At 41.5% G+C, this 229,605-nt stretch overlaps 13 protein-coding genes across 21 annotated transcripts; 6 read left to right on the forward strand and 7 right to left on the reverse strand.

Annotated features, from left to right (window-relative positions):
* The first annotated feature begins 12,804 nt into the window (after nt 1-12,804).
* On the forward strand, nt 12,805-21,034 carry cbx4 (chromobox homolog 4 (Pc class homolog, Drosophila)). Its single transcript, XM_049562443.1, has 5 exons — nt 12,805-13,169; nt 13,270-13,313; nt 13,995-14,060; nt 16,638-16,704; nt 18,125-21,034. The coding sequence occupies exons 1-5, from the start codon at nt 13,101-13,103 to the stop codon at nt 19,520-19,522; spliced, it is 1,644 nt and encodes a 547-aa protein (XP_049418400.1). The 5' UTR covers nt 12,805-13,100; the 3' UTR covers nt 19,523-21,034.
* Nucleotides 21,035-23,529: 2,495 nt separating this feature from the next.
* cbx8a (chromobox homolog 8a (Pc class homolog, Drosophila)) lies at nt 23,530-29,783 on the forward strand. The gene is made up of 6 exons (XM_049562456.1): nt 23,530-23,661; nt 26,826-27,225; nt 27,350-27,393; nt 27,787-27,852; nt 28,274-28,340; nt 28,783-29,783. Exons 2-6 carry the CDS (start codon nt 27,157-27,159, stop codon nt 29,608-29,610), a joined length of 1,074 nt encoding a protein of 357 aa, XP_049418413.1. The 5' UTR covers nt 23,530-23,661; nt 26,826-27,156; the 3' UTR covers nt 29,611-29,783.
* A 131-nt stretch (nt 29,784-29,914) lies between these two features.
* On the forward strand, nt 29,915-39,704 carry LOC125880154 (meteorin-like protein). Its single transcript, XM_049562460.1, has 4 exons — nt 29,915-32,721; nt 33,226-33,629; nt 34,877-34,936; nt 37,052-39,704. Exons 1-4 carry the CDS (start codon nt 32,636-32,638, stop codon nt 37,387-37,389), a joined length of 888 nt encoding a protein of 295 aa, XP_049418417.1. The 5' UTR covers nt 29,915-32,635; the 3' UTR covers nt 37,390-39,704.
* Nucleotides 39,705-42,852: 3,148 nt separating this feature from the next.
* aqp8b (aquaporin 8b) lies at nt 42,853-44,756 on the reverse strand. The gene is made up of 5 exons (XM_049562465.1): nt 44,270-44,756; nt 43,899-44,025; nt 43,589-43,803; nt 43,148-43,282; nt 42,853-43,053 (listed from the first exon to the last, which is right to left on the reverse strand). The coding sequence occupies exons 1-5, from the start codon at nt 44,530-44,532 to the stop codon at nt 43,011-43,013; spliced, it is 783 nt and encodes a 260-aa protein (XP_049418422.1). The 5' UTR covers nt 44,533-44,756; the 3' UTR covers nt 42,853-43,010.
* Nucleotides 44,757-55,251: 10,495 nt separating this feature from the next.
* On the forward strand, nt 55,252-94,930 carry arhgap17b (Rho GTPase activating protein 17b). 4 transcript variants are annotated; one of them, XM_049562424.1, is made up of 21 exons: nt 55,252-55,668; nt 63,594-63,633; nt 74,141-74,245; nt 74,803-74,879; nt 76,025-76,136; nt 76,430-76,506; nt 77,789-77,891; nt 78,275-78,343; nt 78,494-78,575; nt 78,683-78,810; nt 81,192-81,303; nt 81,385-81,466; nt 81,627-81,707; nt 83,646-83,759; nt 83,860-83,951; nt 84,656-84,794; nt 85,631-85,921; nt 86,543-86,664; nt 88,113-88,520; nt 91,489-91,540; nt 93,621-93,735. In XM_049562424.1, the coding sequence occupies exons 1-20, from the start codon at nt 55,616-55,618 to the stop codon at nt 91,494-91,496; spliced, it is 2,295 nt and encodes a 764-aa protein (XP_049418381.1). In that variant the 5' UTR covers nt 55,252-55,615; the 3' UTR covers nt 91,497-91,540; nt 93,621-93,735. The 4 variants fall into 4 exon arrangements, with proteins under 4 accessions (XP_049418381.1, XP_049418382.1, XP_049418380.1 ...); XM_049562425.1 differs by having other exon boundaries at nt 91,489-91,534; XM_049562423.1 differs by lacking the exon at nt 91,489-91,540 and having other exon boundaries at nt 93,621-94,930.
* Nucleotides 94,840-108,566, reverse strand: slc5a11 (solute carrier family 5 member 11). Of its 2 annotated transcripts, none has more exons than XM_049562431.1 (16): nt 108,395-108,566; nt 106,297-106,425; nt 105,340-105,411; nt 103,644-103,748; nt 103,480-103,539; nt 103,277-103,381; nt 103,086-103,191; nt 102,895-102,975; nt 102,602-102,807; nt 100,354-100,489; nt 97,990-98,097; nt 97,734-97,884; nt 96,985-97,153; nt 96,193-96,408; nt 95,807-95,972; nt 94,840-95,690 (listed from the first exon to the last, which is right to left on the reverse strand). In XM_049562431.1, the coding sequence occupies exons 2-16, from the start codon at nt 106,423-106,425 to the stop codon at nt 95,458-95,460; spliced, it is 2,043 nt and encodes a 680-aa protein (XP_049418388.1). In that variant the 5' UTR covers nt 108,395-108,566; the 3' UTR covers nt 94,840-95,457. The 2 variants fall into 2 exon arrangements, with proteins under 2 accessions (XP_049418388.1, XP_049418389.1); XM_049562432.1 differs by having other exon boundaries at nt 108,362-108,437.
* Nucleotides 108,567-108,614: 48 nt separating this feature from the next.
* On the reverse strand, nt 108,615-147,920 carry grid2ipa (glutamate receptor, ionotropic, delta 2 (Grid2) interacting protein, a). Of its 4 annotated transcripts, none has more exons than XM_049562403.1 (23): nt 146,636-147,920; nt 144,807-145,060; nt 142,970-143,302; nt 142,722-142,876; nt 130,333-130,608; nt 127,950-128,035; nt 127,673-127,742; nt 126,554-126,850; nt 125,973-126,124; nt 125,648-125,809; nt 125,244-125,350; nt 124,979-125,126; nt 122,808-123,139; nt 118,901-121,294; nt 118,005-118,092; nt 117,431-117,520; nt 117,127-117,323; nt 116,851-117,006; nt 116,438-116,524; nt 114,061-114,190; nt 113,822-113,940; nt 113,545-113,709; nt 108,615-112,122 (listed from the first exon to the last, which is right to left on the reverse strand). In XM_049562403.1, the coding sequence occupies exons 1-23, from the start codon at nt 146,715-146,717 to the stop codon at nt 112,042-112,044; spliced, it is 5,961 nt and encodes a 1,986-aa protein (XP_049418360.1). In that variant the 5' UTR covers nt 146,718-147,920; the 3' UTR covers nt 108,615-112,041. The 4 variants fall into 4 exon arrangements, with proteins under 4 accessions (XP_049418360.1, XP_049418359.1, XP_049418361.1 ...); XM_049562402.1 differs by having other exon boundaries at nt 118,868-121,294; XM_049562404.1 differs by lacking the exons at nt 142,722-142,876; nt 142,970-143,302; nt 144,807-145,060; nt 146,636-147,920 and adding an exon at nt 135,205-135,730 and having other exon boundaries at nt 108,616-112,122; nt 118,868-121,294.
* Nucleotides 147,921-148,051: 131 nt separating this feature from the next.
* Nucleotides 148,052-157,102, reverse strand: e4f1 (E4F transcription factor 1). Its single transcript, XM_049562427.1, has 14 exons — nt 156,949-157,102; nt 156,575-156,684; nt 155,186-155,267; nt 154,305-154,486; nt 154,073-154,193; nt 153,822-153,974; nt 153,478-153,668; nt 153,122-153,358; nt 152,121-152,232; nt 151,762-151,979; nt 151,469-151,667; nt 151,217-151,380; nt 150,021-150,083; nt 148,052-149,840 (listed from the first exon to the last, which is right to left on the reverse strand). The coding sequence occupies exons 1-14, from the start codon at nt 157,043-157,045 to the stop codon at nt 149,466-149,468; spliced, it is 2,304 nt and encodes a 767-aa protein (XP_049418384.1). The 5' UTR covers nt 157,046-157,102; the 3' UTR covers nt 148,052-149,465.
* Nucleotides 157,103-159,250: 2,148 nt separating this feature from the next.
* narfl (nuclear prelamin A recognition factor-like) lies at nt 159,251-164,043 on the forward strand. The gene is made up of 11 exons (XM_049562445.1): nt 159,251-159,340; nt 160,866-160,961; nt 161,056-161,199; nt 161,295-161,424; nt 161,538-161,672; nt 161,849-161,967; nt 162,053-162,182; nt 162,267-162,339; nt 162,426-162,563; nt 162,981-163,138; nt 163,372-164,043. Exons 1-11 carry the CDS (start codon nt 159,275-159,277, stop codon nt 163,611-163,613), a joined length of 1,431 nt encoding a protein of 476 aa, XP_049418402.1. The 5' UTR covers nt 159,251-159,274; the 3' UTR covers nt 163,614-164,043.
* Nucleotides 164,044-164,116: 73 nt separating this feature from the next.
* Nucleotides 164,117-170,268, reverse strand: LOC125880156 (hydroxyacylglutathione hydrolase-like protein). Its single transcript, XM_049562462.1, has 9 exons — nt 170,034-170,268; nt 169,642-169,783; nt 168,321-168,385; nt 168,090-168,207; nt 167,858-167,966; nt 167,493-167,596; nt 167,120-167,221; nt 166,197-166,276; nt 164,117-165,066 (listed from the first exon to the last, which is right to left on the reverse strand). Exons 2-9 carry the CDS (start codon nt 169,744-169,746, stop codon nt 164,916-164,918), a joined length of 834 nt encoding a protein of 277 aa, XP_049418419.1. The 5' UTR covers nt 169,747-169,783; nt 170,034-170,268; the 3' UTR covers nt 164,117-164,915.
* Nucleotides 170,269-171,364: 1,096 nt separating this feature from the next.
* LOC125880153 (hydroxyacylglutathione hydrolase, mitochondrial-like) lies at nt 171,365-178,920 on the reverse strand. Of its 2 annotated transcripts, none has more exons than XM_049562458.1 (9): nt 178,781-178,920; nt 176,107-176,294; nt 174,488-174,552; nt 174,208-174,325; nt 174,020-174,128; nt 173,545-173,648; nt 172,542-172,643; nt 172,346-172,425; nt 171,365-172,230 (listed from the first exon to the last, which is right to left on the reverse strand). In XM_049562458.1, the coding sequence occupies exons 1-9, from the start codon at nt 178,848-178,850 to the stop codon at nt 172,131-172,133; spliced, it is 936 nt and encodes a 311-aa protein (XP_049418415.1). In that variant the 5' UTR covers nt 178,851-178,920; the 3' UTR covers nt 171,365-172,130. The 2 variants fall into 2 exon arrangements, with proteins under 2 accessions (XP_049418415.1, XP_049418416.1); XM_049562459.1 differs by lacking the exon at nt 178,781-178,920 and adding an exon at nt 178,119-178,277.
* On the forward strand, nt 178,867-179,271 carry fahd1 (fumarylacetoacetate hydrolase domain containing 1). The gene has a single exon (XM_049561528.1). It carries the CDS (start codon nt 178,867-178,869, stop codon nt 179,269-179,271), a length of 405 nt encoding a protein of 134 aa, XP_049417485.1.
* A 13,388-nt stretch (nt 179,272-192,659) lies between these two features.
* LOC125880151 (heparan sulfate glucosamine 3-O-sulfotransferase 6-like) lies at nt 192,660-212,884 on the reverse strand. Its single transcript, XM_049562455.1, has 2 exons — nt 212,049-212,884; nt 192,660-194,271 (listed from the first exon to the last, which is right to left on the reverse strand). Exons 1-2 carry the CDS (start codon nt 212,576-212,578, stop codon nt 193,653-193,655), a joined length of 1,149 nt encoding a protein of 382 aa, XP_049418412.1. The 5' UTR covers nt 212,579-212,884; the 3' UTR covers nt 192,660-193,652.
* Nucleotides 212,885-229,605: the final 16,721 nt, after the last annotated feature.

The raw sequence follows: 229,605 nt of genomic DNA on the forward strand, positions 1-229,605 counted from the left end.
GCTTTAAAGGGTTGAATTCTAGTTCACGCTACCCCTATGATTAATTAAAGGTCCAGCATAACAGGAACTTTCTCCCGTGTGCCAAGCGTGTAGGAGAACGACGGTGGCCGATGCGAAAATGCAAAAATGCGAATCGTCCTAGAGCTAGTGTTTGGTTTGACCATTCTGGGCAACTGTAGAAACAACAGATAGATATAAACAGTTGTTTCTAAGGTAATTTTAGGTAAATATAAACTACTAAAAATATAGTTAGGATTTTTATATTCCATTTCTGTCAATAGATGCCCCTAAGTTCTACGCACTGGACCTTTAAAGGACTAAATACAACCTCTTTGCCCCTCGCACCATACTCTGCAGCCACATTTAACTAGAGGAAGTGAGTTGGACACACCCTGAATGCACCATGCACATTAGACCACACACTATAGATTGTTTCAATAGGGCCTTTGTGATTAATGGCATTCAGAGTGACAAAAATGGCCCACCATGTGCATGGCCACGTTCATGCATGTGCCTGTATATGTGTTAAGTCAAATTCAGTGGGAAGACAGAAAGGTGTGAGTGTGAGCTCAGCTACTGTGCTGAAGCTCAAAAGTGTTAGATTAACATCACACATCCCAGCCCTCCTCCAGGCCCTCCCTCATCCACTGCTCTGATAGACTCAGCCCGGGCAATACAGCATCTGCAGAGATGAGTGTGTGTGTGTGTGTGCGTGCGTGTGTGTGCGTGCATACACTGGAGGAAAAGCCTATGAAACTGTGATCTCTTCCATAATTCACTTTCAGCCACAGCACTGGTGACTATCTGTGCGTGTGGCTTTGTGTGCATGTGTGCAGTTTTTGCAGAGGTGTGAAAAGTGGCACGTTACTGTCTATAAAATAACACTTCAACTCCTCATCAGCCGCTGTCGTATGTTTGTGTGTGTGTGTGTGTGTGTGTGTGTGCGTGTGTGTGTGTGCGTGTGTGTGTGTGTGTGTGTGGAGGGGGTGCGGTTCATGTGTGTAGCAGGTTTGCACGTGTGTGTATTTTTGTTTGTCTTTGTGCATGCTTGGAGGAGGGTGAGGTTTATTTTCAGCGTATCATCCTTGTGCAGAAACGTTTTGTTTTTAGCCATTTCCAGTCACACAGATCAATGAAAACACGAATAACCGACTCATCAGGTTTGATCTGACCGTGTTCACACTGAGAGAACGGGATCACACTGACAGCTTGTTAGTCATCCTCCTCTGTCAGGCTGCACAAACACAAAAAAAAAGGCTCTTTGAAAACAAGCCTCGACCTCAGGAGTTTGGCGAGAGCTTCGCCCTGATGACGGCTCTCCAACTTGGGACACAAGGAAGACAACCTTCCCATTGTCAGTGCGGGAGCGTGGGTACAGCCGAACAGCCACAAACTGTTACTTCAGCTGTCGCCATATCTGGATGCGATGTGTTACTCCCTTATTTCCCACCCACAGCATCCACATCCTTTCATACCTAAAGGCTATCGCCTGTAGTGGTGGTGGCGGTGGTGGTGGGAATGATTAAGCAGGATTTACTGTCGAGCCTCAACCCTCCCCTCCTCCTCCTGAAGTCCGCAGCACTTCAGAGAGTGGTGAGTCATTGAGGGATTGCCAGCCGTGTCAGAGATAAAGACGATGGAGGGGCACTGACTGACAGAATGGAAAGTGTAAACACAGAGGACCTCCAGGCGTCTTGTCTTTTGACATCTGTCTCTTCCACCCCTGTGTTTTTGTCTTTGCTGGTGGTTGGTGGAGATTCATTTCCATGTTTTTTTTTTCTTGTCATCCTCTCATTCCTTCCTGCAAACCCCTCCACTCTGAAAAATGCAAGCATTCCTCACTCTGTAACCATTCCTGTCTTCTCTGCCCAGTAGGAAACTGCTGTCCAATCCATAAGTCATGATAACAACCGTCTTCCTCCCTCCCTCCTACACACACACATACACACACACATACGCACACGCACACACTGTAACAGAGGCGGTGGAAAACCTCCTCCTCGCTTAGAGCATGATGTCAGACGTCTGCTGGCTGACAGGTCTTGCCATGGGAAAAACACGCATAAGTGTGTTTAAGTGTGTGTGCTCACACCACAGAGACCTCGCAGGCACATCAGCGTACTCGTCCTCATGCTCCATATGTGTGTGAGCACACATGAAACACTGCTGTAATTGAGCTGCATATTCACCAACGGAAGCCCATTAAGAAAAAGACCCTAATTTTGAAATGACTTAAGTGGATTTATTCCTCAATTTCGGAATGCAAATCTCACGGTGCGTCATAATGATTATGATAAATTTCGCATTCAACTCCATAAATACCAAAAATGATTAAACATTTATTTATATAATGCACTTTGAAAATCCATCTATTCCTTTATGCCAGAACTCCAGTTCAATTTGGCCTCCCATCGTTTAGGCCGCTGTAAGAAATGCCCACTCTCCTCGTATGGCCCCGTGTTATTGATTTGCCATTATGTTGTATGTGGAAGAAAATCCATGGCTCTCCCTTTAAATAACCATCACATGAAGACAAGAGAGATATATCATGGAGAAACCATATCGAATTGGAACACATGGGACGCCTGGTGTAAGCGAGGCAATCTTCTCTGTGTGTCTTATGTCTGACAAAGACGAAGCTGGTGAATTATGTTAAGCTTTGCTGAATCAGGCTTTTCTGGAGACCCTGATCTTGCATGTTGTTGTTGGGAGGGATTCCTCCTCACACGGAGGCTCCTCCAATAAATCTGCATGTATTCATATTAGCCAGTAAGCATGGTGACGTCTGGCTTACTTTAAAACTGGGCTGAATTCAGGCATGAAAGTTCGATCTCGACCTTGGAAATAGTTTTTATGGGAAGAATTTAAACACAAAGTGCACTTACTGTTTTTTAGTGGAGGTCAGGGGGAGCTGGAATAATTTTGGTGGGCTGAATTTGGTTGAAAAGTGAAAGCTTCTTAAATGTCTAGGTAACTGTTTCATGTTTCCCACTAAAATACAGTTAAAGGATTGGTTCACAGTTTTTCAAGTTTTAAAACAATACCAACAAGCCCACTTGTACATTGAAAGAGTTATTAGTTGCTGCAATTGTCAGTTCCTCCGGGATTTCACAGGCTTTTTTTAAATTGGATAAATCTCACCATGGAGTCCAGATTCTGGTGGTGGTGGCTGATGACTCTGAGGCTGATGGCTGCTGAGGTGGATGAATCCATAAAGACTGGGTGGCGATGGGGAGGTGGAGGGTGAACACAATGGCAGCAAGATAGAACTATGGCAGAGAAAGAACCATATTTAAAATGAGGAGCAGTAAGATGATAAGCTGACAGAGAAGGTATGTCGCTGTACTATTGGTTGTTTGTGAATCAGCTGATGACCCAGACAATGACACCTAGAGACAGTGAGTAAGAATATGTGCAAGGAGTGAATGGCAAGGTGAGAAAGAAACTTAGAGCCTGAGCATTAAAAGTGTTGTCTTCCTGACTGAACTTTTGCTAGAGCTTCATTTGGTGAAACTCATGAGAAACGACTACGATTGTATTTGTGGAAAAGCTGCAGTAATTGGAGAAAATTGAAAGGTCAAACATAATTTACAGGGATTGGTTGAACTGGCATCAGTTGTTGCAACTGCAGCATCTTAGAGGAGCTGAATTGTTCAGTGTGTCCGTTTTGGCTTTTACGAAGTTCATTAGTTCCAAATGTGATTTCAGTGTAAGAGACGGGGCACAAAATCTACATTTTGAAGTTCAGCCAAATCTAAACTAAAGCTTATGCAGCCTCACTTATTCAAATTAAATGGGAAGCTTCCAGAATTACTGTTTTTTTGGGGGTTTTTTTGTCTTTGTGTTATTGTCCCCTCACCAAAGCTCAGCACTGGAGAACTATCTTGGTGAAACAAAGACTAAATTTCGCACAAAGAAGATTTCAACTTTGGAAAATACCCACTTCATTTGTCTAAGTCAGACCGCTGAAGCTCCATGTTAACTTTGGATAAACTTCAGAATGCATTTTTGCACAGAGCATGGATTTTAACAGGAGGAGGACTCTTTTGAGCTGGCCTGGAGGAGGAACAGTTACAGCAGGGTTGTCAAACTCAATTTAGTCCATGGGCCACAAGCAACCCGATTTGATCTTAAGTGGGCCGGTCCAGTAAAACCATTACATGATGACCTTTAAATAACAACACCTCCAAATGTTTCCCTGTCTTTAAATGTAAAAAGAGTTGATTCTGATAACTCTCAACCATTTACAAAAGAGACGGTGAACAGCTTGAGATGGCTCAAGAAAAATAAGTGCAGTTTGAACAATATATCTCAGTTCTTACACATTCAGCCAGTCTGCTACTCACTGTCCTTTACCTGTGCATTTTTCCAGACATGTCCACTCCTGTGTAGTGATGCTGACATCACCACACCAAACTAAAGTGGATTAAGCAGAGCATGTTAAGTTATCCACTGCCTTTGAAACCATTTACAAATCACAAATCTTGGCTGTACCTTAAAGTCATACTTGAGTAAAAGCACAGATATGTGACCAGAAAATAATTTTGGTAGAGGTTAAAGTCACCTAATTGAATATTACTTGAGTAAAAGTCTTAAAGTAGCTGATATTTACTGTACCTAAGTATCAAAATTAATTTTATTTTAAATTAATTTTTGAGCATAAAAGTACAAGTAAATGCAGGTAATAAAAAAGCAAGTGGTCAGAAGTCTAAAGGCTTTGGCAGTTTTTCTTCCTAACATGTACACCACCTTAAAAATGGAGCACACTCAAAGAAAAACAAGGTCTTTTCCACAACTTAAAAGGATTTAAAGGAAACCTTTGAGTATCCAGGGCTGACACACTGCAGTGGAACAGTCACCGCACAGTTACCCGTCACAAACCTTTATCTTGTTGGATCATTACTCATCCTCTCTGCTGTGGGACGCCATTTTCTGTTTCCATCATGAACTCTGCCTCATCATCCAGTCGAGTGTAGTCACTAGCATGTAGCATCTAATCTGACACATAGCCTGGAGATCCAAACTTAACTGCGGCTTTGAAAGCACTTGTTTGCACTCGCCCTTACAGTACGTGATTAGCCTATGATCTGACTTGCCAGCTCGGACCACTGATTCACCAAACCTTCCGATTTTATTGAGAAGAGAAGAATTTGCGGAAACGCCCAGATACTGGGGTAAAACTGGAGTAAAATACTTTTACTCCAAGATGAAGATATGTATTGGAGTAAAAGTATACATTTTATTTAGGAAATGTTGTGGAGTACAAGTACAAGTTGACAAAAATATAAAAACTACAGTACAGATACTCCCAAAACATTCTGACAAAGTATTATTACTTCATCACATTATACCACTGCAACAGGGTTCCACCAATATCATTTTAAGATAGAAGTCTGACACAGATTCTTTGATTGTGTAGCTGCTGATTGACAATATTTTGCACAATATTTAACATCTTTAAATATAACCACAATAAGTATTTATTGGTTTTTGGTTTTTGCTCCTGAAACCCACCACCTCTTAGCCTTCACAAGTGCATCAACATAGGGTGTGCAAAGCGTCTAGTGGGCCGGATTGCACCCTTTGGCTGGCCTGTGGGTTTTTATGTTTGTCAGTAACTAGTTGCTCTTTCAAAAGGAGTAAGGGCTCATGAGTATTGTTTCAAGCCAGCTCTGAAAAAGGGGCCCTATCCTTTAATAAAGCAGCCATTATATGTTCCCAGACACGTAAAAGCTTTTACTTTCCAGGACGTGTTCTTGATCTGCAAATCACCAAATCAATGCAAACTGGGTATCACTGGAGAACAGCTTATACTTGTTCAGGCGTGTAAGTATAGACAGTGCAGGCAGTGTGGTTGCACTGGGGCCCAATTGCCCACTGGAAATACACCTATGTTCAAAGAAGAACTCACATTAAATCATAAATGGTGTGATCTTCTATCAAGCCCATCTCCTTCAGGGTTTTCTGTTTTTGTAAAATAGTATCAATCTATAACAAATTACATGCTTATTCTACATAGATTATAAAAACTATAATTTAACTTTAAAAATATTTAGTTAAACTTATACTTTCCTATTTCCTTTCGTATGTTTTGCCATATACAGGTAAGTAATGATGGTTGCTGGGTAATATGTATGTTGATGTCCAATATCAAGTCTCTGTTTAATCATGTAACAAGATGATACCATTTACAGCAGCAGCTTTGCTTTTTTGGGGGGGTTATTCAGCTGGATTTAAAAGTATATTTTTGTCTAAACAAACCCAAACAGAGCCAACAGGAACACTTGGTGTCAAATCTTAAGCAAACAACCTCATCATGATTCAAATATTGCTAAATTCTGACTGACAGGGCCTTTTTCCAACTGAGGCAAATCTGTGAGAAGAGATTCAAAGACACAGACGAACATCTCTTATCTGTTTTAACTTTTGCAGAATATTTTTTTTTCCCCCATTGCTCATAGTAAGACACCAACTGAGCCTTCTCTCCGCATGCATTTGAATGTTTGTGCTTTTAGTGTAACACGCTTCATCTGACACATGACTGACACACACACACGGTGCAGTGACAACAGAAGGGGACAATACAGGACATGCAGCAGACAAAGGGCTGCCTGTGCTGCTCAGGAAGAGACCTTGTTTCGCTCTGATGTGGCGAGCTGCAGTACCTGCAACACACACCGAGTTCCTGTGTTGAGTGTATGAAGTCTGGTGCACGTGGCAGGGCGATGAGTGACACAGGCACACACACACACAGGCAGCTCTGTCTGCATGAGTCCTGACAGGCTCGCCGTAGGCCATCAGCGAGGGAGTGAGAGGTGATTATAGAGCCATGTGGGTATTAAGGCTTATTGTCTGCAAAGTTTTCTATAATGTTGGATATCTTTGAATGCACACAAGACGGGTAAACAGCCTGAGTGAGTGAGACAGATTTTATTTTTGAATGCCTGAGAGAGAGAAAGCGACAAAGAGGGAATAAGAGCATGAGCCAGAAAACAATAGATAATATTGAGCCGCACGTTCTTTGTTTACATTGTGATTTAAAACTGCTGCGGATGGCAGTTTCTGAGTGATTGTCACTTTTTGCAGAAAATGGCAGACTCCATTATCTCTTTAAATTTAATACAAATCTTAAATCCCTGTTGTGCTCTTTGCTCAAGTGAAGAAAGCTTGCTTTATGTATCAGCTCCCCCTCTGAAGCTCCTTCTCTTTGCTCTCCACGCAGCCAATCAAAACCCCAAAGTGAATTATGATAAAAAAAAAAAGAAGAAGAAGAGGAAGCAGCAGGGCCAACGCCTGTGTGGTTGAATTTCCATATAGATAGACGAGCACATTAAAGTTGTCTATCTGCAAGCTCACTGTCCACCCTTCCTCTTATTACATTTTGATGGAGAGATGGCCGCTTCATCTACATCATCAACTTGCAAACCCCCCTTTCCCCCTCCTCCCTACCCTCTCTCTGTGTCGTGTTCCTATCTGCCCTGGACACTTGATTGTTTCTGAACCCGTGTTGACCCCATAAAGAGGAACCTGCGCCTGGTTTTCCTGCCACAGTTTGTTGTGTTCATTCGAGGTTCTTATTGCTCAATCTAGCCCCTTCCTCCTCCTGTAAAAGCTACAGTTCATGATTCCCCGGTGGTGAGGAGAAAAATAAAGGAGAAGAAGAAGAAGAAGGGGGGAAAAACAGAAAGGCAGCTCCTCATCATGGTGCTTCCAGGCTTACATGTAAATTAAAACGCAATTAAAAACAGGCAAATAAGCTGTTCCCGGGAGATGGGGAGGGGAGGGGAGGGGAGGAAAGCGAGGAAAGGGCTCTCAGGATAAGGGCCTGCGTCACTCATCATTAGCATGGCATTAGACTGAGGGGAGCTAAATCTGAACACTGGGTCACAGGCACATTTAGAGGAGCTGCGTCTGCTATACTGCGAGGTCTCCATGCCGATGAAAATAGCCACACCATCCCGAGCAGAGGGAGTAATTTCTGCCTTACATCAGAGCAAAAAAAATAAAAAATCCACGCAATTATTCAGTGGATTATTCAGCTATTGTTCTCTGAGGCGTACCATTGTGTGCTTACTATTGTGCTGCAAGCTTACTGTTGTGTTTTCCCGCACAAAACCAATCGAGTATCCATCATTGATGGCGGCGAATGAATAATTTCGACATACAGTAGCACTGTGCTGCATGCGTGAGCAGAAAGGTGCAGCTGTGCACTCTCTCAGCACGCAGACACCCATGCTGTCCTCCTCGCTGCAGCTCAATACCGTATCGACAAGTCGTGCATTCAGCCGCATTCTGCCAGAATTCCACTGCACCACCTCCTTCCTCCACCCCTGATCTCGGCCCTCACCCCTACCACCCCCCTGGAAGCCTGGTGCTGGGCGTAGGCCCCCCCTTCTTCCTCTTCTCTCCCTCTCCCAGGCTCCCTGCTACCCCCCCACCTCCTGCTCAGGCTCCTGGGTAGAGGGGGATCAATGGGGGAAGCTTATGTTGGTGGTGGTGGTGGTGGGGGGTGGAGGTGGTGGTGGGGGTGAACCCCACACGACGGCAGCCTTGCAGGCAAGCAGGCAGTAGGGCGCAGAGGGGAAGAGGAAGGAGGGAGGAGAGCCCACCCTGGCAGAGGAGCACCCCTCTCTGCAGACCTGTCGCCTCGGTGCAACAATGGCCGTGACAATGACACTGGAGGAGGAATTTCCGCTGCCCCCCCAACACACACACACACACACACCTCCCCACCCCATCTTCATAGTGCATTAAAATCAGCAGCGCCAAGATGAATGGCTTCCTAATAGCTTTCATTTGTTACAATTATCATAATTAAACATATGTCAGGGGCAGACAAAGGAAACGGGAGATTTCTGTTTTAGCACCTGAAGCATGAGGAGATGCAGGCACTGGAGAGGGGTATCCATTGTTACAGCATAATTAGCCTGAATGTGTGTTGTAATCACACAGCATATTTACATTAAAGGGCCTCTATTTCACTAATTCAGCCAGCGAGTTTCCATCTTGTTTTCAGCAACAGTGTGAACCTTGATTCTTCCGTCTTCGTGCCCTTTGTGTGCATGTTTCATCTGTATGTCCTTGCTACATCAGCCTGTTTGATAGTCGAGCTTAATGACCGCCCGCTGAGCGCCGTGAGAATGGCTGTAGGGCCCTCTTAACATTTTTGTAACACCACCACCAGCACCCCCCTCCTTCGCCTAGTCTAAACCCTGTCCTTGCATTCTGTCCCTTAAACCAATCAACTCTTTTCTTCCTCGTCGCTGTGGAGGAATGAATCGGATGCTTGGCTATGGCCGACGCAGAGCTCTTTCTCTCCTCTCTCCTGTCTCCTTTTTTGTCCCCTCTCTTCCTCTTCCCACCACACCTTTTTTCTTCTCCTTGCCCTCTGCATCAATCACACTTTCCCAGCTTCTCTACCCCTCCTACTCTCCCCCTCATCTCTCCATTCCCTCAGTTGGCACTCCTGGCACCGTGGGTGGTTGGGTGCCAAGGAAGGGAGGCCTCCTGGCTCTGCCCCCCACCCCCCACCCCCCCTCTCTCTCCCCTCCTTGAGCCACCATTTTGTGGATTGCTTCTCGAGCAAGCCAGCTGTGTGCATGCAGAGTGAAAGACAGAAAGAGGGAGAATGACGAAAAGAAAATTGGTGTTGCAATGGAAAAAAGGTCACAAGGCTGAGCTCCCAGTGCTTCCTGCTGAGACCGGATCAGAGATCAGGACTTAACCTGACCCTGGCCCTCCTACAAACACATTTACACCCACATAAACACATGACACAAACATTCTTACATGCACAACGTTTCCACACACTCTCAAATCCACCAGTCTCCTTTAAACTCAGAAAAAGTTAAGAGCTGTGATGTTAAAGTAAATTCCCTGCTTTTACATGTCTTACAGAAATATACTGTGTCTCTCCAACATGTAATGATATAAAACATTGACACAAAATGACACCATATTGGGAAAAAAAGTCCCCTCAAACAGGAGATAAAAACACAGACTGGTTGACCCTGAGTTTATCTTCATGTTTTAGATAAGAGCTCGTTTGACCTTGACAGCCTCAGCAAGGACAAAATAAACGCTGAAAGGTTTTTTCTTTTTTTCAAAAGCACTCATGGAGCATTAAAAAAATCAAGTCTATAAATTCCAGAATACAAGGACAGTTCTGAGAGCTTCATAAACATCCACAAAGTGGTCTGAGTTTCCGTGTTTGTTGTTCATTTAGGAGCATTTTCACACCGCGAACAGCTTCGTTAAAACCCAAAGGAGATAAATCAGAAGTGTGTCTGCGCTGCTGAATTTGGGGACTGGGGTGTTTTCCACAATCAAATCACCTGATCTGATCGATTGAATTTGATCAGCGCCTTGTTTAAAAAAAAAAAATCTGTGAATGTGTGTAGGTGTTTTTATTTCCCTGCAGTTTGCTTTTTGATGTCGGCAAATCGAAACTGTCCTCTTGATTTCCAGTCAGCGACTTTAATCAACACCGTGCGCCAAAGTCAGAGGTGAACAAGTGCACAAGAGGCACGAGCTCACCTGAGCGCATTCCTGAGAGGGCGTGCAGACCATGGGATCTCTATAAATGTTCACACTCATGATGAAGATGATTACATCTGGACATATCTTAATGCTTCAAAGGATTTGCGGTCACTGAGGTGATGATTTGAGGTCATGATAAGTTCCACAGATGATCAACATTTATAAATGCGCGTCGGGGAGTGTGGATCTCTCGGCCACAGATGAATATAAAAACACACGCACACACAGGACTGACACAAAAAATATTTTGTAGAGAACGAATGCTTTCTAATTCCCCAAACCTTAATACTTGATGCGCATCCTGAGTAAATTAAGAAGTCATTCTTGTGTTTGGTGACGCTGCTTCACTTTACAGTGCTGCCAGGTGTTTGCAGCCCACTCTGGTGAAGCCTATTGATTTTTTTAAAGCATACACAAATATATTTAGATTATATCGAGCTGTGATCACATCACAGACTCCGACAGGCTGAGTCAGAGGATTTTCCAAATGATTATCTCTTGTCTTGACGCAGACTCCAGGCGTCATCCCCGCCGGTGCAAACACAAAATGATACATAATTTGTATTTTGGGTACCTGGTGAGTAAACAGAGCTCACGGTGAATACCTTCCCAACTCTTGAATTTGCTCCATAATGCTCTCACACACCTTTAATGTTTTTTGAATATGCATTTCGATTCGATTAGATCTATTCAAAGACAAAACAGTGCTTGAGGAAACGACGGCTCCTTGGTGCCATTTTTATCAAGAGCCCGTTTGTTTGTCACAAACTTAAATTCTCCCTCTCCCTCTCGGTTTCTCTCCGTCTCTCTCTCCTTTCATGCTGTTGCTAGGGAAGCAGGGCGTATGCGCTCCCTGGCCGCGGCTGAAGGGCACAGGAAAAAAGCAGGAATAGGGCGAAAAGACGGAGTTTTAATCGAGCATGTTTGCGACATATGAGCCTTAACCCCCTCCTGCGCACATTTCAAGACCAAAACTCGGGAATTAATGAGTGTAAAACGCCATATTTCGGCGCTTTTTCTCCATTGCCTTATATGGCAGGGCAGAGATATATCGTGCCTGTATTTAATAGGCTGGCCGCTGCCGCTCTGCTTAGAGGCTTCACTTTAACCCTTGTGCTGCTGAATTATTCTTTGAGCAAGAAAAGCCTCACTTTTTAGCCCGTTTAATTCTCATTTGACGCAATCAGTGCCAAGTACCCAAACGAACTTTCCTTTTTTAAAGAAAATCACGCGCACAAATGGTGATTTACGCACAGGAACAGGTATTTGACGCACGGGCGCGCGTTTTCTCTCGTGTTTCCAATTAAGTGCCCATAAATCCGGTGACTTAATGCGGATGACATTTACAGCACACAGTACATACTCAGTGGTGATGTGGTTTATGCTGTCGGATTTAAATTGTCAAGATGCAGATAGATACCCGATATTACGACCAATAACAGGATGTAATGGGGATTTTAGGAGGGGAAACGAGCTGAGCGCGGTGGCACCATTAGAAAGTTGCCACAGGTAGGCTGAAGGCTGCACAGCAACCCTCTGCTGTGTGTCAAATTAATGGCAGTTGAGCCCAGAGGACATGGCACTGGTTTGACGACGGGAGTGTGTGTGACCTATATTTGCAGGGCGCTGTCAGTAGATCGAAGTGTAAGCCTCCGTGTGCACATCTTTAACTGTTTTAAGGGGATCAGAATTCTTGTTTTTTTTTTCTTAAAAAAAAGGGGAACTTGTGTTTCATCAGTGCCTCAGCTCGAGTGATAAACAAGCTTTGATGATGCAGTCACCCTCAAGGCTGGAGGACTGCATTGTTTTTGTTATGCAAGTCTCTAAAAGTGTTTTTAAATGAAGTGGAGACAGATGATTGGTTGGCAAAATTGGTCATTTCAGCTCCCTCAGGTGCAGCTCTGCAGCATCAAAGCGCCTAAAGCAGTTTCTCTTATTTCTGTGTTCAGTTATATGAATTTTAATGGAAGCATAGGGATCTATTACCATTAATTTACACCCACACAGCATATGTAAAACTCAACCACTCAAATTGTTTTTTTCCTCATGTGGATGGTACATTAGCTGTAGGAGGAGGGATTCCCATGAGCTTTGCTATCGAAATAAACAATAAAGCTGCACGAGTGGATTTTATGCACACATGCTGTGACAGTAAGGTAGTGATTGATTTCAATTTCCAGATATCCCTCCCGCAGTCCAGCACGCACGGGATAAACCCCAACCTCTGTGCAAGGTCTCCACCTCCCCCTCCTCTCCTGACGTCATGCAACGAGCCGAAGCTATTGCACGAAAAGAGCTGCTCGCAGCCGCACTACTGTGAATATCTGTATGCTCATAGCCAGGACTGTGGAGTGTGCAAGGGAGGGAGCGCGCGAGAGAGAGAGAGAGCGAGAGAGAGAGCGAGAGCGAGGAGGAGAGGTGGAGGGAATACAGTTGGATTTGGATACAACTGGAAAACTACCAAGCGCGCACAGCACGCACCGAGCGGAAGGCACATCGACGGTGCGTTGCCAACATTTCACCTACTCCCCCCTGTCCCCTGCGTTCAGATCCAGGCGAGAATGGAGCTCCCTGCCGCCGGAGAGCACGTCTTTGCGGTGGAGGGCATCGAAAAGAAGCGCATCCGCAAGGTAACAGAGAGAGGGCATGTTTGCAGAACGCGCTCGGGACGGTGAGATACTGCGTTTGTGACACGAGCTTCACCAAATTTTTCCTTCTCCACCATCACAGGGCAAGATCGAGTACCTGGTCAAGTGGCGAGGCTGGTCTCCCAAGTAAGTCCTAATGCAACATAAGCTTCAACAATTAACCCTTGCATGGCATTTTTGCAACAAAATCAAGTGTTGTTACTTAATAAATGCCATTCATCAAGGGCGTGCGCGCACAGTGTGTGTGGTTGTTTGTGGCTGAGTGTGTGTGTGTGTGTGTGTGTACGCTGGGAGAGCGCGGTCGGTATGTGTTTCGGTGTATCCGCGGATGCCTTCACTAATTTATGCGAGGGAAGGGGGTAGGCACAGCCATGTAATCCCGTTTTAATTATTTCTGCTCTGCCAGCGAAATTACGAGACAGTGGTGCTAAAATGGCCGACTGTATGTTGGTGCTGGAGGACTGTTTGGAGAGCACATACACACAATTCGTGTGTGACATGTTGGCTGTGCAGTTGCGTGTCCCCATGGTTGTTTTGCTGTAGCGGGAATGTGGCTGATAGATGTTGCAAATTTATATTCAAGTAAACAAATGTGCAGAAACACCTTGTGACAGGAGGCCCTGCTTTACCTGTCCACTCCTCACTGGCTGCACTGTAAATGAAGATGTGGGAATGTGTGTGTGTGTGTGTGTGTGTGTGTGTGTGTGTGTGTGTGTGTGACAGTCAGAGGCTGAGGCCTGTGTGTCAGTTAGAAAAAGGAAGTCTGCACGTGACAGCTCTGTGACAGTTGCCCTCTCCTCTCTGCAGATACAACACATGGGAGCCAGAGGAAAACATCCTTGACCCGCGGCTCCTCGTCGCGTTTCAACACAGGTGAGAGAGATGTGGACTTCGGACGAGGCCGCAGCAGCCTCCAGTTCAGCCATGACCATATATGGGCATGGGAGGAGGGGCGCTCCAGTAACTCTAGCACTGATCTCCCCCTCCTCCTCCTCCTCCTCCTCCTCCTCCCCACAGGACTGTCTCCTGGGGAAAAGGCAGGGGATGTGGTAGTGAGAATTCCTAAATCATACTAATGGGAGGATCGGACACGCAGAAATATGCATGGATGTACACGTAAATTGTAACAAATTATCATCTGATTACGTGATTTTGCGTCAGGAATCAGAGGCCTTCCATGCCTGCCATGACCCAATTTCACAAAGACAACAGACATAGCTGCCTTTTTTTGCCAGATGGTGCACGATGGACCGATGAAAATGGGAAAGGAATGTGGATCAGACTACAAATATTGATATAATCATACAAGCATCACATTTTACCGGTTGCTTTGTAAAGCCTTAGCAGGACAGGTGCTGAATTAGCAGCTGCACTCCAGGGCCTGGCTGTTTTCATTCAGGGTGCAAGACGCAAGCGCAGCAGTTTGTTGTGGTTTCACATGAGGAGGCCAAGCTGCTGCCTGATGGGATTCTCATCACTATTAGCAGTCAGAGATCTGCCTCTACCTCTGCAGGCTGATGCTAGATAGTGTTTTCCTCCCTATCTCGGGGGGTTGCAGGGGTCAGAACCCTCCTCGATATGTAGAACATGTCCATCTGTCTCACCCAGTAAAAACAACAAAGTGACAGAGGACTTTTATTTGACAAAATTAAAGACACTTATACCATAGATTGATGCAGAAAAGGCACAAGCTGGTGCATTAAATCTCACCAGAATGCAGGAAATTAAGTGTTTGATGCTCAAAATGTGCTGGCAGAGGACACTCCTCTGTACACCTCGGTCAACCTATATAAACAGATATCTTCATATTATTGCAGATGCATTTTAAAAACAGTCAGATTGCAGTTTGGCTAATCCATTCCGCCTCTCGCTCAAACGTAATCGGTAAACACTACTCGGACTACAAACGGAAAGCAGAACATTTCAGATACCAATATCTTGTCCCGTCACCTACAGATTCTGCGCACATGTGCAGAATGTGTTTGTAGAGGTCACCCTAGTTTTGAGGCATCACATGCACCTAACATCTGTACTTTGCTGTGTAATGTTGTGGAAACAGAGTATCTCACCTTGGGTGCATAAATGGTCGATCTGCTTTGGTGCAGACATAGGTTTAGTGGAGGCCTGTGAGTTAATCAGAAACACATCGATGTCCGTCACAGAGGTTGAGATGTTAATGAATACTAATGCTGCTGTCAGTTTAGCCCGGTGGCGCGTGCACGGCAACATCTCGTCTGGGTTGCTGGACCCATGAGGCCTGCAAGATACACTCTCTCTGTAGGCCACCAGGCTGCTCGTGGGACTGGGTAAAGACACGATGGCTGGGGAAAGGAATTCGCATTTCTGAAAAGGCTAATTGACACGCAGTGCTCTCCAGCGTTTCCAGTGTACCGCTCTCATATTCCCCCGCAGCCTGCCTGCCCGCCCGCCTGTGTGTGTGTGTGTGGCTCTGTGCTGATGGTCATGGAGTGCTGCCTCTGCGCCGTGTGTGTGGATTCCTCTCTGCTCCCAGAGGATGGGGGAGGGGATCCGACAAGGGAGGCTGTAATTGCCAAATCTTCTGTGAATAGGGGTCACCCCGTTGGACGCTGTTTGAAAATCGCACAGACATTATAGCATTAAAATGTAGACTGTTTATTGTGGCAATTTTCTGGCAGCTCTGATAGTTTGAACATCTGTAGCAAGAGGCCAACAATAGGCCAGGCTCACACATGCCTGGTGAAGCCTGAGTGCTGCCGGCCTTCACCCACCGCTGGTTATTTATGAGCCAATGATGAGTCAAGGTTTATATCAGGCAGCAATATTTCACAGACGGGCCCAGTGCTTGATGTAGTCAGTACAACAGTAACATGTTTCACTCTCTCCTCCCTTTATAAAAACATTTCCAAGAGATGTTTGTTATTAGTCAGATGTTCATCACCGTACATTTTCAGGGTGGAGGCGTTGTGTTGCACAAGACATTTCGGTTTGCATGCTTTGAACAGCAGCATGTATCCCAGAAGTACTCCACAATGTTGTATTTATCCCATTTCATCCCTACCTCATGACCCTAATTAGAGATTGAATGTAGAAGGAAGGGCGTGCTGCAGGAGGGAGGATGTTTGAAAGACAAGGAGAGATTTTCCCCGCTGTAGCCTTAATTGAATTTCTCCGGGATAATGAGAATATGGAATGGGCCGATTACCATGGAGAGCTATGCAAATAAGGACCATAACGCTTTGCAGCAGGTCACATGTGGGCATTCATTAGTCCTCCAAATCTAAATTCCACTTTTGACCTTGAATAGGTGGAAGAAAATGAACGAACACTCCAAATGTCAAACCTGTAATTTTCCATGTGATGTAATTAGATTTTTAATGCAGAAAGGTGAAACACTGTCAGTCAGATGAGATGTTCAATGTAGAAGGTAAACATGGTGCAAGGAAATGTAATTATCTTTTGTTTTCACAGAGAGAGGCAGGAGCAGCTGATGGGATATCGCAAACGGGGGCCGAAACCAAAACATCTTTTACTCCAGGTAATTATCCTCTTCGTCATCGACTAGTCATCACACATAGTTTCTGTTCAAATGCTGCTTTAGCCTTTGTGTAGGTTTTACTCTGCGAGAGGCCTAAAAGGGGAAGAGGCCTGTCAGGTGTTTTAGAGCTGCAGTCATTATGGTCGTGGTTATTAATAGATTTCTTTGATAGAGATAGAGTAAGAGGCAAAGAGAGGATGGGGTTCTACAGCTGGATTTGCCTGCACACTCATCATGAAACCGGATTTACTGCCTGAGGTTACGCAAGCGCCGCTTGAGTGCACTCGTTTTATGTGCATGTTCATTATTTCTTTATGCTAAATAGCTTCATGTGCAAAACACAGTTTTAAACAGAGCATGTTATTGTAGGGTCTTTTTGCACCAAGGAAATCTGTTTCATCAGAATGTTTTCTTTCATTTCCCTGTTCGCAAAAATAGATGGCTGAAAGCAGCACCCGTGACGTGCTCTGACTATCTTAGCTTCGGCCTTTACAGGAGCGTATTCTGAGCCAAATGTGATTATATATTTTGAGAGACTCTGAGCTGATTGCTATGCAGTGTCACTCCTTAAGAGGCATACCACTCTGCCAGAGTCACACGTGGCCAGCAATCAGGGATAAAGCGTGACATGTCTGGTGGCACTTCTCTGACCTGAGGTCACAGCCAAAGCGTCTTGAGCGTTCCGCTGCAGTGCCCCTCTGACGGCCCGAGGGGTCAGCCTGTACAGGAGGAGGGGGGAGGGCACAAGATGGTAGGAGGATGGTCGTAAGCTGAGCACTGATTGGATGGTCTGTTTTAATTTCCGATAGGCTTCAGCTTCCTGTAAACTTTAATGTCATCTGTATTATAGTGTGTGGGCTCGCATATTTTAGCTGTAGCTCCTTTTAAAGGGGCACTACAGCAACTTTACTCATAAAGGTCAGTCTGTTCGTCATGCTCAGTTTGTGAAAGCAGTTGTGATGTGATAATGACCCCTCTGGCTCTGGAGGAGAAAATAACCCTGATGATGTCATAGTGATGTCATCAGGGTGATCTAATCTTGGGCTTGAGACACGTATTTGTAACATAAAACTCTGCATAACAAAATGGGGGAAGGAGTTTGACAGACAATAGCATTTGCAGACAGGGAGGGTTAAAAGACATCGATGCAAGTGGAAAGCATTGTGGGAAATGTAGTATCTAGTGTTACGGAACATGATATGTACTAGTGACTAAAAATCAGGATATGTCAGCCTCTGTTGCACTGATTTTTATCTCTTGTCAGCCTCCCAACAACTGCAATATTAAAATGGTCTAATTTTTATTTATCATTTTTAAGACATCCCAGAATTCCAATCATCATTATATTTTGGTCTTGACAGTAAGATTTTGATGAAAATAGGTGAAATGTTAAAGCTGTTGTTTTGTCTCTTTCATCAAGGTGCCCTCATTTGCCAGAAGATCCAGTATACCTGCAGGTTTCGAGGAATCATCTCAGGATGCAGAGGCCAGCCTCAAGTCCGATCCCGTCCCATTCCAGCGTCCCCAGCCTCAACAGTACCAGCTCAACAGCAAGAAGCACCACCAGTACCAGCCCAGCAGCCAGGAGGTCCCCGCTGACCAGCCAGCCAACGGCAAGAAGAAGTTCATCTACCAGCTCAACAGCAAGAAGCACCACCACTACGAGCCTGACCCCAACATGTACGACGCGCAGGCTTCCAGGCTCAAGGAGGTGGTCAAAGTTCAGGAGCCGGCCAGTAAACCGACAAATCCTGGCTGGAACTTACCGCTGGCTCTGCAGCAGAAATGGGTTCGGGACAAAGACACAGGCTGCTTGAGCAAAGTCAAAGAGTTGGCGGTGGAGGTGAGGAAACCGGCTGTTAAAGACGCTGAGAGCGAACATGCCCTTAAACCCAACCCTAAAGACGCAACCCTACCTAGTGCTATTAGCAGCAAAATGAAGATAATCAAGAACAAAAACAAGAATGGACGTATTGTTATAGTCATGAGCAAATATATGGACAGCAACAAGGTTCACGGAGCAAAGGGTAAACACGGGGAATCTTCGGGCGAAGTGAAACCCCAGAACACCAAACCGTCAGAGAACAATCCAGCGCACACGACCAAAATGGTGGAGCACCCGGAGAACGGTATCCCCAAAGAGCTCTGTAACGGCAGCTCCCCCCCTGCCGCCGAGCATCCTATAAAGTGTTCCCCAAAGGACAGACATTTCTCCAAACCATCGCCAAGCACAGCAGAGGAATACAACACCGAAGTTGCTCGTGGTCAGGCTGATTTACCGGATGATCTACCCCTTCAGTTAACCGCTAGCTCGCCCTTGACATCCTGGGCTGTTGACACCAACATCCCGACCCCTACATCTGTCGACCAGATCAGGATCCCTTCTTTCCCCAACGACCGCAAGCGAAAGCTGTCAGGTCCCGTGGAGGACAGGAGCGCCTCTAAAACCTACCTGACTTGTAGAAGCTTCAGCATCCCCAGCACTGTGGTCACACCACCTCAGGACAAACCTATGGACCTCCACTGCAGTGGACCACGCCACAGCAGCACATGTACATACGAGGTTATGGACTCTGGCAGCCAGGAGGAGCCGATGGATCTCAGCTGCCCAAAGACTAAGAAGCAGGTGGAGCCGGAAATAGAGCCCGAGCCTGCCGTCACAAACACGCCTCCCGTCGTAGAAGACACTCAGACACCTGCAGAGAAATCAAAAGAAGCACCTGTTAAAAAAATCTCCCCTTTTATGGGAAATATCATAATCACTGACATCACGACAAACAGTCTCACCGTCACCTTCAAGGAATATGTGTCTTTTTGAGAGACTGTTTGTAAAATGGGACTACCGGTGACCGATTGGATGAATCCTGTGAATATGTGCATATGTAAAAACATCAGAATTTTGTATATGTGGAAATTTATAATTTATCATTCAAATTCAATATGTTTCTTATAATGTTTTATACTGTAACTCCAATGTGACATCATAGCCAAGAAAGTGCCCTCGAGGATTTGAGCGAATGCATTCGGGTGGATGTGTTCCACTTCAAAAAAAACAAAAAAAAACAAAAAAAAAAGCTGTTTATTTGTCATATGGAGCTTGATGGGATACTTTTGCTGTTGTTTCATACCTGTACCAAACTTATAACCTGAGATGTATGAAGGTTTATACATATTTTGTATGAATAATATCACTTATTTTGGTCCTGATAGAAGGTAGAGAGGATGTTGTTGAATATATGGTGATCGAAGATCAATTGAAAGCACTTAATTACATTTTCATACATCGGTTTGTGTCATGAGGAGAGGAGAAAGTCTTATTTCACTTTTTACTCCACACAGGTGTGCTCAAACTGACTTAGCATATGTAATTACATGTTTTGTTTGTGGGTTGCTTAAGAAAACACGATTTAGCTGTGACATCCAAATTTAAAAAGCAGGTGTGTCTGCGTACAGTGCAAACACAGCATGAGGCACACTCGACTGTGTCAGAACCTTTAAGAAACGTCCTGCGCTTTTCTTCCTTTGTCTGATTTTTGTCAGTGAATATGCCGTTGCAACCAGATCTTACTTTATTGCACATTTCAGCTTTTGCAAACATTTAGGGAATAAAATGTGACATCTCAAAGATCATTTACTGTTAAGAAGACATAAGGATTCATACCATAATTTATTATGTTACTGTTGAGCTCTCATTCTGCTGGAGTTACTTTAAAAGTACATGATGCTAGTCTCATTAGGAGCCTCCTAATGTTGCACAGATTAGCGATAATCATCTCATTTTGCTTTTGAAGCTCATCACATGATCTGAAAAACACATTGTACTACTATTTGCTTTAGACAAAGCTTCCATTAATGAGTATGTCACACGGATTTAATGTGAGTGGCGAGGCTATCTTTTTATACTGTTACATGCGATCCAATGAGTGCAAGCTGTTTTGATAATGCTGCTGATAAATCAAATGTCAGAACTGTTGGATGTCCCCTACATTTGAGTCTAAATTGCCTTCTACGCACGTTTAATGCAAAACCAGTGAGAATGCTGAAATGATAGTAAAAATGAAGCATATTTATTGACGTTTGATTTGTTGTTCAAAAACAACTACAAAGATGCTCTCTGCATCCGAAGCTGCACGTGATTCCACTGAACAGTTAGGAAGACATTTTATCTGCTCCATCTCTGACTTTGTTTTGTTCATTCTGTCTCGCACTTGGTTCAAAATCAAAATGATTGATATAAAGTATGTTCTACCACACGTTGGCTGACTCATTGTTGTTGGCACAGCTTATTGGATGGTATGTTCCACAATAAAGAAAGAGAAATGACCTCTGATATGTTGTTGCATTGATATGTGGTGGGTTTGGTTGGTGTGTGGATATATTGAACGTTCTATTGGCAGTCTTTTCACAGTTGTTTCTAGCATTCCAGTGGAAGATTTATGTACGATTGTTCTAGCCCCGCAGTTGTTATGAAGCCCTTCTGCTCATATGGAGAAAGAACGGAATAATAAACACTAGAAACACTTACTTACTTGTGAACCATGAATAGAAAAACAGATCACGTTGCATAATCACAAACGATCCTGCACAAAGGGCCCTCTGTATTGCATAACAGCACCAGCCGCTTGTATTATTAAAACATTACCCCTGCATTATTTTTCTACTGCAGCTCGACTCCGAGCAGGAATGTAAACACACAACATAACTGCAGGGAAGGCTGTTATGCAATTCTTAGATTTTATCAAGAAGAAAGGCGTCATGTGGAGCAAGTATTTGGCCGTCACATGGCTTGTAAGCGTGTGTGTGCCGTCCCAACACAATGTAGCAGTGAAGCGCATCGGTTATATGACATTTAAATATGATGTGTCTGCACTGGGCTTTGTGGCATTTCCAGATCATTGGGTAAGTTGCTATAAATGGCTGTGTTGCCTCGTAAAAAGGCCTGTGTCACCATGACACAGCAGTTCTCCCTACACTGTTATCATACAGTGAAATTTAGAGGCGAGTTCAGGCCTACAGAGGCACAGATAGACATGCAAACTTCGGATACACGTGTGCACACGTCAGCCTTAACGAATGGACTTTAATAGGCTTTTCTCACAGCAGACATTTTGACATGTCAAAGCAGGAAAAGCACAGGTGTTGCTAATAACACTGACGATGGCTCTGTTCTCAAGTGCACCAATGACATTGATAGTGAGCCAGCATGCAAGGATCCTGAAATCAAAGCAGCTTAATTGAATATAGCTATCATATATATATATTATTTACACCTGTTTTGCTCCTGCTGTGACTTGTCAAAAAGGCCTCATGCTGACTTTGCATGACATTTCCAAATGCTGCAGACCTCTCTGTCCCTGTCTTGTAAGTATTACCTGTATTGTAATTATATTATACTGGCTATTTACACACACAACATGTATTGCTCATCCGTCTGTCCAGGGAGAGGGAGCTCTCCTCAGCTGATCTCTCTGACACTTCCTCCATCTTTTTCCTTATTACAGGGGTGTTTGGGGAGATTCTCCTTATCCTAAGTGGTGGTCTAAGGACAGAGGGTGTTGTGTGCTGCACAAAATGGAGGTAAATTTGTGATCTGTGATACTGGGCTGTGTAAATAAAACTGATTTGACTTAAGGAGGATCATTTAAGGGCCTGTAAGCCTGGACAGACGTGAAAATGTGAGCAGAAATTGTTGTTCTACTGGAATCTCAAGCGTGTAAAAAGGTTAACTCTTGGAGGAGTGTGTGTGTGTGTGTGTGTGTGTGTGTGTGTGTGTGCTTTATTCATGGGAGTTGCCTATCAAAGAATGTGACACAAACAGAAACCTCTAAAAGGAAAAACAAGACAGAAACTGGAGCTCTTTCTATGTCCACTCAGATGGATTGTAGTGAAACGAATGTCGCCATAGTTTCCAGCATTTCCACCTATTTTTAAAAATGAATCAACCCCCCCTGAACTCTTCCCTGTTATCTTCATTTTGTTGCCAGTTAAGTGTCATTTCTCGCAGAGATTGCCTCTGTGGTTTTCTGGGTTTCATGTGCGTAAAATCCACGTTGAGCCAAAGTAAGAAAATATTTTCATATCTTGAAGGCCAGCACTAAAGGCAACACCATCCGGCACATTTACAGATCTGTCAGCTACATGGATCTCATGGAGTTTTCACAATAATTACCTCAACTTTATATTTGTCCTAACCTCATGTCGCTCATAAAAACAGACTTTTAATTCCCTCTCCCTCTCTGAGATCTCGTGTTGGAAATTAAGATAACCAGCCAAGGTGGGAAATGAAGAGTTAATTAACTAAGAATTCAAATATCGCCGACTTTGGCCTCTTTATCATGGGAATGAATCCATTAATTAATAAATTAAGAATGTATTTCGGGTGTTATTTGGGCTGTGTGAGCTCCTGAAGTCTAAAAAGGGCAAAAATATGACGATCAATCGATTAGTCCAAACAGGCCCAGAGGGGACTGTCTAAAACTGGCAACCAAAGACGTGAAAGACGCGCGTTTTCTCAACAGAAATCAAATGATATGAGCGGGATTTCAAAACCCACGAACGCACACACACACACACACACACACACACACACACACACACACACACACACACACACACAGCTCGCAGGTCTCACTGTGTGTGTATGTGTGTGAAGGGTATCTATATAGGCCTTTCATGGCTTTGAACCAACTGTGTGAGTCAGTCATGCATCCGTAGGAAACTGAAACATCGTTGAGCAGGGGGCAACATATTTATAGACCAAGTGTGATGTTTCACATTCCCCCTTTATCATCGTACCCAGCAGCAGCAGCAGCCTGCTCAGTGTCGGTTTCATCCCCGCACAGTGCGGCAGCCTCACAGGATCATGTCAGCAGCAGGATCGTTTGGATAATTTAAAGCCCAGTGTGTGACCCGGTGGAGGCCTGTTGCTCAGAAAATTTAATAGATCTAAATACAGAGGTAATATTTGAGAATAAAATAATGAAAGGGGCTTGCATTAATTAGGGGATTACCTGTGTTTTCTTTTAGAATACATACGAGGTGGAACAAAAGCATCAGTTGGTGTTTCATTTTCATCCAGACAGAGCTGTTAAACACAAATAGATGCAACCTAAAAATGTAAAATAGTGTGAGAAATGAGAGCTGCATGACTCTGTGGTGTATCAGGCTGCTGTAAAGGATGCTTTCTAATTCAAAGCATGCGCTGAAATGTGGCAAAGCTGCAGGTTTGAGCCACACCGCTTCACAGTTTCTTGCTTGTGGTTTTTTTTTTTCTTCTTAATGTGAGAGCCACCTTCAGTAGAAAATGTCGCCCGGTAAAGTAGGACAGTGAACAGCGAGCTGTGTGCAGCAGTTGCCCAGAAACCAGAGAGCCAATAATGTTCTCACAGAGCCAGCACTGTTTATTCATGTACGGCTGTCGCCATTGCGGCTCCCGCAGACTCACTTTTCATCGACTCACAGCCAAATATGGAGAACCGCAGCAGCGCAGCAGTGTGCGCGAGGCTGCCTGCGTCTCTGCACGCACCAAGCCGCCTTTCTCTCTGAACACAAACCATGCAGGCTATAGCCATTATAGCACCGACAGGAAATGTCGGTCTACAGGCTATGACTATCAAAATGGTGGTTCATATTTCGACGGCAGCCACAACGCATCTTTTGTCCGCGGCGCGCCCGCCTTTGTCTGCTCCACAGCGGGGAGAATTTAAACAGATAGCAGCAAATATATCATCCAGTGTCTTTAACGTGATCGACGGTGGAGACGGACACACCGCCTCCCTGCTTATGTTGCCATTTCATTTCACACATCTGCAGGACACGATCCCACATCCAATCACATCACAAATAATTAGAATTAATTAAGAGACAGCCTTTTTACTTTCATGGATGGCATTTACTGTAGATATTAAATCGGGATTTCATGGTTTATAAAACACAATGAAGCGCGCAGATCAAGACAAAAATGGAGACAAGCACATTTGTATGCAATATTTGCCATTAATACTAATAATCAGCGGTGAACGCGTGTGAAATAACTATGAGGATTTCTGTTTTACTGTCACCTTAAAGCTGCAACCACTTTAAAAACCGCCACAGTGGCCAAATAATGTGTTGTCAGTCAGCAGAAATGTGTGGCCCACACACAGTTAGTGGCAGCATCAACAAAAAGCTTTGGTGGTAGACAAGATAACTGATGCGGGGACTTTATATCTGCTTTATTCATTAAATAAATCAGCAGTCACAGGCCTGCACAGACTGCACATATATGTTGGCATCCATTTTAATCACACTAAGGGGAAAAAAAGGAAGAAAATCGAAGTAGAAAATCTGAAAATGATCCAGTCTTGCGCCCATGCTTTATTGTGTTTACAGCATTTTTAATTAATTAAATTATTTTTCAACGTGTTTTCTGTTTGACCTTCCGTTCAGTTCAGTTAAAAGGCGGATGTGTGTGGCCTGGAGGCTTTGGCGAGATTAAGATAAGCTCATGTTTCTCTTGACAAAATGTATCCAAGCTTTGGTCCCACATTTATTGTTTATTTAATTTTCATTATCATTTAAAATGAAGGGCTGATGGGTGTAGAAAATGACACCTGAGGCCTACACAAAATTAAGTCACAGTTATGTATTCAGTCATTTTTTTTGTCCATGTTTGTCACTCAATTATGTGAGTAATATTCCGAGTAAATGTTTTTTATTACCACCATGATATTTGTTCAGTATATTACAAAAAAGGCAAAAAATGTAGTAATAATTATTATAATTATAATAGTAATAAATTTCTACTGACTGCAGAAAAACATTTTATTTTTAATTAAATTATAAGTGCTTCGTTTTATTTGTGACACCCACAAACATAAATCAAAAAACATAATAATAATAATTATTATATTATGTTTCCAAACTCTAATAATAAAATTAACACTGTCGTCATGGAGGAGTAACCAAAAAACAAATTTCTTGGACCCAACAGGCCATCATGGTCATATTTATGCAAGGGGAAAAAAAGAATATTAAATTTAATTAATTGAGGCATTTTTATTGTCTAAAGATGCACAACACATTCCTCCACTGATTACAGAAATGTAGTTTTTGTTTTACGCAAACCAAAGACAGTTCATCCGGGTTAATAACACAATTTAAATTTAGCCAAACTTTAACTTTGCAGGTAAATCACACCCTGCCCTGCTGGGTGGGGTCTGCTTTACTAAATAAAGTAACACCTTGGCTCAATACTTTCCGAAATTCAAAAGTCACCCAAGACTTAAATAATGTCATTTATTAGCTCAGAATAAAAGCTGATGTAGATCTAAAGGCTGTGGATATTCTGCTTGTTTGTAGGGGAAGAAATCGACATGAAAGCGGTCGTTTTGACCATTGTGTGGTTTTCATGTAGCCTGGTTCCTCTTATAAAAATTATATCATAAATAGCTAAATAACCCGACTTCCATTTGGTGCTGATGGGCAATAGATTGAACAAAATATGTAGCCTCTGCATGATCATTAAAAACCGACCGAATTAAATGATTTTTTGTTTTTTAATCGCTCTCCATTCTGCATCCAATAAATCTTTGTGCGCTATAGTTGTGCTGCCTCACCGACAGTGCGTAAATCTCAGTGCGCAAAAGTCCAATTACGCACGGTATTGCTTTATATTGTTGCCCGTGTAATATTTTCTCTTAATATTCAGCACCTGAAAAGCTGGAATTGATAAAGAAAATGTGTTGTCGCATTTTTTATTGAACAAATTATTTGAAATAATCAGTCACGCACCTGTAAACTAATGATAACCAAAGTGTGTCTGAGGGTGAAAGTTTTTACCTGGAGTGGGGCAGATATTGAAACATTAATGTACCCATTTGGTAAACTGGTAACAAAAAAAAATGTATGCAGGGATTTTAATTTTTGAGGATTTTAATTTATTATTCTTTTTAATTATTAATGATTTTACATATAATATTTGCAGGTGTTTTGTGTGAATGTGTTGTGCGTGAGGATGGCATCTTTTACTGAACCACCCATTACCCTCTCTCACTTATTTATTTATTTTTTAATTTATTTCTTTAAATGTTTTTACATGCAAGTGAAATTATTATTTTTCTCCTTTTTGTTTGGATTTTTAGGACCCCCTCAGGGACCTCAGGGGGTCCGTGGATCCGCTCCGGGAGCCTCTGACTCTGCTTGTCCCACTGTGCCAGACATTCCTGTACAGCAGCCAGAGCAGCGGGGCTCCTCCCCTTCACTCAGAAACCCGGAGCACGTAGCAACAACTGAGCCAATGTGCTCCACCGCGATCCGTCCTACCGACTGCGGTGCCTGGCAACAGAAAAAGACGTGATGACGTCCTCCCCAGATTGCGTATTATGGGATGTGCGGAATTAAACAACCCGAAGAGGACACGGGGAAGCCAAAAATAATAAAAGAGACAGAAATAAACGAGGTGCATGGTGAATCATGGAGCTCTCGGCTGTTGGTGAGAGCGTCTTCGCAGCCGAGTCCATCATTAAACGGCGAATCAGACGGGTATTCGCTGCTTTTTCTGTGGCCCACAGGCTGTGTCTCCACACCTATTACGCAACCATTTGTTTGTGCTGCGCCTACAGGCAACCCAATGATAACCTGAATGTATTACGGATCTGTTTTGCAGGGTCGCTGGGAATATCTCGTGAAATGGAAGGGCTGGTCTCAGAAGTGAGTATTGTAGCGGAGGCTGTGAAGGACAGCGCTCCATCCTGGCCGCTCGCACAACTGCACCACCTCACATTATCGTTTATTCAGCTTGTGGATGTTTTTTTAATCATATCATCTGCTGTGTTTGTGCCGTAGTGCAGTCTGTACGTTTGGTGGCTCCTGTCATGGTGTTGTAAATGCCCGAGCTTCAGCCCGCCAGGATCTATTAAACTAGCTTTAGCAAATGGCTGGGTTCACCATGCGTCACTGTCCGCTACGTAGTCTGTAATTGCAGCTCACGCAGCGAGATCGCTTTGATTAAAAAAAAGTATTCAACCGCGTGTGTGCGCGTTGACATGTGATCCGCCCAACGTGTGGTAACAAACACCTCTCCTCTTCGTTGTTTGGACGCAGGTACAGCACCTGGGAGCCGGAGGAAAACATTCTGGACGCACGGCTCTTCGCTGCCTTCGAGGAGAGGTGAGGGTTTGACAGCGCAGCAGTAGGCCTCTCTGCTCCGCCGCGCATTCTGTGCCACAAACATGTTCATTTAAATAACATGCTAAGCTCACATTTGGACCCTTTAATCGTATATTTTCAGAAAGAAAGTGATAATAAGTGTCAGTGGAGCGAGCTCATCCAGCTTCCACTTTAGATAGTTGCAATGTGTGAAGCCATTTTCTCATCCCAAACAGCTTATCTGCTTTATTCTGACACGTTTTTCATTCGAATTTAACTTACTTCCAATCAAAAAAAGTGCATTGAAACAAGTAAAACTTACTCCATCTGCAGAGTTTGTCATTTGCTTGGCAAATTATATTTTCCGATTTAATTAGAGCCCAAATAAAAATATATTCGTTAATGTGTTGTGATGAATCGTTTAATGATTTTCATTCGTCAGGGAGCGCGAAAGGGAGCTGTTCGGTCCGAAGAAGAGGGGACCCAAACCCGAGACATTTCTCTTAAAGGTTGGTGAATCATTTGATGCGCATTTCTCCGTGTTTCATTTGATCTCGCCGCCTTTCTGAGGCGATACAGCTGATGAGTAATTTCCTTGATCTGAAAACTACAGCCGTGTTAATTTTGAAACTGTTGGAGCGTGACTCACAAACTAGTGGAATGACAGCTGCAGCCCAACAGAAAATCTGTCATTCACCCAAATGGTTTTCATGAAGTTAAGTTGGGTACAGTGTCTACACATTTTACGCATCCTTAATATATTATATGAAGTGTTATAGTTTTATGTATTGGCATGCATTCTTTAAAAGAAGCCAAGCAGCTTCTGGACGAGGCCTCGAACGCCCAGTGTAACCAAACAGATCTGCAGCTGCTTCTCTTAAACCTTTAAATTTCCTCAGGAGAATTCAGATGTTCATTTCTTCTCGTAAACGTTATTTGCTCTGTCCTCAGGCCAAAGCCAAAGCCAAAGAAAAGACGTATGAATTTAGAAGAGAGGCTCCCAGAGGGATCCAGGTTTCCTATCCCATCCCGGAGCCTATCATAACACCGAGGGCCCGGGAGGGTTTACGCACTGTGGTTCCCACCATCTTCCCCCCGAGCGCGGTCAACAGAGGGGAGAGCGTCCACGTCCGACCACCGGAGCCAGAGAGGAGGCCCAGACCGACTCCATCAGCTGCTCTTACAGTCCATGAAGCCGCCCGGTTCCCCAAAAAGAGAGGGCGCAAACCGAAGCTGCATTTGCATTATGATAAAGATGACGGAGAGCCGGACACCAAACGGAGCAGGTCACTGGCGGAGCCGGTGTCACACGGTTTGTCCAGCATGTCCCGACGCTTGCTTCATCATGGGGAGACGTCAGATCACAGCCTCATCCAGCTGACCAGGAGGTTTCAGGAGGAGACCACAATTACACCCAAACACAGCAGCGAGCAGAGACACGCGGGGTTGTCTTACAGCTGCGCGTTCAACCCAGATGTGCGTAAAAGCGATCACGGGGGACACAGGACTAAATGTTTGAGCAGGATGGCTATTCCTCGGCCTAGCAGCTCTGCAGAGCATCAGAGGCATCGCATGAAGGAGTGCTGTCCGGCCCGGGAGCAGCCTGCTGACATCTCCACACAGTCCATCCATGAGCAGTCCACGCGACCAACCTCGACCTGGACCCCCAATTTCACCAATCTGGACACTGTGACCGTTACAGATGTCACCATGAACTTCTTGACAGTCACCATCAGAGAGAGCAGCACGGAGAAAGGCTTTTTCAGAGAGAAAAGATGAGTATGTGGGTCAGAGGAGGCAAATACATATATATATATATATATGCGTAAATAATTCTTTAACAAGCTACAAACTAACACGCCTACTGTAATACTATATTTTTTCTATGTAACTTTCAAACGTGTACATACAGATATTTAATACGCTGCTGAGAAAATAAAAAATGAAATTGACATTGTGAGTTTTTTTTGCACTCAGCTAACATCTTGTTGTGTCATTTTAACTACAAACTGTTAAAGCATGTCATCATAAACAAGCTTGTCATGACCTTTGTGGAATAATCCCATAATATCCACTTCACTAAAACGCACCCAGATACCCATTGTGACATCTTCCTCCTAATTAAACAACATTATAAAGTTACAAACTCATATTTATGTGCATTTAACCACCCAAACTAAGTCTGGGTTTTGAAGATTATTTCCATTCATGTGTGTCACTTTTTAAACAAGAGGCCACTTCTGTCTAATAAGCTTTATGTGTAGTATTTTTGACTCTTTAACTAATTATTAAGGATGTTTGCTGGCAGTATTATCACGTCAAATAATCGAAATAATCAGCCACATTTTAAATTAGCAATATCGCTTTGCAGGAAAATTAAACTCAAGCATATTTAGACGACCCAAATAAATTAGCCACGTGTTTCACAAAGTGTTGACACCTTTATATTTATAATATAAAACCGCTCACAGGGCAGAAAATAGTGATCTTGTAAAAGATTTGCAGTGTTTCTTTGCTGGGGTCAGGCTCTGAAATTGATCATTCCTGCTGTTTTTGTGTGTATGAATTATTCCAACAATAATTTTGGGAAGAGGGCTGAATACATGCATGAGATAAAATGTGCTCATGTTGGATTTATTTTGAAAAGGCTTTTCTTCTGGTGGAATTTTGTACCAGGAGCTTAATTGTGACATTAAAACTCCAGCAACTTTGGTTCTGTGACCCCGACGGTTCACTTGAAGCAATGAGGGCCTGATCTCAAGTTGGAGAAATACTGCAGTTAATTATTTTAACATTTATTTGATTGCCTTTCTTTTTTTGTAAGCGGCAGTGAAAAGGTTATGAAGCATATCTCATGAGAATGAAAACATGCATTAAAGCTGTGGGGCTTCGGTGGACCTGATTACTGATTAAAACTTGCGCGTATATTCTTCTTGTTCCATCATCAGCACCGGCACTGATGTTCATTGGTAAGATTACAGACCTCAGAGGGCGAGGTAGGCCTTAAAGCCTACAGCGAGTCTATAAAAGTGAGCTGACAGTTTTAATTTAAACAATATAAATGTTTTAAACAGGATAACTTAAGAACATCAGTGCGCAGACTGCGGAAAGTGCTTCCCAAACGGTGACCCCGTGTCAGGCTCAATAAACGGAGGTTAATGGTTTTATTTCCCCCTTTTTTTAATGCTGTGTCATTCTAAAATATCATGCAGAGGCCGTGATTTTCCCCATCAATGTCCATGTTTTCTACCAGGACACAATTTGCATCACCTTGCTCCATCAGGCCTGTACAGTACACGCAGGACCCAGGCTGCACTGCGCCAATAAGAGGCCACTTCTCTCCGGCACAAAGCCTCCATTCATTTGACTTTGCTTTGTCTCTGTGGGACACATGACCCGATCTGACCATTCGGTACTCCTGTGAGGACACTGCTTCTGGTTTCTGCCTCACCAGTGGTTATTTGCAATGTCTAAATATGCGTGTGGGCGAATATCTGGATTTGGTGTTGTGGTTTAATGAAAAGTGGAGGAGAAGCGCAGTTTTGTTGAAATACATTTTGACGCAAATATCCTAAAAATGCACTGCAGCATTGCCAACTTCGTCATGTTTAAAATGTATCTTAATACTTAATCGTATTCTGCATTCATCCTTAAATGTTTTAGGCCACTAGGCGTGTAGATTTTTCAAAGTTGTGGTGACAAATTCTTCCAAACTTCTTAAAGTATCTGAGCATGCGAAGACTTTTCCTGCAGCTGTGACAACATCTGGCTAAATTCTCCATGTGAGTGTAATTTACTCAACGACGTACCCATCAAGAAGCTCAACCCTTTGATCTGATGCTGCTGCCCGAGGGCCTATATGCGAGCTATACCTCGAGAGCCATGAGCCCTGAGAGCGGCCTGCATGGTTCCGCTCCACAGACCTCACCTTCCACAAGATGTCGCCACCAGCAAGACCTTGAAACGGTGCCAAGTTATGTTCGCACAAAGAGCCTGCAGGACAGGTTAAGAATGAAGCGAAACCACTCACCCCGAGTGGATTAATCATTGGTGAAAGCTGGTAATGTTTGTTTTCATCAACAATATTAGCGGCTGTTGAGTTACAGCCTCCTCCTGCTGGAAGCCTGCAGCAGGACTTTGTCCTCCAGATGTGTGAGCGCATTGTGCGGTGCATCATCCCGCCACTAGATGCAGCTCGAGCACAGAAACACAGGCATTTCTATATCCCCCCCTCTTTATTTATTTATTTCTTTTTTCTGCTGGCCTACTTTTGACATGCATACAGATTGGATTAACTGCTCTTATAGCGCAGCAGAGGAACAAAGTTTGACTCGTGATTTGGTGACTTCGGGAGGATGGGTGGACTCACAGTTTTATCATTTTTACTCAACTGCTGTATTTCAGTTTTGCTGTTTTCCTGTATAAATGTAAGCTATAAAATAAGAAGTATAACTTACTGAGCACTTGTGTAAAAGTGAAATAACTAACAGCGGGAAACTTCTCTGAAGTGGATGAATTATTGTGCAGAAAGGCGCACTGCTGTTAACAGATGGCTGAGGGCTTTCAAACTGATTGCCTCTTTAGAGAGCAAAGACAAAGACCTGCAGAGTCCAGCAGTCCCCCAACAACTGGATCAGTCCTAATGAGACAGAGAGAGAGAGGGAGGGACAGAGAGCGCATCTAGTGAAGCTGAGGAGTCAGAGTCGCGGTGCAGCAGAGCTCATGTCCTCTCGATAGCGCACAAACTTTCCAGCCATGCACTTCCGTCCACTTCTGTCTGGATTCTTATCTTTATGTGAGTGAGATGTTGCCAAATGTGATCATTTTGATGTGCATCCTGGGTCTTCAGTTGCGGCACTGTGCGGCTGATCTATGCAACTGGACTGGAAGGTGAGGAACTTCTCTAATTTCTGCAAGATTATTGTGTTTAAAAGAAAGAAATGTTAGGAAAACACTTGCCAATTTAAAGGGCAGTGCCACTAATGGCTGTACTGGTGTGGTAATGCGTAATAGATCCATTAAAAGCCATTAATAAGAACAACTTTTGGGTTACTGGTGATTCGTTTGACCACTTATTTCCAGAGATGAGCTGCAGGCGAGCTGCACACACACACGCGCAAAAAGTGTTAAAACTTACTTTTAAAATGGCTTATTAACATGTGTAACTGCAGATTTAATGCTTATTATATGTCAAGAAACGAATGAGCATTTATTCATGATTTTTAACTGCATTATTGCCAAATAGAAAGGATAAACTTTAGCCTAGAAACCTAAAATTAGTGTCTTATAACTGATTAATAAAGCCATAAGTAACAATGTGATTCATGCCATAGCAGTAATTTTAATTGCACATTATTCACTTTTTAATTCCCCGTTTTCTCCCCGTGGATCCAGCGGTTTTGCAGCTGCTGTAGACTCCCGCATTGTCCTCCAGGTGCGGCTGCGCTGCACAGAAGGCTCGGTGAGGTGGATATACCCAGGCCAGGCTCTCCGGGTGGTCCTGGAGCCCAACCTGTCCTCCGCCCGGCGCACCACCGTCTGCATCAAACCCTCTCCCTCCTTCCGCGGAGCCAGCGTGTTCATTGAACGGGCCGGGGAGCTGGAGCTGCTGGTGACGGAGGGCGCGAGGCCCGAGCAGCAGGTGTTCTGTTTCCGGGCAGACGGTCCGCACAGGCCCGCTATCTACCTCCAGGCCAGCCCGCAGAGTGATGGAGCCTGGAGCAGACGCACGATGGGCTTCAGATACGAGCTGCTGGGGAACTGGAGTGCTGCATTCGTGGGCCACAGCGGGCTTCAGAGTGAGTAGCTACTCTGTGACTCTTGATTCATGAAGATCAGTCCAAAATAGATGCATTTATACATTTTGACCCTTTTATATGTAACAAACTGCAATATTAATGGTTTATAAATCATTAACTAAAGCTTTATAGAGCAGTTATGAGCCATTAATAAGACCATCCTTTGGGTTGCCAGGTTGGTACTTTCTGGAGAACGCCTGCAGAAGATCATAAATCAAAATAATCCATACTGATTAAGCATTTATTAATGGGTCACTAACACCTATACCTGCCTTATCACCAAACTGAAAAGATAAATATTAACAAAAGGGATTTTTTTTTTTTACAACCTGGCAACCCAAAGTCTTATTAATGGTTAATAACTGTTTGATAAAGTATTAAGACAAGCTAACAACCTATTACAAACTCATTATAAAGGGTGCCTTATTAGAAAGTGGCACTAAAAATTCAAACACAGTTTAAAACCCATGTATTGCACCAACAGTCATGGAGTATGAGGGACTTACCAGTCCTAATTCCCAGAAAAAAATAGCGCTTATTTAATTACAGACCCCAATCATGCTGACTGGAGCATGCAGCTGCTGGTCAGTCGTGTGTTTTGTCTGGCTGTCTGGTTTCCATCGTGGGGACAAAGCAGCGAGGATGGAGCAGACCACAGGGCGGCTGAAGGGCACCGGGCCAAGGGGCCTGAATTGAGACTGCAAATACTTTGCAGATTCCACAAATGCCTTTTTATTGTGCATGTCTGTTTATTAGCATTTATCCATGTGTGCGGGCTGTTTTCAATGTGGTGATGTCATTCTGTGTCCATAATAGACAGCTGCTGGTTTATCTTCTCTGCACTGCCAGTCTGGCAGAAGTGTTTGACTCCTGCGGTCTCCTGCATTGGCACGGGGTCATTCAATTAGGTGGACACAATAGAAGTCAAACGCGGGGTCAAGACTAGTGAGGGTTTTTGATCTGGAGGTGGTGTGGTGGGCAGAGCACTTAAACACAGGAGCAGCATTCCTTCATTGAGCCCCTGGTTTCTTCACTCTTTGACGTGAGGAGGGAGATGAATGGAGTCGGTATGTGTGTCAGATTTTAGGTCAGTGGAGTGGTAGGGAGGAGAGATGACACCCATCTATCACTCCGTGTCAGTCATAGAGCTTTGGGTCATGGACTGGGAGAAGGTGGTTATGATTGACAGATTGGATGCAGGACTTTTTTAAAATGTCATTTTCTGAACTGATTTTGTCTCCTTACAGCTTCATGCCGACCCTGCAATGATACAGAACTCCTCATGGCCATCTGCAACAGTGACTTTGGTGGGTACATAACAATCTTACACTACAAACCAAAGATCTGCGGTAAAAACACACTAACAGAGTGTATTCACACTGAGATATACTGAAGCTACAAAGCAATGTAAAGAAGTAGCCCAAGTGTAAAAACAAATGAAGGAGAATATAAATGAGATTTGGTCTGATAAACACTGTGAGATACCTGACTTGTAAATGGTGGATGTAGTCAAGTGTGATGCAATAGTTGCATCAAAAAGAGCATCACTGTGCAGAAATTTAAATTTTTGAAATTAATATGACACATTCATTTGAGTATTTTACGCAGTATAAGCATTCATGTGCTTGTGTTACATTTAAGCTGTTACATGTTTTTGCAAATTTTTACCCCTCTGCATTTATTTAAGCTGTGTAAAATATTGTAATTTTTATATTACTACATTTATTTGACAGCTACACTCACTAGTTTCTTCGCAGATTTTACAAAGAAATACTTCACCCAAAAGAATGATCATTTGTATCTCAATTACTTACCTTGTGTAATGTTGAATTTGTCAAGAAAACTTTTTTAAAAATGCCTCCGCAGTGGATGAAAAATCCAAAACTGGGGAGAATTCCTTGTGAACTGAAGTTAGCAACAGCAAAACTGTACCAAAACATCTCTTTACAAACTCTTTCACAACTTGTGCAGTATAATCCAAGCCTCATTTATTCAGCTGTGTGCTCAGTACTGACCAAAACACCTGTATTTTTGCTAAAACGTAACTATTTAAAACAATTTGAAACAGTCTCACACATGGATGAGTAGCATACCTAGGCAAGCATGTACATTTGAACTCTGCTCAGTGGAATGCACGCGCAATGTTCATGCTGTATGCAAAATTTAGAGCATATGAGCATATTCTCATAACATAGAGGTGGCTAAGCCAGTGGCTGGTGGCTAACAGTGCCATAAACAGCGCTAAACAACAGTAACAGTGCTGACAGAGCTAACAGTGTTAACCAGTAGGGAAATGGAGGGCGAGCGCTATGTTTCCACACCAACACTGTCCTGATATCAGCGGTAACTGCCATATGAGCACAGTACAAAGCAGTTGTGATGAACTGGGGAAGGGTATACACATATGCACAACATGCGTGCATTGGCGGACTGGTTTGCCAGAAAAAAACACAGAGAAGCTCGGACTACAACAGACACAGAAGTAGCGTGACTTCATTCTCTGCTCTGGACGCCATTACTCCATGATAACTTAACACAGCAAATAGTGGTTTGCTGATATATTAGTGCTCTCAAAGTCACATGTTGCACCCATAAATTATAAGATGTTTGGACTGAGTGTACGACTGGATAAATGACACTTGGATTGTACTACAGAAGTTGTGTGAGAGTTTGTAAATGGATGTTTTGATATCTATAGCTGTTGTTAAACATGAAACTCTATGACTTCAATACGTCAAGAATTTTCTCTGTTTTTGGATTCTGCGTTCACAATGGAGGCATTCGAGAAAAAGAACGTTTTCTTCATGAATTTAAGGTAGCACGGGATCAGTAATTAATATACAAATGATCATTTTGTGGGTGAAGTATTCCTGCAAGACCATCTTAGAAAATGTGATTCAGCGTAGTAGATAAAATTAACTCCACCTGGACAAACAACAAAAATAAAATTTTGCTTACATGTTAATGTTGCATCACTATAATCCAGTAATATCCTATTCACATGTGGCTTCCATGCTGAGAATACGTTTGTACTGTTACTTTTAGTAAAAAAGATTTTGAATGCATGGTCTGAATTTTTCCTCCACCCCTGAGATGAATATTAAAAGCTGATCCTATCATCTGGTGAATGCCCAGGAGGCAGCAGCTCTGCTGGTAGCACAGAGGAGGTCAAACAGATGTCGAGGGAGCTGCAGAATGGGAGAGACCTGTGCTTTAGAGCACAAGTAATAGGTCTTCATTTTTGTGCCTCAGTCTCACAAACCTGCCATGTTCATTTAAAGATAAGGAATAGTTCAGCAGCGAAGGTGTGATTGGCTAAAGAAGTTTCGTCATCCAAAGCACACTGGTTATTCACTGATTTTTCATTTGCTTCCCTTAATGCATGAAGGGTATAGGTATAATTCTGCTCTTTTTTCTTTCAGTGGTCCGAGGCTGCATCAAAAATGTCACCCACAACTCTGAACGCCAGACGTCGTTGGTGGAGGTGGCAGCTGTGAGGGTGTACTGGCAGCGCAGTGGAGTGTTTGAGCAACAAGCGGCTGCCCCTGTGTCACCTCGGTCCGTCCCGTCTTGGCGTGGACACATCCATACGCTCCTGCAGTGCCACGTGAAGCCTGGGGACGGAGAGTTTCTCTTCACAGGGTCAGAACACTTTGGGGAAGCTTGGTTAGGGTGTGCCCCACGATACAAAGACTTCCTGTCCGTCTACCAGACTGCCTGGGCAGCGCGTCGGAATTCCTGTGACTTCCCTTTAGACTGAGGAAGTGTGTTGTTTTAGCACTATACTGAGCCCGGCCAGTCTTTATCCACAGGCCTCCTCACCCCTGGCACTGTGGGAGACCCTGTAATGTTGTCATGTGCCAGCAAGGTGGCATCCAGCATCACCAGCAGGGACGAAGCTATTAAACTGCTGGTAGAAAACACATTTGGAGGAGCAAAGCAGGGGCAAACAGCAGGGCCTCCTGCACTGAGGCTCAGAGAGGGCTGGCCTTTGTCTCCCTCCCATCACTGCCTTCAGTCCTGGGAGACTGAGAAGGGGTTGGGTTGCTGCTTTCTCTTTGTGCTTCTCCCCACATCAACCGTTGTTCACTTTACTGGCTCTGTGTGACAATTGCCCCCTGAACTGAGGTGGGAGGGAAGGCTGAAGCGCAGCCATTCATTATGCCCAGTTTGTCCAAGTGAATAGGCTTAAACGTATGAGTGAAGTTACTTTTATTCAGATTCATCTGTGCTTAAAGGTGCAATGTGTAAGACTTAGCCAGAATTTTAGTTTAAAACATTCAAAAACGGAACTAACATTTTTAAGAAGAAGAAGTAACAGTATAATCAAAGACATCTTTTATTGTGTTGCAGAGATATCAGTGAAATTAGCATGCTAACCAGCTAGCCATAGCCTGTCCTCTCTTGTAATACCACTTGTATCTCGAGAGGCGATAATGGGGCAATGTAGCGTCCGGTCTGCTCTCAGTCCGATATGGGAGGACAGAAAAGTCAAGTCCAGTATTATGGTGCGTTCCATTTGCACTGGGAAGGTGGAATGTTTAAGTTCCCAGATGGGAAGTTCAACTGGAAGTTCTCAAAATCCAAGATGGCTATTTGCACATCATCAGTAGTCTTCGTTGTGTCTCATTAAAACAGTCAATCACACTTTGCGATCCAAATATAATCGTCGACATGTTGCCGTGGTGTTCGTATGTGCAAAAGGCAGCGTAATCCGTTTACTCTGCTACAACTGGTATGTTAACAACATCTTGATGTCATTCCCTGCTTCCACCTCCAGCTTCCAAGGTAAATGGAACACAGCAGAGGTTTTTGTTGTTTTGAGATACCTGCAATCTCTCCCAACATAAAGTTCAACCATCTTTCTATATCCTTAACTTCCTCCTTCGTAATTGGAAAAGCCGTCTTTGGTCCCATTTTGTTTGCTCAGTGCAATGTGTATGTGGTCGACCCATAGACCCATATAGAGATGGACAACATGACAACTCCCTAAAAGTGAAGCCAAAACATTTCAATCGCCCCCTGGTGGCTGGCTGCAGTGTAAGTCATAGATCCCGCTGCCTCCATGGAGGTGGATGGGACGTGGGTGAAACTAAAGAATCAAAGTACATGTACTGTAGAATAGATTTTTCCCAGAGATGCTTTGTGTCATTTCGGGCAGTTCTTATCACGCTGATGTTTGTTCAAGTGTTTGTTTTTCTGATAAGTTTGATTTTAATTAGTTTTTGATGCTATAAATAGAGGTTTTGATGTCATGATTGACAGCTGTGTGAACCAGTCAATGTGCTCACAATCAATGGTGTTGCTTACAACTGGTCAGCAGCCAGTGGCATGAGATTTTGGCTTCATTTCTGTAAAGTGGGAGTAAGTGGAGGGGTGTTATCATTCTTTATATACAGTCTATGGGTCGACCAAACAGTGTCTGCACAGTGAAAGCACAAACAGATTTCACAGTTGCTACCCACATCAACACAGCTGGGTGCCAGGAACAGCCCAGCCCACCAAGCCAGGCCCAGCTGGCCAGCAGGCTCACCCCTGTTTGGTCAAAGTCTGTACTCACTATACAGGCAAGAGCAAGAATATGTCTCACTTCAGACAATCTGACGTCAGGAGTCCCTGATGCTGGTGTGGTTAGGTCAGCCACTTCAGGCCAGTGTGCAGCCAAGCTAAGCTAGCTACCATTCGTAGCTCATTCAAGTCTCTGATCTTTAACTGTTGTCTCAGTCCAGGCATTGATCAAAGCCCACATATGTAGAGTCTCAAACAATACAAGGTCTGAGGTCTGAAACCTAAAATCTATTGTTTTTAGGCAAACACTGTTGAAAACTGGAAAGACACTCGATGCACAGACAGTGCAACTAATGACAACATAGACTGTACCGAAAAACATTCAGGATGGTGTCGATATATTTGATGTGGCTGTTTTCTTGCTACTATGGACTAAGTTTGGTGTATGTAGCCAGTCATTACACACTGCACCTTTTAAGTTTCAAATCCTCCTTGTTTTGTCTATTTATGTGTTGTGCTCTGTACATTACCTTTTACTTAAGGATTATTGTCTTTATAATGCAAAATAAACCCTCCACTGTGTTAGTGATCACTTTTTTGGCATTTATTTTGGTTCCACATATTTTCCCATGTTTTATTGTGTCAGAGCAAACACTTTACAAATTTAAATCAGAGACTACATAAAATATTTTAGTATTTAAGACTCGATATCTTTATAAGTCTGTCAGGCTTGCGAGAAGTTAGCATCAAATCAAACATTTCCACATTAACCACGAGCACAGGCTGTTAACAAAAATGAACATTTGATAAACAGTTTTCAAAATGGTGGCCAGTAGAATTTATTTTATCATCAACATGGAAATACAAAATAAGAACTCCAACATTGTTACTTGCAGATTTCTTTTTTATTCTGGTCTGGTCAGCTCTTACAGCTGTGCCTGATGAAGTGGTTAGAAATGAACAAAGCTCATGAACACTGCATAAAAATCTAAATTTCATGAGGCCCTCAAGTTCACGTGAATGCTCCAGCCCTTTAAGACTCAGCTTAAATGAACTAACACCCTCATTTCTCATCATATGATGCATAATCACATTTTTTTAGGGGAATGGGGCTTAGAAATAAAGCACCCTACAAGCTTATTCTGGCCGTTCTTCCTTCTGTGTCCCATCTTTTCCCCTGTAATCAGATTCTTATGATAATAGGATAGCCCTACCATTAAATGAAATACAAAAATCTCCTTAGATGGCGAAAAGCTCTGAGCAGACTGAATTGGGCTTTTCTTTTGAGTTGTGTGGCCCCTGCATCACAGCCCGAGAAGACGGATGGACAGATGTGAGGCCCCAAAGCCTGGGGATCCTCCCCCTCGGCCCCTCCCAGAAGACAGGGACAATTAATTGACTTTTAAAGCAAGTGTTTTCTTTGCCTATTCCACACTTGTCCTTGGCTGAGCGGGGCTCACAAATTGGTGTGTTGAACTTTTTATGAGGACTAAATAGCTGCCAATGAAAGTGTAAATGACTGTGTGGTGAATGGGGCCCGCACAATGGCTCTGCAGTGACAAGGCCTCTGGCAGACATAATGACTATTGTCACGGCTGCTGTCATCTAGAAACCATCAGGGCTCATGAATTCAAGAACCTAGAGAAGAGTGATCCCTGCTTTATACTCTCACTCTATCTACATTTTGTCTTCTTGTATATTTTCTTTTAATCTTTCCTATTTGTCTCATATTTGCTCCTCTTTGAATGTCTTGTTTCTCAGTTTCAGTTACTTCTGGCACTATAAGTTTTATATTTATCAAAAATTACTGGTAATATGAAAAAACATTTTCTGTGTGCACCCAGAAATATTGATGTTTGGCAAAAGGTTGCAAAAACATCTTACTTTGATAAAAGTTTCCTTAAAAGCAAGCTTTCCAAAAACTTTTTCATCCTACAGAAGCCCAGTCTGAAGTCTCCTCCCTCAGTATTGTCCCAGGGGGCCACCATGTCAAATTTCCAAGCAAAATATAGCCTCTCTGCAGGCTTTTGAGACCACACAATTCTCATCTCTGGGAATTCCAGCAGGCTCTCATGGGGAACGAGCCCAGGAGGGCTCGGCCCGGAGCTGCTGCGTGGTGTACCGGCAGGAGTCCACCCAGACTTGGGGGGTAATTGGTTTATCCCACCGCCTGGCCTGCTTTCCCATGTGGGCCACTGCTGTGGGGAGGCCCAGGGGTACAATATGGAAACAGCATGATACCCTCCAGTGCCGAACAGGCATTCAGTGCTGCAGCTATAGAGACCAGGGACAGAGTACGAAGAACACAAAGCTGAAGCAGAGATGTCTCTTGGCTTTGAAAAGGTTGCCATTTGGTGTCCTTTTAAGAGTGGGCAGCATGTGTGGTTGAAAATCTGAAGTAATTGAATTTTAGCTTTTTTGTAAATGTTCTTCTCAATTCAAAAGGTAATGAGTTTGAGAGTTTTTCCAAAGCTCTACATAATAGTTGTCATCACTCATGCACCTGTCATGCACCTGGCCGAAAACTAGATTTTCCTATTATCCTTTTAGTCTTACATAAAACACAGAGCCAAGGAATAACAATAACAAAACCAGAATGTATTTCTCTGAACTGGAGAGACAAATTTACTCAGTTTACTAATCATCTACAACTCTGTTTAACTTTAACTGTACCTATAGTAGTGTGGTGGGACCAGTATCATATTAACTTAACTTGTAAGCTCAGCATAATAATTCATTCTGTGCAAGCTTACAACCTTTGTTCTTCAACCATCAAACTGCAGCACCTGCACTTGGAGAATCAAGAGTAAAGTTACACACATTAAAGGTCCAGTGTGTAGGACTTGGGGACATACTAACAGAAAGGGAATATAATATCATATGGTGGTGTGGTGGTCAGCACTCTCGCCTCACAGCAAGAGGGTTGCCGGTTCGATCCCGGGTGTGGGAGCCCTTCTGTGCGAAGTTGGCATGTTCTCCCCATATCAGTGTGGGTTTTCTCCATTTTTTCCCTTTCCCTAGGTACTCCGGCTTCCTCCCACAGTCCAAAGACATGCAGATTGGGGACTAGGTTAATTGATAACTCTAAATTGACCGTAGGTGTGAATGTGAGCATGAATGGTTGTCTGTCTCTATGTGTCAGCCCTGTGATAGTCTGGTGACCTGTCCAGGGTGTACCCTGCCTCTCGCCCGATGTAGCTGGGATAGGCTCCAGCCCCCCCGCGACCCTCAAGAGGATGAAGCGGTTAGAAGATGAATGAATGAATGAATGAATGAATATTTTCTTAAGTGTATAATCACCTGAAAATAAGAATCGTATTGGAATTTTCTAACCTCAGAATGGGACATTTATGTCTACATATGGAGCGGATCCTCTCCTACAGAGATTGGCATGTTGCACTGCTATGTTTTTACAGTAGTCCAGAGCAGGCAAACCAAACACTGGCTCTAGATAGGGCCACAACAGTTTTTGCATTTTCCCATTGGCCATCATAGTCAGCAGCCCCTTCGTTATCCAGTATTTTATCCTGTTTTAATCTCCTGGTCCATTTGTTTTTTAGAGAATATGACCTGGTAAAAACCTCCTGAACAATGAACACTGAGGGAAATTTAACCACGTAAAGTTTCGGCTGGTTGCAATTTGCAATCCTCACCACTAGATGCCACCAAATCAACCTAAATCTTACACAGTGGGACTTTAATGTGACCAATAACAAACAAAAGTGCCTTTAATTATGTGAAAAAGTCCAACTTTATTGTATAGCAAAGACAGCATTATTGTACACAAACATCTCAGTGGAACAAAAGAAGGGGTAATATTGTAACTGTAGATGATAAAGTAATCTCACTATTTATCTCAACTAAGTTCATGTCTCATTTCAGAATGAGTCGAATCTTCCTGTCTCCAAGCAGGAGTCTGCGAAAACAGGAAAACAATTAGTTAAGTTGTTCAGTCTAATACAGTAACACAATCCTTTACAGTATAATATGTATATGTCGCGTTCCCCTACCGAACCAGTACGGCAGCTATTAGACCTCCTGCGATGGGTCCCACCCAGTAGACCCAGTGGTAAACCCAGTAGTTGCTCACTACGGCCGGACCGAAGGCTCTGGCTGGGTTCATACAGGTGCCAGATACATCTCCACTGATAAAACAAACAGGTAAGAGGTGATCATGTGAGCAGAGAACAATGATATCTATGTTAATTTTAATCCTACAGCAGTGTATGCTTCTGCCGTACTTGCATCACTGCTGCAGCATAAATATGACATCCCACAGTCATATGTGATATAGCAATAATAATGCAGATAAATGTGATATTTAAATTTTTTTTTTACTTGAGCAAACCTGTAAAATATCATGAATGCATCCCTACATGATATTAAGTTACACACAAACAGACACACTCAATTTCTCATCTGTAGACTCACATTTCTTCTGTTTTACTCACCCAGCCAAGATGTTGAAGATAACAGTACAGCCCACCAAAAATGGCACCATGGGACTTTTGGTCTTGGTGTTGACTGCCCCCAGCAGCAGCACCATGGTGATTAGGCACGTCATGGCGACCTCTCCAAACACAGCTCTTCCTACTTCGCTGTCTTCGTGCAGCACAGCAAACGCAGCTCCGTGGGCTTTGGCGAAGTTCTCCCCTGAGGTCATTGCCTGTTGGCATCAGCCATGATTCAGGGCTTTTTTATGCACATACAAGAAAGCCTAAGGTGAATGTTTTTATTGACACAAAAATGAGGCAGGTTCACCTTCGCCATCGCAGCTCCGAGCACCCCTCCAACCAACTGACATACAAGATATGGGGCCACCATGTTCAGCTCCATCCCTCCACATAGATAGATGGCCAGAGTGAATGGTGGGTTGAAATGGGATCCACTGGAGAGGCAAAAATCAAGACAAAAAATCAGTTCTGCAGAATTTTAAGCAATGTTGTCTTAAAATGTAGAACTTCTTAAATGGGCATTATGAATATGAGATATAAAAGTGCAACATGGATTGAATAATTAAGAATAGAATAATAGAATCCTATTTATAAAGAAAAAAAAATCTATATGTAAATAATTATTGTCCAGACAGTAAGACAACACTTGGCACAATAAACACTGAAGGTGATCCTCACCTGATCTCAGCCATACAAGTCACCATGACGGCTATAACCAGACCGTGCACCAGAGCTGGCTGAAGCCTCCCTGTAGACTCCACATTCTCTATGACCGACACACAGCCGATGAAAACGAAGAAAGTAGTTCCCACCAGCTCACCCAGACAAGGCTGAAATACCCTCTCAAATGTGCTAAGAGGTCTGGCTGGAGGTGGCTTTGACTCTGAAGTCATAAGAGACGCCCCAACTTCTGCCATCTCCATCATCTTCCCATCAGCCATGAGTCTTCAGTGAGGTCTGGTTGTAAGCGTTGAGGATGTAACACTGAGCCTGCTAACCTGAGGTCTGCATACAAATATCTCTGTGCCTGCTAATCACACGGACTTTGGTGTGTGAGGTTAGAGTCTGCGGAGAGTTGCTCCACTGACCTGCCCTGAACTCACTGACTCTTTTTCTTATTTATCCAAGATAGCTGGCTCATCCGCTCATTACAGGGACGAACTTGCAATGTGTAAATTCATGCATTTGCAGATGAGTTTGTGAAATGCGCCGTGGACTGTTTAAAAATCAGCCAGTTTTGGTCAATGATTGCAACTTAATAATTTACATCGAAGTTACATAAACATGTTTTCAGGAGCTACTTTTCCATGGCGGGGTCGAAGCAGGAGGGACTATGGCAACAAAAGCAGACCTTTTGTTATATGTTTGGCTTGACTGATTTATCTGGTATTGTCATATAGATACAGCAGTACTTCCATATTGTTTAAGTCAAGATTTTTTAAATCTTAATAATTATAAAACTGTGACAAAAATGTATTGGACAATGATGCAAGCCAGAAGACTTACTTAACTAAGCAAAGTCTTTAACCTGTTTTAAATTAGGAAAAATATCACTGAGTTACCTTAAACTGTATAATCTCATGACAGAATAGATGTTACTCACTAATTTATCATTTCCCAAAAGTTGTTCACACATTAGCCAAAGAATGCCACAAAAGAGATGGTGCAGACTTTGCGCACTGAGTGGTAATACAGTGTGCATGGTGACCCAAAACACACAGTGATTTTGAATCCTTCTCTGTTCTCGCAGGATGGTTTGTGCCTGTTCACAGGATGTATGATGATAACAAGAACGGGACAATTGCTAATGGATGCTCAAGGATTTTTGCACAGTGGTTTAGATCCACCAGTGGGTGGAGGTATATTGAATGAAAAAGCCCTCAGAATCACTGAAGCTGTACCAAGTTGATACTATACTATGACATTTTTGACATACTATACTATGACTTTTTATGACATTCTATACGCTGACTTTTTTCGACATACTATACTATGACGTTTTTGACATACTATACTATAACTATTTTACAACATATTATACTATGATGTTTTATGACATTATATACTCTGACTTTTTTTGACATACTATACTTGATTATTTTGACATAATATACTATGACTTTTTTGACAAACTATACTATGACTTTTTTGACATAATATACTATGACTTTTTTGACATACTATACTTTGATTATTTTGACATACTATACTATGACTATTTAATGACATATTATACTATGACTTTTTATGACATTCTATAGTATGACTTTTTTGACATACTATAACCTTTTTACAACATATTATACTATGACTTTTTTGACATACTATAACCTTTTTACAACATATTATACTATGACTTTTTTGACATACTATAACCTTTTTACAACATATTATACTATGACTTTTTTTGACATACTATACTATGACTTTTTGATATACTATACTATGACTTTTCAGGACATTCTACACTATGACTTTTTTGACAGCGCTGATCAAACATGACTCAAGATCTTCAGGTCAAAGGTTCGATCATTATCCAGGGCAGGTGAATTTTAACGTAAAACAACCAAATGAAAGGTTAAATGCACCTGGAAACATGTGCATATGTGTAGGCAGGATAACTCGGTGGGTAAGGCTACTGACCCCAGTGTGGGAGACTGGGGTTCACATCCATTACTACCTCACGAATATGCTACGGCACAGGATGGGTGAATTTTAAACTCCAACACCCAAATAAAAAAGGTTAAAGGCTTCTGGAGACATGTGCATATATGTAGGCAGGATAACACAGTGGTTTAGGCTACTGACCTCAGTGTGGGAATCTGGGGTTCACATCCATTACTACCTCACAGATATGCTACAGCATAGGATGGGTAAATTTTAAACTCCAATAGTAGTATGTCAAAAAGTCATAGTATAGTATGTCAAAAAAGTCAGAGTATAAAATGTCTTAAAAAAGTCATAGAATAGTATGTCAAAATAATCATAGTATAGCGTGACATCCAAAATATCATAAAAAATTATAGTATAGTATAACATCCAAAAGGGCGGCACGGTGGTGTGGTGGTTAGCACTCTCGCCTCACAGCAAGAGGGTTGCCGGGTCGATCCCAGGCGTGGGAGCCCTTCTGTGCAGAGTTTGCATGTTCTCCCCGTGTCAGCATCCAAAAAATGATAAAAAAGGTCATAGTATAGTATAATGTACAAAATATCATGAAAAAGTCAAAGTATAGTATGACATCTAAAATATGATAAAAAAAAAGTCATAGCATAGTATGACATCCAAAATATGATAAAAAAAAAAGTCATATTATAGTATGACATCCAAATTATGATAAAAAAGTCATAGTATAGTATGACATCCAAAATATGATAAAAAAAAAGTCATATTATAGTATGACATCCAAAATATGATAAAAAAAAGTCATAGTATAGTATGGCATCCAAAATTTCATAAAAAGACATAGTATAGTATGACATCCAAAATATGATAAAAAAAAGTCATAGTATAGTATGACATCCAAAATATGATAAAAAAAAGTCATAGTATAGTATGGCATCCAAAATTTCATAAAAAGACATAGTATAGTATGACATCCAAAATATGATAAAAAAAAGTCATAGTATAGTATGACATCTAAAATATGATAAAAAAAAAAGTCATAGCATAGTATGACATCCAAAATATGATAAAAAAAAGTCATATTATAGTATGACATCCAAATTATGATAAAAAAGTCATAGTATAGTATGACATCCAAAATATGATAAAAAAAAAGTCATAGTATAGTATGACATCCAAAATATGATAAAAAAAAAAGTCATATTATAGTATGACATCCAAAATATGATAAAAAAAAGTCATAGTATAGTATGGCATCCAAAATTTCATAAAAAGACATAGTATAGTATGACATCCAAAATATGATAAAAAAAAGTCATAGTATAGTATGACATCCAAAATATGATAAAAAAGTCATATTATAGTATGACATCCAAAATATGATAAAAAAGTCATATTATAGTATGACATCCAAAATTTCATAAAAAAAAAAGTCATAGTATAGTATGATGTCCAAAATATGCTAAAAAAGTCATAGTATAGTATGACGTCCAAAATATCATGAAAAAGAGTCATAGTATAGTATGACATCCAAAATATCATAAAAAAGTCATAGTATAGTATGACGTCCAAAATATCATGAAAAAGAGTCATAGTATAGTATGACATCCAAAATATCATAAAAAAGTCATAGTATAGTATGACGTCCAAAATATCATGAAAAAGAGTCATAGTATAGTATGACATCCAAAATATCATAAAAAAGTCATAGTATAGCATGACGTCCAAAATATCATAGAAAAGTCATAGTATAGTATGACATCCAAAATATCATAAAAAAGTCATAGTATAGTATGACATCCAAAATATCATAGAAAAGTCATAGTATAGCATGACAACCAAAATATCATAAAAAAGTCATAGTATAGCATGACATCCAAAATATCATAAAAAAGTCATAGTATAGCATGACATCCAAAATATCATAGAAAAGTCATAGTATAGTATGACATCCAAAATATCATAGAAAAGTCATAGTATAGTATGACAACCAAAATATCATAAAAAAGTCATAGTATAGTATGACGTCCAAAATATCATGAAAAAGAGTCATAGTATAGTATGACATCCAAAATATGCTAAAAAAAAGTCATAGTATAGCATGACGTCCAAAATATACTAAAAAAGTCATAGTATAGTATGACATCTAAAATATCATATGACATCCAAAATATGCTAAAAAAGTCATAGTATAGTATGACGTCCAAAATATACTAAAAAAGTCATAGTATAGTATGACATCTAAAATATCATATGACATCCAAAATATGCTAAAAAAGTCATAGTATAGCATGACGTCCAAAATATACTAAAAAAGTCAAAGTATAGTATGACATCTAAAATATCATATGACATCCAAAATATGCTAAAAAAGTCATAGTATAGTATGACATCCAAAATATCATAAAAAAGTCATAGCATAGTATGACATCCAAAATATCATATGACATCCAAAATATGCTAAAAAAGTCATAGTATAGTATGACATCCAAAATATCATATGACATCCAAAATATGCTAAAAAAGTCATAGCATAGTATGACATCCAAAATATCATATGACATCCAAAATATGCTAAAAAAGTCATAGTATAGTATGACATCCAAAATATCATAAAAAAGTCATAGTATAGCATGACATCCAAAATATACTAAAGCATGACATCCAAAATATACTAAAAAAGTCATAGTATATAGTATGACATCTAAAATATCATATGACATCCAAAATATGATAAAAAAGTCATAGTATAGTATGACATCCAAAATATCATAAAAAAGTCATAGCATAGTATGACATCTAAAATATCATATGACATCCAAAATATGCTAAAAAGTCATAGTATAGTATGACATCCAAAATATGCTAAAAAGTCATAGTATAGTATGACATCTAAAATATCATAAAAAAGTCATAGCATAGTATGACATCTAAAATATCATATGACATCCAAAATATCATAAAAAAGTCATAGTATAGTATGACATCCAAAATATCATAAAAAAGTCATAGTATAGCATGACATCCAAAATATACTAAAAAAGTCATAGTATAGTATGACATCTAAAATATCATATGACATCAAGTCATAGTATAGTATGACATCCAAAATATGCTAAAAAAAAGTCATAGTATAGTATGACATCCAAAATATGCTAAAAAAGTCATAGTATAGTATGACATCCAAAATATCATAAAAAAGTCATAGCATAGTATGACATCCAAAATATCATATGACATCCAAAATATGCTAAAAAAGTCATAGTATAGTATGACATCCAAAATATGCTAAAAAAGTCATAGTATAGTATGACATCTAAAATATACTAAAAAAGTCATAGTATAGTATGACATCTAAAATATCATATGACATCCAAAATATGATAAAAAAGTCATAGTATAGTATGACATCCAAAATATCATAAAAAAGTCATAGTATAGCATGACATCCAAAATATAGTAAAAAAGTCATAGTATAGTATGACATCCAAAATATCATAAAAAAGTCATAGTATAGTATGACATCTAAAATATACTAAAAAAGTCATAGTATAGTATGACATCTAAAATATCATATGACATCCAAAATATGATAAAAAAGTCATAGTATAGTATGACATCCAAAATATGCTAAAAAAAAAAAGTCATAGTATAGTATGACATCCAAAATATCATAAAAAAGTCATAGTATAGTATGGCGTCCAAAATATGCTAAAAAAGTCATAGTATAGTATGACATCCAAAATATGCTAAAAAAGTCATAGTATAGTATGACATCCAAAATATCATAAAAAAGTCATAGTATAGCATGACATCCAAAATATCATAAAAAAGTCATAGTATAGTATGACATCCAAAATATCATAAAAAAGTCATAGTATAGCATGACATCCAAAATATGCTAAAAAAGTCATAGTATAGTATGACATCCAAAATATGCTAAAAAAGTCATAGTATAGTATGACATCCAAAATATGCTAAAAAAAAGTCATAGTATAGTATGACATCCAAAATATCATAAAAAAGTCATAGTATAGTATGGCGTCCAAAATATCATAAAAAAGTCATAGTATAGTATAACGTCCAAAATATCATAAAAAAGTCATAGTATGGTATGTCAAAAAAGTCAGAGTATAGAATGTCATAAAAAAATCCTAGTATAGTATGTCGAAAAAGTCAGAGTATAGAATGTCATAAAAAAATCCTAGTATAGTATGTCGAAAAATTCATAGTATAGTATGTCAAAAAAAAGTCATCGTATAGAAGGTCATAAAAAAATCATAGTATAGTATGTCAAAAAAGTCAGAGTATAGAATGTCATAAAAAAAATCCTAGTATAGTATGTCGAAAAATTCATAGTATAGTATGTCAAAAAAAGTCATAGTATAGAAGGTCATAAAAAAAATCATAGTATAGTATGTCAAAAAAGTCAGAGTATAGAATGTCATAAAAAAATCCTAGTATAGTATGTCGAAAAATTCATAGTATAGTATGTCAAAAAAAGTCATAGTATAGAAGGTCATAAAAAAATCCTAGTATAGTATGTCGAAAAATTCATAGTATAGTATGTCAAAAAAATTCATAGTATAGAAGGTCATAAAAAAATCATAGTATAGTATGTCAAAAAAGTCAGAGTATAGAATGTCATAAAAAAATCCTAGTATAGTATGTCGAAAAATTCATAGTATAGTATGTCAAAAAAGTCATAGTATAGAAGGTCATAAAAAAAATCATAGTATAGTATGTCAAAAAAGTCAGAGTGTAGAATGTCATAAAAAAGTCATTGTATAGTTTGTCGAATAAGTCAGTATAGAATGTCATAAAAAGTCGTAGTATAATGTGTCATAAATAAGCAATACTATAGTTTTTCAAAAAAGTCATAGTATAGTATGTCAGAAAAACTCATAGTATAGTATGTCAAAAAAAGTCATAGTATAGTATGTCAGAAAAACTCATAGTATAGAATGTCATAAAAAGTCATAGTATAATATATCATAAATAAGTCATAGTATAGTATGTCGAAAAAGTCATAGTATAATATGTCATTAAAAGGTCATAGTATAGTATGTCAAAAAAGTCATAGTATAGTGTGTGCTGTACCTCAGCAGAAGCCATTACTGCACTGCTGGAGGTAGGTACAATCAATGTCAAACAATGTCTCTCCATTTCATTACCTCTAAATGCATTTGGCTTCAAAGTGGAAAACTAGAATGTAATATGCCCTTCTCCTAGGCTCTGTCGTCGTATATGTATAAGTATGTTATAAAAAAGTCAGTGTGTGCACTTTTCGTGTGTGGCCCTCAATCAATCAATCAATCAATCAATCAATCAATTTTATTTATAAATCCCAATATCACAAATAACAATTCGCCTCAGAGGGCTTTACAGCATACGACATCCCTCTGTCCTTAGGGCCCTCGCAGCGGATAAGGGACAGGAACATCAACAGGAAACATGATAAATTAATAGTAATCCATATGACAACATGATACATAGAGAGACAGAAAGAGAGAGAGAGAGAGAGAGAGAGAGAGAGAGAGAGAGATGCAGGACAGACAGTAATGATAATAGCTTACAACAACATTAATTTAAGTAATAATATTACAATAATAATTACGGCTATTGTGGTACAATATGTTGTAGGTATATATTAATATATGATAGTATATTATGTATGTGACAATAATCATATGTGTATTATGACAGTAGAAGTATGACTAATGATAACAGCAGCAGCAGGAGGCATCAGGCAGGACCACGGCAGCAGCACAACCACACACGTCACACCATCCAGGCACAGCTGCAATATGAGGTAACCTGCCAGACGGTGGAGCACAAAGGCTCCGGAGAAGAAGCCGAGTTAGTGGCACGCAGTAACAGGACATGAGTGTTAGCAAAGGAGAGAGAGGAGCCTGATAGCTGAAGGCTCTGATTGCTCTGAATCATACGTTGAAATGACACTCAGTCATCAAAACTTCAAGAACCCCAGATCTAAGATTTTTGTTTCAAAATACTGGAAGATACAAAATGAATCAGTCTATTATACCTGCAAAGGTGGCACAATGTGAAAAAATGACAAAAATTGAACATTTTGGTTATCATCAGCATGTCGGCATCATCTCTGCACATGGAATGAATGAATACTTTTTGCATTTTAAGAGCCTCTTCTACTTTTTCTGTCAGTGTGAAGCCAAATTTAATATGAATAGCTGCTGTAAGGGAAGAGACTATGAAAGCAGCTCTGCAAAGTACCACGTGACAGAAAAGTTTGAGAACTAAACGAGGAACAGATACCCAGGAAAACAGGAACAAATCAAACCTAATTTTGTCTCTACAGAAGGGAGCATATTCTCTCTCAAACACGTTAAGTGTGGCTCTGAGTTCTCACTTGACTTGATTTGCTGCTTGCAAATTGCAGGTGTGAAACTATGCCGCTAGTTGTTCTTTAACATCAACAATCCAGGGTTAAAGTACATTGAGCAAGACTTCAGCTATTTATGCACATAGGAATGAACACACACCACATGTTTCCCTCCATTTATTGGTATCATATAGTCACCATCAGTCCCATGACGAACAGGGTTTATCAGTCAATGACATTACTGCTGCATAGATAGGAATGCTTTTATGATGTATTCATTATTGACTCTCATAATATAGGCCACATGAGGCAGATAAGGCAGAGGCGTGCTCTTTGTCCGGGAAAAAAACATGCTTTTGAGCAATTAGGAGCCTGAAAATCACCAAGTCAATAACAAGGTCAAAGAGGAAATGTACTATTACCTTCTTCATGAAGAATGATTTGAGCACCATGAGGAAAAATTTAATTCATTTCTACTGTATCGAGGTGGAAGCCATGGATGGATTACTGAACGGTACTGGCTCAGGCTCAAGGGCCCCAAGTGTCATGTGCCACCCCCCACCCCCTTGCCTTTACCTGCAAAATGTCACTCACACTACTGAAACACGTACCAACCAGGAGAAGAATGCAACAAAGAGACACAATAAAAGGCCACAGTGTTTCTAAAGAGACCAAGAATAGACTCTACACAACCAAAAAAAGTCACAAAATTACCTCAGAGAGATGCAAAACAACCAAAAAAGACAAAAATTAAATCAAAATACACAAAATGACCAAGGATGGATTAATGAACAGGTGTACCAGGCACACAATGTCAGGGTGCCCCCCTGGCCTTCACCTGCAAAAAGTCACTCAAGCTAACACTATAACCAGGAAGAAACTCGGTCTGTTATGGTGAAGAGGGAGCTGAGCCAGAAGGCGAAGCTTTCGATTTACTGGTCCATCTACGTCCCAACCCTCACCTATGGTCATGAGCTCTGGGTAGTGACTGGAGGGATGAGATCGCGGATACAAGCAGCGGAAATGATCTTCTTCCCTGGGGTGGCTGGGCTCAGCCTTAGAGATAGGGTGAGGAGCTCGGACGTCTGAAGGGAGCTCGGAGTAGAGCCGCTGCTCCTTCGCTTTGAAAGGCGTCAGTTGAGGTGGTTTGGGCATCTGATCAGGATGCCTCCTGGGCGGCTCCTGCTGGAGGTGTCCCAGGCACGTCCCACTGGTAGGAGGCCCCAGGGCAGACCCAGAACACACTAGAGGGATTACATATCTTGTCTGGCCTGGGAACTCCTCGGGGTCCCCCAGGAGGAGCTGGAAAGCGTTGCTGAGGATGTCTGGGGTGCTTTGCTCGGCCTGCTGCCCCCGCGACCTGGCTCCGGATAAGCGGATGAAAATGGATGAATGGATGGATAAAATGACCACAAAGAAACACAAAGAGACACATTATTACTTCAAGGACACATAAAATGACCACAAAGAGAATAAAAAAAAGACACAAAATCACCTTAAAGAGACACAAAATTACCTTAAAGAGACACAAAAAGACTAAATAAAGACACAAAATTACTTCAAAATGACAAAATGACCAAAAAAGACACAAAATTACTTCAAGGAGACATAAAATGACCATAAAGAGACTTAAACAAAGACACAAAATTACCTTAAAGAGACATAAAATGACCACAAAGAGACAAAAAGAGACTAAAAAAGAGACATAATTACCTCAAAATGACACAAAATAACCAGAAAAGACACATTATTACTTCAAGGAGACATAAAATGACCACAAAGAGACTAAAAAAAAGACGCAAAATCACCTTAAAGAGACACAAAGAGACTAAATGAAGACACAAAATTACTTCAAAATGACCAAAAAAGACACAAAATTACTTCAAGGAGACATAAAATGACCACAAAGAGACTAAAAAAGACACATAATTACCCCACAGAGACACAAATTAACTACAATAAGGGATGAAACAACCAAAAAGGAGCACAGAACACCTATAGAGCTGCAATATGCTACAAAAAAGGCAAAATCACTACAGACAGTTTTGCTCCTGTGTAGGAGAGACGGTGTGACCTTTTACATGTCTGTGCCCAGGGACCTGTTGTCTCATAATCCACCCATGGTGGCAGCAAATAATCTCAGAGGTGATTATGATAACATCAACATTCTTTGCATCTTCAAATACTGTTTTATGTGTTTTTTTCTGATGAAAAAATCTTATTCTTATTCTGTTAAAATATGACAGAAATGAGTCACAGATTCTCAGCTGTCACCACAGGGCAGCAGCCACAAGGTGGCAGCAGAGTGCTGATATAGTAATTAATGACAGCTTGATCTCCAGTCAGTCCGGAGCAGCTCATTACCTTCCACTGTGACAGACTGACTCTGGCTCGGTGGAATAAGTGCAGTTAAAAGCATCTTAGTCTTTTTTTTTTTGCAGATTTTTATTTATTTACCTGTGAAGTGTAGTTTAAGTTTTTGTCAGATTTTGATTAGTTCAGCATTTTTTTTTATAAAATACTAAGCCTCATTTAACACTTTAATATTTCCTAGTCTACATTATAAAACTACTTTCTACAGTCAACTGAAACGTAAATGACTGAGAGCCATGACCACGACAGCTCAATAGCTGAGTCAATGCTTTTTTTCCCTTGCTTAGGTATCACATGTCACCACTGGGCCGTGCAGCTTACAGTAGGGAAGTACAGGCACTTCCTTCTTCCTACCACACTGGTTGCACTCAAACCAGTAAGTCTTATAGGAAGTCGGATAATCGTGGCGATGGGGATCCAGCAGCCTGCCAGGGACTGTTTCAACTGACTTCTCTGCGCTTCTTTCCACGGCCAATGTCCCCGAGTGTAACCAGTATAACCAGACAGCTGTAGTGCGTAAAAGTGGTCGGAGCGCAGCCCTGTTTCTGCCACAATGGCTGCGACGTAGCGCAACTTTTGGATCCGCGGTGGATGAACGACAGAGCTGAGGTGCAGCTAACTTTTACACACTTGCAGGAGACGCAGAGGAGGGCAGAAAACACAACAACATGAAGAAACAGTTTAATCGCATGAGGCAACTTGCCAACCAGACTGTAGGAAGGTGAGTGTTTGTTCTATCATCATGCATTGTTGCATGTTGATGTCATGCAGTTATTGTCTGGCAGGCCAGCACTTAGGATTTGTCCGTTGTTTCTTCATTGTCATGTGTCTTCATGTTGAAGGGCTGGGCCATGTTTTTGCGTAACTCATACCTGGATAGTTTAAGTTTGAGGAAAGTGAAGTATCCGTTTGCAGTTGGGTAATGTCAGAAAGAAACTAAGCCTGCCCACATGTCACATGAACTTCGATTTTTGGAGCAATAGGAAGAGTTTCAAAAGGTTAATGGGTTTCCATATGTCCTTGCTTAATTATTATTATTCTCTTACTACCTATGTGAGGACTTATAGTGTGTCTGTAAGTCCCCACAGTTATCTTAATTTTGATTGCTGTAAAATTTCAATTAATAGCCTGGGCTATTATTTGCTTAAATCACTGAAATCAACCAGCCTTTATTTGAGACAGGCCTTTAATTCCTTTCACACAAAACTGTTGCTCAGCAAAGACTGGAAATAGAATCACATTGTTTATTTAAACCAGTATGAATATTACTCATATATAAAAAGTAGGCTTCAGATAATATATCCATTATGAATCATTCATTTGATCTAGCTCCAACAGAGAGAACATGAGTTACAGCACCTGACATGCAGACACTTCACTTTACACACACATCACTTTATTCCATTAAAACAATACACACAACTTGCATTAATTCTTATGAAAAACCCTTTTGACTCTTTTGATCAGTGGACCCTTGCGGACCAAAGGCATAGAAATAACATACAGGGTAATCGAGGAATGGACACAATATGAGGTAGCCACCAACTGGTTTTAAACATCTGAAGAACTTACATTATTGATTAATCTGCCCCTAATTTTCTCCACTAATCGTTTTGTCAATAAAATGTCAGAAAAATAGTGAAGCATTCCCTCTGTTACCTCCGACAGACCAAGGTGACATCTTTAAACAGTATATTTTATTCAACCAACAGTCCAAAAATCAAAAGTTATTCAGTTTTTTATCATGTATGACAAAGAAAAGCACCAATTTGTCACATTTAAGAATCATGAAAGCAGCACATGTTTTGGCTTTTTGTTTAAGAAATGACCAAGATGATTATTTGGTTATCACCTAGTTGACAGTTAATTTTCTGTGGATCGACTAATCGATTAATCGGCAATTTTGCTCGATGGAAAAGCTAAAATGTCTAATCAGTTATCAAAATAGGTGCTGATTCATTTTTTGACACATTGTTTGAGCTTCAGCCACTTTAAGGCAGATGCTATTTACACCAATAATACTGCGCTTAATCCACTTAGCCACCACGTTTCACCATGGACTATAATGCTCTTTATTCTGCGTCACATAACTTTCTGGTCGTACATTTGTGAGTTTTTTCTCGTAAATGTACTACTTTAAATTCAGAGTATATCCGAGACTGGCTACTACAAGCTCTAACTGCAACCTTTTTGCCCTTATCCAAAGCACTTCCAGCATCGACACGTCAGTGCGACAAGTCCAAGCCCATTCACTGCATGCGTCCATAATAACGGGTCGTAGAAATGGTTGTGAATAGCCAAATAGCTGCAGTGTGGCTGTGGCTGTTCTCACTTTCGTGCAAATAGACACTCCACAATATTCATTACATGTAATTTGTATATCTATATTGCAGAAGGAATACTGCTCTGCCCGGGGCCCTCTACAACTTCGGGCCCCACATTTCACTCCAGTAGAGGTCTACACAGTATGTTAGATTTACTGTTATTTATTTCTGCAGTTGCAGTCTCTCTCACACACACACACACACACACACACACACACACACAAATATCTATACCATTTCCTCTCCCTTCATGTCCGTCCCCACAGGGGTTTCCAGCCCTGTTCTCTATCAGCAGCCACCACTGAGACCATGTCTCCAGTCATTACTGCATTAACAGTGTCTGCAGATGATGCCCTTGATATGTCTCTCCAAAATGACTTTCCAACCAACAGCCCGAAGCCACTGGCCTCAAATTCCTCACATACGCTCCTCCATATGTTCTGTAAGAGCACTAACACTCCACTGAGCAGAGTGACAGCTTGCTCATTGAGAGGCAGAAGTGTTTGCAAGCACACACCCCTCCGCTGTGGATTACTGCTGGATACAGGGAAGTCCTTTGGTGCCATTTGTAGCACTGCATGACTAAAGCAAATTGGGAGTGATGATGTTATATGAATAACTGCTTGAGATAAGCCTCTTTGTGTTTGATTAAAAAGGTGTGTAGGGTGAAACCATGTAGTCAGTGATCACTGGAAGTAACCACCCCGGTCGAATCAGTGTTTCAAATGCCAAGGTATAGGTTTTCCCCAATCTTAATTTAAACCTAGCGTCAGTGAAGGGAAGCAGTTGTTTTTATTAATTGTTGGGTGGATGACTTTGAAAACCCCAAATCCTCCCAAGACAAACTGAAGCATTTTCTCATTACTTTGCGTGATAAATGGCTCAAACCAGAGATAGATAGCCAGTCGTTGCAGCTCTACATCAGTATGACAACACACACAAAGTTACATCATCATAAAGGTGTAGGCCCATCTTTAGATGTTTGTGATGGATTATTTTGCCTATACTGGGTTCAGAGGAGTCTGTTTTCCATCACATGATCCCTCTCTCAGGACACTGTTTTCAATCTGTTTCCATGAATTTTAAGTCTCATCCCTCCGGACATATAAGCCAAATTAAATTTGAATGGACTCTAAACCGATTGCCTTTGCTACTGCTGCATGAGGGCCACTCTTTATCTCTTTCACAAACCAGTGAATTTGTCTCCCCCGTGATGATGTGGTTCTCTGTTTTGGCAGGAAGGGCCGGGCATGGAGGGTTTTTGTGGAGTAAGCATTTCCATGGTTGTTGACGGGGACACAGCAGAGGGCTGGGAACGTCACACAGCCACAGAGGGGTGTTTTTATAAAAGAGGAAGCCAGTTTGATTTGCATGTAGTTGTTGCAGTGTGGTTTGAGCTTGAATGGCAGCAGTGTTTACGAATCAGTGCATACATGTGGAGAGATAAGCTCACACAGAGGGCTTTTAACAAAACTTTGATTTGGGATGAAAACGCTGGCAGTTAAACATCATCTGATACATGAATCTGAACAGGTTTTTAGTATTTGGACTCTGATACGTTTTCTTACAGGCATAGTCATCAAAAGTCCATTTACACAACACACTCTTCTTCTCTTTCTGTCTTTCTGTTGTTTCGCTCCAAGTTTTTTTTCCGGGTCTGGGCTCCAGCACTGTGGGAGTCTATTCTTAGAACAATAGCTGCTGGCCAGAGTCGAGCTGCACTCCAGTCAAATCAATGCTGATTCAATATTGATAGGAATCTAAAGATCGCTCCTGTAGCGAGCCAGTAAAGCCTAATGTGTAATGTGATCATGTGGATGAGTGTGGAGGTATTCTGGCTCCAAGATCGTATATCATGCCATCACATAGATGCAGCACATCTATTTGTTGACTTGTTAAACAAGCTGTGACTTTGTCATATAAATAAATGGCTTATTTTTCATCTCTGTCTGGATTAGTGCTACATGAAAGTCATTTATTTGTACCGATTTTATATACACTCTGTTTTAAACATTAGTTTCCTCTCGGCCTGGAAAAACACGTTGCTTAGGATGTGAGGCTGCGTATGTTAAACAAATTAACAAGTTGTAAAAAACAGACAAAAAAAGCCCTGTATATCAAGGTAGAAAATTCAAGAAGCCGCAGTGTATACAGTTCAGAGATGGGCTGGTTATCAGTGCTGAAACAATACCTGCATTTCTGTACCAATATCTAAACTGTACTTTTTGTCAGTACTTTTCATTAAAACACACAAAAAAAATTCTACAAAACAAAAAGAAGCCGAAGTATTAAATGTGGTCCAAACACAAACAGTCAAACTTTGCCTTAAAAAATCCTTAATTGTCAAAATTTCTATTTAAATCCAGAACTATCCAATCAAAGAATAAGTGAACTGGTAAATGGGCTGCACTTGTATAGCACCTTTCTAGTCTTTCGATTACTCAAAGGGCTTTTACACTACATGTCACATTCACCCATTCACACACATTTACACACTGGTGGCAGAGGTTTCCATACATGATTCCACTTGCTTCTCAGTAACTATTCATACACCCTTACACAGGGCTGGAACAGCCATTGGGAACAATTTGGGGTTCAGTATCTTGCCCAAGGATACTTTGACATGCAGACTGGAGGAGCCAGGGATTGAACCACCGATCTCCGGATTGGTGGACAACCTGCTCTCCCTCTGAGATTATAACTCTGACCAGACATCTGAGGCTAACAAGGGCTGCAGCTTTTAGTATTTGCCCTCTTCCCACTTTGTATTGCAGCTGGTGCTCAGCAGTTTACCTCTGGATAAATCAAGTCTGATCTTAACTAATGATTATTTTAGTTAAGTGGCTCAGAGGTAGAGGTTCGATCCCCGGCTCCTCCAGTCTGCATATCAAAGTATCCTTGGGCAAGATACTGAACCCCAAATTGCTCCCGATGGCTGTTCCATTGGTGTGTGAATGTGTTAAAAACTGCAGCCTGGGCCATCAGTGTGTGAATGGGTGTGAATGGGTGAATGTGACGCGAAGTGTAAAAAGCACTTTGAGTGGTTAAAAGACTAGAAAGGTGCTATACAAGTGCATTTACCATGTATTGATTTGATCTATCAGTTGTAGGGGTGTAAATCACAAGTTTCAGTACAGTCAAAAATGATTGATTCCTTGGAAAATGATTCAGTCTTTGCTCAATCGATTCGATCGTATAGTTGGCCATTATAAGATTTTGATTCAGTTCAGTCCGGGGGTCTGCGATTGATACTGCTTACCATTATTGCTAGCGCTGTTTAAATGTTTAGGAAGCAGATGTGCTTAGATGGAAATGGTGATACAGATTTGCCATGGGAATTTCAAAATAAACGCGTATCTTTAAGATGGCAATATCAATATTTTCACTTTGTGTAGATTGATGATATTGGATTTTTGCCCATTTGATCAATATATAAATCAAGATAGATGTACCCCTACACTCCTAATCGATAGCTCTCTCGTTTAATTGTTTGGTCGGTATTCTGTTAGCAAAGAGCCAAAAATGTCTGTCAAAAGATCCCAGGGCTGGTGTTGTCACGATACTGGAATTTCTAACTTTGAACAGTACCTCAAAAAATATTGATATTCAATACCATTTTCATTAACAGAGGGAAAATTGACATTTGGGGCATACAATTTAGATTTTTATTAAAGGATAAATAGGTTGTAAAATGACAATGATGATGGCAGAATGATTGTAGTAAACATTAACAGTAAGACAGGATGAGAAATTGGAAGGTGACACCAGTGAAAATATGAGTGTTGAAACCATAATAAATCTTCAGAATCGATATGGATTGATTTAAAATTTTGACATCAGCCAGGACCCAAAGTGACGGCTTAAAAGTGTCTTGTTTTGTCTGTCCAACTGTCCAAAACCTAAAAATATTCTGTGTACTATCATGGAAGACCAAGAAAACCAGGTCATATTCACATTTAAGAGACTTAAAACCAGTAAAGTTTTCAGTTTTCAACACTTTGTGCTCCAATACAAAGTGTCCTCATTACAGTATGATTGCCAGTACTTAAACTGTGTGCCAAACAGCAAATCATTGATCACATACAATGAAGAACTCTGTGCAAACAGAATCTTTGATTAGTTAGACAAAATATTCTACTCATCATGAGCTGGAGTCAGTCGAGAGCAGCCAAAGGCGTGTTCGAATAACGGTGAGGATATTTCAAGCATAAGTGAGGTAAGCCTGAGTCTGTGGGGTGTAACTTACAGCAGTATTAGGTAATAGCTCTTGTGTGGGAGAGGGTTAATTGATCCCTGTGAGATTTAAATCTATAGTGTGGGCCTGCTCTGGTGGAGAAAGGGGAGAGGTCTTCAGGGATTTGTGTGTGTAGATGTAATACGTGTGTGGTCGGTGTATTTGTGAGATATCGACAGAGTGAGCGATGTGCTCGTTTGCTGGTCTCACTAGCTCAGCAACATTAGCAAAATGGATGGAAATCTGCTTTGAGAGTTAGAGGTCACATTAAGACACGTGCGTATCTTATTTCAGAACAGGTTTTGGCATTTCAACATTTCCTAGATGTTTTGGAGTGATGTCACTGACCTGTTTTCTGCAGACTCCACCACAATGCGCAGTGTGTTCAGTGTGTCTCAGACGTCAACAAGCCACTTGGCAACTCCCACCCTCCTCCACACAAATACAAACACCTCCCCCCCTGTTGCCATAACAAACAAGGTGCAGATGACACTAGAGGAAGTGTGTGTTCGGACAGGGTGGAGGAATCCGACAGGTCCATCATGGAAAACATCCTCAGGCACGAGTGGTGATGGGCTTGTGCATGTGTGCATACGTGTCGAGTGTACAAAGGTACCCACATAGTTCAGCCGGTCTGTCATGTGACAACATTTCAGTGTGGATTTAAGCATATTATGGGCTATGTAACTTTGCCACAGGCACGAACTGCAGACAGGTTGGGCAAGAAAGACTTTGCTGCATCAGTCTGATGGTCTTGTTTTCTGTGTGCTCATCAGTTTATCTCAGTTTAACAACAAGTTAGGTCTTGTTTAGTTGAAATTCAGCTTGTGATATATAAGAAAACAGAGTGCAGAGTGAGACATGTTCAGATTCTCCATGTTTTTTTAGGCATATAATTCAATTTCATCATCATAGGACAGGTGTGTATGGGGCTGGGTAACGGTACTCCATACCTTTTAAGGTATCAACTAAAATAACCCAGTATCACAGAGATACCTACCCAACTGTCTTTGCCCAGGGGACCATGTTTGCAAAATGAGAGGAGGTCATGGTCCAGTCGCAGCAGCCCCTGTTCCTAGGATTTGAGGACATTCAGAGTTTAGCCTGGACCTCTGTCAGGGGGTACCGTTGAGAACTCCCAAATAGTGCTGCAAGGATTAATCGATTAGTCATCAACTAATATTATTACGCCAATTAATATAATTATTGATTAATCTGTTTGTCATTGTTAAAAAAAAGAGTAGAAATTCTTAAGCTTCTTAAGTGTGAATATTTTCTAGTTTCTTTACTTTTATATGACAGTAAACTAATACGGACAAAACAAGACATTTAAGGATGCCATCTTGGGCTTTGGGAAACAATGATCAACATTTTCACCATTTTCTGACATTTTATAGACCCAACGACTCATTTATCAATCAAAAAAATAATCAGCAGATTAATCGACAGTGAAAGTAATCATTTGTTGCAGCTCCAACAAGCTCTATTATGTTGCTTTGTATACACTATGGCACCTACTTTATATTAAAAGTACAAAGAAAATCCCAACATAAATCAATTTATTTTCATTATGAATAGATAATGTTTTGGGGGGCCACCTGGCACCCTGTCACAGCCCAGATTTGGCCCATGGGCCCTAAGTTAAGAGTCACATTACCTGAATTCGATCCTTTTTGTACACAGATCTAGAAAAAAAATACTATATGTATGGTTTCACTCACCACCAATCACCACAACTGTTCTTTAATATAATGCGACACGTGACTGGTCCACTACCACAGCAGCTACCACCCTTACAGTCGGTGCTGTGGTGAAGTCAGGCCTGGTGTATTTGATGGAGATGGCAGTTATCACTTTAAGAGTACCGGTATTGGTACTTGGTATTGTAATTCTTCGAACGATACCCAGCCTAATGTGTGTCCCTTAACTCACATCCTCGGATTGTATTATTATTATTATTTGTTTGGTTGTTTATGGTTTCATGTTTTATCTCTGTATGTTGAAGATGTGTTTCTCTATCTGTATTTTATATCTCTATTTGTTGTCATTGTTTGACGTTTGGCTTCATATTTGTGTTTCCCTCAACAGGGCTGAGAAAACTGAGGTGCTGAGTGATGACCTCCTACAGGTGAATATGACTTCTTCTTCTCTATCACTGTTCACATACATTACCTGTCGTTCACACACAGACTGTGTTTAAAGGGCTGCTGCATTTTTCAACCCCATTTTGTCATTATTTTGTGTCTAAGTGACTAATGAGAACAACAATTTCTGAAAATGGTCCAGTATTGAGCGAGAGGGCTGCAGCCGACAGCCACAGACCTGCCAACCTGTACGCATTTTGCGTACCAGGCACGCATTTTGACATCAAAGTACGCTGGTACGATTTGATGCTCTAAAAGTACGCCTATCACTCGATCGTGCATTTCGCCGGTTTCAGTGTATTTGTCTATGCAAGATGTCACTCAAGTTGATACCCGGTGAATATAGGCGCGTAGGCGGAACGAAAAGATTTCGGCCAATCAGATTGCTGCATATTGCATCCCTGACAGAGTTTTATTTTTAATTAGCCAGCCTCCGCCAGCATTTTTGATCATATTCATCTTTCAAGACCCACAGAAGAATTTGTCCTATGAACATGTAAACAGTATGAAACTAAAGAAGAAACCTTCTGTTTTTAAACACAAAAACATTTTATTCTATCCTATTCCATTCCTTTTTCATCAGCACTTGAATTTGTGCATTTTCAAGTACAAAATCAATTTCATATTACATTTTTTGTTTTTTTCCTCATTTTTTTATGTCAATTTGAATTGTATAAATGACAATAATAATAATAATAATCACAATGAAAATAATATTCTCTTTGAGTTATAGCGGAACACGTTGTCACGTTCATTGTCAGTACTGTTGTCTCCCTCTCCTCTGTGTGTCACTGTCACCGTCACGGAGATCCCATTTCGTCCCACCACACTTGTTTGCTTCTTCGTCCAAATCGGATTCAGAATGTTGATCAAAACAGGAATTGTCAGAGTCTGAGTCCATCAACATCTCCACGGCTTGCGCAACCGTAAACTTTTCCATGGGTGCTGGCATTTTCGAGCCATTTATGAGCTGCTACGTTTCTGTAAACAACATCTGCTTCCTGTTTCCAGCGGATCTCTTTCTTCGTTTGTTTTTGGACATGGCACAAGATGTGCAACCCCCTATCTTAGAGCAGTGAAAACACGGATTGCTGGAATATCTCGTCAATGGCAGGGAAGCGTTCTGTCAAAAATGACGGAAAATCTCCGCAATGGTGGGGATAGTGCTAAGGGTTCATTTCAATCAAGTCAGAGTTGGTGATTGTTGGTGACATGGAAAGATGAAACAAGATGTTTGTTTATTTTGTTTCTGCCGATTTTTAATGAAGTGTGTTTAAATTCACATGGATGTGAAAATATGCTGACTCTGTACATGGTAAAATTATTTTTTATTTAAATGCAGTCTGGTGGGTATGGCAATAGCGATTTCGGGGCTGTTTCTGGTTAAACAAAAAGGATCTAACTCCTTAACAATGCAGTCTATCTCTGTAGGCTCCTTTCTATAAAATGTCAAACAACTAAAATAACAATCTGAGTCCGTCAGTGGCAAAAGCAAGCACTTTTAGGGGACCTACCAGGGATGGCTGGCCAATAGAGGGCGATAGGGCGCCGCCCCTCCTTGAGCCACAAAAGAAAAGAAAGATGATGATAATAAATGTATGATTATCATCATCATCATTATTGTCATATATACACACAATATATTAATTATTCTGATCATTTTCACTTGAAACAGCTTGTCCTGCCTGTGAATATCCAATCAGAGGCAGTGTGAAGTCACGTTCCAGTCACGTTGAAGTCACGTCACTCTCATAGACTTTAATGTAAAAGGCTTTTTTTTCTAAATGCAGGCACTCCAATGCAATCTCTATGGGTTCCGGGAGGACTTGCCCCAACGTGTTTTCGTCATACGTAAACCACCAAGTATCATTCATGTGCTCCTCGGATGGTCCGATTTCCCATGTCGGGAAGTTGTTCTTACTTCATTGTGTGTTCATGAGCGTTTAAGTCGTAATGTGGAGACATCATGGACATTACAAAGAATATGTGTTGTATTTTATCACTCAAAATGTGCACGTCGTCAACCGTTTCCACTGAAATATTGCTTTACAGTCGGAAACTCATTGTGACAGTGACTCAGTGAATACCTTATTCAATTTTATTTGATTAATGGTAAAACAGGTCTCTGTTATAATCAAAGGTATTTGTGTGGGCAAACTGATGAAAAGTAGTCTGTTGATGACCACAGTAGATTGTTCAGTCATTGTAGAGCCAAATTAATTCAAATTTACCCATTGAATGGGTCACCTCAGCCATCATCACAACAATTGCCCCCCCTGAGAAATTTGGCAGGAGCCGCAACTGGGACCTACATTGACGGTGCACAAATGCCCTGAGTGGTTACACTGCAGCCTGTTTTGGACTTCCGACTGCAGACCTCTCACTTAATACTGGATCAGTTTCATAAACTGTTGTTTCTGTTAGTCATTTAGACACAAAAACATGAGAAAATAGGGCCCAGGTTGAAAAATACCATAAGTACCCTTTAAGAAGTCGTTTTCTGGACGAGTAAAATGCGGAAGTTATCAAAGGACTTACAAGTTCTCTTCTCCTGCTCTGTTAAAGCCATCATGCCTGAGCTGCTTGTTGATGCCAAGTTTCTCTGCAGTCTTGGAGTACAACTGCTGGTATTAAAACATTACTGGGGAGTCTTTCATTCAGTAACGCCTCGCCAGCTCAGGGGTTTGGCACTGCAGGGAAAGCGACTCATGGTTTTCCACTCAAGGCGAACCCTGGCAATGTTCTGTTATCTTGAAATCATACTGGATGCATGTGTGAGTGTGTGTGTCTGTATGTGTGTTGGGGGATGGGAGTCCTCGGGGCTAGTTAAACTGTGAGGTCACTTCTAGGAAAAGAGTGTGAAGAAATACAGGAGAGGATGAAAAAGACGGAGTGTGTTTAATGTAGAAAGGAGCTTTTGTGGAAGGAAAAGTAAAGGTGAAGTCTAAAGCCTCTTATTCAATCATGGGAGTCAAAGTTTTATGACACGCAGCAGTGAACTATGAACTCCATGCTGTTTGTACACACACTAACACATAATACGAACACTTTGTGGTGAGAAAACAGATTATTTCTTCAATGAATAAGCAGAAATACATCAAAGAAGCTGTTAGGGCTTGTGTTTTTTTGCTTTAACAGTGGCAATGGTTAAATTTAGTCATATTTTACACCATTGTGCCAACAGCACAGCGCACAATCTGACCCAACCCTTCCAGAGAATGCTTTCCCTCGTCTTTGGTCCTCGTCCTGAACGACAGGAGCTTTGTGCTGCGTTAGACATTCCTTTAGCTCCAGCTCTCAGAGAGGAATGTGATTGTCAAGTGGTCAGCATAGTGGAAGTAGCTCGGATGTCTTCTGGCGTAACAGCTTGAGCTCCAAGACAGATTCTGCAACCTTGATTACAGTCATGCTAATAAAATGTGTAGACCAGTGGATCAGTGTGTGCATTTAAATTCAGTCACACTAGCTGAGAAAGTTTTTCCCCTCTTTCCAAACACGAGCAGAGGAAGAATAGTTTTTCCTTTCCCCCCTCCCCAACATACTCCCACACCCCCTTCTCTGAGCTGTCCAACTTGAAACTTGACTCTATGATTTCCATGGTGTCGTAGTAGTCTTTTCTTTTTCCATTTGTTTCCACAGTCCTTTGCATCGGCTAAGGCATTTGTCTTGTTTGGACACGTCCTGCCGCAGTGGGAGAGTCGAGGAGGCTCATACAGTAGAGAGAGTCAGGCTGGAACTGGTCCCATAGCTCAGTATTTGATTACTACTCACACACAATGGACTGTTGTTGTGGATACTGGAGCAAATTCATATCTGATACTGTATGTGTAGCAGGTATCTGTCAGATAATCAGCTCGAGAGCTAAGCAGACAATGACAGCACTCACTCATCCTGTTAAAGGAAGAGTTTTTCTAAATACACTTACTGGCTTTCTTGCAGAAAGTAAGATGAGAAGATCAATGCCACTCTCATGTCTGTATGCTAAATATGTTATGTTAGCTTAGCTTAGCAAAAGACGAGAAACAGGAGAGCTTTGCAAGGTGGGAAATGTTAAACCAGTGTTTCCCAACTGGTGGGTCGTGGTCCACAACTTGGTCAAGGGTCCATTCTGAATGGACCGCATGTGACTTGCAAACATGCCAAGATTGTAAAAAAAACCAAAAAAAACACTTAATTTTGAAGTACAGTGAATTTACGATGCAAGCTTTTATTTTGAAGTGGCATTTCCTGCAGTAGTACGAGTAAATAACAGACAGCTACTTAATGGAGACAGCAAATTTTTGCTGAACGATCATACACAAGTTATAACTAAGAGAACAAATAGCATAGTCACAATGTTTGTTTACAATAACGTCCAGGTGGAAAGCCCCTGCGTCACGTACATAAAATGAAACAGCACTGATCAACTGAGGTAGTGTTTCAGGTAGTGTCAGCCAGCTACAAAAAGGCCCACTGCAAAAAATCAGTTTCAGTTTAAGTGTACACTATATGTTGAATATTTTCACCACTCTACCTTGCCCTTTCAGAAAGGGAATTGAAGCTGTTGGCTCAAAGCCACCAGCCTCCACTGACAACAAAACTAATTTTATTTTGAAGCACATGTGAGTTGCTTGTCTGTTGCTGCCTTGACAAGTTTTATACCAAATATAGTCCCCCGTCCACAGCAGTACATGCTTAGCTTCTGTGCTGGTAGATTTGGTTTATTAAAGACATGAGCAAAGCAACACATTACATAAAATAAGCACAGCAGAATTGCAGAGAGGTCGGACCACCATGGTTAGCTATACATCTTTAAATGTTACAGTTATGGTTGAAAATGACAACAGAAGTAAACAAGTTAGTCGATTTATATCTCTACAGTTCAAAACAATTACCAGGTGTCTACCAACTCAGAAATGTCAGCACAGTGTCACAGCGATTCAGTCTGTAGGCATGCTGTGTGATTTCAGAAAACACCTTCTGCCTGTGCTGGCTGCAATACGTGTTGCGGTCACGGATGCATCATAAAGTCCCACTTCTAAGATAAGCAGACACAAGTACGACAAACAAGGGAATTTCTAAACTACTAATGTAAAATATCTTATTAAATGAAGCATATGAGAGAAAAAAACAGGCATGTTGAAGCTATTTAGACAGTGTGATGTTTAGATATTGCTCCAGACAACTACGCTACGGTTTAATTTGCAGTTGATGTAGCACTCACAAGTTGCCCTGTTCTAATACTGTCACAAAATAATCACATTATCAAACATTTTGCAAAGTTGGGGCATTATTGATCACACAGAGGCAAAAGTATTTTACAAATACAATGAAAAGGGTTAACTTGGCTCTGGCTGAAGCTAACAAAATCTACCAGCACCTCCAAAGCTCACAAATTAACAGGCTATATCATGCTTGCTTAATGAGCACAAAAACCGAAGTGTAAAACTGACACATCATGGTTTTACAGGGGGTCATGTGACTGGACATTTCATGGCCAGTGGCAATAACTTGCTGGTCCTGGCCAATAAAATCCAAAATGGCATTTTGACGTTTTTACACTTTGGTTTTTGAACAGATGAAGCAAAATGAGATATGATGTGCTAATTAGTGATGTTTGAGGCAGTCGTTCCCAACTAGTCCAGCCACGGGGTCCAGATTTCTCCTTAGTCATGAGTTGAAGATCCACACGGTTTGAGATATTCACTGTCATACTTGCGTTTGGCCATGTCGCTAAACTAGTTTGCTGCCCACACTGCGACTACCTGAGGGGGCTTAGTCTCTGCCTGTGTGCTGACCTCCTCCTCGTCATCATCATCCACCTTAATATTACTATCTTATCAGGCTGTCTGAGTTATGAACTAATATTGTGCAGCCCTGTTTTTCTCTCTATGTGCAGATGTGCTGCAGGTTACGTCACTTTTTCTTCACTGTCTCTTGGTCAAACAGCTCTCTAAAGGCTTTTGTTAGATAGTTGGATTAAAGTTTCAGTGTCAGCAAGTAAACGAAATGGAAACATTGTGAGGTTGTATTTATTTTTAAATGTGACGAAGAAATACAGACGTGGTATGCAAAGGCCCTTAGAGGTGCTGAAAGACAGCTTTTGTCACCTTTTAAAAAGAACCAGGCGAGCTGTTTCCTCCATCTCTAGTCTCTATGCTAATGAAAGCTAACGGGGTGTTGGCTGTAGCTTCATATTTAACTGACAGATGTGAGAGTTGTGTCACTCTTCTCATCTAACTCTAGACTATAAAGAGGAGAAGCGTATTTCCCAAATGTCAAACTATTCCTTTAAGCAAACTATTCAGCACGAGATCCTGTTTCTGCTCTGTCATCAGCTAACCAGACAGTTAGCCATCCTGCCAACAAGGTCAGCCAGCCCATCAGTTCACCAGCGATCCCGTCTGCCAAAGCTGCTCAGAGCCAGAAAACAAAACTGTACCCTCCACCCTCCCGGTTCCTCTGTGACTCACTAAACGTTCCACATTTTTTTGCTGTGGCAGGTCAGAGGTCATCAGCTCGCTCTGTTTACTGTTTTCATTGCCATCTGGAAAAAAAAGATGGCAGTAACTGTCCTGTAAACCTTTGGACAGCTCCATAACTGCAGAGGCAGGCGGAAGGGATTGTGTCTGTGTGCTCATGATCAGGGAGTTTTCCTGCTGTTTTTTTTTTCCTCTCTTCAACTCTATGACTTCAGTTTGTCAGGGTGTGTGTGTGTGTGTGTGTGTGTGTGTGTGTGTGTGTGTGTGTGTGTGTGTTCGCGCAAGAGTCTGTTTCCATAATTGAGTTTCTCCCAGAGGCAAGACCTCTCCTTGTTAGCAGTCAGTAAAGCTGCCTGCATGAGATGTGAAGCTGGCTAATTGAAGGTTATGTTCATCAGACTTCTATTTTAATGAGTCATTATGTTAAATGGAGGTTATAGGAGTGTTTTCCAGTATTGAATCAATGCCAGTACGACGTAGTGCCATCATAACGGCGTAGGTAAAAAGAAAGGACAGGTCATTTCACAACGTAAATGGTGCAAAACAGGTTGCAATTTAATATCAGAGGCATTATATTTTGTACTACTGGTGTGTGACTCGAGGGTCTTTTGGTGTACAATCATGGAAAATTCAATAGAGACAGTCTGATCACCCATTGTCTCCAGTCTGCGCCCACACTGAAGTCACTCAGGCCTCTTTCTTTCCTTCTTGGCACCGAGCGTCGGAGGTCTGGATCCAATCGAGCCGTCACCAGATAGAGCTAGACTTCCATGCATTAATCAGAGCAGGGGATCAGCTGAATGGTGAGCAAATCAATTGGATCCAGGCAAGGAGGCCAAGTCCAGCTGTGGTCTGGCATGGAGCAACAGCTGCAGGAAAGAGGGAGGAGAGAGGAGAGGAAGAGGGAGGTGGAAAAGTGTGTGCGAGTGTGAGGGAGAGCCCGACATGCCGTAAAGAGAGGATAAAAGTAAAGGAAGAAGAGTGAGAGCAAGATGAAGATCAGATGGCAAATGACGGGCTCTTAGATGTAGTGTCACAGCCGGATGTTTACACTGAAACAGGAAGAGGAAGTGGATACTTAAATGACATTTGCAACAAGTCTACATTGGATTAATTGTCTTTAGAAACCATATAAGTGCTTTTGCATGCTTAACTTTAAATGCCACAGTGCAACAAGCTACAGAAATTCAGGTTTTTCTTTGTACAGTGTCAGTGTTTGTAGTCTTCTGGGATGTATTTTTGAGAACAACTTTTGAGGAACTGATAAAAACACTTTGGTATATAAAAACTGAGGAAATAAAAGACGGTTTAAATGAACTTAAACTGAACTAAAATCAGGAAATGCTCTCCGATAAAAGTATGTTTTAAGGAGGGATTTAAAAGAGATCACTGACTCGGCCTACCTGATTTCTGCAGGCAGACTGTTCCAGAGCCGCGGGCCCCTGACAGCAAATGCTCTGTCCACTTTAGTTGTCAGCTGAGCCTCTGGGACCTAAAAACACACCTCTGCCTGAGAACCTCACAGTACATCCCGGCGTTTATGGTACTAGGAAGTCGGAGAAATGGGTGGGAGAGAGACAATGAAAAGCCTTAAAAGTAATTAGTAAAGTCTTAAAATCTATTCTGAAACATACTGGGAGCCAGTGTAAAGAGGTTAAAACTGGGGTGATGTGATCACGTCTCTTGGTTCTGGTTAAAAGCCTGGCAGCTGATTCAGGCAAGAAAAGAGGCTGTTGCAGTAGCCCAGGCATGAAGAGACGAAAGCGTGTAAAACTCTCTCTGTGTCTTTAAAAGTTAACATGGATCGTATTTGTGAATTTTTCTCTAAGATGATAAAAACATGATTGCACAAGCTTTGTGACCTGCTGCTCAAAACTTAAGATACTGTCAAACCAGACTCCAAGATTTCTTGCAACAGGTTTGATATGATCCAACAGGGGACCAGCCAAACAGGATCTGTTTACGGCTTAAGTTGACTTTTGTTTCATTTTGACATTTTCAATGATATAAAGTCACCTAATCTTACTATATAATGACGAAAAGTCTGTCTGTCCGTGTGTCTGTTCCACATTTTTCTCCTCACTGACTTGGTCAATCCATGTGAAATTTGGCACAGTGGTAGAGGGTCATGGGAGGATGCGAATGAAGCAATATTACATCAGTTGGCCAAAGGGGGGCGCTATAGCAACCGATTGAAATTGCAAACTTTGAATGGGCATATCTCATGCCCCGTATGTCGTAGAGACATGAAACTTTGCACAGAGATGCCTCTCCTCATGAGGAACACATTTGCCTCAAATACCCATAACTTCCAGTTTATAGATTTTCTGCCATTTTGAATTTTTTGAAAAACACTTAAAATCGATCTCTTCCTAGGAAGTTTGACCGATCTGCATGAAACTGGGTGAACATAATCTAGGGACCAATATCTAAAGTTCCCTCTTGGCAAAAGTTGGAAAACTTACTAAAACTGAGCTTCTATAAGGCAATGAATATTGCGGAGGGCGTGGCTCATCACATAAAGGTGTATAACATCTCAAGGGTTTCACCGATCACCACGCAACTTTGTAGGCATATGACCACACATAATCTGAGGGGACCCCTCCATTATTGACCCCATCAAACAAAATGGGGGCGCTAGAGAGCTCATTTCTTATCTAGGCCTAACCGCCATTTTGTTTTTTACTAAACCTGGTAGATATATAGAACAGGACGCCTCAAGGTGACTGGAGAAATTCAACTCTAATTGGCAACTGGGTGGCGCTATAACAACAGAAAAATGCTTAAAAATGGCTAAAATGCAACTGATCGCTGTGGCTCCCCCGTGTCCAAATGTGGTTTTTTTTTTTTGTTAATTTTTTGTTTAATTTTTGGTATGTCTAAGTCATGGTATGGTATGCTGTACATAATCACGGAAAATGTTAGTGTGTCATTCTGTCAGACAGTCATTCTGTCTGTCCCACGTTTTTCTACTCACTGACGTGGTCAATCTATGTGAAACTGCACACAGGCATTGAGGATTGGCATAGGTAGAAGGTGACAAAGCTACCAATGGGTATGGACTATTGTTTTTAGATTGGTGGATCGTTCAAAACAGACACTCCTATTCTCAATTGATTTTCCGGAAAATGTACCATAGAGAACTTTATACATTTTACCCACGCCCGTTGGATTATTCTCTAAAGCACAAGTTTTTAGCTGAAACACCATGTAATGAAAGTTATATTCATTTGGTCTTTTTTCCCCAGACGAGTCTCTCGTTTATGAGTAAATGCACGCTTCCTTCTCCGTGGTGGAACAGTTGGCTGGTGTGGTTTGGTAGAAAGAAAATAGTTCCTACATGAAATTGCTCATAACAAAACAGTCTAGATTAGGGCTAGGCGCTATGGACAGAAATTTATAACTCAGTATTTTCAGGCTGAATGGCAATATGTTATATATATATATATATATATATATATCAGTATTTCCTACAAAATGGGCTGTGGAAACATTATTTATAAGTAAGGGGTTAAAGTAGCAAAACCACCAAGTGATACTTTACTGCTCATGAAGTATAACCAGTAGATCAGGCTCCCTCAGGCCTGCAGTTACAATGATTCATCTGTCCTACCTGATAACATCTCATATCCTCATATGTCCTTGTATGTTGAGACAAAGAAGCATCCCTGTTTGTTCAGTTCAGACCATGATCCATCAGTCTGTGTTACTTATCTCCTATGATTCCTTCCATCTGGCTGTCAGTGCCGCCTGTTGTAACACTGCACGCTGCAGCACAGAGCTAGACAAACATCACAGACATCTTTCATCATGTTTTAGTAACAAGAGCACGGTGGGAAGTTTAGAGATGGATGTACACTGCTGTTTTGATTTGTAGCCCTCACCTGGGTGTTTTCTGTTGAACAGGAAACGTGTGTGTGTGTGTGTGTGTGTGTGTGTGTGTGTGTGTGTGTGTGTATTCTCTACTCACTGTAGGCCTGTTTGGTTTGTGCTAGATTTATAACATTTTGTGTCATGTGTGTACGCACAGATCGAGAGGCGGTTGGAGCTGGTGCGAATGGTGTCGCACAACACGCACAAGAGGCTGGTGTCCTGTCTGCAGGGTCAACTGGGCACAGACACAGAGAAGAGACATGTAAGAAGCACTCATTTACTCTTTGCTGCTTTTTCGTTCAGCTGCAGCACTGTAGACTCTTGCAACTTTGAACAGCCCTTATCTTATCATCATAGAGATCCTGACTATGTAGCATGTTGCTAACATGCTACATAGTCAGGATTTCCATGTAAAGCTTTTCCATTTTGCTGTAAGAGTCACTGTGCAGCTGCTAAATGAAACAAGGATGAATCACTGTGACACTGTTGTCAGTATTTGGAAGGACCTGCTATATTGTGCTATGAACACATAGCATCTCCTCTTATATAACACACTGATATGAGAGAGACTCAGGAGAAAAATATTCAGCGCTGGCCTCCTGCCAGCTTCACTATCACTGAATAACAGACCGACCTCAGCCACACACACAATAAAACAGACAACACACTGAGTAAACATCCACAGCTTACATGATACTAATGGCAAGATTGACAAAGATTGTTGACAGTAATTACCTTAATCCTAACTGCTGATCATTTGGTCATCTTTGTACCACATTGTTTTACATCTGTAAATTTTATTTGCTGGTCTGTTTGCAGAAAAAGCTGCCCCTTACAATGCTGTCCCAGGCCATGCAGGAGGGAGGCAGTCAGCTGGGAGACGAGGGTCTGATCGGGTGAGATGCCTGTCTATCTCAAAAATAAATTTGATTGATCCTCATTAACCAAAGTTCAACATTAAAAAATGATTATTTCAGTAATTTGAGGAATGTAAAGAGTCTCACAAGGGGCCATAAGCAGGTTATGAGACAGTGGACCCCTACGCACAGACATGCAAGAGGCCCCACCACCTCTCCCACATAGGAGAAAGACACACAGACCTTGTAGCTGGTTAGCCTCATTTTGTCGTTGTTTAGCGTCTCTTTGTAGTCCTCCTTACGCATCTCTGTGTGGTTTTGTGTCCGTTTCTAGTCATTTTGTGTTTCTTGGTAGTCATTTATCGTCGTTTATTTATTGTTTTGCTTCTTTTGGTAGTTATACTGAATCTCTTTCTAGATTATTTGTGTCTCTTTCAGGGTTTCCCACACATTTATTGATTTGTGGTGGTCCGCCACGATTAAAACACCTGCCACCACAAACAGATTTTCTATTTTTGTAGCTGGAGTGTTCATTAGGAGAGCTATTGAAATATATAGACCGTTTGGTTATTTATTGCACCACACTTCCGGAGCACACTCGAGGCAGAGGGGAGCAGCTGAACATCAAGTGCATTGAAAGTGAAACCTAAAGATTCATTCTGCTCAGTCTAAAAGTTTGCTTTCACTCACAAACAGCCGCTCCTCTCAGCCATCGATCTGATCTGATCAGCTGTGAATTATTTACCCCACAAGTCACAAACTGCGGCTGATGAGGAAGAAAAACAAAGCCTGTGATGCGTTCATGGACTCCCAGAAACCTCTGAATTTAGAGACAGGACACAGAATGATACAAGGGGACACTGGTATTTAAAAGAAAAAGAAGCATACATATACATTAATTATGTGGGAAACACTATCTTTCTGGCCATTTTGTGTCTCTTTGTAGTTCTTTTATATTTCTTTGTGGCCATTCTCAGTCAGTTCAAGTCACATTTTGCAGGTGAAGGCAGGGGCCCCCCTGATACTTTGGCCTTTTGGCCTGTGCCTGGTAGGCCCATTCAGTAACCCATCTGTGCAAGGGCCCTCTTGTGCATCTGTGTTTTTTAATATATTAAAAATTTCACTGGGAGAAAAGTATTTATAACAGTCATATTTGTAATATACATTCCTCTGTGTGTGTACAGCAAGATGATGGAGGTGTGTGGGGAGGCAGAGAGCAGGTTAGCGACTGAACTGATGCAGCATGAAGTTCAGCTCGAGAGAGACATCCTGGATCCTCTCAACCAGCTGGCAGAGGTAAAAACACTGCAGCTCTCTCCATACTGTAGTGTTCACTTATGGCCTTCGTGTATCTGTAATTAAATAGTAAATGTGTATTTTAAGGCAAATTACTATTGACTGAAACACTGAGTGAGCTTGTACAGGATCTGCGCACAATCTTTAATCTCACGGTTGTGCCAAATTCAACATGGCCTCTAGTATCTTTTTGTGTTATATTATTCTGCATAATTCATATTGACAAAATGTTCTCACGGGAAAAGTGTCAGTGTTGACTACTGTACTCATAATCCTCACTGTTTCTCCCACAGGTTGACATTCCCAATATACTAAAGCAGAGAAAACAACTCGCTAAGCTGGTTCTGGACTATGACTCGGCCAAGACGAGGTACACTGGATTATAGTCTTTATTGAGGCCCATCATTTTCAAATGTTAACTTTAGTTTTTGCATGTCTAGGGTTTAGGGTTTTGTGACTGTTGTCGTAGATGTTTGTGATCTTGGTGGATTTCGATTTTCTTTCTGTCTAAGAACTGAAATTCACAAACGATTTTTTAACTTTTCTTTTGAGGAAAATGTAATTTTATTATCACAATAAAACACTGGGGATTGAATAACTTTTACATCAAATGAGAAAGTGCTCCAGGCTACCGGACAGAGCTTTTATTGTACAAATTAAGTCAAACTGAAAATTAATTCCACTTCATCTAACATGTTAAAAGGCAACAGGTACAACAGAGTTATTTATGCTCAAACAAACCATTTGCATACGAGAGAACAGGGCCTAATTGAGTCAAGTATTTATATCTATTTAATGTTATGTATTTATTAGAGATCCAAAATAATATCATGTCCTCAATGAAATATTGGAATCAGCCAGCATAATGATGATATCGGTACATCATCGGTATCGGTCATTATCGGCTTTAAAATGAATCGGCTAATGTGCTTTTCTTATTTTGTACAAGAAATGAATATTACACACATTAAAACAAAGCATTTTATTTCACGTCTCCGACTGCTGGTGGGCCATCATGATAAGACTATGCATGTATAATATGATGATAATTCCACTACAGAAGAGACTTGATGATCACTAAATTTAGGTGGGGAAAAAGTGGATATATCAAAATCAGTATCGGTTATCGGACGAAAAATTGTGATATATCAGATATCGACAAAAAATCCAATATTGTGCATCCCTAGTATTTATTTGTACAACACAATTTATCAGTCAGTATTTACGAGAATGTAAAGACGTGTGTACAGTAGGCTATATATATTAACTCCCACGGCTGCAGCGAGAGGCGTCTCCTCTCCTCCTGCCTGCCCCACACTGTTAACAGCGTAAGAAAAGGAAAGACCCTGCACTGCTGGAAGAGGAGCTGCTCACTGCCATCACTCTAATTAAGTTACTAAATTTGTCACTTGTCGCTTTCTAGAAATAAAGTCACTATGAGGGTCTGAAAAGCTGCTAACGAGGGGGTGTGACAAAGTGTTGGTATTTGACGACCTTGGAATGAGAATGGGTAACAACAGTTGCGGACGGTCAAGCTGAAAATCAGGCCATTCTGGTCATCAGCCAAGGAACCAATGAAAAAGTTTTAAATGAAACCCACTCGTGTTTACTGTACACATGCCTAAATGCCTAAATCACGTCTTGGTCTACAGGTGGTACCAGGCAACAAAGTCCAACAACCAGGCCATGGCAGCTAAGGCCGATTCTCTCAAAGACGAGATGGACGAGGCTCTCAACAAAGTAGAAATATGCAAGGTAGGTTTGCTTTAAATCTTTCCTGCAATGCACACTTGTCTGAGTTCTTACTTGAAGTGCAGTTTCTGCAGCTGTCACACACATAACAGTTCGTTACCAGCTGTGGTGTAGGTATGCTGTATGCACAGTATTTAGTCAAGGCATGTGTAGTGTAATGGCTGTACATTCCAGCTGGGGCCTCTTGCTCAGGTTAAGATCATATCTTATGAACTGGCTAAACAAAGGAAGCCTTGTAACAGGAACAAACACACTACGCACATTATTAGGGCCACATAATTAAAGGTCATTGCTGTGTCATCTTGAGGTTGTCGGCACCTTTTATGAAAAGTTTCTGTGCAAGGTCAAGTATAAGGTTTAAAGTTGCCATATATCTGTATTTTCAGGACCAGCTCTCTGCAGACTTGTACAACTTTGCTTCCAAAGAGGGAGATTATGCACGCTATTATGTCATGGTGAGTGCACCTCAGTTTAGTGTAACTGACCTACAACTGAAATGGAAATGTCATGCAAATACGGTCCGCTCCCCTGTAAATGTATTTGCTGATGCAGTATGAATGCTGTGTGCCAAAGGTTTGTTTGAATGAGCTGTGATTTTATATCAGTTATTAGAGGCCCAGGCAGACTATCACAGGAGGTCTCTGGCAGCTCTGGAGGCAGCTATACCAAATATCCAAATACAGCAAGGTAAACAGCAAGACATTAAATCTACATACATTATAACAAACATAACCTTTGGACAGAAATGCTGCCACACACTCAGATAAATATAAAGACACTGGCCTCTCTCCTAGACACATGGATGGAGAAGCCGGCGTTCGGCACGGCTCTGGAGGAGCACCTGAAGAGGAGTAACCGAGAGATTGCTCTGCCCATAGAGGCCTGCGTCATGATGCTGCTGGAGACCGGCATGAAGGAGGAGGTATGGACAGAGAGATAGTGTCAGCACCAAGGTTATTATAGACAGCTAAAGCTAAAAATTAAAACTATGTGAGAAAAAAAAACAGTTAATCGGAAAAAGTACTTCAGCTTCGGACTCTTGGGATGGGATGGGAGAGCAGATATTGGGCGAGGTGTGGCATAAAGCTATTCAAAAAATGTATTCATCTTCTATCTGTTTGAGACACACTGTTGTTCAATTTAAGATTGTACACTGACTCTACTGGTCCAGAGCTCATTTGGCTAAGATTAGCAGTGATATTTATCCTATGTGCAACAGGTGAAAGCAGTCTTCAGCCACAGTATGTCAGATGTTCTGGTCATGTCCGAAACTATTTCATTTCTGAGATTTAATATTTAAAACTTATTCAACAATGTTTGGACTGCCATAACAATATTTGGAGTAACTCCTCTAGATGTTAATTTAAGAAGAGCCCAAGCGGACATTGTCTCTTTCTGCTCACTTCTGGCCAGAAGGCTCATCCTGTGTAAATGGAAGGACTCCTTACCTCCAACATATGGACATCAGATCAAGGATGTTATGCATCATTTACAATTGGAGAAAATCTGTTGTTTTATTAAAGGATCAACTGCACGCTTCTTTGCCACCTGGCAGCCATTTTTAACTTTTGTGGCAAATATGAAAGCTGAAAACTTAAATAATTAAATAAAATTAAATAATTGTATAATTGGTTGAATTGACTTTTATATACATATATTTTTAAATTATTTTTTATTTTGTTATTTAGCTATTTTTCCCTTTTTTAAAAAAAATTAGATTTCCTTTGACTGCGCTGGCTTTGTTCCTGGGTTGATAGGTGTGTGAGGTTATCTTTTTGTCCTTACTGGTTCTGTGTTTGTTTATTAATACTCCGTACATCTTTATTGAATTACCAATAAAAATACCTTGTTTAAAAAGAAAACTAACTAAAATAAATTAAGAATTTACAGGAAATGTCTTTGGATTTAGTTTTTGTCAGTTTGGTAAAATTTGGCAATGGAACAAGCACGAGGAGACAATGGTGCATATTGGTTTATTAAAACTGCAATGTCTACATGTCTGTGAGTCAACTGCCTTCACAAAGTGTTGTTTTTGTTTTGAAATACGTATTCTGAACTTCCTAAATAATGCCCCTGACAAATATTTAAGATAATAAACTGAAAGGAGCAAAATCACTCTGGAAACTACCTGAATTGAATGAAAACTAAAATCGAAATAAAATAATAATAAATATATATAACTATAAGAACTCTGGTTGGCATGTAGACTGTGTAGAAGAAATGGGCGCACTGTCTGGGTTTGAAAAGTAAAGCCAATGCGCCAGTGCAGTGGCCACCAGGGCGGCGACTCCACTGGTTGCAAAAAGTCCAGTTGTTTAGAAGTCTGAGAGAAAATGATCCTATGTCTTACTTGATTTATTACTCAAGTGAACATTTTTATAATGAGTTTATGGTGTCAATCGCCAGTTTCAAGTCTTCTTCAATACAGCATGATGTTCATTCAGTAAATTATGGTCCCATTTAGAGTGAAATAGACAATAAAGCAGGGTATGCTTTGGGGTGTGGCTATGTTGTGATTGACCGGTCACTACTGAGGCAGTGTCCTCAAGTTCTCAGCCAAATCCATCTCTTGCTCCTCCACCAAATATGGTCACTTCTGGCTCCAAAAAACTAAGACGGCAACGGCCAAAATGCCAAACTCAATTGAGGCTTCAAAACAGGAGTCAGTAGTGGCTACATCCACTTCTTTTATACAGTCTGTGTCTTTGCAGAAGAGCAGCGGAAACTTTGGTAAAGTAGGGCAAAGTTGAGGCTTAAATAACCAGAATTTGGACATAAATTTGTACTTATAAATCTTCACTGGAAGGAGAGATGGGTCATGAGGACTGCTCTCTAGAAATGATGGCACCCACAGACTGGAAACATCCGTGGCCAGCTTGTGGTCAGTTAGCCTTGAGGCTGCGGGAATAAGCACTGTGTAGTGTGTGTGTGTGTGTGTGTGTGTGTGTGTGTGTGTGTGTGTGCAGGCATCTGTTATGCATTAGTATATTCGCTATTGGACTCTTCAGATGTAACCGTATCACTAGACTCCCCAAGGAGGGCAATTTTATTAACGGAAACAAAACTCTTGCTCTACTTCTGTCTGCTACTCATCCCGAAAGAGCCACATCTCTAATGGTAACAAGAACAATTCCTGTTGTGACTTTCTCAGTCATTTGCTAGATGGTATACTTTGTTTGCTTTACTTCTTCTTTCCTGTCACCAACCCAGACTTACTTCCTTAATATTAGGATTGAAACCAGTCACCTGTACCTGTCTGAGAAAAAAGCACATTCAGCCATTTTGTCTGTATTTTCCTGGCAGGGTCTCTTCAGAATAGCTGCAGGAGCCTCAAAACTGAAGAAGCTGAAAGCGGCGTTGGACTGCTCCACCTCGCAGCTCGAGGAGTTCTACTCTGATCCCCACGCCGTCGCGGGTACAGCGTCTTCTATAAACCTCAAACAGTCAAACCAGCTGGCCCAGATCATTTTCTCATAGCTTTTCTCTCCACACACAGGAGCCCTGAAGTCCTACCTCAGGGAGCTTCCTGAACCTCTAATGACTTTCAGCCTGTACGACGAGTGGATACAGGCTTCCAAGTAAGAAGACACACAGATACGGCTCTTTTAATACCCTGTAAAACAAACTCACTGTGTGCTAATAAACGTTAAACACACCTGAAGCAGTGTGTGCTTACAGGTCGTTTTAGGTAATCCGATACTTGTGTGACAAGCAAATATCTTGTGTGTGTGGTTTCAGTGTGTCTGACCCTGATAAGAGGCTTCAGGCTTTGTGGGTGACATGTGACGGACTGCCAAAGACTCACAAGGCAAACTTCAGGTAAGAGCATCCTCAGCTAAATTGTATTCAGTTCAGATGATGCAATGCAATGTGGTGTTGCCACAGCGGAGGTAGGTGCTACTTTCTAAAAGTGAATCAGTAGAACTGAATGTGAAGTTATTTCTTGTTCCCTTTTTTCACTTTAATCACTGATACTGCAGATTTTAACCTGTTGGAGTCATTTCATTGCCTTATTAAACATTCTAATACAGCACTCACTTCTGATTAAAACTTAAAACTAATACTTTATTGCTACATCAACATAAATGAAAAATTAGCAGCAGCATATAACAATCTACTGGATTAAGTGCATCAAGTGCATTAAAAACATCTGCCCAACTTCAAAATTATTCAACCTGACAAGTGGCCTGCTATGTTTGTAATGTTAAGGAGGCGGACAGCTTCAGGATAGGTGCTGATTTGGAATCTGGGTGTTCTGGTATTAATTTCTCCTATGGCCGGTATACACTGTGTGATTTTGGGCTGTGCCAGACGAAAGATACCATCGTGGGAGAAACGTGGCGATATCTTTGGTCGTGGCTCTAAAAGGGTGGTCTTACGTCGCACTGTGAGACAGGTTCAAGGACAGCCACTGTCAACGTCTTGCGACCAAAGATAACCTGAGATAAAATTCTGACAGTGTCACAAATTTAGGATGACTACCTCACAGTGTGACAGCTGCTACTACCTACAGTACGTCTACTAATCAACCAATAGAAATGCAACAGGAAATGACGCAATGGTCACCACGACACCAGCGCTAAACCCAAACAAATGATCGCTTGCCATGGAGGTAAAATGAACATGACAACAAGGGCTTCTTTCTTCATTGTGTTTGTTTTGCTCATGGACGTATTATTGATCAGTTTTTCTCTTACCATGGTGGCGCAGGTGGATGATGTACGCTGATGCAGTGCACGCTGATGACGTTGCATATTGACGTATGTCGTAACCTGCGATTCAGTAGTTAACAGCCATCGTACAATCTGCACACATCAAACTTGATGTCGTACCAAAGTTTATTAGATCCACGTCACACAGTGTGTCATGCAATAGTCTTATAAGATTGCTAAAATCGCAGGGTGTATAGAGGGCTTTAGTCTTTTGTGAGATGGAAGGAAATTAAAAAGGTTGTTAGTCAGGTGAGAGGGGTCCTATAAGGGCGTAATGTAGCTTAGCCTTATAGATTTCCAGGGTGGGAGATCGTATCCAGTATTTGTAGGTTCAGTCACTTTGTCCAGCTGTGCCCTGTCCTCAGCCAGCATCTTACCAAACCACACTGTGTGGTCCAATATACATATTATCATACTGTATAGACTGTGACGGATGACAGCGCATTCAAGTGACTATTGACCAGTCGAATAGTAATAATAGGAACATTAATTGTTTACCTGAACAAAATAATCATGAATATAACCAACAACAAAAAGACATACTTATTAAATAACAATAACATAGAAACGCAAAGCTTATATTACGATCGTGAGTATAATATGTGAGAAACTACAGTGTGTACAGTCATTACTATTGCATAACAACATCAGAGCTGCCTGCGTTGTCTCTGGCGGGCTTGGCGAATTGCGCTTTGTCTTATCTCTAAGGTAACGGATATATGAGCAGGAGGGTCAAAGTTCAGGGTGTGATGTTATCAAGTAGAAGTATGTCCTGATAGTGTGCATACTGCATGTAAGTAAAAGAGGAAATGTATATCTGTCACAGAAAATTATCTTTGTCTTTTTTTTTAAGTTTCTCTCAGTTCTTTAAAGAAATTACTTCTTCATGCCTTGCTTTGTTTGAGTTGCTCACAGCTCATATTCACATCAAGGTCATCACTTTGCTTAGGGAACCAATGGCTTAGGAAATCTATTAGCTAGCCTGTAATGAAAAGCCGTTTCAGCAGTTTGGAGGTTTTTAAAGCAGCTCGAGTCTCTGTTTCAGGTATCTGGTGAAGTTTCTGGCTAAACTGGCTCAGGACAGTGAGGTTAACAAGATGACTCCCAGCAACATCGCCATAGTCCTGGGGCCCAACCTGCTGTGGGCCAAGACTGAGGGGTAAGACCTATGTACTTTTACCTCATATTCATGTTGGCGTTCAGGGTACAAATTGAAGCTGAGGTTGATGTTCCTTGTCTGTCTGTGGCTGTGTGGTCAGGACGCTGGCAGAGATGGCAGCAGCTACATCTGTCCATGTGGTCGCCATCATTGAGCCCATTATTCAGCATGCTGATTGGTTCTTCCCTGAAGGTAAAACATCTCTGTTTGTTACTGTTGATATCAGGACAGCGTTATCACAGAAGCATAGCACCCAACCTCCTGTTTTCCCCCCAGGTTTACCGTGTTGGCTCTCTTACTGTTGATGGAGTTAGCAACGTTAGCTGCTAGCTACTGGCTAAGCCTCCTCCATGTTGAGAACTGTGTGGAGACAATGCCACCCCAGACACATTTTTAAAGATTGGTGCTGATCACAAACACATTGAAAAACAAAGAATTGGATAAATTGACATTTTTGATCTGATGATGGCAAAGTTATTACAATTTATCCTTTTTTTATGTCTAACAGTAAAATTATTGATCATCCCACACTCTTGATATTTACTACTGTAAATTATTTCCAAGCATTAGGCCCCAATCAGACAGAAGAGTGCCCCACTACCTTTTTTTGTTGAAGCCTGCCCCAATCAGACAGCACTTTTTGTAGCTTGCCGCGTCTTTATTTTATTACCTTATATTTGTATTGTTGCTAGGTAGCCACCCAATCGCCTTTCCTTAGCTTAACTCAAAACACAAGGTGATAAAAACGCTTCTTTCTCATTGAAAACAATCACAAGAAACCGCCCCCAGGCTGTGGAAGCACACTCTGTCTGATCATGGCCTTAAGAGATTATCTTTACCGCCACTGCGATTTTCATGATGTCTTCTGTATTTGCTCCTCAACTTCTTCTCTCCAGAGGTGGACTTCAACGTGTCGGGCATGTTTGCCATGCCCACCCACCCCGCCACCCCAGATCCCGAACCTGGCCTGGAAAGAAAACGCCCTGGCAGCCTGGTGGGGCAGGACGGGGACAGTCACACTCCCCGTAAAGACAGGTACCTGCCTCGCCCCAACCTCAGCCTCAGCCTGCCCCTCACCCTCCCGTCCCGTCCCAAGACACTGGGCAGGCAGGAGTCGCGGGGCCCGGTCGTGTCGGCCCTCTATGTAGTGGCCAACGAGTCCATCACAGTCACAGAAACACCCACTGAAGATCTGCCCAGTCCAGACTTCAAAGCTGTGCCGCAGCCCAATGTAGCTCCCATGAATCCAGATACTGATAAGTAAAAGAAGGGAATGATGTATTTCTGTGATTTTTGCACCACATTTCTGTTACTGTTTAGGTGATTTCAGCACAAGCTAAGTCAGCTATGTTTTCCTCAAGATTGGTACTGAACATGATGAACAAGCAGACAAAAACAAACCATTTTAAACATTATTTCCGTCTCATTGGGATACCATTTTGTCTACAGCTATAATTCTGGTGTGTTACTCTTGTGTACTCTTGTGTTATCTTCTTTGTTTCCTAATTAAAGCTTAGGTCACACTGTAGGTTGCTGGTTTTATGTTTTGTGTGGGCTTCCTCTGTTGCATTTTGTTTGTATGGTGTGGCATCTGTCTCTTCTGTCCCTGCAGAGATGTCGCAGTTCAAAGTTGTTCTATTTTAAAAGGTCACTGTCATGTGGTTTTATGTCCTTTTTGGGTTCTTCTTTCTGAACTGGTCTGATTGAACTCAGGAAGTGGCGTCTCTTTCTGTCTCCTGCACCATCTCTCTCTGTCTGTCTCTGCTCTCGCTGTTTTTCTGTCTCTGTCTCTCGGTCTCTTGTTCTTTCATTCTGTCCAATGGCGTGTGGTTTGCCTTCCTGAACTCTCTCCCCTCTCCCCCCCTCCCTAGCACTGTTAACAAACAGCCGGAGCCCACTCCACGTAGAGCCAGCACTGTAAATAGAAAGCAGCCACAGCTAACCTCACCCACCTTTCAACCCCCACTGCCCCCTCTGGAAGCCGGGGGTCCTGCCCAGCCTGAGCCCCAGCCCCAGCTTTCATCCCCGGCTACAGAGGCTGAGCAGCCTGGCCTGAGTGGTGCTAGTAGTGGTGGTGGTGTTGGTGGTGGTCTGGGTGGTGGGGTCCAGGTAGCCACAGTGCAACCTCAGATTGTAACCCAGCTCAGCGCAGAGGAGAGCAGGTAAGGAGGAGCGAGCTGAGGTCGCAACAATACTCCACCGCCTGCTCGCAGCCAATCAACCAATCTGGAGCTCACCCACCCTTTGTGTTTGTCATGTGTTTGATTGGTCTTTGAGTTTTCAGTTCCCGTGTCGGACGTCATAAAATAGAAAATCATGAGAATAACAATGTCTATAATGTCCACATCTTTTAAAAATTTGGCTTCATTTAACAAATTAAGAATGTAATGCAACAAAAATCATGTGATGCTTTGATTACAGGCAACTGTTATCCTCCCTGCTGCTTGTTGTGATGATTGACCAGTCTATTTTTAAAGATCTACTTCCCCTCCGTCTTGCCTGCCTGTCAGCGTCTGTCTGACTGTTGATTGTCTGATTTTGCATGTAACACATCACTGAACTTCCGAACAAACTGATTTTGCATCCTCCTCTCTACACTTGTCTTTAGATTATTTTGTGAGTTATTCCTTGTGTGATAACCATCTAATATAATAATTATCTTCTGAATAGAAATGTTTGTTTTATTCATTGCATGCATTCTTTTAGCACTTCCTTGTACAAATTTGTTTAAGCGTAGATGAGATTTTCATGCATTAACATTTGGATTTGTTGTATTCCCACAGCCCAGCCCGTGAGGTCACGTCCACCCCGCCTCCCCAGAGGAATGGTTCGGTCCATTTGTCTGTAGGAACCCCTCACTCTCAGGGCGGATCCAGGGGGCCTAGTCCACACATGGTTCGCAGAGGTGAGAGAATGAGAATTCCTATTTTGATTATTTAATACTATCAATATTGTTAATATCTCCACCAGGCATAAGCCTGTAGGGTGTGTGTGTATCCGTCTGTCTGCAGCTAATCTCACAAACTACTGGACTTACTAGCCTTATATTTTGTGTGCACAGTATGCTCAGGATCTCTGTGGTGGTTGGGGTTTATTACTCCACTCCTCTTAACTGGCCAGTAGGGGCCGCAAGTTTTCCAAACACCTGCTTGAACAACAAGTCTTACCTACAGTAGTCTGTTATATCGTAGGCAACTGGACTTGTTTAAGCTTCTTGAAGATATTTCGCCTCTCATCCAAGAGGCTTCTTCAGTTCTAACTGACAGGTGCGGAGTCGTAGGCTTTAAACTCCATGTGGGTGTGAACACTTGCAGAGTCGTTGAGGTCACAGGTGAGTCACTGACCTACCCAGCCATCTTGTGTGTCATCAGGGTTAGATGGGTCCAGGTGAGAATGGGTGTTAAGACGTCTGGGAAGGGATCCCAAGGCTGTGTTGTAAATGGGTGATAAGTGGTGTCACAGGCCGCCTCCTTTGTTTAACGATTGTTGTTCCAGTTTGACGTAGATGGCGAAACGTCTTCATGAAACTCACACAAGTCCAGTTGCCTACGATATAGCACTTACGATTACCATGATCTGGATGACTGAGAATCTTCACCGACTCGGTTACAGGCCCCAGTTTGGCTTTCATCATGGCTCAAATACTGACATCCAAAGAAAAGTTTGGTCTCATTTTGAACTGGAGCATCTGCAGAATACTTTCATACCAAATATATTATGATCTGCTACATTTAGGCACAATAGAAGATGAAATAATTTATTATCTTTGCTGCCATCTTGGCTGCAAGGAAGCCAGTAGGGACAAAGCCACTGGTCGCAGCTGCTGTTAAGTTTTGTTCTGTCCACCATTTCAGAAGAGTGTATTGCCTGCACAATTTTGTAGACTTGGAGATTTTGTTGATTTGGTCATTTTCCCTTGATAATTGGGCTGCTTCCATAAATAAGTTATTAGACTACAGAGTTAATTGGTTTCTTTTTTGGTATATGTTAATTGTGTTTATTGTTGTTGAACTGTAGTCTACAGACAAAGTTAAGAGTCCAGTCATGAACAACATGAATCAAAGATTTCTAGCGGCGTTTTAGTCATTAACAATACATTCATCCTCACAACTGTGTATCTGTGTTTCACTCACAGTGCTTGTTCGTAGGAAAATTTGATCTGCTCTTTGCGACACGCCGTAGCTCCATAAAAATGGACAAGGCGTGTATTTGCACTGCAGCACATCTTCTGAAATTAGAGGAAGTGTTGATAGTGGCCGCAGTCAGCTTGGGCGGCCTCCTGTTGGAGATCTGCGCTCCACTGATTGTACTTTTCTAGTTAATATTATGATATAATTATGTTTTCCTCCAAAGGCACCAAGAAGCAGGCCCCAGCCCCGCCCAAGCAGGTCAGCCCCTTTGCCTCCCAGCCCAGTAACACCCAGACATCCGGCTCTCATCACCCACCCATCACCCCCCGACGCCACCAAGGCAAAGACAGCCCAATCCACGCCCCGAGCCACCCGCCCCCGCAGCCTCCTCAAGCCCACCAAGCCCAGGGGGAGTCGGAGCCTTCTCCCCCCAGCACTCCCACCCCGCCCGACACTCCGCCTCATGATGGTTCGCAGTCCAACCCGCTGTCCTACCACTCTGGATCCCTCCCTCGCCCCTCCAGGCCTGCGCCCAGGCCACGGCCCCGACCCAGCATGCCGCCGCCCCCACAACCTGCAGCTAATGACAACGGTAATGGCCTCTTTGGCTCCGCCTCCAAGATCATAACAGGTAAACAGTCTTTTTCCTGTGTCTCACAAATCCTGTTTTTCAATATTTTTACACAATAACATTATATAAGCGATGTGCAGTATTGTGATCTTTAAATAGCAGCAATCCTTAAAAACAAAACTGGGAATCACATCTAAAAAAAACAGTGGTCCACCTGGCAACATGAATTAAGAAAGGGCAATAACATTTCAGTCTACTTATACTCTCACAAAATGTTGGTGGAAGAAGCATCTCTCTGTGTATGTGTGTGTTTGTGTGCACAACATGTGTACTGTATGATCAAGTTTTCCGATGGAAACTCTCATCTAGGTCTAAACAGAGCAGGATCTTTGATCTCAGGCCACTTCTGTAGAGCCGTGGTGTTCAGATCTCAGACAGTGAGTGGTGGAGGAAGTTTTCAGATCGTTTACCCAACTGAAAGTAGCCAACAACAAAATAAACAAAATACACCATTAGAAGTAAAAGTTATGTATTTAAAAGCCTACTTAAAGGGATAGTGCACCCAAAAATGAAAATTCAGCCATTATCTACTCACCCTCATGCCGATGGAGGCTCAGGTGAAGTTTTAGAGTTCTCACAACACTTGGGGAGATCCAAGGGGAGAGTGGGTAGCAACACAACTCCACCTAATGGAGGCTTACGGTGCCCCAGATTCAAACGTCCAAAAACACATAACTGTCTCTCTGTGCACCACGCTCACGTGTATGGGTTTGCGCGAGACCGTGAGACATGGGCACCGCGTTCATGTGTGTTCACGTGCTTTCGCTGGTGTGCGCGCAGTGCACAGCGAGGCAGTTAGAGCTACAGGCTACAATGAGGCTAACAACAGAGTTCAATAGATGTTTTTTTGAACAACTTTTTATGTCGGGGCTTCAGAACACTTGGATCACTACGGACGAGCAGTATGGAGATATTTTGTGGTTTCAATTATGTGTTTTTGGACGTTTGAATCTGGGGCGCCGTAAGCCTCCATTAGGTGGAGCTGTGTTGCTACTTCCTTGGATCTCTGCAAGTGTTGTGAGGACTCTAAAACTTCACCTGAGCCTCCATCGGCACATGGGTGAGTAGATAATGGGTGCATTTTCATTTTTGGGTGCACTATCCCTTTAAGAAGTTTCATCAGCAAAATATACTTTCAAGTATCAAAGTAGAAGTACTCATATTGTGCACCATTTTAATGTTGTAGCTGGTGGTAGCTTTATATACTCTTGAGCTGTTTAACCCTAAGCTGTTTGTCATATTATATAAACTCATGTTTAGAATGTAAATCATAACCTGCAAAGTAACTAGTAACTATAGCTGTAACAGAAATGTAGTGAAGAAAGGGGTACAATATTTCCTTTATTACGTTTTAAGAAAAAATCCTGCATTAAAAGATCTTATGTGAATAAAAGTACAAAAGTAGTAGCAAACAAAATCCCATGTGGATCAATAAAGTCTTAACTTAAATTATAATACATTATTGTAGTTTATTTGTTAGTCACATTTTGTGTTAATAATCTGAATCTGCAACTAGAGTTGTTAAACGTAGTGCAGTGAAAACACAATATTTGCCTCTGAGTTACAGCGGAGTAGAAGCGTAAAGTAACATAAAAGAGTAATCAGGTGCAGGTACCTCAGGATCATACTTAAAGGGATACTTCACCCACAAAATGATCAGTTGTATATCAGTCACTCACCCCATGTTAAGTTTAATTAGTGAAGAAAACTTCGTGTTACTCGTATGTCTTCACAGTAATCTAAGAATCCAAAAATGAAGATGAGGTAAAGGGGGGCCGCATTTAACAACAGCAAAACTATATCAAAACATCAATTTACAAACTCTCACACAGCTCCTGCAGTTGAATCCAACACTCACTGATCCAGTCGTATGCTCAGTACTTCCAAAAAAAAAGACAGCCATTTCTAACGGTGAACTGAGCTTAATGTGAAATGTATATATTCTCTCTTCAAAGCCAGACTCCATTGGCAAAAGCAGTAACTTTACAGTACTTCAATGAACACAGGCAGCACTGGTCTACCACTGCCTCTATCGGTTAGCTTGTTTGTGTTACTGTGTGATTGTTATTTTTAAGAGTTAGTTTGGATTCAGCAAAGTTGCACAATAACACCAACACTACTAACTGATCGAGGCAGCGGTAGACCAGCAGCTTCTGTGTTCAGTGAGGTAAAATTGCTGTTTTTGTCAATGGAGTCTGGCCTCAAATAGAGCACATATAAGTTTCACTTTACTTTCAGTTCCCCGTCAGAAAGAGCTGTCTGTTTGGGAAGTACTGAGCATAAATTAGACTTGGATTGTACTCAGTGAGTTCTGAGAGAGTTTGTAAATGCATGTTTTGATATAGTTTTGCTGTAGTTCAGCACAGACCTCTTTTACTTCAGTTCATCAAGAATTTCCTCTGTTTTTGGATTCTTCGTTTGTTGTGGAGGGATGCTAGAAAAAAGAAAGTTTTCTTCATGAATTTAATGTAACATGGGGTGAATGATTTACAAATATTAATTTTGTGAGTGAAGCATTCCTTAGAGTAAAGTATTAGCGGTAAATGTACTTGATATCATTCTACTATTGAAGACAAGCAAAGACTAAAGGAGTTTACTGTTCATGCAGTGAGCAAAATTAGTGTATTTTATTAAAGAATTTTATAAAATGTATTTCTACATGTAATGAACAACAGTGTGTAACGATGGTGCATAAAACAACATTAACAGGAACACATCTCTAGTGATGCTTGACATGGTTTAACACAGTTTCTTCTTCTGTGTAGGCATTGCATCGACTGAAATCACTCGCTGGTCGCCTGCTGATACTGTTTTCAGTATTGTGTGATTTCAGTTTCCTGTCAGAGCACTGCTGTATTTAGCTGTCCGGCTTTTGGTTTCACTATGGTTTCACTGTGTCATAGTGCCTCACACACTTAATGTTACTGTGGTGATCTGATGCATGACAGAAAATGTGTAAATATTACAGATGTCTGAGCTGCTGGTCTGCCTGTAAGATGAGCTTTGCAAGGCAGGTAATGGTAAGGATCTGATTGGCTGATGTGTTAGCCCTGCTTCAGCGTCCACTGCATGTCCATGTTGCTGTGCACATACTGTATACATACATGTATGTATATTAGTGTGCATTTTAATCCTGCTGTCTAACAAAGCTACTGTGCTTGCGATCCCTGCACCGTCCTCGATGCTGATGGCTCTAATGTTTTTCTGTGACCAACATACTAACCAGACTTTAACCTGACCATGTGCTGTTTTTCTGTATGTGCATTTTCTTTGTAACGATTAACACACCAAGGATGCTCTCCAATAACTGCCTCCACCTCCAAAAAATGTTACTTTAAGAAGTATTTCACTGCTGGAAAGATTTTTTCATAAAACTAGGCTGTCTAGGCTATATGAAGATGCAAACAGTTTTGAAATTGGTGCAACATGATCAGAGAAAATAGAGAAAAAGGACTGTCGTATTTGATTTTACTCAAGAGGTAGATAACCTACAACCACCAGAATGCACTGCGTCACACGTAAATGCTCCGGCTGGTGGGTGACGAATGCAAGCTTGGCTGTCTGAAAACAATATGGAGGCAGGCTGGTAACAAATGATCTCATATTACAGCTAAACAGTACACTAAAATATATTTCTGAAAACATTTTAGGCGACGCAGCAACAGAACCTTAGAACCTGCTCAGCTTTACCCATTGATGTATTAAAGATCTGGATACCAGACCCCAAGTCCAATGAGAATTTCTCGCCCCATGCACACGGCATAAAAGTTTCTAGCCTCCAGGTTTACTTCTGTGTTATGCTGCCCACTGAATATGTGCAGTAGTGTTTCTCCTGCTGGCCACACCCACTAGTTCCTAAATAGACTTTACATCATGATGACATCACAGATTTTTAAATCATTTTAACCCTCTTGAGTAAAGTTTTACAAATATAAAGCCTCCATGGATCAAAAATTCATAATACAAAGAGTCGTTATTGACCTTGCTTTCAGTTAGAGGTGTCCTGTCAACTGTTCTGTAGAAGTCTCTTTTATAAAGATGGCATTCCTGGGAGCCTGGTTGTACATCTGAACTCAGCATTTTCACTCCATTTTCACAGTATGGGAAACAGTATGGAGCTCACTTCCTGTTCACAAACTCTCTTATTACAGCCAAACAGTGCACTAAAATATGTTTTTGAAGACATTTTAGGCGAGAAATAGACTATACAGTAACAGAATCTTGGTTTATATTTGATCAGCACTGCCTAGTTCTACCATTTGATCCAAGTTTGAAAGAGAGAGAGGGGCAGTGCTTCCTCTTGATCCGCTTCCGTACTCCTTGTGTCCATGGTGGTGGGCATACAAAAATGCAGAAGTACAATCTATAGTTTGAGCAACAGCCCTATTGCCAGCAACAATGTGCCAGATTGACTGTTGTTGTTGTCTAGGGATGTGTGCCCTTTGTGGCAGAGAGTGGGTCCGTCCAATTTCAGTGTGCCAGTGCACCGCTCAGCACGTAACAGCGAGAACCAGGAAAGATGTTTAGCCAACTGCAGCATCAGTGTCAGCCTACAGGCCAAAAGCCATGGTAGTTTTCCTAGCTGACAAATAATTGCCTGCACCGATAGTGATGTCCACAATATAATTTTATGTAAATCTGAAAGACATTCATCAGTCCTCTGTCTTATCAATCTCCTTTGGCTAGTTTGCCTTTGTATGGGCCATGTGGTCGTGGGGACGTTTACGCCATTCTTGCTGCTGTTTGGGCAGAAGCATTTAACTAGAACTTGAAACATGTCATCTGGCACGTTTTTGCTGGCAAATGAGCAGGGAGTTCGGGGTGCTGGTAAGATGGAGGGGAGTTTAACATAGTTCATGTACACATACTATGCACATTGTTATGACACAAAGCTGGTTAAAAATCGGCAAAGTATCCTTTTAACTGGTACTGCAGAAGGATCAATCCTTGGTGTCTTACCGAGTGTGTTAAGGGGGTGCGCGCGTGTGTGTGTGTGTGTGTGTGTGGCTATTATAAGTTTGGTTCATTGCTTGAGCTCAAGTTCAAGATGTGTCTAAGCTGATTTATTTGCTGATCTGTCCCCATGATTTTCCTGCACAGACGGAGGCCTGTCACTGAAGGGGCTCGGGCGAGCCTTCATCCCTGAAGTGATTGCGGACCAACAAGGGGAGAGCTCTGCTGGTCAAGAGCCCGCCGACACCCCACCCCCGCCCCCTGAACCTGAGATCCAGACAGAGTTCACCGCTCTGTGAAGAAAAAGAGGCATCCTCCTTCACTCAGCTGGTCCAAATCACAGATTTGAATGTTAAGAATTAAAATATCAGACAGGTAACTCAAATGCATCAGTTCACTCCAGCTCTTCGCGCTCCACTCACATGATGCTCAGACTGCTTCTGGGGACAAAAAAAAAATGGCTGCCTTTTGTTCTGTTTTGCTGAGACTAAAACCAGAAACCTCAAAACTCCTGTCCAGCTATTAGACATCATATCAAACTCCCTTTGTTCTATATACTGCTGGGTATGTTAAGAATGGACTGCAGAGCGTAAATGTATAAACATAACCTGAACACATAAGAGCTGAACTCAAAGGGTGCTAAGCTTTCACTCGTCTCCCTGTTTTTTATAAATCCTATCGATACTAAAAGTTCAATGCTGAATGTTTTCGGAGACGGGAATCTGTGAATCTGCTTTTAGCACCACAAAGACTCGACATCTAGTATTTTTTTTATTCAGCAGAGTTGTGTGGAGATATTTGAGTGTTAACCCACCACTGATGATCTATTTATCATTTTCCAATTTGTCCGTTTCAGCTGCCTAAATGCGACACTCAGCTTAGAAGGGCTTTACAATTATTGCCACACACTTCACGATACATACCAGTGTAAAGGACCAAAGAAATGGATATGGGCCAAAGGAAATTTTATGAAAATTTAGAGCTGCTCTGCTTTATCGTGGTTGTTAATGACCAAATATTTTGTGCAATATAACATGCAGTTGTCTTCCAGTGGCGTCCTCTCCACAGCCCATAATTTTCCAGATAGTTTTCCTTCTAGTAAACAAGTAAGGTAGAATTTTATTTTGTTTGCCATCTGAATTTTATTTGATTTCAACAGACTTGATTTACCAAAGCTCAAAGATTAGCTTTCAACATTAAAAGGGATTTTTCTAATAGATTGATTGTGATAAATGTGTTTTCAATACAAAGCTTGTAACCGATCACTCCCACTCAAAGCTCTGACCAAATACAGCCAAATTCTTCTTTGTGTATAATTTTTTACTACGGCTGACAATCTTTACCTTGTTGGGGTGTTTTTCAGCTCTTTGATTGTTTTTTTTTTTTTTTTTTTTTTAATTTCTTCTCAGCATTTTTATGTTGGCTTTTCTGCACATAATGCATCATACAAAGCATCATTACTCTTGATAATTAAAGGTTGTTCAACATTTTACAGCTTCTTCTCGGCAGTTATTTGTCATTTTGTCAAAGCGTAATTGTTCCTCAATCAAAGCTGGATGCAAAGCGTGAAAAAGAAGTCGCCTGCCATCAGTCATCATAGTCAGTTTGGAAATGTTTTTCAGCTGTAATTAATTCACCAAATGACAGTGTAAATGGAGCTTTTATTAAATTGACTTAAGCACTCCTTCCATGTATGACTGCAAGATTAAGATCCAATTCCAGGCATCAGTGTTGTAAAATCATGCTTCAGATGAGCAACATTTGTCATATGATTTGTTTGACAAGTGTAACATGGCAAGTCACTGTGTGTTTTGAAGGAAATGGTGTCACTCATCTTATTTTACTGTCAGTTTTAAGACTGGAGCAAGAAGAAAGCGCAGCTTCTTCTCATACTTAAAGAAAAACAAAAGACGTTACAATCTGTACACACCCTTTTCTCCACCCCACACACCATGTATCCATTGAGAGTGTCATGACCTGCCTGTTAAGCCCAGTAGCCGATGATGAAGGCAGTTACAGAGAGGCAAATGAGGAGGTTGACGTTGATAATGAGTCGTAGCCGTGGCTTTTCCTCCAGAGAACAGATAGCCTGTTCAGGTGGAGGAGGCGTCATAGGATTATCATCTCCCTCCTTCCTCCTCTCCATCCCACACAGCCAGTAGAGGGCAGACATCAGCTTGGACTGGCTCTGGACACTGGACATGGAGGATGAAGAGTCTGGATGGTTCAGGAGGGAAAGAGAGACACTGAATAGTGGAAAGGGTGTGTTCACTGGCAAGACTGATATATTGTCATTTGGAAAACTTTAATGGCAAAGCAGGACAGAGACCCACCTTTCCTGTGATGACATGCTTTTCCATTACTGTTCTCTTCAGTGACTCCCATCTCATTTGTCTGACTAGTGACCATCTCTAAGTTTTTAATGCTGCGTTCCACTGAGAAGACCTGCTCTTTGGGCTCCACTGGGTCAAACCTTGTGAACCAGGTGAGACGACTAATCTGATGAAGGAAAAAAAAAAAACATGTAAAACTTAACTTACAAGTTTATTTTCCTGTAAACGTTTCAGAAGGAATCAGTATATGTCTGACTGGCACCTAAAGCTGCTCATACTGTTCGTCAGGTGTGAACTATAGCAAAAAGGCAGATGTACTTCTCTGAAAGACCCAAATGATGATACATTGGTCACACTTCAAACTCAGCGTGATTTTGTGGCTTCACCTGCTCCGGTTTGGGCTCCTCTGTAGCCAGGCTGACTACAACCACCACAACCAGGGTGATGAAGGACAGCAGCATGGAGAAGTACAGGTAATGGACGTGCTTCAGCACCTCAGGTCTGTCATCCTCCTCATAGCACAGGGGTTCAGGGTAAATAAAGTCCAACAACATGCGGATGCAGCCCACCAACAGGCCGACAACCAGGCCCCAGAATGCACCCTGAGCACAATCACACATGCATTTAGTCGCAGTTGTTTCAGTGCAGCTTTTATCATCTAATCACATCAGGACTCAAAGAGACAACAGACGATGATGGTAAAAAGTAAAGTCAATTTTCTACATTCAGATCCAAAAAAAGAAAAACTGAAAATCACATTTAAATACGTGTGTCTGTAACCACTTAGAAATAAATATCGGGGCGTCAGTGGCTTAGTGGATAGAGCAGGCCCCCCATGTACAAGGCTGTTGCAGCAGCAGTCCGGGCTTCAACTCCAGCCTGTGACCCTTTGCTGCATGTCACTCCCTCTCTCTCTCCCCCTTTCACGCTTGACTGTCCTATCAATTCAAGGCTAAAATGCCCCAAAAAATATCTTAAAAAAGAAATAAATATCAATGCATTATTTCTGATTGTACATTTAGCAGGTGTAGTTGGGCGAGGGAAAATAGTTCCTACATGAAACTGCTCACAACAAGGTCCGAGGAATATCTTGAGTAACCGGGTATCTACATCTCTGTAGATCTATATCTCTGATATCTACGACACTCAGCAACTCTTGGGAGTGATCACCACCTTACCTTCTCATTAGTCCTCTTCCAGAAGCACCCTGTGAGGAAGATGATGGAGACTGGGGGCTGCAGGTAGGTGCTGATGGACTGGATGTAGATAAAAAGCTGCCCACCCTGACTGGCCTGGACGACGGGAATCCACAGCACGGACACCACCACCAGCACGAGCACAAACACCCTGCAGCACACACGTGAAAAAATAATATCAGTGTTTTTAACGCCGAATAATTCAGTTCAGATCTGCAAAGACATGGCGTGGAGAAGATTTGATCTCAGGACAGCTTGTAGGGAATGGAAAACTGTGCATTTGAACATGACTGTACTGGTTATGAAGTGTGTGTGCTGGCTAGAAAAGAAAATCTGGTGAAGTCATTACTTACAGTAGGAATATGTGGAAAGAGGGGTTATGGTTTGGGTGAGCATGACAGAAAATGTAATAATTTGATACGCAATATGGTGGATGATTTCACTCACAGAGCATTACAATGCCGTACGTGGTTTATACTTTAATTGTAGATGGTCTAAGTGGGAATGAAATTTTCTACATTATGTATAACCCTTTAACCTGTAACTCTAGGCATCAGTGGAAAAAGCAGACAGCAGAGAGGCCCACTGTCAAGAGGCTTTTTAAAGTGTGTTCAACTTCCTGACATGTTAAAATTGTGCAGGCTCAAAGTAGTTCTGCAGTATAAAGCATACATGCTCTAACCAGGACCATATTTTGGGTTACGCCTGCTTGTCCACATATGGTCACATACCTGCTCACAATCATGAGTTCCCATTCAGATGCACGGGATCTAAAAGTCTTCCATAGATCCATGGTGAAAATGGTGCTGGCACTGTTGAAGATGGATGTCAGAGAGGACATGAGGGCAGCGATCATAACCGCCATCATCAAACCTCGCAGCCCTGGGAGGGAAAACATACAGAGATTGGCATAAAAGTGAGTCTATGGAGAGTATGTAGCGAGCAAAGGGCAGAACAGGAGGTGTAAAAAATGAAAAAGTCTCTCACCTGTAGGCAGCAGCTCCATGACCAGTCTGGCGTAGGCGGTATCTGTACAACCCACTGGGTTGCCACAAATCTTCTTACACACCTCAGGGTCTGCACACGCCACATCATCTACAAAATATCATAAAGACCAAAGCTCAAATATCCACCATGGGTCATCCAGTTAATATATTTAACAGCATCATTTATTAAAGATAAAATATGCAGGATTTTCAAAAACATGTATAGACTCATACAGATGTAATCCATTTCTATCAGTAACAACTGGCTAGAAGTGTTTGATGGTGTATTTTTCTGCAGAGTCTCTGTCCTCTGCCTGTATTCTCTTATTGTCTTCATATTTTCTGTGTTCCAGATGTTTACAGGGATGTACCCCAGCAGCTCTCAGGTGAAGATGGGGCTTTATAAAAAGGTAGCAACCAGGTGACAGACCATAAGCATCCAAGAGACACAACAAAAAAGCAAAAAAATTTCACAGGTAATTTTACAAACAGTAACCGACAATCCTGCATAGTGTAACTTTAAAGGTATAACCAACTATGCAGTGTTGTTTACTGTTTGTGAACATCATACTCAAACTTGGCCCTTCTTCCTACGCTGCAAGCTGCTGTTGAAGGAAAGCTACATTTACGCAGCAAGCTAACTAAGCTAACCTTCCGGCACCTACCTGTCCAATAGAAAACAGGCCAACTCTGCATCACTGTTCATCCCCATCCTCTCATGTACGAAAGCATGTGTTCACTTGAGAAAAAAATATTTGCCCTCTTTTTCTAAGTTTAACAAGAATTCGAAATTCTGAGAAAAGTTTTCCTGGGGAAAAAAAATCCTGCTTTTGTTCCATGAATTACTGGAAAAATAATCTTGAAGAATCTCATTTTTTTCTGAATTACAGAGACTATTATCTCTTTCCATTATAAAAAAAAAAGCAGAATTTGTCTTCTTAAGTCAGGGGTAGGCAACCTGCAGCTCTGGAGCCACATGCTGCTTTTTTAGACCATCTCCATTGGATCCCTGCTGTGGCTCTGACATAAAATCAGATGTACATTTGTCATTGTTGTAGGCCTAAAGTGATCACTGCATTCTACAGTTGTGAAGTTGTGTAGCCTATATATCGAATAAAAAAATGTTTTAACATTTCATCAACTTAAATGTGCGTCATACACCTACTACCTCGTGCCTTTTCCTCTAAATTTTGCTCAACTTAAGTGGCGATGGCTGCCTGGAGTCTCTTTAGCAAGGCTAGCTGTGGATTCCAAATCCAAAAAAATGGATAATCTTAGAGTTACAATATATGGAAGCCTATTGCATTCACTTGACAAATAAAAAAAAAAAATCTGTTTTATTGAGTAATTTTTTCTGTTTTTCGGGGTAATTTTTTCTGAGTTAAAAGAGCAATAGAACAACAGATGCTTTCATTCCTTTCTTGAGAGCTCGATATAATGGAAGCAAACATGACCTTTACTTTGTTTTGGGTTTGAGACACTGGGAGATACTCTTGTCTTTAAGTCATATAGATGGTGTTATCATTAGTTTGTCAACTTTACGCAGGCACCAGTCACTTGCAGGTGCCAGGTGGGAGCTTCTCGCGAGATTTTGAAGTATCTCGTCTCCTCTTTCAGGAAAAAAAATTACCATGAAAGACAGAAAAAAATTACCACAAAAAAAAAAAAAACAGAAAAAAATTACTCATAAAAACAGGGCTATTTTTATTTGTCAAGTGAATGCAATACGCTTCTGTAATAATAAGTAAGTTATAGTACTAAATAATCATAAATAGCCCACTGCAGAGAAGCCACCTTGTAGTAAATCATATTAATGAATGCTCATTTCATTATCATGCTCATAATGTAGATGGGCTAATTGAGACTTAATAGGCTGTTACCTGTATTAAAATATGTTTTGCAGCTCCAGACAGACTTTTTCATTTTATTTTTGGCCAATAATGTGTCTTACAGTAGTAAAGGTTGCTGACCCCTGTCGTAACTGAGTGCATTATGCTTCTTTTTCTTGGATGCGTAACGCTGCTAACACTCCTAAGCTCACCTGGAAGCTGTTTTTTACAGGCAGAGGACAGGGTGTCTGCGAATACATACTCTGACACACTCTTGTAGTGAGTCATAAGTGATGATTGAGAGGGATTACTTTTAAGATTTAGATAAAAAACTGCACAGGATACCTTTAAACATTAAGCACGACTCATCAACACAACCTGAATGCAACCAGTCTGTCCAGTATTGATGATACCCATTACTAAAATGAGGGCTTTTAACAGAAGTCATATATAGTTTCATACAGTATGTATAGTGTATATGAAGGACATTTCGTAGCTGCTGGCTTGATTAATAAAACACACATTTCATCCCGTACCTGTATACAGTATCCTGCTGATCATGCCAGGCAGCATGACTGCAAAGAAAGGCAGAATCTTCAGATAAGCAGCCAGGAGCGATCCTCCTTTTGCATGGGTCAGGGTCTTAGCAGCCAAGGATCGCTGGACGATGACCTGCAGAGATGCAGCAGTATGTAAGTACATTCAATCAGAACGGATGACGAAATCATATAGCTTGTAGTTATTGCTCAATCTGGCAGGTATCAAGGGTTATATGCACACATTAGATACTGATAGTGTTGAAGTGAGAAGCCAGGCATAGCTCATTAAAACTACTCATGTCCTCTGTTGTCTCAGGTTTGGCTGCTTGGCAAACAGTCCCTCTGATATTGTACAAAAGGAATTTTTAACCTCTTTGAGGAGCAAAACATGCCAAATACTTAAGATGGGGATTTTTCGATGAAGACTCTTTCATACTTAACTTCAGAGGGGTTTTGTAGAAAAGCATAAACAAGATGGAGACGCATTAAATTACTTTTTCATCTTTTATAGATGAAAGACCTTGTGACATTTTACAAGTGAAATAAATAGGAATATATTTTTTATATCCATGTTTGCAACTCTGGGACCCTGTGCCTGAACCAGCCTTCTCTGTAGAGAGCAGGTTTATCAGCACATAATCTAGTTAAAATTGAGAATTAAAGGAATACATAACCTCTCAAGTGACTGTTTGTGTCAGTTATTAGAAATCTTAGAATTAGAAATAGAAAACTTTGTTTCCCTTGAGAATCCAAAAAGTGGATAATCTCATTCACGCAGTCGTATGTTCAGTACTTCCCAAACAGACAACGCTTTCTGATGGGGAGCTCAGCAGAAAGCAAAACCTAAAGCCAGACTCCATTGACAAATACAGTAATTTTACCTTTCTAAATATGGGAGCTGTTGGTCTACCACTGCCTCCATCAGTTAGGGTGCTCTCACACCTGCCCTGTTTAGTTCAGTTCAAGTGAACTCAAGTTTGTTTACCCTCTAAGTGCAGTTTGTCTGGGCAGGTGTGAACACAGCAATCACACTCAGAGGCACGTCAAAACAACCAGACTGAGACCTTCTTGAAGAGGTGGTCTCAGTCCAGTTACAAACTCTGGTGCGGTTCGTTTGTGGTGAGAAGGTGTTCCAACCTGGATCTGAACCAACTGCAGTCACATGACACACTGTTTGGGTTAAACATGAGCATGTTACAGTCCTGGAGGATTATTAATGTGCACCTCCTCCTGTACTGCCTTAATATGCACATTCAGCACATCCAATGCATCAAAACATTGTTTTCTAGTTGGAGCCGCACCTCGTTTTCAAACTGTATGGTTTGACTAAAATGAACAATGACAGCAATATAGTCCACGATGAGCAGCGCTAAAATCAACCTGCGTACTTGTCCCTCCATTGTGACATTAGAAAGTGTCACATTTATCTTGCAGTTGTACTCTTCTTCAACCTTTTGTTTACTTCCTGGATTTTTCCCAATTGGAAATTCTGACCAATCAAGAGCAGCTTTCTCGCGCGAGGCATTTGATCTGGTCCGCTTGTAAATGCTGCCGTGAGAACACGAACCAACTCTAGGCAATTATGCAACTTTGTGACAAAATTAGTCCCTGATTCAGATCAAAACAAGCGAACTCCAGGTCTGAAAGCACCCATAGTTAGTTTTTAGTTATTGTGTGACTTGCTGAATCTGAACCAACACTTTAAGATGCTAAAGTCACACAATAACACAAACTAACTGGTTGAGGCAGTGATAAACCAGCAACTCCTGCGTTTTACCAACAAAGCAAAATTACAGTTTTTGTCAGTGGAGTCTGGCTTTGAGAAAAGCATAGATTAATTTTCACACTCTGTTCAGTTCCCCCTCAGAAAGGGCCGTCTGTTTGGGAAGTACTGAGGATATGACCGGATAAATGAGACTTGGATTATACTGCACAAGTTCTCAGAGTTTGCTGTTGTTAAACATGGACCCCTATGACTTCAGTTTATCAAGAATTTTCTACATATTTGGAGACAAAGTTTTGTTCACAAATTCAATATACCACCTGGTAAGTAATTGACATACAAATGGCCATTTGGTGGGTGAAGTATTCCTTTAAGGTCTTTTTATATATCCTGATTTGTGCTGTCAGATTTTATTCTTTTGTATACTATTCAGACATTTTCACTTACTGCAGCACTAATTGTATTTTCTTTATTTTCTCTTATTTATAAAAAAAAAAAAAAGTGGCACACTACCTACAGTACCTGGTCAGAGCACCAGTACCAAATGCTGGGGATGGACATGCCGATGATGACCCCAGGCCAAGGCAGGTCAGAGTTCACCGGGTCTCTGAATATGTGGAAAGAATCCTCTCGAGGGATACCACAGGTTGAGTTTGGCACACGGACAGAAGGGATGGCGTTGGCGTATCCGTCCATCAGACCATCCCAGCCTCCTATCTCCACAAAGCCTCAACAGGGGGACAGCAGGGTCAGATAAACTGGAACACAAAGTGCTGGTGACGGAAGGGTGTCATGTGCAGTTGGATCTGACTTACTGAAGCCCATGAGGGTGAGAGCTCCCGCCAGCATGATGGCAGTTTGAGCAGCATCTGTGTAGATGACTGCAGCCAGACCACCTGAGGAAACGACACACAACAGTCAATGACACACAGAACAAGCAGTAAACAGCACTTTCAGCTCTAATTTGCAAGCGAGATGTTTTAAAATGGCGAGTGAAGAAGGTCACCTGCTACGGTGTAGAGAGCAGTGATTGACAGCAGCAGCACAATAGCAAGGTAGATGTCCCATTGTAAGGCCAGCTGAATGAACAGCGCACCAGCGTACATGTCCACCTGGCCAGAAACACAAACACACTCACACTCACACACATGTTACAGCACAGAAACACTGGGGAATTATTGTGGGTTTGTAGCATACCGATATCTTTGTAAAGATGTAAATAAATAAGGACAGGACAGCTATAAATAACTGTGTTCTTCTACCACCAAACCGCCGCTGCAAGTATTCTGGCATGGTCATCACCTGGAGATGAAAGAGATGAAAGATAAATAAGCAGAAAGGAATAAATAACTATGCGTGTGCATGTATGTGTGTGATGTTTCATGTGTAGACGCCCTCACCCCAGAGGAGATATAAATGGGCAGGAAGAGCCACCCCAGCAGCAGCACCATCAGCATACCCTGTTAATCGCCAAATATAAACTCTGAATACTTAAACAACAGCTGAGTTCCTATTAAACTTGATTTTACATTACAGTCTACAGAGGGTGGATACAATCTCTTACATTCCACTCATATGCAATCGCCGCAATTCCTGCTGCAGCTCCTGACCCTGCCAGGCCAATGAAATGCCCGCTGCCAATGTTACTGGCAAACAGCGATGCACCCACCTAAATATAGATAAGAGTCAGAATTAGGAACGAGTCTGGATTTCACTTTGAACTGCAGAACATTTTGCCTCCATCTAACTTTTCAAGTTGCTCTAGAGCAAGGGTCTTCAACATTTATCAGGCCAAGGACCCCTCAGCTTGAAGACAGACAGAGCAGGGACGCCCAACTACGTGTGTTGTATAAAATAGAGTCGCATAGGCCTACAACAACATGTAGGGCAGCCTAAATTGCCATGTATAAAGATATCCTTTTACAGTGAATACAATACTAAGCTTTTAAAATAATAATTGTTGGCAGATTCATTTATACACCATTTTTTGTTTCTGAAGTAGGGCTGCAACTAACGATTATTTCTTTGATTAGTTGACTAATCATTTTATTGAAAAATGTGTTAAAATGTTAGAAAAATGTCGGTCTGTCTCTCCCAAACCCAAAAACTATGTCATCTATGTCTTGTTTCATACTCACGCCAAAGGGTTTTAGTTCACCATCATGGGAGAGTGTGTAAAGCTGCCAATATCTGAACATAAGAAGCAGCAATCAGAGAATTTTGGTGTACTGTTATAGTACCTTTCTATGAAAAAAGACTCAAACCGATTAGTCGACTACTAAAATATTCACCAATTATTTTAATAGTCGATTAGTCATCGATTAGTCGACTAATCGTTGCAGCCCTACTCTCAAGTGGAGGGTATTTTGGACTTTCTTGCTCGAAAATTTACAAAATTATCCATTGTGGCCATAGATTTGTTATTGAATGCGCCAACTTGCCACAGGCCCAGGGGGTCACTTGGCCTTTACCTACACAATGTCACTCAAAATAACATGCAGAGACCAGAAGGAGACTCAAAATGACCACAAAGAGACCACAAAGAGATGTAAAGGACCTGCAAAGAGACACATAACAACTACAAAAACGGGCAAAACAACCACAAAGAGACATAGTATGACTACAAAGAGACACAAAACAACTACAAGGAGACACAAAAGGATTGCAAAGCGACATGAAGCAACCAAAAAAACACATAGTTACCTCAATAAGATGCAAAATTATCTCAAGGAGACACAAAACCACAAAACATGCATAATGACTACAAAGAGATGCAAAACCACCACGTTCCTGTGTCGGAGAGGCGGTGAGACCCTTTGCATATGTGTGCACAGGGGCCCATTGCCTTTTAATGATTGTGTCTCACAGGAGTGCCTTTACACTTGGAGAAGTAATACAGCTAATTAAGCAATATTTTACGTATTATGTCGCTGTTAGTTAACCAGTTCACCTCTCTGTGATGTACAGGTGCCGCACAGTGATTTAGCATTAGCTAGTTCACATGATTGGAAAAGGATTCATGGGTAACAGTTAGCCTATCATCAGGTTTGTGTACTGTAAATTAATGTGTATTTTCAGGCAAATTTTACTTAAAATTTATTTATTCATTAATTTAAAGTTAAACTACAAATCAATAATTTGACGCCCATCACCTGCAGTAACTCTGAGAACCTCCTAAGGGTTGCAGACCCCCTGTTGAAGACCCAAGCTCTAGAACGCTACAGTTAGTTTCGACAAGTCTAACAGTCTGTTTGACTCACTGGCCACCAGGTCATGTTCTTCCCAGCCAGGAAGTATCCATCCACCGTGCTGCGCTTCGTCCTCCACATGGACTGGTAGAAAAATGAGAAAGCTCTTAAACATACAATAGCAGGAGAAATGTTGATCCCAGTAGGGTATGACAGACCGTAATCTGCAAAGGAACTAAAGCTGTCAGACAAATGTAGTGGAATAATTTAAAGTTGTATTATGTGTAAATACCTCAAACTTGTACTTTTGTCAGCATTTGAGTGAACGCACTTGTTTACTTTCCACCACTGGTTGATTGACAACACCTTGGAAGACATCAAGAACCAGATCCCAAAGTAAGTGACAGGACAGCTCCAACAAGTGCTGCAACACGTGCTAAAATCTGGCACCACAGCTTGTTGATATTCTAATTTATTCAGCTAAAGTCAATGAATGATTGTTGATGTTCATTCAATCAAGGTGTTGTCAAAAACAAGCACAGCTGAGAGACTTGGAGATGAATCAGAGTGGATCCATGCAGCAAGGTCCCAGAGGAAAGGAGGAGACTGTATTCCATTTCCAGAAAAATGATTGTATAGCATTTTAAAACCGCTTCATATATAAACGATCCTACATGAATATATTTAAATATTCTGTTGCTGAAAATCTAAATTCCTCACATCTTCTACCAAGGCTTTCTCGTTATCTTCTACTACAAAACATCCAATGTCCTTTTCTGCAGTTATGTGTCTTTTCACAGTTACACGTAGTCACATATTAACAAATGTGAAAATGTAGAACAGAAACCCTAGGAGACCTGCTTATACCTGGCCGTGTGCAGTACATTTAGAGTTCAAGCCATTATTTTTCATTTCCTAACCTGGAAAAATTGTCCATACACCACAGTGTTTAGTTTTACTAACAGGAAATAGTCAACTATGTAAAAATGCTGGTCATAAGAACTGAGACCTGTTCCCCCCTGTACTTACCCAGAAGCCAACAGCCAGAACCAGCAGGAAGTAGACTACCAGCACCACGATATCCACAGTACCCAGAGTGGTTTTGCCCCCTGGAGAGGGTGTTGGAGAAGGGGGCATGCTGGTGGCTTCAAAGGTCATCTGGAATCAGAAAAATTATCATATTCTGCCCCTTGCTGTGATAGTGAGAATGGTAATCAAATATCAAGACTGTTTAATCTTTAACTTAATGCCTCATTCATTACAATGTAAAAAAGAGGACATTACGTATTAAAAAGGCTTTAACTTTGGAGGATACTTGCTTGATTTGTCTAACTCAGACTGCTGAATTGTCATATTAACTTTGGATAAACTTTAGAAGGTATTTTTTGCACAGATTGAGTACTGTGGATTTTGTCCCCTATCATCTAAATTTTTAAGCGATCTCTTAATAGCCGGTATGAACAGGAGGAACGATTACATCAAGCAAAAGCTGTCTTAAAACACTAGCTTTCGACTAGTGTTTTAAGACACCAGTTGTGAAAAATTGTGAACCCATTTTAGGAACTTCTTCCAACACAGACAAGTTGAGAGTTAAGTTGACACTGAGACACAGAGTACCATAATCTAACCTCAACTTACACAATATAACAATTTGTCAGTTACTGGAGAGATGATTATTAAAGGGGCAGTTCAAGATACATATTTTTTCTCTTACCTGTAGTGCTATTTTTCAGTCAATAGGAGTCGCTGGAGATATCGGCCGTAGAGATGCCTGCCTTCTCTTGAACATAATGGAATGAGATGGCACTCGCTCAAAGCGCCAAAAACATACATTTGAAAAACTCAACGGCAATGTCTCTTTGCAGAAATCATGACCCAATTACTAAAGATAATCCACAGACCTTGTTGTGAGCAGTTTCATGTAGGAACTATTTTCTTTCTACCAAACTACACCTGTAAACCTTAACACCGTGCAGAAGGAAGCGTGCATCTACTCACGGATGAGAGCTCTAACCAAGGCAAGCTGCGGACCACTGTTGAAACCAACAACACTGGTTGATTTTTGGTGACCCTTCATGCCGTTTTGTGTCAACAACCCTGGGCAGTTTTTACCAAATTTGGCTGTCTTTAACAGCATATCTATACATTGCTCAGTTACATTTGAACCACAGAACCTGGATGTTTTATTTTTTATCTGTCCCTGCTTCTCCAGCTAATTTTGTGCCAACAGACGTTGGTGTTTTAAGCCAAATATGACCTTTTTCAACCATAATAGGATTTTTGTGCACACCTCACTAGTGTTGTTGAGAAATGTTTAGTTTCAACATACCAGCTAAAAAATGATGTACAAATGTAACGTATCTGCAGAAACGTAAAATATTTTTTCTGGCAATTGGGTTGAGATACATGCTTCCCTCTGCGTGGTGACACGGTTAACAGGTGCAGTTTGGTTGAAAGAAAACATTTTCAACATGAAACAGCTCACAGTAAGGTCTGGATTATTTTGAGTAGCCAGATTATGATTTCTGGAGAGAGACATTGCTGTGGAGCTTTGTTTTCTTCTTTTTTGGGGGCTCTTTGAGCACAAACAGTCCAAACATTTCCTACATCAGACTGATCTTGAGTAACCAGATCAAGGTTTTTGGAAAGTGACATTGCTGTGAAGTGTTTTAAATGTATATTTTGGCACTTCGAGCACCACAAGCCAAGTCCCATTTAGCTCCATTATATTTCAGAGAAGGCAGATATCTCTATGGCCGATATTTCCAGCACTTGGCAACTCACACCAAAACAGTCTAGATTGATAAATAGCACTACAGGAAAGAGGAAAAATGTGTGTTTTCTATTTTGCGGCCGAACCGTCCCTTTAAACCTGCTGTGCTGCTATAGACAGTTAATTGCTGACAAGATGAAGCACGTTAATATTTAATTCTAGAGATATACTGTAAATTGCACTTCTATGAGCATGTGAAGATATCAGTGTCACACGTCATGGCACATAAACATTATCTGATTACTTACATTGTTAATTATAAATCTATTCAGATTTTACAGCAGTTAAGATATCAATATGTGCTACAGCTCAGCCTCTTACCTTATCTTCATGCTGTCTGGTAAATCCACTCACCTTTCAGTAAGTAGTGTGTATCATTCCTTGAGCTTAGTTGTCCAAACAACACAGCGTATCACAAATGACAGGAGAGCGATCCCAGGAATCTCAGGCTTGGCTTGAGAGTTTCCGCCACACGCCAAAAGATCAAACTCCACTTTGACTCATGCACTACAAGGTTTAGTTAAAATGTAAACGAGTTATTGCTCTTTACAAAGTAATAAAGGCTGCAGCTGATAAGGGCTAAATAATTGCCTTAAAATTAATCTAAATTCGTGCCAGTCACACGCAAGATGTGGGCAGTGATGTATTAAAACAAGGTAAGGGCAATATCTGTATCTGTGTGTTTGTTTACGGGTGTATCTCACAAAACCAGATGTTAATGTGAGATGTTGCTGCAGCAGGACAGGTAAAATGGATGTAGCAATAGCAGGTGTGTCAGCAGCAGCTGTAAGGACATAACAATCTGCATCACAAGAGCTGACGGAAATGTACAAACAAACAAGTGTACTTGATCCCCCTCATCCTGTCAATGATACACGAATGGACGCAGTATTATTTCTCTGTAAGACAAACCAATTTCCATCATTGGCACATCAAAAATCTTAAAAACTCAAGACATCCAGGCAAAAGCAGATTTCATTCCACTCTTTATAGTTGTCAGCATTGTTAGGATACAATACAAAATACAGACTTAACACTTTATAGACCTTAAATGGACAGCGATGCTTTAGAGGTTTACATTCTGTAATTTAAGCAGGAAATAAAACAACTGAGACCATTGGAAAACAAAGTTTTTACTAGCTGCGCACGTTATTCTTATTGTAATAATTTGCCTTACTGTTTAAAAATATCACTTGAGGACTAAGCTTTATGTTTTACAGAGCACTGGCACATCTCAGAAGAAGCTGTATTATTAGTATATAAAACGCTGCATCTGCTACACTAAACTTAATGATACTGCTGTCCTCTCAGTCGTATAACTGACACAGTCAATAAAAGAAATAATACATGAACATAACAAAGTGCTTCATATGTGGCATCTGTATCGGTTTTTCTGTACAGTACAAACACAATACGTCTCTGTTATAGTTTCATATAGTATAATAATATTTAGTATGATATCCAACAGTGGAACACAGCTAAACATTCACATATTGCACACTGCCCGCTGTTAGCTCCACATTATCCACCTTCTGCAGCCTGCGATCAGTGTGTGTTAGTGATGCACCGATTTATAGCTGAACATCGTATCAGATGATATTCGTCTCGACTGCCGTTGGCTAGCAAATATGATGACATTCACCAAAGGCAGTGGATGATGTTTTTTCTGTTGTGTCACATTCATTTGGCACAGGCTAAAAAGCAGAGCTCGATTACAGCATCCCATCATGCCAGGGACAATAGAAAAGGTGTATGGGACAAACAGAGATCTTCTCCAGGATGCCTTCAGAACAGAAGGACAGTGAACTCACTAAAGACGCATCGGGGACGCAGCCTATTTTTTCCACAAAGTGAACAAAGAATCAGTGTTAAAATTGGCGGGAGGAGAGCTAGTGAATGTTAGCTGTTAGCAGCTGGAGGCTAAACCAACAGCTAAGGGAGTCTGCATTGATGCTGCCTTCAAATGGGGTCGTGAGTCCATGTGACTGCCTCCCTGTTGTGGTATACACAACCTCGTAAGTGGACATTTTCAGAGAACTCTGAGTTCATGAGTTGTGACGTATTTGCTGACGTTTTCAGAAATGACAGAGACCGTGGAAGTTTATTTCTGTGGATGGTAACTTAATAAATTGTAATGTTAGTCGTATAGAGGTATTGTTCATATTTTTATACTGTCTGATATTCCCAATAGCCTTGTCTTTCCCCCTTTATAATTACGCCTTTGCATCTTCTAAGCTGCATTCCTTGCTTACTAGCTCCCTAAACTGTTAGCCTCAGTGGCTTCTAGACGCAGACAGTAGTGTCCATGTTGCTGCTGCCTGGCAGCATCATCCTCGCGACTTGAACACCAAACATATTGTGTGCACGACTTCCCATGTCGTAACCATGAGCTCATGAGTTCCATTTAAAGGCAGCATAAGTTACATTATGATGCATTCAGCCTCTATTCGGTAAAAATGACTATTGGCAAAGGTAAATTATTGAATTATGCCTTTATTATATGAACTTGCATCATGTAGTGTTCTATTTCTTGTCTTTTTTTTTTTAAATATACCTTGTATTTTTTTATAGCTTACTTTTGTACATAGATGTCTGCTTTCATATTATGGACCTTTCTCTGTGTCCTTAATAAAGTCATTATTATTATTATTATTATTATTATTATTAAATTATAACAGTCTAGTGATGTGTTCACATTTAATCTTGTAACATTCAGTTTTTGGGAGAAACTTCAATAAATACAGTTGTCTGAAGGAGAAATTTGTTGATGTTTCCACAGAAAAATAAAATAGATATTAGGGAGGGGTTATGATATATCATATATTGTAAAAAGGCTTTTGAAGCAGTTATAAAAAAGAGGTTGTTTTGTTTATGTGAAAGAAGGTTTTATAGGTTACTTCGTAAATTTGAATGGTTGAATTTGTGCTCATTCAAAGATACTGTAATGAAGGGCTGATTGATTTCAAAATATTCCTTTTTTTCAAAAACAAAATGAACAACAACAAAAAATGCTATCGATCATCGGCCAAGTTGTTATTTCAAACATCGGTATTGGCGCAGGATTTCACAGTTTCAGTGCATCCCTATTGTTTCTGACCGCAGACTGCTTAAAAATGATCCTTGGAACAGTTAAAAGTATCTTTTATAAAAACAAGTACTAAGTGCCAACTTCTCACTGACGTCTCATATATACATGTTAATAACATCAGAGGTCAGAACAACACCATTTAGAAAAAAACAAACTATAACTGACATGGTAGGAATTTGGAAAATCTGCTGACAGTGAGGCACAGATACAAAGCAGTACATGAAACAATCCGTCATCAGGACTGATGAATATTTACTTGAGAAAATAAGCTACACTTAGTCAGTAAAGAACTTATGTTACATTCAGTGTGGTGGGCAGCTTACAAAAATACACAACATATAAACTAACAGGAAACTGCTTTGGTGGTTTCTTCCAAACCACCATGAGTATTTGAATGTATTTTCATTAAATATCTATGTTGGGTTAAAATTCATTTTAGTAAATCTATGTCTTATTTGTGGATATATAACAAAGATTTTACTGCAGAACTGTAATAGCACACTTACACTCAGGCTTAGAGAAAAAAAAACTTCACCTACAGGATGTTACTGAGTAACTGTCTGTCAAATAGTACACATACCTTGACCGTCAAACAAGGTTGTTTTCTATATAGCAGCCTAGACCATTTCACTTTTAGACTTTGACAAATCTCTGTTAGCATATACAGTATATACTATACCACTGGTATAAAGCTAAATTGTCCATCTTTGATGTAAAAGACACTTTTGCCTCATTTCAAAGCTTCTCCCTCCATTGATTTACCAAAAACACACAAGTACATAAAACCTTGTTTTTTGCTCAAAATTGTGCGCGTGTATGTGTTTGTGCATGTGGTATACAGTGTATGTGGACATGTGTATGTACTGTATGAAGTATGTAGTCATCTCCGTGTGTGTGTGTGTGTGTGTGTGTGTTACCAGGCCAGTGGTGAGGCCAATCGTGGACTTCTTGGGCTCTTCTGGTTTTCTGCAGCTTGCTGATCACTGAGAGCTCTCTGTGGTAGAGAAACAACAGGGTCTCTTAGCAGTTTTGTGGAATATGCTGTTATGTTTTGCATGTGTCATCATTTATTTTTATCTTAAAAGGCTCAAGCCTGAAGGGTTTGTTTGAACTGATCATTATTTTTCCTAAGAAATGCAACATACCGTAACATGGTACATCCTAGACACTGAAAATGTCTTACAAATGACTGGAAGTTCCGTGATAATAATGTCCAAGAAATATCACCCCAATCAGCCTGATGGGGGCACTGTAATTAAGGCCCAAAAATGCCATTTTGGAAAGGCTACTCCCCTCCCACTGTCAGTCCAATTAACTTGAAATTTGACGCACAAGTCCAGCTCAGTGTGTCTTACCAAAAAAAAAAAAAGCCTTAAGAACAATTGAAGTCCACCTGAGTAGATTTTCTGCCATTTTGAATTAAAAAATGTTTTTAAACCTCTCCTCCTAAACAGTGGGTCTGCTTACAACCAAATTTTCTGTGTATCATTATTGGAACAAGCTTATCAAAAGCTGCACAAAGCTTGCTGATATCTCAACACCTTTAAAAGATATTGACAAATTAACTTCAAAAGGGGCATGACTCAGCACATAACCAGACCTAACTCCATAATCATTTGGCCAATCATCACAAAACTTGTAGGATACATCCATGCAAGAACTTGAAACATACCCTGAGAGTTTCACTTAAATTGACCACTAGTGGGTGCCACAAATCATCCCAAAAATCGGTGTGGCATGACACAAATTAGAAATTATTTGTGCAATCACAACAAAACTTGCAGGGTATATTTCATAAATTGCTCATTAGGGGGCGCCTCCAGTTGCAAATATGTGCATGGAAACGTGGACACACAACCTTATAGAAATGTAAAACAATTACAACAGATTTCAAGAAGCCCTTTGAATTTGTCCATCGAGGCTGCATGCTTGTGAAATCTGAATGTGAACTGCATAAATCTGAATGTTGTGCTTTGTTCTAAATTTGTCTTTGAAAATGCTGTATTCAGCTCTGGCTTCCTGAGGGGCCTGCCACGCTCAGTGTGAACACACCGATCCATTTACTGTATGTAGCTCATTATTAGTACGGTCGTAGCCTGGCAGACTCTCTCTACATCTCTGATGAAATGCAGGCTGTGCTCATTACTTAAAACACTGCATGAGCCTTTCTAACAACAAAACAGTGGCAGAGTAGAAAATCTAGGACATAATGAGGTAATCAAAAGAGGTATTTATCTGCAGCCATTTATACTCTGCATCAGAAGCTTTTTGAGGAATGATGACGTTTCTTTTAAAGCATGATGATGAGTAACTACAGAGGGAAACATGCATACACACTAGTTTTGACAGTAACACTGTAGAGGTAGGACTAGAGGGATTGCTAGACTAAATGAATGCTTAAATCATTTTTGCTCACCTCAAATTTGCCAATGAACTCAGCAAAGATACCAAAGAAGGCCTCAGTGTTGGTGGATTTGCTGTCTTCTCCAAAGTAAGAGGCAGTTTTGCCGAACTCCTCCATAGCTCTCTGCTGCAGGGACTCCAGAGACTGGACTGCGGGGTGACTGTTTTCCAGGAAGTTCTACACATACTGGAGTCAAGGGGCATAAAAGTTTCATCTCTTCTACTACACTTGTTTTCTTTTCATCAGCCTATGTAACCCAGCGCTGTCTTTGCAGCTTTGTAAAGGATACACTCATGACAACAGCAAAGCGATCCTCAGCAGTCGCAGGCATCTTCTGACAGGCTGAGCGAATGTCCTGGATGGTCGTAAGTAGGTCGTTCATATCCGATGTAATAGTCCTCTGGTTTACTGTAGAAAGAAATAAGGAGGAATGAATGCTTAAAACCACTGAAAAACTTTCTTGAACAAGAGCTCAGTAAATTGAAAAATGTTCTACAGCTGTGGTGCAGAAGTCAAATAAAAATCTACCTTTGGCTGCAAGAGGAACCATTGTTAAGTCTTTGGAAAAATCCAACACATCAGGGAAGTGGTGACATAACGACTTGACCAGAATATGTAGAAACGTCGACTTCCCGTCCACTGTTTTAGTTGTGCTCAACTGCAGAGGACACAGTGAAGTTATTAAAGGGTCAGTTCACCCAAAAATCAAAAACACATTTTTCCTCTTACTTGTGGTGCTATTTAGCACTCTAGATTGTTTAGGTGAGCCATAGAGATGTCTGCCTTCTCTTGACGATAATGGAACTAGATCAGTGTGTTATGTGGTGTGGAGCAGATGGACCCAAATGTAGGAGACAGATTTCTCCTTAGCCATTTGTTCAAGGTCCACACGGTTCAATACATTCAGTGTCATACTTGTGTTTGACCATGTCGTCAAGCTAGTTTGTTGTCTCTGTCAAGCAGCTGTCTGTTAGTCACTCACTCTACAGCAGGAAACGGCACTTCAGAATAAAAGCTCTGTGCTAGATATTCACTGGACTTCAAAATAAAGTGTATTTTTTATAAGTTGACACATTCCCAAGTCACTTGCGATCCATTCAGAGTGGACCCACGACCCACTTCTGGACCACAACCTACCAGTTGGGAACCACTGAACTAGATGACACTTGGCTAGTGGTGCTAAAAGCCCTATTTTTTTTTTTTAATTTTTTAACCCAGCAATGTCTCTTTGCAGAAATCATGACCCAGTTACTCAAGATAATCCACAGACCTTGTTGTGAGCAGTTCCATGTTGGAAATATCTTCTTTCTACCGAACTACATCCGCCAACTGTATCACTGTGCAGAAGGAAGTGTGCATCTACTGCTAGCTCACCTAGCACCACTGAGCTAGCTAATGTTACATCTCAGCCAAAGAGGACACAATTAATGTTTACATCTGTTGTGTAACTGTAATTTTAATTTTAACTACCTGAAATTTTAACTTGTTTTTTAAGTCATACCATACCACCGATGGTGTATTTGTTGAATGACAATAAAGCAAGTCTAAGTCTAAGTCGAAGTCTATCTCACGCTGTCACGAGCACAAGCCTCACAGCCATGACTAGATGCACACTTCCTTCTGCACTCAGCAACTCACACCAAAACAATCTAGATTGATAAATAGCACCAAAGGTAAGAGGAAAAATGTAGTTTTGAAATTGGGGTCAACTGTCAATTTAATTGTACAAGCATAATGCAACTAGAAAGAAAACAAGGACAAACAAACATCTGGTAACATGTTTTAAAGGTATACTCTGCAGAGTTAGAGCTAGACTTTTTTTCCGACAGTCAATATGGCCATTAATGTTCAAGAATTCTGGCCATATAGAACAATTATATACATATGTCTTAAAGCCAACATGACCGGTGTGGACGTGGTATGTGGTCTGAAGAGGCAGTAAGACATTCTGTACTGCTTCTGTGGATAAATAGATCTGTCCATAATAAAAATCTGGTCTTAAAATAAGTTTATATTTAAGTTGTCTTGGCAACTGATATTATAGGTAACATAATATTGGGCTATTTCACATGGTATTCATAAATTTATTTATCTATTTGGCATATTTCCTATGGGACATTTTGACTGCTTATATTTTCATCTGCCAGACAACTACAGCTAAAAGCTGGCACATGCTGGCTAATATTCACCCTGACATATTACAGAAATATCAGCTACTATTTGTAAATTTGTATTTGGGACGGTAGTAGCTCAGATCATTGGGATTTGGCTTGGGAACCAAAGGGTCGTGGGCTCATGTCCCTGTATGGACAAAATATGGAGCATGTACTGGTAGCTGGAGAGGAGACAGTTGCCCCTTTGAGCAAGTCACTTAACCCCGAACTGCTTGGGGCGCTGTCTAAGGCAGCCCCCTTGCTCTGACATCTCTCCATTTATTGCATGTATAGGTCCTGTTTGTGCATGTGTGTGTGTATTTCGGGCCTGTGTGTACATGACAACAGAGTGAAAAAAATTGAAGTTCCCTTCGGAGATTAATAAAGTATATCTTCTTCTTCTCCTAAACACATTTGCCAGCAGAAGTGAAAATAAAAGCCAACCCCACATTCACTCTCGTTTGGCGTTTTGCCTCACTCTATTTTTGCATTTTTTCAGCACTGTGTCTCTTGGATGTGTGCTACTTACTGTCTGGCACCTGGCCGCTATCATTTTTTAAAGCCCAGAGCTCACGTGAGTGCTGTGGAGGTACACGCCCATACACAGAAAATACGAAGGAATAAGAAAATACAGGCAGAGGGCAGAGTCTCTGCAGAAAAATACACTGCTACACACTTCTACTGGGTCATAAGTGATGATTGAGAGGGATTACTTAGTGTAATCTTTACATGGGTATTAATGCGTGATGTACCTCTGTGAGAAAGTTGATCTTGAAGCCTGTTGTCTTGCTGGTTTTAGGCTGGCTGTTATTCAAGTAGTTCCCCATCGCCAACACGAACTGAAGAAAGACAGAATGCAGCAAGTAGACACCTAGTCAAACAACTAAATCGTCTACAAATGTTAAATGAAACAGCTTCTTTGATATCTCATGTACACTTATGAACAATGAAGGTAAGGCTAAATTAAGTTTCAGGAAAAAACAAACATAATTCTGTGAACACACTTCCCTGTTAATCTGAAAACAAACATCCTCTCCCACAGTGTAAGTGGAAGGCTGCTTTTTGTTGTGTGTTATTAGAATCACATAAAGTTGCAAAGGAGCACTTTAATAACCATAAACATCATTTTCCTCATTTTTATGTACTTTGCTGAACAGTAGGCTACCTCCAGTATCTTAGCCAGTTTCTTGCTTGTCTTCAGCTCCAGCGAAGCCTTGTAAAGACAGTCATATGCTCCCCTCAGCTCCTCCGTCTTCTCCTGCAGGGAACACTTAAAGAGGAGGCTCTGCAGGCGGGTCTTGTACTCTGGTACTGATAACATCTGATGGAGAACACACACAACAAGCAAAGAAGTAAGAGATGATGAACAAAAATACAGCACACACAGGCACAGGTAATCCACACCACCAACCCACACATTCACACCCTGCCAGGTCTGTACCTGCAACACAAACTGGTCTGGCTCGCTGAGTTTGCTGGGGTCCTGTCTGTACGCTTCATACTGTTTGACCTCCTCTGCATCGGGGGCGTACAGCAGCAGCTGTTTGATGTGGGATGGCTCCAGCCTATCACTGACCATGTTCATCAGCACCTGACGCAGCTCGCCAGGAGACAGCTTCAGGTGAGCTATCAGGATGGCTGAAGGTTAAAAAGAACATAGACAGGAATTACAACTTCCTAATGCTGATCCATATATGAGCCCATAAATCTGGACAAATGGAAATACTTGACACTTTTTTACTTACAGGCATTGTAAGCCTTCTTATGGGACAGAATTTCAATCACATCTTTCTTCTTGAAGGTTTCTGGCAGGACAGATGGCTCTGGAGCAGGCACTAAAAATTTGATTAGTGTTAGAAAAATGGAGGTCAAAATAGACAGCAGAGAGATGAATGGGGATGAAGATTTTGTGTATATTTTACATTTTTTGCAGCAGGTTAAGAGCAAATGCAAGGAGCACAAGTGCAGAATAGACTTAGATCCCATTTAAATATGGTGAAAAAATGAGAGAAGCCCTAAGGGAAGTAATTTTAAAAAGATGTGTTGTTTCAGATCTGACGGACAAAATTCAGGGGTGAAATACTGTCGACTTAATGACTAAGTAATAACACTCCAAGAAGGCAGAGATCCAAGAGCCTGGATAATGATGTGCTAGGAAATAACGATGCATATTCCATTCTGGTTAAAAAAGTTGTAACATACTGTGTACACGAGTGGGGCTTACTGATTACTCCAGAATTCTTTACATATCATCTTATGATCTTCAGCTGTGCTTCCATTTAAAGCACTGCAGATATGCATACAGCCACTTGTACTCACTGGAGGGCTTCTGTGTCCCAAAGTGCAGCTCCAGATCCAGATACTTCACCATGTCATGCAGTTTTTCATAGTCAGAATTTGCTCCCAACTACCAAAGACATGCAAAAATGTTGCTATGTTTATTACAAGTTCATGACTCTTTCTGTTATCATTAAATATAAAAACATATGCTAATTGGTATAGCATTAAAAGGACATTTCATCTCCAAATCAATCTACATTGTTTTAGTGTGAGTTGTTGGAGTGGAGATATCGGCCGTAAAGTTGTCTGCCTTCTCTCAAGTATAAAGCAATTAAATGGTGGTGCTCAAAGCGCCAAAAAAAAATAAAAATAAAAAATTATAACAAACATTACTTAAGATTTACTAGAGACCTTTTGGTGAGCAGTCAACTGTAGGAACTATTTTCCTTCTTCCAAACTACACCTACCAACTGTATAACCGTGCAGAAGGAAGTTAGCTAGCTCAGTTGTGCTAGGTGAGCTAGCAGTAGATGTCTGCTTCCCTCTGTGCGGTGATACACTTGGCAGGTGTAGTTCAGTAGAAACAAAATGGTTCCTAAATGAAACTGAGTTTGAGAAACCAGGTCATGGTTTCTGGAAAGAGACATTGCTGTCGAGTTTTTCAAATGTATTTTTTGGCGCTTTGAGCACCACAAGCCGATTGCCATCTCGTTCCATTATATTCGAGAGAGGGCAGACATCTCTACGGCTGATATCTCCAATGCTCTGCAACTCACACCAAAACAATCTAGATTTATAAATAGCACTACAAGTAGGGGGAAAAATATGTATTTTTGATTTTGGGGTGAACTGTCCCTTTAAAGAGGCCTTAACTCCCTATGTTCAAACCCCATAAAGCTAACCTGTCCCCAGATAGTCCCCTCTGAGTTTTCCACCTGCTCCCAGCGCAACCTCTTCACACTCATGTGGTTGGAGTCCATCCTGGAGAGCGAAGGCCTGGGCAAGGGTGGAGGGGAGCAGGGTGGAGGCAGCGGTGGAGGCGGAGGGGGCTCTAGGTGCTCTGAAGGGTCTGATAGTGAGTGGGGGAGGGACTGGGGCTGGCTCTGACCATGAGGCTGCTTATGGTGGGACTGGGTTTGGGGCTGGTGTTGCGTCTGCAGCAGGTGATGTGAGGGCTGGGACTGCGGGCGCGTGGCTTGGGTGGAGGGCTGGACTTGGTGCTGGGATTGGTGGTGTTGAGGCAGAGGCTGGAAAGTGGAGAGGGTGGGCTGGTGTGGCTGAAGGGGCTGAAAGGTGGAGAGAAGGGGCTGAGGCCTGTGGGGTTGCTGGGGAGGGTGGATGACATGAATCTGGTGTTGGTAGTCCTGCGGAGGGGGTTGTGGCGTCATATGGTGGATGTGGTGGATCTGAGGTGTGCTGGAGTGGTGGTGGGTCTGCTGGATAGAGTGGGGTCTTTGGGGAGATGGTTTGGTGGGCTGGGGGTGATGAGTTTGGTGGATCTGCTGTTCCTGGTGTCTCCCTTGCGGTGAAACTTGGGTCTGATGATGACTTTTAAGACTTCTCCGACTCTGATGGGAGTGGCTGTCCCGGGTTAGCTGAACTGGGAGGGATGGTGGGTCTTGCTGGGCTTGATGGAGCAGCTCAGTGGAGGAGTGATGGGGCTTAGTTTGGTGCACCTGGTGGGCTTGATGGAGTAGCTCCGTCGAAGAGTGGTGGGCCTGGGCTTTGTGCATCTGATGGAGCAGCTCAGTGGATGAATGGTGTGGTTGTCCCCGATGCAGCTGGTGCACTTGATGGAGAAGTTCGGTCGAGGAGTGGTGAGGCTGCATTTGCTGCATCTGGTGACCTTGGTGCAGAACCTCTGTTGAGGAATGGTGGGCCTTGGGTTTGTGGATTTGGTGGAGCATCTCTGATGATGAGTAGTGGGCATGGGCTTGTTGCATCTGCTGGAGCATCTCAGCAGACGAGTGGTGGGCCTGGGATTGCTGCAGCTGATGGAGCATCTCAGCAGAGGAATGATGGGGTGGGGCTTGGTGCACCTGGTGGAGCATCTCAGCAGAGGAGTGGTGGGCCTGCGTCCTCAGGCCTTGATGGCTTTGGTAGATGCCCTCAGCGTATTGACCTTGTTGGCTCGGATGGGCTGTTGGTTGGGGAGACGGCTGGTGTGGAGGTGGGGCCGAACGGGACTGACGGCGGTGGTGATGACTCTGGTGGGCCTGCTGCTGCTGTGCTTGGCGCATCATATAAAGAGGATGGTTAGCATGGTGATGGGCGGAGTCTGGAGAAGGGAGTGGGGGTAAGGACTGGTGGAGCTGTTGAAGAGGCAGTGGCGAGTGAGCTTTCTGCTGCGTTGGCTGGTTAGGCATTGAGTGGTGGCTCTGGTAGATCTGTTGCTCCTGATATGCTTGTTGCTCCTCATAGGCCTGCCGCTCTTCGTAAGCTTTTTGCTCTTCATAAGCTTTACGCTCTTCATAAGCTTTTTGCTCCTGGTAGGCTTGAAGCTCCTCAAAAGCTTTTTGCTCCTTGTAGGCTTGCCGCTGCTCGTATGCTTTTTGTTCTTGGTAGGCTTGCCGCTGCTCGTATGCCTGTCTCTCTTGGTAGGCTTGTTGCTCCTGGTACAATTGTTGTTCTTCAAAAGCTTTTTGCTCCTCATACGCCTTCTGCTCTTCATAAGCCTGTCTCTCCTTGAACATTTTCTCCTGATAGGCCTGTTGCTCCTGGTAAGCCTGCTGCTCTTGGATCAGTTGTTCTTCATAGGCTTTCTGCTCCTCATACGCCTGCCTCTCCTTATATGCCTGTTGCTCCTCATAGGCTTGTCTCTCCTGGTAAGCTTGTTGCTCTTGGTAGGCTTTTAGCTCTTGTATGGTAGCACGGACCTGAATGTCCTCTCTTGTGGGCAGCACTTTATGTAAGGAGTGCCGTTTAGGTGGTGGGTTACTGCGCGGTGGAGGTGGAGGAGGGGGGCCAGATTTTCGGCGAATGGGCACATATGCTCTCGGAGAGTGTTCAGGGGTGTAGTTGAGCTGTTGCTGCTGTTGTTGGTGCTGAGACTGAGTCTGCACAGGTGCTGGAGGAGGAGGTGGAGGAGGAGGTGGGTCGTTGAACTGAACAGGCGGGGGCGGTGGAGGGGTCATCGGTGGTGGAGGGATGTGGTCGGAAGAGGAAGAGTAGGTAAGGGAGGAGGCGTTCTCTTCTCCACTGCTGCTCTGAACATCACTCGGGCTGCTGAGTTCTGGGCCCACAAATCCTCCATTTTCATCTTCGTCCACACCCAACTCCTCTTCGTTATCGTCATCCTCCTCATCTGGGAAGCCCATCTGCACAACATCCTGGCATTAACACCAATTACACTTCATTAGGCCTTTAATGTCAAAGTGGAACTTGTTAAAATGGTACACTTTGAAAAATAGATGAGTTCATTGGCTACAACATCCCAAACGTTAACCAATAAAATACATAGTGGGGATACTCTACAGGATCTCCTTGATATGTTTCTTTGCTAGAGCTGTTTAAACATGATTATCAAAGGAAACTTTTGACACACATTCAACGTGCAGGTTTGGTGACAGCTTTAATGACAGCTTGTGTATGTCTATCAACAACCCAGAGTTTACTCTACTGCTCCTCTCATCAAATGAAGTAAGCAACATGTCATGAGGAAAATCATGTATAAAACTAATTTTCATTTAGTTGTTGTGCTTTTGACCTGACAATGAATTCGGGACTGACGGCAGGATTTAAGTTGGTGCTAGAATTGATGAGCTGGAGGAGCGGAGGAGGGACACTGCTGCACTCTCTTGTGTGCTTGTTTGTCACGTCATCAGTTGTCAATGCTCTCTCGGCCTGATAAAGCCTCCAGTATGCTCCACAGGGTCTAGCTTGACTCTCAGCCGCCTGCCTCTATCCTACAGCCCCTAATCAGCCTCTAGCACTGACCCGTGCTTTGCTCTGATCCTCCATCAGAGAACCAGAGGGAGGGTGGGAGGGTGGCAGAGGCGAGGGCCCTCTGTCGGCTTTCCTCCCCTGTCCACATACCCCTGGATGTTAAGCTCTTTTTTATCCCAGGGATTTCGTGCCCCTGCCCTCCCAACATTTGTTCACTAACATTTGATTGGACAAACAATTCGCACTCTTGCCAATTACAGTGGGGCCCATGATATCCCTCCATACCATCAGTTCTAGCATCAACCCAGGTTTTAATGGTGTGTTTTACATGTTGATGGTGAGGCTACTCTTTTGTTTATATTTGGGTCACATAATGTGTTTTTAATGATTCTCTGAGGTCAAAGTGATAATCCACAAAACTTAACTGCAACACACTATACAGGACAACACACAGGGAAAGAGATCTGTTGTGTGAGGCCAATCTTAAGATTCACTTTGTCGTCTTTTTAAAAGGACAGTATGTTCTGTACTCGTTCTGTATGTGTATGTGTGTCAAGGGGTCTGTCCTATTTCACATTTGGATGCAAGGCTTACATACCGTAGGGAATTAGTGTACCATGCAGAATTAACCCTTTCTCACCAGAAACTGAAATGAAAGAAGGGTATTTTCACAAGACTATTTCAGCTGATATGTGGCCCTAGAATACTTTTTCTTTCTACACCAAACAAAATGACTCTCTGAAGCTTCTCTACTGTCTTAAGTTTCCTTTTGTAGAGCAGCAGTAAAATAATAAGAGAAGGGCAGCATGCACACACACAAAGTTGATGATTTAGACATGTGATCGCTGATAACGTCTGACTATGTGGTTACTGAATACACATCAACAGAAGCCAAGCTAATTCTTTTAATATTTACTTCATAATGAGGCTTTAGATTTCAAGTAACTGCAACTCTACCTCCTCATAGTCGTTCTCCGGAGTCAGGAAGTCATCAATGATAGCCACCCTCTGTCCCAGCTGCTCGCTCAGCGCATCCAGAAAGCGATCTGTGTCTTCTGAGCGCGGTGGTTTGGAGAAGGTGTAACGCCGCTTGTTGCTGCGGAGAGGAGGGGGGCTAGATGGGTAGTCCGGGGGCTCTGGAGGTGATGGAGGGGGACTGTCCAGGCTGATGTAGGGGTTGGACTCTGCACTGGTCTGGCTCGTCAGCCCTGACTGATAGAACTGGGGTGTAGGGGGGCTGGGGAGAGGCTCAGGCCAGGATGTAGGGGGTGGCGGGCCTTTACGGCTACCTGGGATAAGGAAGAGATATACAGTCTACAGTTATATGACTGACGGCTAAATCTCTGAAGCATCACGTTAGGTGCAGTCTCTCTACTGAAATTCTAGTCTCGCCACCAGACAATTAGAGATCTCCGCCTTCTAATAGTCTGGGGACACTCCTTTCTAAAGTGTGTTTAACACACCAGCGAAAACGGCCAGCAACAAAGCAACGCCTCTTGCATTTTTGAAAAGGACAAGCCTTCTCGGAAATGTGCGTTCCCTCTTTTCTCGTCCACAAGGAAATAAACACACAGACAGCTTAAAAATGGATGCCGAGAGATTTAACTCCGTTTAATCAAACGTGTGCTCATCCGTGAAGAAAATATTTTTTCCAGCAGATGTCTTAGTTACAACATTATTGAGCTAACTGGAGTAGTTTCATGTCGTATCCGACAACAGGAGGCTTTTAACAGATGACGTCCTGATGTTAGCTTTGCTGCTGCTGTTACCTGTCCCTGTCAGCTGCAGCCACTGATGCTTTCTAGACATCGTGATTTCCCAAAACTGAAAATATACCACACATAGCAACACAAAACTGCTTTGCTAGCTCAATCAAGTTGTAACTAAGATATCCGCTGGAAAAGCTATTTTTTTCACGGACCGTTTAATGAGTTATTACCTATTACAGACACCGCTAACGGCTAACAGGGCTAACAGCTAACGGTTAGCCCAGTTAAACGTGCACACAGAAATAGTAATGTTTGTTCAATCATTGTGTTTATAGACTTTACAAACATTGGATTAATTTAAACGGTGATACAGTGATGTGAAAAATGTGATATATAGGCTATATATATAGCTAAAAGCTCTGCTGGTTTTCTACCCGGAAGTATTTGTAAACAACAAGGCGATTCCCTCTATAGTCTGGCCGGACGGATGAGTCATGGCCCTGTAAAAGATTATGTTTGTTTCTTTTAGTTGGCGAGAATGTGTCGCCACAAACGCGACAAACATCCACTGAACTTTGACGGCGTTTTCTGCGAGCACGGCTGAGCCATTTTGTACCGCTACAAGTGTTTCTAGTGGGACTATGTTTACAAGCACAAGAGTTCAGCGAGCCACCGAAGGACCGCCCTGCACATTTACTATTGGTTCTGCAACGTAGGGAGTTTTTTTAAACTCTGAAATTGTATCCGCCCATCTAAACACAAAATCAGGGAGAAAGTCATCCGTCTTTAGTTAAGCAAAGCGTCTAAAGACTGACTTGTGAGTCTACTGAAATTCAGATGTATAACTGAATACTTCATCCCCCAAATGACCATCTGTACATCAATTACCCTGTGTTACGGTGAATGAAGAAAACTTCTCGCATGCCTCCGGTGAACAAAGGTTCAGTGTTTTTGGACTATATTAGGCTATTGTATAACGACACAAAATGCCTTTCCTCTACCTAATATACCTGCAAAATAATGCTCCATATGAAATTCTGTGATACCAGCTCTGACATTTCCTACACAGCAGGTCCTAAACTGACTTAAAGTAATCATTACAGCCATGCTGAGACAAGATTGAAAGCAGTGGGGTGTTTTTGAGACTCCTCTGTGCTGTATATTTATGTACATAAGATCACAAAAATCCTGTTAATGTAGAATTCAAGTATATTCAAAGAAATGGGTTGGCTACCTTGGGATTTCTCATTCTTGCACTGCAGTACTTTTTTAAAATTTCATTATCCTCCTCTTACACTAAAACCTCACACTCTCATTCATGCACACAACAGATCTGTAAGGTAGTTATTTTACACAGTATATTGGTCAAATATAAATCCAGGTGTTGTAAGTTTAGTGTAAGCTCATGCTGTCAGCTACCTGTGTTAGCGTGTATTGTTGGAGAGGCCGTGCACGAAGGAGGATCCAGATCTAGCAAACTCTCGGGGGCGGGAGGAGGACGACTCTTCAGAGACTTGGACCTCTTGGATGAATACATGTTCTCCAGTTCAGCGTACACTGCTGAAAGCTTGTGTGGTGGAAATGAAAACAAACAAACAAAAAAAAAAGAGAAAGAGTTGTTTCAATGATGATGAGTCCTACATTGATATAATGTATATTTTCCCATGAGGGCTTTGGTACGTACATTGGTGAGGTTGTTGGGAGTCTCTGGAAGGGAAGTACCGTCTCCTGACTGCCTCTCTCCTGGAGCCAGCCTCATCCCTGCCTCCAGCACTGTGTCTGCACGAAGGCCTATGACAATACATTCATTAGTATGACTGAAATACAACTCAAGTAGACGAGTTAGCTCTGAGCTCTCTAACTATACAACAGAAAGGTCTGTCTCTGTAGGGTGGTTGCTGGTTACAATGCTGTTTCGCTCAATACTGGATGAATTTCAAAAATGTTTGTTCCCATTTGTCACTTAGACCCCAAAACACAGGAAAATGGGGTCCACGTTGAAAAATACCAAACTTCCGCTTTAATAAGACTTCGTTTATGATCACAACTGTTGCTTTGAATGATAATGAAGACAGTGAAGTTCTGTACCCATGCCCAAGTGTGTGCCGATGACCAGGTCATCAGAGCTACGTCCCCTCACACTGCTCCTGTACGTGGTCCCTGTCACCCTCATGGAGCTGCTACGCCGGTGGGGCTCAGGGACAACCTCGGGCTCAGGAGGAGGAGGCGGAGGCGGTGGCGGTGGTGGAACTGGAACACACACACATAATGGCAGTGCAGAGGAAGAGGCACAGATCCCATTGACAGCGTCCATCTTGTACACACGACACCTTTTCATTCACACACATATAGACCTCAAAAAATGTACATACACACCAAAAATTATTTAAAAAGAACAATTGTGTGCACACACCTGGCGCTTTGTATCCAAGGAAGCGTGAGATCTTGCTCTGGCAGTGCTCCTGCTCCTCATACGTCAGCAGCTGGTAAACAAACTGCCAGATCACCTGTTTGGCTGGAGTATCCAGCACCGGGAACACATCCACGATCAGAGTGTCAACATTCCTGTTGCCATGGAAACACAGGCAAGGTGACCAAGATCGCCTGGCTGTTCAATCACAGGTTAAAGTTAAGCTCATGGGTGATGTCAACCACGTGACCACAACAACTAATGGGAGACTAGACACAAAATTAAAATGGCACCCCACCAATTTCACACATTAAGGCAAGACTCCTCATCACGAGGAGTGTTACAAACTTTAAAAGGCATTTACCAAGCAGGGAGGGGTTGATGAAATGATGATACTGGTTGTATTATGGGAAATGTAGTGTATGTTGATCCAGTGTTTTAGAGCTTGACTCACACTAGTAACTTTCGGATAATCCGGATATCTCGGACTCCCTCCCTCCTTGTTTGGACATCTCCTCACATCCATCTATCTCACCCCACTCCCCCTTCCCTTCTCCCGCTCTTTTTTCAAGCCCCTTGCTCACCTGTGCTGGAAGAAGTTCTCCAGGGCCTTGCAGATAGTGTACCTCTCCTGAATGGTCAGCAGGTGCTCCAGCTGCTGTCCGAAGGTGCGGCCCTGAACCCGAATACTGGGGGGAAGAATCTCTGCCACCCACTGAAGGGAGCTGAGCACCGGGGAGCGGGCGCGCTCTGTGGGAATGCCACCTCCTGCAAGGTCTTGTTCCGCCAGCGCAAAAGTAGGCGGACCGTCCTCCACTACCAGAGTGGGCATGGCACCACTGCCCTGGAGCATGGACACCACCTTCTCATGTGAGGACGTTCTACAGGCACACATGAAAAGATATTTACACAAGCACACTATTTTAGCCTTTTAACAGCATGTGCCAACTCACTTCTAAACAGAAGCTCAATCCAACAATTTCGATTTCTGCTGTGCAGCAATGTGATGTGTAAATAAACAACTTATGTAAAGCTTTCTATATTCTGCAAAGAACTTAACATATACCAGAGAATAAAGACATTCTCATGTTCTCTGGGGAGCTTATTTATCACTGTTTCACTTTTAACTTTAGTTTCAGGAAACTGTTGTTTTTTTTAACCACATCCACCTGAAATGAGATTCACACTCACTTCAACAACGGTGTGAGCTCAACAAACAACAAAATATCTAAAAGGGAACCCTATGAACACACTAATGTTTACCTCTAAATATAACCCTTTTCTCTTGAGTAAGATTTGGGCCCAATACCATGTTTTTAAGTGCCACCTGACCCCTCAGAACAGAGTTACAAAGGGTAGTGGTTGAATTCTTCCTCTATGAAATGGGACAACCCTTCAAGACCTTGATATGTCATTGGTAGCTGACGATACTAGTGTTTACATTGCAAATATGCTGTCTTCTGCTGTGGTGATTTCTCACGTCACCTATAGGTATCCTTTTTCTAACACTTCCACCTACCCTTCTATACCAACCAGAATCAGGACACCCTACCCTCGATGTGAATGTGCAAAACAGAGGGGTAGAGGCTATGTAGTAGGGGCAAGGGGTGTATTGAGATTGAGCCTTAGAAACATAGTTTTATCGAGAAGTTGGGCACAAATTTGTAAAGGATTTGTAAAGTGAATGAGGGTGAGAGCTCAACCTCATGTCCAGTCCATTGAGAAAGAGGATGCGGTCTCCTGGTTTCAGACCTGCCTTGTCTGCTGGGCTTCCTGCAGAACAGAAAATGAGTAAGACATCTGATTTGATAATTTCCTCATTACAAGAACAAATTTCAGAAGCTTTGTAAAGATGTTACACTCAGTTAAATGTTAAAACGTGTTATTACAGTGTGACAACTAAAAATACTCATAACAACAGCTTGATCACTTGCATACACACACAAACATGACCTTAACATGCACACATTTCTAACTTACCAGGGATGACAGAGTCAATCCATACTGGAGCATGGCCTCTAAGAGTGAAGCCAAAGCTTGTGTTACCTTTACACACTCGCACTGTCCTAAAGGGACAAATTTGAGCTTTGATTAATGGCAGAACTTAAAAATAAGCAAAGGCCTTATGAATTAAAAGAACAGCAGGGATTACAAAATACTCAGCTCTTTTATTAGGAAGTATACAACAAGTATAAAAATGATCGTGTCAGAGATTGTGCAGGAGAGGTAACAAACCCAAAGATCTTATGATGAAAACCTCCCCTCTAGAATTTAAAAACTATTCTATTACAAATAAGATTTCTCTCCTAAACACAAGAATATAACAGATGAAACAAAAAAATATAGTAATCATAAATGAGACACACCCATACACATAACACATAAATATAACTAATAAATAAACTATGGCACAAGTGTTTTTTCATATTAGATTTAAGCGATAGTAATGGTGGACAGGTTTTTAATAAAGTGAGGACTGCTGTTCCAGAGTAATGGTCCTCTGTGTTAAAAGGGTGGTAAAAGGGGAAGATAAATATCCTCTGCTTGTCTTGTTGGATATAAATGGATGTCAGAATTCATTAAGAGAAAGTTGTGAAATACCTCTGGTAAGCTGTGCTTTTGAAACATACATTTCTACAGAAAAATATTTGTATTTATTTATTAGAATTCAAATACTGTCTGAAACCATGAAAAAAACGTAAATTGTATAGTACTGAACTGTGGAGTTAGACCACTGAACAGTTTTTCACCCTTTTCGTGTCCAGGATTTTTTGGGTGGGCCTGAAATCATGGTTCAATGATGGACTGGAGCCACCCTTAATATGACCCCTCCCACACTACATAAAGATTAACGTTAGAGCATATAGCACCAGTGTCAATTTATACCTTTCAGTCTTTTAGCCCAGTTTGGGCTGCTCAATGCTGTGGGTGTGTGAGTTGTGCCAATGTTAACTGCTGAACGAGAGGCTGTCGCTGCACAGTAGCTCACTCGTTCTTCAGCTCAGGGGGTGTGTGTGTTTCGTGCTACCAGGTTAGCTGCTAACGAGTGTCTGTTGATTTTCAGCGGCTCGTTCTTCAACTCAGCGCCTTCAGTGGACACAACCTCAGCATTGCAGAGAAAACCTAAAGTTGCCAATTTTTTTTTAATCATTCAAATTTTGCTCGGTGGTAAGTGACATTTTTCTGTGATGTGACAAACACATTTTTGGGAACAGAAAATGAATGAATGAATGAATTACTCCTGTCCACCCTTTTGCACCCTGATGAAGACCACAGAGTTGAAACCGGACGGTCTTTTAATGTAAGCAGCTGTGTTTTGAAATAAAGGCTTTTTAACTTAATTCAAATGCATCTGTTCCTGCTCCACGCATGAGTACCTGAAGTTCATTCAAGTTCATTCACACTACTATCTCATTTTTCACATATCTATTTTTGCTTTACCCTGACTTCAATATGATAAAGTTAATGTATATACTTTTCCTACTTCATGGGTTACCATAGAGACTCGGTTAGACTGACTAAATATGACATAATGGAGACAAACTGTGCTTAAGTGAGGGTGGCGGAATTCATTAATCACTATAGCTCATTACACACAGTGTTGTGGCCGTGATCTGTTCAAAAATTATCTGCAATGAGTCAAATAATGCAGTTTAATCCAGACACACTATGGACGTCCTGCAGATTTCCATATTCAGCAGACTACTTTAAATTCACATCCTGCATGAACACTCCCACTTAAATATGGACAGTATATCCCAGGGGAGCTGCATAACATCATCACAAGCCAGAGCCACAGAAGAGATTAGCAGTTTCTTGGGGCGCTTTATTCCCACATTTTCAAGAGATTTTGAGAGGATGTTTGTAAACATGTTATTTACGCATTTTTTAAAAGTCCTCATAAATGAGATTAGGATTTTGGTTTCTAACCACAGACCAAACTGTCATCAATTCATAGAGACGACAGGAAACAGCGTCACAGCAGATGAGAGTAAAAGGACAGGCATGACTGTGTAAATAGGTTTATGTTCCCATTGGCTTAAACACTGAATGTCTATTTTTTTCACTTAACTCCTACCCCTCTAAATTCACATAAATCCCCTGCTTACACAGGAAGACCTGTCACAGTTGTTCTCATGTAGAGGTTATAAATTTGATCAGACGTAAGCAAAGAGGAGATGTTATTTTAAGAAAAAGGGTTTCCTTTGAAAGCTAAAAATGACATGGCACTGCGTAGCTGATGGTAAAATGGGATGATGATGATGGGACTCCTGTTAAAAGGCCAAAACACACAGGAAGTAAAAGAAGACAGGATGTGAAAAACTGTCAAACAAAAATCCACAACATGATACTTGACACAGACCTGCAGTTGGTGGTGGTGCCACTGGAGTGCCCAGCTATGAGTGACGTGGTCTTGCGCATGCCGCGGGCGGGGGGGACCACGCCTTCCTCTGCGTGGGTGCGTGGCACTGAACTGGCGCGGGTGGAGACCAGAAGGCGTTCGGGGTGATCCTCGCTCCGGCTGCGGCGAAGGTGGTTGCGGCTAGGGTCACTGAAGCTCCGCCCTTTGAGCCGGCTCATCAGGCTTTGGGAAACGACCTCGTCAAAACGCTCCCGGTGCTTCTTGGGAATGAAGATCCTGGCGAACATTGTGGAATCAGACACAAACTCAGATCAGCATCACATCAAAGCAGTATTTTGGTGAAAATCACCACAAAAATCCCAAATTCTTGATCCCAATCTCGTCCAAAGTATCCCATAAAACAGAGGGATCCTTGCTCTGACTGCACATTGATGCAGCTGCAGGATGCACTTAATTGGTTCAAAAATAGTTCAGTCCATATCGTCTCATGGGACGGCCGAGGCAGGTAGAAGGGATTGGTCCGACATTAGTTTGTGTGTTCTTGCAAGTGTATGCATGTGTGTGAGAGAATGAAAGAGATAAGCTTTGTTTGTGTGGTCCTGTCAGATTAGCAGCTGCAGGTAAGAGTGTTCAGTATCAGTGACAGCTCACAGCTAATATGTGAAAAGGAGGAAGCTCAGTGCCAGAGCCACCTCTGGGAGAAAGTGCTCCACTCCCCCTTACCAGTGTTATTTTCCCCTCCCATAATCAACTCCCAATGCCTTTATCCTCTTAAAGGAAAAACCCAACCTCCCTCGGATACTCTTAGATATCAGTTTGTGAGATTTAGTGTGTTACAGGGGTGTTTTTGTGAGCGTGCTGCACCCACTTTCCTCCAGCTTGTTATGCTTGCTACATACATATGGATGAAAGGAAGGTGTCCAGTCAATAAATGAAGATTGGAGAGGGTGTTGGCATCAAACTTGTGGAAGAAGGCTTGTATTTAAGATGTCTGAGGCTTGGTGTAAAATTGGTATTGCTGCCTTTCCTATGACACATTTCTCACTGCAAGATTGTTTAACATCAGCACACACTTGTAAAGAAAGCAGCGTTTTCTGTCTGTTTTCAAAAACCTGACATTTACCACTGATGTTTTGCTCTGCTTGAAATGTCTACTCCCATTAAACCCCCCGTTGTAGCTGTGCTGTCTGCTGCATGAGATTTATATTAGGCCAATTATCTGCGAGAAAAGATACATAACACAACAACAGAAATGACCCAGAAATGGAAGTATCACTGCCAATAACTGTTTGGAAAAGTGTTTTGGGCTGCAATTTTCTTTTAAATATAGGACGCCGTCTCCCTTTTTCTTTCCCTTTCATGTGGCGCACACAAGACACAAGCAATCCTCCATCTCACACCCATGTACACACACCTCATTTGTCCCTTTTCTATTTTGCATATCCCACCTACAAAATGATGCTGCCTCCATTCTCTCTATCTCTCTGTCTTCTACATGAATCTCCTGGGTACTTCCACCGTGCAGAGGAGAAAAGACACAAACACAACTCAAATGATACTGTTGAGAATAAGAGTCATCGGCACAGTCTGGTTTTCAAAGCTGTCACTGTCACTCTGCAGGTGCATTTGGGGAACATTGTTAGGAGGCAAGGATTAGATGATTTGGTAGTTTCATAATACAGCACAGCAAGTATTGGGTTTAAATTAAGAGTGACGCATAAGCTGAGCTGCCTCCGTACAAGTGTTACAACCCAAAGTTGAGGGAAGTTAACAGATATTTCCCCTCTGGAGATTTCTTACCTAGAGAAAATTCTGACTCACTAAAGTTTGCAAGCGTACACACACACATACACACAACTCACATTGATCCAATAAAACCTGGGACCCTATCCAAAGCCAATCTGTGTGTAGGAGTAGCAAATACACTCTAATTCTGTAACTTGTACAAATCAGGTCATAGAGCCTAAAGCCAGAAAAGTTCAACCACCTCCAACAAATGCAAACTAATAGACTGTGCTCGTCACACATAAACAGTGAATAAAATACAGCCACAATTTCATCAAACACTAAGTTTGGTACTTTTAAGACACCACAGCGTATTTTGAAACCTATTTTCAGTTTCTTATTAGACATCAGAAGTGAAAAATTGCCTTCAGCATTAAATTGATTATCAATAATATCTAGTTATCAGCTGCATTTAATTACACAAAGAGTATAAATATCACACGGCACATTTTCTGCTTTACAATCCATGCGTCAGAGTCTTGTGTCCAATTATAGTGTGACACACTTGCATCTTATTTACAGCTGTATATTGCAAGTGAAATTGTACTGAACTGTATAAAATAAACAGCACAGCAGGAACAGCACAGTTTGTCCCCTCCACAATTTCCCCAAGTCATGCACACACATTACAGCCACATAATGGGAAGTTAACTGCTGATTCACTGTTTCTTGTGAGTTAACCAATCTGTGGAAATGCTGCCTGTGTCATAAGCAACTACAGCTCTACAACAGCAGACTACGCCACAAAAAATGTCAAATAATGCAATCAAAACAGCATTTAAGGGGCTCTATTTGAAATTAAGAGCATGTGTGTTGAATGGACACGGTTCTCAGCATGGAGGTGGCTGAGAAGGTGGCTAGCAGCTAGGGTCTAACTCCATAAACAGTGCTGAAGAATGGCAACAGAGTTAACGGTGTTAACCAGGGGGAAACCAAAAGGGGAAGGACTACACTTCTGTGACGCCACCATCGTGATATCAGTGATAACCGCTGTATGACTGTAGTGCAAAGCGGTGGCACTGTGCTAACCAGGGGATACATACATGCACTAACATGTGCACCTGGCCAGACTAGCTTACCACAACAAACCACAGAGAATCTTGGATTACAACACACACAGAGATAGCGCAACTTCATTTCCTGCTCAGGATGTCATAACACCACTATATCCTTACACAGAAAATAGTTGTTTACTGCTATATTAATGTTGTGAATGTTGCATACAAACCTTGAAAATGTTGTAATTAAGCCACCTTTAAACAAGCACTATGTGGATGCCTCTAATCACAGCACCAATAGCCCTAACTCCCAACACCTACATGCGATCTCTCAACACAGCAAAACCAGCCCTGGTTAAACTAAAAAAAAAAATACCTGTGCATCCTTGCGTTTCTTGGTCTCACCACTCCATTCAAGACTGTCAATCACACGACTTTAATAGAAAGACTTTGACACTGACTGGGACGCATGTTACATTTTTACAGTAACTATCTGCATGTGTCAAAAACTGTTAATTCACGATAAGGTGTTCCACAGGGATCAATTGTAGGTCCCCTTTTGTTTCCCGTCTATGTTAAACTTAAACCCGTCACACAGACTTTATATTACCACAATCATATTATCTCATATGATCTTAGCTTTCTCAGTACACTCTCAGCATACTATGGGCGTAAAATGTGGATGTGCCATTGTTTAACGCTTAAAAACGCAACAGAAATGATGTTTGACAACATAGTGAAAAACTAAACATGAAAGCTCACCTTGGGAGGATGGTAACGTCCATGGATATAGTTGCACCTGCTTACTATGCAGACATCCATATAAATTAAAGCCAAGGGGAGATGTGTAGGTGACAGTGATTAAGTGCTGGGTGTGTTCATGCTGCATAAAGTCAACACTTCCCCAAAGGGCTGAAATGTGCTAATTTGTGACACCAGGCTGTTCTAAAGTGCAATCTCGAGGGTCAGTTTTGTAAAGCAAAAGTAAAACTGCAACGACTCGAGCTAGAGACATCACACAACAACAAAAATCAGTAGAAAGCAATTTCAGGCAGAGTGAGTGACAAGGAAAGACAAAGACAGTAATTAGTGAAAGAGCTGTGATGAATTCATATGAAGAATGGCAGAAGAGTTGCAGAAATATGAAGACACAACCAGCAAAATATAACAGAGCTAGAGACAAGAAAAGAGAGAAAGTGGAGAACTAGAGCTCTTTCTAGGCCAGGGTCATGCAACTACTGGGAATGAAGCAGGCTAGTATGTGCTTACAGGCGATGTAGGCCACAGAACTTTCCCAAACTGTACTCATACATCACCACGGTTGCTCTGACAAATGGCAGATAGGGAAAACTGAGCAGAACGGGGCCATTTATTGTGCACGTATGACAGCCACAGGGCCCGGCACTACTGATTAACATTAACTTTATCACCTCCAACACCTCTCTGTCACGTTATGGTCTCAGTCAAAGAATATTTCACTTGTAAAATCTTGAAAACCGGCTTAAACAAGTGACCAGAAACTTCACAGCGTTCCTCTGTAGAAGTTGGATGTAGGCCTTGGGATGCCCTCAATTATAAGGAGGGCGAGAAGAGTCTATAATTAGGCCTGAAGGAGGGGTAGATCAAGGACACAGCACACAGAGGGATGAATGACAATTGCAATCAGCTGGAAAACTCATTGCAAGAGCCATTACTGTCAGACCCATTTCTGATCAGCTAATTTGACAGCTGAGCCAGTTATGAATTTGCAAACGCATAGCATAGCTGTAGAGAGATGAAGATCTGTACAGAGTTGAAATAAAAAAGCCACAGAAGGCAAAATAAAGACAAAGTATCAGTAGTTATTTGGAGATCTCAAACTCTTTGCTAGAATCTCTCAGTTTTCTCATCATGTTTCACAAGCTGGAATCTGATTTTGGGACAGTACAGAGCTTCGTATTTTTACATGCTGACAGAAAGTGTAAAATAATCATCAATACAAACTTGATAACAAGTTGCACAACAATACTTCAGCAACTTCAGATCCAAGTCAGCACAAACAACACAAAGCACAGTGAACACTGCTGAGATCAAAGGAAAAGTGCCATACCGAAAGTGTCTGGAAAGGCTCCTATCCCTTCCCATGGCTCTTCAGGGCTTTGAGGAAGTGCCTGAGCTCAGTTAAGCAATGCAAATGCCTCTCCTCTATCTCGGTGAGTCCCCATCTAGTTTGAACAAACAAACTCTCTCGGACAAAGGCGAAAGAAGAGAAAGATGAGAAAAAAGGAAGGTGTCCTGGATCTCAAAAGCGCCTGCTGCAGGATCAGAAAGCAGCCGGAGGAAGAAAGAGAGAGAACAAGAAGGAGGGAGGACGCAAACTGTAACAGTGGCTATGGTTCACATTCCTCCACACCTCCAAAACATCCTCAGGTAGCATCATCAGCTGCTCTCCAACTTCACGTGTGGGGCAACACCCTTTCTTTGTTCCCATCTTTTGTGCCCTCCTTGCTCCAAAGATGCCGGGGTTGAGGTCAGCGCAGAGCACTCCTCTCGGTCACAGTTAAAGGATAATCCTCATCACTGAGTCATCCGTCATTTTGCAGCAAGAGGTAGTGAGTGACAAGTCTTCTCTTACCTCAGTGGAGGAGGAAGGAAAGAATGAGATGAACAGAGGAGTAAAGTGAGGAGGGAGAGAGGAGAGAAGTGAAGAAGAGAGGAGAGCCCCAGTGGAATTCCATAGGCAGGTCAGCACAATGGCTGCGTGCATGTGTGTGTTTCTGTGTGTGTGCAAGAACCAAAGTGTGTGCGTAAGAGAACGTACAGAAACTTTGACAGTCATGTCTGCTTGACAGCTACAATGACATCTATCCAAATGTCTCAATACTTTTCCAGCCCCCAACAACTTGACAGATTTATAAACATCTGTAAACACAGAACTGGTATTCAAATAATATGAGGAAAAAGACTGCATCCTTAATCCTGGCTTGTGAATGCATCAGTTTAATTAATTCACATCTTTGAAGTCTATATACAGAGAGAGTATCAGACAAAGGCCTTCAGTTCACTTTAATTACATTCAATTACCATAACACCACAGAAACGTGTGAACAAATGAGCGGATAGATGTCCCAAGATTGACTCTAATGACACTCCAGATACAAAATCTTGTGCATAACTTTCAAGTCTCTGAGCCCGTGCTAACCCCTGGGTTTCAGAGCCGTTTAAGAATCGACACCAGCAAATATGTCAGAAACCTAAGAGAGAATTTATTAAAAGAAGTAGGTTGCTTATAAATAGAACACATCCTGTGGGACGGCGAGGCAAATCGGCAGGGGGACAGAGGCAGACTGAGCAGAGCGTGGCCCAGCTGGTCAAGTTTTACAAGGCAATACGGGAGGAATAACTTCGTAAGATGTTAAGCACACCTCACATCCTCTAATGCGCGACCTCTAATTATGGGACTGAGTCTGACGTGTGTGCGTGAGTGTGTGACTGTCATAGGAAGTGACAGTGATTGATGTAGAGGGAGAGACTGACAGTTTGGCACACAGAAATAAGGGGAGGAGACAGCGGTCGAATAAAAGAGGGAGATTCAGCTTCAGTGGCAGACACATAGATTCTCCATACCTCAAATGACAACACTGGCATCCGCATCATGACTAACAAACTCTGGTGTCTTCATTTCTTAGTCATTAACTGGTATTCCTGCTTAAAATTAGACACAAAACTGTTCACATCACTTTGATTAGAAGCTGTGGGGCTACCAGTAAATTGGAATAGAGAAAAAAAGGTAAAACAGGCAATATCAATATGTCTTTTATACCCATTTCCCAACAAAATTGGCAGGTATATACAGGTTTTTTTAAACATGGTAAACCCCACTAAAAAGGGCAAAAGACTACAACACTCTGCAGTAGATAAGTATGCCTTTCTGGGCATGTTTTCTGGGTTGTCACGCTCTTTCTTATTCAGTCTCTCTTTCAAACTCAGGGCAGGCTAATTTTGAACGATCTTCGAGTGCTGCTTGGACCAAGACGGACGAACTTTTGTGGCGGTGTGTCATTGCATCGCACCAGAAAAGGAGTGAAAGTTAGCACGTCCACCTGGGTGATGTGTTTCCATCACTGTCAGTGTCAATGGGGACTGAAATGTCCCCAGAGGTAGCTGCAGAGTCAGCGCTCCTTGCTTTCACGCTTCTCTCCAGGGTGAAGTCATTACGCTATGTCAAGTTGTTCCGTCCGCTTAGTGAAGGGGTGTGACGGTTACAGGCAGCTGTGGACCTGGACCCAAGGTGAGTCTGAGCGAGACGGAAGCAGCTGCCCAAAAGAAGAGGGCTTTTACTTTCTGCTTAGAGAAACATAATAATATGCAGTCTCTGGTTTTTATTTGATACCTAGTGTCGGCAAAAAATGTAATTTCACATCTCCTCTCTGTCGTTAGCACACATTAGCTGGGAGGGCTAACTTGACTTGTTTAATATATTATTGTTGTCACCCTGAACATCCTGCCGAAACTCAATCCTTTCAATAAAGTGTAGCTTGATAGTCTATATGAAAAAAGGAACTAATAGTTGAATATTTGTATTGAACAGTCAAATCTGATTTGACGACAAAATTCTGAGTCGGGTAAAGCGCTAATATCTACAGTGGTGGAAAAAAGTTTTCGGACACCCCATGCATTTATGAAATATTGCATTAAGAATCACTCTTAGGTCTTCAAGTGCAATTTCTTTTTGTACAGTCACAGCCAAAATACTAAATAAATCCTAAAAAAGCCATTAAAAACTTAAAATTGATTGGTTCCATAAAAATACATAAGAAATTTTGAGTATTGTGTCATTTTGGTACCAGTGATGAAGGTCGTTCTTTTTATTAAAAGACACCATTTTTGTTGCCAAGCTTCGTGTCTACATAAAGCCAGCACATTTGAAAGTTCTTCAGACACAAAAATGGCTAAAACAAGGAACCTAACGCAGGAAACACGCCTGAAGATAAAGATTCTCAGCCAGGAAGGGTACAGCTGCCGCCAGATAGCCAGGAAGTGCAGATGCAGTCCTTCAGCAGTTGGATACACTCTGCAGAAATACAGACGAACCAACAGCTTGGAAGACAAACCAAGATCTGGGCGTCCAAGGGTTTCTTCAGCAAGAAATGGCCGCATCCTGATCCGCATGTGCAGGCAAAACCGAATGACATCACAGGAGCTTCAGCAGCAGTGGTCAAACCAAACTGGTGTCCAGTGTTCCACCCGCACTGTACGTGGCCGACTTTTAGGTCATGGCTTAAGGTCCTACAAGGCTATCAAGAAGCCCCTGATCAATGAGAGACAGAGGTTAGCCCGGCGTTGTTGAGCCCAGGCACACAAGAACTGGACAGCCAGGAATTGGAAGAAGATTTTGTGGTCAGATGAGTCCAGTTTCCAGCTTTATCTTCCTCCTACTAATGTGAGGGTACGCAGAAGGCCAGGTGAAGCATTATCTCCAGCATGTACAGTACCTACTGTCAAGCATGGTGGAGGCAGTATCATGGTTTGGGGATGCATGAGTGCTGCTGGTGTTGGTCATCTCACTGTCTGTGACGGCACATTGAACTCTACCAAGTATTGTACCATTCTCGAAACCCACGTGCTCCCTTCTGTGCGTGCACTGTTCCGTCGAGGTAAAAACTGGATGTTTCAACAAGATAATGCCCCTTGCCACACATCCAAGGCCAGTAGAACTTGGCTGCAGGAGCACAGTATCCAGGTCTTAGAGTGGCCGGCTCAATCCCGGACATGAGCCCCATTGAAAATCTGTGGTGGATTATCAAAGGTCTGTTTCAAAGCATAAACCAAAGAATTTAGAAGAATTAAAAGCAGTAATTCAAGAAGAATGGGACAAGATTACCCCTCAACAGTGTGAAAGGCTCGTGGGGAACATGCCAGCCAGGATTAGAGCTCTACTACGTGCCAATGGCAGGACTACTAAATATTAATTTGATGATGTGATGGTTTATTTATTTTTTGTTCAGCTTTGAACACATTCTCTGTTATTTGTTGACTTTGATACCGACAATGTTGAGAACTGACATATTGAAACTGTCAAGAATTTAGTTTTGTTAGTTTTTCTTGTAAACAATAAACAAAAAAATATAATTTGTATTTGTTTGTATCTGTCTAATGCAGCCACACCTTTTGAAACACAAAAAAGATTTTTCCACAAATATTTCATGATAATATTTGAGATTGTGTAAAATTTTAAGGGTGTCCGAAAACTTTTTTCCACCACTGTAGTCTCATATCACGATATTGATATATTATTGAAATATTGCCAAGCCCTAAATTAAAATGAAAAAAATTGACCTGATCATGGCATTATGGAAAACTTCAGGGATCACCAAAGCTATTAATCAATTATTTAATCTTGAGGGCAATGTGAATGTCTATACCAGATTTCATGGCAATGAAATCATTCAGAGCCACAGATGTCAACCTCATGGTGGCCGTAGAGGAAAAGTCAGGGATTCATCTTCTTGGCATCATGGATATCTTTATCCAATTTCATGGCATACTTCCACTAGATAAGTCTGGATCAAAGTGGTGGACTGACAGCCTGTGCCATCCTCACAGCCATTGCGCTAACATGGCAAAAAAAGCTTCTCTAAACACACCTATTAACAATATAACCAGCAACACCTTTCCCCAGGAAAAGACAGAACCCACATTATATTTCTTCCCCAGATGCCGGAGACATTACATTGTCAGCAGCAGCCATTAACACCAACACCAGCCTGAGGCATGGCTCACGGACAACCTGGAAGCAAAATTCCCTCAGGCTCCTACCACGGAAACATGTTCGCCAGATTCTGCTGTAAACATCAAGAGCTATTCCAAAGCTGGGATGAAATATTTTTAGCTCTTTCTAGTGTAAGATCTGCACAGCCTAATTGGCATATGAGAGCATGTTGCACAAAACTACAGCACAAACAGCACTCATAATGACAAGACAATGACACAGCGAGCAGAGGAAAGGAAGAAGAAAAACTTTGCATATCAAACGCTACAGCCCACCTGAACTAAAAACAACAGCGTGGAATTATGGGTAACTACAGCTATCTGAGGTTGATTTATCTAAAGAGAGATTCAGGCTCTTATTGGGAGAGTTACAGTACTTTTCTCACTGGCTAAAGGTGAGGAAAACAACTAAAACTGTTCTCAGTCCTCTATGGACACTGCTAATGCATAATTAATGGGACTACTGTGCAAAACAAACATTACAAAGCATTTTCACAGGCAGCTTCTAATGTGCTATCAAAGCTGTAATACAGACAGCTGTGTCAGAGGAAACTGAGATGGCTGGACAAACGAGCTTTTTTTTAAGCCTGAAGGAGAGCAAATTACTTCACAAAAATGAGTCACCAGAAAACTTAACACGAATTTATTGTTACGAGACTAAAGAATGCTTCAAATTCACAACGGCATACTTCATTAACCGATTATAAATAAACTTAATGACCAGTAAAATGCTGCAAACTCTGCACTACACAATGACAAACTGTTTTCAGCACTCACCTGAGGCAGCAGTTCATAATGTCTTCCCACATAGAACTTCAAAGCAAGGACTGCACGCATGTGTGTGTGAGAAACAGTGCTGCGAGCACGCGGTCTGAGCATCTGCATGTTTATCTGTTTTCGTACGTGTGCATATCTCAACCAGCAGCAGCAAACTGGCTGTAGCAGCTCAGAGCTGCATGCAGAGGAGGGAATAAAGACCATCCAGTGATGCGATACACAAAAAAACTGGTGCGTGTATCAAAGAGTGCATCACAGCTGACAGGGAGAAATGGGAAAGAAAGAGACCAACAGAGAGAAAGTCAAAGTGAGAGGAAGAGACAGACGGCGGGGAGGTATTGTGTTTAGGGGGGTTTGATTTTCTGATCAATGCTGAGGAGGAAGAAATGCAATATTCTGCGGTGAATATCTAACTATACTCTTGTGTACTATACCTGAGACAGAACAAGTCAAGCACCCAAGGACGGCAGTCAGTGCCGAACATCAGGTCAGCTATTCATACGTGTCCTTACTGTACACCTCTCCCACATTCACAGTGAAATGCTGAGTATTATTGATTTCATGAGGTAATTAAGGAGTTCTTACTCCCTCACTTTGCCCTTATTACTGTGTAGAGCCTGTGTTGAGCAGTGAATACAGCTCAACTGTCTGTAAGACAAAATGGACTACAGCTCTCTCTGGTGCATTTTCTCAAGCGTTGTCAAAAACAATGATCATGACAAAACAATTTTAGATGTACAACAAAGCCAGGGTTTTTATCTGGGGATTTCAGTGAGCCTTGCTGAATATTAATTTCCCCCACACTGCTAAATAGAATAAATTATGGATGGGTGATTGATTTAGTTTTAAGTTTCTGGATGTTTTACTGCATCTCAAGAAGAGGTTAATCATCTGTTGAGAATTGCATTAGTTTGAACATCTTGCTTGGCTGTTCATGTTTTACAGTCAAGGTGCTGCTCAAATCCATTCATTTACAGCAGTTCTTAATACTGCGTATTTAACAATTTCCAACCAAAACAGCAAGTTTTGGTTGTTTGGTACAGAGTAGTATTAGGGCGAGGCATAAGGGGGAAAAAAGAGAGGAGAAAGATTTATTTTATTTTGCATTTTGAAACTTAATTCCACATATCAAGAATAAAGCTAACTCCTCTGGTCCATTAAACTGTGTCTTGTTATAAAACACTCTCTTATTGCCAGCAGGTGTAACAATCGACACCCTTTTATGTGTCCATCGCCAGCTATTTCACTTTGCACAAATGCGGCCACCTCTTCCAAGTTTGTCTGGTTTCTCCCAAACACCACAATCTCTTCAAAGTCCTGAAACTCATTACCACACTGTGTGAAAGACGAATAACGTCCTTGTTGCCAAAGCTGATTCTGAAGTGCAATTTCACCGCACATTTCAGCCAGCCACATGAGCTAATGCTACAAGCTGGATTTATTCTCAAAAATCTGACTTTAACATTGAAATGTCGAGTTTATTCTCAGCATTTTGACTTTATTTTTAAAATGCACACAGAAAAAAAAAATCCTCTGATTTTTTTCTTATGCATGGCACTTAAGCTTTGTTCTCATATAGCAAAAAAAAAGGCAAATAAAATCTTCCTCCTCTCACATTTTCCCTTGTGTGTGGCCCAAATACTCCTCTTGGTCATTAGATTCTAAGTTTCCCGATAAAAAAAAACATCAGTTGCTTCCCAATAAGCTAAACTAAACTATAAATTCACAGGCGCTTAAACCCGTTGAGAGTTTAGACTGAAAACAGCGCTGCGGGCTAAAATATTAATGCATTGTCCTGGTTGCATCACTGGCAGTGACAGACACTGAAACAAGATGTAAAGCCACTACTGTAGCAGAATTTTGTCGCACACTGAATCTGATTTTTATTTGCGCAGAAGCCTGTTTCAGTGCAGGGGGGAGAACGGGTATAAACATTTTTATGATATTCTCTTGTATCTGACAAGGCTTCTTTGATCACCACATGAGAAGGACTGAAAGGCTGGTTAGTCACACAAACACACACACACACACACAAGACATGTTTGATGTTTGAGTATGTCTGAGCAAGTGATTGGCTACCTGACGCTGTCAATCAGCTGCTGATGCTCTTCTGTGATCAAGATGTCGGGCAGGGCCTCAGCCAGACTCTCCACATCCCTCTCAGCGGCGTACTGCTTGAGCACCTCAAACAGCTGTTCCTTCACATCTGGCTCCTCTCCGAGAACCTCCTCCACCTGTTAGATAAATTAATGTACATACATAAATTTACATACATAATAAAAACAACAACAAACACATGAAATTACAAACATCTATTTCACACCCACTTTTTTGTTGAACTCCATGGCCTTGTGGGCGCGACTCTCCCTGATGCTGTCCCCGCTCTGCGACAACACCCTCATGCTGCTGCTCAGTCGCTTGGGCCGCCGGGCCATGCTGAGCACGCCCAGACGCAGAGGTCGACCCTGAGCCGCTTTGATCATGGCCGCTGCTGTTTCGTGATGCTTCACCGGGATGCCGTTGACCTCCATGACGTAGTCCCCGGCTTTGAGACCATTGCGACCAGCCGGACCATTGGGCATGCAGTCCTCCACCATCAGAGGACTGTCTCCGACGATGGTGAAGCCAAAACGTCCATCTGGGCCAGGAGTGATGTCAATCTGAGGAAGGGAGAAGCATGTTCGCCACCTCAGTGCTGTTTTCACCTGAATGTTATGTGTGTTTTTGGTGTTTTTCCACCAACTAATGGTCCAGTGTGTAAAGTTTAAGGGGATTTAGAGCAATCTAGCAGTGACAATTTCAGATTGCAACCAGCCAAGATTTCTCCTGGTTAGAATTCCTTCAGTGTTCATTGTTCAGGAGGTTTTTATCGGGAGCTGAATTACCCTCAGAGGTCTCTTCCTCTCCAAAACAAATGGACCAGGTGTCTCTCCTACACTTTTTGGCATGTCAGAGACAGGGCGCTGGCCTAACACCTGCTAATATGTGCTCAACTTCTTTCTCTGATAACTTGAGATGCAGGGGCCTTATTCATAAACATTCTACTCTCAGAGAGCTCCTAACTTAGACTAAAACATTTTAGTAATGATTCCTAGCTTAGGAGTGATTCAGGAAAGTTCTCAGAGCAACTCTGAGCAAGGAAGAGACAGAAACGTCTACCTTAGTGAGAAGGTGTGGTTGGACCCCATTGCTAGGTATGACACATTCTTTTAAAAGATGTGATTGGTTGTCACGGACACGCTTTTGTGTGAGCCTGCAAGGTGTGGAAATGAAATGAACTACATCACAATACGAGACTGAAAGTGTTGTCATTGTTAGCGTGATCACTGCTGATGGAAGGTTCTGACAGACTCAAGTCATCACTGCTGCACTGTTGCATTTTTCCAGTTTTCCAAATATCTTATTTTTGTGATCATTTTGTTTCTGGCATTATAATGTTATTTCATTGGGTGGGATATGTGTGCGTATCCCTAATGAGATCAACCAAAAACATAAATCATGCACGATCTTAACTGCAGCATTTCATTTAATCACTGTCATCCAGTGTTAGGAGAATATTTCTGTGACTTCTTTCTCTTTCTGCCATTTTCTCCTCTGCTTAAGAAACCCTTTAGCCCCTTAAAAGTCCTTCTCCTCACTTCTGTTTTCCACCTTGAGCTCTTTATAGGCTAAGATGCTCTGTGAATAACTTTTATCTTAACAAGGACTTATTCTTATCTTTAAGGGGAAATTATTAAAAAAAAACGTCATAATGCTAAGAATTTTCTTAGAATTTCATCCCTTGGAGCAACTCTTTATACTAGGAAGCTTTGTGAATATGGCCCCAGATGTTCAGGGGGGGTTTACCCGGAGCCGAATTATCCACAGAGGTCTCTTCCTCTCCAAAACAAACAGACCCAGTGATATAAACAAATAAAAACACAGACTAAAGCAGTTTCATGTTAAAAAAAAAAAGTGTTTTCCCACTCTCTCATCTAGGCTACTGTAGAAACATGGCAGTGCAACATGGCAATCTCCGTAGACGAGGACCCGCACCCTATGTAGGTTTAAAGGCTCATTCTAACATACACATTACATTATATTCCATTTCTGAAGATATAGCCCCCTAAATCCTACACACTGGACTTTAAAAGACAAAATGTGGATTATTGGTTTTCAGCTGACCTGTTCGATCCGTGACACCACTCCGATGCTGGGCGGCACCGTCTTCAGGGTCTGCGCCAGGGCGATCAGTGCCGGTGTGCTGAGGTTGGTCACATCCTGGCCCTCAATGTCCACCACCTGGTCGCCTGGCTGCAAGCCAGCCAGGTAAGCACTACTGCCCTCCACCACGGACAGGATGTAACTGGGTCCTGTGCCACCCAGTCGGAAGCCAAACGCCTCAGGCCAGTTCTGATTGGTGGGTGGAAGGCCAAGGACTGGAGGACGAACAGAGGATGTCACGCCCCAGTGCATTAGACTTTAATGGGTTAATTGGGAGCTGAAATGGTTTACTGCGTGTCGGATATGTATGTCATATCAGAAATTAGGAACATTGCTAATCTGACTGCAAGATGCTCAGTACAAGAGAGCAGGTTGTGAGCTACAAAATGGAGGTCAAATGGTCCACTGGTTTAAATAGGGCATCTCAGTAATGGAGCTGCATGGCTGTAGCAGCAGGTGCATGAGCCTATGTAATGAAGCCACATATATAAAGACACAGAAGTCACGTTTTTAGATTGATGGATAGTTAAAGAACAGACTCGTGTGAAGGAGGTTATTTCTGACTGTTGGTTCTTCGCCCACATGAACCGCTGGCCTTCCCCTGGTCACTGGCCTCATTCTAATGCAGCAGAAAGTGTCCCAGCAGGCTCATTTGACTCCATCTCCACTCATCTACAGCCATCTAGATACGTCAAAGATATATATAGGACATTATAGGGAGCGGTCAGTCCACTTCGTGATGCTTTCTGTTGAAGATTTCTCACCAAAGAGCCCAACACGACTTCATATTCTGGATCACAATATGAAAAAATGTTGTTTAATTTAGTTCATTTATTATTTCCGATCTTTTTGTCCTGCTCATTTGCACATTTTACATTTATATCAAAAGGCGCCTTACAATAAATATGGTGTAATTAGGAACCTTATCGCATCTACTGTTTGTATTAAAGCAGAAAATACCTGCATATAAGTCATTTGATGAGACATGTTTGCCTCAAGTCAAGGCGGCACTCCCACTCCTATCAACAAAGATTTAAATCAAGGCTTCACATGATGAAATGACTCCAAGGTGCAAATTTTAGAAAGGAGAATTTGACAGAAATACAACAGAGCAAACTTATGTAAGATACACTATAAAAATGCAGAAACACAAACAATTGCACGCAGTCATCCATCAAACCCCCGGCACCAAACTGCTCTGCTTTTCTTTTTGTAATTGATCAGAGGCACAGAAAGACGGAGACAGAGGGAAAGTGAGACAGACGGAGAAAGACAAAATTAGAGACAGGAAGTAAGAAAAGTAACACAAAAGTGCCTGAGCAGTGAGAAAATAAGTCTGTGCAAGACTTTGCAAAAAGTAGAAGTGTCAGATCTACTTCAATGCAAAAAAAAAAAAAAAAAAAAGACAAATCAGATCTCACCAGAGCACGGGGCTAAATATTCAGGGTGAGATGCGGCTGAGTGCATAAAACATATATCAAATCCAAAGACTTACAAAGTGCCACAGAATGTGGTGTCAGCTTGCTGGGAGGAAACATCAAACTGCAGCTGAATATTGATCTAAAATAGATTGGGAAATCACTGATACGGAGCTGCGGATCACAATCTTCTCTCCCCACCACCACCAGAACACAAGCAGCACTCAGAGGGGCTGTCTTCCTGTTCTATTCTCTCCAGCCTGCGACCCACTTACACAATGTCAGCTTCAGATCCTTTCCTCTTTGTCTTACCTCCAGCAGATGAAGCAGTTCAGTTTCAACATGTAAAAAAACTACCATTCAGAGACTTACAGAAATCTTTGGAAGCACTCCGGGTCCCAGACTTGCTCTGGCGCAGGGAGAAGCGGCCCTTTCTGCTCAGGAAACGCCTCATCCTCGCCCGGCTTGCGGCAGGGCACGTTCCAGCCAGCCTCCCTTCGCCCCCGGCCTGGAGGTTGACGCAGCCAAAGAGTGCCCTCGGACACCTTTGTGCTGCTCCTCACCTGAGCTCACTGCCTCCAAAAGCCTCTACCCTGCTAAGCAAATCAAGTGTGCCTAAGAGGTCACATCTGTAGGTTATCTGGGCCACTGCCTCCCCTTGTTCTTAATCAGAGAACCAGCAGTCTGCAGCTGAGGGCAGGGAGGCCGGAGAACAGGGGAGAGCGTCTGAAAGTCGGGCTCTCCATCCTGGACGAGGCGGTCCAGCCTCAGCCTCAGCCTCAGCCTCAGCCCAAACCCTATGGCTGAGCGATGATCACAAAACTGGGACACACTCACTTGGTCCTGAAATGGTTCTTTGCAAGAAAAGGTACTGCGAAGCCCCATTTTTCTATAAATACCTATCCCTCTCTCTCTCTCCCACCCGCTCTCTCTGCCTTCCTCGGCTGCTCATGTGGATAGGGCCCTCTCAGAGGGCTGAGGAGTGACCCAGAAACCAGTGTGTGTCGTACCAGCCAGGGACACTTCTCTGATTATAGCGGCTGTGTTAACCTCAGTACTGGAACACCAGTTACAGAGATGTAGCCCGCAGACATGCTCAAGGTTGCTCACAATATTCCAACTGATCCAATGAGCTCTGGTGAATTTAGCGTAGGACTGCAAATACCAATACAGAGTTCACAGCGTGGCATGAGTCAGTGCAAGCTTTGTGGTGTGTACGTGTCCCAGAGGATGTTTTACCTGGCAGGTGTGTGTGGTTTCAAAGCAGGTGGTATTCCCATGATGAGATGGTAGATGACACTCACTCTACAGCCACACACTTCTAAAAACAAAGAGAGGAAATGAAATGAGACGGCAACAAAGGATGATAAAAATAATACAACAATACTGCAGGATCTCGGTGTATCAACAAAGGCAAAAAGACTTATACACAGGTTTTTACTAACATTGGGGGGACTTTGGGGAAACACAAAAACAATGAATGAGTAGATTGGAAACAACCACATATCCACGGTACTAGGGAGAGATATAGTAGATAATTCCCATTGCAGACATCCCAAATTTCCAGTTTAAAGTGCATTCAGTTAGGGTTAACTGAGAGAAATCCTACATGGTTGTTTCCACTCACCTTAACAATCACTATTCAAAACAAAAATGATTTTCCAAAGACAAGCAAACATGATCACAGAAATCTAATTAGCACACAAAACACATCACACACTCAAAGGTCAAGACAATCTTCATCAATCAATCAGAAAAACAGGAAATCAAAGACGAATGAAAGCAAACTGTATAAGAAAATAGCATTTATTTGATGCAAACTGCTCGAGTAAACTAATGACATTTTAATGTCTGGTGTATCTGTCATGCGTAAAGATGCATTATGGTTAAAACACTGTTCCATGGGAAGTTTGTACTCTCCTTGAATGGCCTCAAACAGGCAGGCACACACACACGCACACACAGATCTGGATCAGTCGGGCTTTAAAGGGCACCACATTTCAGTTTGGAGATTAGAGCTGCAACGATTTATCGATTAGCTGTCAACTGTCAAATGAATCGCCAATTAATCTGATCATTGATTAATCCGTTTTGAGTAACTTTTTAAGAAAAAAAGGTTAAATTTATTTGATTCCAGCTTCTTAAATGTGAATATTTTCTGGTTTCTTTTAGAAAATACCCCATTTCCGATACCTAAACTTGCTTATCGTCCGATACTGAGTGCCGATCCAATGCCACTATGTTAAAAAAAATAACAATAACAGCAGCATATGACGAGTCCATTTCTGTGTCAAGAAGACCGTTTCGGAGATATTTTAAAATGGTAGAGTACTTTGATCTTGTATACGACATTGCCAACCTCAAGGGAATATTACGAAACTTTGTTAATGACTTTTGTGGTATCAGATCAGTGTAATACACTTGCATATTCGCCGATACCCGATTCAGAATTTTAGGCAGTATAAGAGGCATTTCCAATATAGGTAATGGTATCGTAACATCTCTAGTTTCTTCACTCCTCTATGACAGTAAACAGAACATCTTTGGGTTGTAGACAAAACAAGACATTTGAGGATTTCATCTTGGGCTTTTTCTGACATTTGACCAAACAACTAATCGATTAATTTAGAAAATCAACTGATTAACAAAAATAATCTTCAGTTGCAGCCCTATTGGAGATGTAGAGTCCCAAAACTTGAGAATACCCGACCCTGACGTGAGAGCAGAAGTGAAAACTGCGATGGAGCGATGCAATTTTAGGTAGTTTAAGTAGTAAGAAATTTCATTTTCTGACCGCAGCAAAGCAAAGAAACCAGGCTACAACAGATAAAAAGGCAGAGACATGTTCAGTTTGTACCAACTACAAAAGAAAAATGCCTTACAAAATTAATCTGGTTAGTTTTTTTTAAGCTGTACGCACCTAAAAGTTCAAAGATTAGCTGGCATACTGGATGACAGGAAGTGCTTAATTTCACTAAATCAATCAGCAAAAACCAAACACATGATCGAACTAGTCCTCATGCACACTCATTCTTTGTAGGTTTCACACAGACATTTCTTTGTAGGTTGTTCTACTTCTGTAACAATAAACCTTATAAACACTTTGGCCTTAGTTTTGTAGTCAGATCTCACACACAAAGCTCATATAAAGTCTACAGTAATTGGCTACACAGGTACAGTTCGTAGTTAAGATCCTCTTGGATCATACAATGACAGTCTGAATCTCCACCTCCTCTGGGGAGGTGATGACATATTCCTCTTGCTGCTGCACCATCTGTATTCCCTCCTCCACGGCTTCCTCGGTGGTAACCATGGTAACTGTTCCGTCTGCCGTCTCCACGGTGCCCGCCGTGGCCAGCAGCGTGCCGTCACTGATGGCAGAGGCCAGCGTCATTGCCACCTGCTCCGTCAGGCTTTCCGGCGTCGCGATGGTGATGGTGTCACCGCAGTCGGAGATGGATGTGCCCTCCTCGTTCATTGCCACGTTGCGCACAATGATTTGGTGGCTGCCTGTGCCACCGGCGCCGTGTGACTGGCTGACAATACGCTGTACCACTTTCATGATGTGGTTTCCCATCTGGCAGGTAGAGGTTTGATATAAAAAGGTAGAAGAGGAGTTGTAATATAATGAATGCACAATTACCAGCTCTGATCAGATCCTGTGAATTTCACACTCTGCAACTAACTGCTATAAATCATACTAATATTCTCTTTCATGTGTGTGTGTGTGTGTGTGTGTGTGTTGGTGTATACTGACCTCATTCTGGCCATCTTGAATGAGTGTAACCTCTTCTTCCTGCACCTCCTCCTCTGTTTGAGTCTGGAGGATGTGAGAGAAGCAGAGCAAATACAATGAATCACCAAGCATTTAAGTGCACCCCAAAAACAAAAATACATACTTTACCTCTTACCTGTAGTGCTATTTATCAGTCTAGATTGTTTTGGTTTGAGTTTGCGAGTGTTGGGAAATATCAGCCATAGAGATGTCTGCCTATAAATAATGGAACTAGACGGCACTCGGCTTGTGTCTCTTTCCAGTAATCATGACACAGTTACTCCAGATAATCCACAGACCTTGTTGTGAGCAGTTTCATGTAGGAACTATTTTCTTTCTACCAAATTACACCGGCCAACCATATCACCTCATAGAAGGAAGGCTGCATCTACTACTAGCTCACCTAGCATCACTGAAATAGCTTATGTTACAGTTCAGCGGAGGAACTTCTTAAAGCTGACGTTAAAAATTTTTGAATTTTGGATTTAGAATGTGATTTTAAGTTACAAAAGTTAGTTAAAGGGTTATTTGCTCACATAACGTGTACAAACAGGAGACCCGTGGAACTGGCAGTTCTCGTGCATAAATGCCAAGAGTTGCATTGGACAGAGAGGTGAACAAGAGAGGGAGGGGCTGCAAAGCAACTTGGCTGGTAGTGTTTGCATCTGCTTCCCTAGCAGTGGGAGAGATGTACGTAACATGCAGCAGAGAGTGGTGACCATCTGCGCTCCGCATCGCCATGGAGCAGCATGTGCACTCAAAGACAGAGTCACACCAAGGGGTGCAGCCCACTCTGCCGACCTGTTGTGTGTGAGACAGAATCTGTAACAGTCTCTTTAAACAGCTGAACGAAGAGAAGGAGGAGAAATGGCGCAAGGAAAGATGTCAGCCCTAAGCTTAATAATAAATGATTTAAATATTTTTTACCGTGGAAATTTGGGTTTTAATCAGGCTCTTGGGTAGAAACTATGTGGTTCATGTAGGGTTGGGCCTGAGTTTTTGGGCCAGATCAAAGCTCTGGATCAGGGTCAGAGTTTGCTGCATTTGGCAAAGGAAAGTGCTCAGTGATTGATTCCAATCAGCCACCTAATTAATTTGCACTTCAATCAGTGATGTAAGTATCAGCATGTACTAATGACTGTTAACAGAAAATACCTGCTGTGGACTGCAGGTCTCACCTTGATGATGTACTCCTGCGTGTCAGCCACCACTGAGGAGAACTCCACCAGGACAGCATGCGGATCCTCTGAGAGGATGGCTGCTGTAGCCAGGCTGTCCACTGACGCTTGCTCCCCTGTTGCCCCATCCTTCTGCTCACTGGAATCGTCCTTCTGGCAGCCTCCTGGTGGGAATCACAGGTTGTGATATTAGATGTGTCTGTGTCACTGCTGCAAATACCTTTTCTCTCAAAGTATTGTTGTCACACAGACCTTTTGCACGCATATGCCGATTGAGGGTCCCGTGCTCAGCGAAGCCTCGGCCGCACTTTGGGCACTTGAAAGGCTTCTCTCCGGTGTGATGGCGGATATGTCGCACCAGAGAACCTTTCTCCCTGAAACCTCTCAAGCAGAACTGGCACACGTAAGGTTTCTCATCACCATGGGTCCGCTGATGCACCTGCAAGGCATTCTGGGGCCAGACAAAGAGATATGTTAGAGATGACACTGCCTTTTATGTCTCTAAATGACAAGTTGGTGGGAACAAACTAAAGAATGAGACTCACCTTGGTCTTGTACCCCTTGTTGCACCTGGCACAACGGTAGGGTCTTTCATCTGAGTGGGCCCTCATGTGCTCACGTACATGCCCGATGGTTTTGTACAGTTTGCCACATTCACCACACTTATACCTCCTCTCACTGACATGGACTTCCATATGTTTCTTAAGCAGATAACCAGTCAGGAACTCTTTATGGCAAAGTGTGCACTTAAAGGGCTTGTAACCTGCATGGAGAGCAAAATGTCCATAAAGTGATGCTATCTTCTGATTTTTTATTTTAATAAAATTTAATTATAAGAGTTATAGTTAACTATAGTTATAGTTACAGTTATGCTGGGAGTCATCATTAATAATTATGGACTTACCCATATGGCCCTTGAAGTGAAAGCGGAAGTAATTCAGTCCCTTGAAAGAGCGATTACAGTGTGGACACGTGTACAGTTTTGAGGATGTTTGACCATTTCCACTACCTGCTTCCTGCAAATGAAACAAAAGCAGACAGTAAAAATAAAGCTGTGCATGCAACACCAGACCAAGCTCTGCTGAGAACCTGTTCGCATGTTTCCTAAACTGAGTGGTAGGGTGGGCTGGTGTCAGGAGACACTGTGCCGACAAAAATGCAAATGTATCGAGGCGAAACGCTGAACGAGAGTAAATCTGCGGTGGGTTTTTACTTCAACTTTTGCTGGCAAGCGTGGTCACAAACGGTGTCCGACAATCCTGCAAAGTATACCTTCAAGTATACCAAATTTTAACACTAGACATCACACTTGACTCGACAGCCAACCCCAAATGAAACATAACAAGACTTGGCGCTATTATTATCTCCACTGCTGGCTAAACTGTGAAATAAACTGGTGTAAGCTCATACACCAGACCAAATAAACCAGAACCAACTGTACTGATCAGCTCAGTGCCTCCCCCATCAGTTTCTATTAGTGGTTAACAGCTTTCCTGTTTTGTTACCCTCAAAAATAAAATAAAACAATACTGATTAATTATTAATCACTTCTCTCTAATGTTGACTCTAACTGGCAGCAGAAATCTTGGCAGAACAGTAGGACCTGTGCTCTGGAGCTCAGTCGCAGCATCCTGATACTGTATTTCAAGCACAGAGCATGGTAATGACTCAGCTGACCTGAGGACTGAGGCTGAACACACACAGCAGACCTACCTCTAGCTTACCACATCACAGTTTTACAGTCACTCATACTAACACTGCAAACACTGCAGAGAGTTACTGTCAATCTAATAACAAAAAAACAGAAATAAGAGAACTTGTTTGAGCAACTAATGTGGACCCTGTTTTCGAACACAATACAATGCAGTAAACGTACTGGTCAATCCCGATTTCTCTCATCCTTACCTCTGCCTCCATCTCAACAAACTCTTCTTTGACCTGGATCTCGGTGATATTCTCCTCCGCATCAGGACAGTCAGAAACCACTTTATCCATCTCCTCAGTAGTGTGTGAGGTCTCCTCAACTACGGCTTCCTCCGTCTCCAGTGCAATGCCAGAATTAATGATGGCCTGGCAGATGAGGTTGTCGCCTGCTGCTGCAGCAGCCGCCAGGGCTTCCGCCTGTGACTGCTCTACTACAACCTGGCCAGAGGCAAAACAACGGGACAACAAAGTAGGTTTGATCAGCGTTACAAGCAAAACTGTCTCATACTCAGGCCATATTGGACTTTTAGCTAAATGTGCACCCTTTCTCTACTCACCTGTTGCTCCTGCGTCGTTCCATTCACCTCCATTGTGAAGTGGACCTGATGAAGGACCTCTTGGGAACCAGAGTCTACCACGCTGACAACAGCTGTCTGAGCCTCAACCATCTCCTGCTCCTCTGGCTGTTGCTCCACAACTACTACCTCCTGCTGCTGGCCAGCCACTGCAGCGCGATCATCTTCGACCCCTGGACAATTCACACATACCTGTCAGTGGCTCAACTGATGGGCACTTCTTCAGGTATTCTAAATATATTCTTGAATCGAGTACTACTACAGCTCATTTGCTTTGATAGAACAGCTTGTGCAAGACTATTAAGCTCCTGCTGTATAAGTCTGACCTTTTTGTACTCCATCTTTGCTGACCAAGATCTCCTTGTACTGAACAAAGCGGATCTTTTCAGTGCAGGGTGTGAGGGCCTTGAGGTGTCTGGTGAGAGCACCTGACTCTCGGAAAGACTGGCCGCATAGGGTGCATCGATACGGCCGCTCATCTATAAGAGAACAGGAAGACAGTGGTGTTGTCGTTAGGTAAAATGTGTGAGAGGACATCGATTCATGACAAAAAACAGTCCCTGTTTACTGTCTGTACCAGTGTGGCGACGATTGTGACGAATCAGGGAGCCTTTTGTGCGAAAGGAGGTTCCACACAGGTCACATGAGAAGTTCTTCTGGTCACTGTGAGTTTTCATATGAGTTCTCAAGATGTTGGTCTGTTGGAAATTAGAAAATCTCATGTTACTCATCTCAGGTTCTCACTTAAGAAAATATAACCAACATTTCCTCATAAAAAGACGCACACACAAATTAAATGTACGACTCACTGTTTTAAAGGTCTTGTCACAGAGTTGGCAAATGAAGCGTCCCTCTTGGTTGACTTTGTAAACAGGCTTGTCACTGTCCGCATTGTCAGACAAGGAGCCTTCAGTCCCATCTGAGAGATCTGTGACTTTGAGCGAAATGACTTTCTTCCTTCGACCTCGACCCAATACACTGCTGCTTTCATCTGTGTGGAAAAACACAAATTAACAATGCAGTCCCCCCGCAGGTCTGATTCATAGAGTGAAACAAAATGGACGAGTTGACAGATTGATTAGTTATTCTACATAAACAATCAACAGCTATTTTTGCCAATGTATTGCTTCAGTCTTCTTTCAAGCAACAATGCTGCACCAGAGATACTCAAGTTGCTTTGCCAAGGGGCCACTTTTGCAAAATGACAGAAGGTCAGGGGCCACTTTCTGGAATTTGAGGACATTCAGGGCTTAGCCCAGACCTCAGTCGGGGGTCCCAGGGAGTCCCCCTCAGGCACTTTTTTTTAAAAAAAACAAGCTCTACTCTGATGCTTTTGCCATGCACTCTGGCACCTTACATTCAAAATACAAAGAAATTCCCATTTTAACTCAATTTATTTTAATTGTGAATGAGAAAATGGTCAGCAGGCCACCTGTTACCCTGTCATGGGCCAAATCTGGCCTACGGGCTCACATTTAGTACCACTGTACTGAGCATTCGCCGATGTTTGAATGTGTCAAATGTATGGATTTGATGCTTTTCTTTGTTATATATGGGAGTAAACTGAATATCTTTGGTTCTGGACTGATGGTTTGTCACTTGTGGGAAATTACAGAAGGTCTTTTCCACAATTTTTCAAGAAAGTAACTGGCAATTTAATTTAACAGTTGCAGTCTTACAGTTAACTCACCATTAGTGATCTTCACTGGTTCATCCGAGGATGCACCTTCAGCTGTTTTCACCTCTGAAGAACTTCCATTGGCTGCAGTAACCTGGCAAAATATAGACCTTTTCTTTAAAGACTATTAAGGACACAACTCATGAGGGTCCATTGCACAATAAAATACAATTTAATAATAACATACAGATAAAAATAGAAGCCAGTTAGATGAGAATCTGATGGAGTTCAGCTCAGGGTTGATTAAGGCTAACAACACTGTTTATAGTATCAATCAACATACACACACATCTATATATAGGATTCCTTATTACAGCAGAGCAGGAGGATACACTGGAGATTCTTGGAGCTTTAAGCAGCAGCTTTATACTGTCATTGTAAGCCACTATAGTTTAGTTTATCTCCTGCTTCCTGTTTTAACTGAGATATCTGCTTTATTTTACTGTTTCATGTTCACTATAGGGTATAAGAAGTTGTGTAAAGTTGCTGCTCGAAAACTTGACATTTCCTTCTTTAGGTGTTTCACAATAAAAGTTGATACATAACAAAATAACTGAGGACTTTTACTGTGAAGAATCTACAGGACTTGAAATGTGTTATTATAGAATTAAGGGAACCTTGTTAGCAGCTTCTCTTCAGTAAAGTTAAGTCTAATAATATGGCAGGGAGGAAAGTGAAAGCAGAGACGGCCACAGTGAGATGTTGATGAAGAGCTGCACACAACAGGCTCTTACTGCACCTATGCAAACAGCTCACCTCCAACAGGTAAACTTATTTTACCTGCCCTGCTGTGGAAAAACACATGCAGCAAAAATAACAGGGGACTTTAGCCATGGATCAGCACTCTGCTTTTAAATAACAAGTTAAAGAGGGTAGCCCTGCTGTAATGGAAATGAAAATCCCTGCTGCGCTGGGCTGATGGCCCAAACCAAGCCAAGCCAGCCTGTGACTGTCGAAAAGGGGTATAAGTTTCTGCATGTCACCTTTTTTTTTATAGCAACACCAGAGGTGGGCAGGATATAATGGGGTGCAAAAAGCTTTAAAAAGTGAAGCCTTCACAAACAGAACACATATTGAAGCTACAAGCCAATATGTTTGCTTGTGCATACAACTTACAGCAGTCTGTAAATATCCTTAACACTGATAGAGCATTGATTTTGTTATGGCCCAGATATTTAGTCCCATTATGCCAGACTGAATGAAATCAGGAAACACTAACTTTCTGTCCTCTCTACTTCTTGTGATCATAATGCAACTCTTTTTGCACAATATGTGATGTCAACATCTATCCCATATTGTGAGCATATTCTCAAAACCTGTTGAAAACAATCATCCATTCAATATAAATGATTTACCACTGCTGATTTCCTTGATATCAAACCCACAGATCACAGTTCATACCTCTTGACTAGTCTCCACACGTTTACAGTTGTGCTGCAGCTTGTGCTGGATGAAAGCCTCCAGCGTGGAGAACTCGGACTGACAGCGTCCGCACTTGTGCACATCTTCATCTGACAACACAAAGACATGCACATTACAAAATGAGACAACTTCATTATCTGTTTGGGCTCCCAGATACCACCGAGCTGATGTAAACGTTTCTGAACACTGCTGACTGGCTGCACTTCTAATCTGAGTAAAGCTAATACCTAGCTAATGTTGTTGCTAACGGCAGCTAGCCGCTAGCAACATTTCCTGATGGAGGAAGTTAGCTAGGCCCAAACACAACATTTGATAAATATTTCAGCCTTGTTCCAGCGAGACAAAGTTCAGACCTTCATCTCCCAGCGTTGTCTGAATGGTGATCGTCTCGTTGCCGTTTGTCGTTTGCTCAGTCTCTGTTTCTGCCGTATGATTATTTTCTACATTCATGTCGTTCGAATTCTCCGTCTCTGTCGCAACGCCGCTACAAGGAGGGAAAACATGGCGGATTTACGACCTCGTAGTCATAACAACAAAAGGGCGTGTGCGCGTGTCTTTTTCATCTTTTCACCAAAAGAGAGGAGAAAACACGCTTTGATCTGAATTTAGCCTCAAATCACGTGTGAAATATATCTCAAAATGTTAGGACAGTACTCCTAAAATGCATATAGGCATAAAATGGCTTCCATTAATCCCTTTACATATTTACATATGTGATGAGTATGTGATTATTAAGACTATATTCACTATTTTGACTGTGTTAATTGCATGAATATTTTTGCACTGGCAACCAAAATGTCCTTCAACATTATCTGCATGTGCAGCTGTCTGCGGCAGCTGCAATAATGTAAGATACAGTGGTGTACAAAGTGCTCAGATGTTCTGCTTAAATGCAAATAGCAGTACCACAGTGTGGAAATACTGCACTTAAAATTTATTTAAGTAAGAGCGTGTAAGTATTAGCATCAAAATGTACTTAAGTTACCAAAAGGGAAAGTACTCATTCTGCAGAATGGCCCATTTGGATTTGAATTATTGGTGTATTATGTGAACATCACTTTAATGTTGTAGGTGGAAAGGTGATGCTCATTCTAAGTACTATATATCACACTGCGTAGTTTAACCGGTAGGCTAATAATACACTATAATCTATTAGCTGATTTATATTTAGTACTACTAATAATCTGACAGTGCAAAGTGAGGAGTAACTTTGAAATAAATGTAGTAAGGTAAAAAAGTACAATATCTCCCTCTAGGATGTAGTGAGTATAAAGTAAAAGAAAATGTAGATATTCAAGTAAAGTACAAGTAGCTCAAAATTATACCGAAGTGCAGTACGTGATTAAATGTACTTAGTTACATTCCTTCACTGGTAAGATGAATGACAAAGTTATGATAAGATGCCTTTACTAAACATTGGAAACATATTCAAAGCAAAATTACTAGTGAACTGAGCTGAGTTGGTCAAGCATGGAAAAGATTTGGTACCCCATATTATCAAAGGCCCTGAAAGCCATTGTTTATGTTGTTGACTTCCTTTCTAATTTGAATCAGAATATGCAGATAAATGATAAAATTATACCATGACCAGAAATAAACAGTCACCCCCTCTCCCTCCTGAAAACATTCAAACTCTTACACAATCTGACTATAAATGCAGACAACCTTACAGCTTCTTTAGGTCTGACAAAATGCAGTTTTAGGATCCAACGATTGTCTCTACTTTCTCCAGGAACCCAATGATATTGATCCAACAAATTATCATTTCTGTAAATCAAAAGTTATCATTACTGTATTAATTTTTACACAATACTTTTGGTATTTAATATTGACAAAAAGGCCTTCAGAGCTGATAAGGTGGCAGCAATAAAAAGGACAAATGTGACAGCATATAGCTTGGAGGGGGATTAGTGAACTTTTCTCCTTTAAAGGGTAGGTCCCAAGTGTATAAAGTTGCCATGTATTCTCTAATGAGGAGCTGGGATTTACCGACACACAGAGGTAGCAACTGAAGGCCAGACCAGGCGGGAACCTTGCATGTATATAATAGTTCACAAATCAATTTATTGTTGTCACTGTAAATTGTCTTGCAGGGGACTTGCACCGAGAAACAAGAATCTGCACTGTACAAACTACACAAAGAAAATTATTAATATTCATATTCATGCTCATATATAATTAATATGGAATTACTGAAAACAATGACTAAAATACATAAAGGTAGAGTTTACAGGAAGAAGCTTTCATATAAAATGTAAAATTAGCTCTAGTTTGGAAAGAGCAAGGATTTGGTGAGGGCTTGTAGCTGTGGATATGTTTTGTTTTTATTCAGTTTAACTTAATTTTGTTTTTTATTCTATTTTATTTTAGTTATTTTTGTATAGACATAAAGTTAAACTTATAATTACTGTTTATTTCTGACCTGTCTTGACCTCTCTTTCTCCCCAATGCCTGACAGCTTTATTTTATTTTTTTAATTACTCTATTTTATCATCAGCATTTTAAAATTATATGCATATATATTCCTCCTCTTATAATTTACAACACGTCTGAAACATATAGGATAGAGCTAACTATGATAAATATATCCACAGCTGACTGAGAAACACACCAACATGTGGTTGACAGTGAGCTATTCACGACACAAGTGTAAACAACAAACACTTTACGGCAGTAGATATGGCGTCTCAGTTCAGCGGTGTGCTGCAGCTGACAGATCTCGATGATTTTATCACCCCGTCTCAGGTAATTGAAGTTATATCAAATGTCATAACACCAGATTTGTTGTAAAAGGACATAGTTAACGCTAATGAGTCGCTGACAATGTAAAAGCAGCTGTTAGATGAAACGTACGGAAACAGCTAGCATGCTAACTAACTGTTGTCTGTCCTCGTCTGTGCTGCTGTGTGTGAGAACTCAAAATAACCGGTAACATTAACCCTGCTTAACAAAAGCTAATGAAAAAAGAATATCAACTAATAGGTTTAATAGCTGCTCATGGTAAAACCAGCTAACATTAAAAATATTAAATGCGTGTTTAGCAGTTAGCTTGATGCTAATGTTAGCAATGATGTAACGGTGACATAGCAGTGTTGGGTAATAACTTGGTTTAAGTGCATATAGATATGTTATAGTTTCTCTCAATAGACAAAACGTTACTGTTGCTTGAATTATTACCCGAAATGTTCAACTGAATGTCCTTGATATATTTTCAGTTCATATATTTAGATGTATCACCTATGCAGAATGGTATGGCACTGATGATAAGCGTTATAAACTATAATTTCTTACCTGTCGTGAGGCATATAATAATTTCCTGTGGTGTTTGTGAAGAGAAAACAAGTTAAATGACTGATGGATCTGTCTAGACACGTTAGTCTATCTAAATCTCAATTTAAAACTCTTTTCATTTTTTTGAATAGTTAATTTTAAGCCTATTTTCATGCAGCTCATTTGCTTTTTAGTTTACAATTACAAAAGAGGAAAGAAAAGGAGAAAAATAATAACTAAACAGATGAAATAGGGGATAACTGATAGTAGAAGATAATAACTGATAGGTTTTAATATGCAAAGACAGTATAGTTACAGTGTCCCAGTGACTAAGAGTAGCTGGAGGTTTTCCCAAAATAATATGCTCTGCTTTTAAATACAGTTTTTTAATATCGCTTCCGTTATTGTAAACACTTTTAACTAATATGCGTTTAATACTTTACATGAGTAGAAATTGTGTAAGGTGTAAAGACATGATATTCAGGAGGTAAAGGGTTGAAGAAGGGATTTGACATTTACCAGGTGTTCACAGGGATGACTGTGTATTTTCTCTACTTATATATTTATTGTATTTTTCTGTAATTAATGTATTAATATGTGAATTTTTTGTGTGACAAAGTTAAAAGGTAATAACAATGGTATATTTAGAAAAGTCTTACGTATAGGTCTATTTCATTTCACTCAATAACTTATGGAGGAGTGGGATTTTAATAAGTGTATACTTCCTCCCACTCCTTTTTGAAAGTGTAAATCAAAGTAACTACATTGACAATTGCTTTTCATTATGTTTTTTGTTAGTTTTTTACATGTTCGAAATAAATATTAAATATCAAATCCCCAGTGTTGACCTCTAATAATGTTTGTTTTTTTTGTTTTCCATTCAATTTCTGTTCTTGTTTGTTCTGTTCCCTTTGTTTATCTTGTTCAAAAAATTCATTAAAAACAAACTGAACACAAGTGTTTTGTAGTTTGGTTTACATGTGTGGTTTCTGTTTTGCAGGAATGTATCAAACCTGTGAAAGTAGAGAAGAAACAAGGTAAATCTGTGGCCAAAATTCAAATAGAAGACGATGGCAGTTACGTTCAAGTCAACCAGGTAGGTATCAAGGCCTCATCAAAACCTGTGTGTGAAGTAAAATTGAAGTATTGCACCACTTTTTACCCTGAGCTTATTCGCTCTGTGTTTGCAGGATGGTGGGAGGCAGAAGCTGGAGAAAGCAAAGATCTCACTGAATGACTGTTTGGCCTGCAGTGGTTGTATCACCTCAGCTGAGAGCGTCCTCATCACGCAGCAGAGCCACGAGGAGCTCTTTAAAGTGCTGCGCAACAACAAGGTAGAGATGGGTTTATGTGTTTGCTTGTGTAGTGCGTTTGTGTGTGTGATAGTAATAGGTTTGGGTGTCACTGTGTGTGTCATCTGCCTTCACAGGCCAGTCCAACAGAGCAGAAGGTGGTGGTGGTGTCGGTGTCACCGCAGTCCAGAGCGTCCATCGCAGCACACTTTGACCTCAGCAGTAGTGAGACAGGCAGGAGGCTTACTTCTTTCTTCAAAGGCCTTGGTGAGTGTTATGTTTATTTAAATCATTCAACTCAAAGCAAAACAGGAAATTAAATATGAGAGGTTGATTTCGGCAGATGCAGTCACTTATGAAGATTATTATCATTATTGCAGGCGTTCATCATGTGTTTGAAACAAGCTTTAGTCGGACCTTCAGCCTGCTGGAGAGCCAGAGAGAGTTTGTGGAGCGTTTCCAGAGGAAGGAGCAGGACAATAAGTCACTTCCCATGCTGGCATCTGCATGTCCAGGTATTCCTCTACAAAACCTGTTTGTTTAATTTTGTGTGCTGCCATGCTGCAGACCTGTGTTGGCTGGCCTACAACCCCCCCCCCACACATTTCTAATGATTTCAGTGTTTGCTCATAGACTTCTTCATCACACCTGTCTTTGTGTGTGTGTGTGTGTGTGTGTGTGTCTTGCTCAGGTTGGATTTGCTATGCAGAGAAGACCCACGGGGAATTTATTCTTCCATACATTAGCACTACTCGCTCCCCGCAGGCGATGATGGGCTCTCTGGTTAAAGGCTATTTTGCTGAACAACAGGTACAGGGACCCAGCATATCAGATATCAAACAGTGTGCACCACTTTATGAGTTGCCTTTGAGCTGTGTTTTGTGTGTGTTGTTAGGGGCTTAGTCCACAGCAGATCTACCATGTGGCCGTCATGCCCTGCTTTGACAAGAAGCTTGAGGCCTCGAGGTCAGACTTCTACCTGGAGAAAGCTGAGACTCGAGAAGTAGACTGTGTCATCACATCTGGTACAGTAGCTGCTCTCATTATGATGTATGTCCATGTGGATGTGGAGTGTCCCCTCCCTTATACTTTTCTCATGTCTGGTATAGGAGAGGTTCAGAAAATGCTGGAGGAGAAAAACGTATCTCTTAATGATGTGGAACCTGCGCCTCTCGATGCGATGTAAGTTCTTTGGCATTTTGTTTTTGTAAGCAAAAGCATGAACTGCCAGAAGAGTAGATGAACTTACACACTACTTATTACTCCAGGTTCAGCAGTGTAAGTGGGGGCGAGTACCTCAGCCATGCCGGCAGCGGGTCAGGGGGTTACCTCCATCATGTCTTCACCCATGCTGCCAAGCACTTGTTTGGGGAAGAGGTGAAGGAGCTCACGTACAAGACCCTCAGGTGAGTCTGTCTCAACAGCTTTAAGAAGCGTCACTGCTTTGTGTAATTTGTGGAGGCGCATTACGCCTGGAACAGTCAAGCTTGGATTCAGTATGAATAAAGTGATCCCAGTGATCCTAAAATAGCTTTCCTTGAAGATGATGCTTAATTATACCGTCACTCAACCAGACCCTGTCTACAGCAGGACATTTTGTAACTCCCGTGTCAGTACTCCTTCCTGCCTCTCCAAACTAGGGGCATGCCAAACAATATTTACTATATGTAACACACAGACTATGGTTAAATAGCTGATACAACCACACTTCAAAAGATCCAAACTGTCCCTTTAGTATTGTGTTAGAGGCTTTACATGTGCAGGCCTAAGTATACCAGCTTATTGTCAAACCCTGTTTTCTCACCTCAACCTCTCTGCCACAGGAATAAAGACTTCCAGGAAGTGACTCTAGAGAAAGATGGGAAGGTCGTGTTGTGCTTTGCTTCCACGTACGGCTTCCGCAACATCCAGAATTTGGTGCAGAAACTCAAGAGGGGAAAGTCGCCATACCACTTTGTAGAAGTTATGGCCTGTCCATCAGGTAAAGTGAAATATGGAGATGTAAACATGGAACGAGTTCTGTCCCAGTTCACGCACCTAATTTTGAATTGTTCAGAGCATTTCAACCAATAATAATAGATACCAGATGGATAACTGACATGCACAAGTTGCACAGTCGTCTCAGCACCACTGCTGTACTTATTTGATATTAGGAGAAGTTTGCAGGCAAATTAAAGTGATAAACCCAGCATGTTTCCTCTTCTTATCATCCAGGCTGTCTAAACGGTGGTGGACAGCTGAAGCCCAAACCTGGTCAGAACCCAAAGGAGCTTCTCCAGAAGGTAGAGGAGCTCTACAAGGCAGAGCGCCCCCTGTCGCCAGAAGAGGACGCCCGTGTGGCCGAGCTGTACCAGTCCTGGCTCCACAGTGTGGGGGAGGAGAGAGCTAAAGAGCTGCTGCACACAAACTACCACACTGTGGAGAAGATGACGAACGGACTCGCCATGAAGTGGTGACGAAAGCTTTTGCTGCAGTCCATGATTAGCTGTGAATTTTTTAACAAGCACTGATTACAGAACCGTCCAAATACATGTGACTAGTTCTTTCTATCACCAGAGAGGAGGGTTAGAGGCAAAGTTGAATATAAGCTGGTTTGATTTATGCCAGTAACTTCAATAACCACTTTATCTCCTCGTCTGTTATGTGCCTGACAAAGTGGAGGAGACACAGTAGACACAATAATGATGCCAAATTATGGATGTGGTCTGATCATTTGCAGCTAGCCTGCTGATTGTCCTTTCAAATGTGAATAATTCATTTGTGTGGGACCTGTTACACTTTGAAAACCTGAGCTGAAAGAACACAAAGCAAATATAATCATTCCTTGTTTATTTAACCTCGTGGTTATATATATATATTGAAAAATAAAGACTTTATTTAATTGTAGCCATTTCCTTTGTAAGTTCTTTTTAAAAGATGTCCAACAGAATATCAATTCAGACTCATATCTTTTATTGAATAATCTTGACTGATGTACAATTATAGGTTCTCGCAAAGTGAAGTTTTACTCACTTTGGGACGAAAAGCAGCAATTTACATTCATAGTGTTGTACACTGCATGTTTCTTTTACCATTGTACAATTTATGAGTGCAAAATATCAGACTCCAGTTTTAAAATGCTCTGTGTAAGGTGAAGCCTAAATTATACACACATATATTGTATTTTACAGTAAATCAATTGTGTGAAGTCAAACTGCTTAAGTAAGGAAGAGAGAAATCGTACAGAATATATACAGTATGTCCAAAGTGAAGGTAGTTAAAAAGTAAAATAAAATGCAGTGGCAGTCACAAGGTTACCAGACAGAAAACTACCCAGAGACATCAATAAAGAGATCAAAAGCGGATAAAGGAAATATTCCAATACAAATAAGTTCTAAAGAAAGGTTATTTTTATCCCCACACCATTAATTAAAACAATAAATACACAAAAAAACACATTAAAATCAATGGAAATTGATATGAGCTGACGTTACCTGCTGCAGTTTGTGTGTGCATAACAGACTGGGAGACCAGCCCCTTTAATTCATTAATATAGCTTGTAGGAGTATTAAATGAAAGCAGCTTTACTCTGGCCTTTTTGTGCGGACATTGTTTTTAATTACTAAAACAAAACACACAGGGCTGACCAGGCTCCCAGCAGTATAAATTCAGTGTTAACTAACGCAACGCAACAGCACAATCTACAGTGTTGTGTCTTGCTGCATTCAGGTGTTCAATCTACTCGTCCTTGATAGCCGAGTATGTCACGTGTTCAGATCTCACGGCCTGAGAAGCCCCCACTCCAGAGCCAACATAGCGTGAGGAGGAAGCCTCTCCTTGGGCTTCTTAAATTTATCCTTCTCCTTCCGCAGGACCCTCAGCACCTCTATGGGGTCCGTCTTCCCAGTGAACTTTTGTACTCCTTCCTCCCTAAAGTAAAGGACGAGGATTAGAAAGAAGTATTAACAACTGAGATAAAGTATTAAATACAAAATTATGGCAGGAAAAGTCATGATTTTTGCAACCACTGATTAACCCACTTGCTCAAGGACCGCATACTACATGTGCCAAACCTCAACAGCGGTGGCTAGTCTTGAGCCTCCCCAGCGAGGCTAGCAATGGATTCCACATCCATAAATGTGAAGTCTCAGAGGAAAATACTGAATTTAATAGTGCATGGACAGGTTTGTTTGCTATCAACGCCACTGCTGCAAAGTTCACGTCCCAAATAATCATAGATAGCCCACTGCAGAGGAGCCATCTTGTGGTAAAACATATTTTTGAATGCTCATTTAGATCAATTTTTAATGTCAATAGGCTAATTTGGACTTAATATGCTGTGTTACCATAGGGCTAAAATACGTTTTGCAGCTCAAGGCAGATTTACATACAATTTTGACATCGATAGTCAAAGTCATGATTTTTGAAAAATGAGGAAAAACACTCATTTTACACTGCATATGTGTATAAATGTTTGATTTTCAACTTGTCATGAATTCGTAGATACCAAATATGTTACTGTGCTCCTTGCTGTTTCTGATCCATTTTCTTATCATACTGTTCTAGTTTCAGGGCACATGGGAGTAACATTTTTTCCAAAGATAAAGAATATATAGAAACTGTAGTCCCATCCCATGTGCCCAAATACTAGATATAGTATGATAAGAAAAACTCACTTTTCAGCCACATGGTTTGACTGATATGGAAAATTTCTTCAAACTGGTGCCTAGTCAAACCCAGAAAACACTCCCACGTAAGGAAATTCAAAATGTCAGCTGCAGGCACAAATGGGTTCATCTGGAAACAACCCCACCAAATGAGCCTGTTTTACAAAACTGTCAAGTAGACTGCAGCACTGGTACACAGAGTGTTTCATCATTAAAAGAGTGACCAAGAGTAAACATATATCATCTACTGAAAACACTACAAGAAGCCCAAATACAGGTGTACAGACAAAATAAATCTGAATGGAACGATAACATAATTTGAATGGATAACACACCTAGCCCATCCTTTAAAATCACAAACAGTATATTATGTATATAAACACCTTAACTCACGAGAGGCGAAGAAAAGGGTTGTACTCAAACTCCTCCATTAAAGTGGATGGCACTGTGGGTTTGTCATCATCGTCTCTGGCCTGCAGACACAAACAATGTCAGACAATAAAGGAAAATAAGGTTTTCCATCTATATTTAAAGACTAAAACTGGCAATATTCTATATTTTTGTTTTTGTCATCAAATCACATGAAAAGACCAAAACCAACAATTGTTGAATGCATTTATCCGACTAACTGTGTAGCCATGCCCAAAATAGCTTATTACACTGCTCCATAGTCCTCCACTGTTGTCTCACAAACTATTGTAAACACTTCAATGAGCCAACGTCATTACCTTCAACATGAGCACTGTAGGTTATTTTTAATTCAGTCCTACAAACATGTCCTGCTGCCAGAAATAAACACTCACTGGAGCGTCAAATATGTATTAATCCACAGCTGAAAATAGTCCCTAGCAAATGTATTGTTTACTCAGTGTCCAGACATTATTTAATATACTTTATACTTTAAAAAAAAAACAGTAATTATTATGTCTTTATAAGGAACAAATGGGCCTGGAGCTGAAATGGGTAAGTACAGTATTATGACACAGACTAATGCACTGTTTAGGTTTTGATCATAGACTGTAAATATAATGGACACAGCCAAAGTGACATCAGCCATTGGTTTGTGGATGTACCCTCGTACAGTTGTCATGAACAAGGAAATTAGCTAGAGACAAAAACTTATCTACCAGGCTGGACATTTTAACATGTGGGTCTATGGGGTTTGACTCACTTCTGGAGCCAGCCTCAAGTGGCCGTTCAGGGAACTGCAGTTTTTGAAACTTCTCTTGTTGGCTTCATTTTTCAGCCTCTGCGGTTGTCAGTTGGTTTTGGCCTTTTGTTGACAATAACAAGCACATTTTAGTTGTAATGCTCACCCGGGCCCAGCTCAGCATCTCTTTAACCTTTTCATTCTCTGGCTCCACCAGCAGGGCAAACTTCAGGTTCTTAATGGTGTATTCATGTCCACAGAAGACCTTCTACAGATGAACAAAGCATGATTTAATGTCAGGATTTCTGGTTAACTCACACACACAGCAGTGCAGTTTGGGCTTTGTGCCATTTTTGAGATGTCTTGTGCTATGAAGGCAGAAAAAAGAGCCAGGCTGTACTCAATCCCCTCATTGTACGTATGTTTATTCATCACTGTGACTCAGCCTTACACCAGCTCTTATCTAACGTCATGTTAGCTGTCGTTAACCCCATGAAGGCTGAAGACAGCCGCGCCAAATATCTTTTATTTCCACTAACCGTGTCTTGAGGTAGGGAGCCGAGCACCTGGGTGAGATTGTGGTGCATCTGTTCTGCCGTACCCTCTAGAAACCGCCCACATCCACCGATAAACAACGTGTCTCCTAACGACCAAAAGAAAGGACAAGTGGAGGCAGAGGGCAGAGGTCAGTCCCTGTCATCCCACACGGCGAGAACAAAAGGACAATGTGCTGCTCAACAAGGATTCATATCTCTAGCCACTCAAGATGAAGTTATTTCGCAGCAATTGATGCCACATGAAGTGGCCGTGCCTTCATACAGTGAGTGTACAGTAAGCAGTGTGCATAGATGTACGTCTCAGATTTCAACTGGTTCACCAGCTCTGTATGTTTACAGACAAAGACCTGTGAACACAGCAGGGGCGTCAGTGCACTCATCCTCCCAAACAAAGTAGCACATGTGACCAGAGGTATGGCAGGGAGTAAATAGGCACCTCACATTGATGGAGTTAAACTGCAAATGGAGAAAACACAGTATCAAAAGACAACATGGCAGAGACACAAGAAAACTGGGCTTTTTTTTTCATAATTAACATCTTGAAATCATAACTGAGATGGTTCCGTTGCATGTGGGCACCTTGAGTTCCTGGGCGTCTGTGACTTTATCCGTCAGACCCCCGATACGATCGTCTCCCCCGTACACCCTCAGCCCAGGAACATCCTTTAGCAGAGCCTCATTCCCCCGAGCATGGTCCCTGATCAGTAAAAGCAGGTTGGTTAATTATTAACTTTACAGCGATGGGTTCAGGTGCTCTGGTGTTATTGATTTACTTGAAGTCATGGCTACCTCCTCTAGTGCCAGACTTACCAGTGATGGTGTGTGGTGAGGATGGCCGTCAGAGACAAGCCCTCTCTCTTCACTATTTCTAGCAGCTGTGAAAGAGAAAAACACGTCTACCTGTCAATCAACAGGAAAATACAGTAATCAACCATTATTTTGATGAACGATTAATCATTAAAGTGCCAAACAGTCATTGGTTTTAGCTTCGACAGTGAGGATTTGTAGGTTGGACAAAACAGGCAACTTGATGACATCACTTTCAGCTTTGTGGAGAATAATTAAACTAATCTGACGTGTATTTCATTATTGGTACATATAATTATTTGTATGTGTATGTATTTCTTCTATCTCACCAATCCTTTCTGACTAATGTAGGGGAGAGCAGGGTTGGTTGTCACATTCATTAGCTGTGCATTCCAATACTCACACTACCATACTATATAGTATGCCAGAAATAGATTTAGTATGTCCCAATAATAATAAATTATAAAATCAAATTAGATATTAAAAGAGTTGCAGCAGTATGAAGCGTAAATACAAAGAGTCTCAGACCTGTATCAGGAAGTCAGAGCTAGTTAAAGGCTAAAGTGAACAGATACGTTCTTAGCTTTCTTTTAAAAATATTTAGCGAGGTAGCTTCCCTGATCTAAAGGTAGTGTGTTCCTTAGCTTTGGGGCCTCATTGACAAAGGCTGCATCCCTGATCTTCTTGTGGTTGTTGCTGGTAACCTCCAATAAACCAGCAGCAGATGATCTCTGTGTTCTTGGAGGCAAATTGTTAACAAGGTAGTTAGCAATGTGGCTCTGTCCTAGCCCGTGTTGGGCTTTGTAGACAAGAAGGAGCTTTAAATCAATTCTAAATGTAACAGGAAGTCAGTGCAGAGCAGCTCAGACTGGCCTGATGTGCCCTCTCCTCTTGGTTCTGGTTAATAGCCGAGCTGCAGAGTTTTGAATGAGCTGGTCGCTAAGTGGTGTTTTTGGGAAGCCAGTAAAAAGTGCGTTACAGTAGTTGAGTCGGCTTGAAATAAAGGCATGAATCAATTTCTCTGCATAAAATGTATTTGACAGTCCACATCTTCTGAACGGAGTAAGCTTAGGGAGAGTGATGTCACTCCATTCCTGCCTGGCACTTTGAGCTTCCATGACACACTGAAAGTGAGTGGGGTCAAATGAAACTAAAACTTGGGACGACCAACCCCTATTATGTTTTATCATTTTGCTATTTTGCTAATCCTTATGACATATGCACCTTCTGGCACCCTGAGGACATCTGTTGGACAAGACAAAAAATCAAAATAATAATAATGTGCCTCATATGGACACAGGACAGGAGTATGTGTGTGTCTCACCCGGTGTGGTACAGCAGGGTCCACAGCTATGGCCTGCTTACTCTGCTCCTCAATCACCAGGTACATGTAGTTGTCCTCCAGGATGGAGATCACCTTTACCTTCATGGCACCCTCTGACGCATGCGCAGCACAGTGCGCGACACTTCAGGAAGAGTTTGATTAGTCAACGTTACTTATATCATCCAGCTATCATCTGCACCAGGTGTTAATGCATCTCTGATATGATTAAGCATTAAGTTAGCGAATAAAAAAAGCTAATAAAAGCATGCTACCGTGACACGACTGTTCGCAGCACCAGCGGTAAAACTGCCTCTGGTTCGGCTGATGTGTCATGACACTGAGCATTCAGGCCGAATTAAACAATGTATGCACATTAATAAAAATATAGTTACCTGAGTCTGACTGATTCCGATGAGGCTCTTTTATTCTTGTCCGACTGTGATGCTGTGAAAATGATTATTTACATCGCTGCATTCAGACTGAGAAGTTATCGCGACATCATCGAGCCAACATGTCAAAGCGAAGACATTTTAATCGAGCCGGAAACATTCAACGATGTCTTTCAATCTCTGGTATATTATTATAAATTATATATTACAAATATATTGTTGTAAATTCGTCAGTTAATGAACTTAATTCATATATTACGTGTTTTTTTTAAATTAATTTTGTTCTAGATGAATGTGAATTATCTATCTATCCAAGTCTGGATAAGTGGATGGATGTGTACTGTTTGCATATAATTAGACTTGGTTGAAAATAAATCTTATTTAAATAATATTTGATTTCAAAATGATATAAATTCAGATATGCATGTCAAATACTGTCATGGAAATTAATGTTCTAATCACTTATTACCAGTAGTAATTTACTCAAGTACTACTGTACAGTTTAATTTCAAAGTACTTTACTTGAATATATAAGTTTTCTGCTGTAGTTCTACTTCACCACATATTAGGGGGAAAAAAAACTTTTTTTCTCATCTTGCCTCACCACATTTTTGACACCTATAAAAGGCTACATCCTCCTGAGACCTACATTTTTGTTTGGTATGCATTTCTCAATTTCTCCTAGCTATTTGGGATCAGTAGGACCTGATAAGTATAAAAAACACAACAACTAGATATAACAAGGCAATAATAAAGTCCCAGTGCCCTAAAACGAGATGACAAAGTCTCAATGTCTTCAAACGAGACAACAATAAAGTCCTAATGTCCTCAAACGAGCTGGTGATAAATTCCCAGTGTCCTCAATCGAGTACTATCTAATAAACAGTGTCTTAGCTTGTTACTGTTGCTAAAATGGGTAAAATTTGTTGGCCTATCAAACGATAAACATTATTAATCATAAATAAACATATTTCAACCATAAAATGTGATCAGCTTTTGTACATTGTCCACTTTTGTGTTGGGATCAGCTGCAGACTGACTTGGCAGAGATGGCTGCCATCTTGTTTTTACATGGATTAGTGTATTGTGCTCTTACTACCACTAGATGGCACAAAATAGTGTCCACAAGCAAGGACAACAGGTCTAAGTTAAGTAGCTACAATTTTTTATCCAAAGCATAAATAATCATATAAAATGAAATACATTTATATAGATTTAACTACCCATCAGTACCCTTCTACACAGCCATGATGTAAAGTCAGGACTACATGGTAATGCACTGTTGATAATCTGATAATATAATATGATTGATCAATGGGATCATTCTGCACAAATTTTGACTGCAAGACTTTTATTTCTACGGACTTAAAATAAATGTTTTATTGCCTATTTCCAAAGAACATCATGCAAGTATTCTTTGTAAGATTGTACTTCACATGCAAAAGAGCATTTAGGGCATCTAACATTTAATGCTGACACACCGATGAGTAGACAAAGCTTGGCTCACAGGATGCTTTTAAATAAAGGAAGAAATTAAAAGCGCTTGCGCCAGATTTGACATAATTAACAATGAAACTAAAAGCCTCCGAGCAAATATGTAAAGAAATGCCATGAGGAACATTTAAGTTGATATGAATCTTTACAGACAAAGAAAATATTTTATCAATTTACAGAAATTTTACACATATTCTAACATTTGTTCCTCAGACGGCTCCCTGTCATGTTAATTTTTTTTTAATTAACACTTAATGAGTACTAGTTTGTACACTGATATATTAGAACAGGACACTAAATAGACTCTAAAACTCAGATTTACAAATGAACAAACTCATTTCTCATTTAGAGCATTCAATGAATGGCCATATATTCCTTAAAACAATCACACCAGCATCATCCAAACAAACAGAACACACCTAAAACAAGTTTATAGCCATGATACGGCTGAATGTAATGATAAAAAGTGATTGTGTGAGTTATTAAAGTAGATCTATTTATAGTGGCTTGAAGATGAAATGTAGATTATGTTCCGTAATACACTATTGACAGCTTGCAGTGTTGTGAGCAGTTGTTAACAAACAGTCAGCATGAGTGCACTGGTCATCACTCCTTGGGCACCCTGAAGGAATCCTTTTCTTTCCGGAGACTTCTCATGGTTTCAATCGGGTTTGTCTGCTTCACGTGGACTTGCACGGACGTCTCTCTGAATTAAACATCAAAAAATAACAGTAGAGCTGTAATTAGCTGAAAACAACTTACACAGACACATTGTAAATAAACAAAACTTAATTAACAGGATGAAACCATGCTCTACATACTTTACTCTCATGAAAGGGTTATATGTGAATTCCTCTGCCAAAGTGGACGGAACGGTGGGTTCTCCCACGCTGCATTTCTCCTACAGAAATACAAACACACACACACAAAGTGGTTTTTATTTTCAGTGGTTTGAAAGGTTAATGATCATCTGATTGAGGCAATGATTGCTTGGATGTGACGCATCAAGTCAAATACCTTTGCCCATGCTAGCTTCTCCTTAATGACTTCATTGTCTGGTTCCACATGACGTGCAAATTTCAGGTTGCTGACGGTGTACTCGTGGCCGCAGTAAACACGCTTAAAACACAAACACACAGTGGTCAGTCAGTCTGTCATACAGTAATAACTTTTACACTGACACAGAGTCCAATTCAGTGACTTTTCAAGGACCTTCCAGGCCCAATCTGTACAAAGTCAAGGTCCCACCATGACATAGTTTGAGACACAGATTGAGGTGAAATTTTTCAAAGTGACATTGTATGGGGTACTTATCCATAGACAGTATGTTACATACAGTGGTTGTCAATCGTATTTCTCCCAGTTTGAAGAAGCAGTCTGACGCAAAAGCTGAGCAACGTACTGCTGTGGAGGGGTCAGCGGCAAAACTAATTTAGCCACCTAAAAGAATCATTATCATTTTAAGTGTACGCTATATTTACAATATTTTCACTGCTTTACCTTCATGTCAGAGAGTGATCTCCAACTGGAAAATGAAGATGTTCATTTGCACACAATGACACAAACAAACAAACTGATAGAGGCAGCGGTAAGCCAGCAGCTCCCGTGTTTAGTGAGCTAAAATTACTGTTTTTATCAATGGAGTCTGGTGGCTTTCAGGAGAGCATAGAACTGAAGCCATAAACAGCTTCCCCTTCGCAACAGGCTGTCTGACAGAAAGGTAAAGTGGTGAAAATATTCTAAATATAGGATACACTTAAACTGATATTGATTTTCTTTTTTGGTGGGACTGTTTTTTTAGGTGCCTGAAACGCATTTTGTTGCTAACCCCCCATCCACAGCAGTAGATTGCTTAGCTTCCATGTCGCACACTAGGACCTTTATTTCTATTCTTGCACAAAATATATAAATTCAACCACTTCCAATGACCCATGTTTTATTTCCACAAATGTACAAACTTTAAAGGATTTAAAAGAACTATGGGAACCCTGCACATTATAGATGGTACAGACATATTTACCGTTTCAGGAGGCAGGCGTCCCAGAGTTTCTATCAAGGCTTTGTACATCTGCTCAGCCGTACCCTCGAAGAATTTACCACAGCCAGCCACAAACAGTGTGTCCCCTGCATTGGATGAAGAAAGTTTCCTTGGGGCGTTAAAGGTCACACACGACAAGAGTGCATCAGTACTTACTGTTTAAGCTTGACATATTTAATCAGAATCAGAATACTGCCAAGTAGGTTTTCACATACAAGGAATTTGCATTCGTGTTCGGTGCACATAAAAAACATTAAAAAAGAAAAGAAAAAAGTAAAGTCAAGAACCATAAATATAGAGTAGAACAATCACAATTTAATACTATAAAAACATGTACAATATATGTGTTTCACAACAAGAGAGCTGTACAGATATGTGCAGGGAGGTTTTGTCAGAGACTTCACTGTCTCCTAGTATTTATTTGTGCAGTTGATCTGATCTGATGTGATGTGATTACCTGTGAAGACAGCTGGCGGCTCGGTGCTGTTTTCTTTTGTCACGTAGTAGCAGATGTGCCCAGTTGTGTGACATGGCGTAAAGAGGCATTTGACATCGAGTGATCCAATCTGACAGAGAATGACACTGGTGAGCAAACACCAGTTGTTTGATATTTGGATTGTAGAACAGACAGTTTGACAGTCTTACTTTAAAAGTGCTGGAATGAGAAACTTTCTTTGTAAGACCATCGACTCTGTCGTCTCCTCCATAGATTCTCAGTCCTGGAACGAGCTTCAGCATCTTCTTGTTTCCACTAGCATGATCCCTGGGGAGAAAATGATCAGTGTAGTGTTATCTAGTTTTATGGAGGTATAATGGTCTCTCTGGTTATTAGCTTTAGAGTTCTCCGAATGCTCTCATGAATATAGTTAACAAATGGTAGCCAGTGTAACACTATAATGAAACATAAACGTAACATGTAGCTTACCAGTGGTGATGAGTGGTCAGAACTGTTGTGAGTTTTACGCCATGTTTTCTGACAGCTTCCACAACCTGGTAAAAGAAAGTAGTGCGTAAGAGATTAATCATTAAAAGACAATCACTCACCAACAATTTTGATAATTGTGTATAAATGTATTAAGCAAAAGTGCAGAATATTTGCAGGTTCCAGCTCATCATATGTGAGATTTGCTTTTTTGTTTTGTTCTGCAACATCAAAAATTGCATACATGTGGGTTTTGGAGTGAAAATGTTACATTGCACTAAGGAAACCTCTGATGGGAATTTATCATTATTTTTTGACATCTTACCGACTTAAACCATTCATTGAAAAATAACAAACAATATACTTAAAATAATTATTGCTTGAAGTCCTAAATGGACGCACAAATAAAATAAAAGTGGTGGAAGAAGTTAGGATTCCCTCAATGTGCATTTTTCAGGAAGTTTTTACTGGGAGCTAAATTATCCACAGAGGCCTCTTCTTCTCCAAAACAAACGGACCCGGAGACTTGAACCAGTAAAAGCAAAGAATAAAGCAGTTTTGGTTACAGATCAGTGTTTCTCCAACACTGTTTGGCTCTTTCGCAGATGGGCCCAGCACGTACAAATGTGTGCGCACTTCTTCTCTGATAACATAAGACCCAGATACTTAGGAGGCTGAATTATCTACAGAGATCTCTCCTTCTCCAAAACAAGCGAACCAGGTGATTTGAACCAGTAAAAACATTGAACAAGCATCTTCACATTAAAAATCTGTATATTTTTTATATTAAAAAAAAAAGGTGAATGGCCCTGTGTAGAGCCAGTGTTTGGTTTGTCTCTTCTGGGCTACAGTAGAAACATGGTAGTGCAACATGGTGATCTCCGTGAACGAGGACCTGCTCCCTATGTAGGTATAAACATCTCAGTCTATGGTAATAAAAACACAAAGATTCCTTTTTCAGGTGATTATATATTAAAGAAAACATACCTATTATATTATAGTCAATTTCTGGCAATATTTCCCCCTATATCCTACACACTGAACCTTAAGTATAAGAAGCAATTCAAAAAGCGTGTTATATTATGGATACTACATTCTTTAATTGCTATTTCTTGCTTGCTTGATGTGGAAGCTGGTCAAGGTGGAGCTCATTTCCACTACTATATCTAATAATGGTTTGATTAATTTGTAACAATACATTTAAGGATTGGGCAATATGACAACATATACTGTAAGACAATATTGATTTGTCAACCAAAGTACACTTACTGATCAGGCATTTAATTTGCTGTATTAATCAAAAACAGACATTTCTAACGGATCACTTATCTGCCGACAGTTTCTCAATGGATTTTCCAGGAACTATATTTGTTATGATGAAAAATAAAAAATACATGTACCGTAATAGAGGATTTTATCTATAATGCCCATCCTTAATGTATCATATCCTATAAATTGATCAGATCTTGTATTTAAAACAATCTTTAACTAGTAACTAGTGTTCAATAAATGTTTTGGAATAAAAAGTACTTTATTTACCTCTGAAATTTAGCAGAGTATAAGTGCGGGGTAGCATAGAATGGAAATGCTTCAATAACAGTCCTACAATATGTCGCACAGACCTTATTTGGCTCCACAGGGTCAACAATAGCTGCTTCTCTGGAGTCCACATCTATCAGGAGGTACATGTAGTTGTCACTGAGTGCAGGCACAAGTTCAATCCTCATGTTTGCTTGCTCCACCAGAGATGACTTCCTCTCTACGCTGTGAAGGAGGGCAGCTGCTTGGACGTGGATTTCCACCACAGGCACTGCATGAGAGGATATGTGTCAATATATATATTATATATATGGATATGTATCATATGAAATACATGCCCCTATCGAAAGAGTGATGTTGACATACATGTTCCCTGTAAGGCAATATATTATTATCACATACATACATTATTATCATACAAATATGAACAACCCATGGTGAAATGTATATATGTACATATTTCAAATATATCTATGCTGATTTTTTTTTATTTAGTATTACATGCTGCTACCATTTATGTTACCACTATAAATTTACATCATATATGCAAGGTTTTGTAAACATTTATCACTCATTCTTGAGAATTACGACAAAACTTTTTGGGGTTTTTTTTTATTCTTAAATTAGGCTGGGAAATATATTTTAAAAGATCAAGGTGACTATTAAACCTTATAACCGCCCAGTGAGTTCATTTTTTTTTTCTTAAATGGCATTCATAATGATTGTCAGAGGTAAAATCTGAAAGGGTTGATGTCTTAAGGAACTAACAAAAAGTTATGTATTTATTAATTTCACAGCAGTCATAGTGAGAAGCGATTTTATTTTTCAAAGTTACTAAGAGTTCTCGTCATGCTATTTAAAATACTCATTTTAAATCATAACTTTTATTTAGTTTTTTGATTTAGGAGGGCAACAGAGGTGACTTGTTATGGTTGAAGCACATCTGATAGTATTCCTAATTAATGAATTTATCAAAAAGTAGAAAGCCTACCAGTGCTTGAACAGGATTCCCACCTTTTAGGAAATCAGGACGTGAGACAGGAGTCCTTAGCTAACCCTTTTATGCCTGATTAAGTGATGCTTTTTGTAGAAATCTGACAGAGTTAACAAAAATCTGGGACACATCTTTAAAGGGCCAATGTTTTCATCAAAAATATATTTTAAAACAAAGATGACTATAACAGGTTTTAACACTTTTTAAAAAGAATTGTTTGAAGTTGTGAATGCTTGTCCAGGACTAGGCTGTTTCCCAGCTCAGGGCAAGTTTAAAGGTTAAAACAATGAAAGAAAAATATTTTATAAATAATATTTATTTCACAAAAATAAACCCTCTAAAATGTTTCATCTCAGAAACAGAATTCTGTTTTAATAAGTTCTGATTTTTTGTGCGTGTTTTTTTCTTTTGTTTTTTGGCAGGACATAATTTGTCCCAATTCTCAAGAATGGGTATTGTATATTACACATTTATACGAGTACATACGTGTTATACTTATAAATAATTATATATGTGACATATATGGCAATACATGTATTATACATACATAAACATAGATATTTGTATGGGCCAGACACATATGTCAAAAATATAAAATTGCTGCTGTTTCTAATAGTCTTCACAAATAGTTTGTACATCATGTATACATATATATCAAATATGGAAATTCAATATATGGACATATATTACATTTCGTATGAACCCTTTCCCTAGAAATGTTTACTTTAAGAGGCCACAAACACCAGTAAACGTTGGCAGGACACGTATTCAGCCTGTAAGTCATCTAACGTTATGATATGACATCATAAAGTAAACAGCTTAGCTTCAATGCTAACTTTAAAAATGCAACATACAGTATAACTATCTTTTCACCTAGCTAGCTGCGATAGCTTTGCTCTCACTCGACTGCCTTTGAGGCGGTTATGTAATAAGGTGCAGATGTTTACTCAGACAGGCCGGGGGCTGTGTTCACCTGACAGCTCCCCTCTCAAGACACGACAAAATAAAAACATGTCAGCCATCAGTAAGTAGTTAACATTCACCAAATCACACAGGCTAACATGCTAAGCTAGATGTTTGCAAAGGTTCGCGTCGACGTACCAAATCTGTAGGCTGCAGCAGCTCCAAGTAGAGTGCAGGCACTCCCCACGAGTGACTTGAATAACATAACAACAGCAGATATTGCCTTATCACATTCGTGTAAAGCAGAAAAGTTTGGTCCTGGTTTACTTCCGCGTTCGCCTCCTTTTCAACTTTGACCTCAACAGGCTGCACCAATCAAATCTGGGGGAGTGGATCGGGAATAATCAGTTAAAAACGCGAATAAAGTGGTTATTAATATTTTTTGCCGTCGATTCCACAAAGATACACTATAGTATATGCGAGGGGTATTTGTTTTGTATTTTAGCCCTAATATATTACACAAATACGTCGAAAAATCAGCTTTGACTTGAGTTTTCAGTTCACAGTATGTCCTTTCAGGCTTGCCGTAGGTTAATAATCTCCACTCAGGGACCAGTGTGTCGGTCAAAGTTTAGCTCAACTGGTGCCGACAGCCTCGCGGCGGCTGACAGCTTCATATACTTCCACAATGACAGCTCGAAATATATCTCGATTCTGGGAATGGGGGAGAAAGATAATTTGTGTCGGCAGAAACTACGCGGACCACGCCAAAGAGCTGAAAAACGCGATTCCCACAGAGCCCGTCCTGTTCCTGAAGCCACCTTCTGCATATGTAACTGAAGGCTCCCCAATCCTGGTACCTCTGTACTCCAGCAACCTGCACCATGAAGTGGAGCTAGGAGTCGTCATCGGGAAAGGAGGCACCGCCATCTCTCAGTCCGCTGCTATGGAGCACGTTGCAGGCTATGCTCTGTGCTTGGATATGACAGCCCGGGACGTACAGGATGAGTGTAAGTCCAAAGGTCTACCCTGGACTCTGGCTAAAGCTTTCAACACTTCCTGCCCGGTCAGTGAGTTCATCCCCAAAGAGCGCATCCCTGACCCGGGCAACGTGAAGCTGTGGCTGAAGGTGAACGACCAGCTGCGGCAGAACGGCTGCACCTCCCAGATGATCTTCTCCATCCCATATCTCATCAGCTACATCAGTGAGTTCATCACCCTGGAGGAGGGGGATCTCATCCTCACCGGGACCCCTAAAGGAGTCTCCGCCGTGCAGGAGCATGATGAGCTGCAGGCTGGGATCGAGGACGTTGTCACCATGAGCTTCAGAGTGGACAGACAGGACCAATAATGAAAATATACCAAATATAAATACTCAGACTTTTAATGAAGACACATGTGGACTCAAATTCTTTTAGATAATTTCCAGTATCTTTGTGGATCAGCAGATGGCGGTGCTGTGCCATCAAGACCATATTTCTACACTGGTGCTGCCTCTTATTACCTGAGAAAATGAACAAAACACAATTTGTTTACACTGATCGATCTCATGAGCACACGTGTGATCTGCTTTACTGTGTCATCTACTTAAACCATCATCAGTGATCAGATCATCAGTGGTGGTACAAGTATTCAGAACTGTTACTCCAATAAAAGATGCAATAATTGTTCTAAAGTATCTTTATTATTAATGTAAGTAGAAGGATCAGCAAAAAGTAGTTATTATTGGACACAGAATGGCCTCTGTCAATGTTATATTATCATATATAACATTATTAGATTAATGCATTAAAATGCAGGTAGCATTTTAATATTAAAGTTGACTATCTAGATAAGGTGGAGCTAATTTGAACTACTTTATGTGCTGCATGAGTTCAATATAATGGCAGAAGAAGTACTATCTTTAACTAACTGTCTTCGTTTTACTTGAGCAGAAGTTTAAATGAAAGGAGTATCCACACACTCAGATATGTATTTTAGTTTTGCACAGCTGAGTGTGCCACCTCAGTCTGATACTGGGGAGCGGTGTCTACTTCCCTATTTTCTAATGTCATTTGAAGAGAAGTATAAAAGTAAGAGCAACAAATTGTACTTAAAATATTTAAAGTAGAAGTACTCATTGTGCAGATTGACCCTTCTCAGAATAATATATATTACATAACAGTGTATGTTGCAGGTGGTAAATGTGGGGCTGATTTTAACTACTTTATAAACTGCTGGGTGGCTTAGTCTATAATAATATCTATTCATTCATTCAGTCATTATCAGTAATCGCTTATCCTGTTAGGGGTTGCAGGGAGGCTGGAGCCTATCCTCGCTGACACTGGGCGAGAGGCAGGGTTCACCCTGGACAGGTCACAAGACTATCACAGGGCTGACACGTAGAGACAGACAACCATTCACACTCACATTCACACCTATGGGCATTTTAGAGTCACAAATTAATCTGCAAGTCTTTGGACTGTGGGAGGAAGCTGGAGTACCCAGAGAAAACCCACACTGACACAGGGAGAACATGCAAACTGCACACAGAAGAGACTCACCCACCTGCTGTGAGGTGACAATGCTAACCACTGCACCAGACTCTATATCAGAATTTATTTGTTGATTATATTTTGTATAATAATCTAAATCTATTAAGTCACTAATAGCTATAGCTGCCAGATTAACAGAGTAAAGTATAAAGTACAATGTACACTGTCTGAAATGTAGTGGATGGAAATACTCAAAAGTAAAAGTACCCCCAAAATTGCACTTAAAGGGACAGTTCCCCAAATTAAAAACAGACATTTTTCCTCTTACCTGTAGTGCTATGCATCAGTCTAGATTGTTCTGGTGTGAGCTGAAAAGTGTTGGAGGTATCTGTCGCAGAGATTTCTGCCATCTCTAATGAACTCTCTTTACATGAAACTGCTCATGACAAGGTCTGTGGATTTGCTTGAGTAACTGGGTCATGATTTCTAGAAAGAGACATTGCTGCTGAGTTTTTCATACATAGTTTTTTTGGCGCTTTGAGCACCACAAGCTGAGTGCCATCTAATAAACTTTATAATAATAATGATAAACTTTATTTAAATAGCACCTTTCAAAACACAGTTACACAAGGAGAATAAAACGTCATAAAATGTCATCAAGTAAAAGATAAAATAAGGAAGGCCAAAGCTAAAATCAAGATAATAAATGGGAGATAACATCAGTAAGATAGCAATAAAATAGACAGATCAGATCAGATAAAGTCTGGATATGCTCTCTGATAGAAGTACGATTTTAGGAGAGACTTAAACGAAGCCAGTGACTCAGACAGCCTTATATCCTCAAGTAGGTCATTGCAGAGCCTCGGGCCCCGAAAGCAAAAGCTCTGTCCCCTTTGGTCTTCAGCCTGGACTCTGGGACAAGCAGAAGACCTCTGCCCGAGGATCTCAAACTACGCAGAGGTTCATACGGGACTAACAGGTCTGAAATGTAATCTGGAGCCACCAAAACAATCTAGAATGATAAATAACACCACAGGTAAGAGGAAAAGTACCTATTTTTATTTGGGGGTGAATTGTCCCTTTAAGTACAGTACTTGAATGAATGTATTTACTGGTTAAATACACAGAAAGTAGAGTAAGGTAGAGTAAAAATATGATTACAAAGATAATCCTAACAGAATAAAGGACCAACATCTACAGCGTTTTGAACTTTTCATCCCATATGCATTGCTGTATTTTTGACAGCCTGTCTTATGATAAGGATGTAGGATATTTCCTACAGTCACATTAAGCAGCGCACTCTGCATTAATGTGGTGTTCCCTTCAGAAGCTTAAATGTGAAGTAGAGTTTATCCCCGATGAGTTCAAGTTGAGAAAATAACCATGTTAGTGAGAAAGTTTAGAGGACTGAGGGTTTGGCACTGGACACCTGTGGTTATTCGCAAATTTGGAGCACATTTTGCTGCTTGTTGGATTAGCTGAGATGTGTTTTCTTCACAAAATTTGATGGACCCCGTTTTGATGCGTTTTTGTAGCTGCACAGTGAACCCTGTTGCTCCTTCTGTGCACACTGTCTGGTTAGCCTTCAAATATCTAATACACCAAAAAAGCCATGCCAATACCACTTAATAAATAAAACGGTGGTATTTCTCTTCATCATGTGTAATTTTGACTTTCAGGCTGTGTACCTTCATCATGACCACATTCTTTCTGGACTGTTTAACATCTGTTCCAGGTTCAATTACAATTCTCCCACAGGCTTCTCTGTTTTCAGGATCAATCAGAGCCTCCATCAACCTGTCCCAGGCCGGTCTGCTGTAACCCGAGTCTGTGTACATCATCTCCCCACACCTGTAGGGCATGTTATCTCCGAGACTCACAGGACCCAAGACCTGGTCCTCAGGGGACTCCAAGGTTATATGTGTCCATCATTAGAGAAGTTATGACAGATTCAATTAGATTTGGGGTCTGGGAAATGCAGTTGTGGCCTGTTTTTTTCAGAGCTGTTAGAGCGGTGCACAGTGTGGCATGTGCACACAGGTGTCGTCTTTTATGAGATATGAATCATACTATTCATTGTCCCTGTGTGACTGAAGGTATTACACCCTCGCAGGTTTTAACAATGGCTTCAAAGCTGGCTCTCAGCTCTGGTTTAACGTTCACCACATGAAGCGGTGTGTTGTCATCGAGTAGGAGTCTGAGGAGGTATATATTTGATGCTTTCAAGGGAGAGGGGATTATGTGGAGACCACAGTCTTCCGATTAAAACACACGAACAATGATGTCACCTATGACATGAAATCACGCCAGTTGGAGCCAAACAGCAGATTCGCTTGTAAACAAAGTAGATTTTCGACTTAAAAAGCGTCATAAAGATACACATACATATTTAAATATCTCAACCACTATTGGATAGCTTGGCACAACATTTGGTCCACACATTCACGGTTCCCAGATGATGAATCCAAACGACTTTGTTTGAAAATGAGGCTTGTTTTACACTGACTGCAACATGCCACGTGACATATTACTGCAGACATGTTAAAACATCTGTTAGCATCAGTTCATCAGTAGGTTTAGTGCAGAGTTATCTGTCTTGCTGGAGGTTAGCAGGTCAGATCTCTCAGGTTCACACGGAAAACAACTTGAACATGAATACGGGCTTGAGCATGTATCCAGGGGCGGATGGATGGCGGTGGCTTCTGGGGCTCCAGCCCCGAATATTTCCTCAGGTACCCTTAATCAATGCTATTTCACAAAGAAATCTAATATGATTGAGTAAATGTTCCTCTACTAGCCTTACATTCACTTCAGAGTATTGAAGACCACGTTACTGGGCATTGTTTGGGTTCCTTGATATGCAATTACAGCAGCCCAAATAAGAAAGGCATGGATTTAAATGTAGCAGATTTGTCACCTTAACTTTCGTTCTGTGAAGTCTACTTCAGCATAGCATAACAAAAATAGTCTTCAGGATTAGTAATGCTGTTTACACCAAATTCCCGCTCTTCTTATGCTATGTAACTTAAAAATACTTACATCAGACAATGTTTACCTCTTTTTAAGATGGCATGAGTTAAAATGAGTCATCCTCAACATTTGTTGTGTTGTGGTTTGAGGATGTTAAAATCATAGACTTTTTCAATGGCATTCTCTTGTTTGCAACGCTATTCTTAGCTCACTTACAGCATACTAATATGTGTACATTAAACAAAAAAATTAAAAAATGGCTGTGCTCTCTGCTCAGAACTTGTTTTTATTGTCTGTACCAAGGGTACATACAGAGTGTGGCAAGCAGGCATTTATGTATGCAGCTCCTTAAATGTGGAATGTTCTGCAGAGGGACTTAAAGTTGCACTTTTTTGTTCCTCTTGGTCGTTTTAATGCACTGTTGCAGGATTTTTGTACACAGTCTCCTATGAGCCAGTGTGACAGTGTATCTTAGCTGGTCTTTGTAATCATGTGTAGCTGCCCATTTTTTTGTTTTTTGTTTTTTTATGGTTCACTTCTAGTAACATACTTTTTGGCTTTTCTTTGTAGTAATCTCATTTTGTGTTTTATATTGCTTCTTTTAGAGCTGTACATTTTTTATAATGTTTTCTTGTTCTATGTTGTCTGTCTGTAATTTATGTTGCTGCCTGTCTTGGCCAGGACACTCTTGAAAAAATGTGGCAAAAATTCTGTTATATCAAATGATTTTAAAAAATAGTGTAGAGAGCTGATGTTAATAGGGGAAAAAATCTCCCTGTCCCTGGACCCCGCTGGGTTTGGACTGAGCCCCAAATGTATACAATATCTGGCTCCGCCCCTGCATGTTTCCATGGCCAACACATTCTCACTTCGACCATGTCACATATCAACATTTGGTCATGGACATTCTACGTCCAGATGTGACGTAAAACATACCCTGGTTGCGTTGGTTGTTGACGTTCTGGGACGCCGTGTCAAGTTCTGCCTGTTACATGCATTGCCTTTTTTTCAAAATACACTTCCATTTTCACAGGAAATTTACAGTTTACATACAGTCTCTTTCAAAATAAATGCACTACAACATTGCATTTGGTACAACACTGCAAAATGCAAACACCACTATCCCTTGTGAAGGTCCATGTTTGTTAGACCCATCTATCACCCTTCTCCTGCCTGCCCTACTCAGAGTTTTGATGCCTTAACTTTCATCCTTGTCCCGCCACATTTCTTCCTGATGCTGCAAAGCGCCGTTAAACTGTAACAGCATCCGCCCGCGTATTATGCCAACGAGCTGGATTTCAATGATGCTGTAGTGAGACCGGGTTGATGGCTCATAATGATCTTGATGAAATGCTATTTTTTGTCATTTTTTTTTAAACAGTAAAGTCCAGTTTGGTATGTTTTAATATGAAGAAACATGTAGAAAGAAACCAGGGGTGTTACTAGGATTTGAAGACATTGGGAGCTCAGCCCAGACCTCTGTAGAGGGGGTCTTGGGGGGATCGTCCCCCTGGGAAATCTTTTTAATGACCATGCTTTTTTCATGCCCTCTGGGACCTATTTACCCTTAAAAACTTTTTATTTTATATTACTTTAATTTTATTTTAATTATAAATTAATTATTTAATTATAAATTGTGATGTAAAAAATGTCAGTAGTTTTTAGTAATTAGTTTTGAGTAGAAACAGAATACGTTACAACTGCTGCTACATGTATTGACTTGTATTGACATGTATTTATGTTAACAGTGGTAGAATGTTGCTAAATACATTATTCAAGTACAAGTATGGGCGGAAGTATAAGATCCAGGGCTTGTCATTATTGTTAGGCCTGTTCTTATTTTATATATATAGCCTATATATTTAGATCCAGGGTTATATGTAAAACATCCAGGCCTGATGGCGCCACTGACAGAAACACACTACAGCCTTTTTTTAATTATAAAATGCATAAATACAACAATATAAAAAACCAACCATCCTTAGTCGACTGACATCTGAGTTTTAAAATATTGTTGCACTGACCTTTTTCTGGCGGATTAAAGCTACAGCCCTTGACATGAAATTTATGGCAAAAAGGTCCAACATGTGAAAATGATTCACAACTTGGCAATGTGTGTGTGTTTAAATAATGACCATTCGTGATGCCTCGCTTTGCGTGCTGCACTGTATGTCACCAGACAGTGCTGTGGTGTGGCCATTCTTAGAAAAAAGAACCACCAACACACAGACACACACAACCATGGGAAGGACTGAGTCAGACAGGACGCAGATGACATATCGCATCAAAAAGACACACACTCACATGGCCGGGGAATAGCTTTTATTTAATTTTTGTAAAGGCCACTGTGCTCTGTGTGTGTGGAGACTATGTGTGTAAGTTTACACACTTGGATGTCAACCCAGTGCTTACAGTGAATACACCATATCTTTATCCCATGTTTTGACTGGTTCCTCTGCGTGTAAACAATCACAGTGCATTTAATTAATCAGTCTCCTGAACGAACAAGTGGGTGGTTGGGAATTAACAACACCATGGAGCAAATCAAAAACCAATTTGTGATTTTTTTTATAAGCCAAACTCGCAGGCTGTAATTCATTTTGGTAGAATAATGAATGGGGTCTTTGGCAAATGAAAAGAAACCATGCGTGAAGGCCAGGTGTGAGCCGCTTTCATTCAGAGTGATTGACTGCACGTAGTGTGTTAACATTTTGTTTGAAGATGCAGGTGGAGGGTGAAGTGGGTAGTGTACCATGGAACATATTGTAAGTTTAACAACTGAACGCAGCATTTGATTTTAGCATGCTTCTTCCATACAAATGTCTGCGAGGAGTCATATTTTTAGTTTAAGAATGCAGTTTTATTTCTTAGTGTAAAAGGTTTCCAGCCATTGGCAACACTGCAAGCTTCTCCATAAACTTTGATTGTTCAACTTTTCCAATCAGGGCCCAATAGGCAGACTGGAGCTGGTATTTTGTTGGCTGAAATGGCAACAGAGGCATGCGCTGAAACGGGTCCAGAAAAACAATGTTATAAAATCTTATTGTAAAAGTTTCTAATTCCACGTCCCTGAAAAGTCCCCCAATTTGAGTGGAGCTACCATGACCATTTTGAAAATCTCTCTAACCCAAATTACTCTCTCATCAATTAAAGCTGGAGTCACAATTTAACAAGATGCTGCTGTGAGGCCTAAACCACAGAGAAGAGAGAAAATCCCCAAGCATTTCTTCCCTGAATCGAAGGAGACTGCGGTACGGGTGGAAAATGTGTGGAGTCCTCAGTATGAACCGTCTTCATTTGTGGCTCCTCAAAGGGAAACCACTTTTACACTCTAATCCTACGTTTTATCTGCTGTGTAGGAATCAGCCCCCCTTTTCCTTCAGCACAGCCCTCAGAGTGGTTCATCCCTCCCTCGGGGTGTTTCTGATTAGTCTGCCATGTGCCCATTATTCCCAAATAAGAGTCACCGCACAAAATATACACCCCTCATCACGCCTAATCTCAAATAGTCACAGTGGCCTGTAACTCAATCCACATTGGGCGATTTTCACTCATGCAAACAAATCCACAATGGTAGGAATTGATGGCATGCATTAAATTGTGGGCTCAAATCCTTGGAAGCTGCATGCCATCCAAAGCTAAACAAATTAGTGTTCCCATGAGAAGGGATGATTTGGAGATTTATGGACCTGTAATTTATTGTCTTTGCCTTTTAGTTGTTTGGAGCAATCATAATCCAGAATATCTTGTGTTTCAAACAAACATAGAGAAACATATTGTCCGTCTATCATCTGGATTTGCTGTGAGTGTTGAGTCTGATCTCTATTGACTAGAAAATGGTTGGCTTCGGCTCAGTGTGAAAAGGAGTTGACACTAAACCTTCAAAGATGAGTCTTTTTTATTCTCATTTCTTATCCGTTCATTGCAAGACTAACACTTTTTCCAAGTTTGTAAAAAGTCTCATATCGCATCAGTCATTTTAGGGCTTATGTGTTTTGTTAAAAATCGGATAAACAATGCAGTGCTGTGGTTATTAAAGCTGGGGTCGGCAGTTTCATTTTGGCGTCATTGGGAAAAAAGAGAGAGGGCATTCCTATTGGCTGGTTTACAATACAGATGCATGTGCGTGTCCCTTTAGATGGTGAAAGCTTGATTCAGTGGCAGATATTTTTCAGAGACAGAGAGAAAATGAGCTCGGACATCCAGAGGGAGCTCAGAGGAGAGCCGCTGCTCCTTCACTTTGAAAGGGGTCAGTTGAGGCGGTTCGGGCATCTGATCAGGATGCCTCCTGGGCGCCTCCTGTTGGAGGTGTTCCAGGCACGTCCTACTGGTAGGAGGCCCCGGGGCAGACCCAGAACACGCTGGAGGGATTACATATCTCATCAGGCCTGGGAATGCCTTGGGGTCCCCCAGGAGGAGCTGGAAAGCGTTGCTGGGGAGAGGGACGTCTGGGGTGCTTTGCTTGGCCTGCTGCCCCAGTAACCCCCAGATAAGGGGATGAAAATTGATGGATGGATGGATGGATGGATGGATAACAAGAGCTAATGGTTTATAGCTGCGGCATCATGTTCACGTTTATAATACCACAGTCTCACTCCCTGCTGCTACAGACCACCTTTCTGGAGGGACAGCTACCAGCTGCTAGACCCCTAGTCAGCGAATGCACAAACATCAGCTCTAGGGGACCAGACATCCCGACCCCCCAACAGATCAGCAAATAGCATGCTGGCCACCAGTGCTGTGACACCCAGCACTGGGGGGGGTTTTGCTGGTCAATTTCGAACAACCAAACCAAAGGCCCATCTCTCGAGCCGCTGCCTGCTGTCCTCCCGGGGAAGCAATCCACAGCAGCAAGGATGGTAGGGTGCTAATGTTAGCTGGCTAATTCATGTGTCATTTGTGGTCTGATAAACAGAGAAAGAGCAGGGCAAGAGGGGCTTTAGCTTTAAGCTAAAATGATACAGCATATCCTGTTATTGTGATCATTTGTTGGTATTTTTGATATATATTTATGTGTATTAGCGGCTGAGAAACCACTCAAAATTAATGCTCATAAATATTACACTATAGACTAAAGTTGAACCCTCACATAAATGTGTAATGGAAATGTAAAAGACTCTCAGACAGCTGCAGTGAGAATGTCTGGAACTGCGACACTGCCTTAGTCTATTGAATCAAATCAAATCGTGAATTTTGTGAATTGCCGTACACCTAAAATATTGATGACAGAGTCATAAAACATGACAAAGTGCTGGTGGTGTCTACAGATTTTTGTGGGAGGTTGGCCGCTCATGAGCTCATACAGAGCAACGTATGCAAAGACAAACCAAAGGGAATACTGAGGCTTGTTTGCTTCACTGAGTTGGATGAAGTTGCGGTTTATTACATGAGCAGTAGTTTATTTTCATGAACACCAACGTACATCTTCACGTCTCGCTGTTAGGGAACATGTTCTCAATCATTCCTCTTTTTTTGGCTCTTTCTTCCTTCACCTCAATTGGATTTCTCACATCATTACCAATGTTTAGTGACAACCATAGATTATGCTGAATCTCCTGCTGATTTAATGAAACTTAACGACCGGGCTGGTCCTGCGAACACTGATGCTAACGTCTTTCGCAGATGGCAGAATGGGAAATCAGTTATCTTTAATGCCTGCTGCTGGGCTGGCACAGCGAAAAGGCAGCTATCACTATGACTGGTAATGCAGAGTAATAAAAGCTGGCACAGATGAAGTGAGCCAAGCACATTTAAATTTTAGCGAGGCCCACTAAAAACTAATGCCAGACATATAAAACAGAGGGGGAATGTGACAGAAATATTGACTGGAATTAGAGGAGGCAAGATGTATGGAAAGAGCCAAAGCAAGGGATGTGTGTGCATGCAAACTCGCCTGAATACACGCACCAGCATGCTAATGCAAGCAGCCACTGACGTTTCCACAAACAAAGCACAAAGTTAATAGTTTTGATTAAATATTTTTGGTTTAATCATTGACTACAAGCACTGGTCAGGCATAAATCCATGCATTGTTAAAATAAAACAAACATCTGCAGCTCAGTGTATTCCTCAGATCTTAAGTGGGTTCTTTTTTGGTTGTTCCACCACAGCAGATGTTTTTTTTTTCCCTTCCGTACAGGATAGCGTACAATGAAAGAGAAGAACTCTGCTGCTAATTCGGAGCCCAGAGAGGAAGGAGGGGGGGCTTTCTGAGTGAGCTGACATCTTTTATAATTAAAGGCCACAGCAGCACGCAGGCCTCAGACTGTACATGTGGTCCCACTGTGTGGAAGTGGCGAGAGGGAAAAGCAGTGCGAGAGAGGAAGAGAGGGAAGAGCGAGACTTCGAGCTGAAGTCTAAAAGCATAAATAAAGTGCGGGGAGAGAGTGGGAAACAGCACGGCAAGGACGGAAAGAGAGACAGAGAGAGACGTTTTGGTTGTGGAAGCACCAACAGGGTTACTATGGAAGAACTGACCATTAACTAAGCCCGCCCCCTTAGTTACTGCTGCGCCTGCCAAGCTTTCTGTTCTAGAACAAAGGTACTCTATAACAAAGATGATGCATCACAAGCTGTGCCAATAGTACAAAATGCTATCCCGTCTCCTAAGTTAAATCAATTGCCAGTTGTCGACCCTTTTGTTCGCTTGATGTCACAGTGATTCAGTCCATACATCCATGTTCTAGAACAAGGGCTTCCAAGCTTTTTTGAAAGGGGATTGGCTGCTTCTCACGTCAAATGGGTAATTTTTTAAAAAAAGAATCACATTCAAATGAAACAACGCAACTACTAATCTTTTGCGGCTCTTAAAAGCGGCAGCCCTTGCTGTTGTCTTTATCCTTCTTTGTTGTAGCCATGTCTTCTGCCTAGCAGGACGTGTCTGCTGTTAGGTGAAGTGTTCGTTAGGTTGCTTATCATCTGTTTATGAACTTACATAGTTCCTACTTGGTGCATGTCTATAAACTGTATTTTAGTCCTATTATTGTGAGGTCAAGGGAATAAAATGTAAAATGATCTTGATGGATTAACCAGTATTGTGTGGTGGACCTCCTGTAGTGTATTTTGAAAGACATGAATCAGTCCGCGAGCCGGACTTTGAACATGCCTGTTCTAGAATGCTGTATCATAGCTGTAGTTGTAGGCCTAGCTGTTGGTAGCAAATTAAGCTAACGTTAGCTAAATTGAAACTTTTTTTTAATCTTTGCAGCTGATTCATATTAGAACAAGAATCCTGTAAAGAAATCTTAAATGTATACACAGTGGCTTATAACATGATATTATGCTAAAGACAGGACAAAAATAAGACAACATGAAAATAAAGAAACAGCATTGTTCTTGTATTGCAGTGTAGAGCTAGTCGTAGCATTAAAAAACTGTTAGATCAGTATTTTTTGTTTTAACATAACCCTGTTTGGCTGTTTAGCTTACGGATTTTTAAACAGCATCTTTGCATTTAAAGGGACTAACAAATGTTTTTGACAACCTTAAAGGTTCTTTTTGACCACTAGTAATGCCACAGTGGGAGTATGAATAAAGAGGAAAACTCTTTTATGATAACCCATAGCCTCACAAACTAATTCAACCTAGTTATGTCAAGATGTGCTCAGTGACCTTAAAAGTAAGGTGGTCATCCCTATGTTCCCAAGGTCCTATATTCCTTAGGGCCGAGTCAGCCTTGTGTTGCGTTTTGAGCAAGTGTCTCTTCATATAAACCAATATTGTAAGAGACTGGTAAGGTCTATCTTTGCAGCTTGAATTGCAATAAATAAATATATTAATTAATTAAAAAATAAAATGAAATAGAACAAAGATACATGAAGGGAGATGAATGTTTTAAATGCAGCTTCAGTGGGTGCAAATCTCATTCCCAGTGTTCTATGTTTGCAATTTCCCTTTTTTACACACATTACCTATTGTGTTTGGGTCAAATTTGACACATTTCAAATTAAAGTATCTCATAAATAAACTAACCTGACCCTAAACCTCTTTTTTATGCTGCGTTCCAGGCAAGTTTCTGAGCCCATAAGTCACCACTTCAAGTCACGACTCACGACTTCATAGCGTTCCAGGCAAGTCACGCCAAACTCTCAAAGCAACATGGCAGACTGTGCAGGGTTTATGTTTGTTTATGATCACTTCTGTCACCAAAGGTGCCAGTTCCTTGCTCATTTGAGCGAAACGGCGCATAAGGTCACAGATGCTATTATACTTTTTATTTTACGTTATCTGTCCGTTTGGAAACGTATTTTGTATTGATTTATTCTTGCACTAGAAACCAGCTGTTAGAGCGGTTGCCAATAATGCGTTAACATTAGGGTTATTTTATGTCTCTTTCTCACCATGTATCACCTGCATCAACACCGCATCCATAGGGCTGCCATTGTTGTTTAGAGGAGTAAGGTAATTGGTTTATAGGGCTGTGTGACGTCAGAAAGCGTAACTGGGAGTACATCGATCTGGAGTTCACGGGTGGTAAGTTACGGGTTTGACTGCCGTTCCACTGCACTTTCACGGGTAGAAGGTTGTAAAAATACGAGTTACAGGTTCGCAGCATTAATCTTAACATATAAGGAAATGGCAATAGCCAACTATTTTTAATTTCCAGACCCTAAAATGTTTAATAATTATTTTCTCCTTTGTTCATCTTTGTTTTTGTTCTTCTCTTTTAATTGGTTAATTAACTGGTTGACTAATTCTTATTATTTTAAAGTTAAGGCTGAAATATGTTTGGGAGTCATTCTCCATACGAAAGGAGTAAATACTGGGGCACCAAAGGAGCTAAAAGGGTAGTGCGCATAACATAGTCAATAGGCTATAAACTGCAGGTAGGTGATTTCAACATATTGACCAACAGAAATATACCTGAGCATTTGATCTAGGGCAAAAACAGGGTCTCCTTAATGTGTCATGTTGAGAAAATACTGAGCTGGGGGAGCGTAGGACCCTAGTAACATAGATAGACAACTCCCAAAAGTAGGTTACTAGAGGTTGCTAGTTAGCAGACATGCTAACACCTGTTTCATCTGTTTCTCACACTTTTGCTCTTGTGTTTTTGGTGTTAAACATGCTAAACCACTGTTCAAACTCTGCACAGTACGCTGCACAGTATCTCATTACTACAGCCTCATGTACACCGCTTCAACATGTGGGGAAATCCAAACTTTGGCAGGCCTGCCATGTTAGTTGGAGGTGCTAAGCTATGTTCAAGGGAAGGGATTATTGATGGCTGATCCTTTCAAAAATATCGATTAGAATGAGCACAGGTTTCAGATACATTAAATACCTTTATTGGATTACCTTTTGAGGGCCAAGCATGTGTCATTCTTCCAACAGTCTTTACACAAACATTCTCAGTTTGCTTTACAGTAACACATGAAATGAAAACGGATGAAACTCTGTGAGATAAAACTACTTCACAACACAAAGAATCAGAGTCAGAATTAAGGTTTTGGAGTCAGAGCAGTAACTGTTAAAAGTGAGTGTGAGGAGATACAGTTTGCACTGTCAAAGGCAAGTAAAATATGTGCGGCTCTGAGGGGAGAAATATCTACAAATGCCTACAAATGGAATGTATGGTTTCTGGTTATTGTAACGTCATATATTTACAGATGAGGTATCATTGGTATGTCAACTGCAATGTGCACAGAAATACCCTGCAACAGCAAACTAAGATATGTAGCATTTCAAAGGACATTTAGAAACGGTAAATGCTCTGAAAATATAAATGCAGTCAAGGTAACACTGCTAATAATTAAAAAGACATAGTGGTTTGTCATGGAGTGGGACATTTTTTCCTCCAATGTCCTGTCAATGAAAACATACTCAGTTTTATGTCTTACCTTGTCGTGTAATAAATACATTTCTTTCATAAAAGAAATCTGTAGCTGTTGTATTTCAAATCAACAGAATCTATAAATATCAGCTTATTTTATAAACAAAAGTCAAAAGATGATGTTCAAAGGCAATGTTTTTTCCTTTCCCTTTGGTGCGTACTTTGCTTCTAACTTCTGTGTAACATTAACATACAGGCAAGAAAATGGTTTAATGGTTTAATAACTAAGCCATGTGTGTAACTTGCATATTGGCAGCATGGTGTTCGTGTCGGCTTCGACTCTACAACTAAACTGTGACTGATGGTTCATGTGCTGCATGTCATGTTGAGTCCACTGAGGCAGAGTTCAGCTTGTGGACTTTGTGTTTCTCTACCCCGTCCCTGAGAACGTTAGTCCTGTGGAGCATTGAACAGTCAAACTGGCTTTGATCTGGGCTACGACAGGAAGCTCTTCGATTAGTCCCAGCCAAAGTCTTGTCCACTCATCTGGTAGAAACGGTGGTTGAAGGGCTTGTAGAAGTCTCTCAGCCTCTGCAGGACCTCGGCGGGGATTTGGGGATGGGGTCTGCCCTTAGACTTTCCGAGGCAGCGAGGTCTGCTGCTCCCCTCGGGCTTCTTCAAGCAGGGAAAACCTTTGGTCTGGTTGAAGTAGAAGTGTTTGTCTGAAACAACCCTTTTCAGACCCAGGAAGTCCTGTACCCGGCCCATCTCCCCAGCCGGATCAGACACCAGGCGCTCACCACTAACAAACAGAAAATGAGACAAGGGGAAGTGCTGGAGCCAGTTCTCCAGATGTTTGGCGTAGAGGCCGATGCGCACAGCGCTCCACGTGGTGTCAATCAGACCTGTGGTGGAGTTTTTTAAAGCCAGGCTCTGGAAGGATGGAAGGCCTGGGTTCTTGGATAGTGTCTGGGTGTAGTCAGACACGGCCCGCGTCACAGGATCTCTGACCACCACGATGAGCTTAGTTTGGCAGTTCATAGTGCAGACACGGCTAGGAGCCTCCTTTGTGACAAAGTAGCTGGGGGTCTTCTCCATGGTGATCTGGCCGTCCAGCGTCCGAGGCATCAGGTTCCTGGATGAGAAGAAGAAACTGATCAGACACAGAATTCTGATTCATCTCTCAAAGCCATGATGGAGACTATTGCACATTGTAACATACATACATGTAACTAATGTGTCACAGTTTGAGAGCTTCATTAGCTGTGTTTCCATATGTTGTACTTTTCTAAAGCAGTATTAGGCAATTTTAGCCACTTGGGGCAGTCAAACAAGCTGTCAACACAACACTGACATATTACCACAACCATATAAAGTTGATAAACGTATTAGCAAACAGATACCTAACACATTCAGCAGGCACACAGCAAAATTATCATCCATTTGAAGTCGTGTTTGGACTTATTTTACCAATCAGCAGCAGATATAACCTATACTTTATTTATTATTTATATTTTAACTGTGCAGTAGTCTGTAAAAAATGCAACGTTGACTCAAGGCCCCCTAAATAATTGTGCAATAATACTTCAACTCAGCAATACTCTTTCTTATCTAACTCTTAACTGGTCTATTCTTGCATTTATATTTAGCACACTTGTTTTATGATACACATATTTGTATACATTTTATATATTTCTTATTTCTTATATGTTTATATTTATATGTAAATATTGGATTATATATTGTTGCATAATGTACATTTGTTTCTTGCATAATATTTATTTCTATTTTAATTTTCTTATAATTTCTCTATGCTTATGTACAGTATAGAGCAACTGCAGCGTGTCCTAGTTTCCCTGCAGGGATCAATAAAGTACTCCTGATTTCTGATTCGAGTCCACATGATTGGTAGAGATCCAATATTCACTCTTCTTTTAGCTCTGTTTTTGGTCTCCACCAATGCCTGTGGGAATATATTTGGCTCTTTAGCTGCTAAATGCTCCTCTATGTTCACCAGCTCAGTGCTGATTTTGTCTGTCTGCTGTACGTTAAGTTCAATAAAAATGTAAATGTCAGTTTGACTAACCAAAAGTGTTTTGGGCTTGTCAGGGGGTGTTTGGCTGAAAAAATATTTCAAAGATGGTACATTGGTGAAAAAAGTTAAGAAGTCCTGAGCTAAAAGACCCTTAAACACTCTGAGGAGCTGAGGCAAACTGAAGAGTTGGTAGATAATTCTCTGTGGGTCCATCGCTATGATGAACCTCTTTCATGTTACACATAGACATTTGACCAAATTTAAATACAGAATATTGATTCTTGAAGCTTTAAAAAGGAAAAGTGCCAGTTGCATTATCGCTTTACATTTAGTGAAATCGCACCATGCCGCTGTAATCACATGTGGAGTACAAACTGACTTCAGTGAAAACAACATCAAGCGATAATGTAAACACATGATATACCCTAAACATTAAAGCACCCCAGATTAAAGGTCTATACACTGCAGTGTGTTTACGTACCGGGGCCTCAGACGGCCCATGTGATCCTCACTAAGGCCTGCACAACAGGACCATCCACTCACTATGGGCCTGATGAGTCAAAACCACAAAGCCTCAAGAACCACTTAACAGCAATTTCCAGATTTCCACCCCCCTCTTCTTTCTTCCTGCAAGAGCAAAGTGCCCCCCCTCCTTCACCACCCTCACCTCCCCTACGGGTTTCTACAAGGACCCAAACAGACCAAACAGACCAAAGTCAGGAAGTGCAACCAGGATGGCAAGCTGCTGAGCTCAGCTAGTGTGTTAAACACATGGCTGCGAGGAGAAGAGATGCTGTGTGGAACACGGCAGTGAAAAGACATGTGTTGAGTTATGTGCTACGGTATTACAGAAATAAATTTTGCTAAGTAATCCAGTGTATATTAATCTGTAACCCAAACCAGTATTGCTCATATGAGCTATACTGATATATCTTCGTACATATGTTTACAGTTTTCTTTGTCTTTAAATTTCTTCTCCACTAACTGAGTGCATCTGCTGTCCTATTAACTTTTTAGTGCTATCTGGCAAACAGGCATTGTGGCTTACACGGAATTCGACAGATCTGGCGTTTGTTCTTATTGACAGCGAGAGTGAGGCAAAACTGTGGTGGATTTGGATTTCATAGACAAATTGTTTTGCATGACAAGCAGATGATGAGCAATGTTTTGAAACAGCAAATGAATCATCTGCAATTCATTTACTCAACACATCTTATTTGTTACTGGAAACAGAGAGCTTTAATGTGGCTCTCTATAAAATAAACAAGTAATGGAGCCGGTGTGCTTTATTTGTTTGAGATCGAAAGTCTGCGATGACAAGAGGCCATTCAGAACTGTGGATCGTTGAGGGACATCCAAGGGAAATTTACTCCAGTTTTGGCAGTTGCTGCAGTGAGATTGCTTGTGGTCAAACACTGATTAGATGATTATGAAAAGCAAACTGCAGTATTCATAAAGTAACGGTCCATTAGACCCAGCGTTTGCCTGCAGATGTTGATACAAAAACATCTGTCAGCCTTTAAGACGAAAAATCAAAAGCAAAAAATATCATTTTGATTCAGTCAAAAAACAAAAACAAATACACTCATATTTAGCATGTGTAAGGATTAACTACATGAGTGCTATATGCCAGCATCATTTAGATTTTCTTTATGTTCCAGCTGAGAGAACTAGAGTTAAACAAAGCCTCAATGTGTGAGCAGAAAGGGGCTGATGAAACTCCAACAGTTTTAAAGAACACTTGGCAGTGACTGACTGTGGTTATGAGCAGCAGCACAGGTTGCACCGACTTCACTCTTGCTCTGTGGTCAAATGCAGCGCAGTAACCCCTTGACAAGCAGCAGCTTGCTGATGCATCAGTCAATAAAAGCTCTTTCTGTGCAGCTAAACATTGCTGAAAACCACAGAATTACATTTCGAACTGTAGTGGAGCTCTTTAAGGAGTAGTCTGACACATATTCATATTCATATTCATATGAAGCTTATGCCAGCAGAACCAACGGTACAAAGATGAAGGTAAAAGATCCACCTCCAGCACATCTAATGCTCAACATGTTGCAGTTTCAGAGGGGGTTATTGCTGGACTATTTCTTGGCCAGGTGCAATTACTTTCTGTGTCCTTTGTCCACGTTTTAATCCTCTGATTTTTCTGAGGATTAAACAAAACAAGACATAACAAGACATAGGGTGTTTTCACATCAGGGGCCTGACCCAAATCCAAGTACACTTGACCCCAAAGTCCAGTTTGTTTGATTCGTGTGAAGAATGTGTACCATACCCGGGCACAGATTGACAAACCTGTGTCTCAAGCATGGTCTCGAGTACGGTCCACGGTCCACGTGAAAAGCAATTGTACCAAAACACAGAAGTAGATGGCTAGAAGCAAGTAGCAGTCGGTGAGTACAGTTGCGAAGGCATTTCTCAGCACCACTGAATCTGCATATGTGTTCTAGACATTGTCTCCAAAATATAAACAATAGTAGGGATAATGCGAAGGGCTTGGGATCTTGCAAGTGCCGTGCTTTCCTAGAGTGTAGCAACAACATAAAGACATGTCACGTATGATGATGACGCAAATCGGGTACGGAACAACATTACTAACATTCAAGCTAAACAGCGAGGGAGGAGAGGTGGAGAGGTGGGGCAATCACACTTAGGTACATAAAAATGCCTACAGTGAGCTTTATGACCAAAATACATGAAGCACAGATAGCACTTCAGCTAGGTGGGACAGAGAGGTTTTTACCTGCTACACAAAATCTGTCTCTGTAGCATGTGGTTGCGTACCACTTTACTGTGTAGGTGCTGAGTTTTGCCAGGTGATAATGCAGCTGGTTATGCAGCATTTAGAAGCATAGGTTATATTACCTGGGACTGATTTAATTAAATAGATTGTTTTAACTACAGGATGCATTGACTGATTTATTTTAATGTAGAATGTAAAAACACACACAAAGTTGCTCTGCTGCATCAAGTTGCCTTTAGGACAATGAGGTTTTCATTTTAATATTTTTTAAAGAGATTATAGTACTTGCTTTTTACAAAGTTCCTTATGGGTTTAACCTGTTGGAGAGTGCAGAGAAAAAAACAAAGAGTGTCGAGCAGAACATTGCTCACATGGACAACCTTCGGTGCTCACGTGTAGAATCTGCAGCTGATTCTAATGGATGAACTCTGCTGTGGGCATGCTGCAGCAGATGTGTCGCACCACATCTATGCCCCATGTATTTTCACTACTAGAGATGCTGGTCGGCAGATTTTGCCACCTTGTGACAGAACCAAGCTACATAGCTGTTTCCCGTTTCCAGTCTTTGTGCTAAGCTAAGCTAACCAATTGTTGGCTTCATACTTAGCGCAGAAACCTAAGCATGGTATTGATCTTCACATTTAACTTGTTAAATGTCAGACTGTTCCTACAAAGTTTGAAAAGATGACAAATACATCAAGATTAATTTTGATGCACAAGACATGTAGAATATTTCAAATTGATTTATTGGTGAAGTCGTAATGTGTGAATATTTCAATCAGTGTTGATGAAGAGTTGGATCCAAGTTAGATAAAACATATATTCCATACTGCCAGACAGTGAGGAATAAGGTGAAAGAAAGCTACTTATGGGGAAACAAAGGGTATAACTGCATGTTAAATGGATTATATTTAGTTTGCTGCAACAATGAAGAAACCTTTAGTAGTTCTGTATTCATGAAAAAGTATTTGTTGTCTCATGGAGAGTCCATGACTATGAGTGTGAAGGAGGAAAGGGCCTCCTGCTCCTCTTTAAGTTTCAAGTTTCCCCTTTACTTTAAGTTAAGCCATTTCAATCCACCCCCATTAAATGATCCCCATAATAAAACACCATTAATTGATTATTATCCAACAACAAGAGCTGCAAATGGCCTATCGCTGCCTGTCTGTCCCCTGTTTATCTATGTCTGATCAATACGTCTGTCTCTATATGACAGATTATTCACTGTGTGCACGTGTGTGTATGTGTGTGAGCGCACACACACATATGTGAGCACAGAGGTGTCGGTGTTTACTGATGAGAAACTAAACGCTCGTCTCCCTCTCCGTCCTCTCCTCTCTCATCCATACTCCTCTGGATTTGTCCTTCACTCCTTCACATAAGTGTCACTTCAGTAATTGACCATAAGTTCCCTTTCCATATTCATGAATAGTTAATGAATTGCGGCTCTGCCCCCTCTCTCTCATCGGGTCCCTATCTCCCTCATCACAATCTGTCTCATTATCAGAGAATCAATAAAAGCATTTTCTATCATAAATCTGCTCCTGTGTGTGGTGTGAGGAGAAACTGTAAACAGATCAGAGATGATTAACGTCTTGTCAATTTCTCATGCATGTAAATCTACTGTTTTGTTCTACAAATACAGCTCTTTAATTTAACATAAGGAAGAAATGCCTTTCAGTCTACTGTCACGCAAAAAAGAGCACACAAAGATGTTTTCTATTTAGCCCAGTATTTGGACAACATTGCTGACTAGCCACATTAGTCTGGAACTCCCTGCTGCTTTAAGGATGTAGCACTTTTCCTCCCTGAAGTGCTACACCGCTGATTACACCACTGATATCTTCTAGGCAGTCTGGATGAGAAGATTAAATACTAACCCTGGCAACAAGGATGTGGCCAAGAGACTTCCTGCCCCCGAGATTATGGGTTCTCCCGCTGAAGTGCTGCAGCTACATCCCCTGTAGCGCCCTGACAAAAGGCACTCCGCACAGTAGGCAGAGCACACAAAAAGATCCCAAGAATCAAATTATCATGTCATTTTCTAAAAACAAAAACAGATCTAAATTTCCATGGGTTATTATAGTCATTTACTGGACCATGTACACTAAACACTGACTTGCTAAAGGAGACTTCTGCTTTGGCAGATGTCTCTATGTCCAATCGCTTTCAGAGCTAAAACCCAATTAACGAGGCATGTGGAAAATCAAGGTCGTAAAAATGAGAAGGAGAGCAAACAACAAACTGGAGGAAAACATTTCCCAGCAGTGCTGCTGTGCTCAGAGGGTGACAGAAGCAGCCTCGGGGGCCACGGACGGCCCATCAGGCTGACAGGATGAGTGTGGGAACCTCGATTTATGCCGTTGTGGCTAGATGAAACCAGGCTGTTCTCATTTACTGTTTGTACTTATACCTACAGAAAGTAATTCACTATAATTTGTATAAAACCCACTTAATCATGAGCCATGAGGCTGTGATCACGTAACCTATGTGCTGCAGGCTTTACTCCGTCAGCCAGGCCACATAGATTAAAGACTGTGTAGACAGGAAGGCTGAGGTTGTGGATGGGTCAAACATACACAGGACTTTGACCAGGAGACCAGGGTTCATTTCAGATGTGAAACCAAAAGTCAGGGTAACATCCCATCATTAATCTGGTCCTAAACCTAACCTTACCAGTAGGGGTGATTTGTAATAGGCATAATTGTTTTCTTGCCGGGAAGTAGATGAGTAGATTGATATCAATCCCTGTCCAGTATACAGCTACAGCTAGCAGCCAGTTAGCTTAGCTAAGCCAGCTCAGTAACCATTCATACTGTATGTTCTCACACACCAATTGAACAGCCATCGGGAGCATTTGGGGGTCAGTGCCCAAGGATACTTCAACATGTAAATCGGAGGAGCTGGGGATCAAACCCCCAAACTTCCGATTGGTGGACGACCCCGCTCTGCCTCTGAGCCACAGCTGCAGAGAAGTAGTATCAATCCTCAATCTAACTTTCTGCAAGGAGGGGAACACGTGGGTGAGTGTAACATTTCCCAAAATGTTAAACTACTGCTTTAAGTATAACCTGGGTGCCCTACAGTGACAAAGCATAAAGGTTTGCTGTGAAACCACACCATCGACAGCGTTGATGTGATAAAGACCCTGCGCATTGCACACACAACAGGAGTCATCATTGTCTGTGGGATACCAAGGGTGAATGCCGCCATGCTGTCTACATGTTCTTTGTCTAAATTGAAACCTGAGCAATCGACGAGGCCTTAAAGTATCACTGAAGCCAAAGTTGGAGAGAAACAGAAATTAACGTGTAAAAAACCAAGTGTAGCCTGAGGACGGGTTTGACACTGAACATCATTATAAATAATATTTCACAACAGCTAGTGACACAATATGCATTAGAGCTAAAGAAAAACTCAACACACAAACACACTGAAAACTTGATGACTGGAGGTGAGAGCCTGGAGGTCCTCTCACTATAGGCAGAGAGAGGAAGTGGATGGTTAGACCCCTCTGGGAAACCACATGACTGGCAGAAAGACTGTTGCCACCCACAGATTTTAAATACATTGTTATCAGCTGATTTTTTTTCTACGAATAATGATGCAGTAATGGAGGAAGAGGAGGGTTTTCTCGACAGGAGGTTACCTGAAGTGCTATACTCCCACAGAGACTACAGTGTTTTACATTTTCATCTTTGGTGGCTTACAGCAGGATACCACTGCAATGAGTCTGAATGTGCGTATGTGTGTGTGTAAGAGGGTGGGCGGGTGGTTAGGGGGTAAAGTCATGCACATGTGTGGGTGTGTGGGCTTTTCTTAAAGGAAATGAAATACTTTTTGTTGGTCAGTAGCTAATTAGTGACTGCGTGGCTTTTGAGTGTCCAGTCATAATTAGGAGATTTAACAGGACGTTAGTGATGCTTTGCTGGTGAATTCAGTAATGGCTTCAGCATTTGGCACAAGAAAGTAGCTGTGACACTTACCAGGCTAAACTTCCAGATGGGTTGTTCTATGTTCTGTCCTTGTGCCAAAACCAATACAATACTTTTTTAAAACCTCACATTAAGGAACATGTTTTTTCTAGTCCAGCGCTTTGGTTGACACTGAATGTCTCAACAGCTACCGATTGGATTGCTGTTATTTGGTCATCTGACCCTTCGTCAGGTCAATATTAGTCTGAGTGGGTGGAAGTTCGCTGCAAAGATCAGCCTCTCATTGGGCAAAACGAGCCACCCGCTGAAGTCCCGCCCTACCACCTCCGGTTGCAGTTTTCAACACGTCCTTTACTAACTTTTGCAGTGTTTGATCTTGCGGGGATGTAGCCATTTTTCTGCCATGGTTTGCGTCCTGTAGGCGATATTTTTGTGGGCGTGTTACACCAAAACCTGTTTCCCCCCCAGCAATATTTTTGTAAGCGCACCGTTGCTGTGGCACCGCCAAGAACGATTATGATTGGTTGAAAGAAATACAAGCAGCCGGGGCGTTTTTTTTCTCCAATCTTAAAGTGAGAGTCAGCCCAGCCAGACCTTTCTTTTCTTGGAAATCTGGAAACATCTAATCAAAGTATAAGTCAATAAGGCTGTGAATCTGACAATCAAATTTCAGCACTTGTAGTTTTTGATACTTGATGCCACAGACACAATTTGTGCCCAAAACACAGTGATGTTTGATACCTAATCCTCTAACTGATATTAGCTTGATGCTAAATAGAACTTGATGATTGTGGCTGTCTTGGTTGCTATGGGAATCAGATTCAGACTTCGCCTTTAGATGTGGATCATAGATGTATTATAGTTTCAGTTCAGAAGAGGACCCAAATGCAGATTCAACAGGCAGGTTTAGGTTATCAACAAAAGGCGAGCTTTGATGTAACTGATGAAGGATTTCCAAATAAAGGCAGGCAACTCAAAAAAAAAAACCCATCTGTGCGCAGAACAAAAATCCAAACTAAAGCAGGAAAAGACATGAAGACCACAGATGATGAACACAGAGGGAACACAGAAGGTAGCCAATGGAGACGGACTGACAAAGGACAAAGGGAAACACACAGGTATATAAACACAGAAGACTAATCATAAGGATGAGACACAGCTGGAGAAGGAAGACATGGGCGAAAGGAGTGAGACAGGGATTGGCTGACAACAACGGTGGAGCAGACAAGAGTAATACAGAACAGGTGTGAAGGGAAGACTCAGGGAACAGGCAAGACATGACACATGAGGAGAGAACCTACAAAATAAAACAGGAAGCAGATTAAATATGAGCTAAACAACATGAAACAAGGAGCATAAACAGAAAACTCAGAGACAAAGTCCACAAGATCACAGAATATGAGAAGATGTGTAATAATAACTCGATACTGAAATCAAAGATGGCACCTGTTAATTCCTATGGGATTGCTTGGGAAAAGTTTCTAGCTTTCAGGTTTACTTCAGCAACATGCAGCCCCCAGTGTGCGCAGCCGTGTTTCTCCCACTAGCCCTTCCCCTGCCCTTAAGTTCCTGCTCAGCTCATTGTGATGACGTGGCTCTAGGAAAGTTTTACAAACATAAAACCACCATAGATCAAAAAGTCATAATACAAGGAGTCATATCTGACTTCTGCAGTTCAAAGCGTCCTTTCAACAGTTTTATAGACGTCTGTGTTATAATGGTCGTCTATGGGGAAAATGTGTTTTGGGCAGTTGGGGATTTTTTTGTTGCAATACTGTAAGTGTACAAAATAGAAGCAAGGCTGAGCTGCGTTCCTGCGGGCCTGTGCAGGCTCACCGAGCCTCGCATGGCTGTAGACTAGCCATAAATCTGGAAATAATTAATCAAATAATAAGTGAATAAGACCGTGAATCTGACAAACAACTTTCAGTACTAAACAGTTTTTGATTCTTGATGCAAGGGACACAATCCGTGCCCAAAAAATCCAGTCCCTGTATTGATATTAGCTTGATGCTAAACAGAAAATTATGCTCCCATCATTATGAGAATCAGAGTCAGACTTGTTCTTTAGATGTGGATCCATTCAAACCATGTAATGTTTCACTATGTGCCTTATAAAAAAAATTGTTTTTTAATTTCCCAGTTGTAATATTTTATTTTCATTGGTTGCTCCCATCGGTTTTCTACCTCGTGTTATTCTTTCCTGGAAATAGCAGCCCAGCTGAGCATGACTACTAAATATCTGAAACATTTTACATTTGCCAACTGACACACAGTATTTTCCTCACTTGCTAACTGCAGTCCGGAGCTAAAACAGCACGACTGAAAGATTTTACAGGCGCCCCAAAATGCACCACAACGCGCCTCAAATTATTATAATTCCCACCATATGGGGTGTGAGTGTGGGCCTTTTCAAACCTTATAACACCACCTAGACCCAACTCCAGCCAAAACCCACCACCATTAAAACACAATACAACTCAACACTACAGAGACCACTTCCTGGTCTGCTACACTAATCAGTCGTGTTCAGCCTCTATCACTAATGGCCTCGGGGCTGGACACAGAATGAGGTGTCGGGAAAATCACCCTTGATCTGGAAAACGTTACTCCATTGCGCATTAGAGTCCACTTTCACCATTTCATCTGTCAGATATCCAAACTGACGTGGTAAGTGTTTGAATGTGACCTTCTGGAAAATACTGAGGTGAAACATGCATGAATGTGGTGCTGTGATGATTTAAGGTAAAACAAAGCACAGGACAGTTTCACCTACCAGTTAGAGCTTATAAACAAATCCTACTGATGGAGGTAAAACATATTATCGTGTTACTTAACACAATTAAAAAAGGAAGTGGTAATTTTGAATATTAACTAGGCTATCAGTCAGTATCATTGTAAATCAGTTATTTTATATTCATAAACCAACAAATTACATACATGACTTTACAGACATATCAGACTTATCTTGGTTACTCAGACATAGATGAGGGGTCAAAGGACATGTTGATGTTTGGAAATGCTGATGTCAAACAATGTGATTTTTTTTTTTTTTTTTTTAAAAGTTAAATAAATCGTCTATTCTCCGTATTGCTACCATTTTGTAACAGATTCAAAAAGAAAATTGAAAAAAATAGTCAGATGTGGATTTATAGAAAAATAGAACACTGGAAGTGGACAAGTAAAAGGATGAAGAAAATTTTGTGGCTTTAATTTGGGCAATCATCATCTTTCAAAAAGCATATAACTTGATGTATATAATTATTAGCAATCTTATTTTGTGTTTTATATGGCTGGCTTTAGAGCTTGACATTTTTATTGTGTATTTTTGTTCTATGTTGTATGTATGTTGCTGCCTGTCTTGGCTCTTCTGTCTTCACTCTTGAAAAACAGATTGCTAATCTCGAGAGGTTTTTCTGATTAAATAAAGGTTAAATAATAAAATAAAATATTGAAAGGAACAGCAAATAGGTTTTGAGAGAAACATAATGCCGAGCAAATTATGTTTTCTATTAAAATCATGAGGAAATGTTTCTCATTATCATTTCTGTCAAGTCACAAATATGTTGATACTTAACAAATCAGCAAAATGTTCGCTTAAAACGTTTTTCAGCTGTTTTCCACCAAAATAGGCAATCTTGCAATACAGTATCCACTCGTAATGACTGCTTTTGTTGCCTAAATGTAATACGGGAGTCTAGATGCAAACCCTGGGTTCTGGTCCCTAACCCCAACCATCTCCTTCTAAAGCCCATGTGATACATAAATATAATGTTTAATTATCTAAAAGAATCATTGTCTCTGAACTAGGGCTGCCCCCCAGTAGTCGACCAAACATTAGTTGACCAGAAAGGTTGTTAGTCAGCAAGATTTAATTGGTCGCTCAGCTGCAGAAAAAAAACAACAACAAAAAAAGTGAAACTATCAGGAGCTGGTCTTGTCAAAATACATCAAAACCTATATAAGTGGGCCATGTGGGAATTTAATTTGAAACAGCAGACAATGGAAGTGTCCACGCTCAGCAGTCAGACAGGAGTCAGGTTAATTTCCAGGGCTGGTACCTGCGGTTATTCCACAGGCTAGTTAATAACATGTCGGGCAGGAAATCCAAAGTGTGGGATCATTTTGAGAAGGTGAAGGACGAACCCAAGGTGATATGTAAACTCATCTTCATTGGTCGACTACAAATATGACGCATCATCTGAAACATGGAAGTAGCTACATGTCCATTAGCCACTTAGCAAAATCATTACTGCTTTGCCGACAGCGTCATTAACAGGCGGCTCGCTCAGTGTGTGACGTGCACTTGTAGATAAAATATAGGCCTATATTAATGAAGGTTCATTAGTACAGTTTTGTATTTCTCTGTAATGTAGCACAGTGTTAACAATGTTGCTGATACTATTCTTTCTCACACCTTCAACTCAAACCATTGTGTTGCCCCGCCCAAAATATATCATCTAATAATTAAATTAATATTGTAAACATGCAGGTGACTAGTTAACTAATGGCTCTAAATGACGACTACTGGTCAACTAGGAAAATTTTTAGTTGGAAGCAGCCCTACTCTGAACATAACCCAGGCAGTGATTACTTTGCCACAACAACATAATTAAGAAAGCAGTAGCAACACACAAAACAGGGTTGAAAGCAAGAATATAATCCCATTTTATCTTCATCTGTTGTCATCACTTCATATACATATTTGCAAAAGCCGATGTCTTTTTAAGGCCTGATGTAATTTTCAGCAGTGCTGTCATTTCTCTTTGCCCTCGTGCTGCTGCCCTTAAAGGATTTATACTACATTTTAATAGCAATCCGATTGAGCGTGGCCTTTGGTGTCAAGACTGTAGGTCAGCCGATTGACAAGCTTTCCAAGTATTGATGGAACTTGTGGACTGGTGTTTTTCCTCATATAGAAATTCAGAAATGCATATTTTCATAAATCTATAAAGACTAATCAGTAATTTGCCAGGATGCTGTTTTGGATCTGAAGCTGTGCAGCTGCATAGTGTTTGTCTCTTCCTGCTTTGAGACAACAACAAATGTTCTCACTTCAATGTCATCCAGGTACTGAAGATGCGACAAATATATACTCCATCTATGAATTAAAATTCTAGCTCACATCATAGTGACAAAGCCGTGACAATCACAACCATTGTATCACGGAAAAGCCGGGGTTTTTCAGTCTTCTGTGGCGGCTCTCAAGTCCCATATGAAACCCATCACTCCATGAAGTCCCCATAAAGCCATAAAACAACACAGAAATTCATTAAATCTTCGCTTCATTCTGAATGCACTATTTGTGGCTTTTCCATTCCCGTAATGGGCTCGTATGCACACATGCAAAGGAGGCATGGGGATGGAGAGAGACGGGGCTGGGTGGAGACTGACTGGATCACTCAAGATAAAAGCAATGGAAAACACACATGAATGAGGTCTTAGTTTGTCTCGCAGAAGACAATGCTGCTGGAACAACATGCTTGGGAGGGCACTGCTGCTGCCGCGTCTGTGAAGTGTCTCCAGCGCAGAGATCGCCAAAAACTGACAGCAATATATGACTGTGCACGACTCACATCCATCTGTTAAAATCGCCAACAGTTCGTGCTTATTTCTCCGTCCAAGACATGAGGACAGGCGGAGTATCACAATGCACCACCCGTTGTCAGATATGCTAATGTGAAACCATGTGTCTTTGGCAAAGACTTTTATTACTTATCCTGACTTGTCTGCAAAATGATTAACAGTCTACTAATTAGGAAGCATTTGAATATGTGTTTTTATATTGATTATGGCTGAAATACAAGCATGCAAGGGTCTGAAAGGGAGAATCGATAAAGTAATAAGACAATGTATGTTAATTGGTTCTATCCTGAGATTAAATTAATGATCCAGTTAAACATTTATGCCCTTATGTGTCGTAGAAATATGATCCTGTGAGCTGCAGATGAAGCGGGAACTTCAGAAAGATAGCATGTCAAAGCTCAGGGTTGCTTTTCAGAGTCTGTCATACACAGCAGCCTTGAATAAGAAAGTGTGTGTGCTGGCTTCCAGATGTGACAGCGAGCTGACCCGCTGTTCACTGACAGTCAGTTGAGGAGGACTCGCTTGTTCCACATGACTGAGCTCTCGCTGTCACTGACACACACACACACATGCACGCACACTTACACACTGTCCCAGTCCGTGACTTCCAGCGGCTTCTCTGTGGGTCACTGCAGATGACAGCAAACAGATTTCCCCAATTTCTGAGATTTGGTGACAACAAGGGACTCATCTTTCAGTGATTTCACCCAGGATCATGTTGCTGCTGTCACTATTGTTGTGTTAATCCCTCCAACTTTTCTCTGCCTTTCCAGCTAAGTTTACTTCTGTCCAAAATAGTAAACAGCCAACAAAATACTAGGGATGGGCATGAATACTCAAGTACTCAGGTTGTTAGTATTTCTTCAGCACATAGAGAAATAGCCGCCCACATATGAATATGACTTTAATAGATTTTCTTACTATTTAAAATGGGTAAAATCTTATTTCACTGTAGAGCTGCGTGCAGTGTATTGCTTCACTTAGCGTTTCCTTGCCCTTCTGTCACTCTCTCTGTTTATCATGACACCACTGCTGCTGGAGTGTGAGCTCCGAACCGGGGAGCAGTTGGTGCAAGTCCACACCCGCACACACACTTTTAGCATCATACAGATACTGTTAACAATTATTCATGGGTTAACTGACGGAGCTGTTTCGGTGTCTCTGTGAGTTTGTCGTGACTGTTAAATAAAAAAACTCGGTGTTGGATGAGCTGCTTCAGACTCTGGAGACAGTCCATCAGTGCTATGTCGAACCTATGTCACAGCAGCAACAGAAAGTTTGCTGGTTTCTCTTATGTTCACTTTAAATTTATGGTCTGATAGGTTAATTGAAGACTGGTTTAAATGAAATTGCCTGTTTTCCGCTGTTGGCCAGTTAAAATTCCTAATCTACCATTCATTTTTTTTCTCTCTCTCTCTCGAAAAGTAGCATTCGAGTACTATGTAAAGATTTAATGAGAGTACTCTCATGTGGAAGCCACATTAAATGCTCATTCCGGGGCGTCAGTGGCTTAGTGGTAGAGCAGCCCCTTGCTGCATGTCATAACAACTCTTTTGATAACTGATTAATATTTGACTAATTATTTACAACAAAAAATTCCAAACATCTGCTGCTTCCGGCATCCAAGGATTAGTTGCTTTTCTTTGTCATGTACGACAGTCCAATGAATATCTTTGGGTTTCATGCTGTCAACCCAACAAAACAAGAAGCCTGAATACGTCATTTTCGGGCTCAAATTATATGTTGCAGCCCTTATTATGACTGATCTAAATTTCAGAGACCACATTGGTGTCACTGCCGTGTTACAGCACCAACAAAACTCCAGCATTAAAGCATAACAGCTTTACAGCACCAGTCAGGCTAATTAAAACACACAGAAACACACATAAAACATGCCCTGGAAACACCAGGTCTGCCACAGGTATTTCCACATAAAGACATGTAGACTCAAAGAAGAGTAAGGAATAGTGAAGCTGGACGAAAGAGCAACGGAAAGTAGCGAGAGGGATGTAAGGAGACAGATGTAAGAGAGGAGTTGTGAAGGGAGCAAAGCGTTAACCTGCATGAGCATGTGATGCATGTGTGTGTTTATGTGCACTGAGAAAAACAGAGAGGAAGCTTAGCAGCATGCTAAAATTATCAGTGGTGAAAGTGTTTCCATGTGTCCTTGTGTTTGCAGTTAAAACACAGCTAAGGGGGTTAAAAGCCAGGAGAAGATTAAATTACACCTCAGAGTTTCAAGTACCGTCATGCTATCAAAGTGCTTGCTTCAATTAAATCTCACTTTCTCCTTATGGCACCTTTAACGCTCAAACATAGCACAAAATAGTGTTCATGCTAAGTTTGAGCTTAGCGGGGATCGAGTGTGGAGGGGACACATATGAAACAGGGGGTTTGGGGGTCCTCAACCAGATAAATTTGAGCATCAAACACCTACTTTTCTGCATTCTGGTGACTTTTCATGCACCTTTTTTGTGCATTTACTGCTTCAGTTCATGGTGTATAAACCTTAATTTTGCAGAAATAAAAGTTCTCTGCTACTTTTGTGTTTAAACTGGTCGAAATATTGAGTTCCCTGCATCCACTCAGAAATGTCTGGGATGTTCTCTCTGAGCTTGTAGAACATCTGGAGATGATCAAGAACAGCTTCATCCAGACTCAAATCCTCCTTTAGGGCTTTAAATACACCCAAATGATAGCTCTGGTCAGTCTGGTCACCCCAAATCAGCTGCTGTCACTGTGACAGTAGCCGATTAACATTTTATGTGCAACATCATTGTGACATGCAGCCAAGACCTCCAGTATACACCTGACAATAAGGGCTTAACGTCTCATATGTGGGAGTCATACTGGAGTGATGTTTGCATGAGTCACACTCAGAACAAGGGGAAAGCGTTAATACAGGATGTCATGTTGAAGGGTATAAATGATGTTTAGATGACTGTCAAGATGATGAACTGCTCCTCAGAGACCCCACTAGCCTTTTGATTCACAGTGCAGCATGCGGGGAGAATATTGGCTTATAGTGATCTGAATATATCAGCCAGCCATGTGTACGGCTGTCTGGTCTATTGACAGGAGACATCAGCACTTCTGTACAGGTGACACCGCAGCTGCTCATCTGACCCTTCACCCTGCCATACATCATGCAGCACCGTCTGAGATGGCATCCAAAGCTTTAGTGTAAAGATTTAAAAATGTGCCTGTGGCGGATCTTCCTATGGGGGAAAGTCATCGATCTGTAGTTGTTGTAGGGCCTCTAGTCTGGGCATCGCAGTTCAACTTAATGTGTTCATCAGTGAGTGATTGTCACAGTCAGAACATGCTAGAGCATCAATGGGTAGGATGGAGAGCATTAGAGTAAAGCCCAGTTCAGACCAAAGATTTGCAACAAGACGAACGTTGCAGAGAAAAGTTGCAGTGGTGTGAACTGGCTGGTCTGTGCCAAACTCAAGCCGGCTGATAGTGTGTGACCTGTTTCAAGGGCCAATCAGCCTGTAGCAAAGCCCGCAGGCCAATTCTGTCTGCAGATGCTGTGTGTGCCTGCTATGGTTGAGAACAGCCTTCCATCCTGACTGAGGCCAAGTCCATCTCATGCACACACTCAGGGTTACTGACACATAAGTTGGTCTCCGTCCTTGTGTCTTCCTTCCTTCTTATACACACATACTCATCCACTGATTATTTTGAGCAGTTTATTTAAATTATTGTGTTCTATTTATTATGAACATGGTCCATCTGAAGCTCAGGATGTTTTATGTTTTCACTGTTTCATCACTACAGGAAATGCGACTGTAGTCAGTATCCTCATTCATATTTTAAGAAGCTACAAATATATTCTGCTACAAAATGAGCCTGAAAAGCTGGAAATCAGAGTAAAAGTGCAGAAAGCTGCTGCTATGAAGACGGTGTACTGTTTCGTTTTGCAAATAGTTGAAAGTTTTGTCCCAACACAAATCGCTGGTCTGAACTGGACTTAAGAAAAAATGAAAAGATAAAAGCCACCCTGGGCAAAAAAAAAAAAAAATAGAAGAAAGGAGAGAAAATTTGCAAATTATTATCATTTCTTAGCTAAGTTGATTATTTGTGTTGATTTCACACTCACTCTTATTCTTTATTTTAAGAAATACAAGATGATAATATATACAGTATATATTTTTAGGGGGTGGGGGGGACGCAAGCTTGCCCAAGGCACCAAATGTGATAGGTCCGGCACTGTCACTTGTTATATTTCTTTTGAGACTCAAAGCACGACTGTGGTGAATTTCCATTAGTGAATTTAGAGTCGATTTAATGGTGTTTATGGCAGATTAAATCTCATTTTCAGACAGTGCTCAACTTGGATCTATGACCCAGGGACGAGAGCTGAAAATGAACAACAGCTAAACTTTCTTTAAACACATAAGCCCCGCACTCTGTATTGGACCTATGTTAAATTGCCTTGTCCCTATCAAATAAAATAAAAAAATATTATGAGTTAACTTATTAGTGAAAAGTATAGAGGAGTTCTTGTAGCTGCCCTTCAGTTTTTATTTGCTGCCAAAATTGATCTAAAAAGGCAATCCATAATTGAGTGTGTGTTTGTGTGTGTTTGTGTGTGTGTTCCCTACCTGTACCACTCCAGTCCTTTATCATAAAACCTGTCGAAGAAGTGAGGCTCCGCGCCGACCGCTCTCACGTCCGGGTGGATGCGGAGAAACTCCAGCAGGGCGCGGGTTCCTCCTTTCTTCACGCCGATTATAATCGCCTGCGGGAACCTTTTGGTCCCGAAAGTGTTGGACACGGGGATGCCGTTGCTCTGGGCGCTCTCCTTGGCGCTGTCCGACATGTGCTGAGGCAGCTGTCCCGGCGCGTCCACCTGCTCTGCGTCCGCGGAGGCAGCTGTGCGGTTCCGGTGAGACGGCGCGTCGGCGGCGAGGAGACGCGGTGACGGTCGCAGCTCGTCCAAAACGCGGCGATGATCGTCCAGAAGGTCATAGTCTGCAGCTTGTTGGCTGTATAAAGTTCTCGGGGCCGAATCGCAAAATCCGGTGAGGCAGTAGAAGAAGTAAGTGAAGATCAGGACCATGGTAAAAAACACCGAGACTTTGGAGAGCACCTTGCCAAAGTTGAACCTGACTCTGCATCCACTACATCCCATGAGTTGATCTCCTGCTCGGTGCCAAAGAGCCAAAACGGGGACAGCATGCTTCTTCTTCCTACATTGATCGGAGGTGATAATGTTGAATTTACCTCTCAGAACCTGTTGCGCAAAAGTGAGGCATCACATGGAGAGCGTCAGTGGGATGGCACAGTGGATTTGTCAGAGATGATCCTCATAATCTTTGTCTCCTTCTTGTCAGATATGACAGAAATTATTCCTCGTCAGTGAAGAAAGTTTTGTCATTTAACATGACTCGTTTATTTGCAGTCAGGTGAGACGTCCAGTCTGCTGCGTCTGTGCGCTCTGAGGTCTACTAATCTCTCATTCAAGGCTTCGCTTCTACTTCTCCTACGCCCTTTTTTACACGTCTCCACCCCTCCCTCCCCAAGCTATAAACATGCCCCATGGGAACACAAAGTAGCATATATGTAAAGGCACGGATCTGTATTTCTTATGGCAAACATATTCAAATCTTTCCTTTTTTCATTTATAAGATAAATGCAATCATGCATCATTAACAAACCACTTGATCCATACTGAAAAAAAACAATAAGAAAAAAAAACATTTTATTTGTGGTCTGATGGGAGTTAAAGGTTCTGTCTTACTTTCATAAAATCCCTGTTATTAGTGAGCTCTCTCTTTGAGACTGTTAACTGAACTTCAGGCCAAAGCAGTGACAAGACTGGCTGTGATTGACTGGGAAATAAACTTCAGTCATATTCAGAATGCCATTATTGGCTGCAATGTTCCTTTATTTCATTTGGACCACTGACTCCTGATTCTAACCCTGTCAACATTTATATGTGGGGCCCATGTGGTTAGCAAATGAGCTTAGAAATGGGCCCTGTAAGGGATTGTCCATGGGTTCCATATTGGCCCCATGCCAGTTGCCCACACGGGTTAGTTTATGCAAGTGGGCCCCTCATAGGTTATGCTACAGCTACCTGGGTACCAAGTGGGTATGGTTCCACAATGGGCATCTTATCCTGGGCCCACTTGGGTAAAGCCACCCATGTGGGCAATTGGCATGGCGCCATTATGGAACCCTTGGACTATCCCTTATAGGGTCCATTTTTCAGCTCATTTATTAAACACATGGAACGCACGTACAAATGTTGGATGGGAAGTAACTTACCATCTGCAAATGACATTATCAGCTGATATTACAGCAACATGTAGAATAGCTAAGCTTACACAGTTAAAAGCACTTTGTACCTTTCCATCTTTTATCATTGGGTCAATCAACACAGATTGTCATAATAAGTTAGTAGCTATCATGTTTCACGTTAGCTGGGGAAGTAATTTGCCCAGCTGGATGTAGGTCTAACTAAGCTACACTGCATTGATGTGGTGTTGATTATTTTGTAACATTAATTAATAAAGTCATTTGCAAACAGAAAGGTAACCAGTTTACCAGCCAGATCCGCCCTAGAGTTGGGATCATAGATGTATAATAATACCTAAATACTGCATCCCAAGATGGCGCCTATTCATCCCAATGGAGCTGCTCGTCTGGTACAGTTTCTAGCTTTCAGGTTCAGTTCTGCAGTATATGACCCACTGTATATGTGCAGTAGTGTTTCTCCCACTGGCCCCGTCCGTGAGTTCCTGCCCAACTCATAGAATTTAAACTGTGATGACATCATAGATTTTTTTTTTTTGTCTTTTTGTCTTTATTGGATAGGATAGTCTAAGCATGAAACTGGGAGAGAGAGAGGGGATGACATACAGCAAAGGGCTGCAAGCTGGAATCCAGTCCACGGCTGCTGCAGCAAGGACATTGCCTACACATACTCTACTCAATAAGTCACCTGGCACCCTGACATCACATTTTAAAATCACTTTTCATATATTTCGGAATGTTTTGCAAATATAAACCTGCCATGGATCAAAAATTAATGATAGACAAAGTTATAATTACGTATCTTTTACAGTGGTGTTCTGCGAGGAAAATGCTTTTTGGGCTGCAGGGGATTTTTTTTTTCTGCAATACTACAAGTGGCCACTGGAAAAAATAGCAGGGCTGAGCAGCTTTCCTGGGGGGCCTGGTTGGGATAAAGTAAATGACATTTAGGCCTACTACTTCCCTTAGACAAGAATGGATGGCAGCTCAGACCTTAGCTGTTGTAGCAACCCAAATTCAGCAAGCCCATACCCCAGCCCATGGGTTGACAGGGGGCTGGTGGCCAACGGCAGCAACAAAGTGTGCTGATCCAGCGAGGATTCAGGGCAGTCGAGAGGGTTGTCCTGGATCAGACTCCCAGCGATCGGTCTTGTTCTGGCTGAATTCAAGTTGCCACAGGGCACAAAGTTAAGGTCTGTCTCTGCTGGGCCACTGCTGAAAAATGCATGTAAAGGAAACAACGTGTGGAGTCTGAGTTGTAGTTCATGCAACTCCGTTTCTTAGCAAATATTAGCTGCTGTTGTACACTGTGTTAGCACTGTAGCAGCGCTAGGGAGAGACAAACACATAACGTCACATCCTTTGGATTTTACAGCAAAAAACATTGGCCTGAGTCCTTTTTCAGGTCAGTGCAAAGGCTGCTGGAAACATCCGAGAAAGTTGGGGAAAGTCTCAGTCTTTCAGTTAAGTCAGAACCTGTTCATCCATTGGCAATAAGAAAAAAATTAATACTGGCAAAAAGTTACAGACAAAATCTTTAAATATCCTGTATGTGTTTTGAAACTCTTTAGAAAAATGTTGAGTACTTTGTTATGAGCTACAGGCACATCAGTGTTTTACAAATGTAAGCTGACCCCACAGAGGAAAATCCTCCTTGCCCCTTTGAACCCGTGTGATAGATGTTTCTGTGAATAAGAGACACCCCGAGGATATCTATCCAAAACCTCTTGTACTCTGCCTGCACCCTGAGACTCAACACTGAACCAACACGTAGCCGACACAGTGACAAGTCTCCTGACACAAACCTCCGAAACAAAAGCCCTGAAGCGAGGAGGGGGCGGGCTGTGACTGCTCTGTCCCATAAATACAGTGTCTGAGGCTGAGTGTGGCACCTTAAGGGCTGTACAGGAAGGATCAGCGCTGGGATGTTCCCCCGACTCTGTAAAGCTGGAGCAGGGATAGAGTTTCTTCTGGCAAAGAGATGGAGGTTGAACCTGAGATGGAGTTCAGACTTTGAACCTGACTAACACACCAAGTGGCTGCTTGAATGGATGAGGGGATGGGAAGAGAGTGAGGAGAGGTAAAAGGGAACTGAGGTAGATAATCTGTCTGAGAAAGCGGTGCACACATATACACTCACACACACTCGGCACACTCAGCCCTGGGGCACAGTATGTTTTAGACAGAGATAGTAGATGAATTTGGCAAACTCACTGTGTCGGCTAATTGAGTATTTTATATTTTTTGTCTTTATTCAGCTCTCTTTCTCTATATCCTTGGAGAAAATAGAGACTGCTTGGCTGAAAAAACCTACAAGAAAAGTTCGACATTGACACCACTCTCATGTCTGTATACTGAATATAAGTCGCCTAATTTAGCTCAGCATAAAAACTGGAAATGGGAAACCTAGCTCTGTGTAAAAGTAACTAAATCCACCTGTCAACACCTCTAATGCTCACTTATAACACACTCTATCTCCTTTGTTTAGTCCGTACAAAACCCAAAATGTAAAATCAACAAATTTGACATTTTACAGGGGGTTATATCTGTTGGCAACATGACCTCATCCTAACTCATCCCTATATAGTGTAGGGGCGGGGTTTATGCTAAGGTTTGCTTCACTGAATCATCTAGCAGGCATTTAGCCCCACCCAAAAAATCCTGGACACAGAAATGGTGAAAAATGGTTTAACTCCACAGTTCAGTACCGCACAGTTCCCAGATTTTCTCATGTTCTCAGTAAGTGAGTAAGTTATCCACTAACACCATTGACCATTTTAGGGTGCACTCAAGAAAAGAATCCACTGGTTCAGCTTAAATAGAAAGTGAAGGTAACAATTTGCATGCATTTTTTTAAGTAGCTCCAACTCTGGTTTTATTGAGCCAATGCCATGTGTCTTTTACAATTTGACAAACTCAATTAGTTTAGTTCAACCAACATGATTTGCTTTGAACTCGAAAAATGTAACTAAGTTGAAACAACTTAATATTGATCCAAAAGTTGTGGTGATGTGTAGTGGTCAAATTATTTTATTCAAGATATCCCAACTAATTTATTTGAATTCCATTCTACTCAAAAATGTCAAAAATGTTTTTGATTTTGACCAAATTAATGTAACAAATGTAAATTTTTATGCTGAAAAACTTCTTTGTTCTATGTGTTATCTACTAACCTCATGAATCATTTTTAGAGTGTGTTTTCTAATATGTATGTTTAGATGTAAATCTCAGCACTATAACTGAAAGTTTGTGCTCTAGAATGATAGCCTTACTCGTGAGTCACGTTCATCATAGCGTACACCAAGCATGACTGTCTGGAAAGAGGTCATGTGAGAAAAAATGCGACATAGGATCCAAATTGTTGCTATTTCGATCATGTCGGTCGCAGACTAAAACCAACTACTAATTGTGACAAATTGGTGAAATTATCATACATTAAGGCACTTTTTGGCATCACTGATGGCACATTGTACAGAGGGCAAATCATTGTGCAGCTACAAAACTTATGGGACATCTGACAACGCTGTAGCTGCTAACTGTAGCTTCATATTCAATCTACGTGCCAGTGTTAGCCATTCATCCTCTCATCTGTTCACTTATCTTACTGCTTTGTGCTTTCTTTTTTTTTTTTACTGATGCTTGTTTTGCACTCTTATCTTATTTTATCTTATCTTATCTTATCTTATCTTACTCTCAACAAGAAAGCGAGTAAGCGTACAGTATGTCCCAAATTGTCAAACTTTCCCTTTAAGGAGTATATAAACTTCTCAGAGTTAAGCATGACAAAGCCTGTGATTGCAATTTCGGTCTTCTAAGATGTAAAAGCAGTTTTAAAGAAAAAAATGTCCTCAAACAAAGGTCTGTGCAGATTCTAACATGACCCAGGCAAATATAGAATAATGATATGTTTTGAAGCACAAACAGCCATTGTAAATCCATCCAAAGCGAGGCCAGCCTGGCACCGAGGAATTCACAGCTTTGGAAACGACTGTCTGCTGGCTAGCGGCAGATTCAGTCAGAATGAGGTCAGGATCCAGGCTTTGCTTTCATCAGACATTTTATTTGCTTTTCCCTCACGCTAATTGCTCTAGTTGGAGTTACACTGACAGGTTTGGACGCAGAAATATAAACAGTGAGATTAAAGAAACAAACAGGCAGCAGCAGTGTTGAGGAAACAAATACAACTTGCAAGTTGTGAACTGTGCCTGTATGTATAGGATTGAGGTTAGATAATATGTCTCACTGCTGGTGATGTGTTTGTGTGCACACATCTGTACATCTTTGGTACATTACTGCGCTCTCACATTCATGTGCAGGCGTTTATGCATGCATGTGTGTAGTCCAGACTACATTTCCAACTATGGTGCCTTCAGGTGTGTGCTGCTGCATCCCTGTGTGTACCAGTGATAGAGATTTCCATAGCCAGAGGCCCGCTGATGGCGTGTACATGTGTCAGCCATTACAGCAAATTACAAATCCTCCTCAGCAAAAGCAGAATGTTCCACTCTCATTTTGTAATTTCCAGTATGAGGAAGAAGCTGTCGGCCATTTGCGATAGCCGCAAGATACCCGGCAGAATCTCCTTAAAGCCATCATGACAGATCTTTGAAACCACCGCCCAGGAGATAGTCATTTAGTGGTGCAGAGGCATGGCTGTAGTTTCCTACAAATGGAACCTTTTTATTGTGTCTGGATAGAGACATTTACTAATAATGAACTCCAGATTGAAGATGTACGCATATCAGAGGGTTTTCCTACTGTTTGGGTCTGGCTTTCCATGCACGACTGTGGTCATTATCCCAAAACAATCAAGTTTAATGCTCACATTGTGGTGTCTGAAGTGCAGCTCCTTTGAAGAAATAAAAGATGTCACACACGCCGCCTGCTATATGTTAGATGCTGAATGGCCGAGCCCTCAGGTAGGGAGGATCACTGAATACAAAAGCCGACAACAAAGCAACTGCGGAGCCCCACCTTTCTCCTGGAGCCTTCCCAAACTTTCATCTGCAAACGTAGGCAAAGTCAGTAAGAATGATGGATGGAGACGGAGGGCTGAACAAAAAAAAATCGCTCTGATCTCTTCATCCACACACAATGTTCCTCCCCCCACATCTTCCTCTTCTCCTCCCGCCCTCCATCCCTTGCGTCCCACCACCTTCACACAGGTGCATCGATCTCTTTCGCCTGCAGGAAAATGTCCAGACTCCCAGACTTGCCCTGCAGCTTTATAGAGACATCACTGAAAGGATGAATGTGCTAAAGATCTGAGAGGAGAGATGTTTGCAGCTTACGCAACAGCCTCAACAGCCTTGAAAGCATTAAACAGTGTTAGACACACATAATGCCTCGAGTTCAACATGGGAGTAATTTATATTGGAGGAAAAGTTTGCTGCGATTCATTCCAACTTCATGAGGGTTCGATTTGGGCAGCACCCAAAGCCAGGAGGTTCAATTATGCAACTGATATACATGTATAGAAAATACGAGCCCACGGATATTTTTCAAATAAACAAAAATGCATGCAAGCGCTGCTCGACCGCTAGAAACCAGCTGCACAGAACGCTTTCAATATGTCTTTCATCTTGGCAATAAAACCTAAAATGCTTTTCCGGGGAGCAAGTCTGCACAGGAGTCTTGTGTTGGTTTAAACTGTTATTTACCTTCTCTGGGTGCTTAAATGTAGCAGTAGAATCAGGAGAGAGAGTATCCTAAGAGCACAGAGAGAATTAAGTTGAATGACAATCATGTCATCGTACAAGCCGCAGACCATTTGGGAAATGCCTTCTTTTCTAATCCGCAACTCTGCGGTGAAAAGTGGGATCTGGTGGTTGGCTCCAAAGCGATACTGGGTGTGTTGGAAAGGGTGGAGATGCAAGGCGAGTAAAAAGGTCGGGGGGGGGGCGAGGAGAACTTGCATGTGCCTATGTGTGTTTGTGCCGTCATGGCAGAAGACGAGTGTAAGCAAGAGACAGAAACGGAGTGAGAAAGAGGTTAAAAAAGAGACAACTGTGATTAGTTGGGTATACAGTTTCCTGCCTCCCAGCTCACTTTGGGGGATTCACTAAGACATGTGGCTGCAAATCTGACAGAGCTGTGAAGGTGAAGCATTTTGAGCTGCAGCTTGTGTCTGTCTGTATATGTGAAGTCTGTCAATATGCGTGCAGAGACTTTTATTCCTTTAGGGTGTTATGCATGCATCCATGTGCCTGTGGAGGCCTATTGTTCCAGTCTGCGTGCACATGTACCACTTGTGGTACCCGATCCCAGACTGTTACTTACTGAGATGCTTGTGGGCTGCTCCATGTGGCTTTCCTTCATTGAAAGGCCTCGTCGTCTTAAACGCTGATTGCCATGACGTCAGCTCCAAACCACAGCCCTGCCTTTTATGTGTCACTGTCACCATCTATTTCCGCCCAGTGTGTGAAAAACAACTTTCTTTCCATCTTCGCGATTCACTGACACGGACGGTTGGATCGAACACTGTGCTACTGTTACTGGGCCAGAACCGCCACCCAAATGGATGTGCTCGTTAATTTTCACACTCACTCAGCTTATTCAAAACAATTGAATGGCTAAAGATGCGTGTGAACGAGCAACTGGGTGAGTGTCTCATTAGTTAAATGGGGACTATGTGTTCATTTATGTAAACAAGTCAGACCTGGAGGATCTCTGTAAATAAAAACAGTCATCAGATGGGTGTTAACTGACTGTAATTACTGGTGTAAAACCACAGCAGTTTGTCTCTCCACTCTCTGGAGTTTCCCATGTTTTTCGAATTCCGACCTGTCACAGCGACTGCGAGAAAAGAGAGCTGTCATCCTTGGAAAGAAAAAAAACCCTACTCTGTCCATTGCTTCACTGTTGAGTCAGGTCTGCTAAAATAGTATCACCTGTCCTGTGAGATCCTGCCTGCCAGTGTGTGTGGGGGTGTGTGTGTGAAACTGTTTCATGCTGCAGAAACAGGAGATGGGCTCCTACCCTGTGGGGCCAGTCCGCTTTTCACAGGAATGCAAAATCATGTGCGACTCACACAGGCAAACCATCAGCGAAGGTGCTGACGGTTGTTTTGGCCAAAGGGGACAGGAGTGGAGCAAATATGTGACCCGCCAGGAAAACGACAGACCTGGTAGGAGATAAATGGCCTTTAAATATTGGATATTTCACATTGGTTTTTCAGTTTGAATCATTTAAAGTTGGTTCAAAGGTAAAATGTTCACATTCTTTGGACAAGCGTGGCATAATGTGCTTTTTATCATTGTCCAAAGCTCTGTTTGAACCAAAAAAATTGGCTGGGGTGGTGGAAAATGAAAACAATAGAAAGACATTGGGTAGTATGCTTATTTGTTTTCTTGTTGAGAGGTAGATTGATTGAGAGGATTGATACCATTCATGTCTGTATGCTAAATATGTAGCTACAGCCAGCAGCTGGACAGACATGGAAAGCTAACCTGCTAGCTAATGTTAGCTAGCTTGCTAATAAATATGGCGAAATATGATGTTTTTGGTACATTTTTCATTTGCTTATTTTCCATGCCTGTCACCCACCATGCTACCAGCCAGGCAGCATCTCTCATGTGGGGCAGTTTGTATATTTCATGGCCAATATCATTGACTGGTTAAACATGACAACAATCACTGTCTACAACACATGTAACTTTACTTCTTTGCTATTACCACACAGAATGAAGCGTACATCTACCAGGCCCCTAGGAAAGCCGCTCAGCCTTGTAGCAAATTTTCCCCAGTGGCCACTGGTGGCATTGCAGCGAAAAATTTTGCCTCACAGGCCACCATTGTAAAAGAGATATCTGTAAAACCGATGACAGGACACCTTGAACTGCAAACAAGGTGAATTATGAATCGTTCTATTCTGATTTTTTGGAGCCATTGTGGTTTTATATTTGTAAAAAATCCTCAAGCCAAGAAAAATGATTTACAAATCTGTGATGTCATCACAATGTAAAGTCTATGAGCTGAATGGGAACTCGTGGTCAGGGCCAGCCAGAGAAACACCACTGCACATATTCAGTGTGTTGCATACGGTGGACACAAACCCGGAAGCTACTTTCATTCGCAAAATGTGTATTTTTTTGCGAATGCACCAGGTGAGCAACTCCAGTGGAATGCATAGGCACCATCTTGGCATCTGGTATCTAGTCATGATTAAAACCTATGGCATCTACGCATGGATGAGAGGCTCATGCTCAGTGGTGTTAGATGAGCTAGTAGCAGTCAGCGCTGCATGCTTCCCCCTGTGCAGTGAAATGGTTTGCGGACACTGTTGCCAACTCTTTCCCATGAAAATAGCTAGCACTAGCTCCAAACGTTGCTAGATGATGTCATTAGCTCATCTGCCTATCATTAAATCATCGCTCTTTAAAAGAATCATTACAGCTTCGCTGAGAGTCAATACAAAAATCCTCAACAAAACATTTGACTGGCATGACAGCTGTGGTGCTTATACTACAATGCACCACCTTCTCAGACTTCCAATCCAGAGTCCTTCTGCCTGTCCAACACCTACTGCACAGAGGGGAGAGGAAAGAGGGAAGAGACCCCACACTGATTGTGGAAAAGCTATGGACTGACGTCACTCAGAGCAGCATGGGTATAAATCACAATATAATATATTTCTGGTGGTCTGAATGAGTCACTAAATTTGTTGCTGGTTGCTTTTTAGAAATAAGATCGATAAGAGTCGGGTGTAGTTTAGTAGAGAGAAAATAGTTCCTATATGAAAACAACAAATCATGTCTGTGGATTATCTTGAGTAACCGGGTCATGATTTTTTTTTTTCAAATGTATTTTTTTGGCACTTTGAGCACCACAAACCAGGGGCCATCTGGTTTCACTGGATTTCATTATATTGGAGAGGAGGCAGACATCGCTAACTCACACAAAAACAATCTAGACAGATAAATAACACTATCGGTAAGAGGAAAAGTATGTGTTAACTGTCTCTTTAAAGGTGCTGGTAGGCAGATTTTGTTGCCTGAACTGTCTTCCTATCTCCAGTCTTTATGTGAAACTAACTGGCTGAAGCCACCTCTCAGAAACAAAACAATTTCTTTGATTTATGGTGCAAAAATATTATTTGGACCAAGACTTCTACAAATCAGCACAGGTTCATAATTTCAGTTGTGGTCACAGTAAAGCTCCTCTGTCTTTTCAACACCACCACCACACCCTCACTTTGTCGTAAAGCTGATAATCACATCGCGTTGTCTGCGAGCCTCATTCCTGTGGGAATGTATTCTGAGTCTTTGACCTCTTCTTTTTTAACCCCTTTACCAACACACACACAGTCACGCACACTCAAACACAAATCTCCCTCTCTTTCCTGTCGCTCTCATCTGGTCTCACTTTGGGTTTTGAGGTCTGTGTTTTTAGAGGACGCAACAGAGCTGCTGGTCCAAACGACAGCAGGAAGGCTTCTCTGCGGACTTCCCCAGCATACATTCAGAACTGATTTGGGTTCTGTTTTGACCAAGCGATCGATCATTCACTTCCTGCTATGATTGTTACAGATACATATGGAGGAACACAAAGTACACAGTCTGTCTTCATTGTCTCTAGTATTTGGCGTGACATGGTGTTCTCCCTACAAATCTGGGACACTGACCGACGAGCCAATAGGGAGAGACTGAGGGATCGAGAGAAACAATTACTGCGGTGACTGACAGGCAAGGTTAGAGGGTATTTACTTCTCTGGCACAGAAGCAAAAGAATAAAGTTTGCTTGGGCCAAATGTTGATGCCGAAGATATATTAATCATGCATTAGGGGATTATTTTTAATATAGAAAAGCAGGTGATAAATGATAACTCTGGAATGATAGTTGGCTCTAAAAGGTAAAATCCGTGTGTTTCTGTGTGTGTGTGTGTATGTGTGTGTGTCTGTGTGTTGCACAATAGGTGCTAAGGGGCATAAAGCTGGGAAGGTATGTGGAATTCCCCTCATTCATACAACCAGGGGGATCCAGATGTGATCACACAAACAAACACACGTTTAAGTGTTATTCTTTGGGGTAACATGCAGTGTTACAGAGAGTAGACATGCTTTAAATGAATAGCCTGGTTTGACATTTTTGTTTCAGCACAGGCAGACTTTACCTCTGGGTACAGCCTGGCTACCTGTGTCCCTCTGTTTCCAGTCTTTAAGCTAAACAAAGCTAACCTGCTGCTGGGTGTATAGCGTCATATTTAACGGACAGACAAGACAGTAGTATCAATCTTTTAATCAAACCCTCTACCATAAGGTGAGTAAGGGGGCTTTGATCTGAGCACACTTGACCCCAAAGTCCAGTTTATTAGATTAGTGTGAACACTGCATACTGTACTCAGGCACATTATGCCAATCTGTGCCAGAGTGCACTTGAAAAGGTGGTCTTGAGTACGATTCATGTGTACTTCATGTGTCTGTCAACAAAAATGCCACGTAACTGATGACACAAATGCACTTGGGTACAGAACATTACTAATGTAATAGCTGATGGCGGGCAGCTAATTGTACTCGGGCACATTAAAACACCCAAAGTTCATTTCCCAGAATGTCAAACCAGTGGTGTAATGGAGGGTATACCCACCTATCAGCCAAAACGCCTTTAGAATATAGAGTATACCCATTTTCTCCATCATGGTAACCTACCCATATACCCAGTACGCCCTCTTCATCAACTGCCACAACCCCACTGTGTCAAACTAGTGTTTTATGTGCATACTGGAATACAACAAACACACAAGAACTACAAAAATACAAATGAATGGCACATTATTGCTTGTTTAGGACTTGAGACTTGACTTGGGACCAGTGGCGATAATAGACTCTGGGGACCCAGACAAAGAAGCCAGTCGAGGCCCACACAGCTGTGCTGACAGTTACACCTAACGTGTGTATGACACTTACAGGTAGCTAGCAAACTGTCCTAATGAGGGGTATGAAGCTGTCATACGGAGCTAGAGGGGGCCCCACTTAGAGGGTTTTTGAATAAGTAACAGATATGTTAAAACAAGTAACCACAGTAACAATTTCCCAGGCCTCCATGCAGCTTTTTACTGTTTACTAACCTATTTTCCAGCCTGTCTGTGATGACAAACATGACACACCAATAAAAAACACATAAAGGCAATGGTCATTGGCAACAGAGCCATACACAGCTCTAGCCTACCGGCAATGGGAAAAGAGCCCACAGCCTACTTTCGTCTGCGTACATGTGCTAATTTTGGTGGAAGAAGTGTAATATTTGTTACTTGCAAAACAATAACTTAGACCCTCTGTCTCTCCGTGTTTCTTCTTTCACTATTTGTTCACTTTTGTTAAAAAAAAAATGTGTGCAAATGTGACCCTCTGTCTATCTTTCATAATATCTTCTGAAAAAACTTAAGTAGGTGTCTCATAATGCTGGGAATGATTATAGGTGCCTGATTGGGTTATAATTACTGAGGAGAATAAGGAGCTCAGGCACCTCTGAACATTTTCTGCACAGAAGTTAACAATCAGCAAGACCAGAGGAGCAATTTTGACTATTAAGACCACCCATCTGGGGCCTCTGAGGGGGGTTCACAACATTTCATACAGACTACATGTATATATATATATGAGTCGCAAACACACACAGAAGGAAAATAGTGTGCACAAGCATTCTTGTTGTCGCCTATGGAGCACACTGGGATTACTAACCAAGATGACAGAGGATGAGCAGCCACAAATTGTAGGGAGCTGGGGATAGCTGGGTGGGTGGAGGTTGGGTGGCTCGGGGGGGGGGGGGACGGTCTGTGGCACCGTACCCAGGGAAAGACTGAGGTAATTACTTTCTTCTCCTTAGTAGCGTTCAGGCTCTGTCTGCGCAGAGATGTTTTTAGAGTGCCATAAACCTCTCCAGACGTCAAAGGCCTCTGACATTTCTGGACACACAAATACAGCATTTTCCACAGCTCATCACCGCCCCGACTATCTGAGCTGAGCATCCTTTTAAATCATTCAGCCGAAATCCAAAACCGTCCCTATATTTCCATACTCTGAAGACGGCACGTTTGATAAATGTTTCCCTGCCTCTGGCTCACTTTTATCTGAGGCTTCATTTGATCATTTTTTTAAAAACCCAGACTCTGTAGCTCACATGGCAAACACAAAGTAGTTGTTTGACAGTATTCACAGAGTGTGTCCACAGTTTCTTTCTAGATTACTGTGCCCACCTCTCAAACCCACAGTCTCTGATCAAGGATAAAAGTTGACATGTGGGCACACAATCAGCCAGTCTTTCTTCTAAACCCTCTCTCTTATCTCACAGTCCATCCCCGAAAATAAGGACCCCCTCTCCCTGATCTGCGGAACAATACCAGTGCCACACACCTGAAGCATTCCTTTGAAGCTTTCAGCCCAACTTGTGCTGCTGTCTCGGGGTCCTATCTCCCTGAAGCAGATCAGAGTGCAGATAGCGAGGGATGTTTGCAAATACATATATGTTCAAAACCCCCTCTGTGTTATTGAAGCTGGTGGAGCTCCCAAACTGGAATGTGATCATGTGATAAAGGTGACAAAAAAGCCGCAGAAGCCATTGAAGATTATCTTTGAAATTTCTCATTGTTTATTTCTTTACTGGGAACCCTCATACTCTGGATTTTACGGGGCGCTTTTTGGCTTTCCTGTGGGATCCCCTCCCATGTTTAAACTGTTGACATTTTGTTGGAATGAACAGAAAATTGAGGTTTCTCATTGTTTCTTCCTTGTTGTAATTGTGTTTTTATTACTCCTCATTCCACATTTGCAGTGTTTATAACCAACACAGGCTGTCAAGATATGCATTTCATTTACCCACACTGCATTAAAATCTGTTTATACGCTCAGTAAGCAGCATATTTCACGTTGCGGTTCACTGCCGGGGCCTTACAGAGAGGACTGGCGAAACTATTCTCATTTTAAGCCTCTTTGAAACACACATGTTGTCCTGACAGAATTACAACGGTGCCCAACCTGGATTGCCTTCAGGTTCCTGCACTTTCTGTTTGATCCAGAGCGGAAATCACATTCCAGTGTCATGTATAAAAGCCTTGTTTATCCTTTCAATCATTACAGGGGGAGGCAGATGTTAGGCCAACACATGTGGTTTGTAACATGTGGAGGGCAGCCCCGCCATGTATGGATGAAGACATCATACATGGAGGGGTTACTCACATACTGCATATTACTCCCTGATGAAAGGGCTTTTCTCTATTTCTGTTACAGCCACGCATTCAGGAGCTTTAGTCCTCCCACAAAGTGATCACAGCCTCTGTTGGTGTGTGAAGCAGAGCCACTGGATGACAGATGTTTTCAGGGGATACTACCTTGATGAAACTGTCGTGGCGTGTGGACGCAGAATGAGACTTTTTTTTTTTTTTTCTGTGGCTCAAAACAGAAGCAGGTGCAGTGCCCATAAACATCCACATCTAAGCAACAGGCCTCATATACGTTACAATTAAAACAAGATGTCCCTGTGAATGAGTCAGTGGCACACACACATATGTTTAAGTTGTAGCTCGAGGCTTGCCTCTGGGACTTGGGAAGGCTTTGGAGTAATGGCGGTTTGATGTAATTAAGGATTTGATTGCGAGCAGGACGAGCCCCAGAGGTAAGTGGAAGGAAAAGTGTGGTTACAATACGAGTCTCGTGATTCTATCGGAAGATTACCACTTCCTCCTTCCTGTTTGCTTCCTCTTGGCCATACATCTGTGCTCAGATGCCAGCCACTGAGAGTGTTCTCACAGATAGCAAATTCTAATTACAGTCCTGTGTTTTGGACCATTTCCTTTTTGCTTTCCATCTCTCAGTCTCACATCTGGTTTATCTTTGTATTTTGGTCTCTGTCTGTTGTTGAGTTTGTCTCTCTCCCCCCCTCCCAGACATCACCCCTGAGGACAGTTCAGCCCATGTGCCAGCTGCGTGTGGCGACACAACAGAGAATCCTACGACGAAGGCATCTAATCAGTCGAAAGGAAGGTATTACCTCATCATCACTTTGGGCGAAATACAGAAATTTTAAAACAATACTTTTGCACCAGCTGCTCCCTCTGAAGTGAATTCAAGAGTTTTGATCTCACAGACAAAATCATCATCACGTCAAATGTGCAAAACAGTCTTTGCTTTAAATGCCGTGCCACTGCACATCATTACCATCTAGCAATGTTTGCACTTCCTTTCTTAATCCTCTGCCTGACACTGCAGCTTTCATCTCCCCCTCTGATCTTCCAGCCTTTGAAACGAGCAGCTCCACACCTGCTCCGTCCCAGACATTTAAAGAACACAAGAGCTGTTGAACGCGCCCCCACATCCTCATTTTTGTTTATAATTCCACTGCTCCACTAGCCAAGAGGCAGGTTTACTGAGTTGTCTGGAAAACTTTGTGGAGGGGAAAAACACTCTGGGGTCTGGACTGATGTCTGAGTTTTACTCAGTAAAGTTATCCAGACAACTTCAGGATCAGCTTCCTGAGACAGACCTGCAGTGATGGGGGAGATGGCAAGTGGGAATAACAGAAGTGTGCAGTGGTGACATGCTGTAGAGATATTTACTGTATCTGAATGTGTGGATTTCACGAAGAATGTCAACACAATTCCATGAATGAAGAAGATTTTTGTAATACAGTGAAAGCATTCTTACTTGTGAAACTTTTTTGCAGGCAGCATTTAGGAATCCTCTACACTCAAGTAAATTCAATTTACTGGTTCTTGACTTAGTTATGTCAAGGACCCCTAAATTAATACACAGTAGGTCATGGGCACCAATTTGATAAGATTTCACTTCAGGAATGCTTGTCGATCTTGAAGAAGGCCCAAAGGCTGAAACATAATCAAGATAAAAGAAATGCATATGGAGCCAGAGTGTGCACACTTGTTATCTACAGTCACTTCTCCGCCTCTGCCTAAAACACTTTTGGGTGTTAGAAATGATTAAGATTAGAATTCAATATTGGTCGACTGCAGATGAGGAGATAACTGTGGAGGAGGTGAAACCTATGATTGGAACAGTCACTGTTATGACCAAGGGCATAAAATTTTGAGTAGCATCTCCTGTATTCTAGGGACTTTTTATGCAACAATTTTCACCATTTGTGCATCAATTTATGGTGGAAACCAAAGGTGTAAATACAGGCAGTGTAGATGCACCGGTGCCTGTGTTTGAAGAGGAACTCGTGTTAAATTAAAACTGCCATTTTCTATACGTGCCTCCGAAAAGGCAAACTCAACTCTGTCATGGTTTTCTTTCCTTTTTTGTGAAGCTGTCAGTAGCTATCTGTAACAAAATGATAAGCGTATTCTACATAAACTATAAAATCTATAAATTAAGTATAAAAACAACTCAATTAAATGAAAACCTTTATATGTTCTTTGGTATTTTTGTCATATTCAGATACCCAGTGATGACAGGCAGGGTAATATGTATGTTGCAAATCTGCAAACTGAGCGAGCAGTCGTACCATTCAAACATAAAACTCAATAAGTAGTTGCTCCACCTTTAAAAGACTTCACACAACTGCACTCAGACAATGGGGGGGCATCTAGGTCGACCAACAGAGGCGACTGTGCAGTCTCTTGATCCAACACTATGAAATCTTGTTATATCTTAATGTTGTAGTGTTGTCTTGCTGTCTTGCTGAAGCCGTTGTGTCATGAATATGTTCATGAATATGTTCCCTTTTTTGTGTTTTTATACAATAGTGTCTTTTAGCAGAGAAATTATTCTCTGTTTCCTGCCCAGGGACGACAGATGAAAACTAGCATAAAGCTAACTCTGGTGCAGCTAAGTAGCTGTGCACTGTGTCTGTTAAATAAATGAATAAATAAATAAAATAAAGTAACATTTGATCGTGAAATCCAACACATTGTTGGTAAAATATGCCTAATGATGTGTGTGCTTGTGAGTG

This window comes from Epinephelus fuscoguttatus, linkage group LG19, assembly GCF_011397635.1.
Source record: "Epinephelus fuscoguttatus linkage group LG19, E.fuscoguttatus.final_Chr_v1".
NCBI lineage: Eukaryota > Metazoa > Chordata > Actinopteri > Perciformes > Serranidae > Epinephelus > Epinephelus fuscoguttatus.

Excerpts from the sequence above, each read along its gene's own strand:
- cbx4 (XM_049562443.1), top strand. The coding sequence starts at position 13,101 with ATGGAGCTCCCTGCCGCCGGAGAGCACGTCTTTGCGGTGGAGGGCATC. Across the intron at positions 13,314-13,994 it reads TGGCGAGGCTGGTCTCCCAA|ATACAACACATGGGAGCCAG; the intron begins GTAAGTCCTAAT and ends TCCTCTCTGCAG. Across the intron at positions 14,061-16,637 it reads CTCGTCGCGTTTCAACACAG|AGAGAGGCAGGAGCAGCTGA; the intron begins GTGAGAGAGATG and ends TTGTTTTCACAG.
- cbx8a (XM_049562456.1), top strand. The coding sequence starts at position 27,157 with ATGGAGCTCTCGGCTGTTGGTGAGAGCGTCTTCGCAGCCGAGTCCATC. Across the intron at positions 27,226-27,349 it reads TTAAACGGCGAATCAGACGG|GGTCGCTGGGAATATCTCGT; the intron begins GTATTCGCTGCT and ends TCTGTTTTGCAG. Across the intron at positions 28,341-28,782 it reads CCGAGACATTTCTCTTAAAG|GCCAAAGCCAAAGCCAAAGA; the intron begins GTTGGTGAATCA and ends CTCTGTCCTCAG.
- LOC125880154 (XM_049562460.1), top strand. The coding sequence starts at position 32,636 with ATGTTGCCAAATGTGATCATTTTGATGTGCATCCTGGGTCTTCAGTTG. Across the intron at positions 32,722-33,225 it reads CTATGCAACTGGACTGGAAG|CGGTTTTGCAGCTGCTGTAG; the intron begins GTGAGGAACTTC and ends CCGTGGATCCAG. Across the intron at positions 33,630-34,876 it reads GGGCCACAGCGGGCTTCAGA|CTTCATGCCGACCCTGCAAT; the intron begins GTGAGTAGCTAC and ends GTCTCCTTACAG.
- aqp8b (XM_049562465.1), bottom strand. The coding sequence starts at position 44,532 with ATGGCTGATGGGAAGATGATGGAGATGGCAGAAGTTGGGGCGTCTCTT. Across the intron at positions 43,283-43,588 it reads ATCTTCAACATCTTGGCTGG|TGGAGATGTATCTGGCACCT; the intron begins GTGAGTAAAACA and ends TTGTTTTATCAG. Across the intron at positions 43,054-43,147 it reads ATAGCTGCCGTACTGGTTCG|ACTCCTGCTTGGAGACAGGA; the intron begins GTAGGGGAACGC and ends CTGTTTTCGCAG.
- arhgap17b (XM_049562423.1), top strand. The coding sequence starts at position 55,616 with ATGAAGAAACAGTTTAATCGCATGAGGCAACTTGCCAACCAGACTGTA. Across the intron at positions 55,669-63,593 it reads GCCAACCAGACTGTAGGAAG|GGCTGAGAAAACTGAGGTGC; the intron begins GTGAGTGTTTGT and ends TTCCCTCAACAG. Across the intron at positions 81,708-83,645 it reads ACTCACAAGGCAAACTTCAG|GTATCTGGTGAAGTTTCTGG; the intron begins GTAAGAGCATCC and ends TCTCTGTTTCAG.
- slc5a11 (XM_049562431.1), bottom strand. The coding sequence starts at position 106,425 with ATGACCTTTGAAGCCACCAGCATGCCCCCTTCTCCAACACCCTCTCCA. Across the intron at positions 105,412-106,296 it reads TTCTGGCTGTTGGCTTCTGG|TCCATGTGGAGGACGAAGCG; the intron begins GTAAGTACAGGG and ends TTTTTCTACCAG. Across the intron at positions 103,540-103,643 it reads CGATTGCATATGAGTGGAAT|GGTATGCTGATGGTGCTGCT; the intron begins GTAAGAGATTGT and ends GGCGATTAACAG.
- grid2ipa (XM_049562402.1), bottom strand. The coding sequence starts at position 146,717 with ATGAGGCGTTTCCTGAGCAGAAAGGGCCGCTTCTCCCTGCGCCAGAGC. Across the intron at positions 125,127-125,243 it reads CTCCCAACAACCTCACCAAT|CTTTCAGCAGTGTACGCTGA; the intron begins GTACGTACCAAA and ends CCACCACACAAG. Across the intron at positions 121,295-122,807 it reads CGGAGAACGACTATGAGGAG|GATGTTGTGCAGATGGGCTT; the intron begins GTAGAGTTGCAG and ends TGTTAATGCCAG.
- e4f1 (XM_049562427.1), bottom strand. The coding sequence starts at position 157,045 with ATGAATGTAGAAAATAATCATACGGCAGAAACAGAGACTGAGCAAACG. Across the intron at positions 153,669-153,821 it reads CAAAGATGGAGTACAAAAAG|GGGTCGAAGATGATCGCGCT; the intron begins GTCAGACTTATA and ends TGAATTGTCCAG. Across the intron at positions 150,084-151,216 it reads CGCAGGAGTACATCATCAAG|ACTCAAACAGAGGAGGAGGT; the intron begins GTGAGACCTGCA and ends CACATCCTCCAG.
- narfl (XM_049562445.1), top strand. The coding sequence starts at position 159,275 with ATGGCGTCTCAGTTCAGCGGTGTGCTGCAGCTGACAGATCTCGATGAT. Across the intron at positions 160,962-161,055 it reads GTTACGTTCAAGTCAACCAG|GATGGTGGGAGGCAGAAGCT; the intron begins GTAGGTATCAAG and ends CTGTGTTTGCAG. Across the intron at positions 161,200-161,294 it reads AAGTGCTGCGCAACAACAAG|GCCAGTCCAACAGAGCAGAA; the intron begins GTAGAGATGGGT and ends CTGCCTTCACAG.
- LOC125880156 (XM_049562462.1), bottom strand. The coding sequence starts at position 169,746 with ATGAAGGTAAAGGTGATCTCCATCCTGGAGGACAACTACATGTACCTG. Across the intron at positions 168,386-169,641 it reads ACCCTGCTGTACCACACCGG|CTGCTAGAAATAGTGAAGAG; the intron begins GTGAGACACACA and ends TCTCTTTCACAG. Across the intron at positions 166,277-167,119 it reads AGATGCTGAGCTGGGCCCGG|GCCAGAGACGATGATGACAA; the intron begins GTGAGCATTACA and ends TTGTGTCTGCAG.
- LOC125880153 (XM_049562458.1), bottom strand. The coding sequence starts at position 178,850 with ATGGCGGTGCCTCCTTTCCCGATGACGACTCCTAGCTCCACTTCATGG. Across the intron at positions 176,295-178,780 it reads CAGGTTGCTGGAGTACAGAG|TGCCTGTGGTGGAAATCCAC; the intron begins GTACCAGGATTG and ends CCTCTCATGCAG. Across the intron at positions 172,231-172,345 it reads AACCCTTTCATGAGAGTAAA|AGAGACGTCCGTGCAAGTCC; the intron begins GTATGTAGAGCA and ends TGTTTAATTCAG.
- fahd1 (XM_049561528.1), top strand. The coding sequence starts at position 178,867 with ATGGAGCACGTTGCAGGCTATGCTCTGTGCTTGGATATGACAGCCCGG.
- LOC125880151 (XM_049562455.1), bottom strand. The coding sequence starts at position 212,578 with ATGGGATGTAGTGGATGCAGAGTCAGGTTCAACTTTGGCAAGGTGCTC. Across the intron at positions 194,272-212,048 it reads AAAGGACTGGAGTGGTACAG|GAACCTGATGCCTCGGACGC; the intron begins GTAGGGAACACA and ends CTTCTCATCCAG.